The 288,358-nt window shown below is 39.2% G+C and overlaps 16 protein-coding genes across 19 annotated transcripts in view; 12 read left to right on the top strand and 4 right to left on the bottom strand.

Moving 5' to 3' along the window:
• The first annotated feature begins 2,909 nt into the window (after positions 1-2,909).
• nmur1a (neuromedin U receptor 1a) lies at positions 2,910-15,627 on the top strand. Its single transcript, XM_074668667.1, has 3 exons — positions 2,910-3,037; positions 11,084-12,023; positions 14,742-15,627. The coding sequence occupies exons 1-3, from the start codon at positions 2,912-2,914 to the stop codon at positions 15,119-15,121; spliced, it is 1,446 nt and encodes a 481-aa protein (XP_074524768.1). The 5' UTR covers positions 2,910-2,911; the 3' UTR covers positions 15,122-15,627.
• A 13,206-nt stretch (positions 15,628-28,833) lies between these two features.
• Positions 28,834-31,083, bottom strand: dynlt2b (dynein light chain Tctex-type 2B). 2 transcript variants are annotated; one of them, XM_074668540.1, is made up of 4 exons: positions 30,928-31,083; positions 30,665-30,734; positions 30,322-30,385; positions 28,834-30,216 (listed from the first exon to the last, which is right to left on the bottom strand). In XM_074668540.1, the coding sequence occupies exons 1-4, from the start codon at positions 30,998-31,000 to the stop codon at positions 30,130-30,132; spliced, it is 294 nt and encodes a 97-aa protein (XP_074524641.1). In that variant the 5' UTR covers positions 31,001-31,083; the 3' UTR covers positions 28,834-30,129. The 2 variants fall into 2 exon arrangements, with proteins under 2 accessions (XP_074524641.1, XP_074524642.1); XM_074668541.1 differs by having other exon boundaries at positions 28,840-30,221.
• A 4,002-nt stretch (positions 31,084-35,085) lies between these two features.
• Positions 35,086-37,018, top strand: LOC141789299 (receptor-transporting protein 3-like). The gene is made up of 2 exons (XM_074668676.1): positions 35,086-35,527; positions 36,400-37,018. The coding sequence occupies exons 1-2, from the start codon at positions 35,379-35,381 to the stop codon at positions 36,740-36,742; spliced, it is 492 nt and encodes a 163-aa protein (XP_074524777.1). The 5' UTR covers positions 35,086-35,378; the 3' UTR covers positions 36,743-37,018.
• A 928-nt stretch (positions 37,019-37,946) lies between these two features.
• On the top strand, positions 37,947-39,714 carry LOC141789314 (receptor-transporting protein 3-like). Its single transcript, XM_074668694.1, has 2 exons — positions 37,947-38,241; positions 38,933-39,714. The coding sequence occupies exons 1-2, from the start codon at positions 38,099-38,101 to the stop codon at positions 39,261-39,263; spliced, it is 474 nt and encodes a 157-aa protein (XP_074524795.1). The 5' UTR covers positions 37,947-38,098; the 3' UTR covers positions 39,264-39,714.
• Positions 39,715-41,120: 1,406 nt separating this feature from the next.
• LOC141789346 (5-hydroxytryptamine receptor 3C-like) lies at positions 41,121-45,635 on the top strand. Its single transcript, XM_074668724.1, has 10 exons — positions 41,121-41,196; positions 41,369-41,423; positions 42,590-42,753; positions 42,961-43,005; positions 43,284-43,390; positions 43,890-44,059; positions 44,188-44,351; positions 44,699-44,909; positions 45,005-45,190; positions 45,352-45,635. The coding sequence occupies exons 1-10, from the start codon at positions 41,170-41,172 to the stop codon at positions 45,633-45,635; spliced, it is 1,413 nt and encodes a 470-aa protein (XP_074524825.1). The 5' UTR covers positions 41,121-41,169.
• A 2,028-nt stretch (positions 45,636-47,663) lies between these two features.
• LOC141788804 (5-hydroxytryptamine receptor 3C-like) lies at positions 47,664-50,630 on the top strand. Its single transcript, XM_074667880.1, has 8 exons — positions 47,664-47,858; positions 47,941-48,018; positions 48,497-48,603; positions 48,786-48,955; positions 49,071-49,171; positions 49,288-49,528; positions 50,056-50,272; positions 50,378-50,630. Exons 1-8 carry the CDS (start codon positions 47,664-47,666, stop codon positions 50,628-50,630), a joined length of 1,362 nt encoding a protein of 453 aa, XP_074523981.1.
• A 2,580-nt stretch (positions 50,631-53,210) lies between these two features.
• LOC141788805 (5-hydroxytryptamine receptor 3A-like) lies at positions 53,211-58,844 on the top strand. The gene is made up of 9 exons (XM_074667882.1): positions 53,211-53,265; positions 54,151-54,311; positions 54,412-54,456; positions 55,251-55,357; positions 55,615-55,784; positions 55,957-56,117; positions 56,537-56,747; positions 56,829-57,038; positions 58,561-58,844. The coding sequence occupies exons 1-9, from the start codon at positions 53,211-53,213 to the stop codon at positions 58,842-58,844; spliced, it is 1,404 nt and encodes a 467-aa protein (XP_074523983.1).
• Positions 58,845-59,929: 1,085 nt separating this feature from the next.
• Positions 59,930-64,347, top strand: LOC141789312 (5-hydroxytryptamine receptor 3A). Its single transcript, XM_074668690.1, has 9 exons — positions 59,930-59,966; positions 60,673-60,836; positions 60,924-60,968; positions 61,107-61,216; positions 62,443-62,612; positions 62,740-62,900; positions 63,314-63,524; positions 63,745-64,035; positions 64,133-64,347. Exons 2-9 carry the CDS (start codon positions 60,735-60,737, stop codon positions 64,345-64,347), a joined length of 1,305 nt encoding a protein of 434 aa, XP_074524791.1. The 5' UTR covers positions 59,930-59,966; positions 60,673-60,734.
• Positions 64,348-64,513: 166 nt separating this feature from the next.
• LOC141788806 (5-hydroxytryptamine receptor 3C-like) lies at positions 64,514-72,327 on the top strand. Its single transcript, XM_074667883.1, has 10 exons — positions 64,514-64,518; positions 66,405-66,463; positions 67,989-68,149; positions 68,272-68,316; positions 68,627-68,733; positions 68,862-69,031; positions 69,140-69,300; positions 69,565-69,775; positions 71,093-71,299; positions 71,984-72,327. The coding sequence occupies exons 1-10, from the start codon at positions 64,514-64,516 to the stop codon at positions 72,325-72,327; spliced, it is 1,470 nt and encodes a 489-aa protein (XP_074523984.1).
• A 2,351-nt stretch (positions 72,328-74,678) lies between these two features.
• Positions 74,679-94,732, bottom strand: rubcn (rubicon autophagy regulator). The gene is made up of 22 exons (XM_074667840.1): positions 94,455-94,732; positions 91,914-92,067; positions 91,534-91,617; positions 90,355-90,514; positions 90,079-90,185; positions 89,486-89,714; positions 88,383-88,811; positions 88,024-88,071; positions 87,372-87,464; positions 86,677-86,792; positions 86,389-86,587; positions 86,003-86,110; positions 85,007-85,081; positions 82,443-82,503; positions 82,106-82,238; positions 81,836-81,981; positions 81,013-81,077; positions 80,560-80,798; positions 79,667-79,728; positions 79,429-79,582; positions 79,209-79,302; positions 74,679-76,718 (listed from the first exon to the last, which is right to left on the bottom strand). Exons 1-22 carry the CDS (start codon positions 94,490-94,492, stop codon positions 76,582-76,584), a joined length of 2,931 nt encoding a protein of 976 aa, XP_074523941.1. The 5' UTR covers positions 94,493-94,732; the 3' UTR covers positions 74,679-76,581.
• Positions 94,733-100,322: 5,590 nt separating this feature from the next.
• Positions 100,323-139,148, bottom strand: tsc22d2 (TSC22 domain family 2). The gene is made up of 3 exons (XM_074668471.1): positions 136,922-139,148; positions 103,172-103,223; positions 100,323-102,771 (listed from the first exon to the last, which is right to left on the bottom strand). Exons 1-3 carry the CDS (start codon positions 138,454-138,456, stop codon positions 102,445-102,447), a joined length of 1,914 nt encoding a protein of 637 aa, XP_074524572.1. The 5' UTR covers positions 138,457-139,148; the 3' UTR covers positions 100,323-102,444.
• A 17,686-nt stretch (positions 139,149-156,834) lies between these two features.
• On the top strand, positions 156,835-163,927 carry LOC141789019 (profilin-2-like). Of its 2 annotated transcripts, none has more exons than XM_074668280.1 (3): positions 156,835-157,160; positions 160,135-160,327; positions 162,378-163,927. In XM_074668280.1, exons 1-3 carry the CDS (start codon positions 157,032-157,034, stop codon positions 162,473-162,475), a joined length of 420 nt encoding a protein of 139 aa, XP_074524381.1. In that variant the 5' UTR covers positions 156,835-157,031; the 3' UTR covers positions 162,476-163,927. The 2 variants fall into 2 exon arrangements, with proteins under 2 accessions (XP_074524381.1, XP_074524380.1); XM_074668279.1 differs by having other exon boundaries at positions 156,837-157,160; positions 162,788-163,927.
• Positions 163,928-166,636: 2,709 nt separating this feature from the next.
• On the bottom strand, positions 166,637-216,843 carry rnf13 (ring finger protein 13). Its single transcript, XM_074668878.1, has 10 exons — positions 216,590-216,843; positions 212,562-212,811; positions 212,237-212,317; positions 201,522-201,644; positions 179,633-179,720; positions 177,127-177,217; positions 176,359-176,464; positions 176,173-176,266; positions 168,166-168,246; positions 166,637-167,958 (listed from the first exon to the last, which is right to left on the bottom strand). The coding sequence occupies exons 2-10, from the start codon at positions 212,673-212,675 to the stop codon at positions 167,582-167,584; spliced, it is 1,155 nt and encodes a 384-aa protein (XP_074524979.1). The 5' UTR covers positions 212,676-212,811; positions 216,590-216,843; the 3' UTR covers positions 166,637-167,581.
• A 1,021-nt stretch (positions 216,844-217,864) lies between these two features.
• On the top strand, positions 217,865-221,992 carry LOC141789333 (protein ANKUB1-like). Its single transcript, XM_074668709.1, has 6 exons — positions 217,865-217,984; positions 218,199-218,342; positions 219,453-219,669; positions 219,967-220,081; positions 220,158-221,093; positions 221,638-221,992. Exons 1-6 carry the CDS (start codon positions 217,895-217,897, stop codon positions 221,717-221,719), a joined length of 1,584 nt encoding a protein of 527 aa, XP_074524810.1. The 5' UTR covers positions 217,865-217,894; the 3' UTR covers positions 221,720-221,992.
• Positions 221,993-222,882: 890 nt separating this feature from the next.
• On the top strand, positions 222,883-243,282 carry ppp1r2 (protein phosphatase 1, regulatory (inhibitor) subunit 2). The gene is made up of 6 exons (XM_074668710.1): positions 222,883-223,245; positions 232,470-232,577; positions 232,961-233,044; positions 236,806-236,915; positions 239,567-239,740; positions 240,569-243,282. Exons 1-6 carry the CDS (start codon positions 223,115-223,117, stop codon positions 240,586-240,588), a joined length of 627 nt encoding a protein of 208 aa, XP_074524811.1. The 5' UTR covers positions 222,883-223,114; the 3' UTR covers positions 240,589-243,282.
• A 1,021-nt stretch (positions 243,283-244,303) lies between these two features.
• Positions 244,304-288,358, top strand: part of LOC141788688 (arf-GAP with coiled-coil, ANK repeat and PH domain-containing protein 2-like) — a 50,933-nt gene continuing 6,878 nt past the window's right edge. The window contains exons 1-22 of one of the 2 annotated variants that reach the window (XM_074667679.1): positions 244,304-244,745; positions 260,499-260,556; positions 264,352-264,471; positions 265,109-265,162; positions 268,267-268,325; positions 269,414-269,597; positions 273,224-273,268; positions 273,349-273,444; positions 277,497-277,571; positions 279,242-279,253; positions 281,032-281,094; positions 283,659-283,771; positions 284,067-284,118; positions 284,537-284,637; positions 284,820-284,925; positions 285,206-285,414; positions 285,708-285,777; positions 285,923-286,017; positions 286,158-286,360; positions 286,937-287,038; positions 287,571-287,663; positions 288,173-288,358. The exon at positions 288,173-288,358 is cut by the window's right edge and continues 47 nt beyond it. In XM_074667679.1, the coding sequence (XP_074523780.1) occupies positions 244,693-244,745; positions 260,499-260,556; positions 264,352-264,471; positions 265,109-265,162; positions 268,267-268,325; positions 269,414-269,597; positions 273,224-273,268; positions 273,349-273,444; positions 277,497-277,571; positions 279,242-279,253; positions 281,032-281,094; positions 283,659-283,771; positions 284,067-284,118; positions 284,537-284,637; positions 284,820-284,925; positions 285,206-285,414; positions 285,708-285,777; positions 285,923-286,017; positions 286,158-286,360; positions 286,937-287,038; positions 287,571-287,663; positions 288,173-288,358 (2,149 nt within the window). In that variant the 5' untranslated portion in view covers positions 244,304-244,692. The remainder of the gene's footprint in view (positions 244,746-260,498; positions 260,557-264,351; positions 264,472-265,108; positions 265,163-268,266; positions 268,326-269,413; positions 269,598-273,223; positions 273,269-273,348; positions 273,445-277,496; positions 277,572-279,241; positions 279,254-281,031; positions 281,095-283,658; positions 283,772-284,066; positions 284,119-284,536; positions 284,638-284,819; positions 284,926-285,205; positions 285,415-285,707; positions 285,778-285,922; positions 286,018-286,157; positions 286,361-286,936; positions 287,039-287,570; positions 287,664-288,172) is intronic. The other variant, XM_074667680.1, reaches the window with a different exon arrangement.

Consider the following 288,358-nt stretch of genomic DNA (forward strand, 5'->3'; position numbering starts at 1 on the left):
TTTATTATCGATGTGAGCTGAGTTTCCACTGGAGTGTGTGTGTGTGTGTGTGTGTGTGTGTGTGTGTGTGTGTGTGTGTGTGTGTGTGTGTGTGTGTGTGTGTGTGTGTGTGTGTGTGTGTGTGTGTGTGTGTGTCGCAAATACCACCCACTACCTGATTTTACATGCAAAACAAACCCTGTTTTTCTTGTAAAAGTTTTCCCACTATGGAAGATGAGATACAACTTCACTGTGGGGGATTATTTTTTGTAAGAGTGATTTTTGAGTGATGGATGTGTTTAGTTGTAATGCTTGTATTGTTTTCTTTTGAGCTGCCAAATAAAGTTGGAGGTGAAATTAACCTTTGCAAGAGTAAAGATGGATACAGTTCTGTTCTACAGATAACAAAAATACAGTCACATAGATATTGTGAATAATCTTACTGCCCAGATGTGTTAAATATTTGATTGTGATTGGGCAAAAAATGACAATGGCCAATGCTTCGACCTCTCGACTGGTTATAAGCCTGGGTCCTTTTTCTGCAAAACCTAGGTCTGCATCCCACTCAGCAAGCTTCCTGCGTTTGGCCTCCAGCCTGACTTCTCCCTGTAGATTCCCAATTATTTCTGGAGCAATGCATGGACTGTTCTAGGAGTCATCCTGACACCATTGGTTGGATCTCACCCGGCTCTTACACAGGATAAATAGTTGGTTGACATGACTTCCAATGCCATGGGCAGTCCCAGCTGCCAAGTTCATAGTGAAGAGACCCATCTGACCAGATTTAAAGAGACTTGTGTCAAAAAGCTGCCTCAGGTCCTGCCTGTTTCCCAGATGGCAGCTCATCCGGCACCTGATCCTTTTTCCCAACCCTGTTGGCGTCTGAAACCTTCAAAACTCTGCTTCTAAAATGATTTTTGAAAAAGAATGCATGTCCGTTGTACTTGAAATTATAATCAAACATGTTTTGGAGGCATGTATGAGACTCTTTTGTTTCAACAAGTTCTTTCTTCTCTGCTCCAACTCTGTGAACATCCTGCAGGTCACTTAGTCCATTATTCCAGGGAAAATCTATAGGATACTCTTGAAGAGCTTACCTTATTGGACTCATCCTGTGTGACTCATTCTGGGCTCACAGGGTAACCAGTAAAATAGTTTTTTTGTCACTGTATGTAGGATCAACCAAAATCACCACAGTGGGGATCAGTTAAATTGCTAATTGCTTAAATGTAAAGAGTGTTTTTGGCAGATGATTTTGTCCAAACCAACCTGAATGTAAAACCAAGTACAACGCAAGCAACTGTCTGGACAGGCAGAAACAGTAGGTACCAAAAGCTTCAGCTAATCTAACCAGACATTTTTTGAGGTAAATGTGATTGTCCCACTTACGTGCATATTTTGCTCCGTTGTTAAGAGTGTCTCTGACTGAAGAACCAGATATAACATGCAGTGAATAAAAGAAAGAATTTATATCAACAGAAGGAAGGTAGTACTGCTCTCAGTTTATACGACCCTCCCTTTTTTACAATAAGCTAACCTGAAATGCACATTTTGCTTTCATTTCACAGCTGATAAATCTCATGTTGTAGCTTTGCTCAGTTTCTATCAGAACGAGTGAAGCCAAATAACTACAGCATATGGTAAAGTATCTTTAAAAAAAGGGGGGGGGGGATACTTTAGCATATGATTTATCTATCTCTCTCATGGTTATTAAATCTCTCCACCAGGCCATCTATCTAGAAATGACAAACACTATCTTTTTAATTTAGATGCCCATTAGGCTGGTCAGCTGATTGTCATTAGGAGCTTGAATTGTCAAGGTAAATTTAGTGAATATGAACTTGTGTCAAAATCAGTTCTCAAAGTGAGAGTCATGATTCATTGTATGTATATGTTCTGAGCCTTGGCAAAGCAAAGTAGGTGGGGAAGCACTAATATATTGTGCACCTGGAGATCATAATTAAAGCGTTGGAGCGAGACTGCTCCAGCACATAATCTCCTATAGGAGGAATTAGGACGTTAATCACTTTACTTACACTGCCATCTCTTTTTCGATGCCTCCCAGGGGAGGCAGCAGCCAGCTGTGTCTCACCAGCAGACAGCAGGCATGTACAATTAGAAACCTGTTGCACCTTAATGGCTCATTTCCCCCTAAAAGTCAAATGGAACAGCCCAAAATCAAGAAGTGAATGAATTGGGCACCAGTTGACTCCTGATTTGCCTCATTCTTAATGTTCCTTCATGTTTGTATATTAGGTTTATATAGAAAGTTGTTCATTTAAACAAATAGTTCTCATTCAATTGACTGTGTAAAGCAAGAATCAGTCAAAAGTGAATATCTCACCCAAGGACAGACAGCTGCATGTTCATCCCCTGCAGCTTCAAGCAATGGTCAATTTACTTTGCATTTCTATTTCTGTCTGATTTTGTGGAGGAACACAGAACAAAATGGATGCATATGTCAGCACAGTTTTACAACAAGTGATGTAAAGCAAATTTTCCTGAGGGTGCCTTGTAGTGGAGACAAATACCAATTTACAACAGCACTTCCCCTGCCAGAAAGGAAACTGTCAAAACAAGTTTAAGCACTTTATATCAACTGTTCAAGACCAGAGGATCGTCTGAAAATAATACAGAGAAAAATCTAAAAAAAAAAAAAAAAAAAAAAAGGAATGGAAACTCATAGCCGAAGCATTGGACATCTCAGTAATGAAAGTTTAGCAGCAGTGAGAAAGGTACAGAGCTCATGTCCAGCTCCACACTACAATACAATAAGGTGTGCATAATCAATATCATTATGACTGTCTACATGCAAAAATGGTATTAATATGAACAGAGAGGAGGTGACAGTGAAAGAGGATGACAGGATGAGAGTGTGTTCATGGGATTATGTGTGTGTGCTGTATGATGTGGATGTGTGTTCGCGCGAGCGATGCTTAAGGGAAAAGCGACAGACCGGGAGGAGAGTGGACTGAGGGAGCAGCACATTGTTCACACTCCACTCAAGACACAAACCTGTGTTTACATCAGTGGATATCAGCAAGGGGACACAATAGAGGTAAGAGGATTCATGCTCTTTGGACAGCTAAAAGTGACAAGCTCTGGGACAAAGAACTGTAATGTTTATGTCTGATAAATTAATGGCTGGATATGATCATGTTAGTCACACTATTGCCTACCCTTAATCTTTTGTGGTTTTCCTTAGCTTCTTTTTGCCAAACTTAAATCAAATTTTGAGATTCAAAAATTGATCTTTCTTATTTTTCTGAGATAATGAAATGAGACATCTTATTGTTATATATTTGTGTAATGTTAACAATCCTTGTAAACATTTTGTTCATTTAAGTTATTTTATACTATTTTGTGCATCTTTTTTTTCTGTGAAACCAAAAAAAAAAAATAGGGAGATAAAAAAAGAAGGCTAACAACAGAGCTTATAATCTCATTTGCTCCCAGTTCATCGCCCCCATTAACCAAAGTGGCGTCTTTTTCTCAAAGCCTCTTCCAAATTGAGGCTGACAAGATTAGACAGAGGGGACGGTGGGGACTAAAACCTCTGGAATAAAATTAGGGTTCAAAATCTACTTTCAGATGAGAAGAAATGTGCCTTTTGTCCAGATTTTAATGAAAACAGGTAATTTTGACAAATGAAAAGGAAAATACAGGGAAAAAAATCCAACTTTACTCACCATGAAGATGGGTCAGAAATATCAAATGTCAGGAAAGGTGCTGCCTGCTCATACGGCAAGATCAGCAGAGATGGTCTGTCAGTGTATTAATGATTGATCAGCGTGTCTGCAGTGTTACTAGAGAGACCATTCCTGAAATAGAACATGTCTTAGAAATTGCTTTTACTAACTTTTGCAATTCCTACAAAGCACACTTTGCTTGATAAAACCACAAGTGAGTTCAAGTTTGCAGAAAGACGTAGTGCATCCAATTCAAACATTTTGCCCTGCAGAGTATGAAAATTTTAAGTTGTAGTGGAAATAAAGTTATGATAATCTTCTTGTACAAGCTGTAATAGGTTATTTGTGAGATGCACATGATTTGGACTTGACGGGAAGCCACACAGTAGAAGAACCGGAAGTCATATACACATCAAGTGGAAAAAAATGCTGTTTTCACAGCAGAACAAACATTTTTACAGCCTGATACAAAAAAACGTCTTCCTTCTGAATCGCAAATTTAACTATCGGTACACACTGTACAGGGAGAAGAGGGGTATTGTTTCTAACTTGGTAGTTTAGAGGATAGTAAGATCCTAAGTTTGTCCATTTAAAGGCATAGCCCAGCTCACATGACTCACTGGCGCCCTATAGCTGTTAGTGTGGAGAGTCGAAGCCTGCATCACTGATAATGTGGCTGCCACAGCCAATTTACTTCTGTTTCAGGAACAGACGGGTGACGTCAGGGAAACTATGTCTATTAAATACACAGTCTATGGATATGTCACGATACAATTTAATTTGTATTTTGAAAAATACTATTACAGTACAATACAATACAATACATTACAGCAGGCCTGCATCTGAAATGATGAGATACAGTACACAGTGGTAGATCAGAATACAGTACACTACAATATGAAACAGTGCGATGAGGTACAGTACAGATGTAGCAGATGCAGTATGATACAGTGAGAAATAATGTAGTATGTTACAATACAATATAATATAAAATGATACTCGTGCTAGAACACTTTGCGATATGATAAGGTATGGTGAGATTACCATAAGATACAGTAGGGTAAAATACAACACAATTTGGTATAAAACAATACATTATGATTTGATAGGGTACACTGAGAAGGATATGGTATGGTTTGATTCAAAATGATACAAAACAGTACTGATGATATAGTGCAATATATAGTACTATGATGGCAGAGTTTGTCAACCAAAGTCATGCTTGTAAACTACTGTGGGTTATAGTGGTGCACTCTTTGAATGAGAGCTCAGCACGGATATGAGGACAAGATGTGAGATGACAGAGACATAGTGAGAGGCTGCAAGTCCGAAAAATTCAGGCAGCTCACGCTCAAACTGAGAACTGAGGATGTGTTGTGGTTGTTCAGAGAGAAAGAGTGGTGTGATCATGAGAAAAGATGACAGAGATCATGGAGAGGATCACAGGATGGAACCCCAAAGAGGAGCGCGGTCTAAAAAAGTATGTTTTGTCTGTTTTTTGGATCAAAAACAGGAAGAGAGACACATTAAAGAAGAAAGTCAACTCTTCTTAGGTAGTTTTGGTGTTTACACAGTCATAGAAAACAATATTATTTGGGTCTTGGAAGACCGTTCAAAACGCGCTGAAAATGGCTGGCAACAAGTGAGTTATTCTCATCAATTTTCTCACGCATTTATTTGCGGTGTGATCTTATTAATCTAATTTTGATCAGCTTGTAGTGATGAGGGACACTGTCAGATATAAAAAGGACAGAAGAGCATAAGAAAATCTAAAACAGGAGTGTGATTCAGCCCGAGGTAAAGGCTAACACTGAGGCTAAACTGTTTGTGATAAGGATTATTCCAACCCACATGCAGCATGCACATGTATAGAGAGATTATTTGTTTCTGAACAATGGTAGATGCGCACACAACTTTTGCAGAAACACTGCAGAGTATAATGGTTTGTCAACAATCTGGGGGAGTTAACCAATTAAAAAAAAAAAAAAAAAACTTTATATCTATAGTTATAGCTGTGAGTGGATGGAAGAGATCAGCAAGTGGACAGATGTTAGGTGGATGGACCTTTTTAGCGGAGACATCTGGCCCTAGACAAGCCAAAAGGAGCACGTAGACTGTTGAGTCTGAGACCCTATTCAAAATAAAAGAAACAGAAAATTTAATCCAGAGAACTGCACCAAATCGGAATATAAATGGTTTTGTAGTTCAGGGTTAAGACTGGTTAATTATTTCATAATATTTCGATCATAAAATCTATTTCTTTTAATCATAATTTATAGGTTCACTGATTATTTACTCTCTATATTGGCTCTATGTTTGGTCATAACCTTTGCCCTAAACCAACTTTGTCATTAAATAAGCAAAGTGAAATCCGTATTTTGAATATCAGCAGTTAATATTGCTTGTTTGCAGTCAAACATAGCTTATATAAATGAGGTTGGAAAAAGACAGCACATCTAATTACACATCCCCAGTCGTCCCTGGTGTTTTATTGTAAAGTGTGACCCTGTTTACTGGTGACTCTACCATTGACAGTATATAGAGTGGAAACAAAACCATCAGAAAAAAAGAGGACTTGAATACAAGGCAGGCAAAGAATATGTGCAAATCAGCACAACAGTTGTGAGAAACATTTCAATGAGGTATATCAATTTTTTAAAGATTGACCACAGCTCATCTGAAATGACTTGGGAGATTAATATTTTGACCCATACTGCAGCTAGCCACCAGGGAGAGCAGTTTTTGTGGTGACCTCACTTTGAGCCAAGCAAGATGACGTACATTTTTTTCCAGTCTGTTGCTGATCACTGATACTTTTGGCTGAAAGTCACCAGTTAGCATGGTTGCTACTAAGTCCAAAACACTGGTTGTTCCATCAAAACTTAATAGACGTTGCCACTGTTATATAGTATTGTTTGTGACAACTGACCACAGAACAACATACATTTTGGCACTGCTAACATGTTGAATTTTACTGTTCAAAAAACGCTAACTCATCTGGGTGAATGAAGCTTAACGCTGCTCCTGCAGTCAAATCAATGGGCATCTTTATGATGATGTAAACTGGTAATCCCTCTATATGACCAAAGTAAACAACTTTGAATGTAAGATCTTCCAGAATGTCCTTTTTAATTTAAAAAAAAAAGGAACCTGTAAGAGAAACTAAATAATCTGCCCACCGTGAAAATGTCAAGTTCTACTGAAAACAAAGCTTAACGGGGACTTTTCTGCAGGAATAGAAATGCATAACATGTAGAGGATGTGATCTGTCATCCACACAAGTATGAAATGCACAGTAGATCCTGCATACCAGGGGACTAAATTATGCATTACACTATGGATTTAAAGCATACCATGTTATTCTTGGCAAATACATCGGACACAATTCTTATATATTCCTGTAACTCTCTGTCTTATCATTACAACAGCATAAGAATACAAATGTAGGATGTTGAAATATTGTATTTTAGTGTTTCATTGGTATGATGGACAAGTAGTGAGGGTCCTGATGGATATGGGAGGCTATAAAATGAAAACCACTCTGACAAAAGAAGTAATTTACAGCCCAGTGGTGGCTGCATTGAAAGGCCACAGGGGAATGGTTTACCGTATGCAATTCATTGTAATGCAGTTGATGTGCTGCTACAGTACACTGACAGCACCCACCTCTCAATGTGTTTCCTGCTCGATTTCTGCAGATAAGGAGCTTAAGTGAGCCCATCTTGATTGAATATATCATATAAAGACCTCCGGCTTAAAAACAGACCTCTAAATGATATATGAAAAATCATTGTTGGGTTTTCCTTCTTCTCATAAGCTGTCATTCTTAACTGAGAGGGGAAAATATATATATATTTCTAAACAACTGTCAAGCTCAGACTTCATAATATAATAGAATCATGCCACACTTGCCTCAGAGCCATTTCTCTGATTGACAGGCTCCTTTCTGGTCAATGTGAAATGCTGCTTGTCAAGAAGGGCAAAGAAAAAAGTCCATCAAACCATCAAAAAAAATATTTGTATGTAAAGGTTGGGACGATATGCTACTGTCACAATTCGATTCTATGACAAATTTTGGGATTTGTTTCAATTAATATTTATGATCTTTTGCTATTTTTAGTTTGCTTTTTTTTACATCAGACCATGTGAAAAAATTAAATGTTGATGATAATGTCTAGAGACTTTATTGAAGTTGAATGTGTTATAACTGTGTTCTGATATGCGCCACTTTGTAAGCAGGTGAAGCGCATCTCAGGGACAAACAGAAAGAATGTGCTGGTTTATCTCTACAGCTGTAAGGTGCATTGGACTAAAAGTTAGCAAAAGGTCACTGGTTTCAACCCCACTGTAGCAGAATAAATCAGGTCAGAGTGGTGAGAGGGTAGCACAAACTTGTTGCACTAATACTGTCCAGATTGTTCTCATCAAAGAAATAGTACACTCTCTGGAAACATGCCTGTTCCATCTTTCCAATAGTTTCATCAAAAAGTGGAAACACTAATAATATCAGGGAGTGCCTAAATATGAGTTAACTTTCAGCTAGTTTGTAAAGAGTTAATTTGGAAAAATGTATCTTAATTCAATCTAAACAATATAGTATCTAAATATAAAAAAAAAAAATCCTCTGCTTAAAAAATGATTTAGCTACAATGGCTTGCCTTTTTGTGCATAAGTGCAGGGTCAGAAAGCTATGCACAGACAGTTAATTTCTAGGACAGCCACTTGTTGCCTGGCAACTGCATCCTACTGCTCTATAGTCTGCCAAATTACCCAAAACAAAAGTAGAAAAGTGACCTTTCTAAAAAGAACACTTCCTCCAGGCTGGAAAATAATTTTTTTTTTGTAACAACAGGCCATACAATCAGGTTCCAAAAATCTGCACATGCACTGGATGTTCCCACTCAGGTGCTTCACCTTGCAGATGGACATCTAGGACACTCTTGCAGTTTTACTGCAATTCAGTCAAAGCCTCACCAAGATGTTTGGCTTTCAGGTTAGTTAGCTCAATGGCTGGGGAAGGAGAGAAAAGTTAAGAAAATGTGGTTGCTTAAAAATTAAAATCCTTTAGTTCTTTGAATAATTTTACATTCCAGACAGACATGACACAGCATTAAATACTCACACGCACGTGTTATATGGTTCTTGAGCTGAATTTGACATTGGTAAAGAATGGACTTCCATATTAATATAGATTTGTGCTTTTTGCTAGATGTTTTAAAGGACACACACCATAAGTCACAACTCTATGAGTCACTTCAGTGTGAGTCAGTGTTCTGAGTACAATCTGTACAGTACAACTAATAAAAGATACTGTTCTACATGGACAGAGCCCAGAGTGCCAACAACGTCATTCATTACGAGCTCGGTCACACAAACACAGATGTTCTTAGTATTGTAATCAGCAGCGCAACGATTCACCAACAGCTCTTAGAAAGATCAAGGTAACAACAACAACAACAACAACAACAAAGAAATCATTAGATTACTTGCATCTAAAAGACTTCCTTTGTTTCAAAGACACTTCTTTCCTAACTGACTTTGCTCAGTGTGTTTCTGCACCAATGATACGATAAGTTCAGTTCTCCTGAATGGGTTACACATCACCAATGTTGCATTACATGTGTTTTTGCTCACATTAAATCCATAAAAAGAGCAACTCTATCACTGACTGGTTCCTGCTATTTGTACCTGAAACTCTACCTGCCCCATGTCAACTCTTTTGTGGTCTCTGTACTGAACAGACAAGGGCCACACACTTTTTGCACTGGGTGGAAATACCTTTAACAAAGGAATTGTGGGTATAATTACCAACTAAATATGTATTTACCTGAAATTAAAAATACCAGTTGACATTGTCTTTAGTCTGTTATAGTGACATTTTCTAAATTTCTCAGCTGCTTTTGAAATAACAGACCCTTTTTTAAAAAAAGAGGGAAATATAGTTTTCTTTATTTTGAACTTGAACTGTTTTCCTGCTGGTTGTTCAAGAAGATAAGAACACTACACTGACTGCTTGGTGGCATTAGTATTAATATGTAATCTTATTTTAACCAATTTAAGGACTGATGTTAAGCCTACTTTCACCTTTAGTTGGTTTCCAGCTACTAAAGAGAAAATTATCTAGCTAATTGGTCTCTAATTTCAACATAATTTCCAATAACTAGTCATTTAGTTTGTTCTAGTTTCAAAGCAAACAGGAGGTCTCAACTAGGTTTTTGGAATGTTTTGATGGATGGATGGATGGATGGATGGATGGATGGATGGATGGATGGATGGATGGATGGATGGATGGATGGATGGCTGGATGGATGGATGGATGGATGGATGGATGGATGGTTGGATGGATGGATGGATGGATGGATGGATGGATGGATGGATGGATGGATGGATGGATGGCAGCCTGAGGCATTGTGAAATGATGTGTTCAAATCATGTGATTGTCTTAAAAAAGCGCAACAATCCCCATTAATACCCATGCTAAAATGTTCCAAACACCAATTTGAAAAAGTTGCTGCAACATTTTCCTACATTTTTAACTCCTCTGCATTTAATATATTAAGACAAAGAGCTATGGGAACGTTCGCACAATACGGGGCATTTCTGAGTTGTCTGACGGACATTTGGAAGTGATGGGGGCTTCAAGTACAACTGTAGGGCAGAATTCAGTAGGTGACATCACTAAGAGGACAAGCAACTTTTATACAGTCTCAGAAGGAAATTTACCCTTACCTTCAGTCTTTGCAGTTTCACCAGCTTTATCACGTCAGGAGCCTCAGTAAAGATAATAAATCATCAGTGTCTCATGGGAAGTTTGATGCTGCTTGATGAAGCTTAAGGCAGACATGCTTTGATAACAGTTTTAGGGTCTCAGAGACTTCTGACATGACTAAAAACATACCACATTATTTATTATAATTTTTAACAAGGAATCAGGCACCTTATGTTTGGTTCAAACTTACATGTCTACCAATCACAGTAGTTGCATCCCAGGTAACTCGTTTCAAGCCTCAGCCATTGAGTTTTTGATAAATTACCTATGATTACAAGTTAATGATCTTAGCTGTATTTTCCAAAGTAGCTGCTGACATCAGCAATTTTTTTTTTTCCTAAGTGACTGTGTCCGGTATATTTTGGTCACCTGTGTACTTCAGGACTTAGGGAGAATTTTGGGCTCTTGTATGAGGCCATAAACAGACGGTAACACTCGCTTATTCAATCACTTAGTCTTTTGCTCTGAGTCAGAGGAAAACCAAAGTACCCATTGTCAGAAACATCAATTTTATCTAATCTGATTTGAGTTTCAGGAATTGGTTTGGAACCATTTTGAGGACAGATGACTCAAAATGCAAAGCATTGTCACAGACGACATCTACAGCTGATCTCTGTGTTATCTTTCTTTTCTCTCACTTTGCCAGTCTGTCACATTCAGCAGGATGTCAGCCTCCAACAACTGCTCTTTCGATTTAATGGCCGAGACAGGCGAGTGGCTTTGTCCTCCGGGGGAAAAATGTCTAAATCGGACCTCTGCCATGAACAGCAGCCACACGGATCTGGTTGATACATGTTTGACGGAGCAGGAGTATTTGGAGAAGTATTTAGGGCCACGCCAGTCCTCTGTGTTCCTTCCTGTCTTCATCATCTACCTTGTCATCTTTGCGGTGGGTGTGGTGGGCAATGTCCTGACATGCACTGTCATTGCACGCAACAAAGTGATGTGGACACCAACAAACTACTATTTGTTCAGCCTGGCGGTGTCTGACCTGCTGGTGCTGCTGCTTGGCATGCCGCTGGAGCTGTACGAGCTGTGGCAGAACTACCCGTTCCTCTTGGGGAGAGGCGGCTGCTACTTTAAAACATTCCTGTTTGAGACTGTTTGCTTGGCATCAATCTTAAATGTGACTGCGCTAAGTGTGGAACGTTACATTGCAGTTGTGCACCCACTCCGTGCTAAGTATGTTGTAACACGCACCCATGCCAAGAGGGTCATCCTTATAGTGTGGGGTGTGTCAGTGTTGTGTGCCCTGCCTAACACCAGTCTGCATGGAATCACCATCCTACACAGCCACTCCGATGGTCCTGATGGGAGAAAAAATTATGAGATCCCTGACTCAGCGATCTGCACGCTGGTGAAACCGCACTGGATGTACAACCTGACCACCCAAGTGACCACTTTGTTATTTTTCATCCTGCCTATGCTCACCATCAGCATTCTCTACATGCTCATCGGCCTGCAGCTAAAGCAGGAGAAGATGCGTCAGGTACTGCAGGCTAAATCGGGCTTTGGGCAGGACAGCTTCTGCAATGTCCGTACACAGCAACAGAAAGCACGGCGCCGGCAGGTCACCAAAATGTTGTGTGAGTATCAAAGACACCAATAAACACTTTCATTATCTTTTTTCCTAAAACTAACCCACAACTGGGGTTTCAAATCAGCTATTTCTGACACTGACTTTTGGTAATTACAATTACATTGTGTGCCAGAGAGATCATCAAATCACCACACATGATGTTCCACAGTCAATGCTGGTTGTCTCTTATCCAGTAATAACTGCAGATGGGATTGTGTTTGTGTTCAGTCAACATTTCCATTTAGTTAATGTTGGCCTCAGGGGCCAGGATTTTAATGATTTCTTGGTAACACTCTCAGCTGCTCTGCCTCCTCTTCTCCTTCCTCTCTTATGGCTGAAATACACCAGATGCATCTCCTCTACCTCACTGCACTGGATCATAGATTGTAAAAAAAAATGGACGTCATCTTGCTCGGTTCGAAGTGAGGTCCCCACAAAAACTGCTCCCCCCTGGTGACTGGCTGCAGTCTAGGTCAAAAAATCTGGCTCTCCAGTCATTCCAGATGGGCTGTGGTCAAACTGTAAAAAATTAATACTCCTTTCAGGATTTCATGAAGAGTATCAGACCAGAGAAAGCAATGCAATGACAAGTCTGTAAGCTGAGGTGATTGTCGAATTGGCCTGAGAATCCTGTGGTGTGAGCCAGGCTTTAGCAGATATTCTGTCTTGAACATAAGCACAGTGGAAGAGCCAAAAGTAGAATTCCTGGAGTTCTTTAGAATTAGAAAAATAAGTAAAAATCATCTTGGTGCTTTGTAGCTTGATCCAGGTCAAACTCTGTTATCTGCACACCAGACTACCAACAACAGCACGAAAATATTATCTTGAAAATCTTGAATCTCAGAGTCTGACTGAGATTTAAAATCCTAGAGTGTCTTGGCCAAATTAGCCAGCAACTCGTATCACAAAGCTTCAGACTGACAAAAAGCTACCAAACAAACATAGAGGCATATAATAAAACAAATTTCCACAAAGCATTTAAATATACATAATATAAAGAAAATAAAACCATACATTTTGTTGGAATCAGACAAAATCATAATACATTAAGCAGACATCTGCAGCCTGATGTCTCTGCTCCTTGATACTTCGAAGTCACCCTGTGAGATCAATACATTTAGCTTCAGATCTTTTTGTAACTGAGGCCACCGTATCAATATACCATTATATCAATATAATATCAATTTGTGAAACCAAAATGTGAACCTTCAACAGATCCAGCTGCTTATACCTCTTCAGTCTGAGATGATGATTAGTGCAACAAAATGATTTGTGAAACAGGTGTAAGAATTTTTAATCTTTATGCAAATTTTAGGATAACCCAAATAGGCTACCTTTTTAAATTGAAATATAACTGAAGTTCTGTGATGTAAAAGCAGAGTTTAATCAAATTATGACAGAAACACCAATCATCAATCTATTAATTGTGAATCATAGAATCTGGTGCTGTTTTCCCTCATTCATTATAACTCATCATTATATAGAAGAAGAAGAAGAAGCATAAACAATTAAATGTGTAATGTAATTAATATTTATCTTATCTTTTCTTCATGAACATTGTCTGATGTGCTGATAGAATTTCCATTCACTGCATTTCAATTCCCCCAGCACATTACACACAGTGGGGTCTGAACATGAACATATATTAGTATGATAATCAAAGGTAACATCCACCCTGCAGATAAAACTGAACAGTATGATACCAAAATTCATTTAGATCTAGCAGGCTTTGTCGGAGACTGTCAAAGGAGTTGAGAGAGCCTGTATGTGCTTTGTTAAACTCCCAGGGGGGAAGGTACACATAGAGATGCGAGTTATCCTGCATATGCATTAGCAAAGTAAGGCTTTATCTAAATATTATGCTAACACTGAATTACCGTGTGCTCATGGGGATGTTCAGCAGTAACACGGGTGGAGATGTGACTCAAACTAAACCAACATTTATATCAGCTCATTAAAATGTGTAATACTACATGTTTGTTTAATCTTATCTAGAAGAATGCGGCATGTGAAGAATCATATTTGACATTTCATTTTATATAACTCTTACTCCAAAGTGGTCAGGAAATTTTGTGGTGTTCCACATTCTTGTTGTTTCTTAAAGAGGGGATTTTTTTATTTTCTTTACTTCAAATTTGTCCTCACAGTAGTGTTTTAGAAAGCCCTTACTTCAGCTCCAGTTTGAAACACTCCCAACCACTGTCACTTTAAGGCTCCCAGCCCCAAAAACCCTCTTCACCCTCATTGGCCAGCTCTCCGTATGCCTGTCGGGGCAATGTTATGGGCAGACCTTGGGATTTTTGGTCCGCCACTTAAACGTATAATGAGCCAGTTTGTAGGTTTGAAATTGTCACGTTAAGTGAATACATCCAGCAGTGGTAGTTTATTTCCATGATATGAGAAAGCACAGTACCCCCTCTTTAAATGTATTATTCCACGGCATGGCAATAATAGATGCTGTCCAAAAAATCAGAATTTCCTTTTTTGTTTCATTTTACAATGGACCTAATCCTATTATGTAGTTCAAAACTCCTAAGCTTTAAGGATTTGGGGTTTTTGTACAAGCCTGTGCTGGACTCAAAGACAGCTTGCTTTAATGGGAATACATCATCAACCCTCAAAGGGAATTTACAGCAGAGCATGTGAGCAATATACAAGAATGTACAGCCGATCCCACCTAACGACTCGCATTGTTTCTGTCTGTCTCTGTTTCTTACTGTTGTAGTTGTTTTGGTGGTGGTTTTTGGGATCTGCTGGGCACCATTTCACACCGATCGTCTCATGTGGAGTTTCATCAGCGACTGGACTGACAACCACCTGGAAATCTTTGAGTACGTGCACATTATCTCAGGAGTGTTTTTCTATCTTAGCTCAGCAGTCAACCCAATCCTGTACAACCTCATGTCCACACGCTTTAGAGAAATGTTCAAGGAGGTCATGTGTCACCGTCAACATCACATCACTCCACGGAAACATTCACTAAGTGTCACTCGGGTGACCCTCCGCAGCACTTTAAGTGACGCCCCGCACTGCAATGGGGGAGCTGTTCTAGAAGCTGAGGGAGAAGATGGAGAAGCCAGAGTAAAAGATGAGACCAGCTTTTAAATGGACAAGGCGGGGGTGTAGTGGAGTAGTGTGACATGGAGAACAGCTCAGAGCCATTTGAACTATCAATTTTCATCAGCAACCACTTTGAGAGGTGCATCAGCTGAAACACCAATCACTGTCAGAGTGGAAGAGTCGCAGAAAAACAGCTTCATTGTCCTGCTGAAGCTGGCAGACAGTGGTAGTTTTTTACTATGATGCTCAGTAAAACAATATACATAGCTCAGCTAAAATGTTAAAAATTTAAATGAAAATGATTTTAAAAATAACTAGAATGTATTCTTGTTTGAAAAATAATTAATGTTCAATATTTTTCACTATCCTTCTTTTCAGTATGAGAATTAGTTTTAATGGCGAAAACGCTGTTCACACATGCAGCCATGTTTGAGTTTAGTGTCAGAGGAGCATAAACCTATCCAAAAGTCCACCTACCCAAGTGACGATGGGTTGATATGATTGTAGAATCATGAATGTCTTTTATACTTACTGTGCCATCCTGCTGTCAGCGATGTAATAGAAAAGCCACGCTTTGTGTACACTAATCATTTGTATACAGTACTTTGTATATACACCCATATATAACTATTAAATGCATTGTACTACTTGGATAAAGACTATTTGAAAGTTGATATATTAAGCCCATGGCTAGCCAGTTTACAGCTCACAGCAATGTTTGTGTGTTGTGCTCATTTAAGTGTCTTGATGTTTTTTATTGTTCTAGGTGTTCAGATCTTGTGCTATGATGATATATGTTGTGATGAAGAGCTATCAATAAAAAATACTCATTTTCTCAAACTTTACTTTACATTTCTTCAAGCTGGGAGCAGACATTTACATCTTGTACAGCTGAAAGCAGAGTTAACAACCTATCCATTCTGTTATTTTAAACATGGGTTGTTAGTTGTTTTTTTATCATTTACTTGAGCCGAGTCTTATCATCAGGTAGCATTGTACTGTGTTTCCTATGAAGCAGACCAATCTTTAGAAAACACAGCTGCTATTAGTTGATATCCAGTCAACAAGCAGTGAATGTCTACCACTCACAGTCCACTTTTAGAAAAACCTTTAGAGAGCTCTAAGAAAAACATGAAAATAATTTTGTTCTGTCTTGGCAGGCAAGTGTGCATGATGTATCTCAACAGAGGCAGCAAAGTGTACTGTGACTGATTCTTAGTAATAAAATATTAAAGCTGAAAAAAAAATCTTCCTTTACCAAAAACACAAAGCATGTCTATAATTTACACTGCTTTAAATTCACCCATACATTAATTCATCTTCTGCTGCTGATCCTGTTCAGGGTCATGGATGGCAGCAGCCTTTTCCAGCTGTTTTAGGGCAAGAGGTGGGGTACGCCCACATGCATAGGGAGGACACGCAAACTCTATACTAGGGGTGGCCAACCATTCAGAGACCAAGAGCCACGAATATCACCATGGTACTACAAAAGAGCCACGTCACACATGTGTGACGAGTCTTGTAAAAGCGCTTCTCCTCACACATATATGAAATCCCATCTATAGATAGATAGATAGATAGATAGATAGATAGATAGATAGATAGATAGATAGATAGATAGATAGATAGATAGATAGATAAGCTCATGAGAGGCACATATGAAGAGAAGAGAAACTTAAGTATCAATCTCATCACCCAAGTATTAATCAATACTGATCCCAACTTTGGCATCAGTTTATCAATATTTTCATTCATAGGCACACCGTTACTCATAACTATATAGTGGACAGAAGAGCCACTCACCCAAAGGCAAAGAGCCACATGTGGCTCATGAACTGCAGGTTGGCCACCCTGCTCTATACAGAAAAGCTCACCTTGCCCAATCCGGCAGTCAAACTGGTCACCTCCTGCCAACCACTGCACCACTTTACAGTCCCTTTAACCTACTCTTTCTCCAAAAATATTTGAGGAAGGCTAGGCTGATTAAGGGCTGCACAGTGGCGCAACGGTGAGCACTGCAGCCTCACAGCAAGAAGGTCACCGGTTTGATTCCCAGCTTGACAGGTGGGCCTTTCTATGTGGAGTTAGGTGTGAGTGTGTGAGTGAATGGTTGTCTGTCTCTGTGTCAGCCCTTTGATTGACTGGCGACCAGTCCAGGGTGTACCCCGCCTCTCGCCCAATGACAGCTGGGATAGGCTCCAGCCACCTGCGACCCTGAACAGGATAAGCAGTTCAGAAAATGAATGAATGAATGAATAACCTACTCAAGAAAGATGACGGTATATGAGCGACCCTTGAAAAGCAAGATATCACCCTTGGCAGCAGAATACCAGAAATACCTAACATGAGGCGACAGCTTAGTGTGATAACATTGTCGGGCTTTAAATTGCACCTTTGGGCTACATGAGGGTTCCAATCAATCAAAACTCTGAGAATATGAAATCACAGAGCTGTTGTTGTAGTGGATTAGCCACTTATACCCCATCAATTGGTTTGTCATTCACGCTGAACAAAACACTTGATGTGAGCACATTGTGATAGCCTCAACACTTCCCTCCTCCAGAACTCATTTTCCTACTCTTTTCACTAAAACTCTGAAATCAAAAGTACCTGTGGTACATTTAGTAAAATCAGCTGTGACTACATGACCAAAACAACTGTATTTACTGATATATGACATTTGTAATCTTCAGGTTTAGTTACTCTCAAAGTGTTAGCTGTTTTTTATAGGCTGAACAGTGCTCAACCTTGGTTTGCAAAAAAGGCCAATCTGCAACTTCTACTTTTCCTCTCTCAGAAGAAAGAGAAGTACAGCAAGTGCAGGTTTTTGTGAACTAGTCTGAAACATATTTCAGTGGGCCGTATAGCGTATGCGTTCGGGTGTCATTCATCAGGTTACAAAAGAAGTGTGAATGCCTTGAATAGCACGCTATGTAAAGCACTGTGGGTGGCTGGAAGATTAGAAAAGAGCCATATAGGCGACTTCCATTTTCCATTCTGGATCAGCCATTTGTCCTTCATATCACCAATCAAGAAAATAATTTGCTCTCCATTATGACCTTGTCTGTGAGGAATAAAAGTAACTCATATGAAAGGATCATGTTCTATTTGCTAATGTAATCACCAGCATGGTCTGCCCTGCAGGGGATGTTAGTCATGTCCCGTCTTTGTGAGTCTCTGTGCAATAAAGATTCAACACATCTCTGTGTTTGGTCCTTAAAACTTTTTCTACACGGTATATTAGAAAACACTACAGAATGAACATGAATAAACTATCTGGATTAGCTCACTTATTCCAAGTGCTTGAAACCCCTGGACCAGCTGGCAAATCAGACGTCAATGACAGAGAAATATTTAGCTCAACTGAAATTCTTTTCTGGTAAATGACAGCCAGCAATCACCTATCCCCAAAGGACATGGTGGAGTCTGGGAAATATGGCCTTGTGAATGCACAGGCACAACTTTCAACTGAGCCCATCAATGGTTGGTGCATGCAGACACACACTCTTCACTTGGACCCATCTCGAGGATCTCAATACACACTCAACACTGCAGTGGAAGTGGAAAAATGTGGATAAATGTTCTTAACCTGGAAAGAAAAACTGTTTTCAGTCCTGTGGATACTAAATCTATAAAATTACTGATGGGTCAGTTTTACCAAGAAAGCCTCCCAAGAACATTTTGCTGGATTTATTTCTCCCTCTTAAAATCATCTGATTGCTGGTGTTCATCTGGGCCATTCCACCAATCTGTGCGATTTGCATCCCCAGGTAATAAAATGTATAAATGCATGATAAAATTAAAAGAAAAATACATTTTTGTATTGAGCCAAGTGTCCTGCACATTGATCTGGTTGTGATCTGATTGCATTTTGAATGAAGAGAATTCAAAGAATAGATTTAAATGTCACATTTTTTGCCTGTCCCCACTTCCTAAAACTAGACTTTAGCATGAAATATAAAAATTTAAATCCTTCAGAAATAAAATATTTTTACATGTTCCCTCCTTACATGTTCTCCTTATTACAACTGTACTTTAAGCTTATTTTCTATTTTAAAAAAAACTTGATTAAAAAAATAAACAAGTAAATAAATAAATAAATTTAAAACTTAAATTGTATTACCTCCTTTTTTATTTTTTGGTAAACTCTGAGGGGGTGAAAATCTTAGCTCAGTCATGTTACCTAAATTAATTTTTAATGCTTTTTGTTAATTTTTAGAATAAAAAAGATAGAATATTGTTAAATCACTGTTACATGCTAATGCTATGTTGCTATTTTTCATGTATTTTCCAATTCAATACTAAAAACTCATTTCTTTCTCTTTCAGTTCCGTTACTCAAATGAGTAGTGATAGGGCTTAGTACCAGTAATAGGAGCAAGTACAGTCGTCCAGTCCTCCAGCTGAGGTAATGGTGATTTTTAGGATTTGATTTAAGCTTGGTTTCACACTATGAATATATTACTTAAAGGGAGCCACAAAGTGCAGCAGAAGTGTAGCTGGAAATAAGTTGAAAAAGTTTTTAAACATACTTTTTAGATGTCACATGAGTTTTGGTAACAGGACTGAGAAAAATGCAACCATCTTTGACTAAGGAACCTTGTGTAAAAATAAATCAAGTTGCCTGAGATGGGCCAAAGCATTTTTTTTATATTTCAGCATGATGCATGATCAGATTGAGTGAAAAAAGAGAAATTTGACTTTATTTTCAGAGAGTTAGAACAAGCAAATTGAGCCAATTTGGTGGAATGCCCATTATTAGTATGCTTCACAAAGCAGGTCCATTTAAAAATTCTGCAAAAGACTGCAAATGCTGTCACGAAAACAGCATGAAAAAAATCAATTTATAAATTAAGTGTTATGACATTGGAACAACAGGTATCAGTCTATGAGGAGTATTTCAGGAGCTTGCTGTGTTTATTGAAGGCTAATTTACAAGAGAAGAGTTACCAACAGGTATTTTATCAGCTGGTCTGTCTGTTAGGGGCAAAATCCCTTTGCCTTTGTAAAACTTTCACAAAACTCTCATCATATCCTGTGGATTCAAAGAGTTTTATTCTGAATGAACTACTAAAGGAATAAACACCATCCAAACTGGAGTAGTGAATTAAAGGTATAAAACAAGAACACGGCAGCTGTTACAAGGTTGAGATTTCAGCTTTTTTTCTGTCCACGTCTCAGCTCATATTATAAAACTGTCCATCTCTCATCTGATGAAGTTTCTATGGAAACAGAACATCATGTCTGTGAACTCAAAGGTGACAGCAAACATGCACCTGTCCCTTGTGTCCTCCATGTGTCCGTCCATAACAACAAGAAGTCAGACTATATTGTTTTCCCTTGCATTGCTTTCTGAGGACCAGGTGAAAGGAAACACAATCTATGTAACGAGTTTTCTAGACTTTCCTTTATTCTGACACAACCAGGTCAAGGCTGCTGTGCTCACCTTTTGTGAGACTAATTGTTTGAAATTATTACAAAAAAACACCCCAGCCTAACAGTGATAAAAGAAAAGTACATTCATTACGAGGGTACATTTAACTTGGACTTGCTAAGGAAAAAAAATAATATCTGATAATGTGACATCAGTTAAATCAGGCACCTGTTAACCTTTACAAATTATCCTCAGGAAGACATTGTGCGCCGAGAATACAAAAGGAAAGGATCTCTCAATTAAATATGATGAAGCACTTACAGATAACTGACCATGTAAAGCTAACTAATGATTATACAAATCAGTTATTTTTTTCCTTTCAAGTTCCTTTCAGTCTGACTGATTCAGCCTGAAGAAACTTAGACTGTATTCAGACCAGAAAAGTCCTTTGGTCCACTTGTTTGGTCCGGACCAAAAGCGGACTTTATTTTTTTCCTTTGGTGCGGTTCGTATTCAGATTGTACTTTTTGCAAGTGGACTATATTCTGTAAACACATCCACGTGTGTGACGATCAGTGCTCTCATTGGACGGCACTGAAAAAGGGCGGCACACAGAATACAGACCCCGAAATGGAGGTAAACGTGTGTTTGTGCTCTTATTAGAGGTGCAAAATCATTTTCAGTTTCAAGAGCAGCTCCTTCAAAGCAGGCTTAACAACACCGTTTCAAATTTTGGAACAGCCAGCGAAGACGAATGCACACAGCAAGGAGATGCTATGTCCTGATCCCCAACATGCCAGCAACAGCGTGGCTAAACAGAAGTCAAGGAGGATGGAGGATCAAGTATGAACCAAAGACAGATAGGTTACGGTGGCTTGATAGGCCCAAAAGGCGCATGTATCCTGTGGTTAGTTCGGATCGACCTTGGTTTGTATTCAGACCTGCACTGGAGAACCACGAACCTCACCAGAGTTCGTTTAGAGGCCGACCGAGACCACCTCAAAAAGTGGGTCTCGGTCCGTTTTTTTGGTCCGCACCAGGGTTTGTTTGTGTCTATTCACACCTGCATGGAAAGTCTGCACCAGCGTGGGAAACGAATCCTGGTCCGTTTAAAGTGGACCAAACAGTCCAGGTCTGAATACGCCCTTAGTGGGTCTGTAAACTTCCAGAGAAGACCTACAGTTTTAAGGAGAGAAGAAGACCAGCAGACTTACACTTGATGGATAGCTTTCAGTAATGATGACGGTAGTCAGTCAGTGAAGATGCCTAAGAGGGTCAGACTTATGAGAAAATTCTGTATGAAGCTGATGTGGACAAATACAAGAGAAAAAAAAAATCCTGATAGAGGTTCCTGAAATCCACTCAGCTTTAGGGTTTACCTGAACATCTCATTGTAAAGAGGGCTGCTCAGAGTATCTGTCTGCTAACAGCTTTAAACCTATATTAGCTATGGAGTAGCTTGTGGAGGGAAGGTATATGAGTACATTAGTTTGGTTTTATGTAAGAGGCAATTAATGGACCAGGACTTAAGCGTTAACAGAAGAAAAAAACGAAGGTCTGAGTCATCACCTACAAATGGACAGTTATGTACTGAGGATTAAAGGTTTAAATAGCTGTGAGATATAAGTACTTAGAAACAATGTTATGTCCATATTAAATCACATTAAGAAAATAAAATTATGATGCATGATGTCTTTGTCATGTCTTTATTATTCTGCCTCTTTTATTTTTTTAGCCATGTATTTTCAATGTGTTTCTCACACTCTTATCTGTTTTATATATTTTGGTATCTTAAACTCTTACCAAAGAGCAGGTATTGTGCATTTTCTGATTTTGTGCTGCCCCTTTGGTGCTCCTGTGGTGGCTTTGGAGGATCTACAGGTTAAAAAAATAATAACAATTCACTTTCTGTCAGACTGCTGTTTTAGAGAACATTAAATTCAGCTTCTTTCTGGAACCCTTTGGTTTAGGCACTAAGGCCTCTGCTCCAATAAACCAGTAAGAAGACCCTTATGCCATGACCACATAATTTTAGCAAGTAATGGGACGACCTCTTGAAGATCTTGTGTTATTTATTCTTTTCTTTCCTTTTTTTTTACGGACAGATTCAGCAATTTATACAACATATAAATAAGTAGCAATTCAAAAAAAGAAACATTTGTATTAACATCCAGTATGGTCACTTTATATCCATGCTTAAAATATGGGACAGCATACTCCTCCCTCTTCAGTGTGCAGCATGGCTAAAGTAGATTGTTTGTTGAACACAGCTTTGAAATAGAAATTTCACTTCAATGCTCAAATCAATGCTTAAATCATCCCTGTTTAACTTGAGATTGAGATTTTAACCAAAAGTACACCAAAGTTCTCATGTATGTAGAATGTAGCTCCACCACGCTAACAATGGTTTGCAAGTGGGAGCTGACAGAAAACCACAAATGGCAGGGGACATGCCAATTTTATTGAATTATCCTCACTGATATTTGAAATCAAATTGGCCTTTGCATGGTTGATTACTTGCCCAGAGACATGGAGCAGACTGGTTCAGTAGAAGAGGAGTCTAGAAAGTTCTGTTATGGTTGCAAGCACACAAGAAGAAGAGTAATAAAGCTTGAAACTATTCAGGATGTCTAGTAATTGTTAAAGATTTAAAAATGTACTTAGACTTTCAAAGGTGTGTAATATTTACATGTTTCTCATCCACAGCAGCTCTACCTTTTAGAAATCATGCTTTGTTATTTTTTCATGTGTGTGCACATTATCTGATGCTGAACATTGTGTTTGCGTCTCAGGGTGCAGTGATGTGATTATGCTTCATGCACTTGTTATGCTCTGCTCTCATCTTTACTTTTGTTTGAGACCAACTAGGAGGGTATTGTTGCTTTCTTAATTTGCTCAATTAGCTTTAATGGATTGAATTTGATTCAAGAAATGTTTTTGATGTAATGGCTGAATTTTAGATTGATTTAACAAACCTCTGTTTTTTGACAAGGTTCAGACAAACTTCATCAAAGTAAGTCAGAGGACCTGCTGTTTATGCCTCTTTATCATGGTGTTGCATGTTTACCTGATGCCACTGACAAAATGACTGGTAACTTGGGTTGACTCAAGTTCTTACTCACCTTTCTATAAAATTCTTTGGTCCAGAGATTAGACCTGCAGAGGGCACCAATTATTTTCCATATGAAGCCAACTGAGTATAAGTGTGACAATTGCCATTGTTGTTCTCTTAGCACTACTGGACACAGGAAATCATTAATTTTCTTTCAGAAATGCTCTAAAACTTTCAATGTGGCCAAACCTGTAACTTCTTCTGTAGACCACTTTTTTATGCAGACCGATACCAGTACAAGTACCCCTTCTGGACTACTTACTGATTCAGAGTACCGATACTACTAGCACTTTTGTTACATAAAATTCTAAATAACAGTGACAGATCAATTTGATTAAAGACAGCACAATTACTCTGCCATTAAGTCCAAATAAAACAAAAACAACTCTGGGTTTAGAATTTTTTTGATAAACATTATATATATATATATATATATATATATATATATATATATATATATATATATATATATATATATATATATATATATATATATATATTAAAAGTGTACAATAAAAATAACAACTGTCAGACTTTAAGTATCTTTTAAAGTAAACTAAAGTGCAAAATAAAAAAGTTTAACTGTGAACTCTTCCTGGTTCATTCATATTATCTGAAAAGGACCTGGCGCACATTTGCAGTCGTGTTAAACTGCAGCAATTAGCAGCAACTAGTGGTGAGGAGGACTTGCTTGAAGTAAGATTTTTTTGCCTAGAGGATCTGTTGCGATACCTTAAAAAAAAGCCTGGTATCGGCCCGATACCGATACCGATACCAAGTATCGGGCCATCCCTACTTTATGTAATAATATCAAATCATAAAGAAAATCCAAGTAATTTACTAATTCACAGTAGAAAAGGACAACAATAATCTTGATTTTCAATACACGCAAAAGATTCACTGCACCAGTTCATCTCAACAGTTTCAAACATGGACTTTGTACACATCTAGGTTGCTTGTATATTTGTGAGTAACTTATTCTATCTCATATGCTCGTTTTAGATTACTCACTTGAGTCATTCATTCATTCACAAAACCTCTGTCACAGACAAAAGCCTGTGCAAGAAATGAAATTTCTCTGTGTGGATCACCATGTACCACAAAGTAAGGCGAAGGATCAACATGAAGCTTTGGAGTGTTGGAAAAGGGAAAAAAACTGTTAGAGATTGCATGGAAATCCGTGCATTTGAAGTGGTTTGTTTTTCACGCAAAAGCCAGCTGTTTTACTGGAGGCGAAAAGGAGATTGTTTTTGTTCAAACAAGAAAAATGGTACTTGTTGTGATCACAACAGTTCAACATCATTTGTGGAGGTTAATTAAGACTTATGGTGGGTAAAACGTCCACAAGGGTAAGAATGGCACAGGGAATATTTTTAAGAAAATGAGCCCTTTTTGTAATATTGACTGAGGGTTAAAGTCTTATTATCATCAGAAAAAAATCATCCACATGTGCAAATACATGATAATGATACTGAGCCTGACAATGCATGTGTCTTCTAATGGGGTTAACCTTTATAACAGTGCACTAAAACTTTCATGTCTCAAGTAGAATCTTCCAGGTACTGTTCTCCATCAACAGAAGTATCCTCTATCCCATCTACCAGAACAGAAAGTGAAATCAGAAAAGTAAAGCATGTTTGCATTAAAATGGAAACATGTACTGGAAGCTAAAGAGGAGGAACCAGCAAGTGCAAATGAAATGGTTGCTACAAAATGTGATATTTAAAAGAACAAACAAACCAACTGAACCTTTTCTCCAACCATGCCGTCCCAGAAAAGGGGGTAAAAATAACATTTAGAGTGAATCTAACCCTGAGGCTCAAGCCGCTGCTGTCAGACCTACACAAACAGCAGTCACACAAACTGACAGCAGACCAGTAAAAGGTAAAACTTAAGCACAAATGACAGAGGAGTTTAATGGTGCTCAGCAAATTGCAACTATTTCAGAGACCTACAAGGTTCAAGCATTGTCACACTTAAATTCAAGCCTATCACTGACTACTCTTCAGATGTCTGTGAGCCAAAAATGCTTTAATGTCAGTGTAAAAAAACCAATCAGATTCATGAATTTGCATGAATAAAATAGATGGTTTGCTCACTTTTTCATGACTCAGTGGACATGTTGCACTAGGTGTTTATGTGAACTGGTAGTTGGTCATCAAAGGTGAGGAGAAGAAGAACGTGTTGCTCATGGCACTTCAATCTAATCTGGGGTCCAAGCACTTTCTGCCTTGTTTTCTCAGTTCCTTATCTTCTGTACTGAGGTTTTGTACACACACACGCACACACACACACACGCACACACACACACACACACACACACACACACATAGGGATGGGTACCAAATTAGGTACTTTTATAGGTACCAACCGAATTCTGTGAAAAATACCAGGTACCGATTCACGTAAAATCAAAAGGTACCATGTTCAGGTACCTAAACACATCCTTGTGACAGTGAGGGACTGGAAGAGTGGGCGATTTTTGATGCTGGACATGAACACACATTTCAAGGTTATATGTTGAAAAATAAATATGTTTAATTGAAAAAATAATAATTTTTTTATTAAACAAATTGATTTTTTTTCACCACATTAACACAACAATTAATGAAAAATGGTACCATCGAGTACCAATACTAGTGCTGCACGATTATCGCAATCGCAATGTCAGCACATGCAATTACGTAATCGCAAAAGAGGTGCGTTTGTGCATTTATTTTAAAAAAGTGTTAAAAAATGAGCGTTTGTGTGAGTGATGTGTGTGTGCCTGTGTGTGTGTGTGTTGACCGAGTAAGAGAGCGAGCGTGAGATGACTAATCAGTCACTGTTTCAACTGGTCATGTGACTACCTGCCCCCCTGGTACGGCAGTTTAATCAGACAAGATTAAGCACGAAGAAGAAAGTGAGGCGCTCAAGGCGAAAAGAAACTCTACCTCTGTTATTTTGGTGTTATTTCGGTTACCGGTTGAATGACACAGCAAAAAGATGTGATTTTCAAAACATGCAAAGCAAAAGTGGCATAAATGTGCTTTTTTGAATACAAACAAAATAGTACTGTTGTGCTGTACATTGTTGTTTGTATACAGTAAGTTTGGATATTTTGAGAATTATTACACAATTAAAATCCTCTCTGCTTTTTTCTTGATTTTCTTGATTGACACACACACACACACACACACACACACACACACACACACACACACACACACACACACACACCATACTAACCAATGAAAGTGACTTTAATGCAGAAGAGGCTTGGCATGGAGGACTTATCTCAAAATAGCTTCTAATTTTGTCATGCAGGAGATGAACATGCTTCATGAATACATCTTCTGGTCCTCCAAGCTTAGGCTGTATGCTTCACAACCCCCCAGGTACAGGTTGAAGCCGCAGAGTATGCATGAGATTCTTGTTCCCAAGATATGGATCTTCTTTTGCATGATTGGTTTCATTCCACCAGACTACCCCTTCAAAGAATTTATAATTTCATCCACAAAGTAACTCCCTGGGCACCATCTGTAGGCACCTCTCTCTGAATCCATCTAACCATGGTCAAATCATCCAGTGTTTGTCCTTCTTTTGCTCATCCAGAGAATGGAGGCTGTTGACAGGTAGCTAGAGGAATGCAAGGACTGGGATTTGTTGCACCTAGCATTTGTTCCGTTGCTTTTTAGCTCCCTTATTATGGAGGAAACCATCATTGCCCTTGACTTTTACATAATCAAGTCTCACACTCAAAAGCTGTGCAGTTGGTTTCAGGGTTTGATTTTCTCTGTTCCTTCAATCTCCGCTCTAGCTATGCGTATGGCATCCTGTCTGGTTTTCTCGAAGCTCTTACTCTGTGGATATCACTGGAAATGCCCTGGGCCTGTGTCCTTAAAGAAGGGCATTATGCCTTCCAGAATTTTAAACATGGGCATAAAGTAACAATGCTGGATGTCCACATTAAACCTGTGCAAATGTCCAAACCACTATACCAAAGTCTGCTCTTACTTCTTCCTTGACAGGCCTCCAGTGAGCTGGCCAGTCAGAGGAATCAGGGTTTGTGGGACTGGGAGCCTTAAAGAGACAGAAGCTAAGATGAAGTCATTTCAGAGAATGGGCAAATAAGGATTTTCTAAAACAAAAATAAGGAATTTTTTTAGCTGTAAATCATGAAAAAATACTACAGGGGTACTGAAGGGACAGTAACAAAGGTGAAATGGAGTAAACGAAACTTCCAAAACATTTTTTTCTGGGAGGACACTTTCTGTATATTAGACCTTTAGCAACGCAATTATCACTATACCAGCTTACAAGAGTGGCCTTTGTCTAAAGTTCCTTCCACTCTGGAAGTACAATTTGCTGACAATCAAACCCTGACCTTGCACAGACTTGAAATCCTCCCAGATGTAACACTCAGCTAGAGATTGTGTGTCTGACATATTCTCACAAATAGAAACACCAATTTTGTTTCTGACAAGAGCTGTGTCCAAGCAGAGCACGCAGCAGAAGACTGTATGACTTTATCATTTACAAGGTGGTATCCAAAATGCAAACACAATATCAGAGACTGTTATAGTAAGTTAGCTATAGTAATGAGTTTACAGCAGCAAAACACTTCGCCGCAAAACAAGAATGTGCTCTGTTGAGAATGTCAAAAACAGGCCAGAATCAAAACTTTGAGCACGACTCACAAGTAACAGTTAAATTTGAAATGTATTAACATTGTTAAAATAAATTTACATTTTGGTAAATATGTTGCAGGAAATTTACTGGGGATGGGTGAGTACCGATACCAGGTGTCGGTATCTGGTCGATACCGGTCTTTTTTCAAGGTATTGGTACTTGTGAAGGCTGCAGGTACCAGCAGCAGATACCTTAGGCAAGAAAATCTTTCGTCGAGCAAGTCCTACTCCCCACTAGTTGCTGCTAGTTGCTGCTAGTTGCTGCTAATTGCTGCGGTTTAACACCACAACAAATGTGCGTCAGGTCCTGTTCAGACAACATGAATGAACCAAGGAGTTAACAGTTTAACTGTTTTATTTTGCACTTTAGTTTACTTTAAAAAATACTTTAAATCTAACAGTTGTTAGTTTTATTGTGCACTTTTAATATTATTTTTTTTCAATATTTATCAAAAACAATCTAAACTCAGAAAGAGTTGTTTATGTTTTAGTTGGACTTGATGTCAGAGTGACTATGCTGTCTTTGATCAAAATGATCTGACACTGTTAATTGAAATTTTACGTATCAAAAGTACTAGCACTATCAGCGAGTAGGCTACTCAAGACGGAGTTCTCGTACTGGTATCAGTCTGAAAACGTGGTGTCAAACATCCCTAAAATTTACCCTCTTTTCATCTTAAGTCCTCCAAAACAAAACTACAGTTCACAATTTAATTTGAGTCACTTTAGGCAGCATTTCATGTGGATTTTGAACATGTGACTTAAGAAAAACAACACAGAATCAAATATTAAATTGGAACCATGGCATTTATTATGAGCAGTTTCCTGTTTAAACCTAACGTGCCACATTGTGTTTAATAGTTCAACCAAGGACTGTATTATTCAATTTTTAAAGCCGTTCCTAGGCCAGTTTTGTTCATGGTAGATCTATAAATACTGTATGTGTTGATCATTTGTTTAGTTTTAAAATAACAGAGTACAATGCAATGTGCATGAAAACCTGTGTTAATGATACATTCTTAATTTCTAAATATTTTAAACATTGTAACAGGCTTCAAAAGATTAGGCTTCCTCAATTCTGAATACCAACAGCAAAAACATTTTTATAGATCAAGCTCAAACGCACAATAATTTTATCACTGGTTCAGTCATAGTACAACTAAAAGGCGTGCATAGAGGTGTTGATTTCTGTTTGAATAAGGAACTCAGATTTTAAACAAATCAAGAAATCTAGAGAGGTCTTCTCTGTCAGTTAATGTACCATTAACGGTTTATCCAGGTCTTGGTTTTGACAGACGGACAAATACTGACCTCTACTGCCATGCTCTGCTAATGCAAACATAAAGGTTTTAACAAAGAGGCACTGCACTTCATCACATGCAGTTGTTTATGGCTCAGCTCTTGCAGCAAAATACACTGAAAGAGCAGGATACAGCTCTCTAATGTGTATAATCCTTTTGATGCTAGCAGTCAGTCCAACAACCCTGCTTTCTATACAACGAATGGAAGCAGTATGAATTTTTCCCTTTTCTATTGTAAGAGCCCACCAAGTTGGAACAACAAATTATTGTTTTTTTTGTTTTATTTGTGTTTGTTTTTTTTCCAATATATATTGAATTTAGCCATATTCTCATGCAACAAAAAGTCTCATGAACAAACTATGGAACTCTCAAACTTTCGGTGACATAAAACTCCTCTTGGGAGAGCTTTATCATTTTATCATCCTCAAAACAGGCATCAGTCTTTCAAAATCTTGTGAAGTCAGAAAATCCTGATAAAGTCCCTCAATTGCACTAATATCACCATTACGTTTGATGTCGGAAAGTTGCAGTTGTTTGCAGATCAATGCACCATAGACCTGAAATGCTGAGAGTGAGCTGTCTCATTAGATGATCACCTTACATCTCCAGCAGAAAGCACTCTGTCGGCCATCTTCCTTCCCTCAGTAGTAATAGCTTCCAAAAACTGCCACTGCACAGAACAAACTGTCCTACAGAAAGCAAACAGTCCAGGTTAGCAAAAACATCTTTGTGGAAATCTGCTCCCCCCTCCGATACCCTTATACTCTCTAAAAAGAAAAAGGCACCTACATTTATAAATACATCTTCTGCATAGTTGTCTGTGTCGGCATCCCACAAACATTTTGATGACATCCTGGTAAAAAGAGAAGACAGAGCAGGTGATGTTTCAATGGATTCATTTCTAAAATGCTTTGTTTATTGTATGCTTATTCAATAATTCACAGCCAATTGTAAGTGATTACTGACAGCTTTGAGCATTGACCACAGTGTCTGGGTAAATTTCCTTCATACGTCTTTTAATAAGGGCAAGCTAATCATGTCCATCTGTCTCCAACAGTGCATTAAAAACAACTGCATATAATGTTTCAATTACTTGATAAATGTTAATATTGTAACATTAAAAGTCACTTACTTGACTCCTTGTCCTCGTTGTTCTCCAATAACCACCTGCACGACAAGCTTATATCTATCAAACCCTGAACCTATGAGAGAAGAAACCAGAGTTGTTGAAGTAAACAAGAGCAACTAACATTGTGCAGAGGCTGTAGCACCTCTTCGTTTGTCCACTCAGTTTACCGGTTACTGTCAGTTTCCGCTTGATCTGAGTCATTTTTCTCGAACAGCAATCAAAAAGTACTATGCTAGTCGTTGTTACTTTTCCCTGAGGTAACTCACTTTTTACTTTGTCCTTGATGCAGTCCGCCAGTGAACGGGACAACTCTGACACCTCTTCTGGGTCGTAACGCATCCCGGACAACCTTTCTCTCACAACTTCACGAATACATTCCTTGACAACGGCCGGCTTAAACCTGGAAGATTCAAAATACAGATAACTGCAGACGTTCGTCTTTTGCCTTTTAAGTAGCTTTCACAGTCAGTAAAACGCGCATTTTTTTTCCACTACTACACTACCAAACTTTTATTTACAAACGTCCACTTTATTAAGACAAACAAAAATGACTGAGGCCAGCCACCTTGACAAAAAAGTCCAAGTGGTAAATGATAAAATGAAGGTAAAGCGCCTGTAAATTAGGGTTCGTGGAGTGGTACTTCACATCGTACTTTTTTCGTATTACACGGCCATGACCCGCTTTGACTCGGTCGTATGAGGTAGGTATCCGACCCCTCCATGTGAAGTCAGTAATACAACTTTATCTCCAACGACAGACGTAAAAAAGAAAGGCTAACGGTTGCCAGCAAGCTAATCTGCACAGGCTTCAAGTGTTACCATGGCGACATAACTGTTCCCTTTCTTCTTCTATTGGGTTTATCAGCGGTTGAAAACCAACTTAATGTGCATTACCGCCACCTACTGGACTGCATCATAGTAGTCTGCTTTTAAGGCATTTTGGATGAGTCCAAATCATGATGTCAATCCTTTACACATACCTGAAAATGAAGCATGATTTTGGGAGTACATTAAGGCTACATTCTGGTTTTATTAACTATTTGTGACTGTGGCCGTTTAATCTAACTTTTTTTTTCAAATTCTGCAACAAAAAAATCATCACAAGCCAGTCATCACAAATTATAGATGCTAAACTGTGTTGTTGTTGAAATATAAGAGGGATTCAAACTGCTTACCATTCAGGGATAATGCTTTTTGTTTTGTTTTGTTTTGTTTTGTGTGTGTGTGTGTGTGTGTGTGTGTGGGGGGGGGGGGGGGGGGGGGGGGGGCACAATGATGCTTAAATATGGTGAAAGAAACTTTACAAATCAATAATTATTAACAGCAGGGCCTCTGTGAACTACAAACAGCATGACCTGAAATATATTTCCTGCAGAGGAAGCAGCAGAATAAGCGAAATAAGACGTGATTATTTTTTAGTTCTTCTGAAATGCACTGCTGACAATAGAAATAGAAAATACTTTATTTATCCCCGAGGGGAAATTCAGGAGTCACTGCAACATTTAAGAAAACAAAAGTAAGAAAGAGTATAGAAAGTGCAAAAAGGTCCATAAGATATTAGATGACGACATCCCGTCCACCACTCTCCAGTTCAGCCAGTCTCTACCTCCACAGGGTCCAGGACTGAGCTTCTTCAGCAGTCTGTTCAGTCTCTGTCTCCTGGATCCTGTCTGCCCACAGCAGGCAAAGCTCCTCCAATGTGGGGCCGGCGTCCGATGTCACCTCCGTCAGCCACGTCCGTGAACAGCACGATGCCGCTGGGTTAGCTCAGCTAGCTTATCCATCCCCTGGGGCTAGGTCCCACGTTCCCAACAACGATGGATGGAAAGACAGGTCCACATCATCACCTCCCAGCTCACATCCGAGAACCAGCAGCAAATCATCAAGCCCTACACTAGTTAGCATTGACATGCTACAGGCTGCTAACAGCTAATTTCGCATTTAAACAATGCAGCCATGGTTACATGTAGGATCTCCAGACAAACACAGGAGAAAAATAGTAAAAAATATCGCTGAAGCCACAAAAAGTTTGGTGTCCTTGGCCGACAGTGAACCATACAAAGTGATGATCCACTCCAAATACAAAGATTACGAAAAAGAGATGAAAATAATTACAAAAAACGGACAAAGACGAGAGAGCTGCCGCAACAGGCAGCTGCTTGGGCAGCGCCTAGCAACGGAAAATATGTGCCAACATGCAAAAAATCTACTGAATACACAAATTAATGGGATAGTCTCTTATGTAGCATCACTGGAGGTTAAAAAAAAAAAATTCAACTAAAAAATGATCATACAACACGAAACCAGTAGGGTGCAGTGTTCCCTAAGAAGAAATACATTTAACCGCTACATTTTTTTATGCCATACTGTAGGTCTTTACAGACCATGCATAGAACTCCAGTTTCTTTTAAATTTGGGCTAACCAAACAATATCTCAAACATATTTAATAGAAGAATTAAAATGTGGTTTAATTAAGACTCAAGAAAAACAGGTTGCACTTTTCAAGATGATGAGTCTGACAGATAACGGCTCAGATCAGCTGTTAAGGGTTGATGCCATCCTTCCTATGTTCTATGTATTAAATTATGTATTACTCTTATTGAGGGGATTGCTGATCAGAAGTGGACAAGTATCTTTGCAAGAAAAGCAAAACGTTTTGGAAATAAAGATTCCTGGCATCTGATTTTGTCAATAGCTCAAGACCACAGTGGATGCTGTGCATCTAGAGTGCAGGCGAAAGGCTGGGGTACTTGAGTACTGTTTATCAATTGATATAGTATGAATATTATGTCAGTGTTGTGGTTTATAAATTACAGTAGAGCTATTGATTAGGATGCAGCAGAGCTATTATATCATCTATACTAGTATATGCTCATACTGCTACATCTGCTTTGTGTTCCATTAAAGACTGTTTGATCATGTTTTTGAAAGAAGACACAACTTCAGTAAGGCACAAACAGATAAGTTTCCTGCAGGTTATGCAGAGTGGCATCATCTTAGCTGATGTTGTAATTAGTCAATGCAGCAATGATAGTGACACCATAAAAGAACAACTGCCCAACAGTTTTCATCACTTGTTATCAAAGAGTAAAGCTACAACTTGTTGAGAAACGAAACAAAGTACTCTGTACATGTATCTAAAAACCATGGACTAATTCATTCATTCATTTTCCAAAACGCTTATCCTAAACCCATGGACTGTGTAGCACAATTTTAAAAAAGCATGAATCCACCAGGGGCATTGCTGCTTTGGAGGAGTTAGGTTTCTGTTTCGATTCTTGTGCAGTCCTCTATCAACAAATTAACTTTTGTATGAAATACATGAAAGAGGCCATCTTTTCCCTGTGTGGCTTGAGCCACACAGGAAGAGATCATCTTTTGAGTACGATGTTCCTGTCCTTAGCTGTGGGGCTTAGGTGCCACACACCTAGGCAGCATGTCAGTACGCTCTCCACAGTGGCGTGATAGAAGGCCAGCAGCAGCTTTGTTTCCAGAATGTTCTTCCTGAGGCCATGCAAGAAGCATAGTTACAGCTGAGCCTTCTTCACTTTGGTCTTGATGTTATATGTCCAGGAATGCTCAGCAGACATATGGGTACCAGAAAATTGAAGGTGGAAAATATGTTCTATGAAGAGCTAAAAAAAAAAAAAAAAAAAAAAAAAAAGATAATGTATGTGTTATGACCTCCCATGAGTCTGTGATCATGACTCTTAATCTTGACTATTTGCTTAACAGACAAAAACAAAAAGACACAGTTCTGCAACAGCTTTGAATTGAGGATTTGCTTCCAGTGTTGGGTCATTTCAGCAAAACCTATTAAGTTTGTGTCAATCAGCTTGTTTATGGACTGTATAGGCCTTTATTTACAGGAAAAGGGAGAAAGGTGATAACGTCAGTGGCTACTGTTGCTGAATGCTTCTTCTTACATAAAGGGTACAAACAGTCAGTGTGTGATTAACTGGGATAAAAGTGTTTGCTGTTTGTTTAAAACGTAAAATAATGAGCAAAGTTTTATAATACTGGTAGAATATAAATATTATAGTAATTAAATATAAGTTATTTTTCCTGCTAATTTTCCTGTGGATTGTCTTTTTTCTTCATGAAGAGAATTAAAAAGTGAGTTAACACATGCCTTACGTCCTCACAACAGTGAGTGCAAGTGCTCATATGGAGTCTTTATCACGGAGGAAAAACTAGCTTTTCTAGACAGTCCTCATAGCACCTTTAAAGGAAATGATTATGAAAGTTGATAAATGAGCAAGAAGTAAAACAACAACTTCTTGGAAAACTACATGATTCTGAAATTGTATGAAGAGCCCATGGATTTTTTAATGTAATTTTTTTAGAATTAAGATAAACTGTGGAGTGTAATACAGCATGAATCCATCAGGTGGCACTCGTGCTTAGGATGGGCTATAAAGGTTTGTGTTTCGTTTCTCGTGCAATCCTCCGCCAGAATTCTGTTCACTTAGTGTATTTTCTTTGACCACTGTTACATTTTTGTTTACCTTTTTTAATAATTGCTGGTTGATTCCTTAATGCAGTCAAGTCTTTAACATCCGTCGTACACTGAAAGGTCAAAGTTTTAGCCGTTGACCAAAACAGGAGTTGTGGTGATACTTTTAGGTTTCGTTTCTCCGGTGATGGTGATCACTCTGTCGGAGTTTGTTTACTTTTTCGCAAACACCAACAACTACAGACACTGATGCTGACAGGATGTCGTTTTTGGACTGGACGAGCATCTTTGAGAGTAAAGCAAGTGAACTTGAAGAGGGGCATACTTGGCGTCTTGAGTTTGATAACAGTCTTGAGCCAGACAACCCAAACAAAGGCTGGCAGCAGTACATCAAGAACACAAGTGCATGGTGTGTATGTCGAATTTTTATTACTTGATTTAGTGAGGAAAAATTTGTTTCAGTATTTATTTAGTTATCTATATTAAAGTTCATTTAAATAAAACATTTTATAAAGGCTGATTACTATTCCTACTTCTTATCACCTAATTGTTGTTGTAGTTGTTGTTGTTCCTAGTCTATGGTAGGCTGCGCTCAAATTAAGTGTTTCTTTGGTTCTAGGGTTATGAAAATGTAATTAAAAACCTCGTTCAGTATTACAAAGACCTATTTCATTTAGGGTTTGGGATCTGTTGTATATTTTTTCCATCGAATCAGTAAAACTAACCATAAATGATGATGAGGCCAAAGGTTACTTAAATGGCAAATACCCATGTCACATGGTGTAAAAGACAGGGATGGGTGGTTTACACTGGTGTAACTGGTTATATCAGCCTATTCCAGATCAGTCTGTAAGTCTGGTGTGTCAGGGAATGTGGGATTTAGTTTTCAGTGACTCACCTGCAGTCAATTCTTTGTGTTTTAACACATTGCTGAGCAAAACAATATCTTCTTATATCAGGGGCTGGAGGCTCAGTCATTAAAGTACACCACTCCAGACTATGTTGCGTCTAAAGACAAATGCACATTCAATTTTTAGAGGAATCAGATGTATCTGGTAATTAATTACCTATCCAAATATCGTAATTTACTGGACATGCAGGGTCATAGAGCTGGTCAACATGCACAGTGCATGTGCATGTTTTATTTGTTGTTATAACACATACATTTTACTGTTGATAACATTTCTCAGCCTTTATTTTCATCTATAAAACCAGCACAAGCAGTAGTTTTGTACCTGTCCCTGCATCATCTCTAACTTGTGGCTGTTTGTCATTGTCAAGGTTCAAATGCAGCAAGTGTGGAAGAGGCTGGCCTTCCAACCGAGTGATGGTGGTCTTCCACATGCGGCTTAAAAACAGAAAGGGTATTGTCAAAGTGAGGCGTTTCCGCCAGAACTGTAAGAAGTGCAAGACAGCCCCAATGGAGAAGCCTAGCATTGACCTCGACAACATCGACAGCCTCATGGAGAGCCTGGTGGTGAAAATCAGGATAAAATGCTACCGTGAAGACCTAGGCGACTCGTACCGTGGGTTTCGGCGCTGGCAGGTCCGGAATCCCCATGAGCCTGATCACTGTGAGGCCTGTATTGAAGGCATCTGTACGCAGGAGAAATCTGTTAAGTGAGAGTTTGAGAAAAAGTAAAAAGAAAAAAAGAAATAATAGAGGGGTGATTAAACAAGAAAATTTCAAAAAATGAATACAAAATACTTGAATGCCTTTATATTTCTTCTGTGCTAATCTTGTAAAGGATGCGGTTTATATTGTTCCTTAGCATTTTCTCCTTTTATTTAGAATCTAAATAACATTTTCCGCCTTGACGCCATAATGGCAAAGCCTTAAATCTATTTATTTTTTCTTTTTGTTTCATTGTATTTGACATCTATCACACTGAACACATAATCTGATGCATTCAGCTCATTCACTGTTGTTGATGTTTTTTTTTGTTTTTGTTTTTTCTGTGAGCTATGGGTGTGTTATTTTACAAGTGTTGAACAAACCTCTGGAATTAAAATCATAAGGGTATTTTGAAAAGCAATCAAGTATTTTTATTTCCTCTTGTAAAACATATAGATCTTAAAAAGTAATGCCAATGAGTAGAAGGTCAAGCTAGTTTAAAAGAGTTACTGACATTTACAGCGGGATTATGTGACATAACCGTAAACATTTTGATGAGTAAAAACCCAGCAGGGTGTGACAAGACCTCACCTCTTGAGTCAGGCTCTTGTCACACCCTCTAGTGGTTTTATATTGTATAACTATAAATATCCTTGAGTATAATAACTATAAAGTATCACTGAGTGTGTGGTGCAACCACTCCCATACACTTTATTAGTTACACCTCTCCAACTGCTAGTTAACATAAATTTCTAATCAGCCAATCACATGGCAGCATCTTAATGCATTTAGGCATGTAGACATGGTCAAAAAGCAGAAGCTTTATACTTTCTGTCATCAATGAACGATACACAGGTAATGAACATACCTTTACAGATTGACCCATAGCTTCATTTTAACAAGTAAACTTTGTAGATGCTTCCTTTTAGTTGTTTAAGAATGTAACTAGAAACTTCAGGATCTCTTCTTTTCTTTCCAGTCACATGAACATTGGTATTAATAGCATAAATAAATTAATTGAATAATTAAAAAAACAATGCAAAGCACTACTGGAACGTTCATTATAACATACAGCAGCTTGGATCCTGAAACAGTTAAATGCAGAACTATAACAACACTGCTGATAAAATGGAAAAGGAAAGGAAATCAGTGTGTACAGTGTAACCTGTTTTATACAGCCTAGAAGTGCAACACCAGAAAACGAAACTTTAGGAAATCCCCATTAAGTTTCATTTTCCCAAACCCTCCTCATGGAGTTGTGCAGCCTGAGTCCCTCTCAGAGTGAGTCACTCTTAAAGGCTGTTAGTTCAGATCAGCTGTGAGAGTGTGGTCTACTCTGCTACCATCACCACCGGCACCATCGAGATGAACCACTCAGAGTGGACGCGGATCTTTGGAAACAAAACAAAGAGCCTTCGAGATCCCTGGCGTTTGGAGTTTGATGGCAATCTTGTGGCAAAGTATCCGAACAAGGGCTGGAAAATGAGTGTCAGAAGCACATGTGGAAGGTCAGTATGCAAAATATTATTCACTTTAGAAAAGCAGTGACATCAAAGTTGGTTTATATAAAAAAATACAGCATCGGAGTCTCAGTTGTTAGTGTATATTTGTCTGCTGTTGCTTACTCACAGTATGCTGTGCTGACCTAAATCTATTCACTAAGTCACAGCAGAGCCAATGCACAAGATGTCAGGTGTAAAAAATGATATTACAAAGTAGATCATTACATTTAAGGATCAAAAGTTGGTTTTTTTTTTTGTAGTAAAAGTTAAAGAAAAATAAATCACTGTAACTGATGTAATCTCCAGGGAGACAAAAAAAAAAGATTTTAAAGTTAGATAGAAAACAATCTGGGAATTTTTATCCTGGATGTTGAGGTAAAATGATTAAGCATTTTCAACAAAAGAGGAAAAAATCTGGTCGTATTATGTAAACAGGAAGGAGATGATGCCCTTTGGCTCTTTTCCTCCCAGATAGATTTTGCTCTGCCTTCAGTCTCCATCGACCCACCCATCCATTTTCTGTCATTATCTGTAATTGTGCACTTAAAAACTACGCTGTCAAGCGCAGAGTTTCAATCAATATATAACTTCTTAATGGACTATGACTCAAACCTTAACTTGCTTAGTGTTTTTGTCTTTTCTCTCAAAGACCAGTCCAGACTTCAATTCTTTAACCCGGGTCTTTATTATTTTCAAGGTTCAAATGCAGTCATTGTGGTAGAGTCTGGGCTTCCAACAAGGCAATGGTGGTCTTCCACATGCGCCTTTCTTATGGGCAGGGTGTTGCCAAGGCCAAGCCTCTCCATCAGAAGAGTAAGACATGTGATGATGGTCCAATGGAGGAACCCAGCATCAACTCTGGAAACATCAATGTGCTCCTGGAGAATCTGGTGGAGCAGATCAGAAAGAAGTGCTACAATGAGGATGTGGGAAAACCAACCAGGCGCTTCAGAAGCTTTGACGCCCAAAGCCCCCATGAGCCTGCTCACTGTGAGGGCTGCATTCAAGGCATCTGTCCAAGGAGCTAAGCTTGTGTGGCTTTCAACTGTTACTTTTTAAAATGTTTGATCAAGCTGTGTTGTGTCTCTCCTTAAGACAGGCATTAATTTTGCTAGAGTCATCTAGTCATCTTCTGAGTCATCTTTTTAAGCTAACATTCTTTTTTAGTGCACGCAGTTCTTCCTCCTGCCAGTCTGTTACATTATTTTTTTGTCCTTTATCATTTAGGTGATTATATTCCTATGAATCTTTATTATTACTGTAAACACTTTTGAAAAACAGAAATAAAAAATAAAAGCTTTTATTACCATTTGTCATTTTTGCCTGATTCAGTTTGACTGTAAAATATATGTACTGTATATTCTTTAATATAAATAGCTACTTACAGTGTTAGTGTGTATGCTATGAACTCCCATGAGTCTGTGATCATGACCCATAATCTTGACTATTTGCTTAACAGACAAAAATAAAAAGACACAGTTCTGCAACAGCTTTGAGTTGAGGATTTGCTTCCAGTAATGGATCATTTCAGCAAAACCTATTAAGTTTGTGTCAGTCAGCTTGTTTATGGACTGTATAGGCCTTTATTTACAGGAAAAGGGAGAAAGTGGATAATGTCAGTGGCTGCTGTTGCTGAATGCTTTTTCTTACATAAAGGGTACAAACAGTCAGTGTGTGATTAGCTGAGATAAAAGGTTTTAATGTGGGTTTGAAGTACAAAATAATGAGCAAAGTTTCATAACATTGATAGATTAGAAATATTCAGATACACGACCAATTATTTTCCTGTAAGTTTTGCTATTGATTTTCTCTTTTTTCATGGAGAGAAGTAAAAACTGAGAACAGTCTGTTAGTAAAGACGTTGTATTTTATGTTTTTTTTAACAAAAGTTTCAGGCTTCCTATCAGGCCTAATTACGCCTTAACGGAAACCTGCATATTAATCAGCACATGACTAAAAGCATTTCTATTTATCCTCAAACTTTAAATCAAATAAAAAGCCAACATCCAGTGTTGCTGAGATACCATCAACTTGGTTAAATGCATAAGATTTAGAGTTCAGTATCATACATGCACATTGTATTTGTTGTGTACTTCTGTAACACAATCAATCATGGTTGGGTCGTCGCGCTAGTCGCATGCATTTGAATTATATAGTATATTTTTTCTGCAATGACAGGTTATGACTATGTCAATACTAGTTAACTTATCTCAATCAGTCATCCTTTCTGCCATGGTCCTGCTAATGTTTTGAACTGACACAGAGAATAATGACTCTTACAACTCATGCTTTTTTAAGACAAAGGCAGTGACTGTACTATTCCTGTGGGTCTGACAGGGTCTAGAACCCTAAGAATTCTTTACCAGCCATTGCATAACTAACACATGGATTGGTTTGTTCGGTTTTGGGTGATTACATCTTATTTTCAGACAAGTCATGCAACCTGTTGCATTTTAATGCACAACATTGATTTGACAGGTAAAAATGTTGGCTTTGGGTGTCACCACAGAGCATGTTCGCTCCGTGGTTGTCCTCTTTCTATTTGCATTACACCCATGTGTGTGACAGCGTTGCTACTGTGGTCAGTTTTCACCATCTGCAAGTCACAGACTGTGGTGGAGTACATTAACTATGGTTTTGCCTTCGTTTTGTAGAAAACCACTCCCAGAGAGAGAAGCTGCCTTCAATGGTTTTCCATTTCCCACATCATTTGCTGGAAGGGTTGCCCACGTGACGATTGGCTTACAGTGGCTCCATGTATATCTTGGCCGCTGAAGCTGAATTTAGTGCAAGACTCTGCTTGACAGGTGAGTTATTCATAATTCTGTACTGTTCTTATTCAGCACTGTGATTTTTATTATTTGTCCTCCGCAGATATACAATACTGAAGAAACTGCTTTCTGTGGAGGAACTGAAGATCTATCTTTTGACGTCATGACACCCAGTGGCACTACACTGAAGGTAAAATATCTTCTCATCAGGTGTTTTTAATATATGAATTAAATGTTGTTTTAGATAATTCATGATTATGAATTCATTTTAAAACTAACGATGTTTCTTGGATTTATAATCAACCCCTCAACTGAAAGAATTTAATGTTTATAAAACTGTCATAATGATTTTTTCATTTTAGTGTCATCCTCCATCAGCTGGTCTCTACCTGGTTTGGTTTCTTGCTCTAATACCAGGTAACATTTTTGTAAGGCTAGTGCTGAGTATGAACCCAATGCTCATTCTAAAACTACATTTGGACAAATGTATGCAGCATTTTGAATTAGCCAGTGTTTAAAACAAATTTGTACAGTGATTAAAAAAATATCAAAGAAAGGCACAAAAAGCTGATAAAAATAGCAGGTGATTGACAGCATAATGAGTTTTTTTTAAACTTGCTATGAGAAAGGAATGATTGTATTTGGAAGATTTTAATAAAATCAGAAAAAACAGGTTTCAACTGCAGATTTTTTGATGGGCATTTGGGTTGCAGAGGGGTGGAAAATTTTCTGTTAATTTTGGGAAAGTTTCCTAAAAATTTCCAAGGGAATTTTAGTTCATGAATATTGGTAATTTTTAGGGTTTTGTTTCTGTCAACTATATATAATTTTATCTATTTATTTTTTTAAATCTGGGAAATTAAAAAATATATATATCAGGGTTTTTTCCTGTTACCATTTTGGTACCAACTTAATTGACATTTTCAAAAACGATCTTGGTTGAAACAACATGATTAAATGCAAATTCAACTGTGTACCACAAATCACATGTGCAAACAATTCCAAGCACATTTGACCATCATCAATCACTACTTCAAAAGCCGATACTTCCACTGAGACTACATTTCTAGATTTGGAGTCTAGAAGTCCTGTCAATGTAAATTTTGATTCAAGTAGGCTACTGAGGTAAATTTATTTGATGTATCAAACATATTTCATATTTCTTGCAAAGAAAACTTAGGAAACTTAAGAAACGTTCCCAGAAAAATCCTGTAGATTCCTATTGATTTCCATCAACTTCCAAAATTTCCCTATGAAATGTTTCCAACTTTGAAAATTCTCAGAATTTTGCCACCATAATGGGAATCAATGCAAAGATCAAAATTATTCAAATAGAGATGAACAGCGGTGTGTCAACTGCATATACAATATCACAGTCCTAGATTTTCTAGCCAAGGGGAGATTGTAAATACCTCAGTTACTGCATTGTTATCATTTGTATTCCATCCTAATGATAAATAAGAGCCAGGGCTCAGACATTTCATCTAGTTTGAAATCCACTTTTTTTCGTAAATGGTCATCTGTGTCGTTTAAAAACACATGAGCTAAAGCATGTTGATAATTTCATGTCATCTTCTTGTCAGCTTTGAGCAGTGCAGTTGATGTGAACTGCTCTGAGCCCAATCAACCGGCCCTGCTGAAGGCTTTGAATCCATTGTTCAACCTAAGCAGCATACGACCTGTGATGAACCTTACGACCCCCACCGAGGTCACGACCTCTTTCACCATGTATGGGATACTGGGAGTGGTGAGTGAATAAAGAAAAATGGTAATATAAATTCTCCAAATGATCTTCCACAACAAAGAGTCCTGAGAGAAGCAGCATATTGTATTATCCTGTCTATAATATGTAAGTGAAACAAAGCACTTTTCCATTTGTCCCACTGAAACCTCCTACTGGGCTTACTCTGTTATAATAACATGCATGGTTTTTGAACTTCTTCTTTTCTTCTAGGATGAAAAGGCTCAACTTTTGGAGACTTACATTTGGCTTCATTATGTACGTACCATTGCTCTTATTTGTCTTGAAACCAGCCTGTGACAGAAAACACTTTTTATTCCAGCATCATTTGCACCCCTCACCTTTATACCAATGTCTCACTATCTACAGCTGTAGTATTGAAAGGCCTGTTGTACTTGTCTTATAGTAAATGCTTATTTTTGTGTCCTTATACAAGGCGCAGCATAAGGATCTTTTTTTATGAGATTATACTCTAATGGATGACACAGTTGTCTTGTTTCTGCTCTGTGAGCTGATACCAGCTTTGTTGTTCTTAGTGGTGGAACAATGAGTTTGTCAGTTGGGACCCAGTTCAGTGCGGCAGCGACAAGATTTCTCTTCCAAGGACCAAGTTTTGGGTGCCGGATATTGTCATCAATGAGTTGTAAGTTCCACTGATGTCTACATTTACAGCATTCCTTATAAAGAAAAAAAAAAGCTAGATCATAACAGGGAGGTAGAGTAGTTTAAATAAGTGTTCTGTTTGATTTTTTTTAGGATAGGATATTAAAAGTAATTTTTCAAGAATACACAACAGCCTGGTTAACTACCAAGATGAGAAATTTCACCCAGAGCAACAAAGTAGCTCATTTGTTTGTGGTTTTACGCTGTTGTATGTGGTCTTTTTGTATCTCATTTTGTAAAAGAGTAGGGCTCTATGACAAAGAAACTAATTAAAACCAGGATTTGGCTTCACAAGCAGCAGTCGTAAGATTTGCGAGTGTGAATTTTACATCTCTCTAAATGATGTTGTATATGTTAAAATTTATTTGACAAAAGGAACGTGCCTATTACTCCTCTGTTTTGAAAATAAAGATGAGGATATTTCTGTTCTGCTAATAATTCAAAGGTACAATTTAACACTACTTGTCTGTGTCTTGCAGCATGGATGAAAACACAGCCCCCCCTGTCCCATATGTGTACCTTCACAGTGACGGTAGGGTGCACGATGCTCTGCCAGTCAAAGTTGTCAGCTCCTGCAACCTCGATATCTACACTTTCCCTTTCGACGTTCAGAACTGCACCCTGACTTTTAACTCCTACCTTCATTATGGTAAGACACACAAAGAGACAAAGACATTTAATGTCCCGTTTAGCAACATGAAGCTGTCAATTCTTTGAGCCCTATATCGTTGACATGTAAGCCTATTGGCTTTGATTTTGAACTTTGGTCCTTCTTAGCGATGGACATTCAGATTGTCCTCGGGAAGTCTGCAGAAAACATAACAAAGAGCTCCAAGAGGGTGATGACCACCATGGGGGAGTGGGAGCTGCTTGAGATTTCCACCTCGGCAAAATACGTTGGAAAAGACAAGTCTGCTTACACTGACGAGCTCATATTCCATGTAGGTTGGTTTGTAGTGAGATTGAATACTTGACACAGTCCTGTTGAAGATCCTATAGCATGCAGCTACAGTACATGTATTTGGAACTGGTTGTAACCAGATTTCATGCTTGCATTCAGTATTTATTCTACTCCTTAATTATATGTCAAAATCAAAACTGATGATTTTTTTGAACATTCAAGAGGTATGTGATGTCTTTTTGATCAATAGTAATCTCGAACAATAAGTAATAGAGGAAGACACGGTTATTTAATCAATACAGAGAAACTACAAACTGATCCTCTTTACTAACAAAAACTCGACAAGTGGACAACACACCTGAGCATGTGGTCTCTCTTTCTCTCTAGGTCAGTGTGAGACGCCGAGCCACCCTCTATGTAGTGAACCTGTTGATCCCCAGCTGCTTCCTCATCACAGTCGACCTCTTCAGCTTCCTGCTACCTCCACAGGCTGTAGACCGATCAGCCTTCAAGATGACCCTCATCCTGGGCTACACAGTCTTCCTCCTCATCATGAATGACCTGCTGCCCATCACCGGAAACACCATCCCTCTTATAAGTCAGTGTTATTGTGTAACTTACAAGGCCAGGCTCTGCAAAGTAACAGTTTTATAGCACTAACCTTAACTAACTGTGGTCTGTCTTCTTATACAGATGTCTTCTTCTCTCTCTGTCTGGCTCTGATGGTGGCCAGTCTGCTGGAGACCATCCTCATCACTAATCTGCTGAATGGATCATCTGATTTTGCCCCGATGCCACACTGGGTCCGAGTGATTGTTCTGCAGTTTCTGGGATGTGTTGTTTGCCTGCCTCTGAAGCCTAAAACACCAAAGGACATAGGTAGATATTTTTGAGCATTTCTTCTAAATTGCGGACACTGCAGTCAGTCGTTGTTGTTCACCCTAAATGTAAATCTGAACATAGTTTAAGTAAGACATTTAGACTGCTGGTATCTGTACACACCATGTAAGCGTTTTTCAACCCTTTTCCCTTCATACTAGATCTAAAATCCGTGTTTCCAAAGAAGACAGCTGATGATGGCCCTTCAGGTGCAACTCGATCAGATGTGGAAGGGAAAACCCTGCAGGAGCTCAGGAGCCTGGGAAAAGACCTGCAGGCCATCCGCCAGCGGGTGGAGAATCACCTCGTCCCAAGTCGGAGCTCAGAGGAGTGGATCCAGGTGGGTTTCATCATTGACCGCCTGCTGTTCGGCCTCTACATCCTCTTCATATCAGTCAGCTTCGTTACCATCATCATTATCTGGGTGAACTCATACAGTCAGTAGATTTTTGAGGGGTTCCGTTCTTAGAGCATGTGGCTAAAATGTTTGCTGATTATTAAACATCGTATGGTAATTTTAAAACTTTTTGGAACCCAGATATTTGTTCTCACATTTAAGTTTTAATTCCTTTGTCAGTTGTAGTGAAAAGGTACTGAAAGACATTAAACCAGCTCTACTTCATTAACTAGATATAGCCTTAGACTTTGTGTAATACTGTGCCATTAAAAATGGAGAAAACCACTGTATACCAAATAAAATCACTTGAAAAAAATCATTCAGCTTTGATTGACATTTATTTCAAACTCCATTATGCTCCTCTAATTGTTTTTCCTTACATATATATATTAACTTATTATTTTTCAATTTGCTTATCCACAGATGTTATAGGGATGCTTAAAATATGAATAACTTTCACTGTGTCGAGGGTTGAGCTTAGCTTAGCAAATGTTAAATGTTTCTGTGTACTATCAGAGACTATCCTAGTTTAAAAAAGTGAATGAATTAATAATTTCTTAATTGTAGAAGTAATTATTAGATCAGTAAGATCATACTAAAACAGAATGAACTAAACAAAAGTTCAATAGATAGATCAGCATAAACATTTTCTGAGTGTTTAGTGATATTTATGATCTGAAAAACTGTTGCCTGTGCTAATTGAAACAATAGAATAGCTTTAAAATGTAGCAACATTGATCATAATTTAAAGAATATATTGCACAAACTCCAAAACTTAAAACAAAACTAAGAAAAAAAAATGTGACGCACCACATCATGGCAAAACCATGTTTCCAAAAGGAAGGTGAAACAAAAGCCTCTCAGTTTTCTTGATTCATTCTTGCAGGTATTTATGCTGGAGTTGTTATCTTGGTCAGTTATCGAGAGCCTCACTGGTTCACAGTTTTATTGTCATGCAGAGTTGTCATCTAAAATGTGTAAAAGCAACTTTAAGGACAGCCCTGAGCAGCAGCACACCACCAAACTAACAACCGCTTTTGACTCAATGTTGATGTTTTTAGTGCTGCCAGCCCAAAGTCAGGCCTTCTAAGGTTCTGTTCATCTTCATCTCTCTGCTCATGCATGGTAAGTACAGCTCCTATGAAAATTAATTACATACACAAAGTACACAACAATGTGAATATATATTATAAATTATTATGCCACTGTTGAAATTCAAGTTACATAAAGAACGATAGCGGTATTAAAGTTATTGATAGTTCTATAATTCTACAATTTCATTAAGCAGATGCTTTTGTCTACAGCAACATACAACACAAGCAAGAGTTTAGACTGGAGGGATAAACCTTAACAAAGTGCTTCAAGTTGAGTCAAGTTTGGCCACAGGTGCTGCCATCTAGTGCCAGAAGTAGAGTTTTGCACTGCTAAGTATTCAGAGTATTAAGACTTTCTGATTCATTCTGCGTCTGCCTAAGTGTTCCCTCAACAGATGAGTCTTCAGACATCCTTAAAAGTAGACAGGGACTCTGCTTAAGGAATCCATGAGTAAATGTAACTTAAAGGATAAGTTTTGTTATACAGCCTTTACATTGTTTATAGAATGAAGTAGAACAAAATACTCACCCAGAAGGCTTTCCTGATCCAAGCAGTGCTTTGGGAGATATTTAGATCCAAAATCGTGCAGCGGACGACACAGACTGAAGTGACACAGACTGCCGCAGAGGACCAACCCAGAGCAGACCATGATGGAATATTGGTGAAAAACATGAGTTTTTGGACGATTAATGCAGTTTTAGGAGCGGTGCTGTCTATGCCACGATGGATCCCATTATACGGACGTCCGCTGCACGATTTTGGATCTGAATATCTCCGGAAGCACTGCTTGGATCAGGAAAGCCTTCTGGGTGAGTATTTTGTTCTACTTCATTCTATAAACAATGTAAAAGCTGTATAAACCAAACTTATCCTTTAACTGCCCCTCTATGGAGATTTAGTCTACTGATTCCTTTTTAGACTTTTATTGTTGTATCTGTTAACTGGTGCAGCCAATGAAGGTATCCAATAATTAGACTGACCATGGTTTTTCCTCCCCATGCAGCTCCTTGCAGTCCAGTTATGCTGAACTGCACTCGACCTGACCCGCCCTCTCTGCTGGAGGCTCTCAGACCTGTCTTCAATCTAAGCTCCATTAGACCTGTCATGGATACATCAACCCAAACCAACATTACCATCCATTTTGTCCTGGTTGGCATTTTGGGGGTGGTGAGAGATGTCAAATTACCCTAAAACCAAACTATGTTAAATTGAACAAAAACTAATCAGCAAACTTTGTCACCAAATATCTGTTAAAAAGACAGTGACCAACAATGTGTTTGTTACCTTTCAGGATGAGAAGGCCCAACTCCTGACGACATATATTTGGCAAACCTTAGTAAGTATTTTCTCTTACTAAGATCTTCATAGTTACTAGAAACAATCACAAAATTTTGATAAATAACATAATTTAACTTTCGAATCCCTGAATCTATCTGCAAACGGCTGAAAATGGAAGATCTTCATAAGATTTTCACAAGAGAAAAGCAGGCTTCAAATGCCAAGGTCTGCCAATAACTCTGCCCCAACAGGCCTCCAGAGAGCTGGCCAATCAGAGGAAAGGGGGCTGGTGGAGTGGGAGTCTTGAAGAGACAGCAGTTAAAATGAAGTGTTTCAGAACTAGATTACTTGGAAAAAAAAACTCTTCAAGTTAAAATGAATGAAAACATTAATGCAACTGTTGTATTCTACTGAAAAGAGACATCCTGACTGGTCAAATCTGTTACCATACAGAGTAAATAAAAATCATCTTAAATCTGCTAGTTCATTCTGTACATGCTCAGTGATGTGTAGCATTTTTCTAATTCATGCTGCAGATGTGGAAAAATGAGTTTGTCAACTGGGATCCAGAACAATGTGGTTCTCATTGGATCACAATTCCAAGAAAGCTGCTCTGGGTGCCTGACATAGTCATCAATGAATTGTGAGTACCTTTGACTCTCTAGGGTAGTATTAGCTGTGTGCTTATTTTATTCTCTTTCATGGCATACTTGCCTGAGCTTCATCATTCATATTACTTCACCAACAGCTTTACAAATAAATATGAATACATCCAAAGCAATCACTCAGACTTGCACTGTACACTTGTGTCTTCTCTTCTCTTAGTATGGGGAAAAACACAGCTCCCTATGTCCCGTACAGCTACCTGTTTTCTGATGGTCTTGTGATTGATCAAAAGCCTGTCAGGGTGGTCAGCTCCTGCAGGCTCGACATTTATACTTTTCCATTCGACATCCAGAATTGTACCTTGAGCTTCAACTCCTACTTACACACTAGTAAGTCGAAACACCTTAAAACTCCCAGAATCACATTGTTGAAATTTTTTAATTAAATGGGTGTTTTTTTACATAATGTGGACAGAAGTTGGTTAATATTGAGTCTTTCTGGCAGTTTCAGCCATTCATGTTGGCCACTCATCAGTAGAAGAAATGTCAAAGTGGTCTTTGAAGATGATGTCCACCATGGGGGAATGGGAACTGGTTGGAATCAAAGTGAAGATATTTCAATTTCCAACATCTTTGGGAGACGATTACCAAGAGATTCGCTTCTTTGTAAGACGAAACATTTGTAGGACGAATCTTAAAGTAAAAGAAAAATGGGTTACAAGGTTGACTGTCTGACTCTGGCTCTGTTCCAGGTCTCAGTGAGGCGCCGAGCCACCCTCTATGTGGTGAACCTGTTGATCCCCAGCTGCTTCCTCATCACAGTCGACCTCTTCAGCTTCCTGCTGCCTCCAAAGAGTGTTGATCGCTCCTTGTTTAAGATGACTCTCATCTTGGGCTACACAGTCTTCCTCCTCAGCATGAACGACATGCTGCCCATCACAGGAGACACCATCCCTCTCATAAGTCAGCTGATAACTACTTCAACCCATGTTAAAGTCCTAAGAAATGTGGCAACAACAAGATTATACATTCTCATATTTAAATCTACATCTGTTTTATTTGATGTTTTTTCTCCGTCTTGTTTCAAGTTATAATTCATCATTTATTCTATGGTATTGAAAGGAACAAAGTGCTTTAGCATGTTCCACTTTCACATGCAGCTGCAGCCAGATACTGTCTTCAGTGACACATTTCTGCTACATGAAGTGAGATACAGAATACAGAGATACAGATACCATCTTTCCAGCACTTGGCAGACACATTGACAGATTAAAAAGGAAGAGGACGGATAAAAAATAAATTTATAGGCCAATCATTTCATTTATGGTTACCAGAAACAGCAATACATCAGTGTCTAGCTGAATGCCAGTTTGAAAATTACAATACTGTTAATGAATAATCTTCTTTTTTTAGCCTGGATATATTTATTTTTATTTACAAGCTGCTTTGTGAATGGGAATTTTTCAAAACTTTTCTCTATATTATCCTAGATGTGTTCCTGTCCATGTGTCTGACAATGATGGTGGCGAGTTTACTGGAGACCATCTTCATCACCAACCTACTATGCGGTTCTGCTCACTATCCCTCGGTCCCTCACTTCATCCGAGTGCTTGTTCTCCACATCCTGGGCCGCCTTGTGCTGCTTCCTCCGAAACCCAGGGTTGCAGAGGACACAGTCATCCAGAATCCTGCTGCACAGGGTGGGTTGTTAGACCTGAGTTGTGGTTTTACTCAAGTCCATCACCATTTCAGTCATGTCCGCCTTTGATTCCTCACTGTAGAAATAAATGTGTCCTCTCTGGTGTCTGAGAGACACGAGACTCCAGAGAAGGAAGGACCTCTGGATGAAGAAAAGACCATGCAGGAGTTGAGGAGTCTGGGCAGGGAGCTTCGGGACATTAGTCTTCAGCTGAAGCTTCAGGAGGATGGAAACCAAAGCTCAGAGGAGTGGATCCAGGTGGGTTTCGTCATAGACCGCCTGCTGTTTTGCCTCTACATCCTCTTCATATCAGTCAGCTTTATAACAATGACTGTTATCTGGCTCAGGTCATACTCCGTATCCTAGTATCTTAGTTATATTCTCTACTTTGTTTTGATTTCATCATTTTTTTTGTTTTTGTCATTTTATTTTCTAATCATCTTTGACCATTAAATTGCTATCATGTCTTACTACACCACTATATGCATTGTTTTGCTGGAACAGAGCACTGAACCTAAAATAGATCATAAACTTTCCAGATCCTCCTATTTACTTTATATTCAGGGTATGTAATGATTTAGTTACATTTTGTCTGGCTTTCTTTTTTATTTATACTTTTTAAACTGCCCAAATCTTTTCTCCATGTGTGCCTGTTTTTTATGAGATTTCCATTTAGGTTTCTATTTGTTCCATTTTTCTTGTCTGTTGTGTGTTTGATGTGATTAAAAGAATTTATCTCAATTGATCATCTCCTGTTCTTTAAACCTATATCAATAGATGTCACATTAATTGATAAAAGCATGTCGGCAGTTATATATGTTGTTTCTTTCCTTCATTTATGAGATCAGATAGTTTGGCTTACTGTGAGAAGTGTAGTAGCTCACTCTTCAAATTCTTTTTCATATAAGTCAGCCAACTTTATTTATTAAGTACCACTTCATTATAAATGTTCATTAAAAACGAATATTCTTTATTAAAAAAAAAAAGGCAAGTCCCAGCCGTACTATTTTCTGTGCTAGTTACAAAGTGCCAATAAAGCTTGGGTACCGAGAAGCAGCTCCACATTTTCAGGGATTCAAGGATCCATTAAGGCAAGTGCATTTCAAGACTCAGTGAGAATTCTGCAGTCCACAGTTATTTTTTATCCACCAGGACCTGCCACGAAGGCGCAACCGTACTTTCCATGGCGTAGCATTTCAATAAAGTCATCAGAATATGACTTTCAATACTCGTGGAACAACAACAAACAAAGTTTGGCTAAAGCAGGGAGGGAGCAAGCACATTATGACACTTAGGTCAACAGAGCACAAGTTTGAGCGAATGCTCCGTTAGTAGTTAGTAGTAACAACTAATTTTACTCAGGTACTCAACACAGCTGAGCTCACGCTCAAATACAGAGTAAAAGGAAATATGTCAGATATTACAAAGATAATACTTTTCAGTTCAGAGAGCTCTCATCCACCCATGGTTCCTAGGAGAGTCCCTGTCCTGAAATTCTATTCACTTCGGCAATGAAGGGTGAGATGAGTGAGGAGGAGGTGGAGGAAAGTCTACATATAGTGGATAGATTTGTGATGAAGGGGTTACACCTTTTTGACCCTGTCTAGTCACCAGCAGGGAGGTTTGTGAAGTTTATGCATGTTGGTAATTATTCATATTCTAATGGTCTGTGATATTTTTCTTTTATTTATTAGAATATTCTAGGTTTGCAATTTTCCTTAATGTATCCTAATAAAAGAGGGATGTTTGATGAAGAAAAAAAGTCTAATCAATGTGAAAGTTGATTTTTAAGAGCCTTAATGTCTCACTAATTGAGGCCGTTTGTTCTTGTTATATTTAATTCAAAGTAATAAAATCAGAACCAGGATCTGGTAAAACTGAAACCTCAGTCTGACCTAATCTTGATCCACCGTGAGAAGAGCACTTTGCAGCATTTGGCAAGTTACACTGGCAAGTACAAACTTTCTTTTCAATGTTGGAGCAGGCAGAAACCTCAAGCAGAACCAGACTCAGGTTTAGGAACTATCTGCCTCAACCATGTGTAAAAAGGGATGGAGGGAGATGCAGAAAGTGAGACGAATAGAGACGGAGGCTTACAGTTACTGTGCAATGATAATAGCTAAACTATAAGCACAAGTAAGGGCATCTTGTGTTTTATTAAATTTTGTAGAGCCTATGTTTTTTTCTGTGTTGTCAACATTGTGTACAATAAATCTTTCAACAAAATGTTTGGACCATACTAAGTCTTTCACACCCTAAAGGCGAGGAACTAGAATTACCCGGTTAACATCTTGTTAAAGGTCCTCTGTTTGCTTTCTTTACTCGTTTTTTTACTCCAGGTCTTAAAGAATGTGAAGTACACTAGTGTGTCTTTACATTATGAAGCACTAAAATAAAGTCCCTGCTTAGATTGTACATTTTCTGATCAAATAAGTATTGAATATTGAGTATTTTCTTTGATTATAATTTGATTAAATTTGAATAAGTGATTTAACATGAGTGGGGGGTATAAAACATCTCGCACTGCAGAATTTCAAAGCATCTAATCAGACCCTGTCACAGAGAGAACCATTCATGTTTAGGGAAGCATGTCTTTCAGCTTTCTGATTGAGTTTTATTGAATTCAATCTTTTTTTATTAGTTGATGTGAATACAAGCTAAAAATAATCAGACTATTTTAAGATTAGCTGTTTGCTTTTGACATTAAAAAAAATCGTAAAATGGCTAAAAAAAAATTTGATTCCATTTAAAAAACATTTTTAAAGAAGCTATCCTTGTTTGACAAGTTTTCTTGACAATTTGCAGCTCTGGTTACACAAAAAAAGAGGCTTGTGCAAATAAGTCAGCCAGAAAAGGTGAACAGTGCGCTGAGCCAGTTAGACAGTAGAGACGTTTGTTTAACTGTTGAAGTTATGCGTTTTCCATTGTAGAGCTAAAACTGACGGGATGGCAGAGCTGAAGAAGGCTTGGATCATCTTCACCTGTTTGTCATTGCTTCATGGTAAGAAAGGAAGAATTTTGACAATCTGCTGGGTTAAAACAATGAAAGTAAGGTCGGACTGTTCAAAACTGAAAGATTGAAAGTTGAAAGTGTTCTCGTGCTAATATTTGACAAAAGATACATAGAACTCAAATACCATCTATTTCTAAACAAAATGGATCTTGTGACTGGAAGCAAGAGTTGCAATGAGGTTGGTAACACACTTGTTACTACTGTTTTTGAGCTATGAATGAATGTGCTATTTGTGACAAGATGAAAAAAGAGGTCATTTCTCAGAATCACAGTAAATCAAAGAGCTTAGAACAGGCGTGATTGTTTTTACTTATCAAACTAATAGCTTTAACAACACAGAGCAAGACTTGTGTAATCTGCAGCAAATACGGCTTAGTGCGGCACGTGTCAGAAGGAGTCCACAGGTGTGCAAGCAGCTCTGTGTCGCTGTTTATGCTTTGGGCTAAATGCTAATGATAGCTGACCTTTGTCATTACTTTAATGTCTCTCACTTCGAACTGTCTTGTTGTTTATATTAACAGTATGATAAACAATTTAGATGCTATTCAAATAATTCTACCTAACCTGAGGGATTTTTTATGCACAACACCTTAATTCAATGTGTTAGTGTGCTAATCTTGGAGTGGAGTGTAGAGAGGAAATATCAGATATCCTTTTGAAAATCACAACATTTGGTTTAATGTGAGTACAGATGAACAGGCCATTAACATCTGAAGAAGAGCAGCTTGTTAAAAGGTTGATGACATGTTCTCCTATTCAACACGGTTTACTAAACACGACTAGTCTTACCATTGAGCAAATACCAAAAAATCTTCAAACATTTTGTCTTTGCTCTATCCAAATAAAAATTTTCTCTTTTCCTCCTTGACTCAGGTTTTACTGCATCTTTAAACTGCAGCAGCCCAACACCTGAATCCTTGTTTGATGCACTCGAGAGGGATCTTTTTTCTAAAAAACTACTGCGACCTGTAAAAAGCTTCTCATCAATACTAAATGTGTCTCTTGACATGACGTTGTCAGCAATTCTGGGAGTGGTGAGTCCGAATGGAAATTTCTGCTCATTTAGGTGCTCAACTTTGTCAGCTCAGTAAATTTAATACCTTGTCAATGATCATTAACTTGTCTCATTCCTAGAACGAGAAAGCCCAGTCATTGACAACAATCATATGGCAATCTCAGGTAAGTTAAAGAATGAGAAACTAAATATGTTATTGAAGACTTAATAAAACAGTCATGACATGCGTCCGTGCTTAAAGAGACTTTAATGGACTAGACAGAAAGTTAGACTCCTGTAGTATATTGAAATAAAACCAGTCACAGATTCACTCCAGATCAAAGTGAAAGACAGCTTCAAAATCCAGAAGCAACCTCTTGTCTTACTATCATTTACAATCACAGACTTTAAATAAGGCAGATTTTTACAGCAAAAATGAAGATGTCTACAACCAGGTTAAAAAAACAGTGTAGTGGCTATTTGTCAAACAAAAAAAGGAAGACAAACTAAAAATATAAACTTGGGGAATTACTTTTACAGTCACGATGCACCTTTCCAGTTGGGTCGTACGCAGGTCAAAAGAAAGCTCCACTCAGAAATCCAATTTGCCTCTTTTACTGAGAAGAAACAGTTCACAAACATTTCAACACGTCTTACCTGACACACCCCTACCAATATAGATTTCCTGGGAGGTCACTGCCTGGCACCGTGCTTATTGCCCCCTGGTGTTTACAATGACAAACGCATATGCATGCATCAAACAATCTAATAAAATAGCTCCAACAAACAGTTTGGATCTGGGCATCACATTTCTCCACCTTTTCTCAGATCAAAAAGAAAACAGCCAAGCAGAAAACCAACAAACTGTGCATCAGACAGGTGGATCCAAAAAAACTGAGCTGATTTCACAGTACAGTTATAAATGACTGAGTGATGACAATAGAGAAATAAGTCTCACAAAGGTTTCTATTTCCTGTAGGTGTGGAAAATAGAGGGACTGAGCTGGGATGAGGAGCAATGTGGAACTACAAGAGTCTCTATCCCTCGTGAAAATCTTTGGGTTCCTGACATCCTCATCACAGAGTTGTAAGTAAAAAGTGATTTTCAGCCATCAGCATATTTTGTTTCATTAAGTCAAAAAGAATCACATGTCTGACATCTGTCTTTCAACATTTTATACAGCGGTTGTTAGGATTTTTTCACCGAATACCAATCAATCTTTTGTTTGTCAATGTTGTCAATCAATGTTTTGTTTGTTTTGTCATTTTTATAATTCATTTATTTAGATTTTGATGTTCAAGCGTTTAAGACAAACAAACTCATTTGTGATCTTTTGCCACCAGCATGGATGAAGATGTCTCCCCCCAAACTCCTTTCGTCTACTTGTTCAACACAGGCCATGTGCATGATGATAAGCCGGTTAGAGTGGTCAGCTCTTGCCGCTTACAAATCTACACTTTCCCTTTTGATATCCAAAACTGCACCCTGACCTTTCGGTCCTATATACACTTTGGTAAGAGTGCTTTAAATAAAACACTGCCCAAAATTTAGCTTCATCATATCTATGGTGGGGTCATAAATGAATATTAGGCAGAGTTAATGTTGGGTTTTCACAATTATACTACAAAAGACTTTATACACATTGAGCTATTGTTTTTAACAAATGATCCTTGATTTGGTTGCAGCTGATGACATACAGCTGATTCAGAGAAGAACAGCTGATGAAATCCTGGAGGAGTCCCAAGAAGTGATGAGGACAAAGGGAGAGTGGGAGCTTATTGATATAAAAGCAGACCAAAATCATCTGGAAGTAACTTTGGGAGGCTTCTCTGAAATCAAATTCTACGTAAGTACTTTTACTCTATTCTGTAGTCACATAATAAACACGCGTGTATCTTTTTACTACAACTTAATCAACTTTGGTCAAAAGTATGGGGGGAATATCAATGTTCTTTATTTATAATTGATTTAATTTGTTATTTACTGGTGAGGAAAAAAAAACAACATAAAAAAAGAAAAGATTGTTTACACTATAATGGGGGAATTTCCTGCTTTATTTTTATAAATTATTTATTTCGAAGGCGGACTTGTTTTTGTGGCTCTCATTTTAATAGTGGAAGCATGCAAACAGAACCAAATATGGATCCTTACTGAACACCAAAGATCTGAAATGCCTCTGAAAATGCGCTCTGAGCTGTAAGTTTTAGTGGTAATTTTGAAGACTTGATTAAACCACAAGTCTTTTCCTCTTTTTCTAACCCAAAGATCGTTTTAAGACGCAGACCCCTCCTCTATGTGGTGAACCTCTTGATCCCCAGCTGCTTCCTCATCACAGTAGATGTCTTCAGTTTTTTCCTGCCCTGTGGTAGTGTGGACCGCGGTGCCTTCAAGATGACTCTCATCCTGGGCTACACAGTGTTCCTGCTTATCATGAACGATCTGCTGCCTGTCACTGGAGACACAACACCCCTCATGAGTAGGTGAAACCTAAGCCTGAAAAAGTAAAAGCTGAATCAAAGATCTCTTCTCATTCTTTTCATTCTGTGTTTTCCTGCAGATGTGTTATTCTCCCTCAGCCTTGCACTAATGGTGGCCAGCCTGCTGGAGACAGTTCTTATCACTAATCTGCAGTTCAGCTCCAGTCAGTACAGCGCAGTGCCGAAGTGGCTCAGCATCCTTGTGTTGCAATATCTGGCAAGGTTGGTTTGCCTACCCCCAAAAAAGAAGAGCAACCGCGTCACGGTCTGCCTTCATCCACCCAACAGAGGTACGAAAAGATAATTGCTTCTTTTTAAACTACAGTAAACTACTCCTGGTTGTAAATATTTTATGTGCAACTCATTATAAGAAACTTAAAATCAAAAGCAAAATTAGAATACTGTCTGCAGTTGAAATGTGTTTCCTTGGAAAGATGGCCGTACTCAGCTCTAAGCCGCGTTTCCACCAAACAGAGTTTAGTTCGTCTCGGTACGGCACGCATATTGTGGCGTTTCCAATGACTTACCCCGGGACAGATCCCCCAGTAACCGAGATGAGCCGTCCCAGTTTTTAGGACCCTTTTGTATGGGTGCCAGACTGAACTGATCCACTCTCAGAAAGTGGAGCTAGATCACTGCAGACCGTTGATTGGTCAAAAGAATCATCACTTACCCCGCAACAGTGGCACACAGGCTTCACTGAAACAAAGCTTGATTGCACTTTGTATCTAAGACCTGCATGCCAATCACAGAGAGGGCAAAATGCTGCATGTCTTCCATCTATGCTCTTTGTTTTCTGTGTCGCGTTTTTCTTCTTCATTGCATTTATTAGGGGGAAACATTGAGTCGCACTTCTACGATGTGGCTTTTGGCTTACACGCCCCCTACCACGAGATGGCACTGTTCGGTGTGAAAACACCAACGGGATCAGGCTTAACCGTACCAAACCATGCCAAACCATACTGAACAGAAACAGACAGCTTGGTGGAAATGCAGTTTTAGACATAGGCTTAGGAGCCTGGCCATCAGGAGGGAGCTTGGCGAGCAGCAGCTAATCCTCCTTGACGCCTCCCTCTGGAACTGGTAGGAGACCCCAGATCAGATCCAGAGATAAGAGAATGGACTATCAGAGCCTAGAAGGCCCAAGGATCCCCTATGAGGAGTTAGAAAATGTTTCCAGGGATGTCAGGGTTGACTTGCTTGGACTGCTGCCCCCATGATACAATTGCGAATAAGCAGATGAAGAAAGATGGATGGAGGTTTATCTTTTGCAGATGATCTTGAAAATAAATCAAGATAAACACTCCCAAGCTCCACTTGTGTTTTCCAAAGATGCTTTTTCTATTTCTACTACCCCCTGAGATGTAGTTGGAAGGTCAGTTCGCACAGGCTTTAGCACTATTCTGTAGAATTTACTCGTTTTTGAGAGACGTTTTCTGATAACATAAAACATTCAGCAGGATCCCCAGAGTGTTTCACAACAGAAGGTTGCTAAACTTATCTCATGTTAGTGGCTTTCATCATTATAGTTTGTTGTTCCTGGAGTAGGTTTGTATAAAGTACGAGTCAATAGTTGGCGTATTTACCTACAGGGAAGCTGGTCGGCTCAGCCCCAGTGTATCGAAGCCACGAGAGAACCTGCCCAGATAATAATGCTGTAATTTAGCTTAATTTGAAACACTCTAACCCAACCCCTTGTGTCAGTGTATATAATCTAGTTGTGAATCTTTCAGAATTTCAGAATGTGGTAAAAAAAAACTTTCAAATTTCTCATGCTCTCTAACTCTGATCGTAAATGTTTTACACACCCAGCAATGGATTCAAGTGTCATCTCTGCCAGTGATCTTCAGAGCATCTACGCTGAAAAACCCCCACCAGACCCGGCTCTGGATGAGCTGAAGAAGCTGAGCAGAGACCTCACAGCCATCAGAGTCCAGATTGACAAACATTTTGAAGGGAGCAGCTCTTCACATGAATGGCTGATGATCGGGATTGTCGTGGATCGTTTGCTGTTCGCCATTTACATTGTCTTCATCTCATCCAGTTTTGCTAGCATCATATCTATCTGGATCTGGAACAACTCTGTGGATACTTGATTCACCAGGAGGGCTGAGTCACAGCATCACACTGCTGTTCTAATTCATTAGCCCAAGTCTGAGCAAACAATGAGAAAACCATTATTTCACAGTTTTGCAAAGAGTTCAGGTTTCAGATTAAAAATCTGATTCATTTGATGAGAAGGACTACATAGCTGAGGAAATTTAGGTTTTTATTTGGACAAGACCTTAGCCTCTGCTGTTGAACAGAAATGTAATTTCCAAAAGAAATCACAAGTTTTTGAGTCGCAAATTTAAGTCTAAAATGAGTCTGAGTTGTGATAATATGATAAGCTTTTTTAATTATGTGTTTTATGTCACATTTTATAGCCTGGATTAAAAGCAAAAAGCAGTTACTATAGAGTGCTAACAAGTCTACTTGTTACTGGTTCACAAAGCACCACAGGTGAAGCCCAGTGGAGCAGATAGATTCTCCCAAAGGTGAAGGAAAGGTGTAAAAAAAATAAAATGGAAGAATGATTATCGAAGGTGTCCAACAAGTCCTGTTTTGCCAATGTGTTTATGATCAGTCTGCTCATACCTTTGTTTTGTATGTGTTGCATTTATATTACTTTAAATGTCTTCATGTAGGAAATTTTCTATTTGACCAGTTTGTTTAATTAAAGTTTAAAATCTCTTTTTTTTTAACCATGTTTTTAGAACAAAGGGAATTCAGACACACTTATGGAATAAACTGTGTGCTGTTTTTATTTGTTAAACCACAGTGTCTGTGTTTGTGGGTGAAATGTGTGGAATACAGGTTATGTAAGAGAAGCAGTGCCTGTGAGCTGCTCCACAAAACTTCATGATTTTAAGTTAAGGTAGAGAGATCAGACACTGTGTTTGTGTGTGTGTGTGTGTGTGTGTGTGTGTGTGTGTGTGTGTGTGTGTGTGTGTGTGTGTGTGTGTGTGTGTGTGTGTGTGTGTGTGTGTGAGTGTGTGCGTGTGTGTGTGCGTGTGTGTGTGTGTGTGTCCCGCTAAGCCTGTAGACTGTCTGTGCTCTGGACTCAGTTGTACTGTTGGTTTGTTGGTCGTGCAGAACATTAGTTTCATCAGAGACATTCAGGATGACTCCAAGTCAACAGAGAATCAGCATAATCACAGGTTTACTTCTCATCACAGGTAATTTTACCTTCCTTGAAAAAACATTTCAAGATTGTGTAGTATTGTTCCCATTTTTTAATCCAGGCTAAGCAGGTGTGTATTTTTCTTTATGCCTTTAAGACTTTATGGGAGTGATTGTAGAAGGTGATGCTGTCTGTTCCAGGTTTAAATAAGGCAAACATGTACTTCTATGAATCAAATAACAACAGGGTTTTTTTTTATTTATCCATCCACTTTGTGTAACATTTTAAGAGAAGTGTGTGAAGTTAACTGTATTATCCACACTTTCATCTTGTTAGAGACACTGCAACATTATGCTTATATGACTTAACCAATTTATTGTGGCATGTTTAATTTCAATAAGTATTTGTTATTTAAAAGCACAATAATCTGTTTTTTATTAGCCAGTTAAATATTATAATGTTAACTTAAAACTTAATTTATTTGCAATTTCTTTGATCTATGTCTTCAATTTCTTTGATCTATGTCTTCAATTTCTTTGATCTATGTCTTCAGTGAATTAATGTTTACTAACTTTAAAGAGATAAATGTGAACGTTGTGGCTTTTGTTTCACTAAGCCAATCTGCAGCCAACCTGCATATCGTAAAGTACATTTTCTTCAACAGTTAGTTGGGCTGAAGATTCAGAAAACAGTTTTAAAAGTGTAGTTTAAGAAAGCAGCTTTGAGTGAGTTTCAGTAATTTTAAATGCTTCTTTTAACAGTGTCTTTGTGTCAGAGTAAACTGTCCTGTAAAGATGGGCACAGCGGTCCTACGTACAAGTCCATGCAGGATGTTTTTGATCTGAAATCCTTCAGACCCGCAGTGAATCTCAGTAATCCCACCATCGCAAACATATCCTTTACCCTGTATGCTGTCCTTGGTGTGGTGAGTGATCTTAGGAAATACTGAGAGAAACTTAAAACGGATTCAATGTAAACTCCAATTCATAAACTGTTGTGTACTTTATTTTAGAATGAGAAAACACAAATTCTCACAACCTTCTTGTGGTTAAGACTGGTAAGTTCATCAATTAAAAAACAATCTCTTAAAACTCTTCATTAATGAAATGATTAGTGGCTTATGTTGTATTAACAAAATGTCATGGAGGGTGAGTGTTTTTTAACACAGTGAATCTTTCTTGGTGAATTACTGCAGTACTGGCACCATGAGTTCCTCGTATGGGAACCTGATGAGTGTGATGGAGTCACCAGGATTTCTCTCCCTGTGAAGAAGCTCTGGTCCCCAGACATCATTGTGTATGAGTTGTAAGTCCTGCTGCAGAAGGTTGTTTTCTTTTATATTAATGGCTTCCCAAGGTTTGTTAACTGAAACAAATTTTTACGGTCTGATAGGCGTCTTATTACAGGTCCCATATTGTGCTCCTTTTCTGCAGTTTAATATGGATCATTGATGTCTTCATGAAATGTCAGTAACATGATTTGGTCCAAAAAGCCAATAAATCAAGCACAGCAGCATTGTTTCCAGGCTCTCATAGCCCCTCTGTTCAGAACGCTCTGATTTAGTGGGCGTGACCTTCATATGTAAATGAGCCACTGCTGATACCGCCCTGCTCTTCCGCGTCACTGAGAGCGGCGTCACAAGCTCCGAGTGCACAATGTTTAGAAAACAGCAAAGCTTGTTTACTGTAACATTTCAGGCTAAAACAAAACAGGCTAACCGCAGCTAAAGTTAGCATCCTGAAGCTAACACAGAGACAGGGGGGGCACTGAGGAAAAGCTCTTACATCTGCTCCACAGCACACAGCATTTAAAATACTCACATTTCCAGGGTCCAAGGTTTGTTGGCGGATGGTTGGTAATGCGCCTGGATTCAGGACCAGTCTGTTGGCTAGCCCTCTGTTGTACTGTCCAGAGTTGAAAAAGCAGTTGGCTGTGAAGTGACTAGCACACACACGCACAGTTTTACTGGGTGTAGCTGGCACATTTCCTTGATAAATGAACTCTAGCAACTTAGTCTTGTCTCCCTCCGAGATATGAAGCTTGAGCATGGAACTATGTGGCTGTTTACAGCCAACAACAGCGCAGTGCTTCAGCTTTGGCATTCTGAACAGCAGCGGGGAGGGGAGTGGGCGGGGAAGGGGTTCAGGGGTATCTGCTCCGGTGGACTAATCAGGTCAGACTTGCTCCTGATTGGTCAAAAAAGGGAATCGCTGACGTCGGCAATTCCCGGAAATTCCAAACAGCTCATTTTAGGTCAAGATTTTAAATTCACAAGCACTACTAAGCACAGGTTTGGTCATTAGATATCACATTTTGTGGGCTGGGAGGAAAGCCAAAGACCCACAAATTTCACTAAAAGACTTAAAGTGATTTTTGCATAATATGGGACTTTTAATGCTTCCCACCAACTAACCCACAGTGAGCAATAACTGCATGAATAAAAGGGGGGCTTGTGCAATCTGAAAGTGTCTATAGTACTTTTTTTAATTTGTATAACTTTATGCTGGACTCTCCTCTTCTAACCCCTCCAGTGTGGATGATGATGTTTCCCAAGCGTGTCCCTATGTGTACGTGAACCACACTGGTCACATCCGCTGGGACAGAATGCTTCGGCTTGTCTCTGCCTGCAACCTGGAGATCTTCAGTTTTCCATTTGATGTGCAGAATTGCACATTTACATTTGGCTCCTACATGCACACCAGTGAGGAAAAGATCTGCCTTAAATATCAGTTGTCAAATGAACACTTTTAACTGAGTGGATTCCTGCATTTAGAAAAGCTTACATTGTGGTTGGTTCCCCTCTCTAGTTGTGTTTTTCTCCTTCACAGTACGAGACGTGAGGGTCAGCCCGGCTCTGACATTCACAGAGATGTCTCGTAATTCAAAGCGTTACCTGGAGGCCAGTGGAGAGTGGGAGCTGGTGGACATACTGGGGGAGACTTCTATCCTCCAGTTCGGGATTGACGAATGGGACATCATCACCTTCTGGGTGAGAGTTTAAATTTTTTTGGCAGTGATCTATTAAAAAGGAAGTAAAAGAAACTTTTAAACAATTTCTTACTTGAGTTGACGGCTTGTAACAATAGCTTGATTAGCACAAAAAGAGGAAACCAGAGATACTCCTCCCCTTAAATTCTGTAGAAGCACATTAAGTTTTTCAACTCTAAACTTTGTTTCTCTCACATTTTTTTTGGCAGACTAAAACTTTTTTTGAGCTTCGGATGTTTATATAATGTTCTAAGTTTCTTTATCATTTCTAGGTTTCAGTAAAGGGGTTGTGTATTAAAAAATTGATCAACTTTAGGGTGACAGTATTCCCAGTTGAACCGATAAAAAGACATTCAAACAGATTGTCATTGCTACTTTTGAACTTTGCAGCGCTTCTTCTGACTGTTTCACCAGGTGGTCATAAAGCGGCGTCCAGTCCTCTACGTAGTCAACCTGCTGATCCCCAGCTCATTCCTCATGCTCATTGACATCCTCTCCTTCTACCTGCCGCCTCACAGCGTCGACCGCGCCTCCTTCAAAATGACCCTTATCCTTGGCTACACCGTATTTCTGCTGATCATGAACGACCTGTTGCCTAGCACAGCCAACGGCACACCCATCATAGGTCAGAGAGGGTAACATGTAGGAGTTATATTAGCTGAGTGTTGACGTTTCCTCAGATAAATGTGGTCATTGGTGAAGTCATAAATAAGTACATCTGCTTTTGGGCCATCTGTGTATTCATTTCACAGTTAGTGGCACATTTTAGATGAAAAAAAGGAAAGAAAGGTTATTTGTTTGCATCTACTTTAGTATATAAAAATGTCTTTTGTTCTTTAATCTAGGAATCTATTTCTCTGTGTGTCTGGCCCTCATGGTGATCAGTCTACTGGAAACAGTCATCATCACCAATGTCCTCCATAACAACTCCATGAAATATCGTGAGGTTCCAAACTGGGTCAGGGTGGTTGTCCTCAAACACATCGCCACCCTCATTTGCTACAGGTGGCCCGAGGATATCCAGCCCCCTTCTACGTGGCATAAGAGTAGACCTGACAGCTCAGAGTGCAGTCCTCCAGGCCCCTGGATCATCCAGCCAGCCAACCAGGCTCCTGCACAAAATCCAACCAACGGAGGTGTTCAAACTGATCAATTAGGATAAATATCTGTCTGGAAACAATGTTGGTGATCACATTCTTACTTTTACTTTTAACTCTGACTTCCTCCTGCCAGGTACAGCATCGCTGCCTGAACTCCAACAGATCTGTCAGTACCTGGGCGACCTCCGTGCACACCTCACCTCACTGCAGAAAGAGAGTGAGCTGCAGGACCAGTGGTGTCATGTGGGATACGTCCTGGACTTCCTGCTTTTCCGCATCTATCTGCTTCTCATCTCTTGCTACGCCCTGGTGATCATCTCTATGTGGTGTATCTGGATCAGCCAGTAGTTTCGTGACATGGGCCAGATGTAAACAAGGGCCGGGCAGCTGAGTCACACAGTGGTAGAATAATAAAATGAAAATTTATTTGTATAGCTACAAGTTCCTACATAGTCTCTGTCAACATCATCATCATCTGATCTGATCATTGTTTTTGTTCATTTTACAAGGAAACATGATGTACGTGCTGTTGTGTTTGCTTAATGTTTGAAGTAGAAACTGTGTAATAATCATAATAGTTGTGGAGAACTTTTATTATTTTTATTCCCACGGGTTGAATTGGAGTAACATATCTCAAGACACATTTAGTCCATAATCTTTGAAAACACATTAACATTTACTTTGTAGACACAAAATGTTCATTTTTTAAATCTCAATCTGCTGACTGACTTGATACAAAACGTTTCCACATTAGAGTTGGATCAATATGGATTTTTCTGGGCCAATAACAATACCGATTTTTTGTAGTCAAGGAGGCCAATAACTGATATTAATTTGCAGTTGGAGTGCAAATATTGGTGTTTTTGAAAAATACAAACTCCAACACTTAACTTCATTCAAATGCCTTGAAGCACAAGTTTATTAAACAGCTCCCAGGCTCAGCAACATATTTCACAAAGTTAAATTAAAACTTAAAATAAAAAATAGCTAAAGTTTTCTACAGTAAATAAAGTTTTCCAAAATTTCAATGTAACTACACTGCTGATCGGCTGTTTCCCATGTTTGTGCCATGGCTCCGCTTATAAGCAACCAATACTGTTGGTGGGACAGTGCTGGGGACTGAGAAGTGACTGCAGACAGCGGAGTGGGTTAGGAGCCACAACAACGCAGTTATAAATTTGTTTCTTATCAACCGTCGAATTAAAAAAAAAGCCTGTGCCAATATGCCTCAAAATGCCAAATATCAGCCCCTATAATCGGCCTGGCCGAAAATCAGTCTATCACTATTCCTCGTGTGTTTTTGCCGTCCAAAAGAGCATTTTGTCATGGTTTAACCAGCCAAGGGGGCAGTCTAGTGTGCTCTGCCAGCTGAAGCGTGTGTTATGGCCCTAAAGCGGGGACTTTAGTGCACGTTTTTCAAAAGTTGGGCACAACACTGTGCTAGAGTATGACCAAACATTTTAAATTTTTGATAAAAAACATTTATCTTCATTCATCTTCTGCTGCTTAGCTTGTGTTCAGGGTCGCAGGTGGCTGGAACCTATCCCAGCTGTCTATGGACGAGAGGCGGGGTACACTTGAGACTCGTCACCAGTCAATCAAAGGGCTGACACACAGAAACAACCTTTCACACGGACACTCAGTCCTATGGGAAATTTAGAATCACAATTTAACGTGATGAGCATGTTTTTGGAGGAAGCCGGAGTAACCAGAGAGATAGATAAAAAAATATTTTTAGGATATTCAATATAAAAGCTGTTGCATCTAGAACAGAGAAATAAGAATCCTATCATAATAACAATGTGTTTTTTGTCTCCAATAAGGTTTTGTTGTCTCATAGTCAGTTAACATCTTCCCTTTTGTTTATCAATGTTGGCGCCCCCATGTGGACAAAGTAACACTCTTGTCTGCTGATTTTCTCCTGTACATATCTATGTGGTGATTCAGAACAAATGGGACTTTGCTTTTATCTTAACACTCAGATGTATCACAAACAAAAATGAATTTAAGTAAACACAAAATTCCTGCCAACATATAGCTAATATTGTCTTTTTATCAACACAAAATGTGCCTAGATAAGAGCTTGTATTCCCTATACTTTGCTCAAGAAGATGGTAAAGAGGAACTAAAGCTGCTTCACAAACACAAAGTTATTGACAGACATGACGGAGGTTCTCCTGACATTGATCACAAAACCTGTTGTCCAATCCAAACACTTATTACATAAACAAATGAGAGTATCCTTAAGGCATCAGTCACACCTCACCACGCATTAATTCAGAGTCAATATTAGCCTTGGGAGGAGTTTACATATGTCACGTTCCTTATGACAACTCATGTTTCCTCTGAAGAATGTCTCAGTCTGATTCGCAGGCAAATGAATTTTTAGGAAAGATGTAACTGAGACTGAAAATGGAGGTTCAAGGAGCATGGCTGCTTTTGATCTGTCTCATGATGCTTCACGGTAAGGCTGGAGAAATTCAAATTAATCTATTTATGTAGAGATAACTCCTTCAAAATTAAGTTTTACAAAAACATGGTTAACAAATGTTACAAAGGAAGTATCGTCCTAACTTGAACTTGGAAAATTACTTTATTTAGGAGATGACTGAGTTCAGTGACATTTAATTGTTATTTGTATAGTACTTTTAGACTATCAAGATAATCAAGAACAAATGTAATCTGAAACATAACCTGTGTATCTTTGCTTATGGAACACTAAATATAACACTTGAGAAGTTTTAACCTGTAATTTTATTTATCTGATTCTTCTGAGGGGAAAAAAACTCCTGTTTTTACAACATAAATACCTTGTAAAAACAGGAATTTATTTATTTTTGATTTTCCTGTTTTTATAAGATACTATCTCAAAAACAGGATTTTATGTGCTTCTAACCAGAGGTGTGCAAGGTTTTAAGGTTTTTGTTAACAGTTACTTGTTTCATGTTTTTCATCAAGATGATGATTAATGATTTTTAGGAATTCCTTTACTTTCAGATTCCTGTTGTTATCAGATGGTATCACATAAAAACAAAAAAAATCAAAAATACATTTAAAAACGGTTTTCAGAGATAGTTATAGCATAAAAAACAGGAGGACTTTTTTTATTATTATTATTTTTGGGTGAATGCAGTGCGCCACTGTACGGAACGGTTCAGTTGGTGGCTAAAAGCTAATACGGACTTCCATTTTACTGACACAGGGGATGGCTAAGTGAAAGCAAGTCCTCTTAACAAGGCCGTACCAACAAACAGCAAGTGAGGGCAGTAGTTGCTTTAAAGCAAAAAAGGAAGCCTGATATAACCTTTTTTAATTAGACATAAACAGGGGAAAACTTAAAGAAATAGAACCAAGTAGAGCAGTTGAGCTTGTTAGATTTTAATCCCACCCCCAAAACCTAGACATCTTCATCTGCAAAACTGAAACTATGAGATATTTACCTGTAGATTTGCATTGCCTACAGTTAGGTTTAAGTATAATCCGTACCTGCCTACAGCTAACCTAACCTACAGCTAGAGGCATTCCTGTCTTTCAAACCATGTCTGTGATTAAAAAAAAAAGAAAGCAGGAGAAGGGATCAAGAAATACAAAAGAAGGGGTTGGGGAAGAAACACAGCTACTTTGAGCATGAATGGCTGATATATGCTGGCTGACATCTTTCTCCATCACTGTTCTTCAGAGGAGATGAACTGGTTCTTCACTGAAGTTACACATTTATCATAAGTGATAAATAAAAAGTACTTAACATTTTTTTGCTCATTTTTAACATCTGTTTTACACACAGCATCCTTATGATATAATCCAAGAGATGCAGCTTCAGCCTCAGCTACAAACTTAAATAAAAAGTGCTGCAGAAAATCTTTTCAGCACCATGGATATTAGTTGTCACCTGTTTGGTTGTAGACCATACCATTGTATGCTTTCAATGAAGCTGCCTTTCAGTTATGATGCTAACAAGTTAGATGTCACTATTTTGTTTTTCTTATCAGGTACCACAGCAGCGCTGAACTGCACCAGCCCAACCCGTAAATCTTTGTATGAACAACTAGAGAAGGAATTATTCACTAAAAATTTGGTGCCACCGAAAAACAACTTCTCAGAGCCACTTGAAGTAACCATCAGTATCACAGTGGTGGGACTTGTAGGAGTGGTAGGTCTACATGTTTCAACAGAAATGTCTGCCTCTACAAGAGTTTTTACAATTTTACATTTGAGCTCATATTTTTATCATCAAACTCACTGTTAAACTGCATCACTGCTTCTAATTCACAGGATGAAAAAGCCCAGACAATGACAACCGTCATATGGCAAATACTTGTGAGTTAACTACTTGACTTTCTCATTTTCCCTCAATGAATTTACTGCTTTTTAAACATTCTTGATGCAACAGTTTTTGTTTGAAGCAATATTATTATGTTCGGGAATGGGATCTGTGATTTTATTGATACAACCACCAAAGAGCATCATCGGAAGTTTGCAAATAGCCACTGAGATTTCTGAATCAAACTTCACTGACTAGTTATCATATAAAATGTTTAAATGCATTTATAGCATAACAGAAAAAAATGAAAGTAAAAATAACTGTTGTTGTATCGTTGTTAAGCTGCCTCTGTTGTGTTGGATGTAGGAATGGCAAATAGAAGGACTGAGCTGGGAGAAGGAAGAATGTGGAACTGAGAGAGCTTCAGTCCCTCGTGAAATGCTTTGGGTTCCAGACGTTCTGATTGGAGAGTTGTGAGTTAAAAAAAATATTAAGTTGTCAGTGAGCTTTTTGAAAATATTTTCTCAATAAATAAAACCAAAACATTACATAAAACGTCATCAGTTTTAATTATCCATACTGTATTCTATTCTTTTTTCAGCATGGATGAAGATACTTCTCCCAAAACTCCTTATGTCTACTTATACAACACAGGGCATGTTTACGATGATAAGCCGCTGAGAGTGGTCAGTGCCTGCCTATTAGAAATCTACACCTTCCCTTTTGATATCCAGAACTGCACCCTGACCTTTGGAGCATATGTACACTTTGGTAAGAGTGTTTAAGTCTAATATAAATACTCCTATGAAATCTAACTCAAGCTTCACTGCAGGCATCTTCGAACTTGAAATAAAACTGTGCAAGTTAATTTCATTCCAGCTGCAGATGTAAGGATGATTCAAGGCGCCTCAGCTGCACAGATCCTGGCAGAGTCCAGAGCAGTGATACAGAGCAATGGGGAGTGGGACCTTATAGGTATCCATGTCGTACCTTATGACCTGGACTTAGAGGAAGGAAGCTACTCACAGATTGCATACTATGTAAGCACTCTGACATTATGATTCTTCTATTAAACCTTTTTTGTCCTTTTTGCAGTGTGAAAAATGCAGAAAAAGGTTATACTTGTTTATCCTGTTGTTAAACACAGCATGTGTAGCTTTGGTTTGGATGAGTATTAGGCTAAATTTGTAGGATAACACACTGCTAACAGATCGAAAAACCTCCAAGTAAATATCATTACATTTGAAAGAAGTCAAGATGAAAGGACCAAGTCTGGCAGTTCTGTACCTGTCTCTTCTCCAAAGCTCACCATGAGACGCAGGCCAATGCTGTACGTAGTGAACCTGCTGATCCCCAGCTGCTTCCTCATTACGGTGGACCTCTTCAGCTTTATGCTGCCGCCTCAAAGTGTGGACCGATCGTCCTTCAAGATGACTCTGATCTTGGGCTACACAGTCTTCCTGCTCATCATGAACGACCTGCTGCCTGCAACTGGAGAAACGACACCCCTGATCAGTGAGTGACAGCTGAGGAACAGCTACCAATATTCTTTATCTCATAACTAATGCATTAGTTTAGATGCATGCAATGCATGCTGCAGGACATTCAATAGTTCATAGGCAAAGCTGAAAAGCTTAAATGAATATACGATAAGAATTATTGTGTATTTTTTTTAGATAGCTCCAACAGTAGCTCTTTTATCACCCAGAAATAGGGGTTGATTGAGCAGGTGCTACATATTTATACTAACCACCTTAATATAAACAGTAACAAGCCATGGGTTACAACACAAGCACTTCAAATTACTTCCAATGGCAAAAACCAAATTATATACGGACAGAAATTACAAACTGTCAGCCACAGGAACTGGCACTGCAGTTTAAACTGCATTCACCTGACATTACCATGTCAACTACAAAAGTTTTGCTAGTTAGCAACTGCTTGCTAGCTGTAGTATACTCTGATTTAAAAAAAGAGGGGAGTTAACAAATAAGAAATGTAAAAGAATAAAAACATGGTTTGTCATATCCCTTTAACTTGATGCTCAGCCATTTGGTAAAGCATTTTTTGAGTTGCTATATCTCATTGAAAACATGTTCAACTGAATAAAACCTGATTGGATCTTCTCTATTTCTGTTTCTCTCTATCTCTGATTTTAGTGCTTAAACAACTTTAAAAAAAATCACTCTTATTTTTCTTGGCTCAAACCTTCAAGGTTTTTAAAATCAAATAGACTTCATATTCCAAGCATTTAAAAAGTGAAAATTAAAGGGTTTGACAGAGGACGTTAAAGGGATAATCAGCAGATATTCTTTAGACAGTATTGCATAATAATTAAATACTAAGTCATAACTTTGAAATACTATTTTATGATAATGATATGCTAAATCATAATCCTGTGATGCTAAATAAAAGATTATGAGATACTATCTTATTATCATGACTTACCAAAATTTTATCATACATTTGGGGACTCCTCATTATCCTCCATGTTTGGTGTCCTCCTCGCGTTAGCTATTAGCATGAAATAAGCGGTCCATTTCCAGCTAAGTAGCCTCAGCAATATTGGACAAAATTAAATTAGCAAATTTTTACTGTTGGACAAGAAACAGTGAGAGAAACAATGCGTGATTACCAACCCAAGACTGCATACTTAAAGAACCAACCGTTTTGGTTGCTAACACAACAAATCAAACATCTTGTATTTAACTTGTCTTTGGAAGAATTACGTCAACCGCACGTTACTAACCTCAGTATTTTTAGCACGAATCATTACCCTTTTTCCTTTATGAAACATGTACTGACACTCACCTTTTTTATTGTGTCTTATAGATGTTTTCTTCTCCCTCAGCCTGGCCCTGATGGTGACCAGCCTACTGGAGACGGTGTTCATCACTAAGGTCCAATACAGCTCCAGCCAATACAGCGCAGTCCCAAAATGGCTCAGTGTCCTCGTGCTGCGATATCTCGCCGTTGTAGTCTGCCTCCCGCCAAAGAAAAAGACCAACCGCGTCACTGTTCACCTCAACCAATCAAGAGGTAGAGTACTTTGTCGTTACGATTTTGAATTTAATGTTTGTCTGAATAGCTCATACATTCCTGCCTACCTGAAATTCATGGGGAAACCTGAAAGCACAAGCACATTTTTTCTGTCCTAAATTTACCTTTTATTTTTTTTAAATGTTTCCCTTTAAAGAAAAATTAAGAACAAAATAACTTATGGAGGATAAACTTTCTCTCTCAGTTCATTTATAATTAACTGGACAATATGCTGATAAAAAAAAAATAACGTTTTTAATTGCTGATATTAGTTTTGCACCTTTGCACCGTGTTTGAGGAATGACTCTATTTTAGATTTGTCAGATACACCTGTTACAATAGCATGACGTGTCTGACAACTCCATGGCATTGTGTGATACATTTGGCTAAATTCTTCTTTCTTTATCAAATATTTCAGTCTAGGAATTTGGTATCTAGAAATGACTCACTGGTAAAACTGATGCAACTTGCATAGTTGTTATTTGTTCTTAAATAAATTAACTTTAAGGAGATTTTAAATCACAGTTGTTTCTATTCTCAATACAAATTCACAGTTGTAGAAATATTTTTCATTAAAGTTTGAATCCTCTCCAATCAGTCCTAGTTAAGATGTTTCATAAACTGACATAGGCTATGTATGTAACCTGCTTCTTATAAAATTAGTTTGTTTGTTTTTCCTAACAGAACCGTCATTGAGTCCCACCATCACCGGCGTCTCTACCAGTCATCTTCCGGGTATCTCTGAGGATGATACTCTAGGAAAGCCTCCTCTGAACCCACTACCCCCATTACCCCCTCCAGCCAAGCCTGACCCAGTCGTGGATGAGCTGAGGAAGCTATGCAGAGATCTCACGGCAATCCGCCTGCATATAGACGACCACTTCAAGGGGAACGACACTTCCCAGGAGTGGCAAATGCTTGGTATCGTCATTGACCGTCTGCTGTTTGGCTTGTATGTCATCTTCATCCTTGTCAGCTTCATCACTATCATCAGTATCTGGATCTGGAATAATAACCATTCAGAATGATTCAACAATGGGTCAGAAGATTGATTGGGATCATAAGGACATCTCAATAACCAACAAGAGAATCATTTTGCCTTTACAAACATAGACTTACTATTTTTAGATGGAGAACAGGTTGGTTCACTTTGTCATGGTGCACAACATGACTTTTCAGCTTTTGAGCAAGTTTGGATGAGAAAGCAAGGAGTTTGAAGGAAAACTGTTCTTTTTGCAGTCAGTGCTGCATAGTGCATACACTATGAGTAGCCATAAGTTAGTCAGCTGAGCCAGACATCTGCAGACAGTAAACTTTGTTCTAGTTTCCTTTTGTTTGCTGCTAGATGACAAACAAGACTTTGTGCAGCAAATCCCATCTTAAAAGTGTTAGACCTTATCTTATAGGACATTCTAGAAACTGAAGTCAAACTGTGCCAGGATTGTACTTCATATGTTTACCCCCAAACAAATATTACACAGATAGAGCGCTTCAAAAAAGTCAAATTGAAAGACATTTTACGTCATGCCATTTCAGGGATTTCATTGTGTTTTATGTTGCATTTGGGATTAGGATGCTGGTTTTAAAGTGTTTGGTTTGACTCTGCAATAGAGACCTGTTGCTGCTGTCTCCAAGGTCTCAGGTGAAGGTCTTACAAGTACAGTTTGAATCAAATATCCTGAGTTTTATATCTTATTCATTACAAATTAAGTGGTTGCAATAGAAGAATATAAGTAACTAACTACATAAATTTCCCACACTGCAATGTGTTGCTCCATAATAACTTTAATCATATTAATTACATTTGAATTGTTTTCAGATTGGTCTAAAAAAGCATGAGTCACAGGTTTTCTGCTTTTGGACAGGTGACACTTTCCTGCTCCTTTTGCCAGTCAGTCTACTGAAAGAAATATGCTTGAGATTATAGCGCTAATGAAATACCTGTCATAACACAGTTTTTCCTCTGGGTTGTGCTGTTGTAAGACTTTTAACAAAGAGTGATGCGGTTTTTATCTACAGAAGCACTTCAATATTTATGCACTTGCTCTACTCCTACCAAAGCTTTTTTTCAAACCAACATTTCTTGGACTGATGATAAGCACTTTAACTCATAAGAAATCATTGATATATGTCATACATATTACTCTGTAGTGTGTATGTCCGTGTGACTGCTTTACCTTAGATTAATATAATCAATTATTTATATTTTCATACTTTTACAATAATTACATCAGGGAAAAATGTGGAATTGTTCGCTTTTGTATTGTTGCTTTGGTATAAGTAAAACATGTATGCTGAACCGTTATTTTTTTTTCTAAATAAAGATACATTTACATCAAAGAAGGAGGTCCAAAATCATCAGTTCGGGTAAATTTTAATCCTAACCTCTTTGGTTAGAGCACAAAAATGTTGTATTTTCCAAAATATCTGCTGGCGAGTACTTGATCAGGTTTGAAGGAAATTGGTCAGCAATTTTTTTAAGGGAAGTATTTCAAACAGGCAAAAACCAGAGCTGAAATGATTACTCAGTTGGCTTAGTGTGAGTCATTTCAGCAGCAATAGCCAGTCTGCAACTGTTTCTACATAGGAGGAAACATCAAAATCTCAAACAAGACAAAGCATCCAAAGTTCTCAAACAGAACATTTTTTTTGCTCCTTGTTCAGCCTGATTTCTCATCTGTTTTCTTTTTTCATTCAACCATTATTCATTATGTATGTCAGTTCATCTCCAGAACTGTCTTAATCAAGCAGCAACCTCCAGTCTTAAAATAAGAAGTCTGTAGATAGGTGTGAACTGCAGTTTGTCGAGCACCCAACAAAAGCACTAGTCAACAGTCTAGCCAGTCTTTTATTGTCAATAGTTACAGAACAAAGGCAAATTATCACAAATAATTAAAATAACAAAATCAAAGTTTTTAATAACAGACACTTCAATCTGTAGTGCACTTTTAACCTCCACATAGCTCCATGTTAAAGGCAGTAAAAAAAAAAAAAAAGTAATAATAATCAATCTGCTGAGCGGACGAGGATTTGGACGAGGATCACTTTGTTCAGTGTTTCATTTAAAAGCATTGTGAATCTTTTAGGGAGATAGCTGTGACTTTTATTGCTTGTGTCTCTCATTAAAAGTGTGTTAATCTTAGACATGATTGTGCACATAAAGCAAAGCCTCTTTGACTCTGGAGGTATGTCTGTTAAAAAGTTAAGAGCTGAAATTGAGAGCAAACCTCGGGTCTGTTTAGATCAACATCATGGGTTGCACTACCAGCAAAATCAGAATCCATACATTATTATTTATGAAGTTCTTATTTGTAATGAGTAAAAAAGACTCAAAATGTTAGCTGGTTTCAAACCTTAGGTGGACGTGAAGAGGAGAAAGGCGGAGGAAGAAAAACAACAGTTTGGTTCAGCTACTCAAAACTCAAGAGCTAGGTAGGTCTATGGGAGGAGAGACCATCACAAATGTATTTAAAGGAATAGTTCAACATTTTGCCTCTTGTGTATCAATGACACCATGAGCCTGTTAGCTTAACCTGACACCAACGAATATTTAATTGTTTGTTTTACAAATCCCACAAAAGACACAACAGGATTTGTACTGAGACTCTGGTGCAGGCAGAGCAGTTTTATATAAAAACAGACAAGATTTTTATACATGGCTCCAGTTTTTACGCTGAGCTAACTTAGGTAAGAAAACACTGGGCTTTACTTTTAACAAGTCAGTTGGGGAAGAGATCGTACATGATGAGATTTTCAGTCCAAGGTATTATTTGTTAGTTTGGATAATATTCATCTGCATGTTAACAATTAGCTTTTTCCTCATAAACTCTGCCTCTCTGATTTTGACTGAACACTCCCAAAAGTTTTGTGCAACCCATGTGCTTCATGACAGAAACATGACCATCTTACTGTGGTTACAGTTTATGTTCTTGAAAAATTAACACAAAAATAGAAAATCTCCAAAGTGTGACGTCCCAAACTCCCTCCAACAACAGAAAGACAAGATCAGTGCAATCATCTGGACTCTCTCTATTAACACAACTTAAGGAAACAAGTTAAGTGCTGATTAGGCTGGTGCAACCCATTTGTGCATGGCTGCTGGTACAGCAGGTAGACGTGCACACACACACACACGCACACATTTCTTATTTAGAAAGCCTTTTTTTCTACTAACACACACACATCCAATCACTCAAAGCAGCACAGAACAGGAGCGTTAGAAGCTCAGTAAAAAATAGTTTAGGTCTTCCTATAAATTAAACTTTTCAGTGACACTCCGCTAGTCAACCTCCGTTGGTCCCACAGGCACAGAAGCATGGTTAAAATTGCGTAAAAATACCCAAAACTGACAGGGGAAAGAATTATTAGTTAAATACCTCCAATATTTTCAAATCGTAATAAAACCATTGCAGATTGCTCAATACAGTACCTGCACTGAAAATCACTCAAATCATATAATACCTAAATACTACTTAATATTTATTTGATTTAAAGAGATTCTGCCACAAAAACAAACTTCAGCCAAGCCAGTAGCCATTAAAATCACCAGAGCTGAAGCAGTTGCCAAAAGCTGCAAATGTAGGAAGGAGGAATTTGAAACCTGGGTTAGAAACAAAGTGCCAAGAAGTTGAGTGAAACTCGGGCCCATTTCTGGGCTTCAGATACCCCTGTAAGGCAGAGGAGGGGTCTGTCTTTCATACTTACGATTTTTTTACACAAAAAATTACAAGTGTTTCTGTTTTTCAGACAATTTTGAATGTAAAGTGTTACTTAAAATAGTTGAACTTAAGGAAAAGAAAATAGAGCAACATTTAATTACATTTGCCGCCATACCTTTTTAAAACTGCCATTCAGGTAACAATTTCCCAAATATTTCTTGTTAGATATAAGGTATTCAATTCAGTAATCACATTTGGGTATGAAATACTATGGATGAATCAGTTTCTCATTGAAGAGAGTTGTTGTTTTGTTTGAAATCTGCCACTTAGAAATCTTACTTTTATCACAAAGCCTCAGATATTTTTTAGTCAACACTAAAAAAATATCTGGGAAAATTTGGTTTGTTACAGGGGCTTACTTCTCATTAATGTGACAGAAAATCAGCATTTTACGCTAACACAAGTGATGTATTAAATCCTGCAATATTTTCTTTTGATCAATTTATTAGCTTGTATCAAGTATTATCACCCAGGTGTGAGAGGACTGGAACATAAAGAAAGAGGTGGTCCGTCACTACAATCATGGTCGCGCTGTGCTTGTCTTCTCTTGTGTCTGAGTTACCGCTAGCTCCCACCTCCCTCGTCCTCCTGTTCCTCCATATTTTTGCGCGCCATCCTCTCCCTCCGCTCTGCCAGCCGCTGACACCGAGGACAGTCTTTCCCCGCCCGGAAGCAGCTGCGATGGTAGCATGCATGGCATTCTAAAAAAAGAAGAGGGATAAAACCATGAAAACAGGTGACAGTAATGTGACACTTTCAAGGATTCACAGCACAAATAGTTCATCTCAACAAAGGAACGTATCAGGAACCTGAGAGCAGCTCTTATCTGCTAAACCAAATAATACAGCAGTGCTAACACACCAGTTAAACCAGTTTGCTGACAACAAAACATGAGCGGTCTCCACAGAGCAGCCAATCACAGCTGAACTCAAGGGAGGCAGGGAGAGGAGGGAGGGTATAAAAGACACAGGAGTTAAAGTGAGCATGGCAGAAGTCAGGAGGAGGCAGGAATGAGAGATCACACCCTGGACCTGTTCAGACACATCCTGAGCTCTAAAGAGGTGATTTTAACTTAAACTGATCATATGAAATAGACAGTGGACTTTCTGTATGACTTTTAAAACAATTAATGACAGATGGATGAAATGAAAGGCAACTCAAATTCAAAAATAGTGTTTATTTCATGTTAAATTATGGAAATCAGACGTAAGAGCAGCTAAAAGCATAAATTACACATTCACTCTGCTAACCAGCACATAACAATATGACAAAATCCTTATTCAATAAAATCCAAACAAAACCAAAATGGCTTGAAAACATTCATGGATGATTTGATGGAAGGTGCAACAGCAGATATCATTTCTACTAAGTTAAAAGAATAGTCTACATCCAAAGACTGCTCTTACTTTAGGTAACTCCGAGCTGAAATATATGACCAAATGAAACCAAAGGAAACACTATGCGCATGTGTGTGTGTATGACAAAGACAAATCTCTTGGGTATCATTTGCCATACCCACAGCAAAAACAAAAGTAGACGCTCAGAGCTAAAGACAAAACACCTCAAGTACCATCATCAAGCCAAAAGTCACCCATCACCACAACATCTACCCTCCACCGGCCGGGCAATGAGGCAAACATCAGAAACCATACTATGACATACCAACACCCCATGCAGAGCAAAGAACTCAGTGCAAAATAAAAAGAGCAGAGGAGGAAAACCACCAGAGAGAAAGCTGTAACAAGTCAAAAAGAGGACACAGGGTTTGACAGAATCTCGTCTAATTTACCGTCAACATTCAAACATGTCGAGAAAACTCAACATCTACCCTGCTAAATATGAAGCCACAGATAAGAGCAGATAACTTCATCCAGCCAAGAAATAGTGCAGCACCTTATACACAACATAAAGTTAATAACCCCGTCTTGCAAGGAAGTATTAGAAGTCCTGAAGTCCTTTATTGACAAGACATTAGTTTAATATGGTTAGACAAGACCCTGAAGCCCTAGATTGAAAAGAAAAGATAGTTTACTGAGTTGAATCAAAGATCCTGTTAAAATACTGAATCTACAACTCTCCTTCTTCAGCAGCCTTCTTGCTACAATCATCATTTTCTGTACTCTCTCCTCCTCCCCTCATGCCCTCTTTCTCCATTCCCCCCCTGCTCTTCCTGCCTTTTGTTTCTCTCCTGGCTTTGCGAGTTCTGCGACTCCTCCAGTTGGCTTGTTTCACGCTGCCTGGCTCTTGTTGGCTTCCCTCCTCTGTATCTATCTCTCTTTTTTCCTCTGTATCTATCTCTCTTTTTTCCTCAGTATCCATCTCTCTTTTTGCCTCACTCTCCTTGCTTTTATCCTCCTCTACCTTGCTCCTTCCTTTAGTGAAAATACCTGGGAGCTGATGAGGTTTCCATAAACTTTTAAGTGTAAACTTCTCTGCATTTTCAGCCTTGGGTTTGTTAGTTTCACCTGCCTCTGTTTGACTTTTGTCTGACTTTCTATCACTCTCTTCAGCCTCTTTCCTCCTCCCTTCTTCCTCAGTACCCACTACTTTCTCTAAAGACTCTTCCTCTTTCACTTCTGCTCCATCGACTCCTTCTCTTTTATGGGAAACTTTGGCAAAACTTGCCAACCCTGATATCTTCCATTTTGTTTTCCTCTCTTGTCCTAATTCCTCTAGACTTTCTCTGCTGCTGCTTATTTCACTCTCAGACGGGCTCTTCTTTAGTTTGTCTATTTGAAAAACCTTTAGAAAGTTGACCTTTTCCTTCCTTTCCTTACTTGTTGTCCTTTCTTTGCTAAAAACCTCTTCATGTTTCTCTCGTTCTTCCATCTCTTCGTCATCACCATACTGCATTTCCTCACTTTCTGATTCTGTCTCTCCAGTCATCTCCTGCCTCTCCTCTCTGCTTTTGTTCCAGGAGAAAGCTTTTATCAGGACATTAGGAGTCAAACTTTGAAATTTCTTCCCTTTTCCCTGCCCATCATCCTCTTTTTCCCCCCTTCCATCCTCCTGACTCTTATCTCCTTCTAGATCCCCCTCCCCTCCTTCTCCCTCTCTCCTGTCTTGAGAGAGAAGCCTTGCCAGTCTACGAGGTTTGGAAATCTTCCAGTCTTTCCAGGTTAGATGAATGTGGGGGCGGGGAGAGGGGGCTCGTGGGGCGCCCACGCCTGCCACCAGCAGAGAAGGCTCACCTTCGCAGCGCTGGCACTTGTTCAGCTGGAAGGGGAAGATGATGTCTTTTTCATTGCCGCAGAACTCGCACACAAAGCCCTTGGCCTGGCACAGCTAAAAGAGAACATAGAGGATCAACAGGAAAAGAAAAACAGACATTTGATGTAACTGTGAATCTCTGGTTGTATGCTGACATAATAGCTTCAAACTTCATTTTGAGGAGGGGTACAAGGATCTCACCACACAGCCAGCTGCATGTATGGTACCCAGTTTAAGCAGCTCTTTCATTCGGGGAGCCAGGTCCCCATTGCGCACAGCGGTGAGGTCATTGAGGGAGAAAAGGTGGAGGTCCTCTGTTAGGTGACCTGGCAGGCTGTCGAACTGATCCAGCACTCTGAGGGGCAAACAGGCACATTAGTGGTTTTTGTAGAAATGCTTCATAATGGTTGCTGAGCGAAAAACATGCAACAAGACTCACTCTTTAGCAAAGCGACAGGTCTTGAAGAGGTTTTTCATGTGAAAGAGCTGCACCCTTAAAACCTATATAACACAACAATAAAGAAAATATCATAATGAGTATTGATTACACATTCAGCAAAAGATATATTTTGTCCATCTGCAATTCATATTGTGGTAAAAATATGGGTATAATATTCCCTGCATTAAAAAATATAATTCATGTAGCGCACAAACTGACTTCTGCCTCCTTCTGTTTTTTAAAAATAGGCAACGTAAGGGTTACTGATACACTAACATGAGCAGAGAAAATGCCTTCCTAATGCCAAAGCTCTGACAGAACCCCTATGTGATTAAACTTAAGCAATAAGAATCAAGTCATGAATACTTAAGGCTCTTTATGGGTTAAGATCGTCATGTGTTACTGGTTGCTGAATATCGAGTCTAAAAAAGAGTCAAGTGCCTTTTTTGGGTATCACCCAACTGTTTACAAGGGAATGAATGGCTCTGTTTGTTTAGGGAGCTCCATCCAGATTATTTGGGTCATTTAAGCAGCACAAGGTCAATGTCACAATTTTAAAATTAGGTTACTTTATGATCAGTAAAGTACTGTAACATTTTTATTCTGGACAGTTTTTAGTAGACCCTTTGTCATTTGTTTTTGAACAAAATTGAAAGAAGTTGACAAAAGTCAACTTTTTGGCTCATGTTGGTTTTTAAACAACTTCAAGAAAAAGCCAAAGCAGAACTGGGGGATGATTGCTTAAACTGATTTGGGTACAAATCAATTCAAGGGTCTTATGGATTGTTTAGTCAGATCCACCTGTAACTTGACCCTGCTTGCGTACCTCCTCATTACTAGTAAAACCAGATCTGAATGTTTATTCCCAAACCCCCTTTTCCCCCTGTACTCACCCTGACAGCCTCCAGATTTTTCACTTTCTTATACAGGCCGCTGTTGATGTCATTGGGGTTGAACAGCGGGTCTCCGGCAATCTTACTCAGCAGGTCCCGGGCAAAGTTGCTGACATAGTACTTGCTGAAGTCCCACTTCCTCAACACTCTACCGGGAACCACTGCCTGAGCATTCTCATGGCAGCACTGGCAGAAGTATCGCCCAATGTATTCACAGTAACGTAGTCGCTTGATATAATCTGAAGTAAATAAAGAAAACAGAAACATGAGCAGGGTAAAGTTAAGAAGTATGAAGGACAGAGTGATGGGAAGCCAAAGAAGAAGTCTCATGAATCACATTTGAAAATCTATTTTCATGCAGTTTCAACATCTTCAAAACTGCAAAAACTCTGATGTTTTTTTGTTTTTTTTTAACAATAGTTCACAAATGTTTCTGTGATCTGCTGGTCATACCTGGGTCAATGCGGGTACCACAGCCAGCGCAGCGGTAGTTTTGTTTTGACACAACTATCTTCCTCCTGATAGGGAAATAAAGTAAGACAAATTAAAGACAAGTCTAACATTCATAACAGGAATACATACACTTAACATAGACTATCACTACTCTGATAAATATATACATCAACACCACATTACTCAGAAAAACAAATATACTTTCGAGCTCAAACCACATGCAAAGGTTATAACAGTATTGAACCCATTAGAATAAAGATAAATAAAAGGTGTTCTGGGGTGAAGAGCACGTTTTTCTTTACCATCTAAAGTTACCATCTTAGATCCACAATACAGTTTCAGTTTATTTTCTAATACAAAATTAAATTTTTTCGTTCATTTTATTACTTTTTAACAGTAACTTTTGTGACATTCTGTTTTTGCTTGGTTTGTTAATTTTCTTTGAAAATAAAAACCTTGCTACATACCTCCAGTAGTTAAGCATCCCATTATTTACTTAAAGGCTTTGTTGACGTCTATTTTAAAACATACTAGGCACAGACGCCAAATGTGAACAAGAAGGAGGGACAGGAAATTTGCTTAGTGGTCATAATTTCTGTGTTTACATCATTAATGTTAAAAGTGTTACATAATGAGATTACTGAGCTTTTCTGTTGTCACCTTTGGACTGGAAAAGCTTTCTCCTAATCATCTATAATCCTGCATGCTCAACTAACCGGTTATGCTGTTATTAGTATATCAAATAAGTTCATGGATGAAAGGGAACGCAAACAAAATATAGAGAGAGAGTTAAGGCGGACAAGTGAGAGCTTAATTCGCTTACTTTGGAGCGGGATGAATATTAAAGATGATCTGCGGTCGGGGTGGCGCCCACTCAAGATTGCCTCTGACTCGAATCCTCAGCTTGTAGATGTCGGCGTGCTCACCATCGTCAGGTGAGATTGGCAGAGAGTCTGGGATGGGCAACAGCTAGGAGAGGAGAAAAAGGTTAATTTTTGTTTTGGAAAAGCACAGAAAGAATATAATGTTGTTATTACACAGTGACTACACTGCTTTCATGTGAAAACTGCGAGTCAGAAGTCAGATGTGGTACCTTCTGTGGAGCATCATGTTCTGGAACCAGCCAGTCGAGCTCCGAGGCTGCAGGAAGCTGCATGCCCTCAAACTGCCTGAGTAAACCCATGGCTACTGACTCAGCTGAGTTTGACTGTAGGAAGGATGGGGAGCTGAAAAAATACAGAGAACAGAACATATTTGAGAACTGCAGCTATCCACAGAGCTGACAAAACCCTAATGTGGTTATCAACATTGTAAGAAGATGTCATAGTCTGGTGATTATCTTTAGTTTCACCCTCAAAGAGGTCAAAATATGTTAGAATAAGGGTTTAAGAAATTGTGTACAATCACTGGGAAGCCTGTTTGGTACTTACATGGAATCTGAGCTGAGGAAAGACCTGCCACTGGAGCTAACGCTGCGCTTAATGTCTGCATCTGTAACACATATCATGTTGGAAAAATGAATGATACAATAAAAGAACCTGGTATTAGCATCGCACAAGTCAGACATGGAGAAGAAAACCTCTATCCATCAGCCACTATGGATTCTTTATATTATGTTATAAAATCAAAATTGCATAATTTGCAGGACTAAACAAGAGATTATGTAAAAGATGATGATAAGAGCAATTCTGGGAGAATTTGTCAGGAAAACATGATGAAAGCAAAACATAGCAGCAGCTGGCTGGTGGATGGTTGGTGATTTCTCACACTGGACAGACAGAAATATTAGCTACAGCAAAGCAGGGTTTAAAAATTTGAGGGATGAGAAAGAAGCACAACACTAATGCAAGAGGAGATAGTTTCATTTCCAAAACAGCAGATCGGCATAATTTCTTGTGCTGCATAAATTACATGTAAGCAAATAATTAAGCAGCGTAAGTTTGTGGGAGAGGAGGTAGCAAAAATGGATTAATGTGTGGGCGAAATGTTTTATTGATCAGAGAAAACAATTCATAACTCAAATAGAAAACTGGGCTGATTTATAGAGGATAGGACAGTTAGGTGGGTACAGGTTTAAATTGATTTTCTTTAAAAATATTTCAAATTGGAGAAGCCGTTTGAAGAAATCACTTCATTAACGTCACAAAAATACTCAAATCATTTACTTCTTCTGCTGTAACGGTGTGTGTGATGATCATCTGGGAAATCTCTAGGTCCACTTATATTTACACTCTAGTAAGTTTAATTATGCACAGACAAGAATGCAAAAAAGCATAAAATTTTTTGTTGCACTGCAATCATTTGTGCAAGAATAATCATCACTTATATGGTTGTAGTTCAGTTAATTTATGCTGCATTATAATTTTTTTTAGTGTTTTGGTTAAGTAACACAATTAACATGAAATCATTTTCAATCATTGGGAAGGTTGAGGGCATTCAGTGAACATTCATAATCTCACTTAAATGACAAATAATAAGGGCTAACTCAATATTTTTATCAATGCTACAATACAACCATCGACTAAAGCCAAGCAGCCTCTGCAGTCAAACTGCTTCACAGAGGGCTAAAAATCCTCTTGTATTTAATCATAACCATGTATTGTTTCGAAAGAGTCTGTGTACCCCCAATAAGAACATCAAAAACAGCTCGTCGTGCTTCATATGAAATTGTAAACATAACAAAGATGTGAATGGTACATCACTCACACATCAGTCTCACTGGAATTGCAAAAAGAGACATGGTGGGATGGATGGAAAGGTGTGTTACAAGGTAAAGGACTCCTGGTCTTTCTAAACTCTGACCCATAGACACCTCCAAAACCCCAGGGCATTCAGAAACAAGCACCGACAAACAGCCAAGCAAACATATCAGCTAGAGTGAGGAGGCAGCTGACTCGACTCCAAACTGAAAACCACATCAGAGTTAGTTTTCACCTGAATAACAGCCACGGATGTTACTCAGGCCTGACACAGAGTACAATAGACAAAAATAAATATAGGTAGTAGGTTTTAGACTTGAAAATTACATCTCATGTCTTTTGTTCTATCACACTAATAATCTCTGCTGTATGCTTGGTATAATTCATTAAGATCTATTTGGACCAAATAAAATTTGATTGAGTTAAAAATTAATCAAGACAATTTATAACAATCAAAATAGTCCATAAACACTCAGTCTGATCATTTTGGTAGCTTCCTTTTTTCCTGGGCTGTTGCTGCATGCCCTGAGCTGCAAGTAAATTCAGACATGCCAATCAAAAGGGGAAGTTAGTCCATGATTTTGTAATGGAGAAATATGAAGGAATGTATGCACATTTGCGAACCCCTACACATTCATATGTTGTAGAAATCTCTGAATCCGCCTGTAAACTGCTCAAATCTGTCCATTCCAATAATAACACAAGATCTTGACAAGATTTTCACGAGACTTGCTGAAATTATGAGGTCGTCTCAAATAGATCTCTGAAACTGATCTATGACATGTTAGAGGGTTGGGCCTCAAAAGCTCTGTCCTCAACAGACCCACTGGCTAATCCAAAGAAAGGGGGACAGCACCTGAAACCAAGTATTTCAGAGAGGCTGAAATGAGGGTTTTTGAAACAGCAGGGTGAGGAAATTGTTTTTTTTTTTTTTTTTAATGATGAGCCGTAAATAATGTAAAGCTTCCATAGGGGTATCAGTGGAAAGTGTAGAGCATTAACAACGAACAGTACTTCCTCTTTTATAAAATGATAAAGTCAATATTTACAACTCATTTGACAGTTAATGTCAGTATGATGGAAGAAAAAGCGTCAGGATTTTTTAATTGTTTTTTAGGACTAACTTTGTACACTGAGGAAAGTAGATTATTTTAAGTAGGAAAGCATTGTGGCTATAGTTGTGCTTTCAGTGCCAACTGTTCAACAGGTGGGTTAAATGGCAGAAGTTATCAGTTTGGAGTCAAGTCATCAGATTCCTCTGAGAGGAGCAAGGTCCTCATCCAGTCTACAGATACCTGAGAAGAGGGAGGCGAGTGACAGGGAGAGGCCGCTCCGAGACACCGCCAGCAGGGACTGACCCTCACAGCCATCTGAGAGACAGAAACTAACACTCAGCACGGTCGGCCATCACCAGAAGCACAAACATTTTCTGTGACAAGTCCTCACAGTTTAGTGTCGGTGTCACAGGCAAACCCACATTACACCTCACCGATACCTGTGGAGGTCATGCAGTTATACAGCCTCAAGACAGAACAAACTGTGTCTCACACTGCAGTACCAAGAAGTGCAGCTATACATAAACACAGTGAAACACATGACCACAGTTCATACCTCAAACACATGCACAGCTGAAACCCCACAAACCATGTTAGCAGTATCAGAGCACACATGTTAAGATCTTTTCATGTGTTAGTGATTAGGTTAGTGCTTGTCACACAAACAGAAATTGATTCAGTTGATTAGAAGAAATATTTTAGACACAGCCTGAAGCCTTTCCAATCTAATCAGACCCTAACAGATGAATCATCTAAATCCAAGATACGTCTACTCACTCAAGGATAAAGTCTACAGAGATTGTTACACTGATAAAATACTTTACAATCATCTAGTCTACAATCTGTCAACGTGTGACTGGTCCATGGTAAACGTGACATGCTGGATGAGCGACATGAATCTCGTGAGTTTATGAGGTTATGACTAATGACTGGAAAGAAAAACAAACTCATTCACACGAAAGATGAATTCTACTGGAACTTCAAACACATTCAAAAATTCAACCCTAGTTTTAGAATTTGGCTTATACTTCTGATTTTTCTATTTCACATGTTTTTGCTTGGTTTACATTACTGAATGTTGATATGGAGACCAAAGATCAAATTATGTGTGAACTGTATCACATCACATGTCACTATTCACCTTCTTGAAAAGCAGTGCTGGCTAAACTGACAAAAGCATAAACTTTCTCTCTATGTTAAACCTATCCTTGTTTTCCACTTATTCCCTCGCTCTACCTCGTAGCTCGCACTCCTCCACCTCCTCAGCTGAGCCGGAGTCAGACAGGCCTTGGCAGGAGTCCTGAGAACTCCTCCTGGAGCCTCCACTGTCTGTGGAATGAAAATCTACAGGAGAGGAAGGAGACAGGAGGTGAATGGATGAATAAAATAGGAAAAAATGACTACTGAATCAACTTGGTACAATACATGTCAACATTATAGCAGTTATAAGAAGTTAGCTTGATAAAAACCCAGGTTACAGGAATGATAACAGGAAATGGTTCACCAAAAAAAGCATAAAATCAATCAATACCTTCGTGGAAATTGTACAATCATACAGAGAAAGGATTGGAATATTAGATGTGTGTACAGACCACTATTCAATCATTAAATATGGTGCTTACTGTGCTGGGGGGCAACACAAGGAGGCACGCGACTGCGTCGGATCTGTTGTCTCCGTAGACGAATCTTCTGTTTGAGCTGCTGAATCTCAGAGTCACTGTCTCCTTCCTCCTCGCCCTCCTCCTCCTGACGCCGCAGGTTATATTTCATCAGCTCAATGGCAGCAATGAGGGACTCTGAAATGCTAAAATGAGCGTTCTCCTATTGGAGAAGGAACAGAATTCAATCTGTCAATTACATCATCAGTGACTTTTTCTTCAGTTACGTGTGATGTACATTTTTGTCCTGACCTTCTCGAGGTCAGCACAGCTGCCAAAGTCCTGCTCTGACAGGTAGCTGATGAGGCTCTGACCCTCTGAGGGCTTCCTGAACATCCCATCTGGAACACTGTTGTATTGGGAGCCATCTGAAAACCCCAGGATATAAACACAAGAACGTATCACAGAAAGCAGTACATTGCCTTGCAAAGCAGTGGGTTCGAGGTCAGCACAGCTGCCAAAGTCCTGCTCTGACAGGTAGCTGATGAGGCTCTGACCCTCTGAGGGCTTCCTGAACATCCCATCTGGAACACTGTTGTATTGGGAGCCATCTGAAAACCCCAGGATATAAACACAAGAACGTATCACAGAAAGCAGTACATTGCCTTGCAAAGCAGTGGGTCCCTGTTAGATTTACTCATTGGAATTTGAAGTAAATGAACAAAAGAAACTAGGCTGCATGCATGTGCTGAACAATAAAATCTCAGATGACTGCAGGTCACAAGTGTCATGTTTGTAGGTCAGCTTTGCACCAAACTAAACTCACATGAAGCCACTAAAAACATAACTTCCTTTAAAAGTATGTCACCCTTGCTCTTCCTCTGATATTGAAATGTTCCACTGTTTCTCTGGTTAACTTTTACCTAATTATCCAACAAACTCTTGAAAGAGCAGCTTTTTTCTACTCATAAGGGACCAAAGTAATGATTTTTTTTTAGCAAACTCACGCGATTCCATGTAGAGGGAGCTGGGGGTGCTGGCATCACTGCGCTGAGGTGTGAAGGGGCTGTACTCCTTCAAGCAGTCGACACCAGCTGATTCTAAAAGACAAAACAGAATATGTTTAAACCTTTTATCTAAAATTCAGTTGCTTAAAAAATATTTTTAACAGACAGGAGCATGCCATGTCATTTCGAGACAAAATGGATAAAAGGCTGACAAATGAAACTACTTTTTGCAGAACTTCAAAAATCTTGCACAAATAAAAAGAAAGTCTGGTTTTGTTCCATCTTTCATTTAAAATTTTTGAATTTTAATCTCAGTGCCTATAACAGGACACAAAAAGCATAACTTTAATGGAATGGACTTGTTTACTCTTTAACTTTTATAAGACTTTCAATAAAACACAACTATGTCATTGCAAATGTGTGCACAAACAAAAACCAACACAACAATGAAATGGGTCACTGATGATGTCATCACATCAATCTGACTGGAGACACAGAACGGAGCGATTTATTTAAAAAAAAAAACATCAAAGACCAAAAACACTTTTTATGATCTGAAGGGCTTGAAATGAGCAGGGCGGTGCATCAGCATGCAGAGGAGAAACAAAAAGAGGAGGGGGTTGATGGAGCACAGTGGAACTGCACTGCCAACCTGCTACCGGATCTTCTATTATAATGGTGATTTTTCGGTGGCCACCTCCTTCGCACAAACAGTCAAAAAGAGATAAAGCAGAGGGAGAGAAAGTTGAGTGAACAGTTAGAATAGAGATGTTAATCTGGAAAAGGCTTCAAACAGTCAGAAAAAAAGTGTGCCCCCTCTGCAAAAGAACATGGTAAAACTTCTGTACATCCTGAAAATAAGCACATTGGTTGGGCAGAAATTTCTTCTTTAATCTAACATTCACTTTTGAAAAGAAAGGTTCATGAAGAGTGTTTCCAACTTGAAACCTGAGAAGCAAAACCTTTCTAACAAGATAAGAGGTAGCCCACCCATGATCTTCATCTCCTTACCATTCCTGAGTTTCTGATTGACCCCTGTGTCAGAAAATGAGCGTGTGTGCCCTCGGGACCCCCTGCTCGGCCCCCTCTGCCCTTCTGAGAAAGAAGAGCGTCTGGGTTGGGGCGGAAGCAGAGACCCTCTTTGCTGGGACTGGTCCTGGGTCTCTCCCTGTTCGCTACTGGGGGTGGAGCTCCGGGAGTCCCGGCGACTGCGTTGGCCCAAGTTACCAATGGCCAGGTACTCCGGCCCATCATCATACTCGCCATCACACAAGTCCACAGCCTCAGACTGAAGCGAGGTGGAAGAGGGGGGCTCTGTGAGGGAGATGCATGGAACAGAGGGGTGACCAGGAGGGGGTGTCACACCCCGCTCACTTTCCCCAGGCCTGGACACGCACACCCAGGGCGCCCCCAAGCTGCTGACTTGAGGAGAGGTAGTGTCTGCAACGGAAAAGGTAGATAATATGAGATTCAGAGAGATGACATTTTCAAAATTTTCAGTCAGTTCAGGACACTGAGTTTTAGAGGCTGCATCAACACATTCTTCAAGAACTTACTCTGTCTACAAACAATCAGGCCTCTGTATGGTTAAGTCAGTCAGTCTATTCACAAACAAACTGTAGTGCATTCATAGCCCCACTGCCCCAACCCACCCGCTTTATCCCTGCATGTAGTGATTACAGATTAGGGACCACTTTTCCTCAATTTGATTTACTCAATGTTCAACCCAAAAATTCACTTAGATGGTTAAGGACAGCACGGCAACTTTGAGCAAAAACCTGAATCATTGTCTGGAGTTAGCTTAATATATTTCAGTCATAAACCAGCATGGCCATGTTTGCCCCTAATATAATTAAAATTTATATCTGCCTGAACTTTTTGTTTCAGCAAAACAACAAGACTCAGATATCAAAACAGCAAGCAAAAAGTTTGCCTGCATATTTTAGAACTGCAAACATGTAAATACGGCAATCCCCAATCCAGACCAGATTTAGCACATAACCCGAAATCTCTCCCCTCATTTTCTGTCTAATTCTCAGTCTGACTTTTTCAATAAAGGTTAAAAAGCCAAATAATTAACTTCTAATAAAAAGTGGAAAAGACACCATGCTCACTTGTGCTGTTGCAGTTTTGGGATCCCACTTCTGTAGAGTTCCCAGAGTTGTGGCTGCTGGTGGTTACTGCTTCTCGAAGGGAGCAGTTGGAGGTGGTGAGTCTGCGATTCAGAGGTTCTCCTCTGAGAGCCAAGTCAGCAGTCCTCCAGGCCCCACCAGACCCTGGCAACACACACAGGCTCTGGCTCTTCAACAGGCCCAGACATGGTGGGCCCTTCAGAGGAGACAGCTGGTGGATGGAGAGGAAGGGATCAATAAAGTAAGAACTTGTTTTTAATACCCTGCTTCATATAATCTTTCATTAAAAATTCAATCTTGGTTTCGAGTGGCTGATTTTAAGTATCAGATCGGTAACAGAATGTGAAGAACAGACTTTAAAAGGATATAAAACATGAATCAAAACATTTTAAAAACTAAATATATGTTTTGTTTTGTTTTTTAAAGAGAAAGCACAAAAAGAGACATCTCATTGAGTCATTAATTACAAAAGGGCCAAAAGGTCAAAAGTTTAGCTGAATTACACATGGGATATCAAAGCAGACACACTTCATTAGAGCTGAGCTCTGGTATTTCAGTTATTTCCTGACACATACCCCTACAGTGTCTACTTGGGCCAGCAGCTTAGGGTTATTCTGCTCCACAGCTTCCAGACACTGGAACATGGCAGTCACATGTGGCTCGCTCAGGAGAAAGGCATCATCTGACAGGGAGAGAAACACACAGAAACAATGAGAGAGACTGAAACTCAAGTAGACAAGTAGAGGAAAAAGATAAGAAATAGCAGGGTAAAGTAGTGAAAGGAAAAGAGAGAGGTTAAAGATAAGAGATAGGAGTATTTTTGCAGCTTCTGGTGTTTTGTAGAAGCTCACCGTTGTAGAATTTACGTGTGTGTCCCAGATGTCGGAGCAGTGGTCGCAGCTGAGCTGACAACATATGAACCTGTAAGCTGTGAAGCAGCCAGCGCTCAGCTTTGTGGCTTTCATCCGCATTCTTCATTCCACTGCTGACAACTGGCTCCAAGTGACTGAACTGAGGACAGAGGAAGAGAAGAGGAATGAGTTAGAAATTTGAAAGCAAGTACTTAACACTGAAAATGATCAAATTCACCGTATCCATTTATTGTTGCTTCTATTAAAGCAGCATGACAGCCAGTTTCATTGAATCTTGGATCACTCTGAACAGTTAGTCTGTTCATCTAAAGGTTTTATTATTGCTATTCTGTCAATTCAAAATTACACCCCATCAAGTTTGGGTTTAGTACTTCAAGGGTAAAAGAAAAGTCTGGAGTTGTAGGCAAGATATCAACAACCACTCATCACATGATGATTACATCACACCATTATCCCTGCTGGTCAGAAACATAGGGCATAATGACCATAATTAGATTCAAGTGCTCCTAATCCGTTTCTTGTTGCTGCCCAATCCTGTGACCCACAATCCTTGAAAGAGGGGCAGAGATCAAAGGGCAGCTGACAGCATGAACAGGGTGAGATTTTGGCTGACTTTCACAAAATACATCTGAGATTCCCCAAAAAATAAAAATAATGATTTTGTCCAAGTAGGCAGACATGCTTTGATTTACCAGAGTGTCACAAGGAGAGTCAAATTAATATTGGCTGCCAATTTATTTATTTTTTATTTTTTGCTGAAAATCAACTGAAAATCTGAAAACAGCAGACACATACTGCTATCTCTGCTGAATGGCTACAGAGCTGATATGACAAAAAAAGATGAATAAATACAATAAAGTGAGATAAAATATCATCCCTAATGATATCCCTGAAATATCATCCTATCCGTTTCAAAGGTAAGAGGTGTCCACCATGTTCCTTTACAGTTGACTGGAAATACTAGATACACACTAGACAACATTTGATGCTGCATACACCTTGCACTCTTATTTCAGATGTAACAGCTGACACTTCAAATCTGGGGCCAAAAGGTAAGTAAGATACCAATGTTTCTTACAAAAACTTTACTTCATAACAAATTTTAGAGATTGGAGATTTTAAAAATGCCTACATACTCCTCTATAGGACTTAACATACCTGTTCCACATGCGACGCTAGGTGGGGACTGATATAGCGAACACACCACACAAAAGGCCAGTAGTCTCTCTGCTTGTAGTAAACCTGCAACACAAAACCTGCTGTTAGTGTGGCCCATTACCAGCATCAATTATAACAATCAACTTTTGTAAGACTGGTCCCAGTGAACCAGTCTTTCAGGGAGTCAGCTGGACAGAAATATGGGCATTGGTAAATTGACAGTCAGTTAAACTCGTACAAAATGTTTACTTTCATATGCGCAATCACTACTTCTATATCTTTAGCTTGTGTTTTTTGTCTGACAGCATAGTACTGTGGAGTTTTAGGCAGCACCCTTTAACTGTTATCTGTTCATTGGCTGAACATCACTAAGCTCTAACCTGTTCGTTCTTCAGTCCATGGCTCAGGATGTTGTTCATGTCCTTGTGGAGCCGTTGCAGGCCGCCATAACGTGACCAAACATTGGGGTTGTTGGTGGACACCAGACCCTCTACAGTGGTCTTCAGGCTAGACAGCAGCTTCCAGTGCTCCCTCCTGTAAAGAAAACAAAACACAGCAGGAAGGAGTAAGGCAGGGTGAAAAAGGAAGTGTAAGTGGTAAGGAACTGCTGGTGTTAGCAGTGTTGTGACTCACAACATTACTCAATACTTTTAAAAATGAGGGGTTCAGCAGCATTCAAGTTACCATCAAAAAATGTTTCACTACTGCTTGTCTTAAATTTAGAGAACTCTACTGCCTCATTATTAAATAAACAAAAAAGATCACTGTAAAGGGTTATAAGAAAGAACAAGCAGAACCACATAAAAAAACAATGACACCTAATGTTTACACTGCAAGTTTTAAAGTAACAGAAAACAGGTGACTCAGTTCTGGTGACGAGAAGTCCTTGGTTCAGGGAATAAAACATTATTGGAATACACAGTTCCAGAAGTGGCTCAAGAAACACAAAAATCAGCTCACATTTCAACATTTAAGAGGAGGCTCACATCCTGGACTTCCTCATTTTACCCTGAAGTCAGCACTAAATGACCGATTGCAATCAAGGACTTGTCACATTACTGCAGCAACAAGAACAAACATCTAATGTCAGTGTGTATTGACACTTGTAGATGTGTTCTTTGACTGGTTACTTATACTTGTGCTTCCGCATGCAGTGTGTGCTGTGTTGCATTCCTAGTAATGCTATATGGTTAAAAGCCAAGTGCAATCACAGTGCAAGAATATACTATTATAAAACAATGCAAAATCTGTTTTTTTTAATATGCTGAGAGCGATAAGTAGTGTCTGTTACACCACTTCCTACTGGAATATTTCAGTTTTTTAATGTAGAATACTGGTTCCATAAGTGGTATACCACCTGTTTTAGACTGGTATATTTCATTATCTGAGTCTTGTGGTTTGTTTTTATTGACAATGTATTTGAGAAGTAATGAAATTGTATTTATGTTGTCTTTTGGGAATGTTAACATGTATGTGTCAGAGAAAATAGTAAACAGTCTTATGGCCAAAACTTGTCTTACTTGTCTTTTCTTGTGCATTGTAACTCCATTTTCTAAAGGTTGAAGCCTATTATCGATATTTATATAAACAGCTGATTGCAGTTGATTGACCTACAGACTTCATTCTGACTAAATCAAATGCAGAGCAGCAACGCTTCTTCTTCTTCTTCTTTCGAGTATGAAGTAAAAACAATCTTGATTAAGATCCCTCATTAAGTCATGTGCCATGTTGCCATGTCATGTGCCAATGCTCTATGCCTGCTTATAACCAAGCAAAAGAACATGTAATACAATTTATTGTATCACAACTAGAAAATGATATATACTTATTTAGGCAGCAAAACCTACATTTATGCAGACAATAGGTCTTTTATTCCAAAGTAAGCAGCAGCATCCCGAGTCCAGCTGTCTCACAGGCTAATCTAATTACATCATGTAATATGGCAGTATGGTGGCTCAATGCTGGAGAAGAAATTCCACAGACAGCTGAACATGACGCTCTTATATAGTAAGATCTAACTTGTGTAAATCAAGCCTAAGTACGTATGAGTGTGTATGGAAGGTAGACATCAAGTAGAGAAATTCTACAAGCATTAGAGGGGTTAATAAGGTTAAGGGTTATTGCAAAGGACAAAGGTGTGTGTGTGTGTGTGTGTGTGTGTGTGTGTGTGTGTGTGTGTGTGTGTGTGTGTGTGTGTGTGTGTGTGTGTGTGTCAGCGAGAGAATACGAAAACACTCGAAACAGATTTGTTTACTCAATTTTGACCTTTAAATCCAAAACAAACCGAAAGATCCTTTAACTGTTATGATGAATGCTGTTCGCTAATATGTAATGGCTGGATGCAATTGTGTGGTATTTCCTCATCATGTCACCATCTTCACAACATACAGACATTAAAGTTATCTTCTCCAACTAATGGTCGCTCATACATCTAATTGTGTATTTTAACTTTCAATAATAGTATGCATACGTTGAGGCGAATACTTAAACATTGCACGGTAGTTTGACAGCTAGCCCAAGCTGTTAGCATACCCTAGCATTAAAAGAGCTAACCACTCGAATACAGCCTTTCAGTGTCCTCAGAGGTAGCAAAGATACCAAGTATTTTAACCACAGAAATGAATTTAACGACCAGACAACTGAATAATTTTGGGTATACAAGATGACAACCTTTGCAAGGCGTAATTTTTCGTTCGAACTGTCAAACTTTTGTATGTCAAGTTAGCCTAGCCTCGAATAGCCACTATAATCCCCTACAGCTCCAGCTAGGTAGTTAGCGCAATGCCTAGGTTTATTCAGGGATTGATTTGTTAGCCCTGGTATTTGTTGCTTCGACTCATCTTTATTTAAGAAATGAGTGGGCTCTTTGAACACGTATTAATTATTGCACATCTTCTAATGAGCAGCCGGGTTCCTCTCACCTGCGCTCTTCCGCCTCTCCCTCGGCCGAGATCTCCATGTCATCCGGGCGGAATCGAGTCCCACACAAAGCTGCCAGCTTTCCAACTATTTCTGTCTTATTTGAAAGAAAAATAAGTTAAACTCCAGTCGCAGGGCGGCTTGTAAAGGTTAGCCGAACTCCCGGTCCTCCGTCATCTTTGCCCAAGCCGTCCGAGCAGTTGATCAAAACAGTAGAGGCCGCATGACCCACGGTGGGTGGGCGGTGGTGTTTTCCTCTATGGAGCACCAGATGGGCCAAAACTCCTAGGTTGTCCACCGGCATTGGATTTTTCCACTTTTATACGGCACTCTTAAAGGGACCCAGTAGGCTTTGTTCAGTCGCACCAAAACAGCCACAGTTGTTAAATCATTTTGTCATAAATTACCACGAAGCATCTACGAATACCCCCGTATATTTACTATTAAGCTGGATGGTGCTAAAAAAAAAATCTTAAAAAAGGAAAAGATAAGAAAAATATAAATAAATAACAAAATATAATCATTATCCGTCCTGCCATTATTACAGCCAAAAAAATAACCTCATTAAGTTAAAGAGGACAGACCCCTGAATTTCTCTGTGGTTTTTTAATTGGCATTCTGATAGTTACGGCTACAGTAGCTAATAGCAGTACACGTTGGTGGTGTCTGATAATGATTTTGAACAACGAAGGAAGCAGCGAGTTTTAAATCAGAGGCCTTCAGCATTTGGTCTGAATTAAAAAAAAAAATTAAATAAAATAATAAAAAGACCAATTAGACCTTATGATTATCTGCTACTCTATTAGATTTAAAGAAACTGCCCTGTCATTTCAAGAGTAGACATGATTCTCTTTAATAAAATGATGCCAGTTCTCCAAATGACCTTTATTTTATTTTATTTTATTTTTATTTGTTTATCATTTTTAATTATTTCGTTTGTTTTCAACAAAAGAATTATGAAACTATAAAAAGTCCTCTGCTGCCACCCTCTGTTTTTAACACGAACAACAGGCAAACTGGTTTAGATGGAAGGACTAAATGAACAACTTATGGCTTCTAAAATTGCATGCAAATCCTTTTCTGCTGCCCCAATGTATTGAAGATTTAATCAAAATATCATTTTTTAAGATGCGGTGCTGGGATGGATTAATTTCATTTTTCTGCATTACCTTGACTTCTTGCAATACCTTCAAATAACACGTGTTTTCCATGTTTCATTGTCCCATCAGAACATAGTAAGGCAATTAGTCTTTCAGCTTACCCGTTTTTCTCTCTGCTTCATATTGAGCCAGGAACCAAATGTTAATCCAACACATCTTGTACATCGTAAAACAAAAAAAAGATGGCTCAGTAAATATTCTCTGTATACATTTAAGGTATTTCGTCCCCACTGACCACTTGTTTGGCTTATCTTTTTGCAAGTCCTCAGGGGTCAATTATTAATTTCATTTTTTAGTCAAGAGTGCTATAGTCACTTATTTGGCTCACTTTTGACACAGGTCAGAGTGACACATCTTTCATTTAATTTATGAAAGACCAGACTGTTTGCAAGTGTCCTGCTAGCTTTCTCATTGCTTTTACGCTAACATGTTATCGAAGTACTTCCCTTCTTCAACAAAGCAAGAACTTTTGTGGTACCCTCTAAACAACAGGATTTTAGGGTAGTCAAAGAAATCCTTCTTATCTTTCCTGCATTACTGCTTATTCCTTCCACTTTGCCTTACCTCAAGCTTGTATTTTCCACTGGATTCGAACCCCAAACCATTTCAATGAAGGACAACAGTGCTATTCACAACCCTTCAAGGCTGCTTGAAAGTCATGTGTTTATCTCACTAGTCTGTGCAGTCTTTTGCAGTTTAACCACTAGATGGCAGTAGAGATCATAATGAGGACATTGAGCTACAGTTGCACAAATAACCATGGTTTAAAAATTTGCATACAGAAGATACTTCAGCTAGCTTTAAGGGAAGGTAATCTCTGGGTGTCTAACATGTTGAACTTGTTTTAGTATATGCGCTTAACCCTTCATCACCTCCTGACTTCATCCTAGAGTTAACTCCCCTGTGCCAAATATTTTAAAGTTTTAAACTTCTGGAAAAGTATTTCTAATGCTCTGTCAGGCGCAGGTGCTATCTTTCCCCCTTTTCGTTAAGAACGCTTGGTCTTAAATGATAAACACGCTGCTTCAAATTAACATAAGCTTTTGCCTGAACATGTTTGTCCAAAGTCCAAATGATTGCCATGTCTGTGTCACTTTAATAATAATAATTCAATTCTATTTTCATTGGATAAGTAAAAGTGCTAGAAGTACTTTATTTACCTATGCAGTAAAGTTAATGACATAATGCCATAACATGGAGACATTGTAATCACATGAATCATTCAGTTTTGTTCCAGTACAATTATGAAATAAACGCATTAGGCCATTCTCATCATTTGTGTATCAAACATTATAATTCAATAACTCAATTGTGTAACACTAATTTGTTTGATATTAGGATTCAGGGCATGTCAGGACACATTGGTAATTGATGTAGATCATCAGGAAGTGATCATTCCAGCACACACACACACACACACACACACACACACACACACACACACACACACACACACACACACACACACACACACACACACACACACACACACACACACACACACAGACACTTATTTCATGGTTTTAAATTCATTAGTGAGTGTACTGGCTCATTGTGACGTAAAAAGATGCCCCAGCCTGTGGGAGAGTAGCTGTGAGTCAGAGCTCAGACCTGCTGCAACTTGAGTGCATGGTGACGGGAAAGTAGGTGAAGAGTTTTCTTGACGATACATGGCCTGGTTCATCAAGTTTTTGTCTGTTAAAGTGTGCAACTCACTTTGAGCCTCTGGCAGGTTTTCGTTTACGTTATTCCACCATGAAAAATTAGAAAATTGATGGCGTGGTTTTATCCCATGATGCAAGAAGATCAAATTGCGATCAGGAGATCAGCATTAGCTGGAACCAAGAAATAAAAGTGTGGTTTGGAAAAACACTACAAAAAGAACAGAAAGTAGCTTGAGTCATGTCATGCTGAATCTTTCCGTTGGTTTCCTGATTACCTAAAGACTTTTTTGTTGAAGTTACACAACAAAATGTTCCCTCATTCCTCTGCTGAGGCAGTGATATTCTTGTAAGAACAAAAACAACCAAATTAAATCAAACAGGATTATCATCATCAATCATCAAAGACCCAAACCCATGAGTAAAATTGACCAAGGAGGTTCTTTAACATTTTTCTATGAAGCCTGATGAGATTGCATGTAACCTTGTTAAACCTCGAGCAGGAAACTGGATTCACATGGTGGCATCAGTTAAAGGAAACCAGCGCTCCATCAACTCTGATGTCAGATTCTGTGATTGAAAGGAGGACATCTTAGGAAAATTTCACATGGTTTTTATATCCATTAACATATTGAAACTATTCAGAGCTAGAAAATTAGAGGTACAAATATTCAAAACATCATTGGAATTACAGTAAATTGTGGGTTATCTAATCTGGTTTGGCTTCCAAAGAGATGATAGGATTATGACTCAGTCATTTGGGAACTTGCAGTAAAAAACAATCTTTTGGCATTCCCAAGCTAAGATCTGTCAATGATGTGAAAGAGCACGAGACACGATGGAATGAAGTCATCTGTACGGTTGTGAGTTCTTTTTGTCTCTGGCCAATGGTAAAGATCACCAAAGATCAGAGATAGATTTTTTTGTTGTTGTTGTCGACTGGTATTTCAGATGATCATCATTTGAAGTGAAGTTATTTGAACCCACCTCTATTCCCAAAACTTCAGAAATCAGCTTTGGGTGGCTTTAAAGCTGCAGGAAATCTGTGATCAAACTGAACACCAGGCCAAGCCTCTGTCACAGCTTACATAAATACGAACTCTTTGGTAAAAGTAGGTGTCAAAATCATTTGATTTGGGACGTGGCAAACGTGACACTGTCTGCCAAGCACAACAATGAGTCAGAACCTGGAAGAAGACTACAGAAGAAGTGTTACACAATGAATGAATAAGAAGGCGTGCTCTGATTGAGCACCAAACAGCTCAGAGGTGACAAACTGATATGCCTGTTAACTCATGGATGCTTCACTTTATTTTTTCATGTGTGAATGGAAACTGAGATCACTTTGTTGTATAACTGACATCATATGACTGTAAATACCTGCTCGGGGTCATGGAAGACACACTGCATGCTTGAGTTGCTTGAAATTAGTAGCTTTCTGAGCAGGAATGAAGTGTGAATTTATGACTGAAGTGACAGGGGTGTGCTGAGTGACTGAGGATGATGTCAGTGAAGACTCTTGACATGCCTCTGGACACGTTTCAACTATTCAACCCTGTTAGGATAAAACAGCTTGTTTGGTTTGACGTGGCCTTCGGTAATCACACAGAACGCTTCTTTCTTGGAAAAGTAAACTCGAACTCGTGCTTCTTCTGGAGAATATGTTTGAAATAACTCCCAGCCAACCATCATATTCAGGATATAGTAAAAACTTGTGCTATTGATTTTAAGTGAAGCTAACAATTTTTTTATTTTTGTTATAACCATACTTTACTTTAAATATTGATGTATAGGTTCAATCTTGAAGGAAAACGAAACACTAATCCAGAGACTAAATGTATGGATTGTGACTTACCCGCCTGTCTTATTTCAGGTTTTGATTGAGTCATTCTTTGTTGCTCTTAACTTATTAGTTTTTTTTTTTCCATTCATTAAATATTAGTTTGTTCTAAAATCTCACATTACTGTTGAAAAACAGGAAGATGTGACAAAAATATGTTGGTAGGCCTCATGTTTTCTCTGTGAAATGTTATAAACAGATCCACAATTTCCCCATCCTAAATCTAGAGCTGAAGCTATAACTTTATAGAATATTTTTATTTAGATTTCAATATTTCTTTTTATTTCTGTCAGATGTTTTACAGGAAATTGATAAGAAAAATACTTTGAATACATTTTGATCTTGACCCAGTTGCATGTAATTTAAGTTTTATTTTAAAGGACTCACTGTATGAGTGGTTTTGCAGAAGAAATTTGGACTCAAACAGTAGAAAATTGACTTGTGAACAGTAAAGATTATTATGGTCAAGTTTCATAGAGTTATTGCACTATAAGGGTCCTGGGTTGCAAGTTACTTTGGTTCTTTTTGCATTTGCGATCAGAATTGTCACCCAACCCTTTATTTGCTGTTAGGTTGCTAAACCTTAACTCACAAAGTTATCATCATCTCTTATTTTTGGGAAGACAATACAAAAGATAGAGCAGGATTATTACTATTGTTATTATTATTAGTGTTAAAAAATAAGAAAAAAAGACCATGAGAAGATTGTTTATAATGTGCAAAGCTCCTGTAAAGAGCTTCAGGTTGGTTTTAAACAGATTGGAATTTATACTGCTGCCTCTTTATGACTTCCTAGAGACACCATGTGTGGCATCCTTTTGTCGTTATATCTCTTGCTCCAATTTGCTGCCTCAGGGTCAGTGTCAACAACCTGCACACCAGGCTACACAAACATGATCGAGACAGTATGAGGTAACGGATCACATGTACACCTTTGTCCACAGGGAGCATCACAGTCAGCACCAACAGAAGTTCCCAACAGAAGTAAAAGATGTCATAATTCCCATTTTTGACCATGTTTGTATTTCATTTTATACTGCTATCAACACAATTTTGTGAAATGTTTAACCTGTATTGACTCAGATAGGTTAATGTTAAACATGAATTTAAAATATTACAAACTTCATGTTTCACTGAGTTTTTCATTGACCCATGTAGTTCTACTTTTCATAAGTGTGATGTGAGTGAAAAATTAAAAACACAACCACATTTTCTTAATAAAACAGTAATTTATTTTGACTTAAACTAAAATTGTCTGAACAGCACATTACAAGGGCATTGTTAAGATATTCTCTCCAAGGCTCAGTGATCACTTTCATACAGTACACTTGGCATGTACGCAGCATCTCCTTCAAACTAAAGAAAAACAAAGGAAAAAATAAGCCCGTCTCCAAAAAAAACAACAAAAAAAAAAATGGAAATGAAGAAGTCCATAACACAGAAAGGTGACTGATTGTACAATTACCAAGCATTTTGGTTTGGTTCTAAGCCACAGAGAAAGAAACCGAATCGCCTGACAACAACAGACGACCACGGCACAGGAGGCACAAAAGACGTGACATAGACAGGACATCCCATAATGTGCTCACACACAATCCACTGGGTTTCAGCTCTAAAATGTGAAATGTTTTAGAGTTTCTGTTTTTGTTTTCTTGCAGAAATTGTTGATTTTATCTATTCTTGCTTGTATGCAAAGTGTTGGTACACTACAATCAAAATCTAAATGCTGCATTCATTGTGTATATTAAAATCTGTGATGCAACAAAGCTTTTTCTCTGCATATGAGCTTCCAGCACAGCGTTTACATTAATTAAAAAAAAAAATGATGGCTCCTTTTCTGTTTTGTGCACAAGGCCCTTCTCTTCCCTCCCTCCATCTGACACAATCATCTCTACAATCAGACTCCTTCCTCTCCTCTCCCCGCCCCACCTATTGTTCCCTTTCTCTTTCATAAACTCTTTCACAAACTTTGACAGACGTGACAGGAAAATAAAGAGTGCTGGATAAAAAACACGAGGTCAGAAAGTGGTTTGATTATAGAACATGCAGAACATGCAAAATGGGGACAAAAATAACATATAGGGAGGGATAGAGTAGAAAAAAATGAGTGAATTTACAAAAAAAAAAAAAAGAAAAGTACACAGCTTTGCGTCTTTGGTTATAAAGTAGGTTAAACAATTTTCACAGCTTTTCATCCCCTTGAAAACCAAAACCCCCAAATTAACTTTTGTTTTGACAAAGAGAGGCTTAATAAAAGGAAAAATGATGCTTTTCTTTATCCAAAAATTCCATCACATCTTAACAACAGGTATTCTCCTGTACAAACCCTCTTTGCTCTTCATACTTTACACTTTACAAAATATACATTCAAACCTGGATTTCACCTAATGTAAGCGCTGCTTTAGTGTTAGCACTAGTTCATGAGAAGAAAAGTTTCTATTATGGATCTTATTGCCTACTTATTGAGATCTACTTGTTGCAAGAGACTACCAAATCTTAATACCTGACAGCTTCTAAAATACCAAAAGACCAAAGAGAAAGGTTTGTTTTTTGTGTTTTTAATAAGTATCTCCATAACATTGTTCATTTACATTGTGAAAATAGCAGCCCTGAAATAAATAAATGCAAATACTAAAACTGAACTAATGAAAAAAAGTATAATGATTCATGTCAAAGTATGGTGGCTCTGAGAAAAAAAAAAACAACACAAGCTTTTGTTGCAGCATATCACAAGCCGAGGCTCTCGACTCACTCCGAGGCACCCACTGGCGTCCTCCGCTCGGTGAGGACCAATCCTCTGCCCCGCTCGTCCCTCACTTCTCCTCCCTCTGTACCAGAGAGTTCTGCGGGATTGGAGGACATTGGTAGGACAGTCCTTGATGGATTTTATAGGACCTTCGACACCCCCTGGGGTTGCACCTTCCTCTTCTGCTGCTTGTTGCCCCGACAAATTGAGCTCTCTGTGCCCCTTTGACCCCCCAGTCTCACGCACAAGAACAGCATGCAGTTTTTACGGTGTGCACCGGCTCCTCTGCCCCTTCTCTCTCCAGCCAACCTCAGGGACAGAATAAGACTTTTCAGGGGTGGTTATTGTCTTAGTATTGAGTCGGCCTGGTGATGGCGGCATGCACACACTGAAGCATGGCTCTCTGCGGCAAACAAAGATGTTGACTTTTCCTAAATGGAGCATACAGGACGCAGAGCTGAGCCTTTTTGCTTTATGGAGCTGAGGGGACGGTAGCAGTTGTTATCTTTTCTAACAGGATCTTCCACTCCTGTCTGCGAGTGGGGTATGTTTGAGCGTGTGTTCTGGGTCAGAGTGGGGGGAGAATCACGCTGAGGTGATGTTGGGCTGAGGGGGGACACTCTGATTCCCCTCTTGGTGAACTGAGGGAGCAATGTTGTTGTTGTTGTTGTTTGTAACAAGCGGGTGCTGCTGCTGCTGCTGTTGTTGTTGTTGAAGCGGAGGCGACGTACTGCTGCTACCCTGGACGAGCTGACTGGACAGCTGGCCAAGCTGTTCTGAATTGGCGAGCGATTTCAGCACAGCGTTCTCACGCTCCAGCACAGAGTTCCTCTCGTACAGCTCTTTGATGTGCTCCTTCAACACCTCCACCTCCTCACGGACAGCGTACATCAGATGGCTTTTCACCAAGTCCTGAAAGAGAGATGGGGGAGACGAGAAAAAAAGATTAGTACAACAATGCCACTAAAATTAGTTTTAAAATTCCATCTCAGAACAAAGGGGCCTTGGTGTATCAGCTTAAATCTTTAAGTGAAATTGCCTGGTCTTGTTTTCTGACAACTACTTACGTGGGGGTTTTCAGGTCAACTGTCAATCAAACTGCACAGACCAGACTTTCTGGTGTGGGTTAAAAAAAGCTACTTAAAATCTGCTCAGAGCAGGAAGTGCAGCTTTCAAAAGCATATATGAAGAGGATTTTCACTATTCAAATTTACACTTATATTTATATTGACCATCCCTGTGTCTGCTGTATTACTTGGCAAAGGTTGCTTCATCACAGTATCAACACTCCTACAGGGAGAAATAAACTCACCATTGCCTGCTCAATCTTGTTATCGATGGCGACAACACTGGCACCAGACGCACTGTGGAGAGGAAAAACCAAGAGTCAATATAAGACGGACTTCTTGAATGTTTACTAGGTGTGCTTTTGATCAGTATCAACCCTTTGGCAGTTATTTGATGGCAAATTGAGTAATAAATAAGATCTTCACTTTTACATTCAGTTAGACAAGGACAGAGATAGATCTTCCCTATGCATCCAGATGAAACAAAAAAAATGAAATAGAATATAACATACAATTTAAAGTGCCCTTGATCAAAATAGAACAGTCTGTAGTCACAGCTGAAAAAAATCTAAAAAATATTTCTCTTTTTTTTTCTAGGAAAAAAAACATGTTGAACACCCTATAGAGCACACACCAGGTTGTTAAAATGATCTTTACTGAAGAATAAAAACAAATAACAAAGATTAATGTTGGCTTTGGCCCTCATTTCAGATGTATCAATAAAATACGTGAGCACAGATAATGATTTGATTCAGAAGAATCATTGTAAGGAGTGGCAGACCACAAAAACTCCACCTGGAGTAATTTTCCACTCAGACAGTAGGCACTGTGGCACCTGTAATGATGCCTCTCATCCATTAAACCAGGTGTCAGAGCCGTGATTAAAAAATACAGAAAGCTTCACAGACTGGTTTCTAGAGGAGTCACAGCGTGATGACACACATATGAACATATGGACTAACTAATGAGGTCATGCCGCACCTGTCTGTCAAAGCATGTCAACAAAGAAAACCAGACAATCAAATGTTTATCCGTCACGATTCACTGAAACTCCAGGCGAAAATTCTCCAGCAGACTGATAAAAACGACATTTCATCCTTTATCTATGCATGACTCCTCTGTGACTGAAACACCACAGGCAGGCATTGTGGCTCCTCGGGTGGGGCTGATGTCGCCACCAGCGATCTGTTATCAACGATATCTCATTGTCTCACACTGTTCTTTATTCCCTGTAAAATCTCGTTTTAACGTCTTCTTGTGAAATGTGAAGCATCCCCACGGCCTTTACACGCGTCCCACTTCAACACGAGTGGCGCAACATTGTGTTACCACCGCCCTGCCCTCCCTCTCCCCCTCTGTGAAGAAAGAAAGAAAGAAGGAAAGGCACACTAACATTTCCCACCTCACACGTACGAAGACGATTAACTTACTAAGCCCACCTAATGATCCGCGTGCAACAAAAGCATGCCAAGATTCAGGGTTTATTTCACGGAAGTACAAAAAATCGCAAAAATCCTTATCCGTCTCAGGGAGGTGTTGCACAATCACAGTCCTGCTCGGATGCAAAGACGGGAAAAAAAGAGAAGAGGCATGGCACGTATTTCACGCCGCTAGACGGAGCTCTGGCCTGAGGGAACATAATGTGCAGCGGGGGGCCAGTGATAATAAACAAAAGATAAAACACGAGTTTAAAATAAAACATATGAGACTAAAACACTCAAGTTACACCGATGTAATGTATTAAAGCGTGTTTTGGATTCTGAGTACCCCACAAAAAAATAATAATAAAATAAAAAAAAGTTTTATTCGTGTGAATGCGGCAAACTTAAGTGACAAAGTCGTCTTTAACTTTTTTAAATTTATGAGACTAAAATAGAGCAAGCATTGCGCATTCCAGCACTGTCGTTACGGTCTTCCATATGGAGCTCCATGCGTGCTGGAGCGCACGTCCAGCGTGTTGTGGGCAGCACCCCCCGGGGAGCAAGCACAACTAAACAAACTGCAAACAGATGCCACGCTTACAGGGAAAAAAAGCCTTTTGGAGTGCCACAACCACAAATGAAGAAGACCAGCAGTGACCTGAATACCAGACAGCTGAGGGAATACACAGCAACATGCGGGCCACGGACACCAGAGGCAAACGGGCACTCCACAACTACTATCAACATTAAACCATAAGTGCTAAAGCATAAGCAGAAAAAGTAAAGATGTTCTGAACATAAATGGAACCCATGAAAAAAGGGCAATCAACAATTTTCGCACACAAATTTAACCTTAAAGCACATGGCACAACAAAAACTCTTATTACCTGACACATCTCGCTCTGTAGGACATCAAACGTCCTGAATAGGTTGGGGAGCTCCCTGGGGAGCAGGGCAGACTATAGCTCATTTTGCAGCGCATGTTGCTGTTTTTTCTTCCTACTAAGTTTTTCCAAAGTTTTCTTCAGGCGCACAACTCCTGTGAGTTCAAACACGGACTGCTCTTATTAGAGGGAGACTTAAAAGCAGCAGCTTGGTCACATGGTGAGAAAACTAAAGGGGAGGAGTTCTGCCTTCCTCCTCCGCCTCCTTCTCCTCCTCCTCCTTGCTTCATTTAAACTGAGAGACTCTTAGCAGTTATGCATGGTCTTAAATTATACACTTAAAGCTTAATTAAAAAGAAGGCAGTGTTGTGCATGTAGTGACAAAGATGTCTGGCTGACCTTGTTTCTGTCTGGTAGAGGAAACTTACAACGATTTGAGCTGAATATTTGTTCAGTCTTTGAGTTGACTAGTAGGTTTTATGTGCCAGAAGTTTAGAATCAGAGATAGTGTCCGTTTTTGTACTTAGATAGCTGAAACTGTACATTTTGTAGGTCACATGAACAAATAAGAAGGATTTTTCCTTCTTTTTGTCTTTCTTTCTCATTTATTATCAAAGAGTGAGGACATTGACAGAATTAGTTGTTTTGAATCTCAAGCAATGTCATTTGACACATGCCTGCAAGGTTATTCCACTTTAGATATGCCTTTGATTGCTGTGCAAACTTGTTCCACATTTATGCCACAAACTGTAAAAATAAACAAAAAAATACATGTACAATACTGAATACCTCAAGGTTTTTTTTTGTTTTTGCTTCAAGATGCTTCTTTTAAGCTACTATTGGTGTAGCAAATCTGCATCCTCATCAAAGGGACTTCTTTGATCTTATTTACCTGTAATAAAACAATTTACAGTGCAGAAATGAACTATTCTACAGTTTTGGTCTAATTGAGAAGATGTAAACATGGCTTCTCTATTTATCAAGCTCTCTGAGACAGTTGCGTTGGGTTAATGAACAGCACAACAGATCCGCACTGAATTGATGACTGCGGGGTACATTTCTTAAATTCCGCATTGTGTGACTCACATGTGCAATCGAAAGTCTGTTCAAAATATGTGAGGTCACTATCCCCCCTTTGAAGCAAGCTTAAACACATCTGTGACATTGAGTGGGAAGAATGTCAACGGGCTTCAACTGGAATGTGTTTCTTTCAACAACAAAAAACAAGAGACATGCAGGTTGGGTCAGAGTCAAGGGCTTTTGCCTGAAGAAGCTTCAAGAAAGAGAAAAGGTCTAAAACCAATCTCGTCCAAGGAAAATAAATCCGACTGAACATTTTATTCAAAGAGGAAGACATGTGGCAGTTTATATAAGGACCACTCGCGGCGTCATCCTCAACACGAGCCCTCCCTTGCAGTCTGCAGCAGCACACATGCACTCGTCCCCCCCAAACAAAGTCTACAGGACCACAAGGAGGTACATTCCAACAGTGGACACCTCCGGCCTCCAGGCCAGAGCCTCTAAACCCAGACATCTGTGTCACAGCCACCTTCATGCTGTGACAACACACTGAGGACAAGTTATCAAAACAGTCCTGTAAACACAAGCAATTTGTCTGATGGCAGCTAATGTTAGCCCCCTACATTAGCAAGTTTCAGCAAGACACCACCTGCTCACACCCAGAGCAGGTTCTGAAAAATGATGTGAACTAAGAGTAATTCACATAAATATGACAGTAGGGCACGTGCAGGAGCAAAGGGAGGTCTACCCACAGTCTCTCACATGATGTCTTTAGGCATCAGAAACCCAATGTGTTCTGCATTAAGGCAGGGTTGAGCCGGCACACGTCCCTCATCACAAAGCACACAAACACTCACTGTGGGGGGACACAGCTGCACAAATCAGACCTCAGCCTTTCAGTGATAACCCCCCCCTCTCTGCCCCCCCCCCCCCACCCTCCTCTCCCTTTTGGCAAGTGTACTTCAAAACAAAAGGTGGAGGCTGTAACAATAGAGGAGAGCGCTCACCGGCAACTCAGTTTAGTCTTTTTCAGACTAGTTTCAGCCCTCAAGCTGTAGAAGAAAGTTTTGAAAGATGCAATTCAGCTGCATCACCAGATGAGGTCAGCAGAGGCTCCGGTTAGCTTCAACACAACACTTGATGAAAATACACAGTCCTTGGGCAAGGGAAGCTTTGTCACAACTTAACTGAATAATCACAATGAATTTATTCTGTACAAGAATCTATAAAAAAATCTACTCTCTTTATTTAAGAATAAAATAAGTATTTAATTTGTAGACTAGTGTTGTTCTTTGACACATTTATTAATTTTGTACAGATACATCATATTTTTTTACCCTTGTCTCCACTTTAAGCAGTGATCTATAGCAAAAAACATTGAAACCATCACTAACTCACTTTGCTGCATCCGACAAATGCTATTAAAGAACATGGAAATTTTAAGTCAAAAGGTTAAGAGAACTGAAAGTGGTTGAAAGTGACACCTTCTCTGGTGTTTTACAGTTGACAGACTTTTCCGACACCCAACCAGTATTTTTACCCATGGGTGCTCTTTACAGGGGATCTGTGAGCACCTCGTGTTTACCAGTCAAATTATGTGAATTAGATTATAACTGCAGCCACAGGGTTTTGTTGTTGTTTTTTTGAAGGAAATATAAACCTAAGAAAGAGAGAAAGATGTTTTCGTCAAGATTCATGTGTGTTTTGTTTATTTTTGAGCTCTCATCCTCTCCATAGTAAAGATATTCTCTTTAAAGAATATAAACTCCTACTTAATCTTACTGGTTGTCTAAAGAATATGAATGTAACTGTGACTTCCCAGTGACACAATAATTCTTCAACTTGCTGATATCATTCTAGCGCATATCAAAAACTGTTCTAAGAAAAACCTGTTTATTTTAACCAAACCTCACTGGTATCAAAAACAGTACCAAAAAGAGCTACACAGCTGCATTGAAACTGCACATTGCTAAGTGCAAAAAAAATCTGGTACAAAAATGCCTCAAGAAATGTGCAGTTAAGAAATTGTCGTGACTTTCAACTTGGGTTTTACATAACTTAAGAATTTGAACACAGAACTGGCTTTCGGTGACAAGAAAGGAAAATCTCACAGCGTCTAAATTCAAAGGTACGCTTTGGAGGTGAAAAGTTGAAATTCCTCAGTGTTACGTATTACACTGAAACAGCCTCAAAATGAAGTACCTTAACCAACCACTTCTGTCAGTCTTACGTATTAGTCTTCAAACAGTTTTAGGTGACAATTGCAGGATGCTGAAGTATGTTAATATGCGCCCCTGAATGTGGAGCATTTCTCAGATTTTGTATTATGGGTCGTTTGTTCTTCAGACAGGGTGGTCCATACTGACACAATGGAGACTAAACAAAATAAGATAGACCTCAGGAAACCCTCGTCTGGTGATTGGAGTTTTATTTTTCCAGCTCTAAATCAGAGTCATGAGTAGGTGTGCCTGCTGCCACAGAGCTTCCTCGAAAACAGACCGTCGGAACTGTCCCACTCGCACCCTTGCCTGTTGCATAATCTCCAGACTTGTGCACAAACATCTCATTATGTATGTTGTCCCTTTATGACGTACTAGAAGCCCACCAGCTGAACCTCCCAAAGGACCTCTATCAGACAACTCACTGGATGAACCGGACGAAGGGAGCATGAGAAGGAATCAAGGACCCCAAGGGCTTAACAGAGGGGGCGATAAGATCTGATGTCTTGAGACAGTCCAGCATCTTTCTTAATTTAAACTTGTCTTGTTAGTTTAGCCGGTCAACAGGCTGAAATAACTTGCAGCAAGGATATTTGTTGAAGGCTGTCGAGTCTACTCCACAGCTTCAGGAGTGACGAAAAAGAGCCACGTTGTAATGTGACCATCAAATTCCATATGCAAACACAGCGGGGGTTCCAGGTCAGGGGTCTATCTGCCTTCAAGTAATTACTCTGAAACAGGGTTCAACTAAAGCCAGATTTTCATCATACACTATGGGCCTCTGGATCATATTTCACTGTGGCCAAGTCAGGCCTGAGCCACTAGTTTGGCTGCATGTTGACTAAGAGCCCACTGGAATGTGTTAAAAGTAATAGAAGTACTCCAGAGGCTTTAATAGGAAAATCCTGGCACCTCAGCGTTAACGAGCCACTGTATTCAGCAGAGCATTTATCACAAGATCAAGGACTTAGCCTCATTTTGGGCTTAGTCTCTAAAGTGCAGGGTTTGGGTCAGGGTAATGTCATTAGGCACGATGCTGCAAAAACACAGGGCCTGATACAGTGATCTAAGCCGCAGTCCTTTAAACGGTTTCCATGAGAAATTTGCAAGAGTATAGCTCCAGGTTATCACTACGGAGATAAAGATACAGCTCAAAAGTTTCTGAAATAAAGGTCTGTGTCCATTTCTGGAGCAGAGTGATGCTGAAGGAGCTGGGATGTGTGTTCAGAAAACATTTGGGATATAAATAAAGGTAAAATATTGAGCATGTTTCCAGAGATAACTTTAAAAGGAGGAAATGTTGCCTTAAAACAATGCCGTCTTTGAGACTTGAGCGATGTTACATAAGCGGTAAAAATCTTTGATGGTTATGCTCTCCATCCATCATCTCCTCCCTGTCGACAAAGGCTTGTTAAGTTTAAGATTAGTGCTCTTTGTAACGTCAAGTGACGTCATGTCTAACAAGGCCCTGCAGTTACAGTTTAGCTGGATTGCTGACTAACTGGTCAAAATTATGTTCTCTGTCCTCTTCTGCTAAAATACCTCAAAATTAAATTGAGCGAGGTCCTCTGAGGATATGCTCTGCGGCCTGTGAGCAATTATAAAGCAAGGTCTTGTGTTTGTTTTCCATTTGTATGCAGGGAAGCTGATTCCAATTGAGCCCATGCCAAGAAAAATGGCCTATTTGGAGAAATCCCATCTACAGATGCTGAATAAACAACTGATCATTTCTAAAAATAAAAGCCCAAGAATGTCTCACTTAGTTAAGTAGAGAGGCTCTTTTCTATCAGCACATTCAGAGAGAAACTGCAGCTTTCCCACATCCAACCTTCCTGCTCCTCTCAACCAAATAATGAAATGTTTGTTTCTGTGTCATAAACAGCTTCACATACCTGGTCTGGATCAAATAACTCCCCCTGGCTGAGCGTGGGGCTGCTGATCAGGTGCATTCAGCTAGAGTATAAATCTGTCTTTTCTTTGTTGTCTGTAATCATAAAGTTGATCACTGTGGAGTGGGGGTAGTAAAAGAGCTGCTGCTGCTGCTTCTGGGACCAATCACAGGCTCACAGTGATTCCTGTCGCTGACCAACAGATTGCTTTACAGGCATGTTTACAAATGAAGAGAGGAACCGGCGTATTAGTTAAGCTGATATTTAATCAAGTCAAACCTGGGTTTAAAAAAGAGCTGAAAAAATTCAGGTCATTGAGCTTTTTATATTAACACTGGACTTTGTAAAGTTATAGAAAACTGACAGGAAATAGAAGTTTTATTTTGACATTCAATCCTTACTCGCTATCATTCAGTGCTGCGATGTTTATCTAACTTTTGGAAACAAGAAAAAAAATGTAAATAAACATACTTGCTCTTTAATTTGTGGAAAATACAGAGAAACAGGGTTTTCTAGCTACTACTACTGCCGGTTTGTTATCAGAAGCAAAGTTACCTAAAGGTGATAAAATGTGTTGGTGGACATCAGTGCAAAAATTACTGCATATAACAGTAAAGTAACCATTAAATGCACATTTGCATCAACTTTCTCTACCTATACCTCAACCTTTGGCTGTTAATTTGTATCTGATGCCATCCAAACATGGTGATTTCTGTTTTTCCTCTGCATCCAGAGTGGTATTTCTCGTGTTGTGGCAAAGTGTTGTCACAGGTTTACAAAGGATGATATATAATCTGTGGCTTTACAAGGTTATTACCATTATTTCACAATCCTTCTGACCCAATTAGAGTCCGCCATACTGCAGCAGATGTGACACTGTCAAGACAAACAGGCAAGAATGTTTCAATGCCCACAATGTGGCATCAAGAAACTTGTGCAAAACACCACAGATGGTTGAGCTAAAAGCTCCAGTGATGTTAGGGCACGCTGCCCAGCTGAGGTTTCCCCTTTTTTTGCGAAGCAATCATTTTCAGGACTCAGGAATGCTCTTTTATGCCCTCAATCTGTTTGTGCACAATCCCCCCCTTCACTTCCAACAAGTCAGACCTTGCAGGAGATCAGGCTCGGGACAAAAGGAGCGAGGCGGCTCCCTCAGGTTTACCTGGGGTTAGCTGAAAACGTTTGGAATAAAGCACCACTGTTAGTCACAGAGCCTTCAGGCAAACAAGAGCTGGAACAGGAACAAACAAAAGTGCGGGATCTTATGACGCCCCACACTTGCTCAACTGCTACTGTTGTTTTACTCAAACGTCCACTTCTCATCCGGACCAGCTCGCTTTTAAAAAACAATATGGTCATGTGGATGTTGGTACATCCCATGCCCGTCAAAGAGCATTCAGACACACACACACACCCACACTCTGGTCTCTTGCAGTTACATCTGTTTATTTTGACTAATCTTTTTTGTTTACGTGCCAAAAGCTGTCAAAAATCATTGAATGATAGATTAGACTAGGAAGACTGCCATTTATTAGTCAATTAAATTATGTCTATCCTAAAAACAACTTATAACTTTGGTCAGAACTGTAAAAGCGGAAGTAAAAAGTAATTTGTAAGAAATGTTTCAGTCACAGTTGTTGCCCTAAAGCAGCATTGATTTCTCATCAACTCATCCAGATAAAATAATGTGATCTGAGTTTTTCAGATAATGAACTTTTTTTCCCAAAGAACAACCCAGGGGCTGTGAACCATTGTACTTTTTCTGCAACATGTTTCCAGAACAAACCTCTCACACCCCTCATCACATTGTGCTCAGATTTAGTTCGTTAAGATGAAGTGAATATAAAATTGATCATGTTTCTTCTAAAATTAGTCCCTCTTCAGACCCCAGAGCAAATAGTTTCATGCACTCCTTTGATCAGATATCATCATATAAATTCATGACTTGACAAGCCCACCACATGTTAAGTTTAAGTGCCGACTTCAATGCAAAGCTTGTTTGTCACAGTTTGTTGGCAGTCATTAAATATTGGCGGCAGAGAGCCAGAAGACTCAGACAGTCTTCATGAGAGAGCGCATGGGAACAAAAAATGGTCATGAGTAATGCAAACCACAAAGCCAATTACTCAGAAGTAAAAACCAATTGTGTTCGCTTTTCTAAAGGACTGACGTTGATCCACCTGCACTCACCTGTCTTCAAGTAATTAAGATCATACTCATTGTGAAGCCCAACCTCTGTGAGATGAGACATTCAGGTAGTAATTTCCCGTACTTCACAACTGTGGACTAAATGTTCTCTGTTGTAAGCGAACCAGTCAAATTAAATCTGTTCACATGCAAATTAACACTTCAAAATATTATTATTGTTTGGATTGCAAATGATTGTTAAGAAGATTTTGAGAAAATGACCAATGAAATACAGATTTTCTTGTTAGCAGTCGGTCAAAAAGTTTACTTAAACTCTAAAAGTGTAGACATGTCAGTTCACTTTCAGATAAATATTTTGTTTCATTTTTGTCCAATTTCAAACTTTCATGTTTCGGATATAGATACACTAGAGTTGAAAGGATTCCTCGAATGATTCGAGGTACTTGATTACAAAAAATACTCAAGTAATTTTCTCTGCCTCGAGGAATCGTTTAATTTTAAAAAGGATCAAAGAGTGGTATTTCAAATAGAGCTGAGGCCATATTAAGAGAGTTTTCAGACCCCTCAAGCTACCTCTTATACAAAATAGCAACTAGCAACAAATCTAGCTTATTTTCTGGAGTTTGGAGACTAATGGGTCATTCTACGAAACGGGCGCCATATGGGTCCGCAACATTTGATGAGATGTACAAGGCACAAAAAATGTGTCAAAGTGTGTTTACAAATGTTGGAGCTACCAAAGCAAGTGCTCTTATTGACATGCTGTATCAGAAAATTCTATTTCTTAAAGAGAAAAAATTTCATTTGAAAAATAACTGCTCTTTAACTAAACAAAAATGTATTTTATCCGATTACTCGATTAATCGATGGGTTTTTTTAGTAGAATACTCGAATACTAAAATATTCGATAGCTGCAGCCCTAAAATACACCCTGTTCTTTTTGTTGTGCTTTACTGTTTCTCAAAAGGACCTCTTAGACACCCTTATTTACAACAAATGTGAAGTGAAAACTAGCTATAAAGAATTTCCTCTGAGGTTTGATTTCTTCCAGGATAAGTCATGAGGCATCATCTTCTTACTCTCGCTTCCAAAATTGAGAAACAAAGAGCATAGCACACCAGAGTAGCAGATTCTAATACATATCTAATATATTAGTCAGGCCAAATACAAGGAATGTTCAAAACAACTTCATTACCAGTCACTTAAAAGAAATCCATAATTCTGACGAACCCTCAAGTGTTGAAAAAAAACAATGCAAGATCACAGGTCTGCAGGAAAACTATGTCAAAAGGTTGTGGCTAACATTAGCAGACATTAGCAGACATTAGCAGACATTAGGCCATCTATACTAAGTGCAGGTTAACACCCACATGGTTTGTGCTGGTGGAGTGGTTATACGTCAGTTTAAACAATCTCCATTTTCTATAACAATTCACTGCTTAATAGTTTCTAAAGGAGTCTGGGGTCACACCCTATGAGGTTTGCCCTGAAGCAGGTGCCCCAGGTTTTTCTGCTCTATCCACTGTCTTGTCCTCTGATTAAAAGCATGATAAAAATAAAATAAATTTTCAAAAATTAAAATAATAACTTGAAAGAAATGATGTGCAGAAAGATCTTACCGGTCAATAGGCAAAAGCTGGTTGTTGTACTGTAGCTTAAACACAACTTATGACAACCAAGAAAAATTGCTCTTTTTTCTTTCAAATCCATTCTTTGTTTATTGTTTGTTTTTTTCCATTAACGCTTTCATTCATTTTAGATTGAGAGAGCACGGTGAGAAAGCATTTTAACTGTAACAGTCCTCCAGTTGAAATGGGTGATGGATTAAACACTTTAAGAGACATGTTGAGATTATGTGATCAAGTTGGTTTGAGTTGTACCTGATCAAGCTGTTATTCCTTCTGAAGTCTTTGCATTTCTTAAAAGCAAATCTCTTTTGTTCCAGTTACAGCATGTTAAGAAACTTGTGTAATTATTGCATAACACAAGCCACTCTGTCATGTTATCTCAGTGTGATCAGCTGTTAGCAGTGCTGAGACCCCTTGGCACAGTGCTGCGCTTGTCATTGGGGCAGGAGCAACTTGAGCGGGGATCCTTGTGACTGGCACAACGTTGTCGCTTGACGTTTTCGACATAGTGTCATAAGCGCTCCCTGATGCTTGTGCCATGCTGTCTGCATGCATTACTCGCCTACAGCTGCTGGGTTCACAACGACAAGTCATTTAGATTAACTGTTGTCTCAAAATGCCATCTTTTCCTTAAACAGAGGAAAAGGTCTACAGACAAACTGAACTCAAAGTTGTTTCCACCAATCAACTTATGAATAAACAATAAAATCTGTTGGGAGGTTATTCTCGAATATCTTTTTTTGGCAATTTACCACTCCACAAGGGTTTTCTCTTAGCTACTAAATGTGTGTCAAACCCATGTTTGGAAGTGTTTGCTAGATGTAAAACTCGTGCCAGCCAATCAAAATGAGCCCCCATCATTCAGATGTGACTTTTGAGAACCAAAAACTCTGCTTACCAGCAACCAAACAAAACTATGAAACCGGAGTTTTCCAAAATCTTCCCTTTGGCCGGAGTTTTCAGAAAAGTTTTTAGTGACGTAAAGCTGCAGTTCCGTATACAGGCGTAAACGTATAAAAGCATACCAGCCACAAGTGGACATGGCCTAAGAGTAAGGTATTAGTATCAGACAGTATATCCATCTTACGTGGAAAATACTATAGTTTTTAAGTGTCAAACATTTATATTGTCCATCTACAGACTTAAAACTGCTGTGTTACATGTGATAACTTGCAATAAATCATATCAAATGGGTGTTACTGATGAGTTTAAAAAAAGATAATATCCAATAAAAACCTAAATGGTTTTGGTGGTGCAGGCTCTGGTTTAGTTACCCAGCTCAGGCCAAGCCACACACACACTTAAACACACCCATGCTCATACCTATCGTTGACAGGCTTTGACCCTAATCTGCTAGGCCGGAAAGCCTGGTAGAAAGCAGTGGACGGGTTCCTGCATTTTAATGGGGGAGGAAACAGAGACAGAGAAACATGAGTAAAGGAGGGAAAATAAGTAGAGGGAGAGAAGAGGAAGAGCCTGAACCGTACAAAGAGGTCAGAGGAAATGATGATTCAATCCGGATCAATCGAGGCCAAGTGCATCATGGGAAAATTCTTCATTCTACGACTCATTCATACTTTAGAGGAATTTCCTGTCTTACTTAACTTAATATGAGCCATCAACACCTGGCAAGTCCAAAGTCTAATTTCAAGATATTAAGACAAAATGATGCCTGATTTGCTAATAATGGGTAGAAAAAATCTGCAATGGGATAAGGAAAAAAAACACTTTTTTGTTTCTTTTATACAGACATAATTCTAATTCCATGAAAATTGAAAGATTTTTTTCTTTCCTTTGTAAGAAATTCAGATGATATTTTTTACATTTTAACGTCTTAAATAAGACATTTGTCCTGGATTTATTAGCCGAACCTGGGTCATATTAGGTCTAACAAGACATCTTTTAGTGAAAATGAGACATAAACACTTTCTTCAGTTTCAGTTTCTGCAGAATAAATACTTTACAGAATATGACCCAATTCATAGTCAGCATAACGTAAAGAAACAAAAGCAGAATATTTGATTTTATTATTCTTACAACATCAATGATCATCACCGATCACAGCTTAGCCAAAAGGAAGTTCACTTAGTAATCTCCCACTGCCATTGACATTTCATTAACTTGCGTACTACTTCTTGACAAATTTGTAAAAAGAAAGTGAACTTTAATCAGGGAGGTTTTCCTGGTGGCACAGGTTTCACAGGTTGTTGAAGATAAAACAGGGTTTTAATAATCAAATCTCAGTCCATCATGTTATTCTCGTGTTATGTCCATTATAAAAAGTAAAATGCTAAAAAGTGCTTAAATTAATCTTACAATGATCTATTTTTACTCCAAGTATTGTTTTTGTCTTTAATGGGGAGTAATTTTAACTTCTAATCTAACACTACATTCTGATACAGTTGCATGAATTTTTCACAGCTTCAAAACCAGATAAGTGTTTCTGCTGGGTCTAAATTCATCTCACTTCTCACATCGGTCTGTCCTCTCAATGTGGAGCCTTTTAGAGAGGGACTTGTCCCACAATCATAGCCTGGGTGGTTTACAATATCGTTAACTTCACAGTTTACTGTCTGTGTGAACCAAAGGTACTATGTAACAAAGGCAGGGGGGGGGGAAAGGCAACCGTTTCAAGTGACCAGGAAATCCAGCTAACCCATCCACTGCTGTGCTGATGGCTGTCAAAGAGTGACTTATAGTCGAGTTTCCATATCGGGGCCCATGACAGATTTATCTCCGCCACACCCCACGAACAGCAGCGAAGGACTTTCGAGTTTCTTTGTGCACTAGTGAGGAATTTAGACACGGCAAGTTTAAAGTTTAACGAGCTCACAAACAACATGCTTTTACAGAGCAGCTCAGTCCACCGAACAAGACTAAACACCTGGTTTATGAAGGGGACAGCGAGAGATTTTGTTCGTGTGAAGATTTCATTAGGATGAGGGAAGACAAGGAAGACAAAACTGCTATTTAAAACCAAGAACGAAAAGGGAGGAAAAATATCCCTCTCCTCATTGCCCTGTGCTTTTTCAAGGTAGTAAGGGACAAGTTTCCTTTGAGGTGCAATGTCAATCCACTTGTATGTGAAGCTTCCTGGTTACTAATAAGAAATAAACCACTAAAGTCAATAAAAGAACATAAAACTTGGCATAGTGACAAAAAACTATAACACTATAATCCATCCATCCATTATCTTATCCACTTTCCCATTTCGGGGTGATGGGGAAAAAACAATAAATCCCTACAAAAAGGGTCCCCAACATTATTCTATTAGGACAAAATGACTGAGAGCTCTCCAAAAGCTCTCTGACTGAAAACAGTTGCAGTCAGAGAGTTTGAGTTGTTCAGGGAAAGTCTTCAACTTGTTGATCCCTTGAACAGAGAAGGGCTGTTTGTCCAGTTGAGGATTTACATAATGGCAGCTTCTAATTCCTTGTAGATGCTTCCTGCCCAAAAACTCCAAGTGCACAACAAGCCCATTGCACAGCCTGATTATGTCAGCATTTGTAGATGAGATTAGGATTATCCAATTTACAAACTGATCAAAGAATGAGTGACAGTGAACCTCAGCGCAGCCATTAGGTCTAATCAGCCGCAGATTTGAAATGAGTCACCCATCTTTTGGCAAATGGTTCATTATCTTTGGTTGAAATGTGTGTTTCAAAAATGAACTGCTGAGCTTTTACCTGTTTGATTGATGTACCTCCAGGTTCTGGCAATATTTCTTTAATGGTGTATTCATCTGTTTTCTTTTGTAGATATTTAAGCATGCACACACATAAATCACATTTGAAAATTATCTTTGGTTGCAGCGCTACTTCAGCTCGATTAAGATTCTTCTTGATCACCTTAAAGAAACCTTAACAACGCGCTGCACGTTCTATCCCGTTGCAATCTTAATAAACTTGGCCTACTTGAGCTGTTAGAACTAGCACCGTCGCTGGAAGCAAATATTTAAGAGACTGCTGTCAAATGAGTGTGAGAAAATAAAACCAAGAACGCTGTTAGGTGGGTTTTTTTAATTCATACACAGATTTTAATCTGTTTGACCTACAGCCCCAAGTGAAATACAACGCTGAAAATGTGACGGGAAGTCTCGTGCCCCCCTCTAGGGGTTTCACATGGAGGCCAATTGTCCTGAAGTTTGACTGATGATGAGCTCAGTGAGACCAAAGTTTGAATTTTGAAAGCCCTGAAGGACCACGAGCTCAGGTCAGTGCTTGTTCACCTCTCGTGAGACTCCTGACAGAGCTTCAAAATCCACGAGGCTGTTTCTGGCTGAAGGTGAGAGGTTACTTCTGAGGACAGCAATCAAAGTGTAAGCGGTCGCTCCGAGCATAACAACCTGCCTAGATATGATCGCTTCTCAGAGTTGCAGTTTTTCCAAAACAAAGTTAAAGGGGTTTTCTGAATGTTTTACATAAATCAGAATAGAAGGTGTCAAATCAAGTCAATTCAACACTAAAGTCCTCAGTAAGTTCTGACAGAGAAAACAGAGGATTTTATTTATGGCATCGTCAATCACTACAGGCGCTTGGACACTTGATACCAAGCTTTGTTACACAAACAAGCATCAAACTGAGCTAATTACACTATATGAAGAATGTTGATTAAAGTCTTGGCATAGACACGGGGAGGGGAAAGTGACAGTCGATGACTCTGGTCTTTTTTGCAAGAGTAACTCTGAAAACACACTTTTCTTATAGCAGATACAAAGTAACCTCCTGATACTGAACTAAATTTTGAACAATGTGTTTTTCAATCACCAGTATCACAGTTTACCATGGATTAACACCTGTAAGCTTTGATGCCTGCTAGCTACCCTGTACAGACACAGTATGATTGCTTTTATTAGTTTGATTTGTTAGCTTAATATTGAGCGTAGGATTACTCAATTTACTTAATTGTTTTATGGTTACTATTACGATTATTATAATTACCAAAAATAATAACAATAAAGCTGATTTCAATTCTGCTTTCTTGGTTGTATGGCCTTACTTAAATACCAAATCAAACTAACAGAGGCAGAGCAAAGGGCTTTGATTCTCCTGACCTTATGTATCAAATCAATTTGTTTGTTGTGTGTTTTATCATTTTAATACCAAGTTCAGAAATCTGTGGTTTAAATACCCTAATGTTTGTCAGTTTGACTATCATCCCAATCTTTGATCTTCTTTGCAGCTCGACCACAGAAGCTTCTAGTGGTGCCAATCACATGACACAAAATGATCTTCATGGCTTACAAAACATTAACAAGAATGGCTCCTGCCTACCTGGGGTCCCTCATCCAGGCATACACTCCCTCTCGCCCACTACCCTCTACTTGTGAAAGACGCCTGGTGCTCCCAGCCCGCGGCTCCAAATCTCTAGCCAGACTCTTCTCCTCTGTTGTGCCCAAATGGTGGAATTAATTACCTAACTCTATCAATCCGCAGAGTCCCTTTCTACTTTTAAGAGAAGTCTGAAAACTTATCTGTTCAGGGAACACTTGTGCACTTAAGCTGACCCTTCTCCTCTTTGTCCCAGGGCTAGAATGAGACAGAGGGTCTATGACTCAGCTCTTATGATTTTTTAGCACTATTACTGAATTTTGATGAAGATTAAGGTATACTGTTGCAGCATTACATGCAGTTGGCTTGTTGAATATTTAAACCATTTACTTATTTCAATACTTTCAATGTATTTTTTCACTATCACTGTGTTCCATTGAACTTTAAATCTTCATTAATTTTTATTCAACTACCAGTAATCCTATTTGAGGCTATTTTCAATACTTCTATCTATTTCAATTTTTGTTTCAGCTTCATAGTTTTTAACTTTTATTATTCATTTGATTTTTTTAACTCTTCTTTTCTTGTTTGATTATATACATTTAATTGCAATTATTTACACTAATCTCTGTTTCTAAACTCATTTCTTTTTCATCTTTGCTCATAACAAATGTTATTTTCTAAATAATTTTTTAGTTATTTTTCAAACCTCTTGTGCTCTTGTTCAGAGAGCACTGGGCAGTGGATAGATCCAGGAAAGAGAGCAGTGGATAGCGAGCTTATTATTATTACTTATTTATTTGCTTTTTTTTCAATCACTGTGGAGCACTTTGTACTGCGATTCAAGGTGCTCTATAAATAAAGCCTGATTGACTGCAGAGTGTGAGAATGTTGATGGAAACCCTCTTAAAGAAACTGCTATTGTGCAAGACAAGCTGAGTGAATACCCTTCAAAAGAAGCCAAAGCATGGGTCTTATTTGTTGGGAGTTTAGCCTGAAGTGAAATCAAACCACACTGATGGATCTTAGAACAATTTTTTGCCCTAATGTTGAGTGACACAAGATCTAGCAGCCAAACCTTCTGTCAATAAAGAGACTATGATTGTGTCACAACCGTTTCACACACACAAAGAGCCTATTTACTCTACCATGCCAAACTATGCGCAGCAGCATCCAAGGTGTAGGGGATTATATAATTTGACTGCTGGTGACATTGTTTTCAGAACAATAAAAGAAGTTGTGTTTTACATATGATATAACTGCAGGACTTAAGCAGGATGGTTTGATAGGGTTCCAAGTCCCTGCAGAGGGAAGCGGAACTTATAAAAACAAGTACGCAAATAAAATCTGTGAGCATTGACAGGTTGACAACCATGACACAACATAGAGGAGATAAACAAATAGACTCTGTGAAGCCCATTCAGTCCTTAAGCTTTCGTAGAAAAGGGTTTCTGCTTGGGAATGAACACATACTCCCTGAGGTCAATCAAGGAAAGCTGCTGCTTTAAATTGAAGGCACAGGAAACTCTGTTAAACATAACTTTAAAACAGATTGTATGGTGTTTAAAGTGGAAATCCATAAGGATAGACAGCGTGACACCAAACACATTGCAAACACTCGAGTTGACTGCGGGTTGTTTTCCTGAGGTTGTTTTTCCTGTAACTCCCTCTTTGAAGTTGCTGACTGCATGCAGAGTTACTCAGACTTTATCCCCACACACGCATTTGACCGTGCATCTCTATCTTCACTCTGCTGCAGACAAAACCCTGCAAACATAGCACACAATTAAAGTTGAGGTTTTTGGCTGTAGCACGATATGGGAGGAGGCTGAATAGACTGGGATGAGACGTCACCATGCAGTTTGGGGATTTCATCTCATAATGCAGTGATTAGGTGGTGCCGTGGGAGAGGGAAAGAGAGACAGAGGGAGGCTCAACAGCAAACAGGGACTTGACCCCTTTGCATGGGGGCTCAGCCTGCGGCCATACTGGAGTGAGGCAGAGTCCCAGCTGTGCAGCTAACCACCACTAACAGCGCAAACCCAGCCCACTCTCCAAAGGAAGCTACAGCCACTGGAAACTGAAGAGGAGTTTGTTTGGAAGGTTTTAGGGATGGATATTGACAATTACCAATGCCCTTATCGATTCTGATCTTATAGATCTTTTTCTTTATTGAATCCCTTATCAATTCCTCTTGTGAATTTTCTCTGTACAAAAAGAAGCTTTACAGGTTTTCTGTGTCAACAACACTTAATTGAGTTTACACATGAATCAACAAGAAATTAGTCACTGGATCTGAATTTTTCAAGACATAGATAAATAAATACAAGTACAAGTCTCACATCATGTATTGTGATGTACTATTTTGTTGTGTTATTGACCGAAGTAGGTAGGCGTGCACGGTATTAGCGGCACAATATCAGTATTGGCTGATAAAAGCTTAAAAACACGTCTATCGTATCGGCAGATATGAAAATTTCTGCTGATATGCACAGCCGATAAGGTGCTATTCAGTTAGGATTATTATTATTTTCCATCTGAAAAATAAGCTCCTTAAATAAAATGTAGCACTTCATTTATTTGCACTGCAGAGCTCTGTGTCTGTCACCAGGTTGTTACAGTAGCTCTAAAATAATCAAATGAAACTTGGTTATGTTTAAAAATGCATTGTACATTTAAAGTTCACGTGATATACAGAAATTATTTTTCTGTATTTCAATACTAAATGAGTTGAGTTTGAAAAAATAATACATTTCTTATTCATGGGAAAATCAAATGTTTTTTGTCCTGTTTTATGTGTGTTTCTTAAACAAATAAGACCGAAACAATTAGAGTAACATATAAATTCCAGTAAAGGATAGACTTAGCTTTCTTTACAGTGAAAAAAACAAACAAACTTGTGATTATCGGTATCGGTATCAGTATCGGCCAAAAGGGGTTTCAATATATCAGCATATCGGATATCGGCAAAAATCCAATATCGTGCACCCCTAGAAGTAGGCCATCTAGTGTCTCGAAGAGGTCAAAGCAAATGTTTCAGTTGTTTGGAAACTTGCCGTAGTTATGAAGCCAGTCATGAGCCTTGCCTGTTAGTTTTTTGACATTTGGAGTTTTCAGTATTGTTAAAAAACAACTGTGATATGTTTCTGTGATGAAAGTTGAAATTCTATTCTGTAGACAAAGTTATAGCGATGTATGCTAACTGCTAGCATATCAATGCGATTTCCAGTATGCGTTAGCATCAAGCTAGAGCTGTTTTGTTTATATTGTTTTTGGTAAATAAGGAGATTTATACCATGTTGAGTGTATTGAATAGGAATCTCTTGAGAAAAAGTAATGTACATTTCTTTGTGTGTTCAGTTCTTGAGTAAGAAAAATCCTGAATCAGAGTTTTCTTTGGAAACTGTTATCAAACTGCTAGGCTAAGATAGCTGCAGCAGACTAGATGACGTAAGGTCCGTTAGCTCCAGCATAGTGTAAAGAATCGATAAAGGAATCATTAAGCATCAAGGCTAATGATGTCAATGGATCAAAACATGTCTTATCCATTCTGAACAGGAACTGGTTTTGGATACCCATCCCAAGATGTTTTTGACTCAAGTTCAGAAACCTCAGACCAACTCATGCATCAGCAATGTTAAAAGCAGGCTTGAACACCTCAGCAATGGAAAGCAAACATGTAAAGTCGGTGGAAGAAGAGTGAAAATATGTGGCACAGATATGAGCATTCTCGTAAGCAGAGGGCGTGAGTTTTTGCTTTGGGGTTAAACATAACTGTCACCGCTACTGATGAGTCTGTATGATTCAGGATCCAGAGTGGTTCATTCAGCTGGGCGGCAGCTGATAGCATCTGCCTGGAGCAACAGAGCCGCCATATCAGCTCGATTTCACTCAGCGGAGCTCGAGTTCATTGACTCAGCCGGTTAAATAAAGTGTAGAATTGGTTCCTGAAGCGTGACACTGGCCGAGTGAACTCTGTCATAGCAGCCCTCAGGTCAGTTTCTGTCTCTGAGTGTCAGCTGCTGTGTATAACACCGCAGGCCTTGCACTCTACAGGGACTTTTCCTGAGTGGTGAGTGGTGGGAGGGTGTAAGTGTTGTGGACAATGGGGGAGGTCTGACTGACAAGAAGCACATGAGACATAGAGCAGGACACCAGCACAATAAAGAGACATAAATCAACATGTTGATAATTTCTTAGACGGGTAAAATAAACATGTTTGACTATTCTACAACCCTGTTTTTAAGCCGGATGAGGAATTCTGTTTTTTTTTTTTTATTATTTTGGTGCAACACAATAATAACCAAACTAAAACACAAGATTTGTGACCTCTGACCGATATCAGGGGCAGGTCATGATTTTCAACTACTTTAAAAACAAACAAAAAAAACAGAAGAATTAAGGGAATATTATCTGATCTTAAATAAGACCTTTTTTTCCCGCCATTTTACCAGTGTCTTGTCGTAATACAGTATTCCTGCAAGGTGGTGGCATGGTTGTTTGGTAAGTTTATTAAAATCATAAGACACAAATATTAGCTGCATGAAGTATAAAAGAAGATGAAAATATATGAATCAGTAGGAGTAACTGAGGACAAAGTCCTCAGAGAATACAAAAGTTGTAGAGACTGAGCATGGTTATACCACACAGAGAGGTGTGTGAGTCACTGTCTAAGGTGATAAGAAATAAATGTGGAATAGATGTCAGAGGCTTGAATAGTATTTTGGCTTAAAACTGCCCAACCCTAACCAATATAATATCTTCACTGAACTTTAAGACTTAAATGTTTCCAGTTGGTAGTGGGAAAATCAGCCTTTTGGTAGCAGCTTTCAGCAAGGCAGTCTGTCATATTACAAAAGTTTCCACCTTGAAACCTGACATTACAGCTGTGCTCTGTTCTGTTAAACCTTATCACACACTCCTTTAGTTTAGTTTTCAGCTGAGCTAAGAACTGTTTACTTTGGTAGAAGTGATGAGCCAAATCTTTTCATTCAGGTGCACCAGTACACCGTTTAGATGCACCTGGTAATACATCAAAGCATTAACTTTTGAGTCAGTTGTAATAAATAAAAGTACTCTTTCAACACACTGGATTTTCCTTCTGTCTGTTGTTTTCTTTAGGGTAATTAAGGACTTAGATTTAACCATCTCAATAATTAATCTACAAGTACTACAGGACACCAGAGCTCTGGGAAGTGATCAGTAATCATTCCATAACAACAAAAAGCTAAACTCTGGCTTTGGTTGAAAGTCTCCTCTGCTGTTGTGTTGATGGTTGCCATGGCAGTCATATCTCTGTGTAGAAAAGAAACGCACACTCGCAGATTTCTGTGAAATCACAACACACTCCTTTGGCATGCCTACACTGGGTGTGTTAATGGGCATGACAGCGGCTGCCCTTGGGGAAACTTTCCTCGACACAGTGTGTTCTCTAGTACAGGAAGCATACATGCAAGACGCTCTCTTACATGGTTTTATACTGGAAATAAAGAGCAATCTGTGCATTCTAATACATGAGTTATTTAAGGTACGCCAATACTTTCTAACACATGATTGCGATATCAGGTTGGGCTCCTCATAGTTGCAAAAATTCCCCAAGAATAGTAAAGAAAATGTTATTTCTATACTTTAAATATTTTGTTAAAAAGGAAATATAAAAAAAAGATGTAAACACTTCCCAACCTTCTCATTGGAATTCTAGAGCTGAAGTAATGAACATCATGATAAGACTGCTTTTAATGATGGACCATGACGTTTTAACATCGTGTTAGTTGCATTTTTGTGAGATAAACAGAGATAAATGCTACTGTTAATTCACACGTCCTACCATTATCTAATGTAAGACTATAGAATGGCGTTTTAACGTCTTGTAAGTTGCTCATTGTGTGTTTACAGTTTGACTTTTTTTCTACTTATTGTGTTTAAAGTTTGACTTCTTTATTATTGTGTTTACAGCTTGTTCGTATTTATCACTCGTTTACACTACAGTTCTTATGTTGACAGTTTTATTATTTAAGTTCCTTGTTTTAATTTAATAGTGTTCTGTCTCTGTCTTGAATCATATGGGTATTATAATGATTTGCGATTATATACAGTATATATCCAGTGTATGTCAATGAATTTATTGTAAATATCAGCCGATATATCAGACATCGGTCTATATATCGGATATTGGCTTTTTTTTGCCCCCAGTATCGGTATCGGCCCCAAAAATCCCATATAGGTCGGGCTCTACTAGACACCTTTTCTGGACTGATGGACATTTGGAGTGAGATGACCAAGGATGTTTTAAAGTTATGCAATCTGTGATAGCTCATGCGTCTTATGTCTTGTGGATCTGCTTAGGCCTACCAGCTCTAAATAGAGTCAGAACCCAACAAAGCTAAGACAGCGGAAGTCAACACATTGATTCTAGCAGAAACCTATCAGTTCTAGTGCTGTTACAGAGCAGAGACAGACATGATACAGATCTGGTGGAATTTAGAAATAACAAACAGGATAGCTTAATCCATATAGTGATATGTAATATTTTAAGATATAAATGTAAAAAAAAAAGTGCAAAAGTATTCATCCATCTACGTTATGAACAGTCCCTGACAAAATAATGACACATTTTTGGATCAGTGATTTGTTCTTGTTTTGTTTTTTTCCTTGTTGTAGTTATTTACTCAGAATTTGTAGAACTTCATCATGTTTTGTGATCAATATAAAGAAAACTAAAAATCTTCTCTGCTATGCTTGCCAAAACAAAAAAAGTTTGAGTGCATCAGCTACAACCAGAAGTACTTTTATGCCAGTCTTCAGTATTTGTTGGATATATTCAGTCTCCAAGGTTTCCAAACTGTAACTAGGTAATTTCTTCAAAGCACTTAATGGATCCATTGCTACTTTAACCTAAAATTCCTGTCACAGAGTGACACAGTCATACATGTTTTTGTGATCCTGGTTCCGTCATAAAATGCCAATGCGCTGTACTTCCTGCTGCTGAGGTGCAGTCATTGACAGCACAGGAAGTGGCAGCCGACTATCTGCCATTGTTTGGTGAGGAGTTTTTTGTATGACCTCATTCTTGGCAGAACAGTGTTGGCAAAACGGTGAGGTACAAGCAAAGTATGCAGGAACAGGGAGAGAGGAAAGCTGAAATGCTGAATGTTGAAAATCATGAATACTGTTAACAGATCTTGAAAAGAACAGCAAGAACTGAGAGATTAGGAACCATGAAAATTCTTTTAGAAAGTATTTTAGTTCAATGCTACAACAAAAAATGTGTTACTGGTGTTTCACTGGTGTTTCTAGTTCACTGTTGTGTGATTGAAAGAATGCAGATGACATTTTTTGACAAGTCAAACTTGGAGGCTGACTCAAGTGAAGCGAGTGTGTGAAAGTTCAGCACAAACCAGTCATCACACCTCACCAAAGTGCTAGCCAGGAGGTCAACGTAGCGCATGATGAGTTCTTAAGGCTAAAGGAAGTGTGACCCATTTGAAAGAACCCTTGTGATTGAGTTGAATAAGGTCTGAAAGAACGAAAGACATCCAGTTATCACAATGGAAAGTTTTTGTTTTTAGAAATTTTTACTACAACGATTAAGGAAGAGTTTAAGTCCCCGCAGCTTGATGCAATAACTTCCGAAAAGAGTCATAGGAAAAAATATTGCTACATCAGCAGTAGTAGTCAAATCAACACGTAAGCAAACTGCTATAATTACAGGAAGTTATTCATTCAAAGCCAGAAGATGAATTACATAATCAGGACAGGTTTACTGGATGAGAAAAGGTACAAATCAGGCAGCCGACAACAGAGTCAACCTGATTTAGTGATAAAAGAAGGTACCATCTGTTTCCAACCTCACTGCTTTACATGGGAGAATAAACCGTTATCAGCCTACCAAACCACAATGACTCATGTCCGTTTCCTTGCACTGGTCGATCACTCTAAGACTTTCGAGATGCTGGTGGTGGTGGTGGTGGGGGTGCAGAGAGCTGCTCAATGCTGAGACACTCAAGCTGACTCAAAAGAAAGAAGAGGAAGAACAACCTGGAGGAAGTGTTCATCAAAATACGAAAGCGGACATCAAAGCAAAGCAGGAAGTCTTGGTTTTTACAAGAGCTGCAGCTCTCTCCACTGAAGACAGGAAAAAAAACTCTCAGAATAAGCGTCGCTTCCTGCATAGATGTGAGATTATAATAAGTAGAACAGATATGACCTGAGTTGAACTTCAGAGCAGGCTGTGATGGAGTTTACAGACTTGTGCGGCAACAAAACCTGACCAGATTGATCTTGTATGCAGAACATACGCTGTAATGCTGATGTAACATGTTATCAGTGAGTTTCAACAGTGTTTTTTAATCAAAAATTAAACAAAATAAAAAAGTCTTTCCCCATAATATGAATTTGTGTCTTCCTTTCAACAATACAGGGGTTGAACAATCTCACTTTCTCCTTATTGAATTTAGGAACCTGTGATGGTAACCCTTCTCTTCATTAGAATTGTTAAAAATCTATAATCCACTTTCTATCAAACTTTGAGCCTCTCTGAAACTCTTTCAGCCTCTTCTACACTGTCCTCCCTCACCACACACACACAAACACACACGGTCAAATACACACTCACACACACAGAAGAGAACAGATGAATAGTCACAGGCACCAGAGAGCCGGATCAGTCGACGACACCCATTGAAGGCAAGCGAGAGCACATAAGAGAGGATGGATGACTCAAATGCAGCTGCCTGCCATGCTTTCCACACATCCTCATTACTCACTATTCAGACATCTCGAGCTCTGGGGGGGGGGGGGGGGGGTTGAACTGAAACACTGCTGTTCAGTCCTTACTTCCCACTGAAAACAGAGCTTCACATTTTCTATAGCAACTTATAGCTAGTTGAGTTAATGAAAATTATGGGTGTGCAACACTGACAGGACTAAATGTCTTGATATTTTAGCAAAAAATATAATTTTTGACCCTATTTAGCAACTACGTAAGCGTATTGCATTCACTTGAAGAAAAAAAAAACAACTCAGGTTTTTCAGAAAAAAACAGAAAAAATTATAACAAAAAACAAACCAATAAAAAAATATTACTCAGAAAAACAAAATTAATTACCACAAAAAACAAACCGATGAATAAATTACTCTGAAAAACCTGAGTTGGTTTTTTTTCTTCAAGTGAATGCAATACGCTTCCGTAAGCATCCCTTAAAATGTAAATACAAAAAATAATAATTGTAAAATTCTTGTTTTCAATTTATGAGATGTTAATTTATTGTTCAAACAACTTAAATCAGAAAAACAGGTCTTGTTTATGTACTTGAAACTGAGATCAACATAGGAGTAAAACACTTTAAAATGGCTTTCACAAGTGGTACAAAAAGCAGGGTTTGCAAAGAAATGATGCCTTTCAATATCCCAAACTGTACAATAGCCTATTTCATCCATTGTTGTAAAAATAGAGGTTAAAATTCATTTTAAAAAATCACACAAGCAAAAAATATTTGATTCATTCAATTATTTGTTGCCACAAGACTCCAAGGTGACCAAACCAGGACAACATATCTAACCTGACACGCCAGACGAACAGTTTCATATTAATCCCATAGACTCCAGCCACATATTGCAGTGCTGAAACAAAATATTGTTCCGTGATCAGCTTCATCAGTGGATTTATCAAAAATGCATTAGGAGAAATTGGAGCATTAGAAAAAAGTAAGTGTGAGATGTAGCTGAGTTCTGCCTGGCAACAATCTCAAAGTTGTATTTGACAGCAACATGCAGGTTTCTCTCTCCGTCTCACTTCTCTAATTTTGGTTAAAAATACCCAACTTGACTGTAAACCAGCTGAAACAGACATTTACAGAAACAGAAATACAAGATCTGACAAGCTGTGAAGTGCAGCTGTCAAGAAAGGATCAACAAACATCAACATTTTACTCCTCAAAAAGTTTTAACAGAGTTTTGTCCTAGATACAGTGCCTTTGTTTTTGTTCAGCAGCCTGGGTAATGCAGTGAACAATTCATTTCTTTCAGTATGAAACAACAAATTTCATCTCTGTTGTTTATGGTGAGCGTGGTGTGGTGGTAAGATGTTTCTGTCATGGTGACAAAATCTTTAAGTCTAAGACTAAGAACAACCGAGCACAGCAAAAGATAACACTTTATATGAGAAGTTGGAAAAAGAAAGTGTTGGGTATTTTGTAGGGATGCACGATATTATCAGCACAATATCGGTATCGGCTGATAAAAGCTTAAAAACTCGTTTATCGTATCAGCAGATATGAAAATTTCTGCCAATATGCACAGCTGATAAGGTGCTATTCAGTTAGGATTATTATTATTTTCCATCTGAAAAATAAGCTCCTTAAATAAAATGTAGCACTTCATTTATTTGCACTGCAGAGCTCTGTGTCTGTCACCAGGTTGTTACAGTAGCTCTAAAATAATCAAATGCAACTTGGTTATGCTTACAAATGCATTGTACATTTAAAGTTCATGTGATCTAAAGAAATTATTTTTCTGTATTTCAATACTGAATGTCTTGAGTTTGAAAAAATAATACATTTTTAATTTATGGTAAAATCAAATATTTTTTGTCTTGTTTTATGTGTATTTCTTAAACAAATAAGACCGAAACAATTAGAGCAACATATAATTTCCAGTACAGGATAGACTTAGCTTTCTTTACAGTGAAAAAAACAAACAAACTTGTGATTATCGGTATCAGTATCGATATCAGCCAAAAGGGGTTTCGATATATCGGCATATCAGATATCGGCAAAAATCCAATATCGTGCATCCCTAGTATTTTGGCATTAAAATTGACAGAAATGATAAAAGATGACTGTCGTTATTTAATGTTAGGACAGGATTGGATCAATCCAGAATAAAAAAAAAAATCAGACTCAAGAATATCAGCTCAACATCCATACTGCCGGATATTAACCCTGTTGACAGATGATGGCTCAATAGGGAATAGTTACCACCACCATCAAAAGCGTTGTATTAGTATTGCATCAGTTTAACACTAGCGAGTTTGTATATTCAGCTCCTGAAACAGAGAGGAGAGGTTTCTGTTTGGTCAGAGGATGTCACCTGAGAAAGTGTTAGCAATAAGGATGTGTTACATAACCTCTGAGAAAGATCAGCAACTTGCAGTGGAAAGACATGTAGGTGACATTTTTACACGTAATCTCAAAGCGTAGATAAAAATTATACACGAAGAGGTGACAAAATACATCTCATATTGACATCTCTAAACTGTGCATGCAACTCTGTCATAAAGACAATAGGGTCAACTGGACCTGTGTTTGAAGTAAAGAAAATAACTTTTATTTCTTTTGTTTGAACTACTGATTAAGTTTTCATCTTGTTAGGATCAGTGGCTAAGACACAACACTTTCATTGGCCCCTTAGCTCAACATGGCCTACTGATGGAAAGGGCCTAATGGTAACAAGGACGTGTCAACAAGTTCTCTCTTTTGTAAGAGGACTTTTTTTTTTTTCAACCAGGTACTTCATACTTTACATGCTGCAGCCACTCACATGAAGGGGGTCTAACCTGTTCTGTACTGAGACCATTTAGGAAAAGACAACAAACACCAACAGTGTGCACACACTGTCCTCATTCCTGGAACAGCATACAGCATACGGCTGATTCCACGGCCCCGCTTCCAGCACAAACTGAGTTAGTTATGGTAGGCCGCCAGGAGCGCAGTTGTTTACTTGCTTTGGCAGGTCCACTCTAATTGGAAGTGATCCCCTGACCGCATCTCGCTGAGATAACAGGGTGGGTCCTGCTATGCTAACTTATTCAACCACTTTGCCTCACACCACTGGCCTCTTCAGATCTCTCAAAGTTTATATAACAGGAAACGCATAACAAGCGTAACATGTTTTAGAAATAAATACAATTCACATGCACTTCAAAGAAGCAGGAGAACAGTTTCACTGTTAGCCTCTTTGCAGGAGAGGAGCACAGGACCATGAATTAGCGTGATGTGAAGGCAGTTCCAGGACACATCATAAAAGACCAACTCTGGGAAGTAATTAGGCGTGTAAAAACTATGATGGGGATTGCTCACCCCTCAAACTTTCCCTCATATTTAAACGCAAATAGAGCAGAGTGTGAGCTGGGCTTCTCTTCTTTGACTGAGTCGAACTAAAAAAGAAAGTAATGTCAAGAGGAAATGAAAACTGCCTCATTTAGAAGCAGAGAGTGTTAAGAGGTCAGTAAGGGATAAAAGGAGCCAAAGAGAGAGAGACCAGTCCAGTTAAAGAGAGACAGACAGGAGGCAGGGCTGGCCCCAAACACAGAGCTGGTGCAGACCCGTCTGCTCGGGCCACAGCCCGGGGCGTCCCACAATCACAGCCATTCAGGGCTCTTGGAATGTGTCCCCTGGAAGTTCAGGCAGGTCAGCTATCTGCGGAAAATAAGCTGCTCCCTTGTTTCCAGGCACTGCAGCAAGCAAACTACAACCCCAACTACACACAAACACACACACAGACACACACGCCCTATCCCAAACCTGATTCTCCATCCCACCCCTCTCTTTTTGTGTTAAACTGTCAGAATGCCAGGAGGCAAAATACGGGGAGGGGCTACAGTGCAAATGGTAAATGGACTTGTACTAAACATGTTAACATTTCCCTTAAAACCAATGCAGCCAACCCCTTTTTTTCAGAACACAAAAGAGGTCTTAACACCAAGCTTTATACATTTCTGTAAGTCAATGGGTTAACAACTAGTCCTCACTGTGTTTGGATAATTGAATCGAATACTCCTGTTTTATTCTGCAAAGCTTCTATTTCTGGTCGACTCAGAAAACAAAAATGTAGAAAAACTGTCAAATAACTTTAAATGTACAAAAATGTCTTCATCATACCTGAGCTGTTCACTACCCTTTGACAGACATGTTAACTTTTGTTTTTTACACACAGAAGTCAGCTGAAAGCCATTAAGAGCTAAACATCTAGAGACACTAAGCTCCCGCTAAGCTACAAGTCAATCCAGTGTAAATGTACATTAGCCGGCAGCTGCTTTAAAGAATGCTGATAACCTTTTTTTTTTCCCCTCAGGGCAACAACTGTACTCCGTCAATCCATCAGTTGAACAATTGTTTTCCACAACTGTCAGAGTGTCCAAACACACCCCTGTTAGAGGTGGTCAACTCACATTTTCCACCAGTCTGAACTCACACATGTTTTGCTGCTGACCTTTCCTGAATTTCCCATCAGATTACACTTTTCTGTGACATTTACACTGTTTGAAGACAAATTAGACTCGTGGTTATTTCAGCTCATACAACAGCATGGTGACATCATCTGTTGACTATCAGACAAGTTGAGGAGGTTGACAACTTGGTGTAATGAAAGAAAAGCAAACAAGCAGCCAAGTCCATCAGCCTGTTTGCTATTATCAATCAACTCATCTGGAGCATAAATAAAGAAATTTACAGAAGTGTGTTTGATTTAAAAGCACAAAGAGACTAGGATCAGTACACCTGGCCCAGCCTTGCGTATTTAACTCTTTTTAGTAACAAAAGGCACATGTTGAAGGAGCTTGTGTTAATCTGTATGTGTTCAAAAAGGTGAGGTAGCGTAGTTTTTAAAACAGCTTACGGGTGCAAAACAACTCAAAGTCACACAAAGTATCTTAACATCACCTTTGTTGATTTCTGTTTCTGCTTCAACTGTTATTGCAGAGCCAAAATTCTGAGGTAAGTACTGCTTTTAGCTCTGGAAAAAAGTCAAAAGGTTTTCCAGTAAGAAAGTGCCTCAAGAGAGACAGCGAGGAGCGGTGTGAGACAGGTGTAGAGAGAGAAGGAGAGAGGCTGAAAAAACAAGTCAAAGGAGGTTTTTAAGTAAACTTTTGAACTTATTTTCCTGATAATGGTTTGATTTTGTGGGGATTGTTTCACTTTGAATTTCACTTCTGAATTATTTCTTCATTTTAACTAAAAATTCACAGTTCATATATCTAAAATATAGTTACCAATGACAAAAGATGACTTGTTACATCAAACTTTAACAGTTTGTGAACTTTTTGAAGCATATCTCCAACAAGAATGTTGAAGTTATCTTTAAAGGTTGTCTAAAATACCCTTTTCACCATGATAAGTACCACTGAGTAGAGAAATAAAGATGAAATAAAAGGTGCGCTGTATCACCCGTAAAAATAAATCAAGGACATCTGCTAAATCATCAAACCCTGGTGCACCACTTCACAAGTATCACATTTGTCAGAGTTCATGACCGAGCATCAAAGGCTCAATGATGTACACTGTGATCCGCAAAGATATCAAAAAGCATCATGACTCAACATCCAAAAAAGGATACATTACATATCCTTCCTTTGACTCATTTTATATCATTAATCTTCTCAGATAAAATCAGGTCTCAGGCATGTATGTACCTTACTCGTCAAGTATACTTTCTTCATTTGCTGACTAATGACATTAATCAGTCATTGTGGCCCCTCCTTTGGACATAACATCAGTTGTGTACAAGACAAACCTTCAGGGTGTATTTCTCTCAAGTGACTGAGTTACAACTGTTTTCTGTTTCACAAATCGATTATGTATTCATGATTAACATTCCAGATTCAGACAATAGAAGGGGAAGGGATGGTGGACTGTCCTGGGAGAAGTAATTGAGTTAAAGACCAAGTGCTTCTATTGTAAGGAACCAATTAGTCCCAGGGGGCGGCTTCATCACTTCACTTGGCAGCAGCGCAGCGCGCTGAGAGCAGAGATGCTAACCGTTTCAAGCTGGAGGGAAATCGTTCTAATCTCAGGACTCCACCCCCACAATGCTTTGTTCCACTTTTTGTGATGCACACTAATTCAAAACAGAACGAAACAATACAACTTGGAGCAGATTCCTTGACAGAGCTGACAGGAGGAAAATGTTTGAGTATGCGTCCTGAATACTGGGGTGTGTTCCTTGAGATCAGTCTTTTTTTGTACTCACTCATAAGAATGTTATGAGTTAACAAGGCATTTTAATTACAACTGATGACAGTTAAAATTATGCTTGTGGATGCCAACTCGCCTTTGGGCCTCACAACTTTTCTTAAAAACTGCACTCAAAAGTTTTGAGGTAAACCAAAATTCAACATCTGTGTGCATACATGTGAATATATGCAGCAGTCAGAAGCCATATATAACAGTTATGAAAAGAAACAAACTGTGGCACTATTCTCAATGTTAATGCCAGGCTTACAGGCTTATAAAGCACAAATATAAAATTTAACGATGTTATTTTCATTTTGAATTAAACTTCTGGAGGCTCTTTAAAACGGTATTAGGAGACAAATACCTCTGTACTTGTTTATTAGTGCCTGAAAATATTAGCTTGCAGTTATCAAGCTTGCAGATGTCTAAAGCAATGATAAATGAGGAGAACCAGATACCAAAGCCAAATTTTGTGAGACCTGGCTAACGTTCAAAGAGTTTTTCGGGATGATTGATCTCAGTGAACTTTATAGGATGAAGCAGTATCTCTGTATGTAACATTACAAAGAGCAGTCTGGACCTGCATATTACATTATGTGTCGTAAATAACTTTGGTTGTGTGATGCTGTATGCTGATAAAAGCTGAGTGACTGATTTATTCATTTGTGAAAAGTCAGTTCTTTATTTTACCAGAGGTATGTCGAGGCTGACGTACTGATGGCTGCCAAACTTTGTATCTTTAATATGTAGAAAATTGCAAAGTGGGACTGACAATGTATGACAAAGTGCCACTGGCTGCGGGTAATTTGTTGAAAAATAAATGAATGAATAATAAAACAAAAGGAAAATAATTTTAGTTTTTCTTTTGGCTGAAAAATGTGAAAGGTGACGGGACAAAAAATATAGTAAATGAAAGCTTATGACAGGTGTGCAGTTTTGAATCTGTAGAGCCAGAACTAACAAACTCTTGAAAAAACTGACTGAAATGAAAAATAAGGAAATGCACATTTAGCAGATTACCACCTAAAGGTAAGCCACAATTCAACACTTTGTTTGAGCTGATGAGTAAACATGAACATGAACTGGCCTAACAAGGACTGAAGCCTGGGAACCGGAGCTGAACTCAGACATCATACTGCTGATTCAGTCCAGCTATGTCATCGCTGCCGCGGACACACAAGCTGACGCGCCTGCTATCATTCCCACAGGTGAGTGTTTGATGTTCGTCTGTGTCCGTGCGCCCATCTGCCTGTCATCTCCACCTCCTTTACACGTCCTGTCCTGCTGCCAGCATCACCATAGCTACACAGACAGCCACTGATGTCACTGCCCTCTGCACATACACACACACACACACAAACACACACACACACACACACACACACACACACACACAACAACACACACACACACACAGGAATGGCTGGGGAAATGGGCACTGGCTGTTCCCTCGATGAAATCAGGGACAACACACAATGTGTTTGGCGTTCTGCACAAGCTTGACACACATGTGATGCTGCTTGGATAAAGTCATTCAGTAAACAATGATTAGCTTGAAGAGTATCTGAACATGAGTGATTAAAATCAGACCTCTTTCAGCACACATACACACACCTCCTCTGGTTGTACCATTCATAATAACCACTGAAGGACAGAACAGGGAACATAGATAAACACTGAGGCCTACATAAATACAGAACGCTGCACATGTGTGCTCTCTCATGTAGGTCATTCTTGGCTCAAATAATCACCTCTCGATTCTCCTCTGCTTGCCTGGAATGGCAAAGAGCAGCAACACTTCAGCTCAAGCTGATTGAGGGCCATCAGACCGACTCTAAAAATAGCTGCAGTGTGTACAATAGAATAATACTGGAAGCAAGTAAAGAGTAAGTATTTACAAGGTTTAAAAGTGGGAGGTGGGGAACACTGTTCAGAGCCAATAGACAGAATAAAAACAGTCTGAGGAATGTTTTTTTTTTTCAGGATTGAAAACACAGCTACTGCGTGTGTTGTAACTTATCCAAGTGCTTGTTAACGCCCCCTAAACTCAAACAGCCTGTTGGGTTGAATAGAAACTTGAGGGAGGGGGCTGCTGGTGTCTGAAGAGGCGAGGTACTATCCAGGGTTTTGTGGGTTGCCTATTAATGAAAGGACAGAATATTCCTCCTGTTTCTGCCAGTTTTTATTGGCTCACTTTGCCCCATAATCTCTTCTTCCTACCAGACTACAACTCTACATGTAAAAACAAAGCTATGAATAATGTGTGTTTTGTTTTATTGTTCTGTTACTACAGCTAAACACTTCTAGTTATAGCAAGGATAATTTTGGCATTGGTGAAGGGAGAGGCGTCCACCACAGAGCTGGGTATGACCACACTGTTGCAGAATGTAACAAGAATTTTTAATATAAGGGCAAACTTCCAGATACACACTTGGTACCTCAGAAAAGTCTTCTAGCACAAAGTTTGCAGATTCTAAAACACTATATCTCTGTTATACTACTGTGATGTTTTACAAAAAGTGGTAAACACAACTTTTCAACTTCCTTTTCCCCATGACACCCGCTTACCTGTCCTCATCCACATTCATGGTGATGTGGATCCCAAAGAGGCTGTTGACAGCAGGAGTGGGCAGGTTGAGGCCCTCACCGATGAAAGGCTTTACACCATCTTTCCCTGGCACCACAACCGCAGTGGACTGAGATAGAGAGTCAGACTTCTGCCTGCTGTCTTCTGGCTGATTGTTGAGGCCAAAGGGGAGGCCAGCTGTAGCTCCTCCGTGAGCCCCTTGGGGCTGGACAAGTCCACCTGGGAGGATGTTGGTGGTGCTCGGCACTGTGGCGGGCGCATTCTGAACAACACTGTGGGAGGCGGCGGTGGTGACAGACGGTGATGCAGAGATGCTTGTGCCACCTGAAGGCTGAGTCGGGCTGACATGCTGCTGGGAGCTACTCCCCGAGAGAGCAGGGTTCATGGCTGATGCATGACCGTGGGCTGAGTCTGCCTCACCACCCAGCCCCTGTACTCCGGTACCAGCTGGGGTTATAAGAGGCGAGGGTACCTGGCTGGTAGGAGGCCCCACAGGAAGGTTCTGAGTGCTTAAACCAAAGTGCTGCTGATGATAGTCTGGCTGGCCCACAGAGAGGCCAGTGGGATGAGTAGAATAGGCAAATGGCTGGGGCTGTGTGGCAGGAGGCATGATGGGAGACTTCTGCTGCATGGGGACTTGATGCACACCATTTAGGGTATTTGAGAGGAAGGTCTGAGAAGCAACAGGCTGAATATTGACCTGAGCCTGCTGTGGTTGCTGTGATGCTGTTGCTGTCAACCCAGTGGGCTTGAAGGCACTTGCCCCACTCCCCATCTGAGAGGCCAAGCTGTAACCTTGCTGCAAAGGCTCTGAAGGATGGGGGTGGGCGTGGTGCCCGGTGGAGTAGCCACTGTCAGTTGTGTTTTCCAAAGCCTGTACAGAAAAAGCACTGCTAGTGACCACGGAGTTACTTGTAGCCCCCAGTCCACTGTCACGGTCTATACTGTGATCAAGGGTTACAGTTGGCCTAATGCTGTCAACAGTTCTATTTGAATCTGAATCTCTCTCATAAAACTCAGTGCATGTCCACCTGCCCCGTCTAAAGGGCTCTCCGGTACTATGGTCAAGTTTTATGACCCTAAATCGTGAACTACAGCTAGTGCTCACAGGAGCAGAGGATGCCACACCAGTAGAAACTGTGGCAGCAGGAGAGGATGAGCTAGGAACAATGGGTTGAGCTGTAGCTGGTACAGGCACGCTTCCTAAATTATGTGGGGTGCCACGACCAGAGCTGATACTTTTGTAAGCGAGTCCTCCGTTGACAGGACCTGAGTAAGGCGGCTGGCCCTCCTGAGGCTCCACGTTGTTTAAAGTTTCCTCGGATGAACTCCTCTCACATACCCCCAGGTCAGCCCTCGAAACATCAAATATTTCCGACGACACGTCCTCAGTCCGGGACTCGTCCGGATCATCCAGGCTCTCTGTGTCGTCTGTTATACTGCTGGCAGCCACCTGAGCCTGCGTTACACTTGTGATCTGGAAGCAACTTTTCTTCTTTGCTGGCATTTTCGACATGTTGACAGACTGCGTCAAGTCAGCCTTCCCCCAGATAAAGTGAAGTGCTGGACAAATGTCTTGCGAAGTAACTCACAACCAAGGGAATTGACACTGACACGTACCGTCACGGGGCATTTCCATATCGTTCCTCTTCCTCTCTCTCACTCGCGTCGGAGTAAAGTGTCACAACCAGGGCCAGACCCTTTGAAACTCCGCGGTGTCTGGTCACAGCACACAGGAGACTGCTGCCTCCGAGCCCGGCCTCTCTGAAAGTCTGTCGGCCTCTCTTATGTCCCGGCAGCGGAGTTCCACACAAGCCCTTGTCAAAGTTCTTGTTCAGCAGCTGCTACCGGTACTTTAGTCTGAGGAGGGCCCGGTCTCACAGCCCACCCTTCTCTCTCAGCTTTATGTATAGTTCTCGCCGACTAGCTGAGTTAGCTGGTGATAGCTAGTTATCCCTATCTCGGTACCAACATGTGCGACATCGCGATGTAAACAAATCCTTAAGCTCTTCAAAAAGAACGCATAATCCAGCAAAAGACAGAAGAAACGTCCCAAAGTCGATGAAGTTTTGCCTCTCGCTGTGTGGACAGCTCACTTTTGGCAGCTGCTACTAGCAGCTAGCTGACAGATAACCACTTTACCACAGCGCCAGAAAGCTAACAGACAGCTAACTGCTGCTGCCGCTCTCTAACCATAGACCAAACCACTCCACAAGATGGCAAGAGCGAAGTGCATCCTGGGTAAAGAGGTCAAACTAGTTCTCAGTTTTCTCTTGAAGTATAATTAACATTCATTGCGCAATTCATAAGACAGTATGGTGTATTGTTTTTAATATGATCTAAAATGAACAATAAATATTTTATTCAAATAAAATAGTCTTGTCGACTATGTTATCGTCACTTCCGGTTGACGTCCCACAGCAAAGATAACTACTGTAAGCGAACTGACGCGCGACCAAATTCGCTCCCATGTATTGTTAATGATAGCGGCTTGTTCGCTGAGAACAGAATGCGAGCCGACGCGAATTAAGTTTTTAACAGATTGTGAACACAGTATATGATTCTGACACAGTGCTGAAGAAAATCTCAAACAGAGTGTCACACAATAATCCATTTAAAATAAGGCTGCCTGTCACATTTTAGGTAAAACGTACATGTGGTAAACCTGTTGGATCACTAGACAACTGAATTCCTTCGCCTCAGATGTTGACAGATGTTTATTTTAGATTGATGTTAGATTTAAACTAGGGATTTTTTTATTGTAGAAGTCAAATTTCTATGGGTTTGAAACGTTTATTAACAAAAACGCCGGTGACTGAAATCAAGTGAGTCATGAAAGAACTTGTTTTAGAATGAGTCACTTATCCAGGAAATCACATCGATCTTGTCTTGCGTAGACACAGCCCTCTTGGCATGATGCCTTATAACAACGATGATCGTCATGAAGGTGACGCTACAGATCGACATGACAATAAATTAAAAGGGATCATGATTTTTTTTAAACCATCAGTTTAAATAATAAATAAGTCAATTATTTCAACTTAATATTCATTTTGATAACTTTTGTTTTAGTCCTCGTTTTCCTTTTTTACTACGTGATCTTTTTCCTTTTTCAGTTTGTTATTGCTGTTTTTATGAATATTTTTCCTCAAGGAGTAAAATAAGTTGATTTACACATAAAAATAAATAAATAAATAAATAAATAAATAATAAGACGAAAAGGATACCGTTTATTCACCCCAAAAGAATAAGAAATCACAATATGAAGCAAAAATATCCGTCACACATTTTGTGGGAAACAACTTACCAGGGCACCCATGATTAAAAGCACTTTTGTGTAGTACCGTAGATTTCAGGGATAAATCGTAATAATTCACTAAAAACTCCTGCATGCATGAAAAGTTAACTAGATCACATATGAAATTGTAAATTATACAGTAAAACACTTTCAAAGGGTATCATAAAGAGAGCGCTCATTCAGCTGATCCTTGACACACATTCAGCTCTTACAACTCAGAAATTACAGTATATGATTCAGGAATCAGGAAATGCCTCCAATATATGTCTTTGACTATGGTGACCCTTAAGAATTAAGTACAAACTAAAACATAGTCAGTCACTTAGATGATAATTTATGTATTTCTAACAATTGGAAGTGTCATTCTACTTTAAATTTAACATGTATTTGTCGTCTTATATCTTTTACTAAATTGAAAAAGTTGTGGTGCCCATTTTCCTCTTTAACATTTGACCCCTAGTTCTGGTTCAGTAGGCCTGAGATATAACTTTTTAATTCAGGTGATCACAATTCTGCCCTTGTGATTTCTTTGTTCATACTTCGATTCACATGATCATGATTAGTCATATCCTGCTTAGTAAGATTTAAGGTTTAAATGATTGTTGGAGGTTTCAATGTTTTGGGATCCAAAAACTTGATTATTGATGAAACTGGTGAAACTTTTGAATGAGATGAACTAACAAAAAAAAAAGCCTTTACATTACCTTGACACCTTTTTGGCATAAAATTCTTGTTTACTTGACTTCATTCACTGTGTCTGAGACTAAAACCCTTGATAGTGACTCATTAGTAATGGACCTATGACTAGAGAATATTGCTTCAGTAGAGGCCGTCAAAGGCTTGTGCTTTACTGCACGACAGACTGTCACAAGATAACACATGACACAAAGAAAGATAAACAGGTCATGGCGTTGTCCTTTGTGTGGATCACAGTAAAGAAATAGTAATTTTAAATCCTACCAAATATGAAGCTTAGGGAAGAGTTGTTGTTGTTGTTTTGTTTGTTTGTTTGTTTTTGTAAACAGTAGAACAGTTGGCTTAGGATACTTAGCAGAGCCCCCTGTAAAAGTTCAACTCCTGTTCCTTCTTCTCGTTTCATATAAAAGAATACTACATTTGTCCATCCATTTTTTATTTTTTATTTCTTATTTTTTGTATAAACCATAAGATGATGGGCCAGCATGCAGCCCTAGCTTGAAAATGGAGGCTGCCAAAAATTGATACACAAACCGGGAAATGACAATCAAATAGGTAATGAATAAAAACAAACTGCAGAAAACTTTAATCTCAAATTGAAATATACCTTTAGTAGTTGTACAAATTCCTCCATCGCTAAAGCTGAGGATAAAGTTTTGAAAATCATTCTCCGAAAAATGCAGTGCAGCAAGTTGTCACAGTTTACAGTTTTCACATGTAAAACTCACTTGTCAAAAGACCAGAGATAACTTTCACATGACAGTGGTATGAAAGTTTGACATAACATGTAAATCATTCGTTTGTGTTGTTTGAAGCTTGAGTCTCAGGCCTGTCACTTTGAAGTGCTAGCCGACTGCTATTTGTCATCTCAGCTTAAACTTTGTGTTGCTGAGCCTTTTGGGGATGTTTTAAGAAATATTCAAGTTCAAGTTCAACTTTATTGTCCCCTGAGGGAAATTTGCCGTGCAAGCAGGTAAAAAGAACTTCAACATATAGACACAACAATTCATTTACCCATAAAAGCAAAGGCACAGGACACATTCTCAAGGAGAAGCAACTGTGAGCAAACCAGAGATGAAGCCATCCTAAAGACTAATACAATCAATATTCAAGCTGGTTCGTTTTTTCATATTCAGCTCTGTTATGGCTTGAAAGAGGAATGAATTTTTCATCCCATTAGATTTGGCTGCAGGTGGCCTGTATCTTCTGCCAGAAGGCAAGAGATCTAATTCTGCATGAAGAGGATGATCAGGACACTGGGTGATGTCCTGAGCTTTGGCTCTTACCCTCTCTTGAAATATATCAGATAGATTAGGCAGTTTGACACCAGAGATTTTACCGGCTACCTTTACGATTACGATTCAGTCATAAATATGGTTTGTTGGAGGAGTTCATGGCATAAAATGGTTGTAAATCAGTGCGCCTGTTTTTTTTTTTGGTTAAGGATATTCTCGTAATGTTTCATTGATATCTTAGAATGTAGTTTCATTTGCAATATTTGCCCTGTTAGCCGGTTCAGTGTTGATTGAAAAATGTCCATGTGTCAAAAGTCCACCTTTTGTTTTAAACATTTACTATGGCTGGACTCTACATTTGTTTGCAGTGATCTAGAGCACTTTGTATTTTTGGTAAAGTCATTCAAGCAGCAAAATCAGATTTCTTTTGGGACCAGCGTTGGTATTGACAATATTGCTTGTATCAAAACAAATATGCCCCCCTAAGATACACCAGAAGAACACCCTCGCAGCTAAACACCAAGATCTGCAAGATGACCTAACTTGATGAGATTAACTTTCTTGGTCAGTTTCATTACTGAGGAACTTGTTGCCTCAGTGGACTACGTTGACCACCATCACAGATTGGGGATCCAAATAAAACATTGTGAAAATTCCCTCCAAACCAACAGGTCACCTTCCCATGCTGCCTTTGTTTTAGTTTTATTACTCTTGAAAACCATGTGAGATAGGGCAATAATTTTGTTAAAGTATTTTATGTAAGCGACAAACAGAGAGGTTGAAAATAGCTTTTCCTTATTATTCCCTTGACACAACAAAATGATCATGAAAGGTATGCTGTTGCATAATGTGCCGACTCAAGTCGGTGTCACAGTAATTTCATACAGATGAGACAGATGGGACAGAAAACAACTGAACACTGATAAATATGACACAGTAATGATGATACGCAATGTGATATCTTTGTCTGCTGAGTTTCATCAGCAGATGTCATAAGATTGTGACTTAATTTACTTTATCATTATACAAGTGTAAAATATTTCTAGGGCAGTGTCCATATCATCAAAAGAACAGATTTATCCGTATGAAATTCAACAAATAGTAACGGAATTAAAAATTTTTGGATTACTGTGATGAGTTAACAGTTAGAATTGCCGAAGTGGGCAAAAAGAAGAAAGATCGGCAATGTTTGTTAATACACTTCACTGTATTTAGAATTTATGCTGAACTCCTTCTGTTTGGAAATTATGTGGGCTAAAATAAGCAGTGCTACAACCCAAAAAAGACAGATCTTTACTTTTTCCTACCTCCTACAAGAAAAGTTATAGTTGTCATGAATAAAAATATAACAAGTCAATGTGTCCTCGAATGAAAGAGTAAGTATATACAAGTTTGTTGCAGATATTTTCTTCGATTCACATTGGTCAAGTTGCCCTGAACCAAACCCTTGTGCTCTTTTCTCTTGGGAAACCCTCCTTTTGGCATCACTCACATGGCAGAGACCTTTAAATTGTTTTAAGCTTGGCTAAGTTTCAGTCAGCCAAGCATTACTTGCGACTCCTCTCTAAATGCACAAGGAAACAACTCCCCCTTAAAAACCATGTTGCAACATCAGTTTGCTCCAACAAGCCCCCTATACTTAGACACCCACCTTTAGTAGCGGGCAGTGTGTGGGTTTTCCCTGCCCCCAGCCAAAGTGTTTTTGTAGCTGGTTGTGTTTATTTGCTCTGGTCTAAGAAGCGAAGACTACCAAGCTGTGCTGTGGCCTGTTAAGGTCTGACATGCTGCGTCCACTTTCAGCATAGCACTGCACTAACAAGGCTAGTGTTGTACTGTCGTATTTTAGGGGCCTGGGGTTCTGGCCAGCGGTCACTTTCAGCAGCCCAACCTGGGGGACCTCTAGCCTTTGGCAAAGCACTGTGGGGTCTGAGAGTACATGATCAACAAACACATTGACCAAGTTTCACTCTCACTTGCTAAAAGAAGGGCTTCCCCTGGGAGAAGGGCACAAGGGGTTGCTTCAGGTTAACATGACCAACACAAAACTAAAAAGTAAAATATTCACGTGAGTCTTGTGTATGCTTTAAGTTTTGTTTGGCTACTTTTTCCAGGGAAACACGGATTTAGCATGTTAGCTTTGTGACTTCGTCTATTGGTGTTAAACTACCAATCAATATAGGCGGTCAGTGAAGTAAAAAAAAAAACCTGTGTATGTAGGCCTATGTGTGTGTAAGTGTGCATATGTTTCAGAGTGTAGCAATATCTCTGATGCAAAGTTTGGGTTATTTTGGGGGGATTGTGGGACTTTTGTTTCTGTTGAGGCATGCATTTTTCACCTCGCTACATCACAGATTCCTTGAGAGGGAGTCTTTTGAGGGATTCATAGATCAGTTCTTACACAATATCCCAAGATTATATAATCCCTTGTGTTAGTTAAACACAGACTTAATGAAATAAAAACCTACAGTGATACACAGAACGTCTGCACGGAGGAAAGAGACCCCCAAGACACGGAAATATTTGGACTCTTAGCAACCTCTTTTTACACTCTCACTCTATTTGTTATTGCAGTTATGTAATACATGAGCTGATGGAGGAAAGTAAGACAACCAAAGTTTACTTCTTTCCATCCATTTTGCATTTAGCTCACATTTCTACATCAAGAGGTCAGTAGAATAGATTGTTTAGAAAGTAAAACAACTTACTTTGTGACCTTAAAGTTTAAGATAGACAGCAGCTGAAGTGAGCATCCAACCAGAGTCTAGTTTAGCATTAGGTTGGCAAAATTCCTATTCCCTTTTTTACATAACAGATGTTATAGTTCATATCATCCTTTTGCATCTGTTGGGTCATTCAATCGTAATACAAGCTTCCTTCCTTTTTGAATGAAAAGGTAACAAAAGGGTAATCAAAAGTGTTCACTTTGATATGTAGTCAGCTTTTTCCTTTGCATTTCCTCAGAGTCAGAAAAAAACATTATTTACCCCAGAGGTGATATTACAGACATTACAACTGCTCTTAGAACAAAGCAAGAATATTTAGATATTAATAGATGGAAGTAAGGATACAATGAGAAAAAAATGGTAATAATATTAAAAACAAAACAGAACAGAAGCTCACAATACTTTTTTATTAGCTATGTATATAAATGCTGAGAACTGAAAGTAGAAAATAATAAAGCACAAGGTAAGAAAATAAATGCTACTGAATAGATTATTGTGCAATAGATGACATACATTATAATACTGCTGCAAACTAAAAAGGCAGTGTGTGTAACCAGTGTGTGAGACTCAGAGGGAGGAGTTGACAGCAAGCAAGATAGCACTGGCCACCACAGACTCATAAAACATCCTCAGGATCCACAGATATGGTCTAAATGACTAACAACCTGTAATACAGCAGCATGACATAGTATACGGGCTTCCCACCCTGAACATGATGTCAGCCCTGAAGAACCATGGAGAAACAGGAAACGGTTTTTAAAGCCCTCTCTATTTCATGTATGTACCTGTGTTAAAACCAAAAAAAAAAAGTGTGAATAATATGAATATACCCACAAAACAATTTCACTTCCTGCATGTAAATCTCACAATTGACAATAAGAGTATGGCTGAGCTGCCTGAAACAGAAAATCCCAAACTATCCACAGAGAAGGAGTACAAGGTTCAGACCTTGGAGTCTTAAACCCTTATAGCTCAAGAGGTAATACTTATTACCCAGTAAACAGGAAAAAACAAAGGCAGACAAATTATAACAACATTCCTGTTGAGGACATTTTTGAGCTGTAATCCTGAATGAGACATAGTTCTGGTTCATTGTGTAAAAGTGCAGATTAAAACACCGGAAATCCCCCCTGTTCAAGCACTCGGACTAAAGGATAATCTCACCTCAGACAATTTCAAGTGTGTTAAGGAGAAACTCTGACTCAGGAATTTTGATACAGTTATCAGGCATGGAAGGAATAATGTGCGCACACACCCACATATGACTGAATGTATTTTCACTGAAAAGTGAGTAAGAAGAGAGCTGAGGTAAAACTGTTAACAAAACAAATCTAAAATCTGCTGGGAGTGTTTCCTCTTTGGGTTTCTAACGTTTCACTTTGGCGTCTGAATGATGTAATACAGGTGCCCAAGCAGCAAGAGGCTATAAAGAGACATTTAGGAGAGAAAGAAGAAATGTTTTAAGAGCAAAATAAGCTGTGATTATCTCCCACTCTGCCTCCATGCTCGAGGCCTGATGTTTATCTCAATCATTCAGCAGAATCATTATTACTCAACTTGTTGAGACGAAAATTCCCCAGAAAATGATTTGTATCAAGGAAAACAAATCTGGGAACAAAAACAAAACTCCTACATGGCAAAACATTTTACCTGAGTGTGGTTATTTGCTTATTCATGCAGTGGGGTTCCTTTTGTCTTTACTTGCAGAAGTTTGCACACTTCAAAATGCTTTCACGATAATGCAGATCACAGAGGGTACACTGTAAGTCTGCTGTTTCTTTTTTCAATGTTTTCAAACCTTTTTGTCTTTTCCCAAAGAGTTTTAGGCTGCTCCTTCATAAGTGTGCTGAATGTTGAGTCGTGGACCCACCTCTTCCCTTTTTACCAAAGCACACATTCCTAAGAAGTTATCATTTGCATCAATATGACTCTGACTGCAGGGCTTCTCAAGGTGGCACCAGGTCTCTATAAACCAAAAGCTTGGGTTAATTTAAACTGCTATATTGTTCACATGTAACTGTTGAGCCCTTTAAATGTCAAACATGCTTCCACTCCTCCCTCATTTACCTATAAGCTACCTGTACAACTACAAACACATGACTTGGCTTGAAGTTTGTATGCAGCAGAAAGCAATTTTACAATCAACAGCCTGTGACATAACACATTTGCCTCTCTGAGAAAATGATAAAATTTGGTTCATTTCAAGTTCATGGTAATCTTTTAAGCGGTTAAATTTGTGACATCAACTCTTCTATTATACAATTATCACAAAGTATTTGTTTTTTGTACAAACTCCCAAAAGCAAGAATAAGTGACTGCAAAAACAACATTTTGCAGACCATTGGTTTCTTTCTGGACTATTGTGGATATAGGTTAAAATGCAAGACTGAATACTATATGTGTATGCTTTTGTAGTCTATTAACACAACATTTTTTTCTGTATATGCACACAAAGTTGGCAGACTCAACATATATCGTTAAAACTGGAACAGCACGGGACTATGCTTTTTTTTGCTGCATATCTTGTATATATAATAATCTTCAGTGGTATGCTGCAAAACCTTGCAACCCAACAAAAATGTTCAAGAAATAAAATATAAGACTCTGTACTAGACAGTAGTTTTTAACCATCAACTAGATACTATTTTTTAGTCATATAGAAATACTGACCTACATGCTGTGAAACTTGCATCGTGATTCATGTCTCACCTTGAGAAACAAAGTCGCCTATTAGCTTTGTAAAGAGCAACCTAAACTTTAATTGATGTTAAAACAAATCTTTCAAGCATATGACTATATGTCTACAAGGTTTAAAGTGAAAAAAAAAAAAAAAAAAAAAAAAACCAAGTAAAATCTAGAATACACACAGAAAGCCAAATAATGAGTGTAGCAAATACTTGGTCACTGTCTGTTAAGTGGATAGATGCTATCCTGACCGCAAAAGGTGCTGTGCTTTGTATTTGCTTCAAGGTAGGCAAGTGGCATGGCTAATGCAATAATTTAACAAATTATCAAGCTAGCTTCAACTGGAACATTTAAGCACACGTTTTAAGAGCAGTTGTCTTACCTATCTGATGTTTTGGTGGTACTTTATAGGTTGTGTTGCTTTGCTAGCAGCACAGCTAGCCAGAGTCAAGTTCAATGCAGTCCTCAGTTTGTCAAAAACTACACTTCCTTGAGCTTCCTCCTGTTGGACTCCTAAACACAAACCCACATAATTTTATTTATTTGTATGTGTTTTATTTATTTAAAGGGGCAGTGCTTATCCATGAGCATTTTAGCACAGCACCCATGTAAATACACCACAGTTAGCCATCAGGCTAATTTTCATCTGTAGTCCCTGATAATGAACAGTGAAAATAGTGGTCATTGGAATTGTAAAAATGGAGACTTAGATTATATTAGCCATGCTAATTCTCCTGTAAACTGGCTCTAAACCCAAAAGCAATGTTACAGTGGCAAACAAAAAAAAACCAAATTCCACTTTTCCAATGTTATTTTTTGTTAATTCTTTGCTTCCATTTCCTCCATATCAGTTCATAATATAACCTTTCTGTTTGGTCACATATCATAGACCTACAGCAGTCATATACTCGTGTCCAGTGTCAGTTGAACACTTTGACCCACTCCCACCTCTCACCCCTCACTAAGCCTCTTGATGGCCCTGCTGGCCCCTCAGACGACAATAAGACAATGTAATCCCCTTCAAGTCTGGCAATTAAGAAAATAAATCGCTAAGGATTTGGAATAGAATGAGAAGATTAAAAGATAGAGGCACACCTGCTTTTATAAACAGAGCAAAATATTATGGCCTGTTGGGTCAGAGGTCAGAGGGGGACTTAAACTTTGTGGGATAGGAGGAACCGGTAATGGATTTCAGATGTCAGGATGCTTTCTACAGCAGTATTGGTAAGTACTACTTTATGTACTACAAGACTGAATACAATTTGTTGAAAAAAATAATAATGTTTAAATAAAAAAATACTGTATCCATTCTTGCATTTTTACACATATCCACAGTAGTACAAGGTAGCACAAAGAAACCAAAAATCTGTGAAATGTTGTTAATGCACTTAGTCTCTGGGAGTTTGTACAAAAAACAAATACTTTGTGGTATTTGTATCATAATAGAGTTGATGCCACCAATTAAACTGCTTAAAAGATTACTATGAACTTGAAATGAACCAAATTTTATCATTTTCTCTGAGAGGCAAATGTGTTATGTCACAGGCTATTGATTGTAAAATTGCTTTCTGCTGCATACAAACTTCAAGCCAAGTTATGTGTTTGTAGTTGTACAGGTAGCTTATAGATTAAATAAATGAGGGAGGAGTTGAAGCATGTTTGACATTTAGAGGGCTCAGCGGTTACATGTGAACAATATAGCAGTTTAAATTGACCTTCTTCATACATTTTCTGCTGCCAGGCAGTTCCTCAGGGGCCTTCTGACATGAGCCAACATAAACAAGAGTTTGGCTTAGAGGATTTTTTTTTTCTTTTCACCTTTTCTTGCTGTTGGATATTTCAGTTGAGCTGCCAAGGGTTTGTAACTGGTGGCTCTTGAGCACCATCTGTGGCTTTTTGTGCTCATGACCCGATTGAGTTGATCTCTAGCACAAAAATCAGAGATGTAGTGTCCAGACATGACCACAGGGTGTCATCACTGAGCAGTTAATCAGTGTTGATGCATCAAAAGCAACAAAACAATCAGTCAATCAAACAGTCAGTGAATCTATCAGTCAAACAACTGTCAAACTATCTATCTTAAATGGAAATTTAAAAAAAGATGAAGTATCCATCTTTACGTGCGGAGGAACTTTCCATTTATCATACATTTGACTTGCAAAAGGACAGTGGCTCTTTAAGAAATCTGTGACTGTCAGTAGTCTGTTTATGTGTGTTGAGTGTAAGTGTAACCAAGGGTGTTCCATATATGACCCTTTTTACACGTGTCCATATCAGTGGGTGTGTTGGTCAAAGGACAAAGCAGGTTTTGACCCATGTCTCCTCTTAAGAAGGATTAATCTCTGAAGCACGGGGGAAAGAAATCAACCACAGCGTCAGTGTGTATCAGGCTGTCACAAGTGGTCTCCTTTAGGGGTATGAACACCTGACTGAGAGCATGTGGACATATGTTTACCCCTGGAGTAATCAAATGAGCTGGAAAAATAAGCAAAGACATACACACTGCAGTGGTAGCCCCTTGGTTTACCTTTCCAACCTCTTCAGGTGTTTTTACTCTTGACATAAACAAACCAGTTTTCTTTTCCTTTTCCCCAGAAAATACATTTCTTTGGGTCAGGTAAAAGTTAAAGTTAAAATTGAAATAAGCACAGTTTAATAAAAAACATCTTCACACAATACTGTATGCCGGGCGAGGCTGGAAATAAATAAATATTTCAAGATGTGAAGAGCAAACTTTTCCTTTTCACTTTTTCTTTATCAAATTTGTTTCTTATCCTTGTTCACAACAAAAATGAAATCTAAAGCAGGGGGGTTAGTATCATTTTTAATTTAAAAAGTAATATTATTGGATTTTATAGGAGCCACATTCAACTGAAGTAAAAAAAAACTGTCTTAACATAGTAAAAGAGAAAATTGATGCCTGAATTGAATTCAAACATTTGCCAACAGGGCCAAAAAAAACCATTTGCTTGTCAAGTTCCTTAAAATAAGAATAATGTCCAAATACAAGGAGTTGGCCAAGCACATTTGTCACCTTAGTTGGCAGATTTTTTTTTTAATCTTAACAAGCAAATTGTGCCTTTTCTGTCTTTTAACACATTGAAAACAGACATTTTTCTGGACTTGTCAGGTGCAGGTTGCTCATATTGAGTGCAGTAGGATATTTATTAGGAGAAATAAGACATTGACATATGCTTTGTCTGAAGTGTTTCCAGTGTTTCAATTTTTTTTAAGAGTGTTCATGGAATAAAAACTTTTCTGCAAAGGCTGCATTTTTTTCTAATAACTATTAAACAAGCTCTTATTTTGTGTCATATGTTCAAATAAAGATTCTTTTTAATACTCTTGGTTCTTTTTTTTCCCCTTTTTTAACCTTTACATTCCTTAAACCGTTTCAACAGTTTAATGGAAGCTCAAGACTCTATTACATTTGCGTAAGGTAGTAAGAACCCCTTACAGAGAAAAAGAAACCTACTGGTATGGGGCAGCTATTCCACTGATCTCTTGTGGTGTCCTAAAATGCAGCATTTATTGAATCTGACAGAATGATAACTTAATGTGTATGCAACCTGATTGTGATCAGTGGATGGTGATTTCTTATCCATTGCACTCTCTCACCTGTAAGTTCTGTCATGGATATTCATTGTACATATATGTATATTTGGTAGGTTTTGATAACTGAAGAGAAAATTTTGCATGTCATGTTCAAACAGTGAAAATCAATCAGTTCTGATGAGTGAGCCATGTACTTGAACTTAAACAATGCATGTCACTTGAATGAGTGATTTGAGTGAGAAATTCTGTTGTGGGCATTGAACTCACTGGGTGCTTAGGATGTTATTCTGTGTAAGTGTTTAGAGTAAATGTTAGTCGAGCCATGCAGTGAACGTGGAAGAACTTGTGTTTTTGCAGCACAGAGCACAAACAGGCTTTACTTCTATAAACTTGATGTGAACATCACTCAGTAGAAATAGTTGAGAGACCTTCAGTAAAGCGCTGAAAATGATAAGACCATGAAAATGTCCCTCCAGAGTGAAACTTTTCTTCATCCCTCTTTATGAATCATCACTATTCATCTGTGCAGAACAGTGAGGCTTTATATCCAGCCTGTACATTATCATACCACACTACCAGGATAAGGAGCACTGTGTGTACAGTTGCCTGGTGCCCTGCAGAGCAACAACTAATGGGCTCCCTGACAAGGGCGAAATTTCACTCCAAAAGTTTAACCTGTTGGATGTAAAATTAAATGGTCTCATACTCAGCATTTTTCGAGTGCTTTTGAAATTTAAAAGAAAGTCATGGAAACAAAAAACAGAGGAATTTCCTTATCTTTGTCTACTGTAACTGGGATTCTTCAAGAAAAACAACATGTGGGTCCTGGATGATCCACATTCCTCAAGCATTTTTTGTGAAGAGAGAAAGAGAAAATGGAGGATTACAAACCCAAAAAGGGGGAACAGGAAACTGTAAGGCAAGGCGAGTCTTCATAACAGGGCAGCAGAGCCACTCAGGAAGTGTTTTTACTCCACATTCCTTGGCACCTATGCATCCCTTGGTGTATATATTTCCGAGCCATATCAAAAGGCCAGCTCAACATTTGGAGAAATAATTCAAACTTGTTGCAAATTCATTTCTCTGACTTTGTTTTGTGTTTGTCACAGAAGAATCAAAAGAGGAGACTTTCTTTTTCTTGTTGTGCGTGTACTTTAAGTTCAACCTCCTCTGTCCACTGCGGGTGTGGCTTTCTGGTCGCATCATTGCCATTCAAATCCATGCAGTGCCCTCAGCATGCACTGAGTTTACGTAACTTCACCTTTTGTGTGTTAATGTGAGTGTGTGTTTGGTGACTACTCATCTTGTGGATTTGCATGCCTGCATTTTTACGTGTCTATTCATACAAGGTAAACATGTGCACATGTGCTCCTCAGTCTTAATTTGAATATGTGTGTGACATCCACATGCTGCAGTCATCATCAATGGTGGTGTTGATCCATGTAGCAGATGGGGAAGTGTGTGTGGAGAGACTCAGGCCTCTGAGAAGACTACCTCTTTGTGTGTCTTGCTGTGTCTAACACATGCAGACTGACTGTGCTCGCAGCACAGATGGATCACCTTTGATCTCTTGTTTGACCGTCCTCACAGCTAAGTTGGCCCACTATGATGTGTTACTGAAAGTTGCAACTGATCATTTTCATACAGGTTACACTTGGCATCAAAGGCAGAAAGATCAAACATTGTTGTAGTTTCAGACAAATGTGCTTAGACTGGGGGCTGTGTGAATTAAAGGTGTCAAACAAAACATCATTTTACAGCTTACACGATGATCAGCAACCAAAATTTATGGAAGTGGCCACATTTGAAAATAAAACAATGTAACAGCTTTGAAAAGGTCTGATAACTGCTAATATCAGACTCCCACCATTGTTTTGCTAATATTAAAATTCGATAGAAAGTAGCTACATGCTAACATCAACATTAAGTTTTGTAATTGAAATCAGGAGACAAAAAAAATCCCTGCTATTGTTATTCATTTAATTATTTTTGCTAACTTATGTAAGCAAAAAATATTGATAATAGCATTAGCTAATAACATTAGCAAATCACATTAGCGGGAGAACAGCATTAACTAAAGCTGTTCTCTCGCTGATGTGACAGAAGAAGCGGTTAAATGCTATCTTTAAATGTTTTAGGTTTAGCCTACAGGTATTTAAATGTAATATCTTACTTTCCTTCATACTCTAACTGCAATCTCTCATTTCAGTTGCCACTAAAAGGGGGGCAAAAATGACAAGCCACTGTTTGGACCCAATTTAAGTTGCAACCACACACAGAGTAGACCATAACAAACCCGAGTTTGAGCTTAAAAATAAAAATAAAATAAAATCTAAACTATGTTCTGACTTTTTTTTTTTAGTAAATTTCCTTCATAAACATTTTTGAAGGACCATGAAATTGTGAAAATGTAGGCCTGCTAGCGTCCCCTTTTATCCTTATGTGTTATTGATTTCTTTTGTGTCACGGCCTAGGAGCTGGTGAGCAGGGAGATTATGACGTGACATCCCAATACACCAAAGCACAAACTTTTGTTGCTCATCTGTACAAGGTAAAAAAAAAAATAGGGGCATCACTCATTAGCTATACAAGGCAAAGATTAAACTAAGTTCATGAATAAATAGCTTTGTTCAAATGAGGTGAAATAATTGTCTTAATTGTGTCCAGACTACAACAGAAGAAGATCTTGATGAGTTTGAGTCAGGAGTGGTTGTTGAGAACCTTAAACCCTGCCTCTAGCTTCCCTGGCTCTACCCTTTGACCTATTTCCTGATTGTTGTCAGCAGTATTGATCACCTATGAGTAAAACTTGCTTCACTTCTGTGCTCTGGTGTTAAAGTATTGATTACCATTGGAGCAAGGTTTGTCGAGGAAAAAAACTGAATGATAAGATCAGTTTCATGAGTTTAACGACTAAAAGTTACATAACCTGATAAAGACCTCACATTGCACCTCAAACGAAGAGATAGGAAAACCTTGAGTACTTTGAATAACTTTTTCCTGAAATATTTTAAAGAAAAAACTTTAATGCACCTTCTACTCTTCATTTTTCAAAATAAAATGAAATAATTTAAATTTAAAAAGTACCGCTTTTGATCTAATCCAAGTATTTAATGTTACCTTTGTTGTCTCACACTTCTACACCAATAATTCTTATGTGACCAGTACTTTAAGAAAACATTCATAAGTAAGGCTCTTACACTTGTGATACTTTGGCAAATATGTTTCTGGTACTTTTTAGTTCTGCAAACCTGATGAAGTGAACTCTGAAAGGGCACTACATGTATATCAATCCACCCAGAAAGTACAAGTTACAAAAGTAACAAAGCTAAGAACAAACAAACAAACAAACAAAAAATTGGGATTATAATCTTAAATTCAAAATTACAGATTTTGAATTAATGGATGTGCTCATGGGTCCAACCCCATGTGCAGTTGTACTAAAAATGTTGGGTGTATCAGAGTGAATTGAGTGAATAACTTGATTCTATTTTTTTTTTTCAAATAAAGTGTATGGATCTAAAAAGAAAGGTTTTGTTTAAAATTATTAACCTCTGTATATATATTTTTTCTTGCAGCTAATTCTTCATGACATGATACAAGTTAAAGACCAAGAATTTATGACTCTGATCGCCTGAACTGACAGAGGGATCATCAATACTACATACTCTAACATGCACTCTACATTTGATGTCATCTGTTGACAATAAGGAATCTACTGCTTGCCATATGTGATGCTCTACCGTTCAAACTTGATGGCTTATTGGTTTCAACTCAGCTTGTGACGGGGGATGACAAGTATACATTGCTTTGTTTTATGAGGTCACAGTTTTTAAAGGCATGCAATCCTGGCTGAAAGCAGCTAAAGAAAAAATGGTCTGACTCTTATATTTCATGAATCCCTGAAGTAATCTTGCTCCTGTGTAGTCTGATGGTTTTCTGCTTATATATGCCCATGAAGGCAAGAGCAACCACAAAGGGAAAACGTGTTTCAAGGCATTGTGAACTTCAAGTTGTAAATCATTTGCAGGCGTATGGTTTATGCATCTGCTTGTGGATGGCCAGTGTGAGGTGTCATTCACAGATCATGCACTACACTCTCTTAAAATAAACTAACAGTGCCTCAAAACTGAATACTTAACTTTTTCCATGTGTTAAGAAATAAGTACAAAATGTATCAGGGTGAAATAAAACATCTGATGTAATTTTCTACTTTTGGGCTTTATTAGCTGCTTCTCATTTTGCTATTCAGTTGTTTTGATGCTAACTGATGCGAGTTGTCTCTTTTCCGTATCTCTGTGACTCATGTGCGGCCTGAGTGGTTTGGCTGTGAGTGGTACTATATTTTGACAGAGCAGAAGTGCAAAACAGAGGTGGCCATGGAAACTGACGGCATCCAATGAAAGAAAAAGAAATGGGTGTGGCTGGTTGATTGACAAGCTTTAAAGACTGCTCACTTCCGTCTGCCTGGTCAATTAATAACTTTTTCTCACTCCTTCCACAAGCGGTGAGACAGAAAAAGAATTCACTGGTAGTTTCTAGACTAAAGATAAAACTATCACATGACACAGAGCTTCAAAAACACAGAAGAAGAAGCAGTTAAAATTTAATAGTAGAAATAACCATTACATTATAAACGGAGAGGAGTGAAAAAAGGCCATTTTAGTTTTATGTTGTCAAGTTTCTTAGTTACATTTGCATATGAATATGCTTGTTTTTGTGGTATCCAAAGTATTAAAACATGTGACATTCACTTACATTCCAACTATTAAAATACTTCACCTACATTTGGCCACATTACAAACTAAGGCTTTAAATGTGTTTGTTTTTCATGGGAATCTTCTCATTGACAGTCAGGATTATTTGAGGAAGTCAGAGATTAACGCCTCTTTTCACTTTTTCATTTAAGAGCACATTTGCCACACGAAGACTTACCTGCATAGGAGTAAACAAAGGTGCACAGATGCACAAATCATTTGATCATACACAAAATATACTTTCACACCAATACATTTTTCATGTAATTTGCTAACTTCACAGTTGTGAGCACTAAGAGAAGAAGGAATAACAAACAACTGTTTTGAAGGAATCACTAGAGAAACATGTATGAGCACAAGCTTGTGTTTTGGCAGTCAGGAGACTCTGATAGAGCCTCGGCTCTGCTTTGATTCAACTTCAGACCAGAGTTTTTTTAACACAAAGGGGCTTTCAAGCATTTTTTTTCCTTTTCTTTTCTCTTTTTTTCTGCACATTTTTAATTTCAACCAACTCATATTTGTGTGATAATGAGCTTAGACAGCCTGGTTTAGCATCATTTCTTAAAGAAAAAAAACATTTTATAGTGTTTTCCATCGTGTGCTTGTGCTAATATTGTTTTTAGGCATAAATGCTGTCAAATTAAGTAATCATATTTATGCTGCGGATAGAACCCCCTTCCCATTTTTATTGAGTAATTTGTAGTGAAGTGTACTACTCATAACTACTATTTATGTCATTTTCGTTCTGTTTTTTATGTTTTATTTAATTGCCAATAAAGAAAAATAGGATGAAACTTATCTTTCTCTGATGTAGTGGGGGGAATAAGCTTTACCGATGATTGCCTTGGTGTATTCATCCGCTTTGCAGTATATTTCGAAATGAGGCAAAAGGGCGAAGAACGACCCAGGCGGAGTGATATTCGGAGGACTACACCCAAGCGCCTGTTCGATAGCAGCGTCTTCTCTTCATTGCCTAGACCAGAAGAAAGCCGGGACGTGAAGGAGCCGGGGGGTGCAGCTTTCTGGAGGCCCATTAAATCACCGATAGATACAGCTTCTTCTCAGTTTCCTCGTCGGTCAAGAGACGTTTGTGACCTTACTTGACTCTTTATATTTTCATCGTAGAACTAATTTTACACAAAATGTCCTGGCAAAGCTACGTGGACAACCTGATGACTGATGGCAGCTGCCAGGACGCGGCCGTTGTTGGGTACACCGACGCCAAATACGTCTGGGCATCGTTTGGCGGCGGTACCTTTGCCAATATAACGGTATGTAAGCGGTGTGTTAGCATCTTAGATAACGCAGATGGAAAATGAACCTTTTATCTGCAGTTATGTTTGTCTGCATAGCCAGGCCTTGTTGAATGGGGATAAGGCGAGCACTGTGTGGTACACATGGTATCCGGTGGTCACACAAGATGCATTGGCAGCCTGCCACCTGTCTTTGTCGTTTTTATCTCATTGCAGAGCACTTTCTTGTTTTCGTGGAACAAACGTGACTGTAACTTTAACTTAAAATTGAAGAATGGCACCCAATGCAGTGAAGCATTTTAGTCTAATCATTGACTAGACTACCGCGAACTAAAGCTAAAGGGCTAACCTAGCAAAGCTAGCGAGGCAGCTAGCGTTGACGAGTCGTGTTTTCTTGTGATACTGTTCCCACAAGGGGAAAAGTCAGACTCTTTTATCAGTTGTGTAGCCCTCTTCTGGGTCAACAATAAATCTGTTAAGGTCATTTCCTATTTTTGTATTTTGTGCTATAAAAAAACGGAACCCTAGCAGAAAATGGTATCACTGTAATGCCGACCAGTGCAAAGCAACCGTTGGTTAGCAGACTGTAGCTCGCGGTTAGCTCAAATCAGGCCGCTCATCTCCATTGGAAAATCATTATCAGCTAACGCTAATAGCGCAAACGCTAGCAGTGCTTAGGCGCGCACTGGACGTGCCGGCGTGCCGTTGGTCTGTCCCGTTAGGTCCTACTCTACCTCTGTGAATCACACTGCTGCTACCGCCCATTTTTTCAATATGGCGGATCCACTCCGATTTCTTATTCATTTTGTTCATGGAGGCAAAACGGGGCGACAAGTCTCCGTTAACATTTGTAGCAACGGTTTAGGCGTGTGTGCTTTACGTTTTAATTTTCATAACCTAATACAAATGGTTCCCAGACACCCAGTCATTATTTTTTTAAATAAATGGACAAAACAATCGTGTGCGGCTCTTCCTTGAGCCTCCATTTTGTCTCTGAAATAAATTACAGTTCTATCGTTTAAATTTTCGCGTGCTGCTGTTTTTCTGTAAGCAGCATTGTGAGTGTCCCAGCGTTTTGTCTTTTGCGATAGCCTGTTAGCTTTCAAACAATAACCCACAGTAGACGCGGATGAACTAGAAAGGATAGCGGTGTTGACACTGGGGAGTGTCCGCTCAGGTCGTATTGACTGGGTTTCGGTATCTTGTGAAGACGAAATTTGTTAAGAATTCCCAAATAGTGTTTCTTGTCTGATTCAAAAGGTTAAGTAACGAAAGCCGTGTGCCCACTAGCGTTAGCAAGCCCTATCTAGAGACAGGTTTAATTTCGAGAAGAAAACTGATGCTCTTTATGTTGTCAAAGCTCACCTTGAATCTGTGTTACGGCGGTGCCGTTTTTGACTCAGAAATTGTACATTTGATTCCCTAAACAGAAAAGGCCGTTATGTGTAATTACTGAGCCTACAGGCCCGTTATGCAGCTAGCCGCCATGCTAACGTTATGTGAGTCATAAGAAAGCCTTTGAGTTTACATTTTTCTGAATGGTTTCATGTGTGCCATGACTGTGCAGTTCTGGAGTGGAGGGCGACGCCTTTTGTCCTGGGATTTACTAACAGAAAGAACTAAAGAAAATATTGAAACTGCGATGCTTTTACTGTTTCTCTTGTGTATACAGACACATGTGTCCAGAAGAGTGAACAATGAGCAATAATCAGACTTTTAGGCAGAATTCTCAGCAGAGTTTATCTGAGTTAGCAGTGGGCCTCTGAGATTTTCGGAGTCGACCTTGTGTCATGTTGGCTTGTTTAGTTTTTAAACACACAGTGAACATTTTTAAATAACACCACACAATTCTCTACCACATTTTTAGTCCCCACAATAGACTGAGCAGTTTAACTTGTACATTTTTATAAGAAGACTGTTTATCAGACTGTGCTTTTTCAACTTCTCATATGATTTTATGAAAGCTTTACAATCTACTTTTTCTTTGGGATCATTTATGCTGACAGTAGATGCATAAGTAAACCTTAAACTAAGGCTCCCAAGAGTTTTGATAGTTTTGTTATATTTGAAGTGATAACTGGTCAAGTCAACCCTGTAGCTTCACTGAACAATAGCCTTAGTCCTTAAACAACAGTGTAGTCCCAATTATGAATAGAGGTCCTTCATGTTTATCATTACCCACCTACAGCCAGCTACTGTTGCTCCCTTGTGTGTGTACACTCAGAGTATCCAGTCTGATTTTAATGAGCGTTATCCCTTTTCTTTGAATATATGATAATTAAAGTGAAGAACCCTTTTCTTTTTTGATTGTTTTTTTTGTTGTCGTTTTTTGCATTTTTATTCAAGTCTGAAGAAGCAGTTATTGTTAGCTTGTGGGAACATAATTGGAGTTTATTTATTTTATTTTTTTACATTTAAGGGCTGTATTCAAATACACCATGTACACAAGGCATTAAATTCTCCCATTCATCAGATGCTTTTTTGGCCCTTCCAAAAATATCCCATGACAGAAGCCTGTCTGAAATATCATCTAACTCAATTTGTCTCTGGAATATTATTATTATTAGTAATATTATTACTTCAATATCTTTCACTAATGCCTGTTGGGATTTCCATTCATTTAAATACATTGTTTGCATTTTTTTTTTTTTGAATAGAACAATTTTCTTTCCTGACAAGTCATCCAAGATTAAACACACTTTGCATTTTTGGTGCTCACTTGGTGAAATACTATAAGATTTATACACAAAAACACAATTTTTGAAAAAGTCCCCAAAGATACCTTTGAGCGTTTTAATAATTGCAGGTTGCTTCAGAGTTTCTGTGGTACTTCAGTAGTTAATAGTTTACTTCAAACACTAACTTTAGAGCTGTGTATTCAAATTCTGCTCAACAGGGACAGTGGGAATTATGAATGAGTGACATGTTCATTAAACACTATGCTAGGATGAATATGTACACAACTTACACTTTGTTTTGTGTTCCACTCCAGCCTGAAGAAATCGACGTGATTGTTGGAAAAGACCGAGAGGGATTCTTCACCTGTGGGCTGACCTTAGGCAGTAAAAAGTGCTCTGTTATCAGAGACAGCCTCAACGTCGACACTGACTGGACAATGGATATCCGGACAAAGAGTCAAGGAGGAGAGCCAACCTACAACATTTCTGTCGGCAAAGCTGGCAAAAGTAAGTTACGTGTCCTGTCTGTGTTGTCTAAAGTAGTGATAAAGTGACACAGCAGCCTGCTTTGATGTAGTACCATTAGTTTAGCTGAATTACAACTTCTGTGTCTTCTGTGCATGTGAGATAGATGAAATATCCACCTTTCCTCAATATATGACGTGTTACAAGTCTGTAAATCTCATGGATGTTCAGTGTCAGTTAAACTCAGAGAGGTCGATTGTGGGGAAACCTGCTTTATTTTAGGCTGGATGAGGTCAGGTGATTCAACTGAACATCCATTGAAAAATGACCTTGTCTTTTTATCACAGAGAGTCTTTTTCAATTAAGCAGATTTACAGTTAGATCAAACTTTATTTACAGAATATTATAAACCCAAGGATTGAAGAGAAGGTTAACAGATCAGACTCTTAAAGTGATAACAACCCCTCTGTGACTTCTGTCTCTCCATTGTCTGACCAGAAAAAAACTCATTTAAAAGCCCAACATATCTTTTGGCATGATGGGCTTTAATCTTTTGGGGGGGTTCTTTTCAAAATGGCGAGGTTTTAAAAGTAGATTTTTTTTTTTATTACAAAGCTTTTAAAAAAAACACCAGTAGTATTTTCAGAAATGTTGTGGAATATATTTGTTATATTATTAAAATATATATTTTAGTCTGGCCTATGTAGACAGTTAAATCCTATTGAATAAAATAGTAAACCATTTCCTCAAAGGTAATTTAATGCTTCTAAGCCGAGACAACAAGGAAGCTGAGGATTTGAGAAGTCAGTAAACATTTGAAAGAAACTGAGCCGTGAAAGAATATAAAATTTGAAATAATCAGCTCTTTGTTTTTGCAACTGTCAATTGTCTTTCCATATCCACTAAAAAAATGAAACTAAGTGATCCAAACAAAGTTACAAAGGTCCCCTGGACTTGTCTGAGAGTTGTGCCGGTCTTCACATCGCCTTTATGGGTCCCAGTGCTTTGTCCCTCCCACTTTTCCCAACCAATCAAACTTGGAGGTGAGACTGTAACTACTTCCTGCTCTCCACATACTGGGCTCTCTTTCTGGGCCAGGATTTCCTTAAAAATGTCCTGAACTGCATGCGTTTCCTCCTTCCTGGTTAACACACACCCTGCCCTCAAAAGTTTGGATCTGTCCCCCTGCTCACTTGCTTTCACTGTGTTCATAAGAAGAATTAAATGCATCCAGGCGCTTGAGGGCTCTTACATGTATTGAGGAGAGGTACAACAAGCATGCTTCTATCTCTGCATGTGTGCTGCATTAGCTGTTGTTAGTATTCAGTAGAAGTTCACTTTCCACTTCTCTGCTGCTGGCATGGTGTATATTGATTACAGATGAGACTGTAAGAAGACGGATTGTAAAGAGGTTCAGACAGATGAACACAAACATGCTTTTCTTTAACACTCCCTCAAACTTATCGCCCCTTGTGTGTGAACAGCATCAGAGCCACCTGGTTGGTTGTTAAACTACATTTGGGCAAGAAGATGGTCCTGCAGCTGGTGGAGTTAGCACTTCCTATCTATGATTTATCTCTTTAAGAGCAGCATGTACATTCAGGAGTGTTTTCAAGATCGCTAAAAAAACTTCATATATTCACTGGGGATTCTTAAAAATGCAAGTTAGCTTCCAGTCTCCAGTGATTCTTCAATGAGGGTCCAGATCCAACTAATGGAGAATGTTTTTATTAACAGTTAACTACAGTCTGGATTTATTTTAGACAGAACACAGTACACTCTACCCCTCTGATACTCTGCCTGGTGAGTTGCAGGAGCATTGGGAAACAGCTTTGCATGCACCCTTTACGTGTATTTTCATGCAGCTCTCACTGTCTCTCTTCTAAATGTAATGTCTGATGTTTGACCACCAGCAGCACTGAAAAGAAAACTGAATGTGTGGGCTCCGTGGCCCTGCTTTACTTTGGTTTCACTGTCGTCCTCTGTAGCCGTCTCTTCTGCCTGCTGCTCTTTGGCTCTGTGCTCTTCTCTTTTCACTTGTGTGATCTCTGCACCTTCTCTAAATGTCCCTTATCTGTCTCTTTTCTTTCAGTCTTGGTCTTGGTAATGGGCAAAGAAGGGGTCCATGGAGGCGGATTGAATAAGAAGGCATACTCGATGGCAAAATACTTGAGGGATTCGGGGTTTTAGTTTAGTTTTGAGGTAGCTTATGTGGCGTAGGTGAGGGAGAGAAGAAAAAAACACACAAAAATGAAAAGAAAAAAACACAAAAATTAAAAAAAAGCCCAAAAAGAACAATTTACTGTCAAGTTCATGTTTCTTGCTGAACAGTCCCATTAAAGAAATCCCAGGAGCGTTTCTAACAAGCCTAGGGTTCACAGTCTGTCCTCAACAATGTAGCCCCACATTTAGCAAGGTGGCAATGAAGTCTTTTATTTTCCAGCCCTGCTGTCATCATCTCTGTACATTTATTTGGTCTTTCTTTTCCTTTGTGTGCTCCAGCATTGGTTTTTGTCATGGGGAAGGAAGGTATCCATGGAGGGCAGCTCAACAAGAAAGCATTTACCATGGCTGAGTACCTGAGGAAGTCCGGATACTAAAGCAGCCTGTACCCAGCCACCTATCAGCTCACCCTTACCACCCTGTTGCATTTCACACTTCTTCCAGTCCTAGTTGGTAGTTACTTTGTTTTTTCTTATTCTTCTGCCTTCTCTCCCTTCCATTTGTTAACCCATATTTTGTTGTCATCCTCCCCTGACCCGTCCTCTCCCTCTGCACCCCTGCACTGTGTACTCTCCCCCCTTAAGCACTATAAGTTGATCCATAGCAAAGATGAGCATGTTGCTAACAGGATGTCATGACAAATCTGTACTTATCAAAGACCAGCAGAAGAATTCTGGCCAAACACTAGTATGATGAAGGATTTAGCATTGATTTCTTTTTTGTTTTTCTTGTATGTAATGGTGCCCATTACCTTTCCCTACCAAACAGACCACACTCCCCCTCCCTCCCTGATGCCTTTAGAGCACTTGAGCAGTAACCAAGCTCGTCATGTCTTCCTCTTCTTCTCCCCCCTGATCATCTCTGGGAGGGCAGACTGCATGCATATCTAGACCAACTGTAGTCCCCCCCCCTCCTCCCTCCTTCCTGCCAAAATCAGTTCCTCCCCACTCCTAGTTACTCCTCCTGTTTGCTGTAAGCAGGCTACACTACAAACCTCAGACTCTCGCCTTCATCAAACACTCTTCAGTCCCTTAACCCTTCAACTCTAACCCATTCAGGCTCACTACACTGTCCTGAAGATGTTTCAGTAAAGGGAGGAGGGAGGTAGTGAGCTTGTGTGTATGTGGGGGGGGGTTCAGCTCAGTTAAGAACATGAGCCTGATCACCGAGCGGTGGTGTCGTCGATGCTGTTTAACCTCTCTTCCCACCATTACAACTTCTGTGACTACGCGAAAGCCCCATGGACATTCCACAGTAACAATGGCTCAGGCACTTAATACTGTTTTGTTTGCCAGCTCCTGTAATATGTTCTTTTTGATTTAGTTTTTTTTAAAGGCTGCCATTTTGGACAGTAGAAATCCCAGCATTTAACCACCTGGAGTGTGTCCAGTTCTTTTTTTTTTTTTTTTTTTTTTTTTTTTTTTTTTATAGGACCAAGTGTCGTTGAAGCCTGGGTGTTTCTACAATTGCTCTAAATCAAGTGAAGGCTGACTGCTAACTTTTGTCTGACAAAGGAAACGCTAACCAGGCAGTAAAACTCACTATGGTTAAAGTCAATCTGAAGCTACAGAGGAAGTAAGGGTTGGAGTATCTTAAGAAAACTCATTTCATTTTTTTTCTTTATTGTCTAGAAAACAAGTGACTGCATTTGTACAAACCCACGCTGTGTTAACTTCAAAACTGTGGAATAAATTGCCTTCTTCTCTATAGTCAGCTGAGCTCTTGGGTATCACATGGTCTGTCCACGCTCAGTCCTGCTAACTGTAACGTCCAACTGAAAATCAAACACTTTTAAAGGTAGAAAAGACACTCAATGGGAGATGGGATCGGTTGGAACAAAGACACTTCTGGTTGTCTTGTTGAAACTTAACTTCAGAACCTGTGTATCCTGTGCCATAATCTAGAGAGATCTGTTGCTGTTGTAAGATGGATTTTACTCACTGTCCACTCAAGTCATTTCATTGGCACTTTTTACTTTTTTTTTCTCCTAGCTTCAGCTCCACTGTTTAGGCCTTGTGGGATGTGTGTACTCAAAAACAAAACTGTTTCAAGTCCTGTTTGCTGATTTATGTTCATTTCCTTTTTCCTCACCTTTTTTTCTTACATCTGGGATACAGTCTCTTTAATGCATCTGATTTCATATGCATAAAACCAAGAAATGCCATAAATTGATTTATCACCTTGTTTACAGACAGATCAAATAAATTTATTCCAACCAGATCAATGTTTACTGTCTCTTATTATATCACACTGGGCTTTTTCTGACAGAATTTGGTAACTTGATACCATGTTCATCTTTGAAATGTTATCTCTTAAACTTGTAGCTAGCTGGTTAAAAATAACCACAAAGACTTAAAGGTATTAAAATCACTTGTTTGTTCAAAGGTCTCATGTCAGACCAAGAGCAAATTTCAAGATGGAAGAAAATTAAGTGCTTTAAAGGGGACATATCATGCTGACCCCTGATTTAATACTTACATACAATATAAATTTGAAAACTACCTTACACCCCCTGAATTTTCAAAAAATGAGATATTGTATTTTTTCTGATATCCTAGAACGAGATTTGATGCCTCTGAAAATAGGTCATTGCCTGTTGGCCGCGAGATTTCGACCTTCGTGACGATATGAGAATCCTTTCTTTTTATTTGAGTAATCTGATAAAGCAGCTCCTCCTCTGTGATGTCAGTCACACAACCGCCACCAAGGGATACACCCACCAAGAGCCAAGTATCCCCGCTCAGATGTTGGATGCAGGGACTCTGCTCTGCTGAGCAGCTCGGCTTTACGTGGTGAATTAGCAGATAAAACACTGTAGTTTTAGCAGACGTCATAATACTTGTGAGACTGTGATATTTGCATGCTTGTTCTGACATGCACTGTGAACCTGGACCACAATAATGCTGCGGTAATGACATAGTGACAAACTGACGGTAGAGGCAATCTTTAGACTACACTTTACAGACAGAGAAAAGTGAAGGAGCAGGATGGAGCCCTGTTATAGAAATAGTTTATTGGTGAAGTCTGCCTATATTTCCACATATAAACTATACATGTTACAGTACCGGTTTGACTCACCACATTGAAGTGTCCTGAGATGATCTGTGTCGAGGTGGATTTTCTTCCTCCTGAGCTGCACAACCGTCTGGGTCTGACTCGGGGTCCAATACAAAAGGACGTATCCTACACTCTGGCATTTTATTAGTGCTATCAATGCCTTACGGTGAAGTTTTGGCAAACAGCAAACTCGCTCGGTCTGCTTCATTCAATGTGGCGACTTTATAAATACTGCCATGCTGCAAAAACCGCCCCCTGGCTCTACCCCCTCCGCCCCTCTGATAGAACTGACCAATCAGAGCACAAAGGGCTGTGACGTCACAAGGTTACTGGAGGTCATTCTCGAAACGGAGCGTTTCAACGAGATCTTCAGAATGGCCTAAACTGAGGATATTGAGAACGCTATTGTGGGGCAATGAAGGAACTAAATGACTTGTACTGAGGGCAGCAATGCTTTACAGGCATCCTAGTCTGGCATAGTGAAAAGGAGAAGCAAGCATGACATGTCCCCTTTAAAGTTTTGGACAAGACTTTCTCCACGGAAAATAGTTTTTCTTTTTTATCAGATTTTTTTTTTATCAGATGTGCTACTATTATAAAAAAAATACTTCACTAAAAGCTTCATCACAGCATCAAAACTCACCTTGACACTTGACTCTTTGTCTGAACCAGAACTTTATGATATATTTATATATTTGATATATTTACTTAGACTACTTGGAGCAGGTTTTGAAGCCAACCACTGCCCAGAATGTCTAAGATTTTATTTTATTGGCTGAAAGAAGGTGCAAAAAAACTCCAACCATACAATGTGGAGAAAAACACTAATGAGCAAAACTTAAGTAAATTTTGCTCTAAGAAATATGACAACATGGATCAAGATGTGAGACATGCTGGACATGAAATGATGTGAAATGAACCCACAGTGAACTATTTTTTGCAGCCTCAGCACTTTTTTTTTTGCTACAACCCTCAATGAGGAAGTAAGTGCAACGTGTCGTAATGTATGTCACCCATTTCTTATGAGACACCACAGTGAGGAAGTTCATCAACGATCGACTTTCCTTGTTGAGTGTAATTTCCATTTTATTGAGGTGAATACGAGTACGTACATGATTTGGAAAAACACTAACAAGACAAAATACATCAACTGAAAAAAGGCAAGAGGTTTCAAGAACAAAAAAGGAAGTCATGTTGTGAAAAACAAACTTAGGGGTTATTATAAACCGCATTCAAAGTACATAAGTTCAGTCAAATGTTATAACGAGGCCTATCAATCCACAGCTGTTAGATGAGGTGACAGGTCAGCGGCAGCCCACAGGCAGCGTGGACACTATTTCCACCTGTGTCTTCTCCTTACTTCATTAACTGGCATTATTAATCAACATTGTCCAACACACAGAGAATTACATTCAAAGCCATGAATGTCTGACAAACTGTTTCAGCGTCAGTTTGTCGTCTGAATCTTTTTTTTTGTGGCACAGAAGACAGAAGCACCTAGGCTCCTTTGAACATCAGGCTAAATATAAATTGGCGGAAAAACGTTACTGTTGCTTAAAATGTTTCTATACTTGCTTTATGCAGTTGTACAAAACCAGATGCAGCATAGCGATTCCAGGTGTGTCAGTGTAGCTGTATGTACAATGAAGAAACTGCATCATCTGAATGTACACAGTAGGAAATAATCAAAGATAAAGATGAAAGTTATTGTGTTATATTTGTTTTTTTATATATATACAGAGTATTTACTGAGCACTGTGCGTCATGAGTGATCATGTGTGTAGATCATAATACAGTAAAACAGTCTACTGTATCAGCTCATGACTTTCTGTCATCAGCGTTTTGTCCGTAATCATGTTAAAAATAAAACTTGATGCAGGATATGTTACAGTGTCTTTAAGCAGTGACAAAAAAATCAGACAATGAAGTGGAGACCCCCAACAAAAGTCTCTGCAGCTGTGACGTTTGCGAGAGGAGGGCTGGGTTCATCGACCCAACAGGCAGACCATCACTGTGTCAGGCTTGGATCAGGTCTTCCTCCTGGTCCTGGCCTTCAGAGCACGGCTGCTGCATCTGCACCACCACGGTCTCCACGGTGACCTCTTCCTCACTGTCGCTGCTGTCAAGCTCTTCATCCTCGTACTCAGAGGACTCCTGCTCGGGGTCTGAGCGTGACGCAGCCGACATGGTGCCGAAGGAGTGTGCGCTAGTGGAGGCCAGAGAGCGGAGGAGAGGGGTGCTTTCTGACACCTCCTCGTTCTCCTCGGGGCCGCTGTCCCCTTCCTCTGAATCGGAGTCAGAGTCGCCCTGAGAGGGGACCACTTTCTGCTTGCAGACGGGGCATGTCTTCTTCGTTTTGGTCAACCAGGGATCCACGCACTTGCTGTGGTAGGCTGAGGACGAAAGCAGAATGCAGTATTAGAAGGACCAGAAATTATGATTCTTTCAACGCTGCTTGCAAACATGCTTGTGAAATGATCAAATCTCCATAATTCCATCTGTGTGGATCTTCAACTTTCTCCACAAAAGGTTACTTTGAGCTTCTAGAGTCATGAGCAAGGTTAATGAGTCACATGTGGAGCATAAATAGTTACACTCACCGTGGGAACATGGCAGGACTCTGAGCTTGTCACCTTCTTCATACTCATCCAGGCAGATGGCGCATACATCATAGCTGTCCCCTGGGTCAAAAAGACAAAGAGGAGGCGATTCAGATTTAGCTTTAATAGTTATCAGTTAGACTAACATCTTATTGGTCAGTGATTTTTTATCAGATCCTGGTGAAAGACGTTTTCATCTTCTGACAACTTTTAAACAGCCCTTTAACGACCACTGTTTGTAAGTAAAGACACTAATGAGACTCCTGACACTGCACTGTGTTCTCGGGCATGACCGTCAGTCCAGGTTATTTTAAGCTCACAAAGATGAATTGGTTGTTTTTATGTTTCCTGAGGACCATTGACGTCAACTGGATCCATGACCAATCAGGCCAAAGGGAACTTCAGCTGCCTGATGAGTCCACTTTCTTTAACTTTCTGTCTCTGACTCTGATAGGTCCCATCTGATCCTCAGCCTGCAGACATTTGCGGCCCATATCCTCGTCTTACAGGAGGCGCAAGACTCTCAGCTCTGTAAAAGCTCAGGAATGCATCAGCTCACTCCCTTTCAGATTCCACAGCGTTCCTCTCCTTTTTCTTCCCTTCCTCTTCCCTGCCCAGGCTGGAGGGGAAGAGGGAGCGGGGCTGCGGGCCGGTGTGTTTATGTAAGCTCTAAATGAGCATGTTTTCCCCGACTGAGCTCTGTGTCCATGCCAGGGCTGCATGTGACCGTATAAGGATGGGGAGTCACACCGACCTGCCCCCCCTCCTCTTCCTTCTCTCTCTTACCATCAGCAACTTGGTCTTGTGTTCAACTCCTGCTTCCTCTTCACAGTTCTGTTTTTTTCCTCTTCTAAACATCTCTCTCAGGTTCATCCTTACACATATCTTTCTCTTTTTTTTCTTTGCTTGCATCTTCTTTCCCAATTTCTCAAATGACCGCAATGGTGACAAGAAGAAACAGTGCGGACACAGCTTCATTTTATACTCAGGCAATGCTCAGCTGTGGCACTTACTGAGCTATTCTGAATATAAATGTTCATTGGCTCTATGAACCTGGCTCTGGAGACTTAAAAAAAGAGCTATATATTGTCAAAAATGTATCAAAACAAACCTGTAATTCCTGAAAGAATTGATTTTTCTATCATCTTTTTTTCTGCAGAACCTGCTTCTTGGTTTGCTTTGGGAAGAAAACACTGGGCCCATAGGGCTAATTTACACAGTGAACTCTGATTGAACTGCTTAGAGGGTGTGCTACTTTTTCTTTCAGTGACATAATTCAACAGAAGTCAGTGCTGTTCTTGTTTTTCAACATATGAACGTTCTTAGTGAGCTTTAAAGACAGAAAAGTGGACTCGAATGCCCTGTAGTGTTCGGACCCTGCAGACTATGAAAAACCACCATCCTGCAGCAGAGCATCATTTCTATCTGATGCAGTCATTTCCACTGCTAGTCAGAGCCTCCTGTGGACGTGACCTGCTCTTCATTTTACACACCTTGACCAGAGCTCAATGTAAATGTCAATACCGTGACCTGCTGAGAGTGGCCAAGAAGAAACACAGGTACAGTTCAAGTGTCTACAAGTGTAAACAGAAGCATGGAGTGCTGCAGGGCTGTGGAGGAGGTGCACACTGTGTTTCTCTGGAGCTCTTCAGTGTGAGGATCTTGATACAATTTGTACCTATAACTGAGGCGTGTAGGCAAGTTTCAGCTATGGCTCTGCAGCCATGAAACAACAAAGGCTCGTAATAATTTTCCTTTCCAACATGTGAAACCAATGTAGAAAATTAAGAGCAGGTCAGGTTGAGATTTTGCATTGGATGAAAACACTACTTTTTTAAGTCACTCTAAAAATAACATCCATTATTCCACACATATTACAGTCCAATACAGTGGTTTTCAAAGTAGGGGTTGAGATCCCCTGAGGGATATCAGTTTTTGTCTGTTTTGGACTGGCCTGTTCGTGTCTTCCCACAGCAGGGGGTCTCTGATCTTGGATAGAAGGTTTGGGGAGCCTGTGAACCACCGGACACGATGATCTGACGCAGTAACTGATGGAATTTTTTCCACTAACTCCTAGAAAACAACAGTTCTGGCTTATGCCATAGATTTCAGAACATGACTAATATTTTGATATTACAACAGAATGCAGAGTGGACATTAGTGATAACATAGCTTGTTGATTTTTTCTTTAATTAGTCTTTGCTTTGCCAGCATCCAGAGGTGCAAACTCTTTCAAAACCTGTTGGATCAGCTTATCTCTAGATTTGATCTGAATGAGCATTATTTAGATTTGTAAGAGGAAGTTGGCTTTGAGACACTAATGAGATCATCTTTTTAATAAAACATTATCAAAAAGATGTAAAGTCTGAAGAAATGTGAGAAAAAAACCTTGCAGAATTTGTTTCCTTTTCACAGTCTACAGTGGGCTTTTAAGACAAATGGTTAAACTTTTTTCCAGGACAGTGAGATGGAAGAGTGTGTACACTATTCAGCTGCTGGGAATCCCTTTACTTTTACGTTTTGGGGCCAGTGGCACATCTTAGAAGGCCTCGTGAGCCACTGCAGCACCTCTTCTCCGTATTTTTCATTAATCAGCGAGTCCTGACAGCTTTTTCTGCTCTCAGCGGATCCTCGCTGTCCTACTGAACTCCAGATAATTGCTGAATGTGTGCGGTGAGCAGGCGTATGAGAGAGGGTGGCAGAAAAACCAAGTAATAAAAAAAAAGAAAGAAAGAAAAGCTACAACACAATTCGACACAGCTTGAGCCAACCAGACGTGGGCATCTGGCACTGAGGCCAGTGAACTGAGAGACAGAGAGGGCTCCTCTGTCCTGACATCAACATGCCTTACACACACACAGGGCTGAGACACTGCAGCTGCTCTCTTTAGTGAGCATGTGTGTGTGTGTGTGTTTTCAACCTCGCCTAAGCCTCACAGAAGAGCAGAGTGACTCATCATGCTCAGGGAGGGATCAGACTGGAGATCAGAGGTCAGAGGAAAAGTCCAGCCTCTTGCTGTTTGAGTTAAAGTTGAAAACAATCCCCCTCGTTTCCACAACCAGTTCACACGCCACTGTTTAAGCATGTGTGTCAATATGTCTGAAACTCGCCATCCAGAGGGCCCCAATTTGCTGTCAAACATCAGCCCAGCAGCTTCAGTAAGGATGACGCAAGGCTGTGCAATAAAAACAGAGCGCAGCCAGGCTAATGGTGCTGTTCTCTGACGTCTGTGGCAGCTGCTATTACATAAGTGTGTACATTAACACAGATCGTATGTTGCTCACTGCTGCAGACGGGCATTGTGTGCCAATTACACGGGTAGAATGATTTTCATTAAGGCATTGTGCACTATTCATACAGACTGCTTTTGTGTGAGCTCGCATTCATTTCAGCCTGCCAACACCCGTTTCTATACATGCTCGTCAGTGTTTTCTTATGTCAACATCCACACCTCAGACTCAGATCGGAACAAGACCTGACAGCAAGGGGTCTGCAACGTGCATAATGCGCAGGTGTAAATGAAGGGTCCACAGAGAAAACGAACAAAGATCTGATTCTGTCAGTCTCAGCTCGTCTACAGGAGAAGCAGAAGAAGCAGGATGGTGGGCAGATGCACTTCTCAGCACAAACGTGTCCGGTTAGCACAGCAGCAGGCGACGCTGTAGCTGAAAAACATCTCCAGTTGTCCAGGAAAAATGAATTAAGTGTTGCATTTGTAATCTCTCTTTGATTTGTGGAATATTTCAAATTCCAGCTTGAGAAACAGCGCTTAATGCACCATTTCAGTGTTCCTGCTCCTGTCCATGATGACTGCTTCTGTTCAAAGCCCCAAGAGTCAGAGCTCAGCATTATCTGCTGCAGCCGAGGCCAAGGGCGCCATTAGGCATCCTTCCCACTCTCTGCTGCACACACACGCACAAACACACTGAACCCAGAGTTCAGGCATGCTGCCAAAAAAAGTTCAGGATGGGAATTGGAGCAGCAGTGAGAATTGAGCGTCACAGTGACTTGTGTGGCACTAAGCTGTTTCAGAGAAATGCTACAGCTCATGCCTCATGTATCACAATAAAACAGTATGAAATAAACAAAGGCTGTGGTGGTCTGTGTTTTTCTTTCACAAGGTGACTCATTTATGTTTGAAAAGTGAGGACAGATTTTGCAAAATCTCACAGAAGTGTTTCACCAAGTACATACTGTGGTCAAATACAGTTTTGGACCCATAATGAAGTACCACATCCTCTTTTTTGTCTCTGCTAATTCTTCTTGGTCATCAGAACTTGACACTTACATCACAGGTCGGCTGAATCAATGTTACAGTGGCTAATGAAGCCTTAGCATTTAGCTTTAATCAGGCTACATGACTGTGTATAAGACAGAGATGGGCTGATACACTTTTTTACATTCCGATCCCATCTATTAAAATCAAATTGTGCCGATACCTGATCCATACTGATACAGTAGGCAATATAGTAAAACATAAAACAAACAATACTTTCTCAATTTCCAGCCATTTATTAAATAGCGTTGCAACAACCTTAGTGCAATATGTAATGGCATGGTCTGCACGGATGAACCGATCCAACTTTTCTGGTTCCGATACCAATGCCTGGACTTTGGGTATCAGTCCATACCGATACTGATCCGATAACGGTGTTAAATAATAACCTGCATGCCCTGCTGTGGGATAAGACTGGTAATGTTTTGGGTAAAAGGCAAAAAATAAGTAGATGGGAAAACTGAAGTAAATATTTATTTTAACTATAGAATATTCAAATGTTTAGCACTATTTTGGTAAAAACAATGCTTCAGAATGTACAAATCTTTTCAAATGTAAACTTTTATTCCCTGTAGACTGGTAATGCAGCAAAAAAAGTGCATCAAAGGTTACATTTGAAATCAAGTAGCCAAGAGCGCCAGTGAAAAAAGGCATGGAGCTGTTTGCCTGGATCAGCACCATGGATCGGCCCCTTTCCCACCGATACCGATCCAGCTTTGAGGGGCACTGATACACCGATACCAGGATCGGTATCAGTGCATCCCTAGTATAAGATCACTTCTTTCAAAAAGTTGTAGTTTGTTAAACAAAACAATAGCATACCATTGTCAGTCAAAGCTGGTTGCTCAACTTTTTTAGGGGACATTACGTGCCTCTGTTCAACAGTGTATGCACTGTTGAACAGAGGCACTTAATCACCAAGGATGTTGCTTTACAGGATTCAAAGTCTGTCTCTTACTTTGGTTTAAATTACTTTTCCATATTTGTATCAGTACTCCTCAAGAGTGTTGACTAGGGATGGGTATCGAATTAAGTACTTTTATAGGTACCAACTGAATTCTGTCAAACGTACCGGGAATCGATTAATGTAAAATCGAAAGGTAACATATTAAGGTACCTAAATGCATCCTTGCGACTGTGAGGGAGTGGAAGAGTAGGTGATTTTCCATGCTGGGGACGCACACAGCATTGCAAGGTTACATATTGAGGAATTTTAATATTTCATTATTAAACAAATTGATATCTTTTACCACATAAACACAAAAAAGTACCTAAACTTGGTAATGTATCGTTCAAATGTGAAAGGTACCCATCCCTAGTGTTGACATCCTTGAAATATTACATCAGTGCATCTCCCCTTACTAACAATGCTATGAGGAGGATCTATTTTAACTTCTGGCCTGGGCTCTCGTGCACACTGTCATAATGACTTTGGGTGAGGTGTGTGTTTGTTTTGGAATTGAAAGGAGATCGGATGGAAACATTTTTTTTTTGTTCAAGACAACTCTTGATCCGATACAATGCGCTGAGGTAAGGTATTTATCAGTCCAGTTATGTAGTGAGACGGTTTGATATGTGTCAACAAGCAAACGTTGTTGTAGCTGGCTACATGTAGCACTATCATCAGCCCGGTGCTCCTGTAGGTTAACGTGACAACAAGTAAACACTGTCAGTTTGTATGTAGTTTAGTAGCTGTCTATATCTAGCACAGCTGACAGCCGAAACATGCCCGTAATGTGTAATAATATTGAATCCTGGTTAGCTATGTCCTGCCAGTCATCTACCAAGCAAAGCTAACATAACCTCACTCTTCATTTTACTGATAGACTCTCAAGTTTGAACAGACCACTGCAGAATAACTGCTGCATGTGGGTTGGAATGGACATTATCACGAACAGTTTAGTCCCTGTGCTAGCCTTTAGCTTGTGCACTGTCACTCTCCTGTTTAGCTTTCTAATGCTCTTCTGTCCTTTTTTCTGTCTGACAGTTAGGCTCAAGTGTCCACCATCACTATAAAATGAATCACAGAAATTATTTTCAGCGAAGAAAAACAAAGTTCTCTCTTCTCACTTCTGAGTTTCGTCAGCCAGCGTGGTGTTGTCATAGAGACCTAGACGTGCCATAAATCAATCTGGTCCTGCTCGACCCGATCGGGAGGATAAGAAGCATTTAAAATAACCTGTAATATTGGCGCTGATTATCTCATTTCAAAGTGCAGATTACAATCAGGCGTATATCTAGAATGGAGACTTTTTCAAGATCACTCCTCACAGCCCCTTTAAGTGACAAAGTTCCCTGTTTTTCCATCTCAGTTTCTTATGTATTAAAGTGAATTAATAACAGCTAACAGAAGCCTACTTTTTTTAAGTTGTGCTTTGTTCTGGCATAAACCATCTAAAACAAACCCCATCAGCTCACCTCTCCTACTATCATCCTCCCATGCTCAAATCAGGGCACTCTGCTGTTCGACACGCTACTGTTACTCTGGAGAGTAGGGCTTAAAAGGTGATTAGGTACAGATTTGGTGTCCCCTCCCTGTGCCATAGCACACTCTGACTCAGCTGACAGGATCACAGATGCTGCACAGGAGGCCTTTTCCTGGACATCTGAACTCCCTGCAGCAGGGGCCAAGGACGGCTGGTGGAAACCCTGAGTCAGAGCGGGCCCTGCACACACACAGCCATGCTAACCACAGAGCCTGACGAGACAAAAAGCAGCTATCTGAGCAACACATGCTGCTTTTGGCTGCTGTGCTGCACGTGCATCCGTTACTGCCCGGCTCGACTCATAACCCCCTCAATTAGCAGCTTTGCAAGGGGGCTACTTATTATGCACCACCCGTAGTTACCAAAGCTCTCCTGGTGTTCCCCTGCACAGCTGATTGTAGTCAGGCGAGGGTTTTCCAGTCTGCAGGACGCAGCTGCCGGAGGAAACACAGACGGCACGAAAACCTCTAAGCACACAGACAAAACGCACAAAAGCTTTGCACAAAGAGGATCTGCATCACCAAACAAAACTACAGTGGGTCTGACTTTTCTACAGATAAAAAGAAAGGCAATAGAGAGCACCCCACATCTCACAAATCTTTTCTGCTGCCTCTACAAGAAACCAGCACATACTGGATGTGTCAAGATTTCCCAGTTATAAAGATCAAAACACACTCAATTTCCAACCCACATCAGGCCTCCTGCATGACCAAAACTGCATTCCAACCCATCAGTCATGTGTCCAGTCTGAACAGTGAGGAGCTCTAATCTGCCGTGGTGGGCTTTGTGGAAAAAAAAAATCAAGTCCATATTAATCCGATTAGCTCCAAGGTGCAGAGCTCCAGGGAGGAATGATGTGTCTTAAGGCATCGATGACATCTCTTTCTCTTCGGGGAAGTCATGTGAGAAAAGAGCAGCTCCATGGGGAAGTAAATAACATCTCTACTGACTCTGACACTGACACTGAGGTCAAAGGTTAGAGTCAGATTAAAGCTGACAGAGATAATTTTAGATTTGTTGTTTCAGAGAGGCTTAACCACCACCCTGATAATGCAGAGATTATGTATTCCTAGTTTGTTTTTTACCATTATTAAGCATGAAGTCCAGCCTCTGTAGCTTTCTGAAGAACTCGACACACAGGCGTGCATTTACAGTCCAACCAGTGATTACTGTGTACATGCTGTTTACATGCTGTAAATGTAATGTGCACCATGTGTAACGAGATATTTACAGTTGCTTACATACCTTTCTTGTACTTGTGGATGGGGAGTTTTTTCAGCTGATCTTTGCGCAGGCGGCTTCTCCGAGCCCTGTGTCGATCCTGGACAAATTTGGTGATCTAAGAAAAGACGAGTAAGAACATATCAATCCTTTAAAATCAGGAACTTTGCACTTCAAGGTGAAAACAAAAGTGGTTTACATTCAACCTACCATAAAAACAACGATGAGGATGAGGCAGATTCCCACAATGATGAGAAAGGGGATCAGGTAGTATTCCAGAGGCAGGCTGAAGTCTGGCATGAGGACCACATGTCCCCTGGAAAAACAAGCACAGTGATTGTCAGCTGTTTCCAGGTAAAACAAACACACTGAACCTGACCTTTGCTGAAGCTGTATTATGGCTGCGTTTTGTTTTGACTGCAAAATTGTAGAAAATCATTTCAGTGTTGTTTATATTTGGTCACATACTGCAGACAAATCTCTGCGAGGCAAATTCTTCACAACCAGATTCGTCCACACAGGAGAAAAAACACTCAGTCAATACCATGTTTGGAGCTCACTCCTCAGCTAAGTCTCAGGAGTCGCTCTTATGTATTTGACTGTATCTGACAAGGAACACACACACACACACACACACATACTGACACACAGAGATCAGCTGATTTCAAGTGTAGAAATGGTGTTTCAATGCCCTGACTCTCTGGGCTCCTCTGACAGGCTAGGGAGTTTTATTACCACCTCGGTAACAGCGACAACACATCACAAGACAGATCCTCAGCCTGGAAATCCAGCCCTGCACACTGCAGGCATTATTCTACAACATCAGCTTCACAAATTGAAGAAGAGGAGCTGGAAAGCAGAGAATGGCTGGACAGGATGGTGTGAAAAAGCAGCCAGCTCTTCACAACGTTTCAGTGAAGGAACTGTGAAAATCAAAGTGTTGATGGGCACGAAAAGCACGTTGGTTTTCTAACTTACCCCTTGTCATACATGTAGTCGACTTTCAGAGAGTTGGCAGTCAGCTCGCTCACAAACACAGAGGGAATATCTATCTGCTTCATTACGTCCACTGAAATAGAAAATAAAATGCATTTTTGATACATCATGTAAGCGTATATCATTGTCTGACTGAGGTGACTAACCTTCAAACACTTTATATAAACCTTCCTGAAAAGATGGAGAGTTTTTGATTCCCCCTTTACTGGATAGGTCGAGTAGAGAGTAGGGCACAACGTGCACCAAATAGTGACCATTTGACGACTTCTGTCAGGGATGCCTCAATGTGAAAATTTTGGCTGATACTGATATCCGTTATTAATATCACTGTTATGGCCGATAATCGATATTTACCTATATCAATATTGGTAAAAAAAAAAAAAAGACAAAAATAATCTGAGATAATGTGTAAAGGCAGTTTAGAGAGAAAAAGTGGCACAATAATGAGAAAAGATGACCATGGAGAAGATCAAAGTACAAAGCGCCCAAGATGAATGTGATCAAAAAAGTTTGCTTTGTCTGTTTTTTGGATCAAAAACAGGGAGAGAGAAATAAAGAAAAGAGTCCACTCTTCTTGGTTAGTTTTGGTGTTTACATGGTCATAGAAAACAATATTATTTGGGTCTTGAAAGATCGTTCAAGATGCCTTAAAATCGATCGATTGGCCAACCGATTGATCGGTGCAGATTTTCTTAATTTTGGGTGATCGGTGATCGGTCCATCCTTACATATGAAACTAATCTTTTATACTCCCTGGAAAGGTCTGACAGCCAGCCATTGTTGCTTTTTGCCCTGAGACCTAAAACTCAGGACACTTCATTGGTTGTTTAAGTATAAACATAATGATTTTATTGTTTAAACTGTATTGTTCAATGATTTTCAATAAAAAAGAATGGAACATTGAAGGTATATTCTGTCACTTATAAAAATAAAAAATTAAAATCAATATCGGCCCAAATTGGTATCAGCAGGTCAGGCTTTTTAAATTGGTGATCGGCCAGAAAATTGTGATCGGTGCACCCCTAGTAAATATTGGCCCACTTTCACACATGGACCGATGCCGATATGTTAAAAAGATGACCAACATTGGCAAATGTCAAGATTGATACCTCTATATTTTGCATCCCTAACCTCTGTAAATTGGGCGTCAAAAGGGCCAACTGTGCCACACAAACAAACTCTGATTTGTAAATCACAGGAAGATAAAACCATTTAAAAGTCTCCCAGTCCAACAGAACTTTGAAAAGTAAAACAATATCCTTTAATCATGACAGTTTAATGGCAAGAGCAGTGAGCAGTGGTTGAGAGTTTGTAAGTTGATTATTGGTTTACTCTTTCAATTAAACACTGTGGAACTAATGACAGTGCAGTGATAATCAGATAGGGAAAAATCAGCTGGGGAGAAGTCTGTCAACTTTATTAATACACCATACCAAACAGGCATGTTCTAAAGGGACTAAATTGAAACTTGTTGGAATGGAAATTTCAAAGAGTCCACCAAGAAAAAAATCAAAAGTCAGCAGTAAACATTCAGCATGGCTCAGTACAGGACCACAGAGTGTGCTGGTAAACAATACAAACATGCTCAGAGTGAAGTGAAGTGAAGTGTTGGCTGACACGGTCACACTTCACATTGAAACACCAGCAACTTCTGAGGCTGTGAGCTACTGTGATTTTATGTGTCCAACCTTAGTTAACCAGGTTTGACGATAAGTAAGTAACACGGACTAAAATTCTTAGATCAGTTTTTACTTTGTGTAGTTCATAAAAAAGTTTGTTTGAAAAGTTTAAATAATTCTTGACGGAAGCAGATTTCATGTTTACAGTAAAACTATGGTACATCTTAACTTCTGGGTGGGTTTATGCTTAAGAATAGTAAATTTATTTCATTAATTCACATCAAGTGATTTTAATATTAAATTCTGTATTTATTTCATGACACTACCTTTGAAATTAGCGAGTAAGGTAGAGCCATAAAGAGATGTTTTATTATAATTTCTGTTTCAGAAATACCAGGAAACGTTTCTCTTAAAATCTGACACAAAGAAAAGAGTGGCACTGTTTGACCATTTGATAAAACATACTGATAGTTACCACTATCAGGCACAGAAACCAAAACTATTGGGGATTTATTCCTCAATGAAACAATAACTAGGGTAAAAATACCTCTGGATTATTTATGACTGAACTACACTGCCTCAAGTAAAAACAGGCGGTGAGAAAAAAGTGAGGGAAACCTCAGACATCTCGATATCACAGAGGAAGGTCAATGCAGGGACATGTGTTCATAAGTAAATAGTGCGTCACTGCTGCAGGGCATCACAGCCTTCCTAAACCATCCTGAGACTGGAAATAGCCTTCAGGTGATAAAATTACCCAGCTTTCCCCCAGGCTTCACCTGTGAGTATGCAGCTGTGTGAAATGCAAAACACTAATGTGCTGATGTACAGAGAGGAAAGGAGGAATAGGAGGAGGAGGAGTAACTCACGGTCATTGGATCCCATGCTGATTAAGTCATCGGAGTCCACATTGTGAACAATGGCTGCCTTGTATCCGGCTTTCTGCGCATTGAGGACCTGCAAGAAGACAACTGATCATCACATGGATCAAACACCTGCTGATTATTACATGTCCTCATTTAAGGTGGTAGGAAAATCAGATAATACATCTGTCTTAATATCTGTCACAGCAGCCTCAGCTGCATCAAATATTGAAACAGTTTGTGATTATGAGGGAGAGTATTTTCTTCACAGTCTGTTCTCCTCAAACTGAAAACTTATTGAGTTTAAGTAACTTCTGAGACAGCATGGGAAGGAAACTTGCCTGAAATATCATTAATACACTGTATAAAAAAGTTAGCAGTCCCATAAAGCCTGTACAAAATCTGAAAGAGAATAAGTGTTCAATACCAAAAAGTAAAAAATAACTCAATCAATTACTCAGGGCTCGTAGTTTTAAGGATAATTTCTTCTGCTGATGGAATTTTTTTTATTATTTGCAAACTGAAAACCTGACTTCATGGTCGCAAGTTAATTTCATACTTCCTAGAAGGTGATTGAAACAATGAAGGTATACATTTTCACAGCTCAACCTCATGTCCTTTTATAATCAACACTGACTGCTTGGCTGTAAATGAAGATCCAAAACAGGAAGTGTTTGATCATAGGAGAGGAAACAGGAGGAACAAAGATGCTGAAGTGAAGTCAGAGAGTGGGCTAAAGGTTCAAGGTGATTATGGGAAGCTTTTGGTAAATGCTGAATGTCTGCATGTTGGTTTTGCTGAATCAAAAAAAAAGATAATTAACTTTACTGTCAGCACAGCTTAAAAAAGTAACAAGTTTAGATCCTGACAGAAGGCTATTTGCTTAAGACAGTAAAGGTTCAGGTCAGACGTGCTCCCTCAAAACAAGTTTCAGCTATGGGTAGAGAGCAACACCCTAAATTTAAAAAAAGCAAAAACAAAAACACAAATCTTTTAGTTGTTTTTTTAATTAGGGTCCTCGTCCTGCTGAGTTGCTTTTTTGTTCTGTCCAGTCTTTGAGCTCTAATTTGATCCCCGAAACCTGCTCAAAAACTCACCAAAATTGGCACACACCTTGGGATCGCCAAAAAATCAATATGATACCAAACTTAACCCCCTGACATCCCATAATATGCTCTTTAGCGCCACCTAGATACACCAAAATGGCCCTAGCAGCCAGTAGGAATGTCATAGAGAGATGAAACCAACACCAAAATGTTTGTCTCATTGAGACGCATGGAATGAAAGACCAACAGGGGGGACCGGCAGGAGCCCCGAGGACCAGTCTAACGTTGCCGTAGCTTTAATTTGATTTGATGCCACAGAAATTCGGAAATGCAACAATTGTTGTATCAGAAAAAAATTGAAGCTACAACCTCTAGTGTTAACAATAATGCTGAAGTCCTAAAACTGCAGTTCCTCAAGTGTCCACTTGAGACTGGCTCCAAAAGACAAGAACCCCCATAAGAGCCTGTGTTAAAACACCTATTTTAAACATATTTTTGTCCACATCTTTTTTTTTCTGTTGAGTCAACAGTGCAGGCATGCAGGTCAGCAGGACTTCACTTCTCTAGTCTCAATTCGAAACATGTTGCTCCTTTGAAGATGTTTTATGATCTCACATGTTTTTTTTTTTAATTTTTTTATGTTTTTATTTATTTCTTTGGGGGGAGTCGGTGAAGTTGTTCGGGCTTTTTGCATCACATTTTCTCATCTATAGTCTGTTGAGGTTTTCTGCCCTTGTTAGAAAGAGTCTTGAAAAGAAGATAGCCCACCACTTATTGCAGGTAAGGTTGAGTTAACATTTACAATATGGCTATATCATAGGCTTTAAGCACCTCGTTAGAACCCAATCACTGAGATTACTTCCATGTCCTTGCAGTGAATGAAAAAACTGCCATTTGGGCTTAAAAAGAAGCACAGACAAGTCAGACCCCCATTTCTGTATGACAAATTGAGGTAACTTACAATTCAAAGCCATGCTGTTTAGGAAATGCATTCTTCTCTTCTCAGTGTGTCATCTTTTAATAACAAACACTGGCTGTGACACTCCTCGCTATTCCATGCTGCCCTGAGGTGTAATCACAGCATGCTTGTGTGTGTGTGTGAGTGTGTTTGTGTTTAATGTGTATAAAGTCTTGTCCAAACATGCCACCGTGTTAACGCTCACATTAATCATGGACATGTTCCCCCACCTCCTCAGAGAAACGTGAAGCCTCTCACTGCTGCATAAAAACAGATGCTACAGCTCTCACTGCCGTGTGACCTGTTTACTGTGTGTGTGTGACTGTGAGTGTGTGTGACTGTTATCTTCAAAAAGGCAACTTGTTCCTTTTTATAACTGTCACCACCTATATATTCAAACACACAACACCCGGCAGGCTGCTGCTGAGTAAAGGTCTGTGATGAGGCTTAATTATTGTACATAAACATTGTCAAACAGTTGTCTGGCGTGCAGTGCAAAGAAGTGTTTACCCTCCACTGGAAGAGCAGAAATTAAAATGAAACATTACATAACACAAGAGGTTGCAAATCCATTTTGGAAGAACCTTTAGTCGTAAATATAATTGTGGTTATGTAAAGATAATGATAGAACAAGCTGCATCAGAAATAAACACGTTTAACAAGCCCTATGCATATAAATGAATATTATTCAATGTTCATGCGGCTGATAAAGTAAACCAGATTTTAGGTGTTTCAAGTTGAATTAGAAAAACCTTCAACAAAAGGTCAGCATCCAAACACACGCTTTAAAATGTGTCGTATTCTGTTGTTTTATGATATGCAAAGCTGTCTTTAGGGACTTCTGGAGTCAGCTACAGTTACTGTAAACAATTTTCATTTGCTCTCAAAGCTACACCAACTTACTTAAATATTGTATCCAAACTAAGAATAAATTTACAGTAAATCTGTCCAGCAGCAAAGGAGGAGGAGGCCAAGAGTGCTGCATCATGGCATGAGGGAAACCTGATGCAGGCACCATCCATCTGTGAGGCTGTTTTTGTGCTTCTGACACACTATAGAAGCTGCAGTATCCTGTGTAGGCATTGTTGTGGTTTATTGCTCACTGCAGATGTGGTGGAGGAAAAAGGATGTGACAATATAATCCTGAAATGACTCATCATGAACCCCGGATTGTGAATGTTTCCTTTGAATTTGCAGGAGGAAGCGTATTTGCATGAGGATCAAGTAAATGTCAATCAAATCTCCCCTGAAGGTAATGAAATCAAAGGGAATGATCCTCTGGAACCAACGACAATATTTCCAATTTATTAATGAGAGTAGGTACTATATATTGACAATTCAATGTTTCCCAAAGTCCCCCTCCAAAAAATCCTGTCCAATTGTTTAGATGTTTGCTCGTTTGGAGTATGGAGGACAAAGCTGTGACTCAACACCAAATGAAAAAAAAAAGCCACAAAACTTTGACCTTGGAACAAAAGGAAACTTCTGATGAGTGTAGGGAACAGTGTTTCCTTAGTGTTTTGAAATCAGAGAGCTGATAGTCACATCGAATTACCATTTTGTTGCAGTCTATCATTCATTCTCACAGTATTTATGCTGTCAAGTCTGAGAATGAGAGGTCATTTTAATGTCCAAAGCAATCAGTAATTATGTTGTTACCTCATCCTTGTTTTCTGGCTGTTCACATGAAAAAAAATCCCTGTTTTTAAAACCAAGATTTTCAAACTGACACAAAACTGCAAACAGTTTATCATTTATTTAGAATCAGTCTTATCAGATTTAAAAAACACTTCGTTTCTACATTTCTATTCCTTTAATCCAAGGGTGTATTAGTCCAACTTTTAAGTTCTGATACAGGTAACTTAGCTTTGGTACAAGTAGATACTGATATGATAGGATAAAAGAATTTAACATTTTCAATTAATAAACATGGAGGATGAGAGTAATAATGAAAGAGTGATGTTTTTGGTGACTTCAGGATTTTCTAACTTGAGCTAAATAAATGAGCCTGATGGTTCTACCCAGTGCATCCGTTCTTTGCTGCCACGACCAGATCTAGCTTTTTAAGTCACATACTATGGTAACGGAACGTGCATCCCTACTATTATCCTTCAAGATTATGCACAAGAAAAAGACAAATGTCACCTATTCTGAGAAATGTAGAAATGTATGATGTTTAAAGTTTGAAGTTTGAAGAAGTAATTCATTGATTGGAAAAGCTGACTGAACCTGGCCTTATTTAAGTTAGGATGAGGTAAAGAGGTGGTGCTGGGGTGGGCCTTGAGCCTCCTCACTAACAGTTGATCCATTCCCACCTGTCAGTTAAGTAAGCAAAACTCATGAGTTTCATATCTACAGAAATAAGGAGTTATAAAAAAAACCACCCACAACTACAGTGTACGCCAATAGAGATTTTTTTAACAGCACTGTAATCATGTTTATTTTTGCTGCAAATATCAGCTTTTTGATTGGTTGTGAACATCGTTTCTGGTTCCTCTGCAGTCAGCCTCGAGGGGACACTCAATGAACTGCAGTTTCTAGCTCTTCTGCACTGACATCATATCTTAAGACTGGAGGTTGCCTCCTGATTAGACGGATCACCAATACAAAATAATAGGGATGTCCCGATCCGATCACGTGATCAGAATCGGGGCTGATCGAGGCATTTTTTAACGATTTGGAGATCGGGGGAGAGGGAATCGGAAAAAGCCTGGGGCCTTAGTTCATTTTTAATTAAAATGTGTATAATAGCACATCATCATTCATTTTAGAACAGAACTTTATTTGTCATTAAAACAAGTACTACGAAATTGCAAACAAGAAATTGCAACCTTATTGTCACACACATACAAGGTTATCTTGTGGTGCACCACTGAGAAGCTTTATTTCTATTTTGTTGATCCAATGCTGCACTAAGTGGAAAAAAAGCTATATCCATGTTGGCTAGAATGATACCTTCATTTAAATAAAATAAAAAAAAACTCAAAGAACTTGTAGGAGTTTTTTTCTTTTCCTTTTTCTTAATGCATTGCTGAAAGATCGGATCGGGAAATATCAGGATCAGCAGATACTCAAAATAAAACAAAAATCGGAATCAGATCGGGAGCAAAAAAACGTGATCAGGACATCCCTACAAAATAATCAATATGTTTCAGGTATATTATTAAGCACCAACAATGACAAACAACAATAACTGTATTCTTCACTTTCAGTATCAGAGAAGAAAAGTATCAGAAATCCTCAGCAGAAAACTATCAGAGCCTTATCAAAGCAGACGGATGGGGGACTCTCTTCAATTAAACCTCCGTACTCAGAGCCACATGGGAAATACTGCTGTTAATTATTTCTTAGAGCATGTGCAAAACTCCCCTGTGATAGTTTCACACTTGACCCAAAGCAAAAAATGAGACGCTGATGTGTGGAAGTACAGGACAGAAATACGCTGAGTGTGAGCCACACTCTGATTCTGTTTGATAACTGCACTAACCTCTCCAGTAATGAGTGTTTGTGAGAGCAGCATGCTGGCCCTGCAGCTCGGGTCACGCCTCTTTTACATGAGCATTGTACTCTGTTGATCTATTTAGACCTGTGAGGGTTGAACCGTGCGTGTGTGTGGAAGTGTGTGTGTATTGTGCCCTGTGGATGCTAATTCAGAACAGCGCCGTCTTTTGTCTGTCTCCTGTCATTTTAATTTTATGCACAGGCATACGTGCAGCAGCGTGTATGGCAGCAGCAGCATTGTGATCCCATGTGTTTGCTTGTGAGGGTGTATTGTGTGGAGGTATCAATGGCTGCTGTGTGCGTCTGCAGGCACACTGTCTGGAGAAGTGACACACACTCACACACAAAAAGCTGTGTCGGGATGAATGTGTGTGCTTCTTGAGAATAAAAAAAATGAAAAAATGATGTGTTTTGGATTTTGATATTTTTAAATGTTAATATTTCTGCATTCTCCTTTGTCAGAACAGAATAAGTGACAGACTCACTGAATCTTTGGACAGCTTCTGGATCGTCATTTTTAACTTGTTTTTATATTAAATTCATTAAGTCCTCTCCATCTGCTGAGATTTGAAATGTAATTTTTTTATATGGTTCATCATTTCAATGTCCTGAGTGTTTCAGTGCAAGTATGACGCACAATGTCAGTTTGTTTTGATAACTCCCCAAACACTTCCGAATGAGACTTTAACAGCTTTAAAAAGTTTTAATAATGGCAGCTATTTTGTATTTTGTTGTAACTAATGCAGAGGAAAAAATCCAAAAAGAATCTGCACATTGTACAAGCAAGTCAAGCAACATGTCTTTATATTTCTTGTCTTGTTTTGTGGAGTTAACTTGACAATGCCTAAAGAAGATCTGCAAAATCAAAATGTTGCTTTTTTAAAAATTTGTACAATAATCCTGCCTCCAGTTGATCTCTGATCCTGTTAAAATCAAACTGACCTGTGTTTCTTACAGTGTTTTTTTTTTTCTTTTTACAAAGTCATCTTGCCTTGAATAGGATGTATACAAACGTAAGCAGAACTCAAGCCGGCATGGACTTTGCATGAGTAGACAACATCTAGCATGCAGTGTTGCTTGATTTGTTTGGTAAGCAAAATGTCATTTCCTTATTGTTGAATGTAGGAACAATAAAACACAACAGTGTTTGACATGTGTGTGGTATTTGCATGCACACTGGTTTGTGTCTTCCACATTTTGGAAACTACTGCAACGGCGGCCATCACACAAAATTTGGGTTTGCAGTGGCTAACAGGGTGAAATGTCTGGTTAGAAATCAACACTGCACTGGCCAACAATGGTCATATGTTCTGGTCTATGACGGCACTGTTTGGTGTAACTCCACAAACAGTAGATCTTACTTTGGGAGAAACAACCTTTGTTGTTTCCTTTACTACTCTTCTAGCCAGACGCCTATTATTGCTTAGGTGGAAATCTCCCACACCTCCTTCCTATATGTTGTAGGTAAAGGATGATTTTCACTTTGCAAAGCTGGAGAGGGTTAGACTGTTAGTAAGAGGCTCCCTGAGGGACCCTTTCTTTGAGCATCCAAAAGAAGTCGACTTTTCTAAGATCCTTAATTAAGTGGTAACCTATAATGATAAATTTGGAAGTGATGTTGAAGGCAGCAGACTGACCAATAACATTAATTTTATTTCAATTACTATTTTAACCCCCCCTTTTTTGTTTGTTTTGTTTGTTTTTTTTCTCTATTATATCATTTTTATTATTTATTTTTTTCCCATATTTACTTCTTGATAAATTCAATTTATCATTAATTCAAAAATATATATTCAATTGTATTATTTCTAGTATTTTCTGATATAATTTGCAATTTGCACTGCTTCTTTTCTTATTATCCATGTGATTGATTTGTATTGTATTGCCTTGTTTGTAATTTTTCTGGGCGTAATGCTGTTTCCATGTCGCAAAAATTAACAGTTTTGAAAAAAAAAGAAATCAACACTTTCAGTTAATTCTTTACTTCCTTAAATCTACCTCACAAGTGAAATGATCAAATGAAGGAGCTCAAAGTAGACAACACCAATAAGCCTGCACAGTTTGGCTGTTGTACACACTCAGTGTCTCCTATTATAGCCCCTATGGTCAGGTACAGTGAAGGTAAAGCAGCATGTTTTCTCTGAACATTATCTGGATGCCAGCGTGTGGTATGGCCTGTCTGCTGGAGATCTGCAGAGGAATTTAACCTCTGCTGCTGGCTCACCCTTGTGTTTGCATGGGCAAAGATAAGGACCTTCAATGCATTCCTGACAGGCTGAGGAGAGGCAGAAACATGAGACGGAGAGGCTAAAAAGGAAGAAGTAGAATGGAAGTAGACATACAAACTTAAACAAGTACACAAACTACTGTCCACCATCCGGCTGGGATGTAGCCCATAACTGCAGACCAACACTTCATCATATTAAAGATCAGCATCACTGAAGTGAAACCACACTGAAAAACTGGGACTTAGTTCCTTCCTCAACATCTTGACATCACCACTTGGCTCCAGATACTTTTCCTTTTTGTTATTCTTCTTTTCCTGCTTTCCAAAGTCAACACTAGTTCCTTTTTTCGTACCATCAGGTCTTGGCCTGCAAACAAAGTGGGAACTGTTTTTTTCTCATCATGGCACCCTGTGGAGTGCTGGTCAGATTTAAACTTGGCTTGCAGGACACTGCAGGGCTTTATACATAAGATTGTCCAGTTATGAATTTAAAAAGACAAATTTGACTTGGCTTGATTCGCTTTTGTTTTTGACGCTTTTTAAGTGAACTTAACAAGCCCCTAAAGCTTTTGGGTCACTGGGTTTAAAATAGTACAATGTGTGAGAAATATTTGCACTGCAAAAACTGAAATCTTATCAAGTGTTTTTGTCTTATTTTCAGTAGAAAATTCCTTTTTAGACTCAATATGAGCCAAATTCACATGACCAATCCAGAAAAATGTCTTGTTTAAAGTTATTTAAGGACAAAAATGAGGTCTGAATTGCTCATAACCAGTAAAAAAATCTGCCAATGGAACAAGAGAAAAGTTACTTGTATTAAGACATTGTTCTAGTCTCAAGGAAATTTTCAAGCAATTTTTTCTTGTCCCATTGGCAGATTTTTTTTCTGGTTACAAGCAATTCAAACCTCATTTTTGTACTCTGATAACTTGAAACAAGACATTTTTCTGGATTGATAAGTTGAAAGTGGCTCATATCGAGTATAATAAGACAATTTTTACTTAAAAAAAAGACAAAAACACTTGATAAGATTTCAGTTTTTTGCAGTGTGACCTTAGTAAAAGTAAAGCTCTCCATCAAATCAACTGGTTATCGTAGTAACTCCAAGGATCATGGTGAAGAAATCCAAGGGTGGAAGTCACTTTGTTCTTGTGGCAAATTTTAATCAAAAACTGCAGCCTGTGTTTACTTTAGTGGCACCTCCCTTTATAAGCATTTCAGAAATATCAATAAAGTGACATGAACTCCACAACCGTTCTACGTCTTCTGTTCGTTGAAATCTCATAATACTCTCTGGTTGCCATGGGTCAAGTGTACCAACAAAGGCAACAACGTATCTGAGGAGAATCTTGTTCTGTAGATGCAGACACTTGAAAAGAAAAGTGGTACTCCCTATTATATCTTCTCATACTGGCACAGGTGCTCTTCATTTCAGGTGCGTTGGAGAAGATGACTTTACAACCTCTCACAGCTCAAAGAAGCATTTACAATTTTATCCTAAGGTTATGAGCCAGATATTTTAGAAGCTGCTGTTTTAGTTCAGTGCTTCTAAAATCCTGTGTGTCCTTGTGTGTTCATGAAACCCAGCTGAACCCTGTATTAAGTGCACTTTAAACTGAGGGAGCTTACATGTCCTTCAGCTTGCAGCACCTTGAATGCCAAAGCAGCACTACACTGAGTGGTTGTATCATGCAGCTGCCTGAGAATGTGTGGGGCTGAATGAATGTGGACAAAAGTGCTTAAAACTGTTCAAAGTTGTCTGTAAAATAGGAGAAAAGTATTTTTCTTCTTGATATTTTTGTGTACACATACTTTTATGTTCAAGGATAGTTGGATAGTGGAGTGTGAACACAGCTACCTGGGGCAGACTGACTTGGTGATGCTGATCAACTCAACCTTTTAGATCCAAAAAATAGCAGAACATACTTGATAAACTGTCAGGGAAATTCTCAATATACTGAACTGTTTGGTACAGTATCAATGGTCCATGAAGTGCGCTATCTTCGGTTTTGCGTACAACTACATTCCACACATTAGGTCTTTGTCTTTGAGTCCACACGGTGGGAGGGGAGAAAACTCCTCTCAGCGAGTAAGTATCCAATCACTCTGCACTAACGTTGGAGGAAGCCTTTAATACTGGCATCAGATTTCAGACATTATTTAATCACTATAGTGAGGAGAAGCAGCAATATCATGATTTTTCAAATTTGTGAGTGGATTACATATCAATTCAATGTAGAAAAGTGAGTCCACATACATTCTTGTCAGGAAGTGAAAATGAAATGATGAGCAATGAAAAGTGAAGTGAAAACATTCCCAACCAAATACTTCAGTTACCCAAGATGTCAGTACCTGCTGTGTTAATAAATTGGCTTTATTTTCATATAATTGATGGAGCTGGCATGCAATCCATTCTTATATGTAGTCAATGTCCTTTACCCACAGGTTATGTCTGTCTTTCTATTCTTATACTAGTATCTGCTGGTGAGGACACGGAGAATGCTGATAGCATCACTAATTATTGCTGCATCACTACTGTGTGTGTATGTGTGTCAATAATTGCTGCATCTTCTCTCCTGTGTGCCTGTCTGCTGCCAGCACTGTACAGTCTCCTCATGCAGTGCTGCAGCTCAAACATCGACCATCCTTCCTCCCCTCTCTGACTCTGACATCTTCTCATCCAAAAAGAAAAAAAAAATGTCATCATACTCCTGTTTTTCTTCATTACCCGCTGTAACCCACAATCCTGTCATGCTCAGCTCAGGCAGGTTTCAATGATCTGCGTGTCGCTTGTTGCAGTCACTGCTGTGAATTTGCATAGAGCAGACTTGAGCTAAGCTTTGTGTAAATAAGCCTGAGCCGCACGGCTCATCTTTCTCACACAACACAGGTCATGTACAAGTCCAAATCCAGAAGACATCCTTTTTTTTTCTTTGATTAGTGTATTAGTGTATTGTATTCAGTGTATTTCAATTAATAAGCCATGAATTGACAAATCTGCAGTCTTCTCAATAAACAGCTGAGTGTGAAAAGCATCTATTTTAACACCTGCTTGTACTGACAAGGGATGTTTGATACCACTTTTTTTTCAGACCAATACTAGAACCAGTACTCCCTTTTTAATGCTTACTGATACCAAGTACTCATACCACTATTAGTACTTTTGATACAAAAAAAACAATTAGTTTAGTTTAGTTTAGTTAAGTTTATTTCAGTCACTTTTAGGGATGGGTACCTTTCACATTTGAAACGATACGGTACCAATGCCCAGTACCTACCAATCGGTACCAGTACTTAACGGTACCAATGCCCGGTACTTTTTTGTGTTTATGTGGTAAAAAAAATATCAGTTTGTTTAATAATAGAATATAAAAATACTTAATTTATACATATTTATTCTTCAATATATAACCTTGCAATGCTGTGTTCATGTCCAGTATGGAAAATCACCTACTCTTCCACTCCCTCACAGTCACAAGGATGCACTTAGGTACCTAAACATGGTACCTTTTGGTTTTATCTGAATCGGTACCCAGTACTTTTGACAGAATTCAGTCATTACCTATAAAAGTACCTAATTCGTTACCCATCCCTAGTCACTTTAAACATGAAATCTCACTTACAAACACTAAAGTGAGAAATTGCAAGCAAACATGTGCTACGTTAGTGCCTGCATTAACCCCAAACATTCAAAAAAATAAAAACAAACAAAACAAGACCAAAAAAGGTGTAGGCTGAAGCCTTTGCTTATTATTATTACAATTAACAGTGACAGATCATTTTGAACAAAGACAGCACTTTCACTCTGCAATTAAGTCCAAAATAAAACATAAACAACTCCTACTGATTTGTTTTTAATGAATTAACAAAAGGGTAAAATAAAACTAACAACTCTCTGAGTCTTGGTAACTCTTTTAAATGAACTGAAGTTCAAATTAAAACCGTTTTCATTCATGTTGGCTGAAAAGGACCTGGTGCACATTTGCTGTAGTGTCAAACAGCAATGTAGCGCCAACTACTGCCAAGGAGGACTTACTTGATGTTGGATGTTTTTTTGCCTTGAGTATCAGCTGCTTATATCGGAAGCCTGATACCTGATACCAACACCGGTACTCGCCCATCCCTAGTACTGACCGTACATGCTTGTCAAACTCATGTATGTGAGCCTAGCAACAACCTGGATGGAAACAATGACTCCAAAGCAGAAGCACTGGAAACTGCAGTTCCTCAAGTGTCCACTTGAGGACAGCTCTAACGATCCAAAAGTTTAGTTCATACTGCTACAACACACAGGCCAACAAGGTTGTGAGGACTACATGCTTAAGTCCACATCTACTTTGAAGCAGAGACCCATAGTCCAAAGTTTGTCACGTTTTATATCTTAATTTACTTTTGGATACTCTTGAATTATCACCACATTTCTACCACATTCATCTGCTCCATCCAAATTTAGCCTTTTTGTTTAATCCCTTCTTTCTGCATCTCTTCCTTTAAATCTTATACTCTTGTCATAATCTTTAACATTTTCTTTAACATCCTCCTCTTCAGACCTGAACAAAACAAGTTTTTTTCCTATTTCCTAAAATAGTCCCTGCGTCCTCAGGGGAAGCTACTATAAGACACAGAGCTTTTGATTGGATCATTTTGCCTTGACAAAAAAGGTCTCTGAAGTTTGTAAAAGCACACCTTCTCTGATTTGCAGTTTTAAAACTGTCCCAGATATCTGAGCTCCTGTGTTGCTCCTTCACTGTTTAGACAGCGGCTCCAAATCAGGTCCTCATTTCCTCTTCACCTTTCCTAACCAGGCATCTGTGTCTCCTTCATCCTTTCTAGTCTTCCTTATTCTCCTCCCATCATGCTCGTCCTTCTCCCTGAACCCCTCTGTTTCTCTTCAAGTTTTCACCTCACACCTCCCCCTTTCACAAGCTTCCGGTTTTATTCCTCCTCCACTTTCAGTTCCTCTTGAACTCCCCCTCTTTCTCTTCCTCTTCCCTTCTTCGGTAAATTGAACCCTCCTCCTCTCCTCTCCTCTCTCTGCCCTTGCTACCCTCCTTATAACAAAACTACCAACTTTTGTCATGCTTCCTCCCTCCTGCCTCTCCCCTCCTTTCTGTCTCATCCTCCCCCTCTCCCCTCCCCTTCCTCTCCTTCATCCCTCTCTTCCTCCTCAGTCTTTCAGAGGAATGCAGCACAGAGCCGAGCTGGGTTTTAGTTTCAAGGTTCAGACGGTTGATTAGATAAAGAGTTCAATAAAACCGTAAACTGCAGGGAGAGGCTATGCACACTGATAACACACACAGCTGCAATTCATGCAACTCACTTTTATTTGTGTTAGAAAGACTGTGTTTGCACCCCGGCTGTCTTAGAGATTAAAAAAGACACTGTATCGATTCTTCTTTTCCTTTGGAACAAAGTGCTAAATAAATAAATGCAAATGTCTTTACATTGTAATGAGGCAATCAGTTACTCTGTTACACATGAATTAAGTTGTATTCTAACCTACTTCAAGCCATTTAAGGTAAGACAGGCAGATTATAGCAGTGTTAGTGTTTGCAAAGGTGTGTGTGTGTGTATATATGTGTGAAATGTGCTTTAGAAGAAAAAGGCCCTTAAGGAGAAATTTTTTTTTCCTAAAATTCTGCACAAAACACTTTTAAGTGTGGAGAAAGTTTCAGGAACCAAGACGTGATCTCTAGTTAAGTTATTGCGCCCGATGGGTGCAAGCGTACCAGGAGTGTGAGTTAGTCTGTGTGTGTGTGTGTGTGTTTGTGTGTGTGTGTGTGTACCCTATAGGCAAAAAAGAGACCGGGCTGAGCTGTTTGTTGCCACAACAAATTGCTGCAGACAAAACAACAGCTTAGAAAAAGGACACAACCAAATGAGATACAGCCTTTCTCTCTCTGCTCCTCTTTCTCCTTTAACACACACAGCAACACAAACACACTCGAGCTAGTCATACACCCAGTCAGCCATAGTCATACCCTGTCATGAGACTGAGTGAGCGTTTGCAGGATGCTAGATCATTGTTTGAGTAAAGACCGAGGTCAGTGTGTGTGTGATTTTTTGATTGTGTGTGTAGCTCAGGGGGAGTGAGGTCACTGCAGCACAAACAGGCAGCACAATAAAATGCACTTACTGTAAGATGGAAGCAGGGAGCAAGGCTGGATGGGAAATTACCAACCAGCAGAACAAATTCAGACTAACTTTAGCTTTTTGTGGAAGTCACATGAGATGATTTTACACTTGGAGATTACGATAGGGGGACATTATGCTGTAAGTGAGAAATAAAAGGTCCTCAAGACCAATCCTGGTTCATCTGAAGCCCTGCACAAACGTTTGACTTGTTGATAATGACCTGAGGAAGAGAAGCAGACAAACAAAGCCACACCTAAAGATAAGCTGGGGACTTTCACCTGCATATTTATGCCAATATTTCCTTTCATTTGATCCCAGCTGTAACATTTTGAATAGAGGTGTGTGCTCTCTATCAACTACAGCATTCTGACGTTGGAGTAAATTTTTGTATTTGAGACGTACGTTTTTTTTATTTGATTAAAAGCAGCCTCAGTTTAAGACAACAAGTGACCAGCAGAGGGATAATGGTAAACAGTGGAGGTGTCCCAGTCCGATATTGATATTGGATATCGGTCCGATATCAGCAAAAAAAAAAGTATCGAATTATATCGGAATGCATCTAAAATCTCCGATATAAGCAGTCCATTCCAGACTCCGCTCCTGCTATTTTTATTTGATTTGTTTAGGTTATTTTCTGGGTCTTCTAATTTATTCTTTATTTTATTCAATTACTAGTTGTTATGTTTAATGTTAAAATGTTGTTACCCATTGATTAATAATAAATGGGTCAGTTTTTCCTCATGCCTACTGTTGCGGACTACTGTTCTTTGTTTGACTAATATCACTTAATCAAGCCTTTTTTAACATGACAGACATACTACAAAATAAGTAATAAAAGTGTGCATGTTTAATGCTGATATCGTATCGGCCAATACTCAATGCTGCAGTATCGGTATAGTATCGGAAGTGAAAATGTAATGTCGGGACAACCCTAGTTAACAGGTCCATGTATACTTCCCAATTATTAACAATACCATACAGGTAGTTGGAAACAGATGGTGTAAAAAGAGAGCTACACATCTGCACAGAATCTGTCATTGCTGAATGCAGTGGGAGTATTCACACAGGGACAACCTTTGAGGTTTGCTTTAAATGTAAAGTGAATTATTAAGAGAATATAGTCATATTCCTAGTATTACTGTCCTTTATTTCTCAGGGGTGCCCCCTCAAAAAAACGACTGTCTCTTAAATTCTGAGATGTTGTCATCTGGTATGCAGTTGGATCACGAATGGTCATAACTGAAACACTTGGTTCAAAAAAAAAAAGAAATGAAAATGTTTTTAAAAAGTTGAATATCAGTGTAAATTCAGTTATAAACAATTATATCGAGCTCATCCTATCACTTTTTTTTGTTATATAGCACCACTGGTTTTAAACAAGATTATTCTGTGAGTGACAGCCAATCTGTGCCCTATTAAAGTTTGCAGCTTACTGAAAAGACAAAAGGCATTTTTACCAGACTGAAGGGTTTAGTCTCCTTTCTTCTTTGCCAGTAGTTTTGGACTGTCTCTTAGCCTGACCCGTGGTCAGGAAGAGGGCTTCCCCACAGACAGTAAGCTGTCATTTCAAGTAGCCAATCTGTACTTTTGCATAATGCATTGAATCTGCATTAATTAATCACAACAGAGGAGTATTTCCTACACTAACACCTTACAGAGCCAAGCTTTATCTCCTCCTTGAAAAATATCTGGAAAAATAGAATATGTTATATTTTTTCACAAAGGTTAAAATTAGAGCCCAACCGATATGGGATTTTTGGGGCTGATGTTGATGTCGATACTGATACGAGGGGCAAAAAGAAACCGATATCTGATAAATCGACTAATATCTGAAATATATCGGCTGATATATGTAATAAATTCATTGATATACACAGGATAAATACTGTATATGAACACAAATTATGACTCGCTATTGAAAAGTTTCATCTTCCATTTAATGCATGGGAATTAACTAGATTTTAAGTAACAATGTCGCTGCTTTCAAAACATGCAATAAATACAATTACAACACAATACATTGAAACAAACAATTATGGAACAAAATTATTTCAACCAAAACAATAACTTGTGAATTTATAAGCCCAGGTTAATCCTGCATGGGGTTATAAAGTGTGATGCTGTGTAGTAGCCTTATATTGGTTAACACACAGGAGCAGGAGCAACAGAATCTGAGCGGAGCAAAAATTGTTATAATCGGCTACATTTTGGCCGATGTTGATTAATCGTGACAGGCTATAATTGGCCCGATTAATCGCCCTGCTTGGGCTCTAGTTAAAATCTCTCCTTTCTGTAAAGCAATGTTTAGTACCCTTCAAAACTGAGGCCAACAGTCTACTTCAGCACAAGGGGAATGAAAGATTTAAGACAAGGATAGACAGAAATAAAAAGGCTCAAAAGTAGATCAAGTTAACCATCAACTGTGGTTAAGATATGATGCTGATTTTAGGACAATGGTTATCTTCCTAACAGTCATTATATGACTGTCAGGCAGCCAAAAAAAACAGAGTTGCAGAAAGTGAAGTCCAAAGGTTGTGATCACAAAAACACGTTCTTAAAATGTTTTGTATGTTACTGAAAAATGGAAGAGAAATTTACCCATAAACACACCTGCATTCACCTGTCAGACTGAGGCATGTAGTGACTGTTTTGGTGTTTAAATATAGATTCAAAAAGTGCTCATTTCACATGTAATCACATTTTATCAGTCAGTCTTGTTCCAGCAGATACCAACATGCTGATACAGACTCGTCCTAATTTCAATGTAAAGAACAGAAAGTCTCACCTGGACTGGACTGTACCTGTTACCTTAAATATGGCAGTCTATCAAGTAAACAAAGAACAAAACATTGTAAACCTCATTGTTTAATGCTCACATAAATGAAGAACATTACCTTTTTAAAATATATGCTTTCAGAAAAATGCTCCCTGCTCTGTCTTTCAGGTTTGCTGAATGACTGAAGTCAAGGCTACAGACAGGTTTTTTTTTACTGATGCACTTTTTTTATACTTTGAAGAAAATATTGGTGTGATGGAAGATGTTTATCCTTGAGATACACATTTCAATCATTAGGATTTTTATTCAAGAAACTAGCTGTTCTGCTTGAAATCAATGAAAAAATAATTAAGATGTAATTATCTTTCAAGTGTTTTCTTCATTAAAAAAAAATTGGTCTTCCAAAAAGTATTTTCACATAAAAGAATCTAAAAAAAAAGTGGTCATCCAACGACCTTTCATGAGCTTTAATGCCCTTCACAAGTTTTAGCTCCCTGTTGTGCACTCAGGGTTGCAGCTTTGTTGTTTTGGTACTCCCTCATGACCCTCGTACCTCTGTTTGGTCTGAAGCCTCACTGAGCAAGTTCACCTTTAAGAACCTGTTTTACAGGTTCTCTAAAGCAATAAGATTCAGATTTTCACTGATTTACAAACATAGCAGTCAGACGTCTCCGTCAGGAAAGCACAAGACAGAACTTAGCAGGAAGAAAACTCCAAAGAATAAAGACAGTGGAAAAAACCCACAGGATGTTTAAAAAGGATATCTTTGCATTATTCTCATATTCAGGTTAAAGCTGAAGACATACTGTATATTTCTGTTGTGTTAACAGATAGTTTTCAGCTGTTTTGGTTCACTGTAGGTGAGAGGGAGGACAACTAACAGTGGTGGCAGAAAGGGGGTAGTAGAGAGAAAGAAGCTGTGTGTGAGTGAGACTGTAAATATGAGAACTTGAAAGAAAAAAGAGAAGAAAACGTGTTTTAGTTGAGCTTCACATACCTCAGTACATGTTACATAACTAGGACATTATGTCTCAGTGTATGTTGACCTGCAGTGTGTGTGTGTGTGTGTGTGTGTGTGTGTGTGTGTGTGTGTGTGTGTGTGTGTGTGTGTGTGTGTGTGTGTGTGTGTGTGTGTGTTACATGAGGACAGGGCAGGGACTGACAGTCTGCATAAAATCTCGCTCCGAATGAACAGAGACATGCAGGGTTGCTCATGGGAAGGAGAGGGGAGGAAAGGGTATACAGTTTCCTGTTCACCCCCCCGAAAGGTCAAAGGTCACAAACAAGCACCCCCACCACCATCTGAAAGAATCTCAGTGTACAGGAAGTGCAAACCCTGTGTCTCTTGAGATGTAGTTTCTAAAAGGAGAAACAAAATAGGATTGTTTTCTCCTTCTCTGTCACAAAGAGCAAGTTTGCTATTAACACCCCTTCACTGCGTTTTACCCCTCACAGTCTCTAACACTCAACATTCGACCCTCTCTCTGTCAAGTCCTATCGAAACACACACACACACACACACCCTCTCTCTTACACACACACTTGATGGAGGGTTAAGTGGGTGAGTGTCCTTTTTATCGCCGATGGCTGCCACAGAGCCATAAAAACACAGTGCAGGACACCACTGGCTAAACGCTGCAGAGGTAAAGGGAGAGTGAATGTGCTCATGACACCCCTATATCACTCACACACACTCACACACACTCACACACAGTGCCCATCTCAGTGAAGATGAAATCTATTATTCCTTTGTTTTCCAGCAGTGTCTTGAGGGAACTGAGGCCGGCTCAGAGGGAGGGAGAGTGTGTACACGGTGTGTATCTGTGTGCGTAAATGGAAGGGGCTAGGGAATGAAGTTGGTGGGACACAGACAACCACGAGATGTACAAACTTCAGAAAACCTCCCAAAATTTCAAGACTGGATGCGACATGTGAAAACTTTCACCCCAAATTTTTCCAGCAAACTTCTTTTAAATAAAGTTTCTGCAGAGAGTTTGGGTGAACTGAAGAGCAGACAGGTGCGGCTGTTGATGTTTATACCATGCAACTGGTGAATCATTTCTGAAGATGAGGGCAGTGAATAAGCCCACACATTTTGACATTCAGCATTGTTATAAATGAAAAAAACTGACTTCATAGTCATGTCTCTGTTGCTTCAGCCACCATCATGTTCTATGCTGTGGCTTCCACAGCATGCTATTGAGTCATCTTCTCCTTTAAACTACCACACCCATCATTCCAAAGGGAAGACTTCAGGTTGTGAGGAATATGTTTGACAAAATTTGGAAAATTTCAGGGAAGAGCTCTTTAAATTTTGAGAATTGTGAGAGACTTTCCTCAGTTATTGTGTTTAGAGACAAACATATCTATTTTCTTATGGTGTACATACTCCAGTCAGGGCTTGTGTTTCTACGGACAGTTTCATGGGGGTCTGTACTCAAGATGAACAGGGCAACCCAGATTCAGGAGTCAAACACAGCAAAGATGCTGATCATCGATTTCAAAATAAATTACTAAGTAACATCATGTTTCAATTTGGTGATGCTGTAGCCTCTCTGAGCTTGAAGTGTTGAGTGAGGAGGCAAAAAGTTAGACAAAAGCAGATCCTGAGACAGAGTAGGAGGCAATGAAAGGCAGTTCAAGAAATGTACCAGAGAGGAAGAGACAGATAGATAGACCTGCTGGTTTCCAGCTGACAGAGCAAATCTGCTCAATCAGAAAAATAAAAACATCATGTCTAAAAACGAGCCACGCTCAAGGTAGAGAGACTAGGGATGTCCCGATCCGATCATGTGATCGGAATCAGGGCTGATCATGTCATTTTTTAACGATCGGAGATGGGGGTAGCGGGAATCGGAAAAGCCTGGGGCCTTAGCTCTTGTTTTCAATTAAAACGTGTATAATAGCACATCATCATTCATTTTAGATTAGAACTTTATTTGTCATTATAACAAGCACAACAAAATTGCAACATTATTGTCACATACATACAAGGTAACCTTGTGGTGCACCACTGAGAAGCTTTATTTTTATTTTGTTGATCTAATGCTGCACTAAGTGGAAAAAAGCTATATCCATGTTGGCTAGAATGATACCTTCATTTAAATAGAATAAAAAAAAAACTCAAAGGAAAACTTGTAGGAGTTTTTTTTCTTTTCTTTTTTCTTAATACATTGCTGAAAGATCGGATCGGGAAATGTCGGGATTGGCAGATACTCCAAATAAAAAAATCAGAATCGGATTGGAGCAAAAAACGTGATCGGGACATCCCTAAAAAAGACACATCTTAAGGTTACTTGACCTCTTCCGGAGAGGTTTCCAGCCTTGGCAATGTGCCTTTATAAGTGAGAGTGGCAAAGCTAACAGGAAGTGTAGGGAGATTCCAAACCAGATCAAACCACAGAAGCTGTGGTTACATGAAACAAATCTTGACCACTTGGCACCTGAGCCTTCCCTTTGTGGATTATTTTTTTATATTTTTGTGACATTTTCATTGACTACAATTTTTTTTTCTTATTTTTATTTGTTTTGTGTTGTTTTCACTTTTGTGTGAGTGGACTAAAACAATGAAACAATAGCAAGAAACACACAAAAGACTTATTTTGCCTCCAGTGAGGAAAAATGAAAACAACTGAGTACATCAAAACAACAGAAACATCAAAATCTCAGTAAACTTCAATAATTTCCAGCTTCTCCTCTGAGGGTTGTACAAGGTTAGAATGCAAATCTGGCACACTACAGCGAGATGGTGTGTGTGTAGTATATACACTGTATGCATGTCTGACACACAGCTATGTGGAGTCTGGTTTCACTCCAGTAAAAGGAAACACCTCACTGCTGTGTCTGTCAACATGTTTCTATCAAAGTGTGATGCAGTCAGACCTTATAAGGCCGTTCAGAGCTACAATAGAGGAGAAAAAAAGAGCTGCAGGGATACAAGGGAAATAAAATAAAATAGGACAAAAATTGTGACAGGGAGGAAATGTGAAAGTGGATTAAAGTGGAAACAGAAGAGGTAAAGTAGAGGACGCTGAAGTTAGAGAGTCTAACAGAGAGTGAAAAGAGGTATGTAGAAAAATACCAAGAGGCTGCATGCTTTCCTCTCCTCTACCCCATTACTCATCCATGCTCTAAGAATCCTAATCCCTGCCCCCTTCCCTTCCCTCTCCTTCTTCCCTTCTTGTGTTTTTCTCTGTGTTCCTCCTTGAAAAGCAGGAGGTTGACGACACAGAAGAGGACCCTAGTAACAGAAGGTTGCTCCCCTGCAACTGGACAGTTTAGATTTCCCTTTGTGCAAAATTTACAAGGGAAGTTACCCCCACCCCATCAAAACACACATAAATCCCTACTTTGGATAACTTTGCCTTGACACAAATCCGCCCCGGGAGTCAAGAGAGTGAGCTGCACTGATAACACTCAGTAAATCACTTCACGTCAGCTCTGGTGCCAAATTTCAGAAGTGTTCAATCCCAAACACTAAAACTCTTTCTGAACATACTTTCAGTTAATAATTGAGGTTGTCTGAGTGTCCCAAAATAAAGTCTCAAAAGTTAAAGTCTTGAGTTCACCATTATGTGCTACTTTTTTCCCTTTCATCTTTAAGTCTAAGCATCTCTTCCACAAACAAACATTTCCCACACCGTTCTTCCTCTGTACGACACACAGCCTGATGCCATCGCTGACAAATAGAAATCAGCGCTCTTCATCTTTTAGCTGCTTCACTGACGTATGAGCAAAACAGACATTTTCAACTCCACTACAGAAGCACAACACAAGAAACTGCAGCAGGAGCAGAGAAGGACAGAGGCCGCCGTTTGGGATATGCTCTCAAGCAGGAAATTGTATTTAGGGAAATAACTGCTTCCTGTTTTCTTGTCTGAACCAGCTGATCTAAGAGCTCCATTCAAACTGACTCCAAAACAGCAGCCGCTGATGGAGATGTAATGTGAGCAAACAGGCATCTGTTTGAACCTCACAAAAACTATTATAGTTTTGGCAGCTTGCCCTCATAAATTAACAGCTGCTAAAACAAATGATGTTTTCAATTATACCCATGTGTTCTCTGCACTAAAGGCTGCATATTAAAAAGAAGACTCACTACAGAAGATCTGGATCCCTGCTATAATACGTAGCCTGAATCTAGTGTAGAGGTGGTCGGTATTGACCCAGAGCTTGGTGGTCTGCCGCAAGACAGGACTCCTTTCTACATCCTTAACTACAGACATGTTCAATGAGAAGTGTAAGTACTGTACCTTGATGTCAAAGTTGCAGTCAAAGCGCTTGATGAGGACGATGAATGCGCCCGTCAGGTTATCCCTTGGAGGGGGCTCGATGGGCTCACATGCATTTTCTGGCCGTGCTCCAATAAGGAAGCCCTGTAGGGATTCAAAAAAATTTATAACATGATGAGAGAGACATACAATCAGGTTGAAGTGATTTATTCAGAAACAAGACATCTAGTTCTGAAGCAGAGCAGTGTTGAGTAGTATAGAAAACTGTTTTCATCGTTCAAATTTGTTTTAAGAGTAACAGACCTCTGATAAGATTATTTATCCATGCAACCAAGATTCTTTATTTCTGAGTTAGTGAAACGTGTCTTCTCACCTATTTCTTTTTTTCAAAAGCACAATAAATGCCTATCAGAATTACAAAACAAAAGTCAAAATTCTGCAAATAAAGTATGAATCTAGGGGAAATAAATTCTTAATTCTAAGAAAAAAAAAGTCAAAATTATAAGATTAAAGTCAGAATCATGAAAAAAAAGTCAGAATTTTGAGGTTTAGGTAAGATTTATGAACTTAAAGTCATAATTCTGAAAAAAAAAAAACATACACAATGATAATATAAATGTAAAAATTCTGAAGAAATAAAGTCATAAAATGCTGATGTTATTAATCACAGGTAAATCACTTGCTATTTTACAACACATCCCAGAAATCATCTACAGGAACGTGACAATCATCAGTAGTACGATCAGCATTGTGTCTATGTTCTTGAAATCTTCTTTAAGTGGAAAACAGTCCTCTCCAAAAGAAAACCACACAGTTTCTTTTCCAATATTAGAGAGCAGCAGAGTGGGCCTGTGTGCGGTTAAAGAGTGTAGACACAACACACTGACTTCCAAGTCCCAGTGTCTGTTCCACAAGTTTTATTAAACCCACATTAACAACATCCACAAAAGCCCTGGTGAAAACAAGCTGGGAGAAAAATCATAAAGTCTGGAGACAGCTCCGCAGAGGCCCCCAGATGTGACATTTTCAATTCAAACAGACATTTAACATCAGGATGCATGTTCAATGCACGCAAACCTTTTTTTCTACTGAACATAAATACTGTGTGAGTGTATGAGACAGCAAGACCTCCACTTTTGTGGTTTCATGGTTTGTCCTGAAAAACTCTTGCGGTGAGATTTGCAATCTCTACGTCTCTCTCTTTGCTGCTTCCTGTCTCAGTCCCATTTCCACACAGCAGCTTTTGAAGTGACTGATGAGAGGCTGATAGTGAGAAGAGAGGGTTAGACTGAGAGGCTGACAGAGTGATAAAGAGAAGGAGAAAGGAGGCGGAAACGGCAGACGACACAAATATGGAGGCAGAGGGAATCAGACACCCACTGTAATGTAGACAAAAGAGGGGAAAAAAACGGAGCGGTAAGGACAAAAATAGAAAGGTGAGAACAAAAAGAGGCAGACGGATGAGAAGGAGAGAAGAACCAGAGCAGAGAAATAAAGGAGAGATGATGAAAGGAAAACACACCAGGGATGGGGGGTTGATGTGATATACCTGCAGGTCTTATGTAACTGTAACTAACACCACTGTGTGTGTGTGCATGTGTTAGTGTGTGTGTGTCAGAGGCAGGGTGTTAAGACAGGAAGTGTGGACTGCTGTGGGACTCTGGGAGTTTACTGCCACTAACAGCTCTTTCCCGCTTTCTCTCTCTCCTCTTAATGCCGTCACTTTGAAAAGAACAACCTGCATATCAAGGAGCGTCAGCACTTTCTCTCTCTCACACACACACACACAGAGAAAGACAGCGTCTGCAGAGACCATACAGATTTTCTCAGCGTGCATTTCACCGTCTGCTTCACAGGCGTGACTCAAAAATAGCAGCTGAGCAACAAAAGGAAAAAGACCACAGTGACTCATTCAACCATCCTTCAAAATAAAAGACACACAAAGTGGTGTCCTGACTGAACCGTCTGGTTGTTGCTGGCATTAATGGGACCGCTGATGAATAAAAAGGTGAAGGCGAAACATGTGAGGAATCACCCAGTGGTGGTGTCACCTCTGGGTGCCTCCTCCCTGCCTTGCTGCTAAATGACATCACTGTGCTACTGCCTCACATTCCTCCTCCTGGCTTTGAAACAAGACGCAAGAGCGCCCTCTTTTGGATGGAACAAGCGCCTTGAATCCCACAACACCTGGTGAGAGTGCAGAATGCTGAGATGAGAGCAAGTGGTGAAAAACAGGAAATGACCCAGGAGGGAGGGGAACTCCTGAAAGCATCGACTGAAGGATGAAATGCTGTCTGGGCACGGGTATTACTCCACATACCGAGGTCTTAATGTACAGCAGCATGTTTTCATCTTGTACTGCCCTGGTGCCGTGAAAATGAGGTTCTAGGATTAACATTTAAACTACAATCAACATTTCTTGGGTACATTTTTGTGCATTCATTATGCTTAGAAAACAGTGATACAGTGAAAAAAGATTATTCATTAACTAAGCTATGTTTCCTGGCATTGCATAAGTCTGGGATCAAGGTGTCAAAATCTGGAAAATGATCATATGAGTGCAACTCATTCACGGCCCATGTGATGTAGAAATGATGACTTTGCTCACATATGTAGTTGCACCATTAGAGTACACGGAAACCGTACAGTGAGAGAGGGAAATATGGGTGCCAACACTCAAAAATAAAAAAAAAGCTTAGAACATAAAAGCACAACAAGCAAATAATACTGGATACAACCCATTGAGCTCATTGTGTGGAGGCTGTAAATTTGCTGAAACAGCTGAAAAATTGTGTTTCCCTTTAGTTTCAGGCAGGGCACTGCAGAACACAGATCAGGCATTCTCCTGTTCAGATATTGAATCTGATACCAGAATTCTGGGTTTCATTTGACAGATTTGTCACCGGTCACTATAAGTTGTATGTATGCAACCCTCAACTATAACACCCAAGTTTTAAATCTCAGTGACTGAAATAAAGTAACTAAAGTCAAAACAAATGTTTTTACAAGACATGTTGAAAGAACTTAATTTTTGCTGAGAAACATTTGAAATTATCTTTGATCATTCAGTCATCACTTGGCAGCCTAGTCCAGGGGGCCAAATGTACAAACACTTTGGTCGAACCAAAAGTTAATTTAAGCCACTTTCCGCTCACAGTGTTCTGAGTGTGCAAGTACTAAGGATAACGTACGAAATGGCAACTACCTTCCACAACATTTCTTCAACACAGGTTTCTAGAAGTATGACAATCCACAGAATGTGAGATTGTGCCCACAGTCAGTTTATAGTATGCCGGTCAAATTATAGACTGTAGAGCAGGGATCTCAAACTCGTGCCATGGAGGGCCAAGAGGCTGCAGGTTTTCCTTCCAACCAAAAACTCCACCCGCTGATTTCACTGATTAGTCCCTGCTCTCTGCTTGAAGGTGAGGTAATCAGTGAAATCAGCTGGTGGAGTTTTTGGTTGGAAAGAAAACCTGCAGCCTCTTGGCCCTCCATGGCACGAGTTTGAGACCCCTGCTGTAGTGGATAATAATGGATGTAGTCTGCATGATGTCACCCATCTGTTACTGAAGCTGAGTTTTCAAGTCTGTTGTCATCAGATGCCACATTGGAAATGCTGACTCAACCAAACTCCAGCTGATCTCAAAAGAGTCAAAGAGGCAGAGTTGAGGCAGGCTTTGAGCCCCTTGGATAACAGCCATAGGGTGCCAGCCTGCCTGTCAGGTTTGGTGTATCCCTGATTGGGCAAACGCACAATCTTAATATCTTCTAAACTACTGAGCTGGAAGAAAATTCACCTTCTATAATTTGTGTGCCGTTAAGAGATGTGAGCTATTCTGACTTGTCGCTTTTTGTACCAGGCTGTAAACATCTTTTATTTTTGCCGTAAAACATTCAGCCAGCTTCAAGCTGACACTGGGAGCTGCAGTTTTCAGCATTTCTGTATCAGCTTCATTTTTCATGGTCAGAGGTAGCCACTTGAGTTAAACGTACTTTTACTTGGGACATGGGTATACCCAAGTGGTCTAGGATTTAACGCCCTATGAGGGAAGCCCCCTGAACTGGCTGCCCTGGTTCAAGACCACCAAGGACCAGCGGTACCTTTCTCACATGTCACTACTCACTCTTACCCTGTTTCCTGCTTTAGCCACTGTCTTATCCTCTATAGTAAAAGTCAGGAAAGGCCAAAAGAAAAAAAACAACCTTTACTTATCTAAGGAAAAGGACCAGGAAGTACAAGGAGCATTTTCTTTGATTAGAAGAATGGCTCCTATGAATAAAAACTATTTCTATTTATGGTAAACATCTAATTAAATGGGTAAAATCAACAATGTCTGTAATTAACTAGAACACATCCCAGGAAAAGAAACTGCAATGTCGTATTAACGCTTCCGCTTTATCTTTTCCAATGGAAGTTCATTGTATTTATACGAAACTGTGGGCATGATCAGGCAGCTCATGTACTTGGTTTCAGTGTGATTCAGATGTATGATGAAAACCCTGGTTGAGAAACAGACGTCAGTAAAGATCAAATGCAGTCTGGTATAAATGTTTCACAGATTTCTTGACCTAAATACAACATATCTTATGTAACACCCATATATGATAACTGCTTTCTGCTTGGTGAGGTACTGACTGAGTTTTTTTTGGGGCAGCGTTATTAGAGCTGCTTTCTGAGAAAATGAGAAGTTAAGCCATGTATCTTTACTTTGTTGGACTGTTGTTCTACAAAAACAACACTAGAGCAACAGCAAACTTGGAAAGATTTTCTCTTGATACAGAATTCAAAAGGGAGGGGGAGGGTGGGAATTTCTCTGGTGAACTTTTCCAAATTACAACACTGTGATCACTTGTAATCCCGCCACTGAAAACCTCACTACAGAGCTTGTTTGCAGCTTTGCTCTGGTTTAGTTCAGGAGAAACATAGAAATTAACAACTGGTACTGACCCAGCTGGGGCCTCCTATAAGCAGATTAAAGCCTGTTTGAGACCAGTCTGATTTATTGGTGTTCAGGTGACGGTAACGTGCCTGAAACATGTCAAAACCACAAAGTTAACACAGCAACAACAGGAAGCAGCTGAGGCTAGAGCTCATTTTCAGACACACAAGCAGACTAACTTTAGCCCAGCTTTGCTCTCTGCTCAGAATACTTCACGATACTGTTCTATGATCAGTACTAAAACAAGAAGTGCGAGTAAACTACCTCTGATCTTTGACCACTTTACCTCTTCTTATCCCAATACTGCATTCAACGTGGATCTGAGTGCTAGTTAAACAAGGGCAGTGGAGTCTAAAGTAAGCAAAATGTGGGTTTGTCTCTGGTTCGCGTGGCAGAATTGCTCAGGGAAGTGTGGTTTGGGGAAGTGAGGGAGAAAAGAAGAAATGCCTGAACTGAGACATTTCTGGTAAAGCTTCTAAGTCATCCCAACTCTGACAGCAAAGTGCACTATCAGCTGTAAACATGGATGATTAGGTCATTACAGCTCATTTACCAGGAAGAGGCCTTAATGACTCATACATGCATTCAGTGACTACCCAACTGTTTAATGTCCATTACAATGCATTCATGAAAGCTGAACTCTCTTTTATTTCTTCAGAGAGGTTCATACTTTCCCTCTGCTGCTACCTTTAGTAGCTTTACAGCTCAAAATATCCCAATTTTTATCACACAAGTGTTTTGGAAAACCCTTATATCATCATCTGTCTAAAATGCTCAACAAACCCCCTCTTCTCTGATTAGCCAGCCCACTGAAAGCCTGTTTGGGGCAGAACTATGAGCAGAAATTGGTGTTTGGATTTCTACATTTAAATGTAGTGGTTTGAAAGTCTGCACACATTTAGTATGAACATTCAGCATTGTTACTTTATATGACTTTCTGTATCATTTTCTGAAAGATATGAATAGTACTTGCTTTAAAAACTTAAAAGTTTTAGTCAACACTGAGCATAAAAAGGTAAAATAGTGATTTCTAAAGATAAATGTCCTGTCTGGAAGTACAGGAAATAAGTAGCATAACGTGGCTTAAAAATCTTTGAAAACTTATTACTGGGACAAAAGTCTGTCATAATCCAGGGTCCAGGTATTTTCAGGGAACCTGTAGGCCTTTTCCAGTTTATTTATTGGAGCATTTAAATACATATTTGCCCTTTGGAACACCATTTGTGGAAAATCCCTCAGGCCCAAAGGCAAACAATGAAATAACATGTTTCGACCCCTGAATGAACTGAGGAGCTTAAAACCCAGTAAATGAGCTTTTTGACTCAAGGCTAATTTGTCCAAACTCATAACTCACTGAACAAACAAAACTAGACCAAACTGTGTGCCGTAAAACTGAAAATACAGCAGCTTAAGGACACCTATGAAGAAGTGGTGAAAACAAGAGAAACTGCTTGATATATTGAGTAGGTACCCACTCTGTCTTCAGCCTCCTTATGGGTTTTCTGTCATACTTGGGGAGATGGGTGATACGGGAGGAGTGTTTCCTGAAGTCTATTTACAAACCCCTTCCATAAACAACACGATTATAATCAAATTCTTTCCTGAAGAATCCAATGGGAATGAACGTAGAAATACAAAGCAAGATACGTCTATGACCTTCTGCTGCTTCCAATGTAAAATGAAGTCACCAAATAGAAACCAGATCTCAGCACTAAACACTAAAAATGAATGCTTTTATTTTTACCCTTACATTTTTTGCAGAGTTCACAGACTTCACCACTGGTCAAAGGCAGGCTTCTTTAACTGCTGTCAGACCATCCAAACCACAAAGACTCACAAGAGGAAAACCATGCATTTCTTCTGAAAATGAGTCCACAGATCAGTGGGTACAAAAGTAGAAGTGCAAAGTGGTGCTTAGAGAATTTGCTGCAAAAAAGAAACTGAGACGTGCTAAGATGGTTACTGATTCTGAACTAATGTGTACCAGACTAAAAATGAAACAGGATTCCGGCTTTACCCCTGTGTCATGACCAAACAAGAAAACAAACTAAAAAGACTGTTAACATAAATGGAGCAAATTATTTTGTTTTCTAAATTAGGTTTAAAATTCAGTGTTTCTCATTGATTTTTACTCAAAACCATTATGCTGTATAAAACTCTGATTTCACTCCAAACCAAAAAAGAAAGAAAAAAATACAGAAATAATACAAAGCACAATAGTTTCATACTTCTCAGTGTGCACAGAGTCCCCATGGCCATGTTTTAAGACCCTTTCTTTGTAAATGGGTTAGTTGTGTAATTTGAAACAGGGAAGTGTCTGTTTGAGATCCTGGTCTCTGATGAGAATCCTGAGGGATCCATGCTGCCTTGTGATCTGAGAGATTTTTCCAGACATACCACTGGAGCCTTGCAAGGGTTAATCTTTATGTGGAATAAAAGGTAAGAGATTTTTTTCTTCTCACACAAAATGTTTACAACTTCATTCAATCTCGTTTTTTTTTTAATGAGAGGTGAAGTGCCCTGTAAAATGTTCTCAATAATAAATCTTGAGGGTTTCAACATATTTTAAACCCTTTATTTTACTGAAAAAAGCAAAGACAACAGATCAAATTTGAACAGTGAAGTTGAATTATATTTAAACAACTTCTGAAGCAGCATATGATGCCAACCAGACAATCCTTTTTTCAGAGAGGATCTTGCATAATACAAGAGGATGCCAAACTATATTCTGAATGCAACAGCATGGCTCTATGGTAGAAGAGTCCACATGCTTAAGTGGCTGCCTGCAGCGCTTATTTTATCACCTATCATAAACATTTGGTGCATCATGGAACAAATGAGCGGCTAAAACCCAGAAGGAAGCAAGAATGTGACCATATTTCATTTTTAAAACCCATGAGCTGGTGATGCAACAAAATGGTAATGTTCCTGTTTCAACTGATTTGAAATGTGTTTTTAGCATCTTAAATGGATCGTGCATGTTTTTTGTTAAAATAGTAAAAGTTTCAGTTTCAATAGTCAATGTTGCCTGTTCGCAATTTTGTCAAACACAGTGCTTAAATGACTTTCAAACTATCAGGATCTTTTTGATGTTTTATACAACATCCCATCTCTCAGGGTTCTTAAGGAATCTATACTAAATCAAACAGCGTTTGAAGTAAAAGCATATTTTTCCATCTTAAATCTGTAAGCAGCCAGTCTTTTGCGTCTGGCATTTTACTTTTATTTATTTTTATCTTTATCTTTCGCACAAGTAACTTGAGCCCCTCAAGCTGAAAGACTTTAACTCAAAGAATAAAAGCGCCTGACGTTATTTACTTTGCAGCTCAATCAGATTAGGAAGGATAGTCTGTTGCCATGCAAAAAACAACAACAACAAAAAACACTATACAGCAAGATGCTCTTTTTTCTTTTAGATGACCGCTTCAACAAAGACAGCAGTGTCCCTCAGTGTCAAAGAGGTATTAAAGCCTTGCAGGCTGCACGGTATATGTATAGGCTTTGGCAAGATGATCTTTCCTTTTTGAACATTTTAGGAAATGTCTCCCAGTGACATATAGGTACTTTTTGCTGTCAGACCCGGAGAACTTACATCTCGTCCAGTAAGTAATGGAATGGTCCTACCTACCTACCTGGTTCCCCAGCTGTGAAAAATCTTACATAAAAATCTTGCTGATTTCTACTGCAAATCACAACCTCACTCAAACAAAGGCAGAGCAGAGGAGGGGAACTTGGGAATAGACTGATGGAGTGGAGCCCTCAGGGAATAGGGCAGCATGTCTGAGTGGCTTTCTGCCCTGGCTAGAGAGCAGCAGGGGAGCAGAGGTGAAATACAAGACAGCAAGACAACATGTGAATATACAACAGAGAGTGGTCAGCAGAGCTTCAGACTGAGCCATTTCTTAGCTTTCATGCTGCAGACTCTTATATAAGATTAAACTGCTTTAGCAAACACAGATATTTTTTTTTACAGTGCATCCTAGCAGTTAACAAACACATATATTCAACACCAGTGGGAGACTTTACCTTTTTGACAGTATGCAGCATTTCTATACAACTGGGACCCCCCCCCGCCTGAAGCCTGAATAAGTGGATTAAATGTCCAATGGCCAAGCTTCTTTGGAAATTGCTGTTCCAGAAATTGTAATACACCAGAAAGTCAGAATTCCTATAATACTAGACTTTATTTTGCAGCCAGCCCTGCTAGTGTTACCCATTTCTGTGGATTTTGGAAATAAGCAGCACAAGGGGAACCAGAAACCATCCAAAGTTGTTTCCAGTCTTCAAATTTATTTTGTATGTGTAATACCAACAATGATGTCAACGTGAGCTATTATTCCTAAAATAAAGTGTCATCACATGTCATGTGACAAAACCAGAATAATACCATCAGACTTCCACGCAGGTGTAATGTAGCTCAACATAACATCCTTGGATTCAGATAAGTGGCAGGAATTACAAAAAAACACTATTTAACCTGAAGACAGACACAAACACAAACGAGGCACAGAGTGTTTCTCCTTCAGTTTGTCTCTGTGCTCTTTGAGCAACAACAAGAAGGCTCTTGACTTTAAGAAATGCCACAATGACCAGCTTAGATAGCAGACATGAATCATGCCTTCTGTTTGTGGATCAACCAGTGTGCGGGTTGCTGGGTGGGGGTTGGCTTGCAGAAACTTCACAACAACAACATATTATCACAATCCTCATCGCAGAGCTGTGATGCATGGGTTTCATAACTTTCTATTAAACTTTGATTCAGCTTCATCAAAATCCAACCACACATATTTAATAAGTTTTGTGGTGGTATTACTATTTATGATCTTACATATAACAACTTATATAATAATGTTTATATGGCTGTGGAAAATATTTTGCCTACCATGTTTACAATTGTATAATGTATGCTTATTTCCATGTGTCAAAAGAATTCCATTGATCATTTAAATCTTAATCAAGACATCCTGGCTCCCTTTGATAGAAATAAGGCAATTATTTTTGTTTACCAATAAACATACTTGCACCCAACCATCTGTTTTGGATTGAAATTTTGAACTAAAATGTGAATCGGTTTGACCCCGAATCACAAAAAAACAATCACAATATTTTTCCTGATGTTCTACTATGGAACATTCATTTCATCATCAATTACACCATCAAGTTATTCTTTTAGTAAACTTAATTGCAAGTAGACCCCTGGATTTCCCCCGTTTTTGTATCGCTAATATAAGCCACGGCGAAGGCTCTGAGAGCTAACTATCTACAGAGAAAAAGCGGCTGTGAAAAACTGAGTCTGCATCGTTCAGACACGTCCAGAGGGAGAATTTTACTTTGTTTTTTACCTGAACATACGGTAGCTTCTTAAGTTACTAACCGGGCTGTTAACACGGTAGGGTGGAGGTCGTTTATCACTGATACTTTATCATATAAGCCTGAAGTCACCTGAATTTCTGATAAGTTGGTCATATAATGATAGCTGATGAGAGTCAAGATTACTTCTTGAAAAGATTTCTTTTCTCCCCACAATTTAAGCATCTGAATTGCACATTTACCAACTTTCAAGCTAACTTAAAAAATAAAAAGTTGGGTTTAGGTTGTCACTTGTATGACTCTTCCTTTATTCTTTATTCCCTGTTCTTTTGTGCTTTCAAGGTTAAACTTTGAGTCAGAGGAGCTATAAAGTGGGGAAGATACACATAACTCAAAATCATAAAAACTAACTAACTGAATTGTAATAACCTGCTGTAAAGCTTGCAAAAAAAGTTCAACAAGTTTTTTATTTCTTGCTCTCACCTTTAGTCCATCTCCGGGAAGCCGATAGCCAAACCGTGCAGGCAAGTCATCAAAGTTCTCAGTTTTGTTGTCAAATGAGTACTGAAAGACAGAAAAAAAACATCTTTCACTTCTGTCTCTCTTGTTATGGTATCTGATGGATTCCCGAGATAATAAGATGGGATCAAGTTGTATATGTTTACATGAAGTTCAATAATATATCTTTGAACTTCAGGAGATTTCCAAACACAAAACACTATATTGCAAACAAAGCAGTCCATGTGGTGTATCAGCATTACACTATAGGTATCCAGTATTTAGGTTATACATGTGAAAAATTACTCACAGCAGCAATGTCAGCCTCCACAGGCAGCAGGTTGAGGAAGGCGAATAGCTGAACAGTGAAGATTGTGTAGATCTGTGTGGCCGACAGCATTAGCATTCCCAGGGAGAGCAGCATCTTGGCATCACATTACAACCGCCTGCTGCTTTGCCACTCACTCAAAGACGTACACAAGCATAAACACAAGCACTCAAACGATCAGGCACACAGGCCTGCGATGCAAACCTTGACACACTGCCTGTTGTCGTCACTCCTAGAAAAAGAGACAAATAGGTGAAGAGAGGTGAAGTTACTTTTTTGAGTTACATGAATGAAAAGCACTCAAATCATTATATGAAATGTATTAAAAACCATTCTACACTCTGTTTTCAAACATCTATATCCAATTTTTTGTCTCAAAACTGGCTTATTATTGCACTTGTCCTCTTTGCAGCATGCTAATTGTGTAAGCAATGTGGTTAACTCAGCTGGTTCTACTAAATATCTTTTTTTTTTTCAGAAAAAAAATTATAATAGTCACAAAAGAAATTCTGTAATACCAATTTTATCAGACAGAGTAGGTGGACCAGGATTCAGATGTGAACCCATTGGCTGCAGCATTGCACTGTACTAGCTGTGGTTTATTCTAATCCAGTATCTGGTCTTTTGAGCTTCTGAAGGTCCTTTTAAATTTGAGTTTAGTCAAACAAAACTGTACAGGATCATATTTGTCCATATTAGCATTAAAGCTAAGCAGACATTGTGGAGGGCAGCATGCAGCTGAACCGTGCAGCCCTAGATTTTTAGGTAAGTCCTCAGAAAATAAAATGTGTATTGAATTAGTACATTTTCTGTAATTCAGAGCCCACACAAGGTTGAGAACTCTGCGGCTGGCTTATGTGGGGCTTCCTGCTGGTGTCTGTTGTATTTTTTGTCAAGCCATGTTATTTCTTAACAGCTGAAGGGAGCTTCAAGCAACACATAACATCATAAAGGGTAGAAGCTCAGACAGCACAGACCAGCATGTGATCAGGTCAGGAGAATTAACAGCAAAGGTCCAACCAGGCTTCAAACCACTACACTGTATTGTCTAGTATTTGGAGGATAACACGGTGTTGTTTTGCTGTGATACAAGGAACTCAATGTATTTATCTATGAGAGGATTTAGTTATGAGAGAACTAACATTTTCTGTGCTTCTCTTTATTACTTGCCATAAAACCAATTATGCAGTTTAGAGTGTGATTTATCTGCTGCACTGTATCACTGATTCTACTCACCGATGAGGGTATCTTAAAAAACACAGCTGTCATAGGACCTGTCCTCATTTATTACCTAATGCTAGACTGTGACCACAACACACATCTGCAGTCTTAAAGGGGACATATCATGCTTGTTTCTCCTTTTCACTATGCCAGACTAGGACGTCTGTAAAGCATTTCTGCCCTCAGTACAAATCATTTAGTTCCTTCATTGCCCCACAATAGCGTTCTCAATATCCTCATTTTAGGCCATTCTGAAAATCGCGTTGAAACGCTCAGTTTCAAGAATGACCTCCAGTAACCTCGCAACGTCACAGCCCTTTGTGCTCTGATTGGTCAGTTCTATCAGAGGGGCAGAGGGGGTAGAGCCAGGGGGCGGTTTTTGCAGCATGGCAGTATTTACAAAATCGCCACATTGAATGGAGCAGACCGAGTGAGTTTGCTGTTTGCCAAAACTTCACCATAAAGCATTGATAGCACTAATAAAATGGCGGAGTGTAGGATACATCCTTTTGTATTGGACCCCGAGTCAGACCTGGACAGTTCTGCAGCTCAGGAGGAAGAAAATCCACCTTGACACAGATCATCTCAGGACGCTTCAGTGTGGTGAGTCAAACCGGTACTGTAACATGTATAGTTTATACGTTTATACTCGGCTCTTGGTGGGTGTATCCCTCGGTGGCGGTTGTGTGACTAACTGACATCACAGAGGAGGAGCTGCTTTATCAGATTACTCCAATAAAAAGAAAGGATCCTCGTGTTGTCACGAAGGTCGAAATCTCGCGGCCAACTGGCAATGACCTATTTTCAGAGGCATCAAATCTCGTTCTAGGATATCAGAAAAAATACAATATCTCATTTTTTGAAAATTCAGGGGGTGTAAGGTCTTGTTTTCATTTTTATTATATTATACGTAAGTATTAAATCAGGGATCAGCATAATATGTCCCCTTTAAAGTGTCTTCAGCTCCAAGTAAAGTATCGATTGAAACCCCAACACCTACAATGTAGCGCTGAACTGAACACTTTTTTCAGAGATACATATGTTTGTGATTGACTTTTCATGTCTATACTCATAACCACATTCCCATATTATATATATCTATGTGTGTGTGTGTTGTGAGTGCAATAAATCTCTGCTTCATATATACATATAGCCAATCAATCTGACCACAACTGGTAAGATCACTATTACATTTTAGCTTGTTAAAAGCCGTACTTTATCAGTATTAAAGCACACTCACTCAAGTTTTCAGGATGCACAATTCACTTCAATTGTACCGAGGTTCAATTGTAAGCTCTAATCACATCTGTGCAAAATGCCAGTGAGTATTTGTTATGTAACTTTCCATCCCCGCTGTCCTACTAATTCTGCTGCTGCCACTTTCTGCGCTACAAAATATAAAGTCTAAAATACTGAGCAAATCCAGTACAGCACACTGCTCAGTAATGTGAAAGCCCTTTTCCCCTTCAAGCCAGTTAGTTATTAATGTAATGAAAGGGAAAAGAGAGTCGGGGGAAAATGATGGTCTAGATTAAAATTCCTTAACTATTAACATAGGCTCATCAGTCAGAGCTGCACTAATCATTGCAATTTCATTTTTTTTTACAAGATATTTTTTAATAGACACATTGCTTTTCTTCTTTTGATAAACTCAAATAGAACTTAAGCTAACTACCATCTGCTCAAAGATAAATAGAAGCCAGTTTGACTGAGCGGATATAAAAGATGCTTGGGGATTTCTTTTGGATTCAGGGGGACAGGATGTAAACACAGGTATTAAGCAAATCATGAAGAGCAGTAGAAAATACTGCCGGTTGCTAAGCTAATGGGGAGAATCCAAGGAGAATGTTGCTGACCATGTACATATTTTCTTTAAATTTAGAAATATTATTATTATTATTATTATTATTATCATTATTATTGAAACATTTTCCAAAACTGATATTTGAAAAACATCAAAGCCTGATTTTTTTTTATTAGCATCATCATTATTTCTTGTCTCATTTTATTTCATGGTACTTAGATATTTGTATATTCTATTTAACTATTTATTCATATCTCACTTTATTTTTTAACCTAATTATTTATTGTGTGTTTCTTTATTTGTTTTCTATGGGTGGAGGGAAAAAAGGCATAAAAAAGAAAACATTTTGTTTAAAGAGGTTGAACCAAGGTGAAATGTATTGCATGTACGCATAATTTTAACTGACACAAAGTATCAAAAAACACAAAATTGCAAAAGACCGTCATATTTTCTGACAGAAGTTAAATATTTATCTATCCCATTTTCAAATACCAGCATCACACGAAATCACGAACTACGTGGCAAGGGAGACAGACACATTACAATAAAGCTGGCTAGTGGTATCAGCCAAAGGGGAAGTGAGAGTATCACCCATTACAAAAGTGGTCATAGGATAAAAACATCACATTACCTTAAAAATAGCAGTGGGGAGCTACTCACATAGACGTGTAATTAGTGGACTAAACTACGGGGGGAAACAAACAACAAACGGTACAAACACCAGGATTACAAGAAAACACCATAAACTTTATTACCTAATAATCTCAGATACCACTGTCATGTTACGATTACATGGATTTTCTTAATTTCTCAAATGTGGCCACCTGTGTTAGTGTAAGGCATGTTGCTGCGGTGTAGTAACATACATATGAAATGTTGTGAACAGCCTGAGAGGTGTGCAGCTAAACACGTAAACAGAGCGTCCTGTACTCGCCTTAGCATGATGCTAACATTGAGAGCTAGCAGCCTTGTCGTGGGTGTTTACCTTTATTTCTGCCCAGAGGTCTATCTTGTCCAGAAATTTAGCAGCTGGTAAGGACATTACTCTTCTTTACACGCGTTGCGTCAGGGAACACGGGCAATAGTAAATATTTGGGGTTGACTTCATCCCGTTATAGCGATAGGTCCGAGAGTATGTACATTAACGTTCCAGTTTAATCCCTCCGCTAGCTTCTTCTTTCATGTGAGAGCACAAACTTCCGCCATATGCACCACTTAACGTTCAGCTTCTGATTGGATGGCACACCTGCCAATCGATCTATCCCGGAAATGACCCCAGACGTAAACATATCCACGTGATGGAACAACCATAAATTCTATTTTACAGTCGCATGCGCTAAAGTTGACAGTTTGAAAAACTTTATAGCAGTTTCGTGAGTGTCATGAGATTAACTCGCTGTAGAGCGTCATATCCGATGGTATAAAAGTACAAAGGGAATGAAAACATTTTTTCAGCATTAGAGCTGCAGTTTTTTCCTCTCGAATCTCCTGACAACATTTTAATCGATAGCACCCTCTATAGCAATTGAAGTGCAACTTCTTGTGTCTGAGTTTTCTTGAATTGTAGCTGGACCATGAGTTGAAAACAGCTTGATTTCATGTTTTTGCTTGTGTCTTTTTAACTCAGGAAACAGACTGATATGAACACGAATGACCAAAAGCTGGGAAATGTTGTTTGAACATATCAAATACACAAATGTATATGGCAAGCCTTTTTTTAAATTTAAAGCTTGATTATGAATTGTTTACTATGATGTATGTAATTAAATCATTCCCAGTCTAGAGAAAGAATATTTCCATATGTCATGTGTTGGCCTAATGTTTTGGGTATATGCAAGAAATTTTTCTCATATGAGATAACTACTATCTAGCTACAGTCATAGCTTTACTATCATCAGGAGAATCTGAAAGCGAAGTCAGCACCTTTAACTCATTGTTGTGTTCATCCAAGCCACCATCTTCCAGTGTCTTGTGAACACTGACTGAATAACTAAAGACACCTACAGCACCATGTAAGAAGAGCGCTCAAAATTGATAAAGATCTGTGCACATGAAGTTTCGTGGGGGGGTGAAGAAAATATTTTTTAATAATTCAGAAGAAAACTGTCTTTTGAACTTTTCTCCAATTTGCAAACGAATTAGCCCTCCAAAATCCATCCCGTCCAACTCCTCCTTGACTCCTCCCCACTATGACTTCACCTTTAATAAACTCACACAGACTTGTCTCCTCTCTCACTTTCTTCTCTGCACCACTGAGAAGCCAGCAGGACAGAGGACAGATGTCCTGACAATGAGGATCTTCGTTTGCTTCGAAGGCTGCTGTGAGCGCTTTGATGTTGCTCCTGATCAGACTGTGGGGGCCATGAAGCAGATGGTAAAGGTAATACAACTTAGCATGCAGGAATTGCTATGAGTGGATCTTTATTTCTTGAAAAGCCTTTGCTGCAATTTAAAGATATGCTGGATGATTTGTTGTTTTTATTTAAGGAGATGCAGTTAAAGAAGTTGGATGGGTAAAACATCTTCTGTATTGGGTGAAATACTATGCACTATCACAATAAAACACAACTTGTTTTTACTCTGTCCTTCTGTAGGAGAATTTTCTTGTGCAACTCTCTGATGACAAACAATTGCGGCAGTACCTGGAGCTTATCTATGGTGGTGCAGCACTGCAGGACTCCTGGGCTCTGCGTGACGTTGGTGTCAGGAGTGGCAGTTTCCTCCAATGCCTGATAAAGGTATTGAAGAGCAACAAGAATATGAACTGTTTTCTATTTGAAGTGGATACAATCAATTGACAGTGATTTATGTTTGAAGAGGATGGTGCAGCTTCAGAAACGCTTTACTTAAACCAATGATTACAAGACAAGGCTTAAAATTGTCAAATTATTTGACTTTTCTTTATCAACAGTTGATGTCAGAGGAGCTCTATTCTGGGCTTTTCTATTTAAGAAGCTGAAGTTTCTTCTGTCATCGCATACATCCCACCAATATGAAACAAGTTATTCTTCATCCTTTATTTGGGAGCTGCTAGGATTAGTCTGGTATTTGCATACATATTTATTAGCTGGGATTATTTCTCACCAAAGACATCCTTATACCAAGTGAATTTGATGTCAGAACAGTGTACTAACAGACAAGAAAATGTTACCGAGTAAGAGGCAGGAAGAACATGAGTTTATGGGTTTCTGTGATCCTTTGTTTTGTCCTCATTACTTAGTTTTTGTATTGGGACACATTCCAGACTCGTCACTGTGATAAATAAGTAAGAGCTGACAGTGAACATTGTGGGAGTGTGTGTTCCTTTTTAGCCTTTGTCATCCTTTTACAACCGCTCATAAACCTTAGAAACTTTCAGTCCAATTTCACTCACCAGACTTTTAAATGTTTTGTCTGCGTCACTGTGCTCTGACATTTCACATCTTTTGTCAGTGTCCCACATTAACGGTTGACCAGTGGTCATAAAATGTTTCTTTAGATGAATGTCTTCCGTAAGAGTCTAAATATTCGAGACTGATACATTCTTTGCTTTACAAAACTTATTCCAATTCAATGAACCAAGTTTTGTACAGTTACATAACGTGAGACATCATTCTAATGGATTGTTCAGGCTTTTAACCACTTAGTGGCAGTAAACTCTTTCTTGCATATTCTTTTTAAATTGGTTGATAAAGTATTTATGTGTTAAACTAGATACACAGTACCTTCACATTTAATTGTACATTTTAGGGTACAGTAGAGTTGATATTAAGGTGACACTTTTCAGATATTTACAGGATTCTTCATGCAACTTTGGTTACTATTTGAGCTATTAGCTGCTGACCGCTCTGCAATTTACTTATTTTCAGAGTGAAGAAAGACCAGTGATGCATGTATTTAATGCTATTACGGGAGAAATCTTGCAGATCATGGGAAGCAAGGCTCTTCTGCACATATCTGTCGCAAGGTTAAAAACTTTGGTTTCCATGCAAAGTGGCCTCCCTGTCAGCACCTTCAGACTAAGCACACCTTCTGGTGTGCATCTCTACGACTGCAACCTGCTGCACGATTATGCCATTGAAATAGGTATGGGCTGTTTTCAGTTTAAACTATCAAACTTAATTCAATTAACTCTGAATGCAGCTCCTTGGTAACTTCTTAATCCCTTTATTATTCTGGTAGATAAGTATAACATTCACAGAGATGTTTTTTAGCCTATTTTTGAAAAGTACAGTATTGATTACGTGGACTGCTTTATTTGTAGGTAGTACAAACCTTATTTTTACCAAGTATTCTAAGAGATGCAACAGAGCTTCACTTTCATATAAACAAAGTAATATTTTGCAGAGTTACATAGAAAATAACTAATTTGTTCAAACACAGGCTCTACTCTCCGACTGGACACATGGGATGGATGGGTTGAGTTCCTCCAGGGTTGCCTCCGAGGCAACAGACTGACAATCCAAAACAACCTATCAGAGAACAAACCAGTGATGAGGTCAGACATTTTCTGTATGATTAAACCACTTTTTGCATTTCAACTTCTCCATAAGTATTTTTTTTGGCTTTTCCAGGTTTCAGCTGCAGGTTGCACTTTACATTGCTGCTTCTTTAGGCCATCTGGATGTAGCAGGCTGGCTGCTGCTGGAGAAGGGGGTACACCCAGAGGAGCCAGTGGGAGTGCATCCATACCGCCAGTGGTGCCAACAAACTGCCCACAGAGACACAGACAAGTGTCCCATCCATGTAGCTGCAGAAAGCAGCCAGCTCCTAATCCTCAAGTTTTTTGTTGCCAGGAGTCCTTCAACCTTGGTGTGTCGGGACCCAGAAGGTCACAACCCTTTAAAAGTTGCTCTCCAGCGGGGTCACAAAGACTGTGTGCGATATTTAGCCAACAAGTTGTACTCAGTAGTATCCCTGCCAAACATGACCCTGCCCATGCGTATCTACCTTCAAATAAAACGCTGGCTGGGTTTAGGGCAGAAAAGAGTGGCTTTGAATCAATGCCAGTACCCCAGTGCAGCTTTTATAGCCAGGGCGGGGTTGGGGGATAAATTACTGGTAGATGGCTTCAACCAAACAAACATGTCCTCCAAATCCAGGAGATTTGTGACAAGACCAAATAGAAAACCCACGATGCAAGTTTTGCAGACCAAAACTCCATACAGAAACCTTTTTATAGGTTCAGATTGCACATCCACAAGGACACTATCCCAGCTACCCAGCCTGCAGTGTGCAAACTTTCACGACGTGAAAAAGAATGAGAACATGTGGCAGCATGATTCAAATACAAATGATGAGTTACTGGAAGAAATCTGTAAGCAGGACAGCAGCCAATGCAGGGGCAAGTTTTTACTCCCACCAATTACAAAAAACACAAGTACCAGGCCGATGTTTGTTGGTGAAGCACCAAATTATTACCAACTTCACTCTACATCTCTGGAGCCCTTCTCTCACCACTGTGGATGGACATCCAGGGAAAATGCCACATACTGCCTGACCACTGCCAGGTGTCTGTCTTATATGTTCATGTGCATTAAAAACAAAACTGATTTGTTCCTGTGTATGGGCTCATTTGATGCTCCCAGTAAAAAATAGCTGTAGTTCAGAAATGTAAAATCAGTTTTATTATCAGTAAATATTGTACAGTATTCAGTAGTCATTATTCTCTACTTCACTTTTTCTCTACACGTACTCGTAATGGAAAGCAGGACAGTTAAATCAACTTTTGTGCCACAGCTGACTAATTACTCAAGTTTAAGGCATTGATGTCATTTAGTAATAAGTCTGACTTGGATCTAAAAAAGCTTGAATGTAATTTCTGGCACTCTGCAACATGTATTTCTTTATACAACACAAGAACATTGGTGTGAAGGGACATGTCAGAGGAATGTGGGAGAATGGCAGAAATGTCCTTGGGGGAACACCAAACATAGCTGCACAGATACAGCATAATACAGACTGGTCACTGCAGTTTCTGACTACAGAATAAGTATTTTCATTATTGTGAATTGATAACTTGAAATGATAGTTGTATATTTGTTTCTTTTGCAGCACCTTCACCGAGAAGGCTTGGCAGAAGCAGCTGAAAATAGCACGTACCCTGATGAGGAAACGTGTCCGCACCAAAGTCTGATACTCCTGGATCTCCAGTCCAAAGAGTTGAACACACACACCACAGAAACCTTCAGAATGACAAGTGAGAAGTCTATCTCAGCAATGGTGTGACAGGGCACGGTCACACTGGCAGAGACACTGAATTTGTGTTCATTATTGAATTTGCCTCTCAGTGCTCTTCAAAGAGAGAGATTTTGTAGATCAATTTTGTGTTGACAAACGTCCAAATCAGGACTGTGTAGTATTGTTATGATCTTTTGTTGTTATCATAGAGATAGCATTTTAAATTCAGGAAGAGTTGGATGAAGACTCTTATCTTCTTTATTTGGAAGGCTCTTGAGGCATTATTTAGTTTCACCAGAACTGCAGTTGATGTTTTAGGAGATGGCAAATAAATGTTTTTTTTTTTTTAATAAAACATGTCTATTCTTTTTTTTTTCTTTTTTTCTTTTTTTTTTTTTTAGTAACACAGCATACAAGTCTAATGAGGGTGAAGATAAAGCCTGGCCTTTCAGGTGACTTGTAAAGGTTGATATCAGACAAGGGTTGTCAAGTCACTACACTGAGTAATGATATCCAAAAGTCTACTTTCAGTCTTAGTTCGCAGGAAACACGAATATCAAGAAATATACTGGGAAACAAAATTATTTCTTTTGCAGTAGATACTGTTAACCAACGGCACACTGTTGTCAGTATTTTATTTTTATTTTTATTATTATTGAATCATTAACAACTTCAAGAGTGGTAACACAAATACAAATACAATAACAAACGAGACAGGAAAGTCAATAAAATGAAAAGGAAAAGAAAAATACAAAAGAGGAAAAAAAAACTTGTGCGAGACTGCGTTTTATGTAAACAAGTTAAATTCTTTGCAAATGTTGAAAGTTTTTAAAGCCTTAGTGTTTGTGGATGTGGAGATTGTCCTCATATATTGTTCAAGTTCCTTTTTCAATACAAAGAGTTCCGGTTTTCTGTTCAAGAATTTACATTTGTGAATGTGGAACTTGGCAAACAACTAGAGCATATTTATAAGGAAGAAAGCATTATTGTCTTTATGGTCAGGTCACTGTTGTCAGTATGATCTGGAAATTTCCGAGCAAAAAGAGGCACCATGGCGTCGCGTTTCAAAGTCTCGCGATATGTTGTGAGCCGAGCCTACCCGCTAGTAGTGCTGTTGCCCCGCCAGTGAGTGAATAACCGGGGAGTAGACATGCTGAACCGTCTCATCGCACTGGATCCTGCCCAGGCTTCTCCCGTGTTTGTAGAATAGTGCTTAGTTATGACGGGGAGTATGGTTAAAACAGAACCAGTCTGTTGTCACTGAGAGCAGAAATCACAGAATTTTAGTTGAACGTAAATTCAGTTACGGAGAAATAGTTGAGCCAGCCGGTGTGACAGTCAGCGTGTGGGAATGGCAGCTCCCCGGCCGATAAAAGGCATTCTGAAAAACAAGAGCAGCGGGACTAACGTCAAACCACCGCCCGAAGACGTTCCAGGGGATGTTCCTGAACAAGCCCCCGGACTCTCGGAAGATGACCAACAGTAAGTTTTCTGCTCATTTGTCGTAAGGTTGGTAGCGGGGTGACACCAGCTAGCTAAGCACTTGTTAGCCTCCCCGGCGTTACTCCCTGTCAGGCTAACTGTAACATCAGTCATCTCTTCGGCTGTCAGAGTGAGTAAAGAGCCTGTTTGGAAACTTCCTGCTTCTCTCTGTGCGTTTTTACGACAAATAAGTTGGCGTGTCTACCCTGATAAAATCTGTAAATTGCAGCAAAAGCTAGAGTTTAAACCTGAGAGCCAGTGGTCAGGTTAGCATATTCACTGGGCAATAAAGTCACAGCCTTGGTTGGTAACGTAGCACGACTGATAATACTATTGTTGTCGTCTAAAGGAAATTCATTATCACCAGTAAAATGCAGTTGAGTATTGTTTAAATTGCAAGTAAAGCGAAGATATGGGCGATAAATACACTTAAACACTCACATCCACCAGCCAAATATGACCATAATAGGGAATATTACACCAGCTTTGACTGACCTCATGCTCCGATGAACATAGAGTAACTTAAGTACTGTTTTCCTTCTTCTGTTATGTCCTCATGTAACCTAACTTAAGCCGACCATATCAATGCGTCTCCTCCTGTATCACTGTAAGTTTATAACAATCTGGCACTATTTCATGAAGGTTTTAATTAAAGGAAATAAGTTGCTGTATAGATGGTAAGACAATCACAGGTTATAGTACATCACCATTCACAGGCTAACTATCCATTGAACCTGTAAGATGTAAAATATGGTTTTAGGTCAAAGCTACATGTGACACTGGTGGTGTGATAACGGCCAATGACAAATAAGCTCCAGTTTTGTCAAACCACACTGCAGTGTGCTGTGTAGAGAATCCCCACATTGTGATAACATCTGACTATCTTACCTTAACATGTGGCCGCTGTTCTTGTTTTGATAACTGCCAGGTCCTCTGCTTTCTGAACACATCCTATGTACCTTTAAATCCAAGAATGAAAGCGCGAAAAATAGCCAGAGGACATTTCAGATCACACTGGATACATTTCATCCTGATATTGGCGAGGATGACAGCATGGCCCATTCACTGTTTTGCGGCAGCCTGTCATGTCAGTCACGCCCAAAAGGAAATGGGGACACCTCAGATGAGGTCAGGAACAAATAAACTAAGATACTACTGTCAGACATTTAGATTGTGACAAGTAGTCATAGACTGCTTAATCAACAGATCTGTTGTGTACTGAGTCCCAGTGTCTGGTTTGATGTTGGTATGTCTTTAGAGCGTTGCCTCCAATGATGTCCCAGATGCTGACACTCACTCTGTGGCAGTGAGATCGAGCACCCGAGATTGCAAGCTAGTCCCTGTGAAGTCATCCCTGAGCTTTGCTCTTCCACAGCCGCCTGTCAGTCTACCCTCTGGACACAGATTTCACTGAGAGATGCTATTGACCACAGTTGTTTTGTAAGACGCAAAATGAAAGTAACAGAATGGTAGCTAATTTTAAAGTTTAGGTACAAATATTAATATTTAATATTAAATACAATATATTCCTGTGTTTTTTCAGTTGTAAACAGCTTGTGTTTTGTGTGAAGCTTATAACACATTAGGCTTCATAAGTGAGACAAGACTTGGGCACCTTTTCTGCAAAGATCAACCACAGAAATGCTTCTTTTTTGTTCTGGGATTTTGAGGCTCTGCGTGCATCAAGATGTGTTTAATTCACAGTCTCAAATGGTTAATGAACACCACCCACCTGCCAAATGCTGATAAATGTCTGGTTCAGTGGGAGATGTTGCTGAATGTTATATTTGGGTTGGGCTGTATCATCGGTTGAGTGTTTTCATAGAATAAGGTTAACAAATCTATCTTTTTAGAAATAAGATCCATTAAAAAGATCACACCACTATTTTTCCAAGGTGAAACTTAAAAAAGTGTGTCCAAGTCTAAATGCTAGCTGTGATAAATTATCACTATAAACCATGCTAATTTAACCCCCACGTTCCACATTCTGCTTTGTCATGCTACTAGGCTGTGATATGCTGTCAAAGGCTCTTGGACTTTGACTGTGCCGGTGGGGCTATATTTGGTGTTACAGATAAAGATTGCTGCACATTAAGGGCAAGACTTTTATTGCCTACAACACTGCTTAAATGCAGAATGATACTGTTCCCAAAGCGTCTTTGTGCCTCAGTGATTTATCCTATTTTATACAGTTAGAAAAGATTAGATATTCACTGTGAGGGTCTTAGGACAAATTTTCCAGCATCCAGGATCCGATATTGGCGTTTTTAGCCATAGTCAGACCAAGGTTATAATAGTTTTGGATTTGTCATTATAGTTTAGTTTTAGTTAGTTTTGAACTTTTTTCCCCATTACAGTTTAGTTTTAATTAGTTTTAGAGCGGGCATTCTAGTTTTTATTTACTTTTGATTTTTGCAACAAGGCTTAGTTTTAGTTTAGTTTCAATTTAGTTTCAATTTAGTTTTAGTTTTTCATACCTTATTAACCAGGTGCAGGATTGAAAAAGGTCAGAGTAAATATTTTGTAATACTGTTTATTTTCCAGTCCAACATAGTGCTCACTGCTCAGTCAATGCTGATACTGAACTGTTGGCTGCTGCCTTCATCACAAAAAAATAATATAAACTTAATATAAAAAATATATACATAAATTATATAAAAAATAATGTTAACCTTAATTACAGAAAAATAATATAAACAAAAACTTTATAAAACAATATGAGCTTAAATCTTTAGAAACTTGGACTCTAACAAGAAAGACAGACTTAAAAACAATTAAAGTCAGAGTCACATGCAATGAAACTATTACAGATGCTGTAATTAATTGCTCCACTACGTTTTGTCGCAGCACAGTGCACAGCCAGTCAGTGCAGTAAACAAGCACGTCCCAGTACGTCGCTGTGATGGTGCCGTACAGCACTAACAGCTGCCTAAAACTGTCGTAAAATTGGTTGGGAAAATGTGTCGGATTAATTTAAATCCTAAAGGCTATTAATATTGTCAGAAACTAAAACTAAGGGCATTTTCTCTATAATTTTAGTTAGTTTCAGTTAGTTTTGTGAACACAAGATACAGTTTTAGTTTATTTATCGTTTTTGTTTTCTTTTCTAGTTTTTATTAGTTTTAGTTAACTGCAATGTATTTTGAATTTTAGTTTTCGTTTTCAGTTTCGTTTTAGTTAACTATCATAACCTTGAGTCAGACCTGTACCAGATACAACTTAAAAAATGCACACAGCACTGATGGTTGGTACCCTGTGTTCTTGCCTGGTTGGGCAAGACTCACAGTCTTGTTTTATCATTCATACTTTTTTTTTTTTAATAATAAAAAAGGCACCGTTCAAAAGAAATATGTTTTCAATATGATGATGTTGATAAATAAGATGAGATCATACAGCAAAACACAATCATCTTCACAACCCTTTTGTCCAACCACTCTCTTTGTAAGATAACTAGTCATTGTTGCGAGCAGGTCCAGACATCAGTCGCAGTCCCGCCTGAGCTGCAGCGTGAGAAATTAGGCCATTGAAGGATGGCAGCAGTTATTAGTGGATTTCATTCCCAACAGTGAATCAAGCTTTTTCTGTGTTGGTACAAAAATAGTCTGTCTTTGAGTGATGAGGAAGTGGAGGGAAAAAGAGTTTTCTAGAAGGATCCTGCATGCAGCCAAGCACCAAATTCAAGAAGAAACATGCAGGCACGATATGCTGTTTCAAGCTGCTACTATCAAAACTTAGTTTAAATATATTCTCTTTTATCAGTGTGTGTAGGCGTACAGAGCACACAACTGTCAAATCTATATCCTTATATTTACTTTATTTTGACAAGAATTTTACGGTTTCTCTAAAACTTGGGTCTAAAACCTGTCAGATCTTCACTTCTCTGACGTTATGTGTTCTGAAAAAAATCTTTTGGAGGAACCTTTAGCAGAAAACTCAGCTTGACGAAACCCAAATATGTTTTCCTTATCTGCTTCAGTTGTCTGAAACATATCACGTTGCCTTCCTGGCTGACTTTACAGAACCTAGAGGATTTCCTCCACCTGTTCTACAAATACATACCACTCTGCATTGAATTTTCAAACACCTGTGTGTGTTTAACAATTCAGCTTCCGTCTGTAGAGGAATGGGGAAAAAACAGACACAAGTGATGTAACACTCAGTGGTTGCTATTGTTCTCATTCGCTTTAAAAGTCAAGAAAAACTACAAAATAATGGCTAATATTTTCATCATTGATGACACTTAATTAAAACAAGGCATGAACACAAGAAATGACTAATGTCCACATGCTCCATTTGTTTATTGCTTCCCTACTCTAATTGATTTGATTTGATTTGATTTGATTTATTTATTTCGGTCAATTTAACAATAGAAAAATGAAAATAAATACAGAAGGAAGAAAAATACAAAAGCAAAGCAAACAGAAATAATCAAATCATCCAAACAGGGACTGACCGAAAAGGTGTAGGCTGAAGCAGAGCTTATATTGCCTACCCTTATCTCGTAGAAGTAAAAAAAAATATATGTATACTCTCTCTCTTGTTTGTACATAGAAACAATATAATACGTACAATAGGGGTACCTAAATAGATTTGTTTAGTTTACATCTATATACACATACATACATCTATATAATATACATATTTATATATAAATATATGAAACTAGACCTATGCATATATATGTACACAAGGACAGTGTAATACATTCAGTGTGAGCTGGACATACTATAAACATATAATTTTCGATTACATCTGTATACACATATACATTTATATACAAGCATATAAACAAACATATATATAAATACATACATATGAATCTATAAATATACACTTTCATATTCCCAGATATATACTCTCCATATCAGACAGTCAGTATGAGGCAAATGTAATTATTGGAAGACACTTAGATATTAGGAATAAATAGATATATACGCTTAATATGAGCTAAACAAAATTACTACAACACACTTAAGTGTTATTTATATGAACTGTATGAATAATGAAATATTTTTGTAGATATGAAACATATTATTGTATAGATTAAATATATAGAATGAATATATTAATATATAAGTATAGTGTTCATAGCTCAATTCTTACATGTTTATATAAATAAATACACACATGTCTAGATATATATATACATACATATGAAGCTATACATATACACTTTTGTATTCCCAGGTACATACTCTCTATATCAGACAATCAATATGAGATAAATATAATTATTTGAAGGCACTTAGATATTAGGAATTAATAGATATATACGCATAATATGAGCTAGACAAAGTTACTACAACACACTTTAGTGTTATTTATATAAATTATATGAATAATGGAATATTTTTGTAATTGTGAAACATATTATTGTATAGATTAAGTATATAGATTAAATGTATTAATACATAAGTATAGTGTTCATAGTTCCGTTCATTACATTTGGCAATGTTTGGCCATTTTTCAAACCCCTTTGTGACAGCCACTTTTGTTACCCCTTCAATCAACCACTTCTATTTAGTTAACAGTGATGTACGAGACATGCACCTCCCTATGTATAATTCACAGGAGCTTCCATGAAACTCAATCTCGCCTTTAATGTCTTGTGAGCCTCACTCTGACCGAGCAATGAGTAGTTTGACTGGCAGGCAGTGAATCTCTGACTTCATTCGGACAGAAAAAAACTGCCTGAGCGCTGGGGACTCTTCACCCTCCTGTACATTACGGTCAAATAGGGTCAAATTTTAGAAAACAAAATAAATAGAATATCCAATGGGGAGAGTGTGAAACTGATTATTACTCTTTATCATCTGCTGTGGTCTTGGTACAGAGGTGGGTAATGAATTAAGTCTGCTGCTACGCTTGTCTTTTAACTAATAAATTTGTTAAAGCTGAATTCATCATTCATTCATTATTCAATCATTCATTATTAAAGCTGCACTTTAGTTAAAATTCACTTCAGCAACCAATCAAATCAAAGTTCAGTCCATCTCACTCTCCTCTGGCGCACTTTTTCTCCAAAGTCTGGACAGATGAAGAAGGCTTAAGAAACTGTTTTAGTCCTAAATCTAGTTGGCTTGGTATCAAACTTTGTGTAATCTTTTCCACTTAATGCCGCCTGCAGAACGTGCCAACGGAGCAGTGATTTGAGCCCTTCTTGGGTGATGACCAACAACTGCAGAAAAACTGGATTCTCCGACAAACTAAAATCTGGCTACTTTTTCATTGTTAGCCACGCAGACACACTTTGTTTGGCAATATTTTTTTCCCCTGCTGCTCCGTGCTTGATTTTATGCATGAAAGCAAAACATTGCGTGTGTTTTGACCAGCCACTCACTCCTCCCTGCAACAAGCACTGGCTGATGTTACTTACGGTGGGTTCACTGTGTGGTCGGGCACAGGTCTGGTTCTTTCCTCACTACTCTCTGACTATGCTACCTGATAGTGCAGCTCAGCTCGCAATGATGACTCACTCTATTTAATGAGTTTTCCTCAAGCGTTATGTCGCCAGCTGTTGACCACCCTGGAGTGGAGGTCACATAGTAAAAAAGATAGAACTCTATATTTAGTGAAAGCTTGTAGTTAGTCCACTTTTTTCTTCTTCTTCTTCCTCTTCTTCCAGTTGCAGGTGCACCATCATTGTTGTGAAATTTCTCTCATGAATGAGTGAGTGGACCAGAGTGTATTTGAAGGCAGGACAGGTCTGGCAGAATAAAACTTGGCTGGCTGCTTCTGAGATGCGTTGTGTAACCAAAAACACTGGCACAAGTGCAGCACTGCAGGTTTATTAACACCTAACACACAGAGAAAAGCTCGAGTGGATTTGAACTTAGAGTAAATTTTAGGTTAATTTGAATAGTAGAAAAGTAGGGTTAGTTAAGGTAAAGGTAGGGCAAACTGATTTATAAAAATAATGGATGACCCTTTGTGCACTAGGGCTGAATGGTCTTGGAAAACAATCTAACTGCAGTTTTTTTGGACCAATATTGCGATTGTGATTTAGCATGCATTTTTTTGGAGGGACTTTTATCTTCTGCATTATTCATTAAACAAAAGCAATAAATTATTCTACAGTATGACCAACATGTCAAAGGATTCTTTCAACCAGTGGAGATTGCTCTAAGACTGCAAAGGAAGCTCAGCTTCCCCTAAAATGTCCCCAAAAGAAGTGGTGATATGTTCTGCTGTGTGTACATTTCATTGACTAAATATGCGCTAGAATTCCTTCACCTTTTGTTCAGAATCAGCTACCTATCACAGGTAACTGGCTCGACATCCTTCTTATTCATCCCTGCAGCATCTCAGCTCTTTAACACAGTCGGACGCTAAGCGTCTTCTGACTTCAGCGGGGAAGCGTAGAGTGGGTTGTTCCACTGTGGAAACTGGACAGTAATTGGATAAACACTGGGCGTTGTCCCGCCCATCGGACGCTCAGCGTCTCTGGGGGTCTATGAGGCAGTGGGCTGGCCTGGAAGCTGGGCTTCTGCATTATGATTGGATGATCTGTATGAGGCCGAATCCCTTTTTGATTGACAGTGAAATGAGCCAATCAGCGATCTTGAAGTATAACTCTCCACCAGAGCATCTTCTCAGTTGTTCTGGACTGATCCGGAGGCTTTATTGATCCCCAGCGAGTTTACCTTTCTTAAAAACGACGATTGTTGTGTGGAAAGATTCTCTCTCTTTTCACCAATAAGCAGCTACAGCTACAGCTGCGGAGCTTCTCCCTTTGTCACTCACACTTACAGCCTGTCGTAGTCTCACCTAGCAGTTCGAGCTGCGAGCAAGCTGGCACGGGGGTTAGAATTTAGGTTTAGATAAATAAACAAATTTATGATGTAGGCCAGAAAAAAATGAGCTTCCCCTCCTTGACTGACCAGCAGCCACCACTGCTGTCAGCATATAAACAATTATTTCCTGTAGGTAAGGCCTACAAGTTATTATGGAATTAGATGAATTGATGCACGAGTTTATACAAGCAATGTACTTTTACTTGAATATTATAATCATGGTAGAATATCTATTGATTGATTTAACCTCAGGCCTTGTAGCTGTGTAATATTTTTGCCAGAAAAACCAGCATATTGACTTTTGCTGGTTGTAAGGAAAAATAAGTCCAAGTTACTTTTTCCCTCCAGGTCTGTATACATGAAACTTAAAAAAACACATTATTATTTTTATTATTTATTTAAATTGCAGCCTCTGTGATTTAAGAATTTCATTCTGTTGCATTGGGATGCCTGTTTCAGTTTGATTAATTGTTCAGCCCTAGCCAAGACACGAAATTATTCTTATTGTCCTGCAGTAAAAGTCTATCTCAGACTCCAGTTTGCACATATATATCTTAACCTGATTATCAGCTTCCGTAGGGGCTTCATCAGGAAACCTTCTTTATGTGCTTCTGGATGGACAGAATCATTTGTTGTATTTGTTTTCAGTCTGGATGGCTCACATCTGTTTTGAGTGAGATGAGTCTGGAAGCTCAGCAGGTTTGTAGCAGCAAGCAGAGGATTTAGTATCTCTCTCTTGTTTCCCGCCCTCTGCCTGCCTGCCTCCCTCCCATGATACCCGACCTTCAGTTCCATGAACAGGGTCACGACTGACATGCTTACCCTTTACAGGAGAGACAACGTTTTTCAGTCTGTTTTTATTTCATTCGCTTGAGGTGCGGTATCATGGTGCTTGTTCTCTTGATCCATTTGAGCAATATTTCACATGTAGGGCTGAATGTATTTTCCGTTTCCCTTAAGGGTGTAACAAGGGCACAAAGGATTAGCTTGAATTGAATCAAAATCCAATAAAAGTATCAGAGTTCACAATCTTATTCCTCAGCTGAGAATAAAACCATTGTAACAATTCCACCCACTACATGTAGTTGTTCAATTTATGACTCTGTCCACACACTGCACACCAGCCCGGGGCTCAGACCATTACTCACCTTTCAGATGGATTACCTCGGCGCCAAAGGAAAATGGGATAGTCACCCCTGAACACTGTCAGAAACCAAGTTGGTGTTGGTGACATTTCTGTCTGTGTGGTCTCAAAAATAGTCAGTCTGAGTGAAAACTGGGGCACGTTCAGTCCTAGATTTAATCTGGTCAGATTCCCCCCTGGGAGGAATCTGTGATGCGATGGTGGGTGGTAAGCCGGTGCATGGTGGTGTCTGTTCACTTAGTCATTATAAACTTGTGAAAGTTCTTTTTTTTTTATCCTTTTTACAGGAAGAAGTCACAGAAATGGGACGAGATGAACATTCTGGCTACATACCATCCAGCCGACAAAGACTACGGCCTGATGAAGATAGATGAACCTAGCACACCTTATAACAGGTCAGTGATGTAAAAACACGCATACATGAAATGTTATGAATCTGCGGCTAAAGAGATTTATAAACCCTTCTACACCTTTGACTCTCCTCTGAATAATTAGGAAGTTGGAGTGGGGTGTGTGCATGTGTGTGTGTTGCATCCTGTTGATGTCTCAGCAGGTTCGTAATCCAATATGTCAGAGTGTTGCAGGGAAGGTCACCCTTGTCGCACCTTTCCTCTTTGTCTCCTCATGGTACTATTCCTGTCGTTAGTCTCTTCTCTCTGCCCTCTTCATCCTCAGCTGTCTACATCTCTACTCGTCTCTATTTCCTGTCCCTGTTAGCCCTTCTTGCTTTGCCTCATGTTCTGTATATCCTTCATCTTTCTAATATTTATCTTTTCAGGATGTCGGGGGAAGATGAAGATGAGGGGGCGCTGAGTGACTCGGATGGCCACGGTGGACTCGCAGCGGATGACTTGGCATCAAAGTAAGAAGGACTGAAGAGATGAGTACAAAAAAAGTTTGGACTTAGAGGAGAAAACAAGTAGTGAATGGTGGGTTGACCAGTGTGACACATCTGCTACTTTTGGTTGTTTCTGTTGTTGCTACATCCATAAAAAAAGGATGCAAAATATTTTGTGCTCTCAGGACAGATTAGTCATACCCTAACAAATTCACAAACATCCTTATCCCTGAAGCAGATCGCCGTTATAATAACTAAAAGTTAGCTGCAGACATCCTTAGGAAATGCCTTCCAAAAGCATTCTGTCTGATTTTGGATTGACCTATTTGTGTTTTCCCATGGCTCAGGGTCATGGGCCATTCAGTTGTAATCTCAAATCCTGTGTTTTGGTAAAGGAGTGTCTGCCAAGCTGCAGTGCAGAGTTGTTGTCCTGGCAGAAAGTTGTGCCCTGTCATACCCACACAAACACATTCAGCATGCAGACACAGCAGACAGTACACTCACCCCCAGACATTACAAGAGCCTTTGACAAAGCTCCAGTCTGTGTTTACTAAATGCATCTTGACAGTGAAAGTGTTTCCCTGTTTCTAAACACAACCAGTGGAAAGAATTGTGGTAAAGGTCAGCGGCGTATAATAATCAGAGGACAACAGTTTATTTCTGAGCAGGTCTTTTGAATTTGTGGTCTATTAGCTAAGATCCTGAGAACATGATAACTTCATCTTGTGCAGCCGGAACAAGGTCACGTCAGTGTGTTCTGAGTATATCTGTCATATTTTTAGGTGTTTCTACAAATGATATTTTTCAAGTAGTTAAATACAGTAATACGTTTAAAGAATGAAACAATACATTGATGGCCAAAAAAAATCACCACCAAAAAAAAAGGTCACACACTCTAATATTTTATTGGACTATAGAGTCTGACGGCTGCTCAAAGCCTTCTCCAGTACATCCCAAACATTCTCAATGGGGTTAAGGTCTGCACTCTATGGTGGCCAATCCATGTGTGAAAATGATGTCTCATGCTCCCTGAACCACTCTTTCTCAATTTGAGCCAGATAAATCCTGGTATTGTCATCTTGGAATATGGCCGTGCAATCAGGGAAGAAAAAATCCGTTGATGGAATAACCTGGTCATTCAGTTGATTCAGGAAGTCAGCTGACCTCATTCTTTGAGCACAGACTGTTGTTGAACCTACCCATAGGTGAAAGTAAGCCGGAACGCAACGGAACGCCGTGCTGGTAAGAAATATACGGACCTCCTCAACCAGAACGCTCCTGGAACGCCTCTGAGTACGGCGTAACCTTATACTTTGGTGGGGGCCCCCAATATTGGAAAAATACCAATCTTTCCCCCTCAATAATAAGCCTGTTATATCTTAATATGTGACATGATATGGCCCCCTTTTATGAATCCTGGCTGTTGTGGATCCGTCACTTGTTGTGTTGGAATTAGTTTAAATTTAAGAAAAACAACGGAAACTAAACTGTGTGACCCCCCCCCCTCCCTCCCTGTACACTTGGTTGAGTCCCACTGTAAACAAACGCCGGCTTGAAGAACCGCTCAGTCTGCCTGTCACTGGTGGTCATTAAGGATTAGGAACAAATGGAGTTTGGGTCAAAAAGGAGGAAACAGGGCCAACAGGCGGACATTCACCTTTTTTGAGACGGTAGGCAACTAGACACGTAAAAAGTAGCGCTATGGTCAGAAAGACCGCTCCAATATAGTAATAAATGTGAAGAAATATCGCCTATCACTGCGTCCATCATCTGACAGACGGTTGGAGTCAACGACCGAGGAGTTCCTGCGCTACCCACTCTGTTGATAAGCCTCTATTTATTCATAAATGGCCTGTAAAACCTCAAACCTGCTGACTACTGATCTGGCTCCGCTTATTATGTAGGTTTGTTTTTGTAGTCAAGTTAACTACGATCTGGTTGTGAGCATAGGTGAAAGTAAGCCGCAACGGAACGCAACGGAATGCAATGGAACGCAACGGAACGCAACGGAACGCAACGGAACGCCGTTTTTTGAGTTGCACAGTTCCTGCAAGAATCTTATCTTACTTTCACCCCTGCCTAGACCTGACCAACTGCAGCAACCCCAGATCATAGCACTACCCCTATAGGCTTGGACAGTAAGCTCTAGGCATAATGGGTGCATCACTTCATCTGCCTCTCTTCTTACCCTGATGTGCCCATCACTCTGGAACAGAGTCCATTTCGACTCATCAGACCACATGACCTTCTTCCATTGCTCCAGAGTCCAATCTTATGCTCCCTAGCAAATTGAAGCCTTTTTTTCCAGTTAGCTTCACTGATTGCTGACTGACAGTGGTCAGACTCTACCATCATCAATGCAAGATTTTTGTGAAAAATAACTCTAACACTGGATGGAAATAAATCGTGTGACATTGCAGAAGCTTATCGAAACAATGCCACAGCAAATGCATGCAGTAATCAAAGCTAAAGGCGGTCCAACGAAATATAAGTGTGACCTTTTATTGTGGTGGCGTCTTTTTTTCTTTTTTTTTGGTCAGGCAGTATATCAAGTATTGTTGTAATGAATTCATCAGCTTTATAAAACAAAGAATTCTAAACCAGAGAAACACTGAGCTGGGCAGTTCACTGTGCATTGGCTTACATCATCTTTTTGTGAACATTCCTTTGTTTTCATGGAATTGCTTCCTGCTTTTTCACCCTCTGCTGCACAAGCTTCTGATCAATACACAATGGCTCTATGGGTGTTTCCCATCAGCTGTGAATTCCAGGGGAAAACAAAGCAGCGCAATGTGAGTAATAGCTGTAAAATACATTTACTTTGAGCACCACACGTCAGTGCTTCTCATTTTAAATTTGATTTAAAAAAAAATGAAGAATTGTACCTCATCAACCTCCACTATCTATGTGTTAAACATGATCATGTGCCACTTAGCTGCCTCCTGGATAACAGTGGGAGCTTGAAATATATGCTGTAGGCCATCATTACGTAAGCACACTGATGCAGGCATGGCGCTCCTGGTTTGAGTGTGTGTTCCGCAGAGAGGATGGTGATTAGCTCCAGGCTTACGAGTCAATCAGCTGCCTTTGTTTTCTTCCACATGGAGATCCTTTTATTGTCTTACTCTAAAGTCTCCAGCTCCAAGTCTCCAACTACTGCTCTTTTTTCTGTCTACTCTTGCTGTCTAATCTTTCCATCATCTGCTCCGAGTCTCTCCTCTCATCCATGCTGCCCTTAAATTACTCCACTGCATCACTTACACCTTTTTTCTTCATTCTGTGTCTCCTACTTTCCCCTTTTGTCTAATGCATCTGGTTCTTTTACATCCTGTATCCTGAAGTACGGCCTTCCTTCTGTATGAATCAGGCCAGTTTGGCTGAGTTTGTAGTAGTACAGTAAAGTGTAGCTTCCCCTGAGGCTGTTGCACTGATTTACTACCATCCGTTGAGCCGTGAACCATTATTCATTTAGTCCTCTGCTGTTAGCTCCTGAGTGTGAGAGATGTGGGTAGTAACTCTTGTTATTTTTGTCTCATGCTTGAGTACTTGCACACACTCACGTCTCTCTCCTCCCCCTCACCTACATCTCCATCTGTGTTTCTCTCCATAAAAAGCTTTTTCTCACAAGTTTTTTTAACCACATCTTCTGATATTTTAATCTTTCAGTGTGTTCAAACCCACTCAAAATGTTCAAACCTGAATAAAACAGGTACGAGATTCTCAGAAGAGATCATTAACTGACATTTCTTTTAACTTTTTTAAAAATGTTTCTTATCTTTTTTAAGGCTGGTGGCAGCTGAGGGTGCAGAGCCTCGCTTCCTTATGAAAGAAGAGGAAGAGGAGGAAGAAGAAGAGAGCAGTGAGGAAGAGGAGGAGCTGACTCCCGAAGAACAGGGTAAACATATGTTATTACTTAGCAGTCAAATGAGGTGTTTTTATCAGTATCTACAGTAGCAGATGTTTGTTTCTAAAAGTGGTGAGTGTGTCCTGAACCAGTTTATTTATATCCTCCACCTTGGTATGAAGTGTTCTTTACAGCTGTGAGGGTGACTGAACACAGAGTGACAGTCTGCAGGGAAGAGCTGGCAGAAAGAGATCAGTTCAGGAAAGGTCTGGAGTACTCTGAGCTCTCAAGCTTTCACTGACTTCCCTTGAAGTGATACTCCGGGATTGAACAAGTTGGGTCCTATCACAAGGTTTAGGGCAGAAATTACCCCTACAGCAGTGTTTTTGTGCAGCCGGTTTCCTATGCATTCAGACGGGGCCATTTTTTACTTGACCAAAAACACAAATAAACGGACTCCCACCGAAAAAGTCTGATATCGCTCTGCATTCATGCTTTATTCAGAGAATTTTCAGCGCAATACTTTCACACAAAAACACTGCTAAATAAGGCTCTAGTTCTCATCGTGTCTCTTCGACCTGGCAGACTACCTGCGTTTGTTTATATCTGGCACGCCGCGCGCACGGACTGATACACTAAGCAACGAGCACCTCGTAGCCAGCTGTGGCTCTGCAGCGGAGGTAGCACCGTTTTACGACACGATGAGAGCTAGAGTCTTATTTAGCGGTGTTTTTGTGTGAAAGTAACGCGCTGAAAATTCTCTTAATAAAGCGTGAATGCAGGCCGATATCAGATTTTTTCGGTGGGAGTCCGTTTATTTGTGTTTTTGGTCAAGTAAAATATAGCCCCGTCTGAGTGCAGAGGAAACCGGCTGATGAGCAGGGGGGGTGTTTGATGCGAGCGCTCTGGGCTTCTGCTGCACAAAATCACTGCTGTAGGGGTAATTTCTGCCCTAAACCTTGTGATAGGACCCAACTTGTTCCATCCCGGAGTATCACTTTAAGACAGTCGGACACACACACACACACACACACACACACACACACACACACACACACACACACACACACACACACACACACACACACACACACACACACACACACACACACACACACACAGTGTCAGTATGATATTGACCGTTCTCTGACCTTAACCTTCCATGACTGACACACACACCCACACACACTCTCTCTCTGTGCTGTCATTTGAGCTGTGCACTCTGCACAATTTTAACAGGAGGCACAGTTTTGGTTGTACACATTTATTTTAGAGCTATGCACATTAAAAAAAAAAAGTGAATAGTCTGTAGACTGCCAGTCTGATCAATACCACCCTACTTCAGAGCTGTAGCCTCAGCAGTTTTCAGCACTAAACATTACATTTGCCAGTTTGAAGCTCCTATAGGAAAGTTTTACCACCAGTTTAGGAGTTGCAGAGGAAAAATGATTTAAATGTTTGAAATCAAACATTATCTTATCTTTAGTTCTCTGCAGGATTAATACAAAATGCACGGCATACTCTCTGAGCACATGTATAACAGTGAAGCAATGCCAAGTCAAACAGAGAAACAAAAGAATTCCTAAACAGAGTGCACAAAAGTCTAACTATATGTTAGCTCAAAGAGCTGTTCTGCAGAGTCAGGATGAAAACAGACTTAGTACATGATCCAATGTTGGCTTTGCTTCCTTAGCTATCACATTTGTGCGGACATATTTCTCACGCCAGATAAGTAAGCAGAGTCACACAAAAACATGCAAAGCCCAGCTTGTTCTTTCTTAGCCTCGCTGAATGTTTTCCTTTAATCTGATTTTTGCACAGTTATCGGTCACCTTTGTGTTCTGGACAATTTTTATAACTGCTAAGAATAACAAGCTTCATTATCCCATTTTGAGTTTGAGCCCTTTCAAAAGTAAGCTCCTCAAAGAATGGATCAAGACATCGAGTCCAAAATGTTCACATTGTTAACATCTTTAAAGAATTTGACAAATTTGCTGCTCCTGGAATTTTCAAACTTTCATGGTGATACATGACCCTCATAGGGCAAAGCCTCTCCTGTCAGACAAGTGGGGTCTGACAGGAGAGGGGGAGTTGAGACCTCAGAGAGGGGACAAAACATCAGAAGAATCTTATTCAATGTAAGCATGCAGTGCAAAAACTGAAGTCTAAGCAAGTGTTTGTCTTTTAATATCTTGAAATGTCAGGTGAATGTGGATCATATTAAGTCAAATAAGACCATTTTTACTTAAAAAAGACTAACACTTGCTTAAATTTCAGTCATTACAGTGTCATAGATAATAAAATAACAGAGCCCTACACTATGATGATCGTTTTTGCTTTTACACCAATGCTGTGTCCAAACAGACAGATATGAAGCCATCGTTTTTGCTCAGTTAAAACATTACTCTTTCTCTTACCTCTATTTCCTTTTATGTCATCCTCTGAGTTCGCATGTGATGCAAGTGCTGTTGTCTTCACCTGTTAGCTCTCAGTGATTGTTTTCCTGTTATGTTCTTGATTAGACTTTACCTGGAAGCTGTCAGGAGAAATTTCATTCGATATTTCATTCACCCCATACAACTCACTCCTGGAGAATTTTGGTGCAGCCTTAGCAAATTTTCTTTCCGCCTTGACACCCTGTGCCCACCGTGCACCTACAACTTTCTAAAAATGTAGTCAATTTCATTTTTTACCTCCTGCAGCCAAAAAGAACCACTTTAAGATGATGAGAAAGATGCACTACAACGAGGGCCTGAACATTAAACTGGCCCGTCAGCTCATCGCCAGCGAGCTGGAGGAAGACGAAGATGCAGACGAAGAGATGAGAGACGACACAGAGGAGACGGAGGAGATCAGTGTGGACCCACCACAGGAAGGTGAGCAGAGTGAGACTGTGCTCCTGTGCATGGCTGGGTAAATGATTCAGACAGTTTTCAGTCTGGCAGATTTTTTGTTGTATGCAACAAGGGGGGGATGGTGTTGTGCATCTGATGAACTAAACTTAAGTGCAGAGGTTCAGGAGTAATGGCTTTATGCTGTGATGCATGCTGTCACTGTGTGGATGTCATTAGATGAAACTGCAGGCTGCTGTTTGTGCCGCCTTGTGGTTCATTTGCTCTGAAAGCTTCAGGGAGAAGTCCCAATGTTTTAATTCAACAGAGTTGTAACCCACTGTGAAAATGAGCACAATTGTGCATAATAACTCACTGAGCATTTTTTAACACACATTAAACAGTTTATAAAGCATTTTATCTTTCATGATGCCAACTAGGCAAACCTTAACCTGACTAAGTGCTCGGCCACTCTGGCCATCCAAACCGTGCTCAGGGTTGAAGCGTGCTTAAGCACGATACATTTTGCCAGTGTGACCACGTCCTAAGAGGTTCAGGTGGCTTCTGTAAAGCTTTGAATATATTTTTTTGTTAAAAATGCAAAACTGAGTCATCCAGAAAGTACTGTTTCAGTGAGATAGAAAGTGTGTAAAAAGAGGAGAGTGTATCAAAGAAGCATCCAAAGTAAAACGATAAAGTAGGAATAACTTCAGTGTGAATGACTTGAGGGCATTTCTGCAGATTAATTTATCCAAAGATATGAAACTCAATGTCATCTCTCCTGGCAACGGTATTTTGAGGATCAAAGCAGAAATTGAATATATAACTTTTTTCTCTTTGTCTGTCCACTCTTCTCTTGTTTCCTGCATCCAGTGGATTCTCTGGACTCATAGGCGAGGCCTCCCACCAAGCCTTCAGGCCTGCGTGTCACCTCATCATCCAGACAGACGATGCCACTCACTGCCCTCTGTTTTCAATGCTGGGCCACACAGCAGACACACACTTCTTCATCACCCACACACAACAACCGTCAACAGCCAATAACCTCCAAGTCACACGTCTGTCTCGACATTTTCTTTAAACTGTGCAATATAACGTTCAGACACACTGGTTTTGAACTCCCGGAGTCAGTACAACACACAAGTGAAGACTGTTCCTCTCCTCATCTCTCCTCTTTGTGCCCCAACTCTTCGCTCTCCTGTTGCCAAGAAATTCCCCTCCCACCTCCTCCGGACTGACGTCACACAGAAGGATCTGTGATTCTGACCCTGAAAGGAGGATCAAGGCGTTTTTTTAGAAAGAGAAAACAAATAAAAATGTCTGGATTACAAGGACTCCCAGCTGGTCTCTCCACAGTGTTCAGGCCACAGAGCCAGTGTGCCAGCCCTGGAGGGAGCCAGGGGAAACCCCACGGCCTCGCTAAAGGCATATCTGAGACATGACGCCTGCACTTATACTGGGTGCACCACAGGAGGCTTTTATTTTTGTTTTGCATCCTGACCTATCAGTTTGCTGCATTGTCCTTACCCCTTGAGTTCTTATTGTGAGGAAAGATGGACTCTATGATGACCAGTGAATATCTTTTCCCCCACCCTCCAAGGCTTCCTGCTCTCCATTAGTATTATAATGGTTTTATATAAATACAGGGCTAAATATTGGTCTTGCAGCACAAGAAAACATGACCTTCTTAATCTGAATACTATTGTTATGATAGAATAGAAATAACATAAGGTTGATAACACATACCATTAATTGGCAAGTGTATGCCATATGTCTCTTTGCTTGCTGCAAACTTTGGCAAATAAATCGACACCAATCTAAGTCGCACTTAACTGACTTTGTTTGCATCGCTTCAAAAGTAACACCACAGAGTGTCATTGATAATTCTGGCTATTTCAAGAACGTGTACTGTACAGAATAAGGACATGGGCCTTTTCTAGATGGATTTATTTACCTAAGAGTTTACATCAGTTTATTTTCCTTATTTTTGCAGGATCAGCTTGTGATCATTTGGCTCTGTAAACATTGTATCTATTTTATAAAGCAGGAGGGACTGCTTGGTGGTTAAAGCATGTGCTACTGACAAAGAGGACAGAGAAGTTGCAGCTTTCATCACCAGGACCTGATGTCTGTGTGATAAAGAACAAATGAACGCTCTCTGTGCTCTCACTGATACGACTTGTATGACTGGCTTCACAGGAGCTTCACCAAACTGAATTTGTGAGTACATTTTTTGTTAAATTTGAGGATTATTTGTGTTAAAATCCTTCATCATACTGTACTTGGCGCTGTCTGATATACATACGTGTCCTGTATGATGCACCACTGGAATGTGAAACAAAGAAATGATGCTGCTGGCTTTCAGTTCAGGCAGATGTTGGTGGGGGAATTTACAACCAACACCTGTTCCTGTTGTATCAAGGATTTTATAGCTCATGTCTGGGATTCCTACCAGCATCAGGAAAGTTACTATCAAGTCTTAAAGCATGTAGATTTGACTCAAAAAAGGACCTTTTAAGTGGACAGTAAAAGTTGACTGAATGTCTGGAGAGAACAGTTCATAAAAGAACCCCAACGTCTTGTGTTTTGATCTTCTTCTGGCCCTTTGATTTCCCGTGATAAAAGTGTTTAAATGTCTTATGAAAACAAAACACACAATTCAACAAATGGTATAAGTCCTGCAAATGTCCCTTTTCTTTTTTATGTTATTGTAGTTTTGTATTTGGTGGTGTTTTGACAAAGCTAAAAGCAATTTTGTGATCCTTGCTGCAATGCCCACCAACTAACAAGCTCTCATCAGAGCAGCTAATTTACCACGTGATTATTGTAGAGAGACATGAACGTGTGGAAATACAGATTTTGATAAAACTGCTGTTTTGTTTTTAGTCATAGAATTTGTAAACAAATAGAAAAGACAACAGCAGAGAAGCTGATATGATTGGTTCATCTTCTAACTCAAGACAGACGGACAAAACTTGTCCCAAAAATGACTGACATGATCACCTTGTAGGTGGTTATTTCTCGTCAAATGTGCCTCTTGCGTATTTATGTACATGTGTGTAAAATGAACAAGCTCTGCTCCATGTTTTTGTGCTGTTTTTCCTTCTGCTTCATCATGTTTGGTGTCTTGCTTGTTTTGGCCCACCTCTGCCCTGTTTGTGTTCTGAGGTGATGGTGATGCAGTCCCATGACTCTGCACTGTGTGGAAAAAATGATGTGGATGCCATATCCATGTCATGTTTTTGTATTTCCGGTTTGCATGTTCTAAATCATCAGGTTGTGTGTTTTTTTGTTTTGTTTATGTCTCCTATCATTAAAAAAATGTTGTTAGGTAACAACTTCCTCTCATGGATCTTTTTGATTTAAAGTGTTAACTTGAGAGTAAATAATGCACCTGTCAGTCTCAACCAAAACTGACAACCGGCAGTCAGCAATCTTGATAAGTCTTTGATCATATTTTCCGAGAGGTAAAGAAACTGTACAAACAAAAAACATCTTAATCTAAAAATGAGACTGTTAACTTGCAGTTTCGTGTCTGTATCCTGCTGGATTGCAGTAAAGCTTTAAGTTAACAGAGAAAAAAACGTGGGATTTGCTATTGTTTGCTCATCCATCATAATATATTAAAGATGATATTCTGAAAAACACGACTTCAAACTGTCTAACAGTTAATATCTGCTTAAGATCCCTAAAGACCTGTGTCATTCAAAAAAACATGTAACTATGAACCAACAGCAGATGGCGCAGTAATACTGCAATCTGTTTTCCTTGGATTTCTTGTCATTCTAATAGGATAAATCTGGAGAGCGTGTTCTTGCCAGGATTATCCTGCATGTTTGGTCTGTAGAGTGTATTTACTGCTAAGAATGAACGCATCTCCTGAGGTCTTTGAGTCTTTCATAGTAGCAGTAAAACGTAACTCCCTTTATTTGTTTGTTGAATTTGAATGAAATGTTAACTTTAAACAGATTTAGATTTTGACGCCTAAGTAGATGTAAAATCGTAGTCAACGTATGTTTATTGAAGGAAAACTACAGCGTAAAACCTTGTGGGGCAAAAAAAAAAGAAAAAAAAAAAAAAAAAAGGGAAGGCCGGCCTGAGCGTCCAGGGAGCGTCAACGGTAATTCCAATGGATCAGGAAGCGCCTGTCAAACGATACAAAGATTTTGTTCTAAGACAGAGGGTTCACTCTTACTCACGGCTTCTGTTTTCTGTGATATCAAAGCATCCGTACCTTTTGAAATTGAATGAACAAACTGTTATTATCAGGTTTTCATTAATTTGTCCAGCTCATGAGACTCAATGCTGCCATCCCATAGAGATGATTTAAGGTATTTTAAATACAGAACACACAAATAGTATACTGTATATCAAAACTTGAATATCACAACATTACAACTTTTTAATATGTAATATTACGATATTCAAGTTTTGGTAAAATCACAACATTTGTTTGAATTATTTTGAATTTTATGATTTAAACCTCGATTTTCTCAGTTTTTAAAAAATTTTTATTTCTTTGTTGTCATTGCAAAACTCATTCATCGCATGGAGTTATAAAGATGCAGGGTTCCAGGAACTGGGACATGCGCGTTGGTCAGTGATTCATCTTTCTTCGTCTAGACGATCTCTGTGTTAGGCTGTAGTATCTGCGTTGAAGAAAAGCTCCTCTCCCACTGGCTGCTATGACCTAGCTACCGGACGACACTTTCCGTTTTCAAGACTGACCGCTGCGTCCGAAATACTTTTTGTAGCATTTTCTGGCTACTGTACATTCAATATAGAGACGTTTATGGTCGCATTGCCGCGACTTTCTAACCGTAGCTGCTGGCCTCTGAGGCTAGCTGGCTAGCAGAGTAGTGACAGAGTGGAGCCAGCTGGTCGGACAGCGGTACAGTAACGTTAGCAAACAGGCTAATCAGCTAGAAAGACTCAGTCTGGATTACTGTGAGTAATCAAAGGGTGCGCAAGACTGCGGGTTTACTCACTGCGGCAAAATGAAGATAACAGTGGATTTCGAGGAATGTTTGAAGGACTCCCCGCGGTTCAGGTGAGTGCTGACAGTCAGGCTTTTTTGTCTTGGTTAATTGACATTTGTTTATTAGTGGATTTTTTTAGATAGCTGCCTGCTAACCTAAGCTAATCAGCAGAAGCAGCTAGCTGTTTGCTGCCTGCCACTTTTCTATTTTTGTCACTAAGAAAGCTGGGGCCAGCTGGGGAGGAAACCAAACACAAACTCCCTGACCAGTGTGGTAAGCTCATAAGAGCAGCAGAGAGCTGTTCTGGTGCCTGGTCTCGGCACATGAATTATGCAAAGATGGGTTGTATATATTATAAATAAATGCAGTAAGTCACACTCTGTACCAGTACCCTTCATTTGCTATTGTTTAAGATGCCAGGCATACACTATGACCGTGAAGCTTTGATTAGCACCGTGCAGTTTATCCCAGTGCCATAGAGTTTTATTCTTATAGAATTAAGACAGTTTTAGTTTGATCATGACAGGACAGCACAACAAAGTTACACCTAACATGTACGAATTTTTTTTTTTCAAGTTATTGCAAATTATTGCATAATCTTTTAGGAATGAAAATCTCATTCATCTAGTAGTAGTGTGGAGACAAAATCTCACAGTTTAGAGGCTGAAGCTGATTGTTCCCCTTTTCTTTTTAGATGATGATAGCTATTGTATACCACCATCTTTGTCCAGAATTGCTAAGATCTTCCTTTATTTTTTTTCTTTGCCTACTCAAAGGTGCTTGCGTAATTCTAAGAACTCCCTAAAATAGCTGTTGCAAATACACTCCTTTCATCAGAATCTTCCTCGCTTTGATTAGGCAGTGAGTGTTCTGACAGCTGCCAGGGTTGGATGTTGTTACTTCTTCCTTTTTCTCATTCATGGAGCCTAAATATGGTGTAAAAAAGGATCGTTGCTCTAAACTTCCTCCTAACTTACTGTGCGTTTTCCAGAGATTTGCGAAAGCGCCTCCCTTCTTCCTTTTTCCCTCTTTCCTCCCACAGACCTTGCTCATTCTGCTGTTGAGACATCCTCTCTCTCAGAAACAAGGAACAGATGTTTGAGAGTTGTTTGCAGAAGAAAAGAACAAATCAGAGCATTTCCTGCAGAATCACATTCAGAGGGGTTGAGCAAAGGGAATCTTTCCCAGTGGACTCTGTAACTTATTCTAGGCTTTTCTTAACCTTTGTTCTTCTGCTTGGTTATGTGAACCCCATGATAAACCAGGGTTATTCAGGTTGTTTCTTTAACGCATGGCATTTATTGGGTCTACCAATTCAAGTTGGAACCATGTATGTGAACTTTCACCATTAATTTTTATGCCTAGTAACAGAGTGTGTGGAGTCTGAGTTTGCAATTTGTTTATGTGTGTGTGTGTGTGTGTGTGTGTGTGTGTGTGTGTGTGTGTGTGTGTGTGTGTGTGTTCAGCTTTATAGAACAAAGGGAGGAAGCTGCTTCAGTGGACTGCAGACCAATGCCGTGGTTAACAGAAATAATTCGTTTGAAAGTGAAACGTTTAACCTACAACCCTTTCTGTATGAGTAATCAACCAAGAACTGAAAAGAAACTTCTTTGATTTTAAAAGTTAATCAATCGATTAATCAGTATTTTTTAAGTAGCACCAGGTTATAACAAAAATTATCTTAGGACACTTTCCAAAAACACTAACAGCTCTAGACCTGTTAACATTGATAAAATTATATTAGCAGAAAGTCTTTGTGGTCTATATTTGTATAGCACCTTTAAAAACAAAGTCACAAGGTGCTTCACAATAAAACAAAATACAGTTAAGATCACATAAATTAAACAATAAAACAATATAAAGAAGTAAAAGGTCAATAAAAAGTAATACGATAAAAGAGGGTTATAAGAAGAGATTTAAAAGATGGTACAGAGTTTGCCTACCTGAGACCCTCCAGCAGGGAGTTCCAGAGCCTAAGGGCCCAAACAGCAAAGGCTCTGTCCCCTTTTGTCACGAGTCTAGATTTTGGTACCAATAGTAGAGCTCTGCCGGAGGATCTCAGGCTACAGTCGGCCAGGCTCATAGGGTGCAAGAAGGTCATATGAGCAGGAACCTGGCTGTTGAGGGCTTAAAAAACAAGCAGTAAACTCTTAGAACAGGGTGTCCGTGGGGTCTTAAAAAGTATTAAAAGTTGATAAATAATTTGTGGGAAAATTAAGGCCCTTAAAAAGTATCAAAACGTCTTAAATATGGTTTCTTGAGGTATTAAATTTTATTGGTGTTCAAGCTTTGACTCCTAAAGTACCCATGAATATTTCTTTTCCTCTTTGCAACTGTCCCCGATTGTGCCGTTAAGCATTCGGCCAGTTAAGTTGTCAGATTGCAATATTTCAGACAATGAACCGTGCAAGTCCATCTAGATGGCCTCGGAGCCGCCTGCTTACATGTCATCAATGACGGGCCGATGGTGGACACAAGAAGCTGATGGAAAGCAAATCACACAGTCTCAGGCACATTTCCTAAATTTTGATAATGATGGAATAAGCTCTTGTTTTTTCAGCTAGTTGGCCTTGAATAATTGCTGTTACTTGTTGTATGGGAACAAGAATAGGGGTGTCAATAAACCTGCCAGTAGTTTCATTTAGTCTTTCAAGCTTTATTCCTTCGTAGCTTACCTCATTTCTGTTTAAATTCAAACCGCAACTGTTAAAGATGGTTTGCTACCAACAGCTTAAAGTTGCGATGAGGTCTTAAAACTTTTTGAAAGGTTACTAAAAAAAGTCTTAAAAAGGTATTGAAATTAACCTCTGGGTTTCAGCATATACCCTATAAAACTAATTCTAAAACTCACAGGTAACCAGTGGAGGGCATCAGGGACTGGTGTTATGTGGTCATTTCTAAAAGTGTGGGTTAAAATCATCAATGGGTATTACGCTTGCTGTTGCCAGAGTAAAGAGCACTACAATAGTCCAGTCGAAAAGAGATAAAAGTATGGATGACTACTTGAAGTGTTCACAGGATAGAAAGGATTTGATCTTATTGATCAGCCTTAGTTGCACAAAATAATAATAATATTATTATTATTATTAATAATAATAATAATGGTAAATCTGTTAATAATATATCTACACAGCTTGAGACCACAAAGACTTTTTTAGTTTCTTCTGGTTATCATGTCACTACTTAAAAAGGCTTCAAAGCTTCCAAATGGTTAGGGTAAAAAGTTATTCTAATGGTTAATGGAGTTGGCTATCTTTCATTGTTTAGCATATTACATAACATAATATGCTCAAGTACATTTGGCTTGGATCAGTAAAAATGTCTGTGTGTGTGTGTGTGTGTGTAGCTCCTTTTAAAAAGGTGCATGTGCAGCTTTATATTGTGTGTTGCACTGTGTTTCTTTGCAAACAGAAGTTTTTTTTTTTTTGCGTAACATCAGAGATGCTGAGAATTTAAGTAAGACAACTGTACAGAGCAGTCAGAAAAGTGCACCTCACTATGAAACAGCTATTACCAATCTTTGTGGTTTTTCCCTTTCTCTCTGTTTGCTGAGTAGAAGCCTGTGTTAGTTTAATTAGGCGTAGTTATTTAACAGAACGTGAAATTGATGAGAAAGCCATTTATGCATATGTAAAAGATATCGGTAAGGATATTGCAAACAATATGAATCTTGAATCTTTTATAATTTATCATAAGCTGATCTTCAATTAATAAATTGCCTCCTAGATTGAGAAACAGATCATCACTTCAGTCATTTCCCAAGCAGAAAGCCTGAGCTAGAGCAAGCTAAGCAGGAGGGAAACTTTGCAGTCTTGTTTAGGGGAACACTAAGTGTGTGTTGGATTTAAAGTCAGAAGGGGTAATGAGGATTAGAGATGTTCTTCATTATTTTAAAAACACCATGATGCTTTCATAGTCTGCTTTTCAGCAGAGTTGTGTCTGTTTTGTGCCACCTACAGTAATTCACACTTTTTGCCGGTGCTCTGCTGCCTCTTCGAGTCACCACAGGCTTCAGATAAACTTTACAGTGGACAGTGGTTTTCTGTAAGTCAGGCTCTAAAAAAGAAGCTAGTTTTGGATGGCTTAGGAGGTTTCTCGGAAACAGGCTCCTCATTTTTATTAGACTAGCTCACACTGCCCAGTTGATATTTCATCGGGGTATTAAAAGGAGAGTTTTCTTTTAATAAATCATAGAGGCTCAGGGAAGCAGTGGCAACCTAGTGTTTTACAACCAAAGTCAAAATTAAAAAACAAAGCTCACTTTGAAACAGTTGACCAAACCTTAAACTGAAATTCTTCAACAAAACTCTTGTGTTTCCTACTTCTCATTTGAACTGAATTTAAACCCATCAGAGGATTCAGGGATCACCATTGAAAGAAAACGGAGCAGTTTACTCTTTATCTGTGCTCGATGGATAAACTCATGCCTCTCCTCTTTGTTTTCTGGTCCCCACTGATCAGATGTGTCCAGCTGTGAGATGATACATGAGAGAAACTCAACAGTGTCTGTCTCTGAGCAACACTTATTCTCCCACAAAGATCAGATTTTCCAACCTCAGGCTTGATTCATATTCCCCCCAAGCTACAACACATCTTCCTCCTTACATAGCCCTCAAATGTCAGATCTGGGGTAATATATTTTTTGTACACATTTTATTTATACATTTTGTTTGCTGCATCACAAGTTGTAGCATAAAAAAGCTTGTCTCAGCAAAGCCTTTTCCATCCTTTCATGAGTTCATTTTTCTCAACAGCTTTCTTACTCTGAAGTTTTAAGGCCACATTATGATTCCTGCACCACCTAGGAATCCATTTGAATCTTCAGTCTGCATAAAATAACAATAATCTGACAGGAATCCACTTCTCTTGACCCTCTGAAACAAGAAGTCTTGCTGAGTGTACAGCCCAGTCTCTATATTTTTAGCACCCCTTGGCCTTTAGGCGAGTCACCCTTAAAGTTTCCTCACTTGCAGTCAACCCACTGAGCTGGGACGGTTCAGAGACTCACAGCACAGTTTTCCTCTTGGACCACCATTGTTTCACTCTTATTTTCCATCCCCCACTAGTTATGTTTGGCCAGAGAAGACAGCTGAGCGGGAGAGAAAGAGAGAATGGATAAAAACATGGAATATACACCAGCGTGGAGCAGCTCTCACTCGCTCAACATCTGTTTCCATTTTGGTGTTTGCTTTTAACTTTGTGCCAGAGAATATGGAGCCCCCAAATGTGGAGAGGGTTGTTTTTAAGTGGTAATTTGGCACACCCCACTTTTTTTTTGGCTCTCATCCTCATTTTAGTTGAGAGGCTGTCTTTGGTCGTAAAGCATGCTTCCAGCCTCGAGCAGAGATCCACTAGTGCAAAAATGATGTGTTTTTGGCACTGAACCATTGTTGCCTCGTTTTGTACTTTAGAATGGACATTTGACTCTTTGCTGGCTTCTCTTCAAGTATGAACACTGAAATTCCCTTCTGACAGCTGTATAGGAGTAAATGTTTTACATATTTAATGTGTCTTTCTGCCAAGCAAGGTCCCAAAGGAGGCTTAATGTTCAACATATCCTTCATCTCAGCGCACAGATGTTTGTTAGTGTAGTGTGTGCTGATGTCTGAGTGAAGCTAAGATGTTGAAATGTTTAAACTTACAGAGCCAAAATAATAAGGGTAGTTTCAGATGAGTTAAATCAAAATCTCACGTCACAGGATTACATGATCGCCTGCTCCTGATTGATTTAGCAGATTCTGAGCCCGGCTTAGTGCCAACATGTGAAGTCACAGGTCAAACAGCTCCGGTCTCAGTTTCCCCTGAGTCATAGAGAGCAGCTGTAAAGGCAGCAGATCACTGGCAGTTGTCTTAATACAGAGCCCAGAGTCTGCTGACTGGTTTCCTATGGGAGGCCATGGACAGGTCTGTTAGCATGCTGGGCCTGTATGATTTAATGAAGCAGGGGTCCATTTCCTTTAATGGTAATTAATTAAAGCAGTTAACAGCTAATGAAATGTGAGACCTGGATGTTCTCCTGCTCTGTTGGTGCTAACAGACACAGTCATATTTCACTGAGCTTGGTGGAGCACCGCTGAAACTGTACACTTAAACTTCCAGGCTCCAAATTATTTCATACAAGCAGAAGCAGCTCAAAGAAAATGTCATTAGTTATTGTCATAGTAATTTAAAGACGCTCACAGGTAAGCTCATTGATCCTGTTCAGGGTTTTCTCCAGGACTTCTTGAAACTGTGTGGGGGTCCTGTGTTGATTTTTAAAGAATGAAGGGAAACATAGACAAACTGCAATTTCTGTCCCAAAGAGACATCGGAAAGGTTACTCCTGTTGGAGCTGAGGAGGATTAATGATCAGCTGGTGCATAAAATGCGCGACTGGATTCACAGCACAGATCAGCATGATATGTCTCCTCAAACTGATCAGTTTTAAAGTAAATACCAGAAAAGCAATCAGAGAGCACAGACCTCCACAAAGCATGTTGTGATCGCAACACTTTGGTCATCAAAGACTTTGGTCTATAATGTTGTACTTCCTTTCAGCAGACTGCTACATTTGGTGTTAGCTGCAGGTTTGTACAATAATTTGTTACCTGATAGTGTTGTAAATTATGATGACTCAGAACATATTTTATATTACAGATCTTAGTATCCAGAATATTGCCAGGATCTGAATCGTACTTTTACATCCGTCAGAAATTATCGTGACCTTGTCTTGTATCCTTTGTAAAGCAATCTGACCATTTATCATGGAGTTATATACACATATGGTGAAAATGGCCCTATCTCACAATGATGTTGATGTTGATGTGATGTGTTTGTGATGTGTCTTACATCATGACAGCATATAAAGTATAGACCTACATGGTAACAAGTAACACAGTGTAAACACTGATTAATGATCAAAGGAAGCACAGAATCATTTTTTTCCAGTAAGTGCGTGTCTTATGTGGATACATTGGAGCCATGCGTAATGTAGAGCTGAGAATTGTAAACTGCGCAGACCTGCTCTGTCTCTTATTGGTTTTGGTCATGATATAATCCTACCACTAGTGTGAGTTTTAGTTGAGGCAGTTTTGGTCACATGTACAAAAGCCCTAGATAGTATAATTTACATTTGGAACACCTGCAAAAAAATCGTACTTCTGAAGGCATGTACTGTAAGATGCACAAACTGAAAGTCTTGACTCCTGTAGTTTCCCCAGTCCCTGTTTCCTTCCTTCCACTTGTGTATGACACAGACCCTGGGATGTTGGTCGCATACGTAATTGGTGTGATGTTCATTTGTTACATCAACAGGCAGAATTTCCCCTGAGCCTGAGTAAGTGTTTATCTTAAGGTAATTACCTCATCTTGTTGATTTGTTAAAGATTATGTGTGTGATGGTGGGTTTTACCCGCCTCCCCCCTCTCCATAACACCACTGCTGCGCTCTCTAACAATCACAGGATCTACGTCAGAGCACTGAAGCTCACCCCATTCTTCACACACATCCACAGAAAGACATTAAAGTGTCTGTTTACCTCAAGCCAGTGGAATAAACTTACCTCATCTCATGACAGGTAAACAAATATAACTGAGGACAAAATGGCAAGCTGCCTTTTAATGCCAGAAGCATCAGAGGGAAGAGGACATGACTTCATACTTGTTGATTTGATAGAAATATAATTAGAAAACATCAAAGCAGAGTTGTAATACAGAGCAATTCAGCTGCCAGACAGTTGTAATGGGATTAGTTCTGGTGATTTTGGGGTTCACCTGCTTTAGGCTACCTGGAGTTTGGAGTTACATCAAGAAGGAAAACATCAAGTGTTTGACTTCTGTTGACTCATACTTGATAACAACTCTGTGAAGGGCCAGAAAAAACATGTTCTTACATTATGTGTGCAATATTAGAGTACTTTCATTTTCTAAATGAGAATATCTATCTTGATGCATTCATATATTTTTGGTTCAGGGCTGCAGTATTAAGGCAAGATGGTCATAAAACAGATAATTTTAAAAACATGACTATTTAAATGTGGTTCTTTTAGAAAACATGCCTGTATTAAAAACAACACCATCAGGGGTTTGAATATTGAAATGTGACCTTTTGATTGAGTTTGAAGCAAATTTTAGACACTTTTTTTTAAAATTTATCCCGTATCATGAAATTACAGGTCACACACTGTACATTTAGAAGTTCTATCATTTTACCTTGAACATAACTAGTAAAGTCTGCAACTCAACAATGTCTTTAAGTTAAAGTAATCCTGACGTAATAAAACGTTTGTTAGTATGTTCTCTTGCCTTCACTTTGTTTATAATTCTTACTGCTCTTTTCTATAAAATAAATGATGGCTTGATATTAGTTGTGTAGGTATTCCCCCAAATTTCAACACAATAACTAAAATAAGGCAAAATAAGCACACAATACAAAACTCGCATTGTCTCTTGATCCAAGATATGTTTCACTTTGTTGATCACAAATATATTTTTTGACACCTTAGTTTTAACATAACTTGTATGGGATTTCCATGTGATGTTTTCATCTATTATTACACCCAAAAATCTACACTGATACACTCTCTCAACTACAGATCCATCAATAGACAAAGACACATTACCATCCTGTTTCTGTTTAGAAAATACCATGAACTTAGTTTTTTTTTTTTAATTAAGGGTTAACTTATTGACATTAAACCAATATTTCAGTTTAAGCATTTCCTTTTCAATGCTGTCTATCAAAGTTTCAAAATTTTCTCCTGAACTTAAACAATTTGTGTCATCCGCAAATAGAACAAATTGTAAAATTTTTGATACCTCACAGATGTCATTAACATATGAAAGAAATACATTTTGACAGAAATGTGTGGCAAAATTGTTCATTTACTGATTCATTTGGGGATGCTTTGATACTGTAGCTAAAAACAGTAATGGTAAAGCTAAACCTTTATTTTTTAGCTTGAGAAGGAGATGCAACAAATCCACATGACTGATGAGCAGTAACTAGATTCTGTCCTGTGTTTTGGTTGAAAAATACTCAGTCATTGATACAATAATCTAATTGCTGAGTTAACTGACCATTTGATGTTCAGAGTAGTGATAGGCACAGATATTGTTCAGAACACCTGCATCAAAAAAAACATGCAGGATTAAGAAAACAGTGAAAATCTTGCAGAGAGAAGGTGGTCTCTGGGTGCCAGCCCATATCTTTGAAGTGCTGGGATCTGAGCCTTGGACCCACATAAGACTCGGCTGTTTTGGCAGCGTGGACATCAGACCTGTTCAGCTGCCTCCCTCCTGCATGGATGCAGAGTGCTCACAGCCTCCTGGCCCGCTGCCAGCCGTCACACAGAGCCAGAGAGGAGGCACTCTTTGTTTTGGATGGTGGTCACTGAATCACTGCACAAGAATGAGTTGTCTTGCAGCAGATGTAGTCAGAGCTGTGAATAACAGGTGGGAAACATGGCAGCGCAGAAAGGATCCGAGGCTTCATCTGTTGTTGTGTGATTGTGTTGGTTAGTTGTTGGCAGAGCAGGAATTTTATTCACCCACTGCTAAAATAACAGCATTTTATGGAGATGTTTACTCCAAGTTGCTACAACAACACAACAGTGCAGAGATTAAAGGGGATTCCTGGGTGACCTTTTCGCTGCTAAAGCTTCATAAATTTGAGATGGAACTGGACTGATCTGGATTATTTATAGATCATATTGAAGGTACTGAAAGTCATTTCCCTCTTTTCTAATTATTACGGTAATTTATAAAGCAAGGGTCAGCTGTAAGCTCCCTTCTGTTTTTTAAGTGAGAAATTTTATTTTGTAATTTAAAAAAAAATGTCAAATGAAAATGAAAGAAGAGAATCTTTGCAGTCTTTGAGTAGGTATCCAAAATGTTAGTGTAATATGTCCTAGTTGTGTATTTGGCTTAATTATTCTCGTTTATTTGCTTTTATTTAATTAAAATGTAAAGATTAGAGCCAGAAAAACATCACCCAAGCAAGTCGTTTTTAGTAGACAGAGGATTGGTTGGCGTGATTCGGTACGACTTCAAGTGAAACAGAACTCAAACCCTCCCTCAGTAATGCTGAATCGGCCTCTTTCTCACTGATGTGGTTTTAAGAGGCAGGCGCGTTTTCTTCCTCTCCTCATGAGCTCTGTCCTCCTTCATACCACACGTCTGTCTTTATTTAGCCCCGGCTTCACCCTCACACCCAGACGGCAGTTAAACCAGGATGTCTAAGTTCCCCAATTCATATTGTTACATTAAAAAAAAAACTGGTAATAATATGTTATCAGTTCTATTTACATTCTCACTGGAGTTAGGCCGGTCCACTCAGGCTTTGTCACCACGGGAGATTTCTTCCTCAGCTGTTTGTCGAGTCCATAAATGTGGTGGATGTGATTCATCTATGGTGCTATATGAGGAAACCCAGAAACAGTGATGTCACAGGACATATACTTGAAGGTCCTTGTGTTTGCTTTTATAGCTGAAATAACTCCAAAAAGAAAAGTTTGATGACACAGAAAGAAGATCAAAGCTACTACTGGGGGTGTCTTTAAGCTGACAACAAAAGGAATCAGTAATTGTTGAATGAAGTAGGTATTTGATTAAAGTGACATGTGGTTCAAATGCTGGTAAGAAAAAATTCCGTTTGTGCAGATATCAGGGATATATTTTTGAAGGGGCTTATAGATTTTAGGGCTGCAGCTATCGAATATTTTAGTATTTGAGTATTCTACTGAAAATCCCATCGATTAATCGAGTAATCAGATAAAATAAATTTTTGTTTAGTTAAAGAGCAGTTATTTTTCAAATGAAATTTTTTCTCTTTAAGAAATTGAATTTTCTGATTCAGCATGTCAATAAGAGCACTTGCTTTGGTAGCTCCAAAATTTGTGAACACACTTTGACACATTTTTTGTGCCTTGTACATCTCATCAAATGTTGCAGACCCAAATGGCACCCGTTTTGTAGAATGACCCATTAGTCTCCAAACTCCAGAAAAGAAGCTAGATTTGTAGCTAGTTGCTATTTTGTATAAGAGGTAGCTTGAGGGGTCTGAAAACTCTCTTAATATGGCCTCAGCTCTATTTGAAATACCACTCTTTGATCTTTTTTAAAATAAAACGATTCCTCGAGGCGGAGAAAATTACTCGAGTAATTTTTGTAATCGAGTACCTCGAATCATTCGAGGAATCGTTCCAGCTCTTATAGATTTCACAAAAAGTCAACAGAAATGCACATTTCTTCTAAAAAAAAACACCTTCGAGTGGACAGCTGATCAGACAGAACAAGCCATTTGTGGCACGCCAGCTTCTCGGAAAATATACCAATAAAGCAAAAACATACATTTTAAATAAGCTTTAGCTTCTGCAGAATAGGAGATCCAGAGTCTTCAGAAGTGTCAGGGTACATGAATAACTACTAAAATATCTACTTTTAGTGCATTTTTCAACCCACAGGTTCCTAAATTGTCATCGTAAACATGTCCCAAATCCCCTGAACATTCAGTTTCTGAAACAACTTAAGGCATAAATTCACAGACTGCTGCTGATAAAACTTGAAGCTTAGTGCTGTAGGAGAATCTGAAAAGCCCTAAACGTATTTCACCTGTGGTCTGATGTTTTGTTCTTCAGTAAGATGAGGCCCTCCACTGATTACATCTTCACTATATTAAAGTCCTCTTTTTTTCTTCTGCTCTAGAGGCGCATGCTGGTTGTTTTCAGTTAGCAGAAGACAGATATCCGGTGTTTTGCACAGAGAGCAGAATACCTGCATCATCCAGGCTCTTTTATCAGTCTGTGTGCTGCTGAGAGATGGGAGCTTACTGGTGTTGTAATGAAATTTTGAGCAAGGCAACTTGATCGTATCTCTGTATTGAAAAAGTGTTTGGATATTCAGGAGAAACAATGCTCCCTGTTTACTCTCTGGTTTGTGTTGCAGCTCTCTTTCTGATACCTTCTCCTTTATCTGTTAACATAAGAAGTGCTTATCCTCTGCACCATCATATTTTGAAAACGTTTTAAGAGGATTAAAAGATTTATGGGTTCTTTATCTGTAAGTTAGTGTTAGTGACGAGATATCCTTTTTAATGTGCTTAGCTGTGTAAAATGGATACATATCCAACTTACACCAGTTTTTTCTTGCATGAGTGCCATGTAGAAGTCTGTATCTCCACATGTTTAGTGCCTTTTTATGGGTGTGTGTTGTGTGTCTCATTCTCTCATGCTTCTTTCTCTGCTCATTATCCAGACTGGTGGACATGCTCCAAGGTCAGAGCTGTGAGGCAATGGCCCAGATTTTCATTACGCCAGCGCCCCTCCTTCTTCTTATCCCTTGTCAGCACTTTCACAAGTTCACCCTGCAGGCTCAAGTTACCAGATTGGAGAGAAATGGTGGAGTTCTCATGGTTTCATAGAAAGCTGGAAAATGACCCACTAATACAGGATTAATAAAAGCTTTAGTTGCTTATATTCTAGATCACATTTTTTTTCCAGTTTGCTTGATCTTTCCACACCCTGTCGTGGGTGCACACAGTTACACACATCTGGCAGCTACACCTGAGCAGATAAGATCAAATCTTTCTATCAGGGACAAAGTGACAAGTGCTGTCTGACAAATATTACTGCTCTGTTTATACATATTAAGATTCATTCAGATTTGGTTCATTTTTTCCAGGTTCAATATAATGTTATCATTTTAGGAACTACATCCATGTCTATTTTTTTTTCTTGAGACTGCAGCCAAATCTTTGAGGAAGGACTAATCTGGGACATGCAGCGCTGTAAAAGCTTTGGTCATCCTTTTGCTTCCTGGTAATGTTTGTAAGCTGAGCACTGTAGCGTGTCTCCTGTTTTGCTCACTGCATTAATACCAGCACAAAGCCTGATGTTTAAATATAGAAAATTATAAGAACAGGCCAAATCCTCTTAGAAATCAGATACTGAAAACATTTATGATTTTGTATGATTCATCAAAGAAATGGGCGCCTTACCTTTAACCAACTGACAAAGGCAAACAGGGCTTGTAACACACTCTTAAGAATTTACCAGGATTAATGTCAGTGGGAGAAAAGCTGACTCTTTATTGCTTTTGACCCTGAAATGACCTCTCCTCTACCTAAGACCTTGCTTCATTCCACTGTGTTTGCTTTGTGAACCAAACCTCATAAAAATGAAGACTGCAAGAGGACACTATGTCACATTGTTCCCTCGTTTCGGGCCTTTTGTTTTGAACTATCTCTGGAATAAAACACACATCAAAGACTCAGTTATTAAACTGATTTTGTTTCATTCATAGAAAGAGTCAAATTACTTTTTGTAAACAGAGCATGCTTCATGCTGCGTGGACACTTTAAGGACCTCTACTAAACATATTTGGACTGTCAATTTTTGCTGGTACAACATTTTGGTTTTTTAGCATTCCCACAATTCAACTTGCTGAGTAATGGAATTTATGCTCGTCTGCGTAGAGCAGGTTATTTCCTCATCCTGGCAGCTTAACCAACAACTTAGCATTACAGATTTATTTCAACTATGGCAAAAATGAACGAGTTGGATCACTTAAATTTTCTTTGATAGGAGTCTGTGAAGCTGATGAAGCACAGGGGTAAAAAGCTGTGCATGTCCATCAAATGCAATGAATGATGTTGATCAGTCTTGATTTTTTCTTTTTCTTGTTATATATACTTAATTTACATTACATGGAACAGTGATATCTAGATTTTTTTTATGCAATTAAAGGGGCTGTGAGGAGTTTGAAAGTGATCTTGATAAAAGCTCCCTTTTAGATGTACGCCTGATCGTAATCCACACTGTAAAATGAGATTATCAGCGCCAATATTGCTGGTTACAAGTTATTTTAAATTGCTACTTCTTAACTTCCAGGTCAGGCTGACCAGGGCCTAATTAATTTATGGCACGTGTAGCTCTCTGTGACAACACCATGCCAGATGATGATGTTGAGTAGAGAAAAAAGATAAAACACAGAGATCTGTGTTTTCTCTGCTAAAAACGATTTCTGTGACTAATTTTGTAGTGATGGTGGACACAGGAGCCTAACTGTCAGACAAAAAAAAGGACAGAAGAACAGAGCAGAAGAAAGCTAAACAGGCTAAAGGCTAATTAGCCTTTAGCTCAGAATTTATTACTCTATAACACGGGGGCTAAACTGTTTGTGATAATGTTCATTCCAACCCACATGTATCAGTTATTCTGCAGTGGTCTGTTCAAACTTGAGAGTCTATCAATAAAATGAAGAGTGAGGTTACGTTAGCTCTGCTTGGTGGATGACTGGCAAGACATAGCCAACCAGAATTAACTAACATTACACATAAGAGACTTGTCTTAGAGCACTGGACTGCCAGCTGTGCTAAATATAAACAGCTAATTAACTACTTACAAACTGACAGTGTGTTATTGTTGTCCTGTTAGCTTACAGATATGATGGAGCAACGGTCTGCTGATGTTGCTAACGTGCAGCCAGGTTTACATTTGCTTGATGTCATGTTTCAAACTGTAGCGATACGTAACTTAGTTGGAAAATACCTTACCTCAGCGTGTTGTATCTAGTAAAAAGTTGTCTTGAACAAAGAAAATTTGTTTCAATCTGATCTCCATTTAGTTCTAAAACAAACACACGCCTCACTAAAAGTAATTTACGACAGCGTGCGGAGACACCAGGCCAGAAGGTGGCGAGGGAGTGCAATCCAAACAGAGCCTCCTCATAGCATCTTTAAGAGTGTATTCTGAGTAAAATGAAAAATTAATTCCCAGGACTTCTGGTCAGTCACTTTTTTGTTGATGTTTTTTTGTTTTTTAATTCCCTTTATCCAGAAAACAACGTTTAACACATTTGCGTGCACAAACTAAAAAAAAAACAAAAAAAAATGTAAATTCTGGATCCCACCACTTTTAGCTCATCGACCCTCCTGTTTGTTCCTTAATCTGACCAGAAGTTGGCAGCCGTCTGTATGACAGCATACGAGAAGAACAAACAGCTGGAGGGTCTCCACACTGCTCTCCAGGGTGAACATCTGATCCTGCTGCTTTGTACTGACAATGTCAAAATCAAAGTGCTCCACCACATCCTGAGAGTTTCTCTTAGAAAGGTGACAGTGGTGTTTAAGTCTCTTCTTCCAAGTGCTGCTAAAGTCTACACACTGCACCTAACAATTACTTTCAAACATAGTTAGAAATCAATTCCTAAAGCTGGTGCTGAATTGAGATGTGTGAGCTTCTTCTTCTATGGTGTCTCTAACATGCTTGATTCCTGCTGCTCCTGTGGAGATGCAGGCTGTGCTCTGTCACATTTTTGAGGGGCAGAAAGCCAGAACCTGACTCCAGCCCTGCGGCATTAACCGAAATGGCAGCTCTCAGTTTGGCTGCCTCTCGTGGTCTGTGTTTCTACACATGCTTGTCCAAGCTGGAACAAATCGTAGCATGCATCATATTAAAAAAAAATGGTTATGATAGTGAAAAGACTTGTTGTAAGATGTAGTTTGAAGTGTCCTCTGTATTGTAAAAGGTGTTGGTGAAAGGTGCAACAGGTGCACAGTTATTTGTCTCATAATCATTACCTGTAACTTCAGAGAGAGTTGATCATTAAATGTGATGTCAGTAATAGCTGTGCTGCAGCTCTGTGTGTTTTATGGGTGTGCTGTTAAATGCTTCCCTCTAATGTGTGAGGTATAAAAGAAAAGAGTCAAGAAAAACATTAAATACTCGCGTTGAATCTTCACACATGGACTCTCCCACAGGTCAGCCTTTGTCTTCTTTCATGGCCGTGAAGTTGATAGTAGTAATAGTTCCAGTTCATTTCAAATCCTTTTTTTCTCTCTCCCCACAGAGCCACCATAGAGGAAGTAGAGGGGGATGTGTGTGAGTTGGAATCCAAGCTTGACAAAGTGAGTACCACCCATGAAAAACATTGCTTAATTGTTCATTTGTTCTCCTGTGTGAACCAGCAGCCTCTGCGCCCATCCTGTAAGTGGAAAGTTGCAGTTTTGTCCCTGGCCTTGTCCCCTGTATAGTCCTTTTATATCCTCAGTATACCCTCTGGCAGAGTGCCTTTGAGTGGGACTAGAATAGACTACATGCACCTGGCTTACACTTTGATTAAAAAATGTAGGTGTGTTTCAGAGGAACATGAAGAAACTTATCTTTTACACTGAAGTTAAATTGCACCACTTCTCTGTTCATTACCAGAGAATTGGGAAGTTCAGAAACACTGCAGGTTTGTTTGTGGTTTATTTGTGTTGGACTGATTCACTTTCTTTGCTGTGCAGTTAACCACCTTTATATTCTGTCACACTTTGTGGATCATTATTAGAAATAACAGTTTCATTGGGATCAGTTTTGTCTTAGATGAAGAAGTGGAAACAAAATTACCAGCAATGAATGAATCATTTTTTCAAAGCTGATGATAATACACAGAGATTTAGGTTGTATGCACTGTCAAGACAATAATCCATGTGATTTACATCAATACCAGCTTTATTTACATTCTTTTTTTTCTATATATGAAAGAGGATCCAAGAGGGTTATTAACTTGATTTTCTATCCATTTACCTGTCAAGCACAGCCAAGATAAAAATTTCCTTCATTTATTTAACAACTAAGAAACTTTTGTTGACAGCAGCAAAGAAAACAAACGCAGAATGGCGCACAAAGAATCAAACAGTTCAGAAACCGTTATTCACAGAAAGCTAACAAGTTATAGGACTACACTTTACTGTAAAGTAATGTTTTCATTGCCAGTTAATTCTCAGTTTTTACCACTGACTCATCTGCTGCATCAGAGTTCATCTTAGTCACTCAGCTCAACTTAACCAATCAAATAAGCCAGTGAAAGAGTTTGCTGACAAGCTGTGTGTAAGACCTGCAGCTTGGAAGATCCCAGTCCAATGTTCCTGGACTTAAGTCTTTTTTAGAGTCCCACCCTCATCCTCACCCTGCTTCTGTGACTCAGCCTCGGTTTCACTTCCTCTCTTGCTCCAGAGAGGAAGGATCTGCAGGAGAGTGGGTGTGTTAGTTTGCATGAATATAATTGTGTGTGTGTGTGCTTGTGTGCAAAAGAGAGTGTGTTCCTGTTAAATGGGTGGAGTTTCAAAGCAAGGGCCTCAAGTGACCAGAGTCCAACTTTGTCTGGGTGCCTCATACCTGTCACACATGATCACATGCAGCCAAAGTGAGCACATTCTTAACTGTGCTAGAATAACATGCAGTTGAAAGGGTTTCTTTGCAGACTTGGTCCAGGTGAGGTTTGCGATTTTATTCATAGATTAGGTTAAAAGTCAGACTGGACTGAATTTTTATTGAATACACTGATATGAGAGCATTCTTAATGGTGATCAAAGTTTCTTTTTTATTAGAGATTTAAAGATATGCCTAAAGGACTGAACACTGAGTGTATATCCACCTGGCACAAGTGTAGGTGCAAGGCATGTTTCTAAGCAACTAATGTCTTAGTCGTTGAGTTGGAAATCAACTGAGTCTTCTAGTGGTAAGAAAACCCTCAGAAAAATGCCACAGTTGAACATAATGTTTCTGACACAGCTAAACACAGGGCTCTGGGGTTGTGTGTGTGTGTGTGTGTGTGTGTGTGTGTGTGTGTGTGTGTGTGTGTGTGTGTGTGTGTGTGTGTGTGTGTGTGTGTGTGTGTGTGTGTGTGTGTGTGTGTGTGTGTGTGTGTGTGTGTGTGTGTGTGTGTTGGGGGGTAGGGCTGAATAACTTTAGAAAATAGTCTTATTGCAATTGCATGGGGTGTTTTTTTTAGGGGGGTTATCTTCTGCGTTATTCACTAAACACAAGGCATAAATCATTCTATAGTATGACCAACATGATATGTCAACATATAAACAGGGGGCATGTCAAATTGGTTTAAAGAGTGTGGCTTACTTAAAGAGGCTTCCAGGAGTTTGAAAGTGATCATGATAAAGTCTCCCTTCTTGACATATACCTGATTGTAATTCAAACTTTAAAATGAGATTACCAGCTTCAATATTGCTGGTTGCAGGTCATTTTAAATTGCTACTTCTTAACTTCTAGTTCAGGTGGTCCAGGACCAGACTGATCTACGGCACATCCAGGTCTCAATGACAACACTACACCGGCTGACTAAGTTTAGTTGTGTAGTTGTTAGTTGTGAGAAGAGATAAAACACAGAAATCTGTGTTTTTCTTTGCTAAAACGATTTCTAAGACTAATTTTGTAGTGATGGTGGACACAGGAGTCTAACTGTCAGAAAAAGGACAGAAGAGCAGAAGAAAGCTAAACGGCAGTATCACTCTATAACACACTCACTGTTTGTGATAATGTTCATTCCAACCCACAGTCAGCAGTTACTCTGCAGTGGTCTGTTTAATCTTGAAAGTCTATCAATAAAATGAAGAGTGAGGTTACAATAGCTCTGCTTGGTAGATGACTGACAGGACATAACAAGGATTTACAAACGCTTACACATTATGGACATGTCTTAGAGCACTGTGCTGCCAGCTGTGCTAGATATAAACAGCTACTAAACTACTTAGATACCTACTGTGTCTACTTGAGCTAACATATAGCCTGCTACAACGTTTGCTTGATGTCACATTTCAAACTGTAGCGCTATGTAACTGTATCAATAAATACCTTACCTCAGCGTGTTGTATCCAGTAAAAAGTTGTCACGAACAAAGAAAATTTGTTTCGATCTGATCTCCATTTAATTCCAAAACAAACACACGCCTCACCGTGCGGAGACTCCGTGCCAATACGTGGCAAGAGAGTGCAACTAAAACAGATCCTCTTCATAGCATCTTTGAGCAGAGCTAGCATCACCAGGTTTCAGGTAGCATTCTCATGCCTGTGCCGGTAACATTTTTGCTCTGGTAGAGTGGTTATCCACCAGCTTATTCAGACACATCGAACAACTAACTGATATCCGATCCCTAGATCAAAATATGATAAAATTCAAGATGACCTCTCTCTTCTGTGCTTGTTTTCATCCAGCTAGTAGAGAAAAGAAAAAAAAGCGCTGACTTAACTCACACATAAGAAGAACATGCTTTAGAAAAACAGTGGTCAGATTATGCATCAAAGTCAGAATGGGTGTCATAGTAGATTAAGGGAAGAAGAGAGTGAGGAAAAAAAGCTTTGGTAGTCACAAAAACTACAAAAACTACTTGGCAGCATTTTTTAGACTAAAAGAACATATGAACGTAACAACTTAAAAGGTTTGATGCAGGAGCTTGCATTTTCTGTTTTATTAACTTCTCAACTGATTGTGTACTTATCTGTGAGGAAATCACTCTAAATGATCAGATCTTAGTTAAGTTATTTTGCAGGCCAGGCTGCAGAGCCACATTCAGGCTGTGTGTCATCTCCTGTGTGGGAGTGGATGGAAAGTGGCCAGTGTTTGTTGTGAGTTTATGTAACCTGAAATTATCTTTGCCCCCAATGAGTCAGAAGGGAAAAAAGTGCCTGCTGTTAATTACCAAGAAACTGACGATGCATTTTGCTGTTCTTTGCTCCTTTCAGGCTCTACATGAACAATTCCTGAATCTTTTTTTAGCCTCATACTTGAAGTGTTTTTAATAACAGTGAAAACCCTGAAGAAATGACCAGAACTGTGTTCTTTCACTTGGTGTTATCTTTATCTTTCAGCTTGTCTCGTTCTGATATTTTTTCCCTTCTCACCCAAGTATTTCTTTCTCTCTGTAGCTGGTGAAGTTATGTATTGGGATGATTGATGCTGGAAAAGCCTACAATGCAGCCAACAAGCAGTTTGTCAACGGAATCCGAGAGCTAGCCCAGCAGTCCACCAAAGATGAAGTCATTGAGGTAAACAAAACCAACCTGGTGTTATGTGAATCACAGGAAGTCAGAACTGCTAATGTTGGCATTTCAATGTGAGACTGATTATTTATGATTGGAGGTTAAAGTTATCTATCTATCCTCAAAAATCAGCCTTGTGTGTGCTCCCAAAAAGGGAAGCAGTACTTTCTCTCCATTTCTCTTCTTACTCATCTCTGTTGAATCATCTGTTGCGACATTACTAGATTAAATCCAAATTTGACAAATTGAAGCCTGGTAAAATTTCATTCTCTCTGCTAGGTCTCGCAGAGGTCAGATGTTCTGTTTTGTTTTCTCATGGATTTTGCATGATCCAAGCACTTCCTGTCTGCTGTTGTGTATTTCACCCTAAGTCCCCTGGGTTTGCAGATGTACCACTGCATGTGTTTAGAGGGAGTAACTTAGCCAAAGGAATCCTTTCTCATAGTGTTTTTATGTGCCTCAAAAGACCACTATTTTTTAAAAAGCCTTACTTTTCTGACAGAAACTCTTATGTCTTTTAATTAGTTTACTTAAAAGTAGACTGCTATAAGTTATAGTTTTGATCATTTTCCAAGTGTATGCATTGTTTACAGCTAAAAATCTTTCTTCCTTTGATTCACCGTTCTCTTTTTTTCCTTAACAGTCCAGTCTCACAAAGTTTGCTGAGAGTCTGCAGGAGATGATCAACTATCACACGGTATGTTATCACTTCCATGTGAAACCGGATGTATTGTGGGTCTTTTTTTCCCTGTGTTTTCAGTTCAGTAATGAGAAAAGTCAGCTGTGCCAACACTCCAGAACAGCTCTGTGCTGTCAGAGCTTTTATTTACTGCAAGGAAGAATTGCAGCAAACTACAACACAGAGACGCAAGGTTCTTATAAGGGATGATTACTGTTTGTAGAAAAGCACATGAAGGAGTAAAAAATGTTAAATCAATAACAGAGTGCTCAGAGCAAGACATTTAGCATTAAACTGCTTTCACAAGGCTTTAAGCTGAAGTAGGAGAAGGTGTCTGTAATAAACAGCCTCTAGGTGGGAATTCAATTACTGCAAAAATATGAAGCAGGGTGTTGCTATAAGCGTTGATGCCTCCTCAGCAAACACCGTCCTACATAATAAAGTTGGTAAAAGAAATTTTTCTGGGTAATCCTTTCCTTGAAACATTACTTAAGTGTAGACAAAGCTTCATAGATGCTTTTAGCTAAAAGTCCCAAAGTCACTCTTGCCCCCAGCGTATGAAGTCCATGGCAGAGAGAGAGAATTTTTCTGCCTTATTAAATCTTTTCTTAGCTTCATGTGTTGTGGAGTGTTTTCAAGTTGGAATAAATCATGCATTACTGAGGTGAACATGGTCATGTTCATGTTTTTACGATGTGGCTGTCATGCTGGACGGAGCATGAGCACAAGAAGAACTGTTTTAGCCAGACATTTATAAGTATTTTTTCAGCCCTACAGCCCTTTGGTCAGATAATGCATCACTTTAATTGTTGCTTTGTACTGCATCAAACTCTCCAAGGTGCTCCGTAGGTCAGATCTGATTGAGTGGCGCTTTCTTCCCCTTGTTAGCCTCCTCAGCTGTCAGTTTCTCATGGGTGCGACACTGATGTTTACAGGAGCAGACACAACTATCCTCTGCTTGTCTGCTCTTTACGAGTCCCTTCAACACATAAAGGAGGTACAGCGTGAGCCAGAGGCTTTTCCTGCTCAGTAAAATTATTTCCCTGATCCCTCTTGTCATGTCATGTTTCAGTCAGCTCTGCAAAACATATCCAGTGTGAGCTTCCAACTAGCATCACACTGTCTGAGACATGTTTGCAAGACAACTGAGCGGGGGACAGTGCTAAAAGGAGCAGAATGTTAACAGTCTGTGTGGTTGTGGATAGGAACTTCATGCCATGGTGTTAACTGGCTGCTATCCTGATGTAATTGCTCATTTTATTGGACATGATTAAAAAGGAAAAAGCACGTGTCTCTGACACACCTTATTGTTGCCGCAGTATTATCCCTGAAATTACACTTGTGCTTTACCTGGAATGATGTAACATTATTAATTAAGTGTTATCTCACTTATCAAAACCACACACTGCTGTGGTAACCATAAATATTACCTTTAGTGGAGCAAGGGTGTGGTAAAAAGAGTATGACAGTATTAAAACTATAGTTCTGTCAGGAGCACCCTCCTTATACATTGAATCATTTATTGCCAAATGGAAACAGTTAGAAATAGTGTTGCAGCTCTGCTTTTCAGACTACTCCCTGGATTAGCCGAGCAGCCTGCCTGAGCTTTCCAGGGAGTGCATAGCAAAACCCCCATACGTACATACAGATTAAAAGGATGCATACATATCAATAGAATACATACAGAGTCTTAATAGGAGGAGGCTGGGGTGGAGGAGGAATTATTAAGACAGCAGCAGCTGGGTAGCAAAAAGGTAGCAGGGATAAGACAGAGTGAAGACATGATTTAAATATGTCACCTTGTTGTTAGACACATGCTATGATTGATTGAACATCAGCCTGTCAGCTGATCACAGCTGTGCGTGTGACTTCCGTGTCCTGCATGAACTTACGCTAACTCCATATATAATTGCTTGACAAGTTTTTGTACCGCTGAGATTATCACTCTGTATGCAAAATTCACCCTCTTTGGATAAATTTAAAACAATACTTCAAATTATGATTAAATCTGTAATATGTAATAATTGGCTGATTATCTGTATATCCATTTATAGTTTTGATCACTGATAGAAGTAGTTTATCACGTTATAAATTTGCTATTGTGGCTCCGGTGTTTCTGTATCTTTTACTCTGGGTCAGTTTTCCCTCGCTACTCTTTCACCTTTCTTATCTCGCTCCACAACACCATCTGATTGGCTAGACTTAACAAGACTAACATTAAACAAAGTTTTGTGTAGAAGTTTCTAATTTCATCAACTCTTACGTTTTGACAGATTTTTTTTTATTTTCAGTGCAACTGCATAACTGTACTTTTAAATAATTAAAGGCAGTAAGACACTAAGTGTAAACATATAGAATTTTTCCTTTAAACTTGACACTTTTTTACATTTTAATGAGTCTCTCTGGGTTTCTTAATTGGTGTTGTCCCAGTGCTCCTCAGGATGAACTGTCTGTCATGACTTCAAGTCTATTTCCCCTTATTAGCTTCATGATAAGTGACTATAGCCTCTGGGAGCTGCAGTGCAGGCCTGCCGTTGTGACTCAACTGTGGAGATTGTGGTCATGTCAGCTGACTGTCACATAGGTTTTTTGCCACACAGCGATCTTTTCAGCACATGATCCACTCAAACGCACAGTGCTCAATCTGTTTGTCATCAGTAGCTTCTCTCAGTCACACTGCCTATATTGTCTTGTCTGGCCTTTAAATTGCACTGAAGCCTCATCTAGAGAGGAGTGTTTATCTGGCCCTGTCGTTAGCTGCCCATTTTCAGGAAGGCATGCAGGTTAATGAGAAGATGACTCACCAGCAGAACGAGTAAATCACGTCATTTCTTGTGTTTTTGTCTTTTATGAGGGGAGTTTACAAAGTCAGCTGGTTTGTGTAAATTTAGGGGCTTAATTGCAGCCTGTAATGTTAACAAAAATCTGCCTACATAAAGGTGCTAAATGCTGACTGCAAAGCATGTTGCAGCCAGGAAAGCAGAAAATACATATATCAGCATTTTGTAGCTTAAATGTGTGCTTCAAGTTATTTAATACCTGAGTTGTTTAAAAAGGAAGATGCATTTTTTTCTGAACAGAAAAGGACAGAGCCTAACCTTTTTTAAAACTTCTTTTTACAGATATTATTTGATCAAGCCCAGAGATCAATCAAGACCCAGCTTCAGACATTTGTCAAAGAGTGAGTATAACTTCAAACATCATTGATATAGCTGTTAGTTTCTTCAAGTGATCCTAGCTTTTAAAGAATGGCTTGAGGGAAAAAACAACACATGCTCTTCTCACTCACCCACATATCTAGACAGACTAAAAATAAGAAACAGAATATATCCCAGATAAACTATATACTCTTCAAATCTTCGCTGCAGGAAAAGTGTAATTGATTTTGAATAGTCTACCCTTGAAATTATGAATATGAAGTAGAAGCCGGGGGGGCTGTAACATAGCTGGTCGTCACAGAATTCAAACAGGGCATTTAAGGACATAAGTTGTATTAGAAAGCCTCATATCTCCCAGCTTAAGGCCTCTTAATAAAGCATTGAATTCTAGACTGCTTGTGCAGGAAACAGTGGGGACTTTTGGTTTATGTCATTATAAGGATTAGCAGCTTCAGCCCCTGGCACACACAGACTAAATACCCACATCATCAGCTCCCAAACATCCCAGAAAACGCTGGGAAACATTTTTCTGCCTAATTACTTTACCTTCCATGCATTTTAATATTAATCTCACTCAGGCAAGAGTTTAGCTGCTTGTCCTCCTCTCCAAGATAAGAGGCAATGCCCAGTCACTTAGACCAGCTGACATGCCCAGAACTGGGTCAGATAGTTTGAGGAAATACTTTTGTTTGTTTAAGCTTTCTAGGACTTTCAGCTTAACAAGATTTATGATGTAACCCTTGACTTTTGTGTGTTCCTGTTGCCTGGCCCTGGTTGTATTGTGACTACTTTGCTTTCCTTTAAAAGCTGACCTTTATCCCCACTAGGTTGTTGACAATAAGGAGCCAGTCTTTCTTTAACCTCGGCATAGATTATCTCTAAAGTACTGAACAATATCCAGAAATCCTGTAAACATTTGTCCCAACATGCAGTGGTATTTCCATTCACTTAAGACGACTATTCTTATTTCCAGTGCTGAAAATGAGCCACAACTTATTTGAATTTAGAACTTGTATGAATGTTATATTTTTATATAAATAATCTGAGGACAAAAAATGCTTGCATATGAAGACTGAAGGTAATTTTTGACCTATGTCTCTTACTTTGTCAGTGACCTACGTAAGTTCAAAGAAGCCAAGAAGCAGTTTGACAAAGTAAGTGAGGAAAAGGAGGCAGCACTGATCAAGAATGCCCAGGCTCCCCGCAACAAGCAGCATGAGGTGGAGGAGGCCACAAACATCCTCACTGCCACACGCAAGTGCTTCCGACACATCGTCCTCGATTACGTCTTACAGGTACAGCAACTGACATACAGATGAAAGGATTTTTAAAGTGGAGATTTGCACATTTAATCCACTCACCACTTAATGTTATCATCCTTGCTAATTTGCCCTGAAAAGTGAACAAAAACAAGATTATTTTTTATCTTCAGGTGATTATGATCGTTCAAACACAGTTGTTATATTCCACTGTCACCAAGGTTGTCCTGCTAGTATGGCAGAACTCGGTATGGCAAGAAGTCATCTTATTCTAAGTACAGGAAGTGCTTGAACCTGTAAATACCTTGTAGCAATGGTGTGATCTCTACAGTTGCAGTTAAAACTTGAATGAAACAAAAAGAGAGAAAAGTGGTCACTTGATTGTAAAAGTTTGTCATTCATACACTTGGGAAGTTGTACTAATGTTTAGCCAATAGATGCTTTCGTGGAGCATTTGTCCCAGATTGTCACTGCAAAATTGTTATGTGTGTCACAAAATATCAAATAGCAACTTGCATTGCAGTTTTTTCAAAAAATGTTGCTGGATAATCGTGAATTTCTGCAGCAAACAATCTCAGAAGAGTCCTGCAAAACCCTGGTGGGGTAGATAACTCTCATTCACATTTTCCTCATTTTAAGCAATACCTTAGAGTCCCCAGAGTTTTACAGTTTCCAATAGGGCTTTATACAGGAGTAGGACTGCTAACATCAGCTTTTAACTTTAAAGCTTTGCTCAGCTCCACACAGTCATGTTAGATTTTACTCTGTACCAACGTGAGTTCGAATATGAAACCTAATATGCTGAGTCAGAATTTCAAATGCTGATGCTGCACGGAGAAGAATGGATAGCAGCTGTGTTTGATTCTGTAAGATTGAAGAAAAATAGCAGATGATTCATAGACAGGTCACAGAGAGCTGCAGATGATTTAGTTGTAGCAGAGATAAAGGAGCAATGCAAGAAGAAGGTAGTAAGTTTTTTATCTTGTAACATGAGGCAATAAACCAACAGTTGTAAATGTATGACTTATAAGAGAACTTTTAAGATAGTTATATTTTAACTTTTTCACCCACAGTCTGATAATAAACATGGATACAATGTTTCTGTTCTCTGTAAGGAAGTGTTGGACAAGAATCACACATTTTAAAAGCGGTTCATATCTTTGGATATATTAAGTCGAGGAAAAAGCAAAAGAGAAAGAAAGCTGAAGAGAATTTGCAAGTATTACTTTGGTCTAAAAAAACATAACTCACAGGACTTACCAGTCATGAAATTTTGATGCTTTAATATAATTGGCTTTAGGATGAGTCAGGGTTTGCAATTTAATGATTTAAACACTGGAAGATCTAGCTAGCAAAACATTGGCCTAAGATGCTGAATCATCTCTGCAAAAGGAAATGACTTTTTTGAGTCATGTGTTTTTAAATGACACATTGATTATCTCCTTCACATTCAGTTTTCTTTCAGATCATTTGGGTATTTTAAGACCCCTTTTTGGTCAAAGCCACACAGATGGCTTATACACAATCTTTGGCTGTAAAAACTGCTTATGTGTTATCCAATCCATCAGCTGCACCCTCAGTCTCTTCTCTTTGTCACATTAGTACACATGAGTGCTTGCTGCCCTCTGATAAGCCTTGTTATTGAATCCCACTTTAAAGGAACAGACAATACAGTGGAGCCAGTGCTGGCTCCAGAATTAGATCTTGAAAAGAAACCAAAAAGAGGTTTCAAAATAAGGTTGGCAGTCTGTTCGAGTGGCCCACTGCTTAAACTCTGTCTCATAAAAGGAAGCCCGGCTGTGAGAAATTAGTAGAGTTTTTATCTCGCTTGTCAGTCTGCTTATAGGGAATCTTTAGGCGAACTACCGGCACAGCTGATTTAATGGTTTGTATTTTGTCAGCACTTTTTTAAATGCTGCTCACTTCTACCACTGTGCTTGCAGAAAACATATGAGACAGATTATAGATTAGTTTCTGTCTCTTTCAGATTGTTTATCTTGCCTCTTAAAACAGTGAACTTTTACAGTTGTACATTTGAGGGTAAAATATATGAGAGGTTGTACCTGCATCCATGACAGTTGAAGAACGAAGCATGTCTTCTCACCTTGCTGTCACAAAACACTGAACTCTAAACTTTGTAGGCTGCAATATTTACAATTGGTCAGGATAACAAAGCTGCTGGACTCCAGCTTGACCAGTATGCTTTCACTTCCTCTATTCAGCCCAGCACTGAAAAACAGAAGCACAGTTAACACTTTGTAAAGATAGTTTTGTGTCAACAAAACTCGGCACACTTAAAATTTTCCATGCCTAAAAAGGGCCCACTTTAAGCTTAAACCTTTCACTCCTACTACAAGTATGGATTTACCACAACTTAACCAAATGCTCACAAAGTTTGCTCTTGGCAGTTGTGTTTGTTGTCACCATAATGAACTTTGCTGGTTAAACAAACCATTGCTCAGAGGTACTACTCCAGTCAAAACTACTAATTGACTGTAATCGAGCGAAGGAGGGGGCTTGTAAAAGTTGTGATGCATCAACCACCCTGGTTAGAAGATGGAAATTTAAGCTTCCTTCTCTGGGTGGGATTTATATTTGTTTATAAACACATGTGTGGTTTTGTGTTGCTAAGGAAAATCTCCCTACTGCCAAAAAATTGCTTGCCACCACAAGGAATTGAACTTTTATTTTTCTTTGGGTCAAAGTGTGTCCCTGTATTCAAGAGTACAAAAGGAAAACTGCTTAACCTAAGATGATCCCAAAACTGTGTTAGAATTCAGCCAGAAGCTGCTTTGCCTTCAGTAGTAAGATGAGTCCACCACGCCCAGTCGGGACTCCGCTGTCACACAGCACTCACAAGTTCCTGTTAGGCTGAGCGAAGGCAACAAGCGTCTGTGTCTGTTCAAACCCCCCTCTTTGACTTATCTCCACTCTGCAACGTTAACCTGAAATAACCTCCGGGTCAGATTAGCAGACAGTGTTAATTAGCAAAAGATGACGGAGAGTCTGCAACACACACCCACAAGAAAATTTGCAAAAAAAGGAGGAGGAGACAGAGGGCTGCAATGCCTGCAGCAGAGCAAAAAAGATGCAACACCATGCTTTGGTGGAATTTACAGAGACATGCAGCTCCCCCTAGTGCAAGTAATTGGAATTGCCTCCCAGCAGTTATTGAGGGAATGGTGTTGTTTTTTTTTCCATTCATTTTGACTCATGGGTTTCTGTGCTTTCATGTATTTTACCTTGCACTCAAAATCACTTAGAAAGATACCATCAGTACAGTTTTTTTAAAAAGTTCTCAACGAAGAGCTTGGCAACTGTAGAGAAACTACTGTGAGTATGTTGGAATTTCATCTAACCTAAAATGCCCAAATCCCCCCCACAGAAACAACAAGAGGAACTGCTGCATAGTCACTGCTGGTGAAGAAGGAGTCATGAAACATAGTTTTGAAGAGAAGCTCAGCATCACTGTCAGTGGTTACTGTAGCCAACCGACTCTCTGTTGCTTTGGTCAGGTCAGACAGACACCAGGAAAGTTAGCCATCCGGTATTGAAATAAATGGAAGGGCTTATTGTACCTTATGACAGCCCTTTTTTAGGGCTTTGCGGTTTTGACTGATTGTTCACATTGTTTTTTTTCTCTGTTCTGTTTTTGATAACAGATCAACGTGCTGCAATCCAAGAGAAGATCGGAAATTTTAAAATCTGTGAGTATAATTCTCTTATACATTAAATGATCTGGTCAGAAACCCTACACGCTTTCTGAATAAACATTTTGTCTTCATAGATGTTGTCCTTCATGTACGCCCACCTGACGTTTTTCCACCAAGGATATGACCTCTTCAGTGAACTACAACCGCTAATGAAGCTGCTGGGAGGACAGGTACGGGCTGCTATACACTCATCCTGTTCACGCACACACACACACACACACACACACACACACACACACACACACACACACACACACACACACACACACACACACACACACACACACACACACACACACACACACACACAAACACACAGCCCCACTCACATATTTCTTTAAAAGTGGATTTTGAAACTTAAATTGATCACATTTCATACCAAAAACAGCAAAATCATTCCAGCCAAATAGCTTACATCTGATTCATGAAACATAGCCGTTCACCACAGTGAACAACATCCTGTCCCTATGTACAAGCATTATTAATCCTGACAGTAGATAGAGACTTATCTTTAAGATTTTTATGTGTTTTTTTTGTGTGTGTTTTCATCTTTGGAATATATATCCATGAATCTGTTGGTGCTTTTGTAGGAGCTCTGAGCATGGGTTTCATTTTTAGTGGTTTGTGAATTCAAATGGGAACAACTCTTCCCCTCGCTCTAATATCAAACTTTCAGCTTTTTGGATCTTGAGGGTTCATTTTTTAATATCTCATTTTTAATATCAACAAAAAAAATTATATATATGTTTTTTTTCCATCACAGTTTAATAGCTAACCTGTTTTTTTTACACCCATATCAAATCCAAAGCTGCCTTTGTTTGTTGTCAGAAAATATCAACCTCTAACACCAAAATTAATTTGGAAGGCTCAGTGTTTGTTTTTCACACACTCACTTTTAATTATAGTATGGTCCTCTGTGTAAAAATAAACACTTCCCTGCTCCTGGATGTTTGCTGCGTTTTAAGAACCTAAAGTATAAACTCTTGCAACAAAAGCAAACATGAGTCTATTTTGGCAGAGAGAGAACAAATGTTATGAGAGTTTACATACCAATGCTCAGTCATGAGTAAACACTTTTCATAATATGGATGATGAACATATTGTTTGATTACCTAAACAGTGTCCCTGTTTAGCTGTTCCAGAATAAGAGGGGGGATTTTGGGTGGTGACTCAAAACATTCACGTTTTGTTGTGTTAAAGCTGCATGTGCAGAAAGCAGTCTTTAGTTTAGGAAGTCATCATTTGGGAACTGTGCAGCTCCACTGAAGCCTTCTAGCCTCAACTCCAGATGACCCATCTTTCCTCTTCAGCTTTGTTTTCCTATCCTCAGTGCGTGTGGGGCTCCAGCTATCTCTTCGTCAACTGATATTTCAGCTCTGTGTGTGTCTGTTTGCATCCTCTGATAAACAGTGCCTTCCCTCTGAGTCGGAGGATGGCCCGAATGTGACTTTAAGATGATTATCACAGTGGAGCTGCTGTTACAGGGAGCAGGAATGAGGAAGAAAGCAGCCAGGGGGCTGGAAAAGGGTTTTCCCACAGTTACGTTCATAGGGGTGGTGATCAGCTGAGTGAACGCAGTAAAGTAACGCCACACTGATGCTGGAAGAAGTGGAATAGAAAGTTGATGCAGGGAGCGGGACAAGGGCTGGATAAGAGAGAATATTCTTTTTCTGGATTTGGTGCAATAAAAGGAAGCTCTGGAGATTGGTGCTTGCATGGGCAGAAAAGCTGGGTGCAACATACTTTCTGTTGTTTAACCAACAAGTGAACTAACTGCAGCTTTTTGAGAGGACCACTTTGATAGCGTTGGGACAGCAGCTCTTTAGATTGGATTGATTGAAGAGAGTTCTTTAAGTTGGAACCTTCTAATGTTGGTGCCATCAAGAAACTGACAGAGCTGAAGCAGCCGAACAGTGCTGGGAACAGAAAAGAGGGGAAGACGAGGCCTACTGAGGAAGCTGATTTTTGAAAAGGATAAGCGGCAGAATGTAATCTGCTCAAAGCAAAATGTAATTGAAGAAGAATGGAAAGGCAGCTGGAAAGGAATTGACTTTAAGCCTCTAACACTCAAAAGACTGAAAGGATTGCCAGAGCAAAAGACTTTCTTTACCCCAAAGAGGAAGAAAGAGTGAGAGAGTTGGTTTCAAGACGATGAACAACTAAAGTATAACTGCGCTTTTTGGATTTTAAGCCTGTCACTCTGAATTTGGAACGCTGTGAAAGTGAAAGGATAGGAAGATCAGAGGCTGAGCTGTGGGAAGCAGCGACAAGAAGAGAAGGGATTAGTTCTTTTCTGTTCTCCATCATGAAGCTGAAGAAGGTGGAGCGGCTGTGCAGGGAGGTGTGGAGGAGCTGTCAACAGGTCTGATAATATGACTTGATGCCTGTAACCAATGAGAAAATTATCAGAAATGGAAAAAAAAGTGAATGCTTTTTATCTTTTTTCATGGTTAGAGGAATAAAAATGTGTAAAAAGCAATGTAGCAAGGATATTACTTTAATTTTTCAATGACATTTTAGTTTATTTTAACAGAAACTGAAAAAGTGCTTTGTAAAATAACACCTTTTTAATGAAAGATACAACAGGGTGTTACAAAAAATGACATAAAAACCCAAGATCACAGTTCAGATTTCTTGTCAACACCAAGATTGTGAGCTTGTCATCAGGGTGCTCCATGAATCATGTTGAATATTCTGCTCTTTCCACCCCTTTTGAAGAGCTTCCTTGTTAAGCTGTTTCTTAATATAAAACATTCAGCTGATTGCATCTTTCCATGACACCAGGCCTCATTTTTAAACACATGCTCAGTGGCTATATTCATTCATAAGGAGGCTTTTTTTGTTTCATGACTCATTCAGCTTTTCATTGCATATACATGTCAAGACAAATTTCTGAGATCAAGTGAAGAAAATGCTCTTTTGTACTGGCTGTGGTTTTGAAGCAAATGTCTCTGCTGACATCATCTGCCACAGTTTGATAGATAAGATGTTACAGGTGCAGTGAGTCACTATCAGAAAACATGTGAAGAGCTACACACAAACTCACACTTCTGCCTTTGCTGGTGCAGATAGAAATGGGTAGGCAGTGTGGACTGGACCAGACTAGTTGATTCAATGAGACGGAGGGAAAACATTTCCCATCCGATGTTATCTGCCTGCTGCTCTGCCGTCCACCCATTTCCTCCTCAAACAAAACAAAAGACCAGCGCTCTCATATGCTGTCTTCTAAAATCGTCACATGGCTGCATATTTATTTCTCACAGCACTACTACTTAAGCACAGGATAAGTTGTGTGTGATTTTTGCTAATGTTTTAACAACTTTTCAAAGTAAAGTGAAATCTCTTCACTGCCCTCTTGAGTCTTATTGTAAATCATGGTCTCATTTCAAGTGTTAATTGGCTTGAAGTTGCAGTGACACAGTCACTACAAATGAATACACACTTTTCAAATACAGATACTGATCCCTTTGTTTGAAACACGAGACTAACTGATTTAGGTCATGTAGCAGCAAAAGACCAGAAAGAGGCACAGATTAAAAGTTCACTGCTGTGAGGCAAACTGGCACATCTTCAAACAACTGACCTCCAGCACCTTATCTTTTTTAAAATTTGTTGCTTTCTTCTCTGCTCAGAAGATCCTTTATTTTCCTCGCTACACGCGACGGGTACTCACGGGACGAGGAGAATCAATCATCCCCCCATCCAATTTCACACATGATGAAGCCTTCGTGGCACGGCCTATTTAGTTGAGAGGAGAGAGCCTGCCTTGTATTGATGTGGCCAGTGGAAGAAATGTTTCTTTTGCTGGATTTATTTATCCTTTCAAGATTGTAAAGGAAGGGAGAAAATGCATCACTGTACACATGCGTACGCACACGCGTCTGAAGTGCAGTGATCAGAAGTCTTTCATTAAATTACGTATTATTAGATTGACTGACAGAAAAAAAACACTTTTACTTTTTCTTTCTCAGAATAAATAAAAAGACAGTTTGTGATGTATTTATTTTTGACTAAAATAGGAAGTGAAATGATTTCATAAGTGTATCTCTCTTCAGTTTAAGGCCATGATTTACCCAAAATGTGAAACTCTAGAAGAGAAGTAATTGAAAAATGTGTCATGTACAGTATTTGTGTTTTTTTTTTGTGTATGCTGCTTTGAATTCGATCAGTGTGACCAGGTGGTTTTATAAGCTTGACTAATCAGTTGCTCTGTCTGTTGCAGTTGGACCAGCTGGTGGTTGATGCTGCCAAAGAGAAGAGGGACATGGAGCAGAAACACTCCACCATTCAGCAAAAGGTACCCACAGTATAGCTTCATCTTTAAAAATGTACAATTTCCAAGTGAACTTTCACTTTTAGCTCTGGCACACAATTCAAATCATCTCAACATTATCCTCACTTCCTCTGCAAGACAACCTGAAACTTAACAAACTTGCTTTGAGAGAAGCTCCTCTAGTGTCTGGTAACTTTATGGCTGTTTGATCCACTTGCCTTAGGTTACAAAGCCTTTTTTTATTGCAACCAGGCCTCCTCTCACTTAAAGTAAACCCACAACCCTCTGCTGAGATCCTGCAGCTTCTACTCTCTGACCTTATGTGCTCTTAACTAGGGGTGGGAGAAAAAAAAATCAAATATTGATTTATCAAGATTTTTTGTTTGACAAAATCAAAATCAGGATTATTTCTCAAAAAAATCATTTGGTTTTTTTTGTTTTTTGTTTTTTGCAAATTATTCATTTCATTCTTTGTTTTTGAGCTGGATTGGAAAAAAGTAACCACTTTTCTCCAGCAGAGGGTGAATTGTTTCTTTCTGATTCACGTGATGTGACTTTTTATGGGAAAATATGGCCTGATATGGTCTTAAGACATTATCACCATCATTTAACTTTTTCACATGGTCCGGTGTTAAAAAAAACAAACTAAAAATCACAAAAATCGTAAATATCAAAGAATCCCGAGAGTAGCATATCATCCCAGCCCTACTCTTAACCTTTTATCGCATGATCTCTACCTTATAATACCATTTACCTGCACTCTCCCTGCGTTTTGCCAATGCTTGAGCACTACACACATTTCACATAGTGAAACTCACAAGATGAAATAAGTAATTCATAATTTAACAGATACTAATCAATTATTTGGTTGACTCAACTGGCAAACTCTCCAGTATTCATATGATAGTGATGCAGATTTTGCCTGTCAACTCTGTTTGTTATGTGAGTGGTAGTACTCAGCCTCAGGTGTAAAGTAATCCCTCTGGATGATCTCAGCCACACATCCATGTATTATTGAAGGCTGACGGAAACCCATTTCCAAACAAACAAGCTTGGGTTTCAGCAGGATACCTTCTCCGGTCAGCACCTATACCAAGACAGTCACTCCTAATGAGTCACACTTTTTAATACATCTTGTAGCAGAAAAAAAGCACATAGAGTTTGAGTGAAGTTTGTTTTGTAAAGACCACCAACAGAAAGAAGAAGCTGTGGAGTGTGGTGTTACAGTGTATGCTGATGATTAACTGCCTTCAGCTTTAATTGAACATCACACAGAATAATCAATTAAAAACACATCTGCCAGGTCTTTATCCAGCTGTTGACAGCTGGGCTTGTGTTAATTTGTCTGCCCAGTAACACTCATTTTAGTCTCTTTGAGCTCTTTCTTTTCTTGTCCCCACTAATGTTCTTTCCATCTGTCACTGTATGTTTTCCTTTTACCCCCTGCCCTCTCCTTTCTCTCCCCTTGGACAGTCGGTGATGGTGCATGTGCCAACATCCCCTCGTCCTTGAGCACCTATCCTCCACCCCCCTTACCTTAATTTATCAGGATGCTATTTTTATACCGTGTCGCTCCCACTGCTGTCTAGCTCTCTCTCGTCTGGCTGTTCTACACAGACTCCTAACCAGCTGTCTCTTCTTTTCTTCTACTACTTCTTTTTTCCCCACATCTCTTCTTCCTCTACTCCCTTCAGGCTGCTATTCAGGTAAGCTGCTCTTCCTTTTTCTTCCCCTCGCTGTCATATCTGTGTCATGTCTGCACAGTTGGACAGATATTTGACACTTAGCCAACTGCTTGGACTTCCTCTCTGCAGAGAGAAAAGTGGACTCATAAATCATTACGGTTGCACATGCATGATGTGATGCTGTAAAGTAGGTCTTTTGCATCTAATGTGAGCACCTGACGTTATTATTCAGGTTCAGACTGTTCTGACACTTTTATCTCAGTGAAGATGTCTTTGTACACCAAATCCTTCTGAATTGTCTGCACTCTGATGGTTTTAGTTATTTATGGGTGTTGCGGATATTACTTCAGAACAGAAGAAGGGATTTTTTTCACTTTTGTGGAAAATTTCCCCAAATCATGATTCCCATGTTGCATGTCAAAGTGTACATTGTTAATTGATGTTGATGAAATATAAGGTTGAAAAACTGAATGATCAGGTTGGGTTCTAGAAACTTCATATCAAACTTACAGTGAGAAGCTGTATTCGTAGCCATATGAAACATATTCTCTAATTTCTTCTTTGACAGGTTGTTTCACTAGCTTGAGACACGAGCACAATGGTGGCTCATTAATGTATGATTATTTTAAATTCTTGAAATGATCTGTATCCTCTTTAGTGAATAGGGTCATTTGATCCAACATTAGAAATACAAACTTCTACAACCTTCTACCAATAATAACAGAATCCGTTCTGTGTACTTATGTGGAAGATGAAGGTTGTTGGTTTTTTCTTACAGTAAGTGAAATTTTTTTTAGAGAAAGGACTGATTCAAACCCCCCTTATTTCATAATGTGAATATTTATCATATGTCCTTTAACAATTACTTCCTGACTTGTTTCCTCCTGTCATCTTGGTAGAGTTAAATAGGGTAGTAACTTGCTTTAGGTATTCTACTATCAGCCTGCGTACATTATTTAGCAGTAGCAGTGTGACCACAGAGCATGACTGTCCCACAAGGAAGCCACAGGAGAAAGAGACAGGTTGCTGACTTAAAAACAATCTTGTCTCATCTCATAAATATTACTTATTATTTGCTTTGCCTGCTTGGTTGCATCTCTTTCTGCCTCAGCTTTCTCACAATTAATTTAAATGGGTTTTACAGGATGAAGCATTTGTTGTGGTTAAAAGAACAGCTTTTTCATTTAACACAAATTAAAGAGATGAAAAAAGTGTAGCACATCCAAAGTTAAGGTCGGCTTAGAGGTTTTATTCCCAAGCTCCTCTTTATGGGCCACTTCAGTATTCTAACCTCAGAGCACACACACGCAGACAGGTGACCTTCGGTTAGTGCTTCAGGAGGAGGAGCAGCAGGCAGTGACGAAAGTTTTGATCGACATCCTCAGCCATGAGAAAGGAGGAGGTGACAGTTTGTTGAGAAGACAGGCCACACTGTTTAGAGTCACAGTCTGTCATTGAGATGCTGCTCAGAGAGACTTTGTGATAAGATTCATCAGCCTAACGGGAACACTCACAAGGCGGCTCATGCTTTAAAGAGTCTGTAAAGGATGAAGATTTTCAGCCGATTTCACTATGTGTGGTATCTGGTGAGTGCACCTTAAGGAGGACGATTGAGTTGGAGTATGTGTCTGTCATTTAAAGCGATAGCATCCCTTTACTTGTGCTATTTATAGGAACAGTTAGTGTTTATGTTTGTGCTCCTGCAGCTTGGTATTTCAAAGCACTCTCTGCTAGAGTAAGAAAATACATATATATTATTCTCTCTGTGTGTTGTTCTCTTGCTGTATGTTACATTTTAGGAAGTGACTGAGCTCGACTCTTCACCAGACTGCCGCAACTTTTGCGCTTGGAGGTCGTCCTCCGTATGTAGAGTCACTGCATTGATTTACATCTGACTTCATGTTGTAATCCTACCTGCCCCTATTTTACGTCTCCTCTCCTCTCTTGCACACTAAAAGAGGCTGCATTGCAGTGTTTGTGTAGATGTTTGCACCCTTGCCTGTTCCCTCATTTTCAGGTGTAACACATGCATTTGTGTTGATGTGAATTGACTTTGCAGCATGTTTGTCATGCCTTGATGTGGATGCCACTGTCTGCTACAGTGAGCTCTGATCCCAGGTGTGCTGTCAGTGTGTGGTTTATTGGTTTAAAGTTGATGGTCAGTTTGTTATTCTTTGGATATTAACTAGATACAGTTTTACTGTTAGGTGGACACATTACATCTTCAAAACATTTTAGGAACTACGAAACAACGGTTATGTTGACCACTTCCTGTTTTTGAGTATATGTAAGTGGGTTAGAAATGGTTTCTGAGGCCCAAATCAGCTGTCAGACATTACTTAACAGATGGTTGAGCTGAGAGATTTTCACATGAAGTCATTCATTCTTAAGTCTTGGCATTAAGTGTGAAATTTTGATGGTTGTAGTCATATTTGTGTTTTAGCACGTGTGATTGAAATAATATGCCTCCTCCAGGCCACCCTTGTCTCATGATGCTTGGTCCCTGGTGTATTCTTGTTTTTTTAATTCTATCACTTTTTTTGTCAAATATAAAAAGAAAATTGACTTCTTTTTCTCTGTTTTATAAGCTCAGACATGTAGTTATTATTACCATATTTCAAGCTTTTTTAGGGCACTTCTACAGTTATTGTTGCCCACCAGGAAATGGCTTAACATATAAATCCAGGACCAACACTTTCCATTCTGTTTCCATTCAGAAGCTTAATATAGACACATTTTGATCTCCCTGTGCACCCAGAATAACCCCAGTTGTCCCAGTGTGTGTCATACTGGAAAATCGCGTGTGTGTGATATGTGTTTATCCACCCAATACTCTGTGTTAGCATGGATCAGGACGGGTTTGATCTAAGCTTCAGCTCAGGTTTCATTTTCACATCCAAGCTCTGGCAGGCTTTTTGCATGGATAAACAGACACACTGCAGTCATGTTTTAGGAGTAAATAGAGGATCGAAAAGGATTGATTTCTAAAGTAACTATGTAAATCTGTTGACAGGTGAAAGTCACTTTAAGTGGTACTTCTAATTCAACTTACATTTTACCGTTTGCTGTAGTTTTTTGGGAAGTGCTTGTCTCCAAAAGACTAGATATTCAAGTTCCTTTTTGGAAGTATGTTAGAAAAGAAGCTATCAAAAATATCCTCAGCCCTGTACATTAACATCATTATATCAGTCCATACTGTTACAATTTCACTGCAGCTGGAAAATTGGAATCAAACTGTGGATCAAAAGAGTCTATGTTACAAAGAGTCTGTGCAGGACGACAGAGAAAATGATCTCTCATCTCATCCTTGTACCAGACTTAAAGCTGTAAATGATGGAGACAGTGGCCCTCGGTGTAAAATGACTCTACAAGGACACACACACACGCACGTGCATACATCATGGTGTTGAATGTCACTTTAAGCTGAGGAAGCTAGGAGGGTGTTAGCGAAGTGTAGCAGCAGCTCAGGTAGTTAAAGCTAGGCCAGTCACAGGGACAGTCCCACGACAACACAGTAGTTTCAGTTACAGCAGAGCAGGTGAGAGAAAAGAAGCATGAAAGTTCACTTTTCTCCTCAGAGGGCAATGACCTGCTGCCTTAACCCAACAGGAAACTAGATAATAAGCAATATATTTTTAACATTTGTTAGCTCAACTTCCTTAAGTCCTTTAATTTATATGCCACCTCAGTGTAGGTTGAGGTTGTTAATGTGCAGAAATATGTGTAATTGGGTCATAATACTTCCTAAATTAATGAGAATATCATAGCTCCCATAATATTCTAGGGTTTGTCATTTACTGGAAGTATGAAGGATTGATGACTCATCCTACTCATGGAGGTGCACTAATACTGGTTCACTAAAGTGCTCAACTGTCAATAACTTATGGATCATAACTGAAGAAACCTGTTGCAAGCCAGGGACTATCTGTGCACGTTTGTACATGTTTCTTTCTTAATTCTCAGGATGTAATCTTGAACAAACCACTCATTGTTTGTTATTTTCTGGATTTATCAGTTATCTGAATTTTTCAATAAACTGAATGACTCATTGAAATCCAATTGAGTATGTTGCATGAGCAGAGTTCTTTCCTCTTTATTTGTGAAAAACATTAACACAGGCAGTATATGACCGTTTCACTTAATGTCTAATGCCTTCCTTGAGCAGATACTGACTGCAGTGGAGGGGGAGAAAGTATTACCACCACTTCTAAGGGGGTTGAGTCAAGTAAAATGAAAGATAAAGTGTCTGAAAAACTATATTAGTTGTGTTACTTATCACTTCTGGTAAAAGTTTTGCATCATTGAACAATAACAGGAAATCCCAGGAACCAAAGAGAAGCAAAAAAAACTACAATATTAAGTTCTGTTGACTTTTTTAATGATCCTCCTCTAACCATTATCTTGTTTGTCATCTTTACTCTTGCAGGACTTCTCAAATGACGACACCAAGCTGGAATACAATGTTGATGCAGACAATGGCATCGCCATGGAGGGTTATCTCTTTAAGAGGGCCAGCAATGCTTTCAAGACATGGAATAGGTACGGTGAACAGATTATTGAGTAGCAGTAAAACTGTGATAAAGAAATGCAGTAATGTGATGACAGTGCCATTAGAAAGGAAGTGTATTGTTTATTGGTCATAAAAATGTAGGTTTTCAGTAACCCATAGTCCGACCCTCTTTAAATCAGAAGCTGACACACTGACCTAAATAAGTGTACATCTTATCAGCTATCCCTCTAAACAGTGATAGTATAATGACCCTATTCACTCAAAAAGTGTTATTTTAGGAGTATGGGTGGCAACTGCATGTGACTTTGTTTTTCCTCCTTCCAGGCGTTGGTTCTCCATCCAGAACAATCAGCTAGTTTACCAGAAGAAATTCAAGGTACGTCAAGTGACTTACCGCGATCAAATATGCATGTGTTTGACTTCCAGCAGAAATACCCTCACGCCATGTATTTTTAAAAGGGTGCTGTGGCTTCATTTAAAAGCTCTGGTTGCTAGTTTCAAACACTAAGCGGAGGATAACCTGCAGCCGTGTTACTATTTGTGGCTGTTTGACAATATGCAGCAATCATATAACTTCTATTTCCTGAAAAGTACCATACAAGTCAAGAAAACACGCTTAGTGCAGTGCCTCAGTATTAACATACCAGCCAAATAATTTGACCAAAGTTAGAGGAATGAAATTTGGAGTATGAGAAACACCATTTGACATGTCTGGTGAAATCAACCGTCTTCAGTATTCTCTTCAGTGATTGTAGATCTGTTGTGTTGAAAAGCAGTATCTATTCTTCTCTCAGGATAACCCCACAGTGGTGGTAGAAGACCTGAGGCTGTGTACAGTCAAACACTGTGAGGACATAGAGCGTCGCTTCTGTTTCGAAGTGGTGTCACCCACCAAGTAAGTTTGCCTCCTCATCAGTCTAATGAGCACTCAAGCATTCTACTTTAAGGCGGGAAGGTGGGGAAGCACTGTGCCCACCTCCTACCAACTGTGTACACTCACACAAACACACACACACACACACACACACACCTACACGTAGCAGACAGCAGTTACGTGATGCTTCTCTGTCCCATCAGGAGCTGCATGATGCAAGCTGACTCAGAAAAGCTGCGACAAGCCTGGATCAAAGCTGTCCAGAACAGCATTGCCACTGCCTTCAGAGACAAAGGAGATGACAGCGAGGTAATGACCACACACGCTGAGACTGAGAGGTTCACACAATCATTATATAAGAAAATTGGTGATTGAATCATGTGTTTATATACTTAACACCAGTTTCCTCTGGTTTAGTTTATCTCTAGTGTTCTGTTTAATTTTTCCCATGTGGTAGGCTGTTAGCCTTGCTGCTCCTATGTCCTCATTACACAACAGGGATAAAGTTTGATTTATTTTCATTTCATACCATTCCATCTGAATAAACCCTTCTGGGTGTCTGTGCCTCTCCCTGACTCCTTCACGTCAGAAACTGGACAGGAAGTCTTCCACATCAACAGGGAGCTTGGACTCTGGTGGGGAGCTAAAGGAGAGATCACTGAAAGGAGAGAGCGCCCTGCAGAAAGTCCTGGCCATCCCAGGAAATACTGAGTGCTGTGACTGTGGCCAGCCAGACCCCCGCTGGGCCAGCATCAATCTAGGCATCACTCTCTGTATACAGTGCTCTGGTATCCACAGGTAAAGAACTGCAGTGTGTCTTTATATAATGTCTCTCTCATTAATAGTGTATGTATTACAGACTCATCTTAGAGCTGTTAGGGTACTGCATGCTAATCTGAAATCTACATAACAGGAGTTTTATCTTAAATGCAGAGCTCAGGTTCCCCCTTGTGGCTAAATGCTGTACTACACTTGCATAGGTTGAAGATATGATAACACTCAAGACTTTCCAACAATAGTTTTGTTCAAGTCCTTTAAAAATAAAAGCAATTTTAGTATAGTATTTATTCATTTGCTTATTTCACATACAGGAGTCTGGGAGTGCATTTCTCCAAGGTCCGGTCTTTGACATTGGATACATGGGAGCAGGAACTATTAAAGGTGTGTGAGGAGAACTGAAGACTGTTGAGTTTGCTTTCAGTGCTTGACTGTGACGTGTCTATTGAAGATTTATGTTACATGTTCATGTTTGCTTATTTAGTCTTCTGGATGTATGATTACTGATTTTTCTCTACACCTTCCACAGTTGATGTGTGAACTAGGAAATGGAGTGATCAACCAGATTTATGAGGCTCGACGAGAGGAGCTGGGAGCTAGAAAACCACAGCCTGGAGATCCAAGGTATAAAACTTCTGGAAAACATATTTTAAGTTCCTGATGTTAAAGAATATAGAAACATGATTATCTCAGTGAATCAAACTAAAAAACATTCATCTGTTTTTTTTTCTACAAACAATAACAAATTTATTTCTTCCAAATAGACATGAGGTGGAGGCCTACATCAAAGCCAAATACGTGGATCGGCGTTTCATTCGTCGGCCGTCAGACGAGGAGCTTCGAAACAAAGTTGTTTCTCTGAGCAAACAGGAGAAGAGACTGAGCAGCAGCTCAGAGCACCTGCCTCCAAGACCGCCACCACCCACCCCAAAACTCAGACCTGGTTCAAATACCTCTGGACAGTCAGGTCAGTAGATAAAAAAAAACAAGTTCAACCTTTGGTGCATGGTTTACTGTGACCTTTCCCCTGTCTCTGAACTTACCAACAAACAAAACAAAACAAAACAGACAACAAATCACATGGTAAGGTATTTTTTCACCTGAATGATGTCTGGTCACACAGACAAGCCCATCAGTTCATGTTGTCTGGGATAAACCAGAAGCCAAAAAGAGCAAAGCCTGTGTCTTTTGAGCCTTGGATTTTGTCCATCTTTCCTCTCTGAAAATTCTGCCCTGTAGAGAAGAAGCATCCACACATCGACATACTGTTTGTTCTCTGTGAACAGCATATGTCTTGGCCCTCTCTGCCTCCCATTGCGTCCTGTAGTCTGTCTCTTTCAGTGTCGACTGAGTTGCTAGTCTAATTATCTCTGCTTCTGCCCTGCTTTCCTTTCTCTCTTCATCCTCACTCTTTTTTCTGTCCTCCCCTGGCTGTTCTGTGCTTCTGGACTAACCCCCCCGCTCCCTAACCCCACTACAACCCTGCATCTCAATTAACACCCTTTACCTTCCTACTTCCAAACTCCCATCATCCCTAACGTAGCTGTTGCCAGCGGCTTGGAGGCTCGCCGCGACTCTCTCTTCTGTCCTGACGAGCTTGACTCGCTCTTCTCCTACTTTGACAACTCTGCCAAGCTCAGGAGCAGTAAGTACTAAATGCTCAGTGTTTCGCTTGCTCCTTCTTCACTCCTCTCTGTTTTGATTCGCTGCTTTGGGGCTGTGGACTAAAAAACCCTTCACTCACTTTTTGGTTTCTTTCCCATCCAGTCCTTCTTTATGGAACATCCCACCATACAAAAAAGCATCCCATCGCCCACCATGTTTTTGTTTCTTTTTCTTCAGATGGGGAGTTTGTCTCTCACACATGGTTTTGATCGATGTCCAGTATTTATGTTTGTGTCTGTCACATTTTGAATTAGGGACCTAAAAATAACAAAGTGATAGTGGTGGCGGGGTCTTGTATGAACACATTCTGTAAAAATATCAGGATCACCTTCTGTTTCTGGTAATATCATAAGCTGAGGATGAGCAGCTCAAGGTGACAGTGTCATAATCTACCAGCATACTTCCTCCCTGTTCCACAGATCTAATCCTAAAGGTGTTCCTTTTATTTTATGCGGAGGGATCCATGTGTGTCTTCTTCTACAATCAGTGATTCAGACTCTTTTGTTTTACAGTAAAAAGTGCAGACAGCGGCATCCAGAACAGTGCTGATGGGAGCAGGGAGATGCTGGCCAACACCCCTTCCAATAATAGCCTGGCAGATGCAGGTAAGACACAATCACATGTGTTCACAATATATCTCCATCCTTGCATTAAAATCCCGCAACACTGTGTTCTAACACAAGGCCGGAAGCAAAATATGGAAGAAATAAAGACAAAGAGATACAAATACTTGTTTCTCAAATAAACATAGTAATTGTGTTTTTTGTGTTGTACTAGGATTAGAGAAGAAAGACCGATCATCTCTAGGTGTTTATAACCAATACTTATTTTAAGTTGTAAAATGTTAGTATCTTTCTGAAAAAATCTTCAAGTTTCAGCATTGTTTGTGTGAGCACTATGAGAAAAGAAAGAACAATCTTGGTCATTGGAATAGATGTGAAGTCTTCCCCTAACAATTACTGTGCATATTACAAGCCTTAAACAGCAAACCTCAAACATTATCCAAGTCTATGAAGTTTAGATCCTTTTTGAAAGTGTTATTTCACCACAACAACAACAAAAAAAGTTAAATACTTTCCACACCATCTAACATCTCTTTCCTTGAACATTTCAGAAGCCGCTGAGTCTCCGCCGATGCCCATGCCTGCCACACTGCCTCCCCCATCCCCTTGTAAGGAGGTTGTGTTCTACGAGCCCAAAGAGTACAGCCCCGGTCTACAGCTCTACTGGGCCTCGTGTGCTCGCAGCCTGCCGGACATGGCTGAAGCACTGGCCCATGGAGCGGAGGTTAACTGGGTCA

The sequence above is a fragment of the Halichoeres trimaculatus genome, unplaced genomic scaffold (genome assembly GCF_033239565.1).
Source record: "Halichoeres trimaculatus isolate MK-OKI-2021-1 unplaced genomic scaffold, fHalTri1.1 fHalTri1_scaffold_4, whole genome shotgun sequence".
NCBI classification, from domain to species: domain Eukaryota; kingdom Metazoa; phylum Chordata; class Actinopteri; order Labriformes; family Labridae; genus Halichoeres; species Halichoeres trimaculatus.

Coding starts and splice junctions, on each gene's coding strand:
- LOC141789019 (XM_074668280.1), top strand. CDS start 157,032: ATGTCCTGGCAAAGCTACGTGGACAACCTGATGACTGATGGCAGCTGC. Junction 157,161..160,134: donor GTACCTTTGCCAATATAACG/GTATGTAAGCGG, acceptor GTTCCACTCCAG/CCTGAAGAAATCGACGTGAT. Junction 160,328..162,377: donor TGTCGGCAAAGCTGGCAAAA/GTAAGTTACGTG, acceptor CTTTTCTTTCAG/TCTTGGTCTTGGTAATGGGC.
- LOC141788805 (XM_074667882.1), top strand. CDS start 53,211: ATGGCAGAGCTGAAGAAGGCTTGGATCATCTTCACCTGTTTGTCATTG. Junction 55,785..55,956: donor TCGGTCCTATATACACTTTG/GTAAGAGTGCTT, acceptor ATTTGGTTGCAG/CTGATGACATACAGCTGATT. Junction 57,039..58,560: donor CCTTCATCCACCCAACAGAG/GTACGAAAAGAT, acceptor TTACACACCCAG/CAATGGATTCAAGTGTCATC.
- LOC141789299 (XM_074668676.1), top strand. CDS start 35,379: ATGTCGTTTTTGGACTGGACGAGCATCTTTGAGAGTAAAGCAAGTGAA. Junction 35,528..36,399: donor ATCAAGAACACAAGTGCATG/GTGTGTATGTCG, acceptor GTCATTGTCAAG/GTTCAAATGCAGCAAGTGTG.
- LOC141789333 (XM_074668709.1), top strand. CDS start 217,895: ATGAGGATCTTCGTTTGCTTCGAAGGCTGCTGTGAGCGCTTTGATGTT. Junction 218,343..219,452: donor TCCTCCAATGCCTGATAAAG/GTATTGAAGAGC, acceptor ACTTATTTTCAG/AGTGAAGAAAGACCAGTGAT. Junction 219,670..219,966: donor CGATTATGCCATTGAAATAG/GTATGGGCTGTT, acceptor GTTCAAACACAG/GCTCTACTCTCCGACTGGAC.
- ppp1r2 (XM_074668710.1), top strand. CDS start 223,115: ATGGCAGCTCCCCGGCCGATAAAAGGCATTCTGAAAAACAAGAGCAGC. Junction 233,045..236,805: donor GCGGATGACTTGGCATCAAA/GTAAGAAGGACT, acceptor ATCTTTTTTAAG/GCTGGTGGCAGCTGAGGGTG. Junction 236,916..239,566: donor GCTGACTCCCGAAGAACAGG/GTAAACATATGT, acceptor TACCTCCTGCAG/CCAAAAAGAACCACTTTAAG.
- LOC141789312 (XM_074668690.1), top strand. CDS start 60,735: ATGCAGGATGTTTTTGATCTGAAATCCTTCAGACCCGCAGTGAATCTC. Junction 61,217..62,442: donor GACATCATTGTGTATGAGTT/GTAAGTCCTGCT, acceptor TAACCCCTCCAG/TGTGGATGATGATGTTTCCC. Junction 62,613..62,739: donor TGGCTCCTACATGCACACCA/GTGAGGAAAAGA, acceptor TCTCCTTCACAG/TACGAGACGTGAGGGTCAGC.
- LOC141789346 (XM_074668724.1), top strand. CDS start 41,170: ATGACACCCAGTGGCACTACACTGAAG. Junction 44,352..44,698: donor CTGACGAGCTCATATTCCAT/GTAGGTTGGTTT, acceptor CTTTCTCTCTAG/GTCAGTGTGAGACGCCGAGC. Junction 45,191..45,351: donor TAAAACACCAAAGGACATAG/GTAGATATTTTT, acceptor CCTTCATACTAG/ATCTAAAATCCGTGTTTCCA.
- rnf13 (XM_074668878.1), bottom strand. CDS start 212,675: ATGCTGCTCTCCCTGGGAATGCTAATGCTGTCGGCCACACAGATCTAC. Junction 212,318..212,561: donor TGGAGGCTGACATTGCTGCT/GTGAGTAATTTT, acceptor TCTGTCTTTCAG/TACTCATTTGACAACAAAAC. Junction 176,267..176,358: donor TCCTCATCGTTGTTTTTATG/GTAGGTTGAATG, acceptor GTCTTTTCTTAG/ATCACCAAATTTGTCCAGGA.
- nmur1a (XM_074668667.1), top strand. CDS start 2,912: ATGCTTAAGGGAAAAGCGACAGACCGGGAGGAGAGTGGACTGAGGGAG. Junction 3,038..11,083: donor AGCAAGGGGACACAATAGAG/GTAAGAGGATTC, acceptor TCACTTTGCCAG/TCTGTCACATTCAGCAGGAT. Junction 12,024..14,741: donor GCAGGTCACCAAAATGTTGT/GTGAGTATCAAA, acceptor TTACTGTTGTAG/TTGTTTTGGTGGTGGTTTTT.
- tsc22d2 (XM_074668471.1), bottom strand. CDS start 138,456: ATGTCGAAAATGCCAGCAAAGAAGAAAAGTTGCTTCCAGATCACAAGT. Junction 103,224..136,921: donor ATGAATGTGGATGAGGACAG/GTAAGCGGGTGT, acceptor TCCTCTCCACAG/TGCGTCTGGTGCCAGTGTTG. Junction 102,772..103,171: donor ACAAGATTGAGCAGGCAATG/GTGAGTTTATTT, acceptor TCTCTCTTTCAG/GACTTGGTGAAAAGCCATCT.
- LOC141788806 (XM_074667883.1), top strand. Junction 68,150..68,271: donor TGGTGGGACTTGTAGGAGTG/GTAGGTCTACAT, acceptor TCTAATTCACAG/GATGAAAAAGCCCAGACAAT. Junction 69,301..69,564: donor ACTCACAGATTGCATACTAT/GTAAGCACTCTG, acceptor TCTTCTCCAAAG/CTCACCATGAGACGCAGGCC.
- LOC141788804 (XM_074667880.1), top strand. CDS start 47,664: ATGGTTTTTCCTCCCCATGCAGCTCCTTGCAGTCCAGTTATGCTGAAC. Junction 47,859..47,940: donor TTTTGGGGGTGGTGAGAGAT/GTCAAATTACCC, acceptor TCTGTTAAAAAG/ACAGTGACCAACAATGTGTT. Junction 48,019..48,496: donor CATATATTTGGCAAACCTTA/GTAAGTATTTTC, acceptor TTCATGCTGCAG/ATGTGGAAAAATGAGTTTGT.
- dynlt2b (XM_074668540.1), bottom strand. CDS start 31,000: ATGCGTTACGACCCAGAAGAGGTGTCAGAGTTGTCCCGTTCACTGGCG. Junction 30,735..30,927: donor CATCAAGGACAAAGTAAAAA/GTGAGTTACCTC, acceptor CTTCTCTCATAG/GTTCAGGGTTTGATAGATAT. Junction 30,217..30,321: donor CAGAAGATGTATTTATAAAT/GTAGGTGCCTTT, acceptor TCTGTAGGACAG/TTTGTTCTGTGCAGTGGCAG.
- LOC141789314 (XM_074668694.1), top strand. CDS start 38,099: ATGAACCACTCAGAGTGGACGCGGATCTTTGGAAACAAAACAAAGAGC. Junction 38,242..38,932: donor GTCAGAAGCACATGTGGAAG/GTCAGTATGCAA, acceptor ATTATTTTCAAG/GTTCAAATGCAGTCATTGTG.
- rubcn (XM_074667840.1), bottom strand. CDS start 94,492: ATGGAGATCTCGGCCGAGGGAGAGGCGGAAGAGCGCAG. Junction 92,068..94,454: donor GGAGAGGCGGAAGAGCGCAG/GTGAGAGGAACC, acceptor TTTTCTTTACAG/GAGGGAGCACTGGAAGCTGC. Junction 88,072..88,382: donor CAATCAGAAACTCAGGAATG/GTAAGGAGATGA, acceptor GTTTGTGCGAAG/GAGGTGGCCACCGAAAAATC.